Below are 288358 nucleotides of genomic sequence, written 5' to 3'. Positions count from 1 at the left end.
AAAAATCCCAGGCGCGTTCTGAAGGCATTGACAATCAGCCACAACGCCTTCCCGGAGTTTGTCAACACTTTCAACATCGGTGGAATGCATCAAAACTTTTAAATCGCCATACAAAAAAAGTCAACGATTTCAAGTTGTTGGACACGGTTGGCCATGTTATTGGCGAGCCACGACCAATATACACTCCTGGAAATTGAAATAAGAACACCGTGAATTCATTGTCCCAGGAAGGGGAAACTTTATTGACACATTCCTGGCGTCAGATACATCACATGATCACACTGACAGAACCACAGGCACATAGACACAGGCAACAGAGCATGCACAATGTCGGCACTAGTACAGTGTATATCCACCTTTCGCAGGAATGCAGGCTGCTATTCTCCCATGGAGACGATCGTAGAGATGCTGGATGTAGTCCTGTGGAACGGCTTGCCATGCCATTTCCACCTGGCGCCTCAGTTGGACCAGCGTTCGTGCTGGGCGTGCAGACCGCGTGAGACGACGCTTCATCCAGTCCCAAACATACTCAATGGGGGACAGATCCGGAGATCTTGCTGGCCAGGGTAGTTGACTTACACCTTCTAGAGCATGTTGGGTGGCACGGAATACATGCGGACGTGCATTGTCCTGTTGGAACAGCAAGTTCCCTTGCCGGTCTAGGAATGGTAGAAGGATGGGTTCGATGACGGTTTGGATGTACCGTGCACTATTCAGTGTCCCCTCGACGATCACCAGTGGTGTACGGCCAGTGTAGGAAATCGCTCCCCACACCATGATGCCGGGTGTTGGCCCTGTGTGCCTCGGTCGTATGCAGTCCTGATTGTGGCGCTCACCTGCACGGCGCCAAACACGCATACGACCATCACTGGCACCAAGGCAGAAGCGACTCTCATCGCTGAAGACGACACGTCTCCATTCGTCCCTCCATTCACGCCTGTCGCGACACCACTGGAGGCGGGCTGCACGATGTTGGGGCGTGAGCGGAAGACGGCCTAACGGTGTGCGGGACCGTAGCCCAGCTTCATGGAGACGGTTGCGAGTGGTCCTCGCCGATACCCCAGGAGCAACAGTGTCCCTAATTTGCTGGGAAGTGGCGGTGCGGTCCCCTACGGCACTGCGTAGGATCCTACGGTCTTGGCGTGCATCCGTGCGTCACTGCGGTCCGGTCCCAGGTCGACAGGCACGTGCACCTTCCGCCGACCACTGGCGACAACATCGATGTACTGTGGAGACCTCACGCCCCACGTGTTGAGCAATTCGGCGGTACGTCCACCCGGCCTCCCGCATGCCCACTATACGCCCTCGCTCAAAGTCCGTCAACTGCACATACGGTTCACGTCCACGCTGTCGCGGCATGCTACCAGTGTTAAAGACTGCGATGGAGCTCCGTATGCCACGGCAAACTGGCTGACACTGACGGCGGCGGTGCACAAATGCTGCGCAGCTAGCGCCATTCGACGGCCAACACCGCGGTTCCTGGTGTGTCCGCTGTGCCGTGCGTGTGATCATTGCTTGTACAGCCCTCTCGCAGTGTCCGGAGCAAGTATGGTGGGTCTGACACACCGGTGTCAATGTGTTCTTTTTTCCATTTCCAGGAGTGTATTTGTTTTCGAAACGCTTATTACTAGTACTTAGGTGCAATGGATGATGATAAAATTATACGAGGGAAGTTTATCAGTTCGTAATTTACAGCTCACTTGTAGTGGTTCGAAATAAACGTTCCTTTAGACACGGGACATTCTGACGCTCTACCAATTCACCTACCGAGTTCGAAACCCACGTGTAGCGATTTTTTTAACAGTTTACGCGCGAAGTTGTGATATTGCAGAACATTTTTCTGACATGTAAAAGGATATTTCGAAGTTTGTAGCACTGTTCTTTTCGCAGTCTGCTTTCGCTCCGTTGGTTAAAAGTAGCATACCTATAGCGTACATTTGTATAGGTAACACCACACCTGTCTATACAAATGTTCTCTATAGATGACACCACACCTATCTGAATGTCTGACATCTACCTCAGTGTCTGACATCAGGAGGTTTGGGTGTAACAGATTACCGGACGAGTGACTGTAATTAACATTCAGTGGCTTCAGTATTCAACAGTATTGCGAAATCACTGCAGCATGCTTTTGCATCACACATAGCTTGCTCAGAAAAATTACCGTGTGTTTAAGTTATGAATTTTCATCACTTTTATTTATAATTATAATACTATGTTAGATAACACGACACCTGTCTATACGTATGTATTCTATAGATGTCCGCCCCTGGTAGCTGAGTGGTCAGCGCGACGGTATGTCGTACCTAACGGCCCGGGTTCGATTCCCGGCTGGGTCGGAGATTTTCTCCGCTCAGGGACTGGGTGTTGTGTTGTCCTTATCATCATCATTTCATCTCCATCAACACGCAAGTCGCCCAAGTGGCGTCAGCTCGAAAGACTTTCACCAGGCGAAGGGTCTACACGACGGGAGGTCCTAGCCACACGGCATTTCCATTTATTCTATAGATAAAACAATACCTACCTACACAAGTGTACTCTATAGGTTCGCTACTTTCAACTAATGAAGCGAAAGCACGCTGCCAAAAGAACATTGCTACAAACTCCGAAACGTCCTTTTACACGTCATAAAAATGTTCCCTCATACAACAATTTCACTCAGAAACTGTTAAAGATAATTGCTAGCCTTGGGTTTCGAATTGGAGACATTTAGTATGATGATCTGACGCTCTACCAACGTTTTTTTTATCTCATTATGTTCGTTATTGTTCATTACAAGTGTTCGGGGCGGACATCCCATGACACCCGTTGAAGTTCACTGTTGATCCATTGATCCATTCTCCTCAGGTTTTTTTTTTAACAGAGGGTTGCTAACCCTCTGACCAAACCGTGCCGCTAATCAACTCACCTACCAGAGATCTTCACATTCAGCACTCACACATACGCCTTTCCTGTGCTCCATAGTTCTGGTGTTACTTTTAGTTACCGTTCACGCGTCTTCTACTGGACGACAGCACACAGCTCGAACTAAATCGGTGTTCTGCTTGATACTCTATCGACACACAACGTTCGGTAACCGACCTGAGTGTCTGACATATGAAGGTTTGGGTGTAAACTGTCGCCGAGCCCCATGCACGCCCTCATCATCACTCTTCCATTGCTCTACACTCGCCTGGTCGTTACCAACATCGCAGTAATATTCCTACGCCTTTATTTTATTTCCATCGTTGTTTTTTTTTCGATGGAAGATTGTAGAATGATGGAAATAAACTGCATCCCTGCCTTAGGTATTTTTAGTCCGAGCATTTTCTCTTCATTTTGCATTATTTTTCGTTGTTGGTACTTGTCCATACTGCGTGTCACCTATCTTTCGCTATGGATTATTACCGAGAATTTCTAACATCTTGCACAATTTTAGGCTGTCGAACGCTTTTTTAGATCGACCGATCCTATGGTTGGATATGAAAATGAAAGGGCTGGCCAGCCTGAGTCCTGGTACCGGTGCAAAAGTTCAATACATCCATACAACAGCCGAATGTGTCGAAGGTCAATCATAGACCGCGCCTCCCCCCAGCCCCCACAAACTGTCTGATGAAGCCCCTCTTTGGATCACTGACTCCTGCTGCGACCACCTTCTCTTCCTGACCTCGCGGGCAGAGGAGACTCTAAACTGTAGACCGGCTCGTTCTGCTCGCTTCCTCACTTGTGTCACGCTGGTGATTGCGGCACCCGACGTAACTGGCGATCCAAGCATCCGGTTTCTCCGCTTCAGACAATAAGTACACCCTTTTAAATGGGTGTGTGCGATGTTACTCTTCCTTTTTACGACTGTACAACATTCTGATTGTCGTCTTAATGAGCGCAGTGCTGGCTTTATAGCCTGCGGTATAGTCCTCCTTTCACTGAGAACGTAGAGCCAACCACTCCTGCACACGGTGTTTCCGCAGGAATGGTAAATATTTCAGCAAGCTGTTGTATTGACGATCGTGTTGAAAAGTTAATACACACGTACATTTTGTGATCTGATTATACTGAATTTCACCGCTGTTTTTATGAATCTAAAATCCCTTACTGGTATTCGATCTACATCCACTCTATTGCTTCAGACGGAAATCACTTCGTGCATGATAACGCAATGCAACATAACGGATAGCTTTAGGTACCACACAAAACTGCTTAAAATTATGTATCTGGTTTCATACCAGCAATTTTGTTCATATACAGGGTGGTCCATTGATCGAGACCGGGCCAAATACCTCACGAAATAAGCGTCAAACGAAAAAACTACAAAAAACGAAACTTGTCTAGCTTGAAGGGGGAAACAAGATGGCGCTATGGATGGCCCGCTAGATGGCGCTGCCACAGGTCAAACGGATATCAACTGCGTTTTTTAAAAATAGGAACCCCCATTTTTATTACATATTCGTGTAGTACGTAAAGAAATATGAATGTTTTAGTTGGACCACTTTTTTCACTTTGTGATAGATGGCGCTGTAATAGTCACAAACACATGGCTCACAATTTTAGACGAACAGTTGCTAACAGGTAGGTTTTTTAAATTAAAATACAGAACGTAGGTACGTTTGAACATTTTATTTCGGTTATTCCAATGTGATACATGTACCTTTGTGAACTTATCATTTCTGAGAACGCATGCTGTTACAGCGTGATTACCTGTAAATACCACATTAATGCAATGCAATAAATGTTCAAAATGATGTCCGTGAACCTCAATGCATTTGGCAATACGATCAGCGACATTCCTCTCAACAGCGAGTAGTTCGCCTTCCGTAATGTTCACACATGCATTGACAGTGCGCTGACGCATGTTGTCACGATAGCAAATATCCTTCAACTTTCCCCACAGAAAGAAATCCGGGGACGTCAGATTCGATGAATGTGCGGGCCATGGTATGGTGCTTCGATGACCAATCCACCTGTCATGAAATATGCTATTCAATACCACTTCAACCGCACGCGACCTATGTGCCGGACATCCATCATGTTGGAAGTACATCGCCATTCTGTCATGCAGTAAGCATCTTGTAGTAACATCGGTAGAACATTGCGTAGGAAATCAGCATACATTGCACCATTTAGATTGCTATCGATAAAATGGGGGGCCAATTATTCTTCCTCCCATAATACCGCACCATACATTAACCCGCCGAGGTCGCTGATGTTCCACTTGTCGCAGCCATCGTGGATTTTCCGTTGCCCAATAGTGCATATTACGTCGGTTCATGTTACCGCTGTTGGTGAATGACGCTTCGTCGCTAAATATAACGCGTGCAAAAAATCTGCCATCGTCCCGTAATTTCTCTTGTGTCCAGTGACAGAACTGTACACGACGTTCAAAGTCGACGCCATGCAATTCCTGGTGCATAGAAATATAGTACGGGTGCAATCGATGTTGATGTAGTATTCTCAACACCGACGTTTTTGAGATTCCCGATTCTCGCGCAATTTGTCTGGTACTGATATGCGGATTAGCCGCGACAGCAGCTAAAACAGCTACTTGGGCATCATCATTTGTTGCAGGTCGTGGTTGACGTTTCACATGTGGCTGAACACTTCCTGTTTCCTTAAATAACGTAACTATCTGGCGGAGGTCCGGACACTTGGATGATGTCGTCCAGGATACCGAGCAGCATACATAGCACACGCCCGTTGGGCATTTTGATAACAATAGCCATACATCAACACGATATCGACCTTTTCCGCAATTGGTAAACGGTCCATTTTAACACGGGTAATGTATCACGAAGCAAATACCGTTCGCACTGGCGAAATGTTACTTGATACCACGTACTTATACATTTGTGACTATTACAGTGCCATCTATCACAAAGCGAAAAAAGTGGTCCAACTAAAACATTCATATTTCTTTGCGTACTACACGAATATGTAATAAAAATGGGGGTTCCTATTATCATCATCATCATCATCATCATCATTTAAGACTGATTATGCTCTTCAGCGTTCAGTTTGGAGCATAGTCCCCCTTATAAAATTCCTCCATGATCCCCTATTCAGTGCTAACATTGGTGCCTCTTCTGATGTTAAGCCTATTACTTCAAAATCATTCTTAACCGAATCCAGGTACCTTCTTCTTGGTCTGCCCCGACTCCTCCTACCCTCTACTGCTGAACCCATGAGTCTCTTGGGTAACCTTGCTTCTCCCATGCGTGCAACATGACCCCACCATCTAAGCCTGTTCGCCCTGACTGCTACATCTATAGAGTTCATTCCCAGTTTTTCTTTGATTTCCTCATTGAGGACACCCTCCTGCCATTTTTCCCATCTACTAGTGCCTGCAATCATCCTAGCTACTTTCATATCCGTAACCTCAACGTTTTTGATAAGGTAACCTGAATCCACCCAGATTTCGCTCCCATACAACAAAGTTGGTCGAAAGATTGAACAGTGCACAGATAACTTGGTCTTGGTAATGACATCTTTCTTGCAGAAGAGAGTAGATCGTAGCTGGGCACTCACTGCATTAGCTTTGCTACACCTCGCTTCCAGTTCTTTCACTATGTTGCCATCCTGTGAGAATATGCATCCTAAGTACTTGAAACCGCCCACCTGTTCTAACTTTGTTCCTCCTATTTGGCATTCAATCCGTTTATATCTCTTTCCCACTGACATTACTTTCGTTTTGGAGATGCTTATTTTGATACCATAGTCCTTACATCTCTGATCTAGCTCTGAAATATTATTTTGCAAACTTTCAATCGAATCTGCCATCACAACTAAGTCATCCGCATATGCAAGGCTGCTTATTTTGTGTTCACACATCTAAATCTCACCCAGCCAGTCTATTGTTTTCAACATATGATCCATAAATAATATGAACAACAGTGGAGACAGGTTGCAGCCTTGTCTTACCCCTGAAACTACTCTGAACCATGAACTCAATTTACTGTCAACTCTAACTGCTGCCTGACTATCCATGTAAAGACCTTTAATTGCTTGCAAAAGTTTGCCTCCTATTCCATAATCTCGTAGAACAGACAATAACTTCCTCCCAGGAACCCGGTCATATGCCTTTTCTAGCTCTATAAAGCATAGATACAATTCCCTGTTCCACTCATAACACCTCTCCATTATTTGCCATAAGCTAAAGATCTGGTCCTGACAACCTCTAAGATTCCTAAACCCACACTGATTTTCTTCCAATTGGTCCTCAACTAATACTCGCACTTTCCTTTCAACAATACCTGAGAAGATTTTACCCACAACGCTGATTAAAGAGATACCTCTGTAGTTGTTACAATCTTTTCTGTTTCCATGTTTAAAGATTGGTGTGATCACTGCTTTTGTTCAGTCTGATGGAACCTGTCCCGACTCCCAGGCCATTTCAATTATCCTGTGTAGCCATTTAAGACCTGACATACCACTGTATTTGATGAGTTCCGACTTAATTTCATCCACCCCAGCTGCTTTATTGCACTGCAATCTATTGACCATTTTCACCACTTCCTCAAATGTGATCCTATTTCCATCATCATTCCTATCCCATTGTACATCGAAATCTGAAACATTACTGATCGTATTTTCACCTACATTGAGCAACTCTTCAAAATATTCCCTCCATCTGCCCAAGGAATCCACAGGATTCACCAGCAGTTTTCCTGACCTGTCCAAAATACTTGTCATTTCCTTCTTACCTCCCTTTCGAAGACTGCTAATTACACTCCAGAATGGTTTTCCAGCAACTTGACCCAAAGTCTCCAACCTGTTTCCAAAGTCTTCCCAAGATTTCTTCTTGGATGCTGCAATTATCTGTTTGGCTTTGTTTCTTTCTTCAACATAACTTTCTCTGTCTACCTGAGTTCTAGTATGTAGCCATTTTTGATACACCTTTTTTTTTCCTTTTACAGGCTGCCTTGACTGCGTCATTCCACCAAGCTGTTTGCTTCATCCTACCTTTACACACTACTGTTCCGAGACATTCTTTAGCCACTTCTAGTACTGTGTCCCTGTACCTAGTCCATTCCTTTTCCAATGACTGTAATTGACTACATTCAACTAACTGGTACCTTTCTGAGATCATTGTTATGTACTTGTGCCTGATTTCCTTATCCTGAAGTTTCTCCACTCTTATCCTCCTACATATGGACCTGACCTCCTGCACTTTCGGCCTCACAATACCAATTTCGCTGCAGATTAAATAATGATCAGTGTCATCAAAGAATCCCCTGAATACACGTGTGTCCCTCACAGCCTTCCTGAATTCCTGATCTGTTATTATATAGTCAATGACAGATCTGGTTCCCCTGCCTTCCCAAGTATACCGGTCAATGTTCTTATGTTTAAAAAAGGAGTTTGTGATTACTAAGCCCATACTGGTACAGAAATCCAAGAGTTGTTTCCCGTTCCTGTTGGCCTCCATATCCTCTCCAAATTTACCCATAAGCTTTTCATACCCTTCTGTTCGATTTCCAATCCTGGCATTAAAATCACCCATGAGCAGAACACTGTCCTTGTCCTTTACTCTAACAACTACATCACTGAGTGCATCATAAAAACTATCCATCTTATCTTGATCTGTCCCTTCACAGTGCAAATATACTGACACTGTCAAATCCATCCACATCAGTCGTTTGTTTACATACCTTATTGCAACTACGCTGGGTTCCATTTCTTTCCTGACGTAAAGCCCTACACCCCATTGTGCTATTCCTGCTTTGACTCCTGACAGGTAGACCTTGTATTCTCCCACTTCCTCTTCTTTCTCACCCCTTACCCGAATGTCACTAACAGCTAAAACATCCAGCCCCATCTTACTTGCAGCCTCTGCCAGCTCTACCTTCTTCCCAGAGTAGCCCCCATTGATATTAGTAGTTCCCCATCTCATTACCATTTGTTCGCCAAGTCGTATCTTAGGAGTCCCTGGTTTGTCAGTTAGAGGTCACCTCCAAAGGTCCGAGGGTTCCTATTTTTTAAAAAAAAAACGCTGTTGATATCCGTTTGACCTATGGCAGCGCCACCTAGCGGGCCAACCATAGCGCCATCTGGTTTCCCCCTTCAAGCTAGACGAGTTTCGTTCTTTGTAGTTTTTTCGTTTGATGCTTCTTTCGTGAGATATTTGGCCCGGTCACTATCAATGGACCACCCTGTATGCTCTATCAACTCTCATCATTTGATTCAAGTTTTAGCTTTTAGTTTCCTTTTTCGAACGTTTACTGAAAATCGGAACCACCTCTTATTTGCAGTGGCACAACAAATTTTGAGAGGGACAGCTCCCATCAACTATTCCCGTCGCCCCTAATACCAGAGCACTCCACAATCTTTTGGGCCATATTTTAAAAAATTCCATCCTTTTGAGGTAGCTGTGGTATCTCAGTCGAAGCTGGAGGTCAAAATACGACGGTTTATACTCAGCAGTCACTTGTTACTAATATTTTATTAATAGGACGCGTTTCGGCAGCAAGCTGCCATCATCAGCTGCATTTATAGTTACTGTTATTTTTACATTGTAATTAAAATGAAGTAAAGTTAGTTTCTTTTGCTGCATGCGCCAATGAGGTTAGGCACACGCAGCAAAGGAAACTAACTCACTTCATGTAAAAGTAACTGTAATACACCTGATGATGGCAGCAAGATGCCGAAACACGTACTATTAACAAAATGTTGGTAACTAGTGACTGTTGCAGCATTAATTATTTCATTAAAATCTTACAATATGATCGAAACCCTCAAATAACACCAACATAACGTGCATAAATTTAAGTAAAAGACTTTACTTTGATTAATATTAATTATTAAAACATCGATAAAAATCCATCGATAACTTTCAAGATATTTTGGCTTGAAAAACCCCCATCTCAAATTTGTATTCCCCTTACCGAATGCAATGGTTAGATATGCACAACAACAACAACAACACACTTCTCAATTTTTATTTTGGAATTTTTGTATTTTTTAGCAAAACCAAATACATGATTGTTAGCAAAACTCCGAAGATCTCATCAGATATTATCAGTAACATCACACCCATTGAAAGAGCATTACAATAATAAAAATATCTGGGTAATTATGATAAACTCGATCAGTCCCAGGTAATCAACAGGAGAATTGAACAACCTAGAGCTGACTTTTTAAAGATGAGATTGTTTTTTTTCAACCGTAATTTAAACTTGCAACTATACGAATAGTGAAATGTTATGTAATGCTAATACTCTTGCATGGAATGTAGGTACGGACAATTTTGTAAGGCAACAATGATGAAGACTGAGGCATTCGAAATCTGGCTCTACCGACGAAAGTTAAAAACTTCTTCGACACGAAGAACTGTCGATGAAGGCATTCTAAGGCGAATGGGAAGGGATAAGGAGTTGGGGAACGCAACCGAAATTATAAAACTATAGTGTTTTGGCCATATCGTTAGAGGAGGAGTATCAAATAGTCTAAGACTAATAATAGAACGAAAGGTTGTAGGAAAAGATCAGTAGGAAGAAGGCAAACATTGTGGCTGCACAATCGGAAAGATGCTTCGGACGTACCTCCCTAGACGGTTTAAATCCGCAATGTCAAAAACGATGCTAGTCATAACGATAACCAACCGAAGACAGGCAGCACCATAACAAGAAGGATGCACATGCCAATCCAACATGATACAAATATAATTATTTCTTAAAAGACATAATAGTCACCGTTGACTGTATGAAATATTTATTACTATTTATTATTATTTCGGCCCAAATTGCAATCGTAATAATAAATATTTCATATAGTCAACGGCGACTATGATGTCTTTTAAGAAATACTGTATGACTGTGAATCTGTGAATCCCAACCGTAAGTTGATCAAATATGATTAGCATGCCGGCCGCGGTGGCTGAGCGGTTCTAGGCGCTTCAGTCCGGAACCGCGCGACTGCTACGGTCGCAGGTTCGAATCCTGCCTCGGGCATGAATGTGTGTGATGTCCTTAGGTTAGTTAGGTTTAAGTAGTTCTACGTTCTAGGGGCCTGATGACCTGAGATGTTAAGTCCCATAGTGCTCAGAGCCATTTGAACCATTTTTGATTATCATGCAGAAAAAATCGACAATCTGTGAGGGACTCAGATTATTATTACAATGCACTGAATGTTTCAAAAAATGGCTTCCAGCCCAAATCAAAATTATGTAAAGAATAATCTGAACAGAAGAGCATGCAATGACGTATGGTTCGGGTGACGCCATAGCAATGACGTTACAATCCACGATGTCTCAATGGGCTGCCTCAGCTAAAAAGATGACACTGCATGGTCTGCTAGCTACATGAGGAGGGTAACACGTATTGTGCTGAAATTGCATTTTCGTTTTGAACAGCTCTGTGGTGGCAACACTGAAGCAAGCCATATTGATACGCAAACCAGTGAGCGACTCACTCATGCGTTCTTTCTGTGTGCTGAAAACGACCAGAATAAACAAACAACGCGTTAAGTTTTTCTTTCTTATTCAAACTCTGATATCACTTCGTACGTCAAATAAAGCCTTGAACCTTTGACTCTGGAGAAAACAATATTAACAAATACAAGTATACCGACGGTGGCTGCGGATTTGAGTATCTTATTTATATAAGTTCGTGGGGATTCCATTACATGCCGAAAATAAACAGAGTTATGTCTCAGCTTGTAGAATTTTCTCTTGGTAAGGACGTACAGCTGTTTTTATGTTATTGCATTATCTGATCAACATTGCGGACAAATATTAGTGGACATTAATAAGTAGTGAGCCAATCCTTAGTCTTTAGGCAGCTTAAACTTTGCTGGGGACTCTTTCAATCAGGTGTCTAAATGTCTCTCGGGGAACGACAAAGCATTCTTCCTCAGGAGCAGAAACCAGAGATGTAGGTAGTGCTGCTGGACGCTGTTATCTGGAGCGAAGGCTGCGTTCTGACTCATTCCATTGGTTTTAGGTCGGGACTGTGGGCAGACCAAACCATTTCAGAAAAGTTATTGTCCACATACCTTGGCTTAGTTACGGTACTTTATGACAGTCATGCTTATACGAACGATCATCGTCTCTGAACTGTTCGTCTACTATAAGCAGTACACAATGCCGTAAACTGTGTTCGTATCCTTCCGCATTTACGTTTTTTTAACTCAGATAAGGGGACCACGAAAAAAATCCATATACACTATGTTACCGCTCTTTAGAGAGTGGTTATACAGAAATGAGTATTAGATTAAATTCTGTAATACAAAATGACCTAAGAGCCAAAAAACGGTAGTAATATTTCGAAGTAATAGTTTGTTAAAATTTAACAAAGAGTACATATTCGAAATAGAGTAACGCAGAGTAGTAGAAAGGGAATCCAAGGAAGACATAACAGAGCTGCGTTTTGTTTTGAATGTAATATATAAATCAGTGTGCAGCATTGTTAGGTCTTTTGAGATTTTGTTTCCAGTGGTGAAGAGTGTGTTCGCAGTTCTTCTGTGGTAGTCGGAATTTTGGGATTAGAAGCCCAATTAAATTGCATTCACAACTGGATTAGACATTGGAGTGGTGGAGAACAGATTATTTTTGGATAAATTCAGAGACGGAGTCAATTAGAGGTGATTGGGTGTAGGAACATTGATATTCAAGTGAAGGCGATTGTACGTGTTAAAAGAAACGCTACGATCGTATACTTACGATGGTCAAGAGATTTATTGACAATACGGAAACTTTTATGTTGAATTAGGACTTTATTCGCTGTATGCGAATTATTAAAGAGTATTGGGACCGAAAATAGTTTGGACGTTATCACACTAGTATCTCTGCCGCTCGTCGTCAAGTGATTCCGCTAATAAACGATAAGTGAAAAATAGTGCCCGTTAAAAGACTAAATTTGTGCTGAACAGACATTGAAAGGATTTTAACCCATAATTAATATCGTGTCGTGAGATTTGAGAAGCTTAGACATTGTAAGGCCCAGAGACATATTTATAATTTATCGGACATTAATGGCAAAGGACAGTTTCACGGGAAAGCATATCTTTGGTGACAGGTACTTGAAGGAATGTAGTACTGACTGACTTATCATACCGAAACAATACACACTAGGATCAACTCTCCTTTCATTGTTCTCCCAGTGCCATCTCCCATTAAGAACTTAATTGTGTCAATAAAACAGAAATATACGAGACATTCCCAGTGTTTACTAAATTCCATAATCAGCAAGTACATAAACTATAATATCTGTGAACATTCATGGGTTATTGAAGGAAGCTGATAAACCTTTTTACAAACAGATTTGATAGGATTCAACGAATGCATACAGACTGCTAAAGTAATTAAATCAAATTACTCAGGGAAACAAATTAGTAAAAAAAGACAGGAACTCAACTATTATCTTACTCCAGAGTAATAAAAAATAAAAACAAAACTGTCTTTGGATCCGTCGTGGTTGAAAGTGTATGAAATATCTCTGGAAAAACGCGATCAATGTTCATCCGCTAGTTCACACGCCTAGATTCACTACGTGATTCAGAGATGTTTTATGCCCGGCCCACACGGCAGGGAATGGTTCTTAACTAGTCGGGACAATATATGCACAAACTTTTGAGATCAGATCCTCTGCTGGGGGTGGGGAGAGGGGGCGGGGGGGGGGGGGGGGACGTCGATGCGATATAAAATAATGGCAGGTAACGATGTCCAGGCATTCGCCAACTCCAAAGCCTTCTATCGGATTACAACAAGGAGTAGTGTGATTCGTCATTCCAAATCACTCGTTTTCAGTCATCCATTGTGTAGTGACGCCCCTCTTTACACCACCTCAAGCGTAGTTTGTGAGGAGATGCCCGACCTTTGTACCCTTTTTTAACCCCCTGCACACAGTCTCTGTGCTAGCTGGGCTGCTGTTAGCACTTTGGAACTCACGAGTGACTCGTTCTACCGATTTCATACAGTTGTCGATACACCCACTCCAAAAGCTCGGCGGTCCCTGCCCCTCACTACATAACCTCTTCGTGGTCTTGGTTTAGCAGCGATCGTTCCTTCGCGTTTCTTAACAGTCACGTCATCAACAATGGACTTGGGGCAGCTTTAGAAGGGTCGAAATGTTCTTAACGTATTTGTTACTCGAGGTTGGGTTGATTTCGGGGAGGAGACCAAACTGCGAGGTCATCGGTCTCATCGGATTAAAATGGTTCAAATGGCTCTGAGGACTATGGGACTTAACATCTATGGTCATCAGTCCCCCTAGAACTTAGAACTACTTAAACCTAACTAACCTAAGGAGATCACACAACACCGAGTCATCACGAGGCACAGAGAAAATCCCTGACCCCGCCGGGAATCGAACCCGGGAACCCGGGCGTGGGAAGCGAGAACGCTACCGCACGACCACGAGCTGCGGACCTCATCGGATTAGGGAAGGATGGGGAAGGAAGTCGACCGTGCCCTTTCAAAGGACCATTCCGGCATTTGCCTGAAGCGATTTAGGGAAATCACGGAAAACCTAAATCAGGATGGCCGGACGCGGGATTGAACCGTCGTCCTCCCGAATGCGAGTCCAGTGTGTCAACCACTGCGCAACCTCGCTCGGTTTTTGTTACTCGGGTGACATCCAATGGTCAGTCGACGTTCGAAGTCACTCAGCTCTCCCGACCGACCCATTTTGCTGTTATTACTTCTCTACTGACAACACAATACTCCTCGGCTCCTTTTACACTGACGAGTCCGCCTCCCGCGGCGTGTAGTAACTAATTCAAAACTACCTGGAGGAGTTCGGATATTTTTGATCAGATTCTCATCTGAGTTCACGGGGTATTTCCCTGATACTCGCCATCGCTAAAAAGTCGAACAGCACGCTCCTGGATTGCTTCGATAACTCATTTTAATCCGACTTGGATACGTACTCCAAACAGCCGAGCAATACTCAAGAATGGGTTGCACGACTCTTCGACACGCGGTCTCCTTTACAGGTGAGTTACATTTCCCTGCAACTGTCCCAATAAACCGAAGCCTGCTAGCCATCTTCGAACAACCGACCTTACGCGCTCCCTCCATTTCGTAACGCACTGATTTGCCTCGACCGCTTCCGAGCAGCACGGCAGTAAAATGCTAGGTCACTGAACTGGCTTGCCTTCATTATTCACCGATACCAGAATTTAAGCTGCGTGGGTGGGAGGGGGGGGGGGGGGTAGGACGTCAAACGGGCCGACTTGGAGTGGAGAGGCACTGCAGCGCATGTTAATTTCGACGGTCTATGTTTTTACAAATACATTCATAAAACTTTGTCAGCATGACCAGGGAGGATTCAGGATTCAGACTCATACTAGTGGAAGTTCAAAAACATAACCAAATATTTTTTCTTACGTGTGAAATTTCATCATTTTTTCACTTACCATTGACTGCATTTGTTGCTATAGGTACACCTTTCTTCATGAATTTTGCACAGCACACAAACTCTAGAATTTTCAAAATCTGTTTAAAACTGCAGTAAAAATTGAGATAATTAACTATAAATTTTGAGTTTTTGTAAACATTAAGTTTAAAATGTAACAGCTCACTCATTTATTCATAAATTAAACAAATTCTGGAGTTCCATACACCTGTAAATATGGTTTGTATGCTATGCAAAATTCATCGAAGTTTTTCTCTTTCTTATGAAGAAAAGTGTCCCCGTAGCAACAAATGCAGCTAATAGCAAGTGAAAAATGTTGAAATTTCACGCGTAAAAAATTTTTTTTTTTGAACTTCCACTCCTATGAGTGTGAATTTTGAATCCTTCCTGGTCATGCTGACAAAGTTTTATGAAGTTATTTGTAAAAGTATAGACTATGGAAATCAAAATGTCCTGTGGTGCCTCTCCTGCTCCAAGTAGGCCCGTTTCTCGTCCTGCCCCCTTAAATAAAACTGCTAACCCGCTTCCTCATTCCTGTCCTCCAATCAAAAACAGAGTTCACTGACGTTGGGGCCTGATGAAGACCTGGAGCAACCGCGACCGAAACTGTGGTCGGTGGAACAACATCACGATGCAGTGACACGCCTGTAAAGGTTTTATCGAAGACTTCCGAAAATCATTTCACTCAGTACCACGCCAACATTTATTAACTTAAGTAGGGATTATGGGGGAGGGGGAAAATCAAACGATATTTCTGACTGGATTGAGGATTTCGTGGTAGGGAAGACACAGTATATTATCTTGGATGGCGAGGCATCATCGGATGTAAAAGTATCTTTAGTGGAGCGCATTGAAACACTTGGTGTTCATGTTGTATATTGAAGATCCAGCACATGATATTAATAGTAAACTCAGATTTTATACAGATGACGCAGTTATCTGTAGCAAAGTACTGTCTGGGGAAAAAAATGCATAAATTTTCACTCAGATAATGCGAATTACTAGCGTGACAGTGTTCATAAATGTAAAACTGTGGACTTCTGAAAACGAGAAAACATAGTATTCTAGAATTACAGTATCAATAAGTGGCAATTTGAATCATTCAACGGAGACAAACATTTGGATATAACGGTTCATAGGTATAAGAAATTAAGTGATCACGAAGGCTTACTCATAGGGAAACCTTGTGTCACACTTGAGTTTCTTGGTAGATGGTTCAAATGGCTCTAAGCACTATGGGACTTAACATCTGAGGTCATCAGTCCCCTAGACGTAGAACTACTTAAACCTAGCTAACCTAACGACATCACACACGTCCATGCCCGAAGCAGGATTCGAACCTGCAGCCGGAGCAGCCGCATGGTTCCGGACTGAAGCGCCTAGAACCGCTCGACCACCGCGGCCGGCTTTCTTGGTAAAATACCATCAGTCGCCTGTTTACAAAACAGGCGCGCAGCCCTTTCTACAATACTGCTGAAATGTGTGCGACTTGTATCACTTAGGAGTAACAACTGGTATTGAACATGTACAAATGAAGTTAGCATGAATGGTCACAGGTTTGTTTGATTCAAGGTGGAGAGTAAAAGAAATGCTGATAAACCTAAACTGGAAGACGCTTGAAGATGTACAGCACTACATCTACTTATACTGGGTGTAACGATTGTAAGTGCGGATATTTCTAGTGGTGACTGACGACAGTGTGCTCAACAACATTGCATCAATATTTACTTCAGTTGCAGACTAATGATTATAGCCGCTAGTAGGTGTACGTTTTAGGCTACTTAGTACATACAAGTACACGTGTCAAGAGCAAGCCATTAACGCATTTTTCTCACCTGGGTAGCAGTCAGGTGTTGGAAATATGGCGCGTGAACGCAAAACGATCAGTCTGTAGTGACAAGCGTAGTCCACTTAGTGTTACAGTTACGACCGTTCAGATAACATAGGGTCGTAAGGTTCGTGACGTGTTTGTGGGAAGGATGGTCGACGCAGAAAAAAAAAACAACCAGTTCACTGATACGCGTACGTATTAAGCTACCATGTACAAAAATATCTCCACTTACAACTGTTGTACAACCAGTACACAGATACGTGTATGTATTAAGTTACCATGGACAGAAATATCTCCACCTACAACCATTCTACCCTGTACACCCGTTGTATCCAGTATATCAACACTCAGCAATTCACCTTATAGTGCGTGGTGAAGGCTACTTTGTGCGTCACTGTCACCTCCCCCTAAGCTGTTCCAGTAGCGAATAGTTCGCTGGAACAAAGGATGATGGTACGCCTACATCTGAGCTCTAACTTATCTACTTTTACCTTCGTGGTCTTTCGCGCTAGATTTACGTAGGAGCCATCAATGTGTTGGATGCAGAGTGAAAATCTCGTTCTGGAAACATCCTCCAAGATGTAGTTAAGCCACGTTTCCACTACATATCCTTTCTTCCAGGAGTGCTAGTTCTGAAAGTTTCGCAAGGGAACTTCTGTAAAGTTTGGAAGATAGGAAATGAGGTACTGGCGGAAGTAGAGCGTGGGGAGATGTTGTGAGTCGCACTTGGGTAGCTCAGTCTGTAGAGCACTTGTCCGCAAGAGACAAAGGTACCGAGTTCGAGTCTCGGTCCGCCACATAGTTTAATCTGGTAGGAACTTTCAATACGTTGTCTGTCATTTCTTGGAACGTCGCTCTCAGAATTATATACACACATCAAAAAAAGTTTTGCACCACCTAGGTTCCGAGAGGTCCGGAACCAAAACAGAAAACTGGAATAGAGATCAACATAAACATCATTTCCGCCCCTTTTCTTGCCCATGAAATCCACTCATCGCATGTTGTAACACCATACAGCGAGACCTTCAGAGGCGGTGGTCCAGATTGCTGTACATACAGGTACCTCTAATACCCAGTAGCACGTCCTCGACCGAGCGAGGTGGCGCAGTGGTTAGACACTGGACTCGCATTCGGGAGGACGACGGTTCAATCCCGCGTCCGGCCATCCTGATTTAGGTTTTCCGTGATTTCCCTAACTCGCTCCAGGCAAATGCCGGGATGGTTCCTTTCAAAGGGCACGGCCGACTTCCTTCCCCATCCTTCCCTAATCTGATGAGACCGATGACCTCGCTGTCTGGTCTCCTTCCCCCCAACAAACCAACCAACCAGCACGTCCTCTTCCATTGATGCATGTCTGTATTTGTCGTGGCATACTATCCGCAAGTTCACCAAGGCACTGTTGGTCCAGATTGTCCCACTCCTCAACGGCGACGCGGCGTAGATCCCTCAGAGTGGTTGGTGGGTCACGTCATTTATAAACAGCCCTTTTCAGTCTATCCCAAGCATGTTCGAGAGGGCTCATGTCTGGAGAACATGCTGGCCACTCTACTCAAGCGATGTCGTTATCCTGAAGGAAATCATTCACAAGATGCGCACGATGGGGGCGCGAATTGTCGTCCATGAAGACGAATGCCCCGCCAATACGCTGCCGATATGGTTGCACTATCGGTCTGAGGATGGCATTCACGTATTGTACAACCGTTACGGCGCATTCCATGACCACCAGCGGCGTACGACGTCCTCACATAATGCCATCCCAAAACAGCAGGGAACCTCCATCTTGCTGCACTCGCTGGACAGTGTGTCTAAGGCGTTCAGCCTAACCGGGTTGTCTCCAAATACGTCTGCAACGATTGTCTGGTTGAAGGCATATGCGACACTCATCGGTGAAGAGAACGTGATGCCGATCCTGAGCGGGCCATTTGGCATGTTGGTGGGCCCATCTGTACCGCGCTGCATGGTGTCTTGGTTGCAAAAATGGACCTCGCAATGGACATAGCGAGTGAAGTTACGCATCATGCAGCCTATTGTACACAGTTTGAGTCGTAACACGACGTCCTGTGGCTGCACGAAAAGCTTTACTCAACATGCTGGCGTTGCTGTCAGGGTTCCTCCGAGCCATAATCCGTAGGTAGCGGTCATTCACTGCAGTAGTAGCCCCTGGTCGGCCTGAGTGAGGCATGTCATAGACAGTGCCTGTCTCTCTGTATCTCCTCCATGTCCGAACAACATCACTTTGGTTCACTCCGAGACGCCTGGACACTTCCCTTGTTGAGAGCCCTTCCTGGCACAAAGTGACAATGTGGACGCGATCGAACAGCGGTATTGACCGTCTAGGCATGGCTGAACGCTGCTCATGCATCGTTGTTTACATTTTTGGGTGGGTTTAGTGACATCTCTGAACAGTCAAGGCGACTGTGTCTGTGATACAATACCCACAGTCAACGTCTGATCGTCGTTTGCTCAGATTCAAGCAGCCTGCCTGTGCTGTGCGTACTGTAAGACCTTCGGTACACACACCATCAGATTATTTGACTTGTCGCTCTAACGAAGTAGGCGAGTGCCAGCAATATGTCTCGTGGTCTTATTGTGGCGTGTTTATCTTCTGCCGTTAGGTCAGACGATAGAAATGCCACTTGCACGCTTAGAGTAGCAGATTGACGGTGACCAACTTTAAACAAAACTCGATTAATTTTCACACACATTTATTAAAATAATAAAAATCATAAACCTTACTTAACTTGATTCTGGATGCTATTTACAATCGACAATCTGAAGTTCCTTTGGTCTTGGTACGTTAATCTTATTCTCACATATCTCTGATACTTGACAAAGTCTATACATTTCTCTTCATGGCTTTGTACCGGAATATGATAATCTTATTAGGCGCAGACTGAAACTTGACTATAGACTGGTACAGACAAATGCAGACTAATGCAGACTACTGCAGACTGGTACAGACTAATGCAGACTGGTACAGACAGGTGCAGATAAATGCAGACTGACTAATCGGAGGTCTGTACATTCGTTATAATACCTCCAGCGTTCATGTATCACTGCGCGAGTGTGATCCACGAGGAGAAAAGGTTCTACGTTAGCAGCAATCTCATTGGCTGCCTTACATATTAATACGCGGATCGGCGGAAGCAGAATTTGGTCCGTCTTTATGCGAGCGCCATCTCGTAGTGCGGAGACGCATGAGCGCTGCGCCTGCGCTGTTGTGCTTAGCGGGGCGCGCTCTATTGGAAAAATTGTGTACGCGCTGACTACGTGGAACTATCTACACAACACTGCCAGAGACGGTGTTGCTAAAAGTTCTGCCGGCCGGGGTGGCCGAGCGGTTCTAGGCGCTACAGTCTGGAACCGCGTGACTGCTACGGTCGCAGGTTCGAATCCTGCCTCGGGCATGGATGTGTATGATGTCCTTAGGTTAGTTAGGTTTAAGTAGTTCTAAGTTCTAGGGGGCTGATGACCTCAGAAGTTAAGTCCCATAGTGCTCAGAGCCATTTGAACCATTTTTTTGCTAAAAGTTTGTTTTCCTCAAACCGAACAAGAGATTCCCACTCCCGTCTAATGTCCAGTTTTTGTATCACTCTCTCATTCGGTTTGAGGAAACCAAATGAAGAACACTTTTGGCATCATTACCCCCAGCAGGCTGCTTGAATGTCCGTGCGCAATGGCTTAATTGGCCACCTTTTTTGCTAAATAACTCGGAAATGGCGCAACGTATCGAATTTTATTCTTAACGGTTATTTTCAAGCACAACATTGCCTGTGACACCGTTACGTGCTTTTCAAACTGTTTCTGACCACCCTGTACAATGAATAGGACCTATATGCATTTTTCGGAGGTCTTTATAGTGACCACATTTCCCCATCTAACAACTTACAGGGTTTTTCTTGCACTGTTTTAAGGATATCAAAAACTTGTCTACTGTGACCCGTTTAAAACCTTATCCTCTAGTCACTGAGGTAGGCTCCCTAAGACTAATATTATGATCTGCCTTTGCCTGCCATCTCCAACTGTTTGTTAAAACGATGCAATAATTTGTTCAACCCTGCCACCTGGCGTGCTGATGTCGATAGAGCGTTCCCTGTAAATCCATAAAATCGCTTTTCCATTTGAAAAAAATAATAACTGGTTTCATGTTCTTGTTTTTTTATTGTACACACTCTATAAGCTTCGCATAATCTTTTTACCACGTATTCCATCTCTGTTTTTTTCCTAGAACTATTCTTTTCAGCGTATTACGTGTAACATGAAATTACTGTAGAGGAAGGCATCCTTGCATTCCACTCTTTACCGCCTCAATCGTATTGTCCATCAACAATAGGATTCCACGTTTTGCTCTGATTTGTGGCTATACTTTTACGTATTTAGATGTCCTTGTATCTGAAACAATACAATCGGATTTTTGTAGTAGACTAAACATAAAACAACAGAGACAGTTTTAATTAATTAACAGTAGTTAATTAATTCAAAATCGTCACAAAGTCATAGAATGACGAGTGATAGCTTTGACTGTAAAAGCATTTAGAAATCAGTCTGTAGTATTATGTGTAACATTATATGGAAATAAATAATTCTCATTGGGGTAAACAAATTAAAAATGAATTGCAGAGTGACCACTTTTCCCGACCGGGCGCCGTATCGATTTCATGGTTTACAAATGAAACTATCGAACCGAAACACGCAACAAGGAACTACGTTTGTAAGCCAAAAGATGTTGTTTAAACATTACCGCTAATTTCTTACATCAGATGACTAAAGACCTTGAAAATTTGATTAGAAACTAACGGAAAAAGTTACTTCTCTGTCAGACTCACTGATAACAATGATGGTCTATATTAGAACTAGTTTGTTCACTTCTCGGCAGGGAGCAGCGCTTTTCAGGGCAAAGAATGTAAAGTGGATACTTTTCCCGCCCTGGACACTTTGCCCCATCTTCTCATAAGGAGAGGTGACAAAAGTCATGGCATACCTCCTAATATCGTGTCGGACCTCCTTTTGCCCGTCCTAGTGCATGGCATGAACTCGACAAATTGGAAGTCCCCTGTAAAAATATTGATCCATGCTGCCTCTGTAGCCGTCCATAATTGCGTAAGTGTTGCCGATGCAGGATTTTGTGCACGAGCTGACCTCTCAGTTATGTCTCATAAATGTTCTATGTAATTTTTGTCGGGCAATCTGCGTGGCTAAATTGTTCACTCGAACTGTCGAGAATGTTCTGCAAACCAATCGCGAACAATTATGACACGATGATATGGCGCATTGTCATTCATGACAATATCCATCTCTGTCTGGGGACATGAAGTCCATGAATGGCTGCAAATAGTCTCCAAGTAGCCGACATAATCATTTCCAGTCAATGACTGATTCAGTTGGACCAGAGGACCCAGTCAGTTCCACGTAAACACAGCCCACACCATTATGGAGCCACCACCTGCTTTCACAGTGCCTCGTTGACAACTTGGGTCCATGGAAATAGGAGCTCTTGTGACAAGGCCAAGGTTTTCCATTCGCATATGGTACGAGGGCCACTCCAAAAGAAATGCACACTATTTTTGTAAAAAAAAAAAAAAAAACAGTTTTCATTCTGCATGTGTGAAAGTTTTACAATGTGTAGATACATCCTTCCCGCTTGTTTTCAAGCATAGTTCAACCTGTTCCCGTGAGTGGCGCCGTCACAGCATGTCTTCAAGATGGCTGCCACACTTGACGTTCGTCAGAAGCAACGTGCTGTCATAGAATTCCTGTGCTGTGAAAACGGGACAGTGAGAAACATCCACAAGAGGTTGAAAAAGGTTTATGGAGATGCTGCTGTCGATCACAGTACAGTTTGTCGGTGGGCAAGCAGGTTACGTGATGAAAGCGGGCACAGCAATATTAAGGGTTGTCCTCGCAGCGGCAGGCCTCGTACTGCACACACTCCAGACAATGTGCAGAGAGTTAACGAATTGGTGACTGCTGAGAGACGCATCACAGTGAACGAATTGTCACGCTACGATGGGATAGGGGAAGGAAGTGTTTGCAGAATACTGAAAGTGTTGGCGTTAAAAAAGGTTTGTGCCAGGTGGGTTCCCAGGATGTTGACAGTAGCTCACAAAGAAACAAAAAAACGGTATGCAGCGAACTTTTGGAACAGTACGAGAATGTTGGAGATGAATTTCTTGGAAGTATTATGACAGGTGATGAAACATGGCTCCATCATTTTTCACCAGAGACGAAGAGGCAATCAGTGGAGTGGCATCATGCAAATTCACCCAAGGAAAAAAATATTCAAAAACACACCTTATGCTGGAAAAGTTATGGCTACGGTGTTTTTCGATTCCAAAGGACTCTTGCTTGTGGACATCGTACCAAGTGGGACCACCATAAATTCTGATGCATATGTGACGACACTGAAGAAACTTCAAGCTCAGCTGAGTCGTGTTCGAACACATCGGCAAAAGCAGAATGTTTCGCTGTTGCACGACAATGCACGGCCACATGTCAGTCAAAAATCCATGGAGGCGATCACAAAACTCGGATGGACAACGCTGAAACACTCGCGTTACAGTCCTGACCTGGCTCCATGTGATTATCATCATTTTGGGAAACTGAAAGACTCTCTTCGTGGAACAAGGTTTGAAGATGATGACTCCCTTGTGCACGCTGCCAAACAGTGGCTCCAACAGGTTGGTCCAGAATTTTACCAAGCTGGTATACAGGCGCTGGTTCCAAGATGGCGTAAGGCAGATTGAGAGAGATGAAAATTATGTGGAGAAATGAAAATAAAACTTTCAAACATGTAGAACAAAAGATGGATTTTAAATAAATAGTGTGCATTTCTTTTGGAATGACCCTCGTACAACCGATACGGTCACGATCCCAGCAGAGGCGCTTTAGGCAATGTCGTGTCGTTAGCAAAGGCAATCGCATCGGTCGTCTGCTGCCATAGCCCACTGACACCAGATTTCACCGCACTGTCCTAACGGATACGTTCGTCGTACGTCCCACATTGATTTCTGCGGTCATTTCACGCGATGTTGCTTGTCTGTTAGCACTGACAACTCTACACAAACGTCACTGCTCTCGGTCGTTAAGCGAAGGCCGTCGGCCACTGCGTGGTTGGTGAGGAGAAGTAATGCCTGAAATCTTGTATTCTCAGCAGACTCTCGACTTTGTGAATCTCGGAATATTCAATTCCCTAACTATTTCCGAAATGGAATGTCCCATGCGTGTAGCACCAACTACAACTCCGTGTTCAAAGTCTGTTAATTCCCGTCGTACAGCTTTTCACGTGAATCGCCTAAATACAAACGACAGCTCCGCCAGTGCCCTGCCCTTGTGTACGCGATACTACCGCAGTCTGTGTACGCGTAAGCGCTATTCCATGACTTTTGTCACCTCAGTGCATATCGTACGTATTTATTACTAAGTAGCGAATATTTTACGAGACGCGAAGTACCGTTTCGTTACTGGCTGGCAGCGTTTCCTTACCCGCATGTTTGCTTCACCACCCGCAATCCGTGCTCTACTCGGCAGTTTTGGTGTTTCTCCCGTTCGTTATCCTCAACCGACTCGGACTAACGGAAAAGTTACGTTACTCGCCAGTCTTCTTTCCCGCATGTTTTCACACTCCTCCGAATTCTTATATCAGCGAAGCAAGTCAGTGATACGGATGCATTTCGTCACTCGACAGTTCCTTTGCCACGTGCCATTCATGTCCCACTCAGACTGAGTCGGCACTGTCCGTAATCGTCCAATCCATTCGTTTCTCAGGCTATGGTTTCATCGGTATTGCAAATCGCCGATGTTTCGGTGGCTCGCTGCGTTATGCGGCGGTTTTGAGAGCGTCAACGTCGCGCCTTGGCACTCCAAAGGCCGGCAGCCGTGTCTGCCCGTCGTGAACTGCGTGAAGCAGCGACGTGCCTGCCCACCTCGCAGTTACTTTGATACAACCAGTTCAACTCTTCTACATCTACATCAATATTCCGAAAGTGGCCTAGCTGTGTGTGGCGGAGGGTACTTCTGGTACCCCTAACTGACCCCTCCTTCCCAATTCAAATCGCGAAAGACTAGTGGGAAGAATGATTCTCGGTAAAGCACTGTATTAATTCTAATTTCTCGAATCTTCTCCTCGTGATATGTATGTGGGATGAAGTAATATGTTGTCCGACTCTTCCAATTGTCTCTTGAAATTTCAATAGCAAACTTCTTTGTGACGTACAACGACTCTTTTTCAACGTTTGCCACTGGAGTTTGTTGAGTATCTCTGTAAGATTATCGCACCGACCAAACGATCCCGTGATGAAACACGCCCCTCTATTTTATTGGTCTCAACTAGTAAGGCTCCCAGATTGATGAACAGTACTCAAGAATCGGTCAAAAGCTCCTCGAAAGCTACTTCTTTCGTGAATGATTTACAAGATTCTTCCTGCGAATTTCATTCTGCCATCTACTTTTCCTACTGTTTGTTTCATTTGGTGATTCCGCTTATGGTCGCTCTGGATAGTTCCTCCTATATTTTTTTACGGTGTTTACTGTTTCCAGCAATTTTTCAACGGTATTGTAGTTCTACAGTAATGGGTTTATTTTCCTATGCCACAGTGTGTTACATTTATTTACATTCTGTGTCAACTGCAAGAGCCTGCACCATTCATCAATTCTCTGTAGGTCATTCTCCAAATTGATACTGTCGTCTGGCGTTGCTTCTTTCTTTCAGACGAATTCATCATCTGCGAATAGTATGAAAGAGTTTCCGACGCTATCTATTGCATCATTTATATGCACTGTGGACAGTAACGGTTCTATCATATTTCTATGGTGTACTCCGGCGATTACCTTTACATCCGTCGACTTTCTTCCGTTAAGAGCGACGTGTTCAGTTCTACCTTCAAGAAAGTCTTGAATACAGTCGCAAATCTGTTTCGACACTCGGTAAGATCGTATTTTTTCACTAAACGGCAGTGCGGGACGGTGCGAGATGCATTCCTCAACTCAAGGAGCACGGTTTCAACCTCAGCGCCGTTGTCCACAGCGCTACGGATTTCATGGAGGAACAGAGCGAGCTGAGTTTCGCAGTACCTCGGGTTATGGAATCCATGCCAATTTTTGTAAATTCTTCAGCATAAAACATATTGCCATTTCAGCTGTTCCCATGATTACCAGTACAGCTCAAAAATGGTTCAGATGGCTCTAAGTACTATGGGACTTAGCATCTGAGGTCATCAGTCCCCTAAAATTTAGAACTACTTAAACCTTACTAACCTACAGACATTACACACATCCATGCTCGAGGCAGTATTCGAACCTGCGACCGTAGCAGCAGCGCGACCAGTACAGACAAGGGACTATTCGTCAGTATGCAGAAAAGAAATATCTGAGGAGAAAAGGGAACCCACTCAAATGGCGCCTTCAATAGCACTGTCAGACCCATAATTTTCTATGCTAGAAAAAAGTATTTACGTGTAGTGGCAACTTCAGTAATGAGCTTCACTATCGAAACTAACGAGTAGTGAATACTTTATAACGGTTATTTGTCTTGACAAAACACGTGGTACAATATTTAGGCACTACTATTACAGCCCTTATGCACAGTGCTGGAGCCGGCCGGTGTGGTCGAGCGGTTCTAGGCGCTTCAGTCTGGAACCGCGCGACCGCTACGGTCGCAGGTTTGAATCCTGCCTCGGGCATGGATGTGTGTGATGTCCTTAGGTTAGTTAGGTTTAAGTAGTTCTAAGTTCTAGGGGAGTGATGACCTCAGCAGTTAAGTCTCATAGTGCTCAGAGCCATCTGAACCATTTTGAATAGCGCTGGACGTTTGTTTACGCTGCAACTCGCGGCACCAAGCGTCTATCCTTATGCAGGTCTTACTGCGCCTACAGCTCTCTCGCGACGCGGCTTCTCTGTATAAAACAGTTTCAACTGCGAACAGCCCATGGAACTTCCACTAGGCCATTCGTATACACACAGTGTCCAGTCTCATTAACGTGACCACCTATCAAAAGCCTGAATAACCACCTATTTCAGCGCAGATCGATGCGACGTGCAGGAAGAGGGTCAATAACGTTCTGGAAGGTACCGACAGAGGATCTGGTGCCGTGCCGATTCCAATCCCGTGGCCAGCTGCACAAGGTTTCTCGGCTGAGAATCCAGCCCAGTCTAGGTGGTCTCACAGATTCTCGAATGGATTTAAATCCAAGGAGTTTGGTGGCCAGGGGGTTACGGTAAACTCTTGCTGGTGGTCTTCGAACCATTCACGTAACTGCGAGCTGTGTAACATGTTGCATTGTCCTGCTGGTAGATACCATCGAGTCGAGGAAACAAAGGGGTGGACATGGTCCCCAAGGATAGATGCGTACTTGCGATTATCCATTGTGACTTCCACAATGACGAAATTACCCGGGGAATGACACGAAAGCATTCCCAAGACCATGTCGCTCCCTCCTGCGGCCTGGACCCTTTCGACGATCCTTGCAGGATAGTTGCTATCAGACGTTTCATGCCGTACACGCCAAAGGCCTTCTGTCCGATGGAGCATAAAACGTGATTCACCTGAAGAGGCCGCCTGTCACCACTCAGTCGACGTCAATTTGCGGTATTGACGTACCAACTTCCAGCCATCGTCGCCGATGAGCAGCAGTCAACATGGGTACATGAACAGGCGCCTGCTCCGTAGGCCCATACGCTGAAACATTCGACGAATGGCCTTTGGGGAGACAATGTTGGTAGCCCCTTCGTCCACCTGGGCAGTCAGTTGCTCAACAATTGCACGTCTATTCGCCGGTACATATCTCCGCAACCATCTTTCATCCCTGCCATCTATGGCCCGTAGTACTACACACTTGCCTCGGCGCGGATTTTGATAGCACCATTTGCCCAAACACGGTGTACTTTAACCACGGCGGCATGCGAAAGGTTTACAAACTTAGCCGCTTCAGAGATGCTTCCACCGAATGCCCGAGAGCCAACGATCGTGCCCTCTTGGACGTCAGATAAATCGCTCCGCTTCCGCACTACGACGACAGCACTGTCTGCGCGTCCCTCCGACACGCTTTGAATACCCTCCATTGCTAGTGCTGCCACCTGCTGTCTGTGAATGGTTCTTTGACATCGAACATAGGCGTTGGTCACATTAATGTGACTGGATGGTGCACATTAGAAGAGTAATTGCTCTCGGGGCACGCCTGACGCTGCTTTTACATCTTAAGATTTCTGTCTATTATGAGTTTCAAAAACCAGTCTTAAGCCTAGGAATGTAGTAGCGCCCCCAAGTAGGGATCGCAGAATAAGGCCAAAGTGCACCTACGGCGCCCTCGGATCTTCCGTTCCGTGCTGCTGTTGGCAATGCGTTATCGCTAGTCTTCGCCGATCGGGCGGTAGTTAGGGTAGTCAAGCAGAATCGATCAGTCTTTTAGTTTTCATCAATATTTGGCTGTTTTTACCGATATGTTACGATTTCCGGGCTTTTCGTTACCTTGGAACCTAATAACACACCAATTCTTGTCACGCTCTGCTTTGTTCTGTGCTGTTGCCCACGTGTCTGTTAGATGTCACGAACGTAAAAACGAAATTGTTTAATACTTCAGTAAGACTTACGTTTCTTACAATAAATAAACTGCTGTGATTCTTTACCCGGCGTAATGAGTATTCCGTGAAGTTTCTGGATTGCAATCGGATGACTCGATATCTTACTACGATATTTGGGACAGATAACCATTCAGCCATTTTTAAATCGCTGGAAAACACTAAGTTGCTGCGAGTGAAACGATAAATGTTTGGCTGTTTCTTCCAAATATGTAACGATGTACGAGGCTGTGGTTAGATTGCGACCTAATGGCACAGCTTAAATTGCTGCGAGCGAAACAAAATACCAGCTGACGTTCTTTACGAAGTATAGGAAATTACGGGCCAGCAGTGTGACTGGCTACCCACACCTGATTCCTGATTCGCCGTGCACACTACCCATCATACTCCAGATGGTGATACAGTTCGCTCAAGAAGAAGTTGCTGTCGCAATTTCCACGCTCAAAACTGGAAAGGCACCTGGTCCAGATGGTGTTTACCCTGAGGTCGTGCAGATGGAGGTCCATTAATAGTTCCATATTAGACAGCATTACTGAGCTAGGCGTTGCGAATAGGTAGGATCCCGGCGACATGGAAAACGTCTACGCCAGTACTGATTGAAAAGGGAAAGGATAAAAACCCAGCTTTACCAAAAAGCTATTTGCTTATTAAACGTCTTGACGAAAGTTCAGGAAGGTCTGCTCTGTGATCGGTTGCAGGCCCACAGGGAGCTCTTGGGTCTAAACTACTGTCATTATGAATTCAGAGAAGAGAATTCTATAGATGATGCCGTTCATAGAGCTCTTCAGATTGTAGAAAATTTGACAACGAAGATCGAAGTCGCGCTCATGATTCACATCGCAGGCTCATTCGACACTCTTTGGTGATCTGTGCTGTTCACACGCCTTCGAGATCTGAGGGTCCCCAAATATCTGTATAAGAGCTTTGTGGATTACTGTAGTGGACGGAGCGCTCAGTGGCTTGCGGGGCAGAGCAAGGTAATCGAAAAGGTTACCAAGGGCTGTCCTGAAGGCTCCCTAAGTGGTCCACAGCTCTGGGATCCTAGTATTAAACCCCTATTACATCTGTTAGACGGAGCAGATGCTACTGAAGTAATTATTGCATACGCAGACGACATCCTAGTAGTTGTGTCTGCTTACTCCAGGGCGAGACTTGAGGAAAAGGCAAATGACGTGCTTGCTCAGATGCTGCACTGGTGCAAGAGCAACAAACTGACTGTAGCTGTTCATGAAACCACACACATACTTCGCAAGGGAAGACTTTCTTTTGCCAGAAATCATTCCCTGAGGCTTGACGGATTACCAGTAAAACGCAGCACTGTTCGTAGATATTTAGGCATTCTTCTAGACGAGAAAAGAAACTATAGAATACGTAAAACCTGTTACTCAGAAAGCGGCCAAACTTATGAATAACATTGCCAGTGCTGGCACTGCTGACTACGAATTACCGTTGCATCTGGTGCGGTCATATCACGAAGCTATCTTCACCATTGTGCGCTTTACTGCTAGCGTGTCGACGCACCGCCTTAGACTAGGCAGCTACAAAACAATAGGCTGCGACGAATTCAGCAGAGAGTACTTTTGAGGCTCACCGGTGCTTCCGAACTACAACTGCACAGGGTTTACTGGTGATCCTCGGGAAATGTCCGATGGATATCGTAGTACGTTACAGTGCAGCGCTGTATTGGTTGGGGAGTGAGCAATATTATCGTGTGTGCGAGACCACAGGAACGGATATTACCGATAAAATACATTTACGAGGGTGAAAGTTAGATGAATGGCAGTCTGACTGGGACACTAGGTGCACTGTAAGGCGTGTTTACGTCATATTCCCAAACATCAGTAATAGAGTCAAATTGCCCGACATTGCTCCTACTCGAGGTATGGTGCACCTATTAGCAGGTCGCGGTCCATTTTCCAAACATCTGCATCGAATGGGATGTAGTAACACACAAATCCGTGAATGTGCAGAGAAAGGTTTGGCTGAACATGTCGTTCTTAAATGTCTCCTTTTTCAGGTAGGCAGAGACTGCAGACGATTAGACTCCGATCTGCAAACAGTTGTAAGTGATCAAAACTTGTACACTAAAGTCAATATGACAGCACATCGGATATCTAAAAGGCAACTTCTTAACTTTTAGTCTATAAGGTCAAGTGGACGCTCTGAATATCAAAATAGTGTCAACAGTCACAAGAAGCGTTTCCTCAATTATAGATAATGATAGGTACACATAAATTTAATTAAGAGAAACTTCATATATATATATATAAGTGATTCTTATTTTTCAACTGCTCTGTTTTATTTCTACATTAATATTAGCAGTAATTGCTGTTAACATGATTTACTACTACATACATAATACAAAACATTGTATGTCACCATGATCAACGAATATGTACGACCTGTTTAGAGGTTGGTCTAAAATCTGTAGCAATAAATAAATCGAGCAGAACTGAAAACTGACCCAGCATTCCACGCGCGAACCGTTACCAACAGCAGAGTGCAACGGAAACGCAGAGGACACCGTAAGCCCACTTACATAAAAACGGGCTTTAGCGCCGCTACGGCGTTCCTCTCAAACGTGTGTACTACGATCGTTGCGACTGAATGTGACGTAAGTCAGTGAACAGAACGAGTACGTTAGCGACTCCCTTCTCTATGTTACCAAAGATGACACATAACTGTCTCCATTTGTAATGGAGTGGCAGGACATGTAAGGGCCTTGTTTGTGTCCTGCCACGTCAAAGAAAAACACAGAACTTCTAAAAAATGTCCACGAATCTGGCGTATCCATGTGTTGTTGTCGTGCCAGTACAGAGGCACCTGCTGTTGCTATGGGGTTATAACGGAACTACTTCGTAACTGGCGAAGGCGCACTCTTACTGAAATAGTAACTCCTGAACTTTATCTGCTTTTTTTATTATGCACATTACATCAGAATTTGTCACTGGTTTGTGGTAACGTGTACGCCTGCGAGAGTCACAGGTTAAGTTCCTGATCATTTTTACTCTTCGTTATCATAATCCTTACACACTGTTAAACTTAGTGGAAACCACCGTTATTATTTCACAAATCAAATCACACTTCCTAGGCCCAATTATACTCTTCACTGCTTGCGCAGTCGTGATCTCGAACGCCCACAGCATTGAATTCGGCCTTACCGTTCGACCCCTCCAATAACGACTTACTGTTCGTAACTCTGTGTAACGCGGACCTTTTCGTTAGTCGATCATTCGAAGCGAAGAAGATGACACACGAAGTGCTTCTATTCCTTCTAGTAAATAAATATTTTCCAAAAATTGACACTAAAATGACAGTTTACACTTACATAATGATAGCTCAGTATTAAGAGCCTTTCCTCTATTATTATAAACAAAATCTGAATGATACTTTAGTAATAATTATTGAATGAAAATAAGTGATTTGGTGCGCTGTTCCGAGGAATTCTCTCCATCCACCACAGCAGCGAGTCAGCTCAGAGGATTATTCAGCTGGCGCAATTTCTCACGTTAGCTGTACTTGTAGTCCCATTTGTCGTTCGCAGCTCACTCCACTTTGTAACATAATGCGTCTGCTACTGCATGCACGCTCAACTGCGATGTGAAACGGGAGAATAAAGTTTATAGCTCCAAGAGTCAGAAATCATACACAACCTCTCGACAGCCACTGTTCATTAGAGGCAAGTGTATCGTCAGGAGTGCCCCAGGGAAGTGTGACTGGACCGCACTTATTCTCTATACAGGGTGTTAGAGGTACAGGAACAGACATTGTGATAATTAGTACCTTAATATGTACCCACGTCAGCGTGTTACCTGTTTATTTCTCTGCGTATAGCTGTCTTCCCGGGAAAACATCAAATAATTTGCCACCTTATGTTTTCTCCACCGTCGTAACTGCACCGCCAAGTGGACTACACCTGTCAGTATAGACTAACCGTTTTGCGCCCACGCATCCGCACTTCAACACCTGGCCTGCTGCGCAGGAGAAAATAAGCGTTAAGGTCTTGCTCTTGCCACGTTTACTTGGAGGTACTAATCAACATAAAAACTGCTCCTAATAGATATAATTACTAGTCTGAAAATGAAATAAAACATTTGCACTTATACCCCTAAAAACTTGTATACACAGGGCGAGGCAGCTGAAACAGGCCAACCCAAATACATCCAGAATGAATAAATACATCGAGGTGTGGTTTTCACCAAACTATAGCGGATAATATGGCGAATTTCCTGGCGTTCGCAAGTAATTTTTATCGTTTATAGTCCCCGGATTACGAAAAAGGATTTGTTTTTTCCTCATGGAATTATATGCTATTTTCTGTGGCTTCTAAGCTTCTAAGAGATCTTCAACGACATAACACGTATGGGACTTATCAAACAGTATAGAGGTGCCGCAAACCACTGTCCCGTTGCCATGAGAAGAGGTCCCACAAGCGCCTGCCGTATTATACCAAATGAAGGGCTTATTTCAATAGTGGTACAAGTCCATTTTTGTTAATTGTGAGATACAGAGTCCTTAAGTTAAATGAGCGCTGAAAAATCTGCAGTTGAGATACCAGAAATATCCAAGCATATGGCTCCTTGCTAGAGATGAACCTTTCGTTCTGTTTGTTTGGATCATTAATTGCAGAAGCATTATAGGCAGAAAAGTGGAGGTAATGGACTTGTACCACTATTGAAATAAGCCCTTCAAATGTAAGCAAGCGCGTAACTTAGGTACGGTACGTGTGCGTCACGGATGCCATGTCAATTGCCAAGTGCTCAAAATGTTGACCATGAACATTACTACACGCTATAAAGTGATTGTGGAGGAACAGTATTTCCCGTTGAATTTTATCTGGAGTTAACGGCAGCACAGACCCGTATTATAAAGCGTTACATGCCCTCGGGAGTTGTCGATGTTTCCTAATAGACCTCTTGTTTTAATTTTCGCCACAGATAAAAGTATAAAAGTTTAAGTTTAATGAATGTGTAGACCATTTTGCGTTTCCTGAACGACCGTTCCAATAATTTCCGAATTTGCAGAATGGGATAGACATCCGTCATGTTGGTACCACGCTGATTGCTTTGTGTCCAGTGGGATGTCTTCCAATAACTGCGGCAGCAGCATTTTTTAGGAACTGGAGATACTTGAGTGTATTTAGATTTCCATCTATAAAACAGGAAGCAATGATGCGGGTCTAGAAAAACACGCAGAAAACATTGATATAGTAAGACCGTTGTTTTTATCAACTTCCTGTGAGTCAGTGTGGATTTTTCTACCGACGTTGATAGACCAAGACTGTTGTTTTTATCCACTTCTTCTGAGTCAGCGTGGATTTTCAACCGACGATTAGTGTATACTGCGAAGATTGACTTGCCAATGCTTTATAAACGATTCTTCTTCTTTATAAATAAAATTTTGCATAGACACGCCGCATCACTTCGCACTTTTCGTGGATAATATTCGGTCAACTGTAACCAATTTTGGAAGTCATTGCCATGAATCTGTAGCTGCAGGACATTGAAGAGGATGAAATGCGATGGAATGTAGTGTTCGCAGAAGTTACTGTCGGGAGGTGACCAGTGCAGCAATCTGCTCGTCCATAGGTTCACATATCTTTGATGCTGTCTGCATACCGCTTCCGGATACATACGTGGTCTATCTGATTTATGGTTTGCCCGACTGGTGCCAACCATGTCCCTTTCATGGATGTTTTTTTGGTCAAAAGGATGTACTCATGATGAAGATATCATCGTCAACTGCAAAACTGATCAAAAGGGTGTCATTATCAGTGCTCTCTTGATCCAGACTTGCATTACCGATCACTGGTTTATAGTTGTCTTCCTGGCCCAATTTCTATTTTACTGCTGCTAAAATGTGTGTTTCATTTGTTTCATCAGTTGCTCTTCTTTTTTCTTGGCGTATTTTATTCTCCACGTTTCCAGCTTCTAGAACTTTTTTTATAATGTTTTCAAAAACAGATCGTGAGTGCTTGGTGCGACATGGATACTCTTTAGCATTCTGCCGCACCGCTACTATGACAGTTTGGCAACATTCGCCATAAACGATATTCACTTTTTCGACTGGCGGAAGCATTTTGAACGACTCAATAGCTTTACGAGCAAGTTATCCGCTTGCTACAATAGCAGTTCACAGAGTGATGGGCTTCAAGTCACAGGCAAACACAAAGACGATACCTGAGTTACGAGCTTGCTTACATTATAGCAGGGCGGACGTTTGTGGAACCTCTTCTCCTGAGGCCGGGACAGTGATTTTCGGCGCTTTTATGCTGATACTGTCTGATCAAGTCCCATAGAACTGAATCGTTGAAGTTCCCTTAGAAGCTCCTTTCATACGCCCCAGAAACGTATATAGTTCCAACAGAAAAAACTAAGTAGAGTCGTAATGCAGCGACTGTAAACGAAAAGAATTAGTTGAGAACGTCAGGAAAATCGCCATATTGTCCGCTATAACCTGGTGAAATCCGCACCTCGATCTGTTTACTAATTCTAGGAATATTTCAAAATGGTTCAAATGGCTCTGAGCACTATGGGACTCAACTGCTGTGGTCATCAGTCCCCTAGAACTTAGAACTACGTAAACGTAACTAACCTAAGGACATCACACACATCCATGCCCGAGGCAGGATTCGAACCTGCGACCGTAGCGGTCGCACGGTTCCGGACTGCGCGCCTAGAACCTAGGAATATTTGGGTTGACTTGTCTTATCTGCCTATCCCTGTATAAATGATCTGGTGAACAGTGTTATCAGCAATCTGCGACTGCTTGATTGTGATGCCGCAGTGCACGGGGAAGCGTCGTCGTTGAGTGGCTGTAGGAGGATACGGGGAGAGTTTGAAAGAGTTTGGTGTGATGAATGGCAGCTTGCTCTAAATGTGGGGAAAATCTAAGCTGCTGCAGATGAGTAGGAAAAACAATCCTGTAATGTTGCAACACAATATTAGTGGTTTGATGCATGACACAGTCGCGTCATTTAAATATCTAGGCCTAACATTTCAAAGCGACGTGAAACGGAATGGGCTTGTAAGGATGAAAGGCGAATGGCAGACTTCAGTTTGTTGAGAGTTTTAGGAAAGTGTAGCTCATCTATAAAGGAGAACGTGTACAGATCACTTGTGCGTCCCATTCTTGAGTACAGCTCGAGAGTTTGCGACCCGCACAAGGTCAGATTAAAGGATGGCATCGAAGCAATTCAGAGGTGTGCTGCTATATTGTCACCGGTAGTTTCGATCAACAAGCGAGTATTACAGAGATTCTCCGTGAACTAAATGGGAATCCTTGGAGGGAAGACGACGTTCTTTTCGGAAAACACTATTGAGAAAATTTAGAGAACAGGCATTTGCGGATGAGTGTAGAACGATTCTACTGCCGCCAACGTGCATTCCGCATAAGGACCGCGTAGACTGGATACGGAAATTAGAGCCCGTACGGAGTCTTAGAGACAGTCGTTTTTCCATCGCTCCATTTGCAAGCAGAAGAGGAAGGATATCATTAGCAGTGGTGTGAGGTACCCTTCGTCATACACCGTACGGTGACTTGCTGAATTTATACACTGGTGTCCAAAGTTACCAAAAGTAAAGCAACAAACTGTTATTTCCCAGTCCCATTTCACGATAAAATCGTACAAACTGTCAACAGATGTCCGTAAGATCATGTTCTGCACGGCAGACGGCATTCCGGCCAACGGTCAACCACGCCAACGATGACATCAGGGCACCTATCAAACGAGGAAGTGTTTGCTGGGTAGTCCCACATCCACAATCGCTGTGTGCGCGGTCTCATACGTACAGTATGGCACAAGATGACGCCTACCAGACTCTCTGTGGTGAAGGGCCTGGGAAGAATGGACAAACTGATATGTACTGCTGGCCTAATGTGATTCGTTCTGTTGTTTGTCGCTAGTGGCAACAGTTTATAGAGACCGAGGATGTATCCGGAGAACCAGGGCAGGTTCGACTACGCGTGACATCAGAAAGAGAGGACCGTTATTTGGCTGTAAAGGCAGGACGGTACTCCCTTCGTACAGCATGGCAGGCACTGGCATCTGACCTCTCAGCATTTATTGGACGCGTTGTGTCGAGGCAAACGGTGTACTGAAGGCTTCGGCAGAGTGGCCTTTAGTGCTGCAGACCGGGTGTATGTGTACGTCTGACGCGTCTTGACAGAAGGGAACGTCTAGAGTGGAGTCGTCAACCTGCCATCTGGACGAACGAACAGTGGGCCAATGTTCTGTTCGTAGATTAGTCTCGATTTGGTCTGGAGAGTGATTCTCGACGGATTCGCATCTGGAGGAAACTTGGAACACGATTTCTGGATCCACACATTGTGGAAAGAGACCGGTATATAGGAGGATTCCTTACGGTGTGGGCAGGGATTAAGCTGACCACTCGAAAACATCTTCTTGAAACTGTATGGGTGAATTGGCAAGGTTTAACTGCTGTCAGGTATCGTGACGAGATTTTGGGACCTCAAGTGCGTTTGTTGCAAGGTGCTGTGGGCCCAGACTTCGTATTGATGGACGATAATGCTCGACCTCATAGAGCACAGATTTGATGTTTACTTGGAGACGGAAGATATTGCAAAGGTGGTGTGGCGTGCTTGCCCTCCCGATTTGAATCGCATAGAGGATGTCTGGAGTGCATTAGCGAGACGGATTGCAGCGCGTCAGCATCCAATAACCACTCTCCAAGACTTGCGAGTAGCTCTGGAGGAAGAATGGACGTTACTGCCTCAACATGAGATTTATAACATCATTCACAGCATGCCCCGTTGTTAATCCTGTATTGCTGCTATAGATGGTCACACCCATACTGAACACATTAACCAGTTGTCGGAAGGTGTGCGTAAATCCGTTAAGTCGGAAAAAAGAAGAACATTATTGTCTACAGCTATTCACGTTGCAGTTGTTTACATTATGCATTCTTTACATTGTCTCTACTTTACTATCGTCTGTTTACACTGTTTTGTAGCAAAATAAAGGCAAACTTGAAACATTTCGGCTTGTTTTGGACACCAGTGTATCTAGATGTACAGGGAATAGGCAAAATAATGTGAACAGTGGTAGTAATGGGATGGTTGTGTTTGTCGGTTAACAGCGCAGGTAAAGCACATGTCGCGCTGGACTGTGTTTGTTCAGTACGGATTACTCATAGGTGCAGGTTGTTTACGAGTAGTGCACACTTCGTATTTGCATTCAGAGGCCGAAGTTTACGTGCAATGAACGACCTAACAGAGTTTCAAAGAGGTCAGATTGTGGACCCCGATTGGCTAGAGCATCAGTAACCAAGACAGCCAACTTACTGAATGTTTCAAGAGCAACTGTTTCAACAATCGTGACAGCCTACACAAAACATGGAAAGACATCATCGTGTAAACGCAGCAGTGGGTGCAAACTAAATGACAGAAATCGTCGTATGCTAACACGAATTGTGTAAAACAACACAAAACATTGCAGCTAAAGTGACTGCAGAGCTCAATAGCCATCTTCGACACCCCGCATCTATCGACACTGTCTCCGAGAACTCCATAAAGCGAATATTCATGGACGAGCTGCTACACCGAAACGATTAGTGACGACAACCAACGCAAAGAAGCGTAAAACATAGTGTCAGGAGCATAAATCCTGGACGGCTTGTCAGTGGAAACACGTCATCTGCTCGGACGAGTCAACATTTTCGTTATCTCCAACATCGGTCCGGGTTTGCGTCTGGAGAACATCAACAGAAGCCTGCAGTTCTGATTGCTTGATTCCAACGGTTAAGCATGGAGGTGGAAGTGTGATGGTCTGGGCAGCCATATCATGGTATTCTGCTGGTCCCCTCATTACTCTCAAAGAACGTGTTACAGCCAACGATTATGTGAACATTTTAGGTGATCAGGTGCACCACATGATTCAGATGTTGTTCCCCAACAATGATGCCATATTTCAGAAAGATAATGCAACCATTTACACAGCCAGGACGGTACAATCGTGGTATGAGGAGCATGCAACTGAACTCCAGCGTCTTCCCTGGCCAGCACATTCCCGGACTTGAACATTATCGAACTCTTGTGGGCGGTATTGGTGTGCAGACTCCGGAGCAGATTTTCTCCTCCCTCGTCGCTACAGGAGTTAGAAGAAGTTCCGTTCGAAGAGCGGTATAATGTTCCACTGGAGACTATACAGGGTGAAAAGTATTTAAACCGACAAACTCTGGGATGTTGTAGGGGACATCAAAACAAATATTTTTCCCTAATGTTATTTTTTCCCATGAGGAGTATTTAAACCGGCAAATTAATTAAACCAACAAACACATTTCCATTTTTTATGACCAAGAGACAACACATTAACACAACCAAATTTGAATTACAGTAGATTTTCAAAAATGCCTCCATTGACATGTAAACAAAGATTACACCGTCGGATCATGTTCTGTGTGACACGGGCAAAAACCCCAGGAGTATCCTGAATTGTTCCTGCTGCTGCTACTATCCGGGCTACCAAACAACAGGAGTTGTGTAAACAAAGTTGCGCATCTCCCGCCACACAAAAAAGTCCAGAGGGGACATATCTGGGGACCGAGCAGGTAATGGTACAGGACCACCTCTGCCAATCCACGTTTTTGGGAACCGTCGGTCCAGGAATCGACGCACACGACGACTGAAATGTACTGGTGCCCCATGTTGGAACCACATGCGTTGTCTTGTAGGGAGCGGGACGTCTTCCAGCAAGTCTGGAAATGCTCTGGCGAGAAAATTGTAATAGTGCCTGCCATTTAATGGCCTAGGTAGCAGATACGGCCCAATTAAACAGTCCCCAACAACACCGACTCACACATTAACAAAGAACTGCACTTGTTGATCTATCCGCTGTGCGGCTCGTCCGTTGTGGTGCGCTACGTAGTACGCACCAACCGCATCAGTGTACTCACCCCAGGTGTATCGCTCCATTAGTAAACAGAAACAATGTACTACTACACTGGTGGACGGAAGTTGCCTGCAACTGAAGAGCGTAATACGCCCTCTAACAACTAAAGATCGTAATACGGCCTCTAACAACTGAAGAGAGTAATACAGCCTCCACCGGTTTAAATAATCCTCGTAGGAAAAAATTACATTAGGGAAAAATATTTGTTTTGATGTCCCCTACAACCACCCAGAGTTTGTCGGTTTAAATACTTTTCACCCTGTATAATCATTATATGCCAGTATTCCAAGAAGAATTGCAGCTGTATTACGGCGAATAGGGGTCCAACACCTTATTAATAAACCACTCCCAAGTGAGTACAGGTGTTCACATTATTTTGCCTATCCCCTGTAGGTGAACCAATGGAACGAGAGGGGTACGTGTTACAGTGGGAAGCGCCCCCCGCCGTGCGCTCACAGTGGTTTACGGCGTGTGGATGCAGCCGCACCAGTGGAAGCTGACGGCCGCGGGCCGTGTGACGGCATGTGTCGCCGCCCCCACACGCGAGCCGGTGCGTGCGCTGGTGGGGCCGCCGGCCGGCTGTGGCGAAACGCCGCGGCCGTTGGCAGCCCGCGCGTCCCTCTCGCCGTGACCGCGCTGCGCTATTCTTGACGCCCCGCCCCGCTGCCCCGCGCGATTACCGCGCCCGGATGTGTCGCTGCGACTCCGGCGCTGCTTTTCATTTCAGCCCTGAAAACATCTTCAGTGCGATGCTCGCGAGGCGCTCTGCTGTCCAAAAGTGTGGCGCATCGAGAAATGACATCTCGGTATCTGGCTAAACCACGTGGCACTCGGTCTACATCGGCATCAGCCTTACGTGTCTCCTTCCGTGCTGCTGTAAGCTGGCGCCAGCACACCAGGCGGCAAATAGGTTGCGAGAAGATCGATAGAGGCCAAAGACAGACTCACAAGAAACGCGCCGCCAACGCCCTCTCGGCCGACAGTATTTAGATCGCCGCCGCAGACCGGAGGGACACGTCGGTTCCGGACAGTCATCCAGGGAGTCTACGAATCGAGTCATCGGTCGCAGCCCAGTGGGATCACAGTCGCAGTTAACTCAGCCTCTAGGTCAGAGTCAGTACTTAACGACCAGTGTAGTGTACATAGCGGTATTTGTACTTCACCAGCAGTGAGGCTAATGTGTTACAGAGAGCTTGTAGCAGAACACGCAGACTATCTCGACTTAAGCAGTTTTCTGCCCTGATAAATAAAGAACCCAGTTAATACATGCATACAGTTATGTTACAGAAAGAGCATACCAGTCACCAAACAGCATCCTCTCTTTGCCTCCCATGGTACAAGCCTACACTGATAACGAGAGGAAACAAAACCTTCCACGTTTGGCCCTGCTGAACTGGCTGCCTGCTGCTATCTTCATTAAGGCAACATTACAATCACTTTCTTAATGGTATGTTCGGCCCCCTGTGGAATGCAGTACCAGAGCGATTCTCGTGGCATGGACTCAACGAGTTCTCGGTAGGATACCGCAGGCATGTGGTGCCACATGTCTACACACAGGACTCACAGCTCCTGTGGATTAAAAGTTGGTGATTCGTAGGTGCAAAATAGTTCAGATCATGCAAATTATACAGCGTGGTCCATTGATAGTGACTGGGCCAAATATCTCACGAAATAAGCATCAGACGAAAAAACTACAAAGAACGAAACTCGTCTAGCTTGAAGGGCGCTATGGATGGCCCGCTAGATGGCGGTGCCATAGGCCAAACGGATTTCAACTGCGTTTTTTTTAAACAGGAACACCCATTTTTATTACATACTCGTGTAGTACGTAAAGAAATATGAATGTTTTAGATGGACCACTTTTTTCACTTTGCGATAGATGGCGCTGTAATAGTCACAAACATATAAGTACGTGGTATCACGTAACATTCCGCCAGTGTGGATGGTATTTGCTTCGTGATACATTACCCGTGTTAAAATGGACCGTTTACCAATTGCGGAAAAGGTCGATGTTGTGTTGATGTATGGCTATTGTGATCAAAATGACCAACGGGCGTGTGCTATGTATGCTGCTCGGTGTCTGGACGACATCATCCAAGTGTCCGGACCGTTCGCCGGACAGTTACGTTATTTAAGGAAACAGGAAGTGTTCAGCCACATGTGAAACGTCAACCACGACCTGCAACAAATGATGATGCCCAAGTAGGTGTTTTAGCTGCTGTCGCAGCTAATCCGCACATCAGTAGCAGACAAACTGCGCGAGAATCGGGAATCTCAAAAACGTCGGTGTTGAGAATACTACATCAACATCGTTTGCACCCGTACCATATTTCTCTGCACCAGGAATTGCATGGCGACGACTTCGAACGTCGTGTACAGTTCTGCCACTGGGCACAAGAGAAATTACGGGACGATGATAGATTTTTTGCACGAATTCTATTTAGCGACGAAGCGTCATTCACCAACAGCGGTAACGTAAACCGGCATAATATGCACTATTGGGCAACGGAAAGTCCATGATGGCTGCGACAAGTGGAACATCAGCGACCTTGGCGGGTTAATGTATGGTGTGGCATTATGGGACCAAGGATAACTGGCCCCCATTTTATCGATAGCAATCTAAATGGTGCAATGTACGCTGATTTCCTACGCAATGTTCTACCGATGTTACTACAAGATGTTTCACTGCATGACAGAATGGCGATGTACTTCCAACATGATGGATGTCCGGCGCAAAGCTCGCGTGCGGTTGAAGCGGTATTGAATAGCATATTTCATGACAGGTGGATTGGTCATCGAAGCACCATACCATGGCCCGCACATTCACCGGATCTGACGTCCCCGGATTTCTTTCTGTGGGGAAAGTTGAAGGATATTTGCTATCGTGATCCACCGACAACGCCCGACAACATGCGTCAGCGCACTGTCAATGCATGTGTGAACATTACGGAAGGCGAACTACTCGCTGTTGAGGTTGACGGACATCATTTTGAGCATTTATTGCATTGCATTAATGTGGTATTTACAGGTAATCACGCTGTAACAGCATGCGTTCTCAGAAATGATAAGTTCACAAAGGTACATGTATCACATTCGAACAACCGAAATAAAATGTTCAAACGTATCTACGTCCTGTATTTTGATTTAAAAAAACCTACCTGTTATCAACTGTTCGTCTGAAATTGTGAGCCATATGGTTGTCACTATATCAGCGCCATCTATCACAAAGCGAAAAATGTGGTCCACGTAAAACATTCATATTTATTTATGTACTACACGAATATGTAATAAAAAGTGGTGGTTCCTATTAAAAAAAACGCAGTTGAGATCCGTTTGACCTATGGCAGCGCCATCTAGCGGGCTAACCATAGCGCCATCTGGTTTCTCCCATTGAAGCTAGACAAGTTTCGTTCTTTGCAGTTCTTTGATTGACGCTTATTTCGTGAGATATTTGGCCCGGTCACGATCAATAGACCACCCTGTATGCTCGAGACTTCATCTGAGTTTGCTATCGTGCTCCTCAAACCACTATAGCATAATTCTGGCTTTGTAATAAGGTCAGTTATCCTGGCGGAAGATGCCTTGGCCACCTCAGTGAACATCAGTAAGTGGTTCACAATGATGTTCACATAGTCAAAAAAAAATGGTTCAAATGGCTCTGAGCACTATGGGACTCAACTGCTGAGGTCATTAGTCCCCTAGAACTTAGAACTAGTTAAACCTAACTAACCTAAGGACATCACACACATCCATGCCCGAGGCAGGATTCGAACCTGCGACCGTAGCGGTCTCGCGGTTCCAGACTGCAGCGCCAGAACCGCGCGGCCACTTCGGCCGGCTGTTCGCATAGTCCACAGCTGTGATAATGCCTTCAGTTACTACCACTGGTCCCACGGAAACCCAGATGATAGTTCATCATAGCATAACACTGTCTCCACCGGGCTGCATCTGTGTGTGGTGCATCTTCCGAGCAGCCGTTTGCCTGGACGACAGCGTACCCATTTCTGATGACCCCGTGCCCACTGCAGTCACAACTGACACTGTCGTTGGTTCGACATGCGGACATGTAGCCCGTCTTCTATGGGGCCCCAAGTTCGACAATATGCAATGAAAGTGTGTTGAGAAACACGTGCGCCTGCACCAACACTGTTCTATATCGTCAGACCACACGACAGATCGCCAACTATCCTGGTTTAGAAAGAGGCCGAGACTTCGACCACCACGCTCTGTGATGAGTTGTGAATCTCTAATACCTTGTCTCCCAGTCGTGGTTTCACCACTTTCAATATATACTCCTAATAGTAGATGATAGGGTATCTGTTATGACATCAGGGAGTGACTTCCATGGTACTAGAGAGAACTGTAGAGGGCAAAAACTGTAGAGGAAGACAGAGATTGGAATACATCCAGCAAATAATTGAGGACGTAGGTTGCAAGTGCTACTCTGCGTTGAAAAGGTTGACACGGGAGAGAAATTCGTGGCAGACCGCACAAAAAAAAAAAAAAAAAAAAAAAAAAAAAAGAAGTTGCACTCGAACAGCCGAGCAGCTTCGCTATTTCCGAGGTGCTCGTTTAAGGCGACAGACCGGACAGAATGATACCCTGTCCGCCTCTCTTCCATTTACATACATCCCTTCCCGCCTCCTGTGCCCTCAGTGTCACTAACAAGGGAACCTCCCCATCGCACCCCCCTCAGATTTAGTTATAAGTTGGCACAGTGGATAGGCCCTGATAAACTGAACACAGATCAATTGAGAAAACAGGAAGAAGTTGTGTGTAACTGTGAAAAAATAAGCAAAATATACAAACTGAGTAGTCCATGGGCCATATAAGCAACATCATGGAAGAAGTGTGCTTAGAAGCGCCGTGGTCCCGTGGTAACGTGAGCAGCTGCTCCACGAGAGATCCTTAGTTCAAGTCTTCCCTCGACTGAAAATTTTACTTTCTTTATTTTTGCATAGTTATTATCTGTCCGTTCGTTCATTGACATCTCTGTTCACTGTAATAAGTTTAGTGTCTGTGTTTTCCGACCGCACTGCAGAACCGTGCGATTAGTAGACGAAAGGACGTGCCTCTCCAATGGGAGCAGAAAATATTTGATCGTAAGGTCATAGGTCAACCGATTCCTCCACAGGAAAACACATCTGATATATTCTATACGACACTGGTGACGGCATGTGCGTCACATGACAGGAATATGTTGTCGACCCACCTAACTTGTACACTTGGCGAATGGGTATAAAGATTCTTCTACCTTGCCCGATTTAGGTTTTCTTGTGGATGTGATAATCACTCCCAAAAAAGTGATGGAAACATAAGAGTTTGTTACATAAACTGAAAATAAAAAATTAAAATTTACACTCGATGGAAGACTTCACCTAGGACCTTTCGTTCCTCAGCTACTCACGTTACCACGAGACCACGGCGCTCCTGCGTTTCTACTGTCCTTATTGTTGCTTATCTTCCCTTGAACTACTCAGTTTGTATATTTTGCTTATTTTTTCACAGTTCTACACAACTTCTTCCTGTTTTCTCAATTGATCTGTGTTCAGTTTTTCAAGGCCTATCCACTGTGCCAACTTATAACTAAATCTGAGGGGGGTGCGATGGGGAGGTTCCCTTGAAAGTGTCATTCAGTCTCTCGAAGGGCACTGGTCATACTGTCTTCGCCCTTCATGCAGTCAGTACAGGATGATTTCGCTAAATGAGAACAAACTGCATGAATCCCTCCCTGAGAGAATAAGGAGCAAGAAATGTCATACAGACATGTGGCTGGAAACACGTCCGAGGGAGGTACTCCCCCTTGAACGATCTTTGGCAGTGTAGGCTTCAATGATTGAAAGCACACGTGAGAACAGACCATGCAAGTGCCAATATTCCGTCTGTACTAGTGTTTTAGCTTCGCACTTAAGAGGGCAATGTGTTGGAGCATCATCATGTAGTAGCCTCACCACCCTTCATACCATCAGTCACACGTCTTCCAGCCAGGCAGGCAGGGTCACCTGCAGGAAGCGCAGATATGCCTCGCCTTCGAGGCATATCTGAAAGGATGGCTGGTCCCACAACACGAGGTGGTTACCAGTAAGCTAGGCCCACACACTGGGGCTGGCCCAGTGCTGATGATTCGCTGCCACCGTACCGTGGCGATTCTGCATAGCTCACAGGTGGGTGTTGCGAAGGTCGACGATAGCGTCCCTATTAAAGGTAGCCTCATACGTGAATAGGAAGGATGACAAAAATCTGAGCACCGTGATGGACAGTGCGACGAACCAGCTACAAAACCACACCTCGTCGAGTGATGCGGATAGCAGCAGTTGTCATTGCGAATGCTCCACACGGTCGCCTGGCTTACTCTAAGCTGGCAGGTCATCTGGTTGGCGATGATAACAGCGTCACCGTCAGAGATCTTCCATGGCAACCTTGATATGGGTGCACCTCTCTTGCAAAATACACTCCTGGAAATTGAAATAAGAACACCGTGAATTCATTGTCCCAGGAAGGGGAAACTTTATTGACACATTCCTGGGGTCAGATACATCACATGATCACACTGACAGAACCACAGGCACATAGACACAGGCAACAGAGCATGCACAATATCGGCACTAGTACAGTGTATATCCATCTTTCGCAGCAATGCAGGCTGCTATCCTCCCATGGAGACGATCGTAGAGATGCTGGATGTAGTCCTGTGGAACGGCTTGCCATGCCATTTCCACCTGGCGCCTCAGTTGGACCAGCGTTCGTGCTGGGCGTGCAGACCGCGTGAGACGACGCTTCATCCAGTCCCAAACATGCTCAATGGGGGACAGATCCGGAGATCTTGCTGGCCAGGGTAGTTGACTTACACCTTCTAGAGCACGTTGGGTGGCACGGGATACATACGGACGTGCATTGTCCTGTTGGAACAGCAAGTTCCCTTGCCGGTCTAGGAATGGTAGAACGATGGGTTCGATGACGGTTTGGATGTACCGTGCACTATTCAGTGTCCCCTCGACGATCACCAGTGGTGTACGGTCAGTGTGGGAGATCGCTCCCCACACCATGATGCCGGGTGTTGGCCCTGTGTGCCTCAGTCGTATCCAGTCCTGATTGTGGCGCTCACCTGCACGGCGCCAAACACGCATACGACCACCATTGGCACCAAGGCAGAAGCGACTCTCATCGCTGAAGACGACACGTCTCCATTCGTCCCTCCATTCACGCCTGTCGCGACACCACTGGAGGCGGGCTGCACGATGTTGGGGCGTGAGCGGAAGACGGCCTAACGGTGTGCGGGACCGTAGCCCAGCTTCATGGAGACGGTTGCGAATGGTCCTCGCCGATACCCCAGGAGCAACAGTGTCCCTAATTTGCTGGGAAGTGGCGGTACGGTCCCCTACGGCACTGCGTAGGATCCTACGGTCTTGGCGTGCATGCGTGCGTCCCTGCGGTCCGGTCCCAGGTCGACGGGCACGTGCACCTTCCGCCGACCACTGGCGACAACATCGATGTACTGTGGAGACCTCACGCCCCACGTGTTGAGCAATTCAGCGGTACGTCCACCCGGCCTCCCGCATGCCCACTATACGCCCTCGCTCAAAGTCCGTCAACTGCACATACGGTTCACGTCCACGCTGTCGCGGCATGCTACCAGTGTTAAAGACTGCGATGGAGCTCCGTATGCCACGGCAAACTGGCTGACTGACGGCGGCGGTGCACAAATGCTGCGCAGCTAGCGCCATTCGACGGCCAACCCCGCGGTTCCTGGTGTGTCCGCTGTGCCGTGCGTGTGATCATTGCTTGTACAGCCCTCTCGCAGTGTCCGGAGCAAGTATGGTGAGTCTGACACACCGGTGTCAATGTGTTTTTTTTTCCATTTCCAGGAGTGTATTTCCTGCCACATGTCCATATGACCGTTTTTACTCCTTTTCCTCTCACGTATCGTTTCCTACAGTTTGTCGTCATTTGGCGGAATCACCCTGAATATCTCTAAGCACGTTCGTATTTGTAAGTAAATTACAAAAATTGAATCCAATTCAGAAATGAACATGGAGAAATTGCCCATACCAACACCGAAAACCGTGAAATTCTTGCAAAATACTTTTCTAAATTACTGTATTGTGGAAAGCCTGCAGAAAAATTTGAGTTCCGTAATACACAACGAAACCCAGACTCAAAGCCACCAAGTTTCCAGGAGATTAAAGAGATAATTCAGTCACCGAAAAGTAACAAAGCATCAGGAGAAGACCAAAACACCGCAGAATTATGGAAAAATGCAGGTGAAAATCTTATTGCAAAACTCAAAGAAATCGTAGATGAAATCTGGAAAACAGATTGGAAGACAGCAATCATACATCCTCTATACAAAAAATGAAGTAAAAAAGACCCCAACAACTATCGTGGAATCTCTTTATTGTCAATAACATACAAAATTCTGTCTAAAGCCCTACTAAACCGAGCAGAACCTCAGCTGGATTCAAAACTAGGCAAATACCAAAGTGGATTCAGAAAAGATCGATCATGCGTATAACAAATCCTTAACTTGAAAAATTCGATGAAATATTTGCACAGTACTTCAAACAAAAGTTATGCCATTACGTTTGTCGACTTTAAAAAAGCATATGGCAGTATAGACCGAGAATCCCTTTTTGAAGTGTTAGCAGAATTTGGACTAGATCAAAAGACAACAAATATCATAAAAGAAACCCTCACGGACACCAAATCCAAAGTAAAATTTATGGGAGAATTGAGCACAGAATTTGAAATAGACACAGAAGTATGACAAGGAGTGGACTGTTCCCAGTGCTCTTCAATTGTGCTCTTGAAAAAGTTGTTCGAGGATGGAGAAAAGCAGGTGCGCCAGCATACAGACGGGCCAAAACGTAAGGACACAGAATTAGACTGTTCAGCATTTTCTGACGACATGGCACTGATCGCCCAAGACATTACCGATGCACAGAAACAGCTAGAATTATAACAAGAGCAGGCAGCAAAAATAGGATTAGAAATTTCATTTGAAATAACAATATTTAAGACTGACATTAAAGATGCACCTTCTGATCCCAAAACTCATAACAACTACATCTCTCGAGTACAAGAATTTAAATATTTAGGAGAATGGGTTGCAGGAAATTGTAATGAAAAGAAATCTGTCACATCAAGAGTCCAGAAAATGGAGACGGCGTTTCAGTTAACAAAAAACGTTTACAACAAAGAGTCTCTCGTTGAACTGCAAAATACGACACTACACAACAGTAATTAAACCCGAAGCTCTGTATGCATCTGAGACACCAAATCTTCAACAAAGAACACTGAAAGGAGAATTAGAAGTGAAAGAACGTAAAATAATGAGGAAAATCCTAGGACCAAGAATTAAAGATGGTGTGTATTATCCAAAACCTATGGCAGAAATATATAAAAATATTTCCAAAATAACAGACACAATGTGCATGAGAAGAATTGAATTCATGGGGCATTTAGAAAGAATGGAGAAAAACAGGTTAACGCACAAAATCCATACATTTTTAAACAACAAAACTACAAGACCGAACTGGTACAAACAGACGGCAAAAGACCTGAGAGAATTAGGGTTTCCAAATCTACGTGACAGAAATGAAATCAGAAAAATCACAAACACACGGGGTTTTGAGGAAGAAGAGAGAAAAACTAACCGACATACGTGGTCTGCGCAACGAAAACTAGCCCATTCGTAGCGTATGAAGGAATACTGGGCGAAAAAGAAGGCCAAAAAATGTTTCCAGAATGAGATTTTCACTCCGCAGCGGAGTGTGCGCTGATACGAAACTCCCTGGCAGATTAAAACTGTGTGCCAGGCCGAGACTCGAACTCGGGGCCTTTGCCTTTCGCGGGTAAGTGCTCTACAAACTGAGCTACCGAAGCACGACTCACGCCCCGTCCTCACAGCTTTACTTCTGCCAGTACCTCGTCTCCTACCTTCCAAACTTAACAGAAGCTCTTCTGCGAGTTCGAGTCTCGGCCTGGCACACAGCTTTAATCTGCCAGGAAGTTTCATATCAGCGCACACTCCGCTGCAGAGTGAAAATCTCATTCTGGAAACATCCCCCAGGCTGTGGCTAAGCCATGTCTCCGCTATATCCTTTCTTTCAAGAGTGCTAGTTCTGAAAGGTTCGCAGAAGAGCTTCTGTTAAGTTTGGAAGGTAGGAGACGAGGTACTGGCAGAAGTAAAGCTGTGAGGACGAGGCGTGAGTCGTGCTTGGGTAGCTCAGTTGGTAGAGCACTTGCCCGCGAAAGGCAAAGGCCCGAGTTCGAGTCTCGGCCTCGCACACAGTTTTAATCTGCCATGAAGTTTCCAACAAATGTTGATTACGCGTGGTGCTAAGTGATCCATTCACGAAGAAGAAGAAGAAGATTCTGAACGATGTAGGCGGTATTATAGAAACTTTCATATATTTAGTGTTTTGTATAGTTGTAAAGGCGAACATGCTTCGAGACTTTGCGTCCGCTTTATAAGATTGTCGACCCTTCGTGAGTGACGAGCGAAAATGATCCGATGGCAGAGATATATTTTGCTCAAGTGAGCGACTAATCGATACAGAAGACACGAAACGAAAAAAGAACGTATAACGCTATATTAAATGTCGAAACTAAACAAACTGTGTTATGTTGCAGCTGGGGGAGGTGTGTGATATGATACCCGAAATATGTAATTGGAAACGTTCTGAGAAAGTCACGAAACCGTGGAAGTCTCTTTCGTAGACAACGAAATAGTCATTTGCGTTAGGTCGCAGTCGAGCTGCAGTTTGGCTCTCCAGTCCAATCCAAAGACGTCCTTTATATTCGAACGTGGAGGCCTAAACTTCTCTCTCTCTCTCTCTCTCTCTCTCTCTCTCTCTCTCTTTCAGTCTATTTATCTGTCTATCTATTTCTCACTCTCTAGTGTTCATCGCTTTGTTCCGAGTCCGGTGTTTTAATGATGTGGCAAATTACTGCATTTTAACTCTGTGGTGGGCGCCCTTCCTGTCACCGAAGACGTCAGATAACCTAAGGGAGGAAAGTCGTGTATGCCATCTGTCTGCGAATCGTGTAAGCTTTGTTCCGTGTTTAGCTCATTTTCTGGGGTGGAGATTAGAGACGAGCCCCCACCAGCGATGAAGATGTGAAGCTCCGTAAGACCATCCTACACTTCTACATTACGTTTACATCCATAGTGTGTGAGCCACTGTGAAGTACATGACAGGGGGTTCTTCGCATTCATGTTTAATTGGTTGTATTCTATGCATTTCTGATTATTTAGTGCCATTTCTAGCGATAGTAAAGGACATACAGACATGCATTTCCTAAATCAATTTTTAGTTCACAAATTTGACCGCGAACGTCAGCGACTGAGCGAATCCGTACACGCTGCGGGTGTATCGATTTCCGTGAACATCTTGCAACCCACAATTAAGAGTGTTCATTTCAATCCTCTCTAACAGTGACACCTCGTTCTTGCTGATGGGATTCGCCAGTTGGTGCTTACGTGCACTCTTGCGGTTCAAACCGAGCGAGACAGCGCGCTGGACTCGCAGTCGGGTGATCGGCAGTTCAAAACCCAGTCCGGACATCCAGTTTTAGGTTTTCCGTCATTTCGCTAAATTGGTTAAGGTGAATGCCGGGATGGTTCGTTTCAAAAGCATGCGGTATATTTCTTTCCTCGCCCTTCCTTAATCTGAGCTTGTGCTCGATTAATGAACATACCTACCACTTTTCAGCCACCTGCTCCTCGACAACAGGAAGTTAAATACTAATCCCCCTTCCTTCTTGCGGTTGAGTTTTGCTGTAGCTTGCTTGCAAAGAGAACTTTCTTTCTGTATACCCCTTTTTCTACGCACTGGAGTTACCTATCAGAAGGACAAAAAGTTAGAGTTTAACAATTTCGTCGACGTCAACGTCATTATAGAGAAAACATTAGCTCATTTATTCAAGGATCGGGTAAGAAATTTCTCATAGATTTCTTGAAGAAGAAAGTGATTTATGAAAACAGCAGGATGGAAGGGAGGAAAATGGGGGTTAGCTCCCCGTCGACGACGAGGTATTAGAGGACGCTGAATTTCAGTGGAAACTACCCAGCAATTGCCTTCATGGAACACCTACAAATAGGTGGTCGGACGGCAGTTTGAACCGTCAATGGGACGGGCGAACGGTAATTTATAACACGCTCCTCACGCATAGGACAGAGTTTCATCACTGAGCAACTTGCTTGACGTAGCATCTCTACGCATTAGTATCGAGTGTTATTATTAAACTGACGATGTCCCTACTGCTGCAGTGTGGGTTGTATTTATCGGAGGTCGCTGAAAAGTGGTAGGTATGTTCATTAATCGGTGTGCTCGCGGAGTAGATGGAAAAGAATAATAGTGCCACTTTCTGAGACCAGGCGAAAATATGGCGCTGTAAGCACTTAAATGTGAAGCGTTTCCTGTTTTGACGTCAGTATGTTGTTTGTCGCTTGGCGACGCATGTTGGTCTCTTTTGTGATCTAACTTGGTGTAAAGGTTGAAGAAGGTTGAAGTTTTCCATACGAAACGAAATGGCTATTGAGAAGAAAGACCGTGCACTGCTGGTAAAGTTGTTTTATTAGAGCGGCTGCAATAGCAGCGTTACATCGTAGGAATTTCACTGTCAGAAAAAGGTGCAAAGAAGATCATTGTCAGCAAATGGGCAAAAGAATATGATCAAGGAATCTCAAGAAAGAGGTGAATTAGATGGTGCAGCAGGGGGAGGGAGGTGGCCTATTCCAGTGGCAGTTGTTCGATTAACCTGCTGTGGCTGTAGCCGATGGCGCAGTGTGTGTCTCGAATTCTGTTCGAGCAGTCTCTATCCTGGTTAACAGTACAAAAGGTTTTCGTCGCATTTTACAATGGTACCGCTAAAATATTCATAATGTGCACCAAATGGAGGCCCAAGATTGGCTACAAGGCCGTGAGTTTGCCCATCGTTTTTTGTCGCGCATGGAAATGAATGACATGTGGCTGTGGAATATTCTTTGGTATGACGAGACACAGTTTAGTCTGCACGATGCCGCGAATGCACATAACTGTCGCCTATGGGTTTCTTCCCAACATCCACTGCACTCAGCTTATGTGACTGTGTTGTGTGATTTCACAGGCTCCTTCGTTCTCGGTTCATTTTTCTTCGAGGAGATGACACATCGCAGGCCCGACATCTGTATGTTATAAGGACCTTTTTGTGGAACAAATGATTCTAGCTTTGCAAGAAAGTAACTGCGTCCACATCATTGTTTCATTGTTTTCATGCAGGTGGGGCGACACTACATGTCACTTGCCTGGTGAAAGATTTGCTTCGAGAAACCTTCGGTAATGACCACATCATCTCTAGGCAGTTTCAACACGTGCGGCCTTCCAGATACCCCGACCTATAATCGTTTAACTTCTGTTTGTGGGCATCCGAAAGATCGCGTCTATCAGGGATGTATCGGTCTCTTCCTGATCTGAAGAATAACATACGACGACACATCGCTCTCATTACACTGGATGTGATACGAGCAACTGTCGACCGCACCGTATAACGAATGCATGTTGCTACGTCGTGAGACCACATCGAACGTGTGTTGTAACTTGTGACCGTATCCTAATAAACGTGCCACAACCACCACAATCATGAGTTCGATCGTTCCTCCCTAATTTCCACCCACACCACATTCTCGCTGCTTACAGCGCCATATTTTCTCCTAGTGGGAGAACGACAGCTGTAATTTTTTGGCGTACTCCATGAGTGCGTCCATTAATGAACACACCTACGATGTTTCAGCGTCCTGCGATCTATACAGACCGTACCGCAGCACTTGGGACACCGTCAGTTTAATTATAACCACCCCGTGCTAGTTTACTGCCCACACAAGCAATTAAAAGTTTCGTATGCTTCTTAGTGAATTTTTTAAATAATCAATTTGTAATGCATCGTGACGTCGAATTCTTTGTTGAGTCTTCCTCTACAGGGTCGGAGGTTACATTCCCGGATTGCACTGTCAACGGAAGTGGAAATCTTCATTGTTTCCTGCGACGCATGGTCGTTAATTGTATGTAGCACGTAGAATAGGTGACGACATGCTCCTTAATGCAGTTGCTGCCCCTTTTCGGCCCCCTTCGATTGTTCTGTCACAGATGAGGAAACTAAAGTCAGAGTTTATCGTCCTTTGCAATAGGGTTCCGAACAAATAACACGCTAAAATTGAAGCTCCGGCACAAAATATGTATAGTAGGGACACATTTCAGGATTCAGGTGTATACAGGGTGTTACAAAAAGGTACGGCCAAACTTTCAGGAAACATTCCTCATACACAAATAAAGATTCCATGTTAGAGCTCATTTTAGTTTCGTCAGTATGTACTGTACTTCCTCGATTCACCGCCATGATTTCATACGGGATACTCTACCTGTGCTGCTAGAACATGTGCCTTTACAAGTACGACACAACATGTGGTTCATGCACGATGGAGCTCCTGCACATTTCATTCGAAGTGTCCGTACGCTTCTCAACAACAGATTCGGTGACCGATGGATTGGTAGAGGCGGACCAATTCCATGGCCTCCACGCTCTCCTGACCTCAACCCTCTTGACTTTCATTTTTTGGGGCATTTGAAAGCTCTTGTCTACGCAACCCCAGTACCAAATGTAGAGACTCTTCGTGCTCGTATTGTGGACGGCTGTGATACAATACGCCATTCTCCAGGGCTGCATCAGCGCATCAGGGATTCCATGCGACGGAGGGTGGATGAATGTATCCTCGCTAACGGAGGACATTTTGAACATTTCCTGTAACAAAGTGTTTGAAGTCACGCTGGTACGTTCTGTTGCTATGTGTTTCCATTCCATGATTAATGTGATTTGAAGAGAAGTAATAAAATGAGCTCTAACATGGAAAGCAAGCGTTTCCAGACACATGTCCACATAACATATTTTCCTTCTTTGTGTGTGAGGAATGTTTACTGAAAGTTTGGCCGCACCTTTTTGTAACACCCTGTATAAGATCAAATGTGATGACTGCTGTAAACAATACATAGGACAGACTGGTAGGAACTTTGAAACCAGATTCAGGGAGCACACCTATTCTCAAAACAAAACAGCGTTTGGTGCGCATCTGACTACCTTAAAGCACTCATTCACGAACATTGAACAAAATTCAGACATCCTACATAGAGCTCATAAGCTACAGTTTCTTAACACGTTGGAAGAAGTTGAAAGATACCCCCACAAAAAGAAAGATCCGGATTTAATCCTCAATAAGCAAAGCGAGTTCAATCATAACGCCTATTTTAGTATTTATGACGACTTACTGAGATGATCACTGTTGTGTATAGAAGTCCAAGCCGAAGGATGAGAGATGGTGCACGGTGAATAAGCCGGAAGATGCGTGCAGCGCCTAACGTCGTTGACGGGGCCCTCCTGCACGGCCCTCGTACCCATGGCGATGGACATCAGACGACTGAGCGGCTCGCGGCACAACACCGAAACAGCGGGAACCACGGAAGCAGACTGTGGAGGAAAGCAAGTCTACACTAGCACCATGGATATAGAAATCGCCCTTTGTTTTTGATCGTACAAAAATGATAATTTTATTGTGTATTTTAATTTTGACAAGTACAGATTTTAACCGTGACAACTACAGATTTTAACTAAGTATTTTCAGAGATAAAAGTGAATTAGAAAAATCTACTTAATACAGTATGTGCATATGTAAAGTAATAAATGTACCAGACGCCACCTGTCGGTAATAGTTTTATAATTAATATAAATGACGTGCACTCTGTCAACCAACTTAATGTGACGCAGCATGTGAAGGTGGCTGTGTGTGGATGGGTTACTCCTGTAACCGAAATAGCAGGTACGATCTGGTACATTTGATGCTGATCGGACAGGATGAAAAAGGTTTGCATTTGTGAAATAGTAAATTAGTGTCATTGTCGTTTCAGATCTGAAGATGGTCCTAGAGGAACCGAAACCGGTCATGTGAACAAACATTTTTGCAATCAAGACGGATTGTAAGTAACATTGTTTATCGTCCTGTTGACATCTCTGTCATTAGAGACGCGGCACTATTTCATTTGGGCAAGAGCAGGATAGGGAATCCTCAGGGAAGTGAATTGTAGCGTAATCTGTTGTCTGCAGTGATTTAAAGAAAGGCCGAGAAATTTGATGAGGATGTTAAGAAACTGAGCCCTCTTCCAAAGTCTTGATCTTCGTGCTAAGTACTCAATCTCACAGAAATTTTCTTACTTTAACTCAAGTCTCAAGAAAGTTCTGAAATGATGATGGGATTAAATGACGCAAATAGTGCCCTTAAGTGCACAATGCTTACTAGTCATCATTACATCTTTCTGGTGCACGTAATACGCAATGGAGCCACGATATTTCAAGAAAATTATGGAAATGACTGTACAAATACAAGAACTAGGTTAGGCCTACTCCTGTCCTTGACCATGTTCTTGATCAGCACTACGAACGAAGTACAGCTGTATATGAAATTCTTAGGCTTTCCCGGTTATCAGTTGACATCTTGATGTGTCGGGTGTTCTGCCGGATATCAGCGTCGTCCACGCACAATAGTTCAACAACGTGACTCGTTGGTTTCATCAGGAACTACCCGAGCCTGCTCGTGGCACATGTACAGTATTTAATAAATTTTTCTTGGGCTTCCACGAGCTTTCGACCGATCTCTCCTCAGTCATTGTCAAGGGATAAGAATGACTGTTGTGTCGCCGTGGCCGCGTCTTTATATAGCCGCACTGCTGGCTGTGACGTCACTAGTGCGAGGAAGAGAGCACTAGTGACGTCAGAGCCAGCAGTGCGGCTATATAACGACGCGGCCACGGCGTCATTGCAGTCATTCTTATCCTTTGACAATGACTGAGGAGAGCTCGATCGAAAGTCCGTGGGATTTTAACCACTTGACGCGGCTGGAAGCCCGAGAAAATGTTATTAATTCATATCGTCGCGAAACCATGCATTCATACATGTACAGTATTTATAAGACAAGTCATTTGTCAAAATATTGTGCACACTGATATCCGGAGGTCACGCGACACCTCAAGGTGCGCACCTGTACATATTATAAATTAATGTCCCCTATACTGTTTTCGTGTCTATATTTGAAGGTTAACATCAGGAACCACTCTAGGGATTCTGATACGGTTTTCACTAAGAGGTAGACTGATTCGCGAGAAAGGGTTTTCTATATAATTTGTACCGCTACGCCAGACAAGTAGACCGGCCGTAGATAGCCCGGCCGTAGATAGCCCGGCCGTAGATACAACGTAGTTACAATTACAATGCAGCTACTAACGGAGTTCCAGTGTGGATTGTAGTCATCGCAGGGCAGTGAAATCTGTTAGATATTCTCATGTGTTAATGGGGTACCGATCTACGCTGAAAGAATACTACTAGTTCCAATTTTGGCCACCAAGTACAAATCTGGCGCTGTATAGTACCCCGTTGACGTCTCCAGTGCTCAGAGTGAACAAATTGTGTAAGTGGTAATAAAATTAATGTTATAACTTTCTTACTTGTCTGACCTTTTCTGACCACCTCCCGTTACTAATCCATTACTTACGAAACATTTCGGTGCGTCTTCCTTGCACTCAGAGCGCTATATTTGCACCTGGTGGCCAAAATGGGAACTAATTTTTTTCCAGTGTATATCGGTTCTGCATTAACGCATTAGAATACCTACCAAGTTTCGCTGCCGTGCGGTAATTACAGCCTACACTGGACCTCTCTGAGTAGCAGTGCTTTAATTATAACCATAGGGTACTTAGAGCTACCCTTGTGAAAGCCTAGACGCCATTCCCTGGAACACACCGCGACCTGCGTGGTCCGTCCATCATCACTGTCGATGTAAAGTTCAATAAAGAAAGAGGATGAACAGAATTGCTACGCGCAAGAGAAACATGATTAATAACGACATGCGTACACAGAGAGTTAAAGAAACTATGGAATATTTTGAGAGGTGGTTTCTAACTCAAAGAAAGAAGAAAAATAAATCCAGCAAACACGAATCGAGAACATATAGTTCCTGAGATACGAACACTTCTTTTACTTGTTCATTGGAGGGATTAAAAGACATTCGATTGTGGATATGAGGTCTGTCATTGCATCAACGCTCTATCATCTGGGTCAGTTGGAGTTTTTGGTGTCTTTCTATGTCACAACACCATAGACGCACATTAGTCTGAGCATCAGATAGTCAGCATTTAGTTGTGTCATTCGAGTTGTCCTGTATTGTGGTTTCAGATGCGTTAGTGTGTGTTGTTACTGAATGATGCATACTATGTGATAAAATTATCCGAACACCTGGCTGAAAATAACTTACAAGTTCACGGCGCCCTCCGTCGGTAATGCTGGAATTCAGTATGGTGTTGGCCCAGCTTCAGCCTTGATGACAGCTTCCACTCTCGCAGACATGTGTTCAATCAGGTGCTGGAAGGTTTCCAATGAGCGTGAATTCTTAAGGAACCAAACTGCTGAGGTAATCGATCCCTAGACTTACACAAAGCTAAGAACAACACATACACCCATGCCGAGGGAGGACTCGAACCTCCTTGGGGAGGCGCCGCGCAGTCCGTGACAAAGCGCCTCACACCGCGTGGCCAATCCGCCCGGCTTTCTTGGGGAATGGCAGCCCATTCTTCCCAGAGTGCTGCACTGAGGAGAGGTATCGATGTCGGTCGGTGAGACCTGGCACGAAGTCGGCGTTCAAAAACATCCCAGAGGTATTCTACGGGATTCAGGTCAGGACTCTGTGCAGGCCAGTCCGTTACACGGATCTTATTGTCGTGTAACCACTCCACTAGAGGCCGTGGATTATGAACAGGTGCTCGATCGTATAGAAAGATGCAATTGCCAACCCCAAATTGCTCTTCAACAGTGGGAAGCATTAAGGTGCTTAAAACATCAATGTAGGGCAGTGCAACGCAAAACAACAAGGGTTGCAAACCCCTTCCATGAAAAACACAACCACACCATAACACCACCGCCTCCGATTTTTACTGTTGGCGCCATACACGCTAGCAGATGACGTTCCCCGGGCATTCGCCATAACCACACCCTGCCCTCGGATCGCCGCATTGTGTACCGTGATTCGTCACTCCAGACAGCGTTATTCCACTGTTCAATCGTCCAATCTTTACGCTTCTGACACCAAGCGAGGCGTCGTTTGCCATTTACCGGCGTGATGTGTGGCTTATGAGCAGCCACTCGACCATAAAATCCAAGTTTTCGCACCTCCCACCTAACTATCATAGTACTTGCAGTGGATCCTCATGCATTTTGGAATTCATGTGTGATGGTCTGGTTAGATGTCTGCGTGTTACACATTACGACCCTCTTCAACTGTAGGCGGTTTCTGTCAGTCAACAGACGAGGTCAGCCTGTATGCTTTCGTGCTGTATGTGTCCCTTCACGTTTCCACTTCACTATCACATCGGGAACGGTGGACCCAGGGATGTTTAGGAGTGTGGAAATCTCGCCTACAGACGTAGGACACAAGTGATACCCAATCACCTGACCACGTTCGAAGCCCATGAGTTCGCAGAGTGCCCCGTTCTGCTATCTCACGATGTATAATAACTACTGAGGTCGTTGATACGGACTACCTGGCGGTAGGTGGCGGCAAAATGCACCTGATATGAAAAACGTATGTTTTTGGGGGTATCCGGATACTTCTGATGAAACAGTGTATTACTTGCAACTCTGGGAGTGTAATGTCACGTCTTATCTACTTTGACTTCACTTTTGAGTTTACTGTTCTTTTACTGTTTATAGCTACGAACGGATCAATATTTTTTTTTCTCTTTTCACCACTTGTTAACAATGGGCGCCTACGACTCAACAACTCATAATGCGGAAACGATTTACGCTACTGAAAGCTTTGGCTTTTGCACACAAGTTGTCGAACATGCCTCCCTTCTCAATCTCGATTGCCATTCATGCCTCAGCCTACTGGTATTCCAATGCTGTTAGAGATTAGGGGAATACGAAGTGGGCTGAGCTGTGAACGGGAATTTACATTGAGGAGGGAGGCGTGTTAGGGCAGTCCATGCAATTGTGCAAGGCCACTGAGCCGGGAAAGAATAGCGGTTAGCGCATCTGCCTAGTGAATGAGAGACCTGAGTTCGAATACCAGCCTTAGTACAAATTTTGATTCATTGCTTCATAGATATTTGAGACATGAAAAGGTCTCTGGAACCACATAGTACAATTTGATTCACTTTTTGTCTCGACTTCGCATGACACAAAGCAGTTGATGTGGAACAGTTCATATGAGGCAAGGTAAAGATGCCAGCATTGGAAATCATAGGCAAACATTTTTCCATCGTCAGCAGCACAGTGTAGGTGAAGATTATCAGTGGCACCACATGCATCAAGATCATCAGGGAGGCAAGTCAAGGACTCCACTTCTGCCAAGCTTATAGCAATGCAGACACTGTGAGTGTTGATCATGAGGATTTGGGTGTTCAGAGTCTTTTAACTGTCTATTGAACTATCTGCTTAAGCTGTGATAATCACCCTCAACCCGTAAGTTATCGACCATGTAGGCGAGAAATTGGCACAGTTCAAGACATCTTTTCTTGAATGGTGTCCAACAAGTGAATATCAGTCTCCATACACGTGCCCCCTATCTCCACATCAGGGGCTACAGAGGCATTATCATTTTCGATGGCCAACCCCAAATGTGCTTGGGGTGTGGAAAGAAGGACATCTTTGGTCAGAATCTACACTAGGCAGATTGCACAGTTACCACCTACAGACGTGACACCCACACCCAAACCGACCGCTCTTTCATTGACATATGCAGCGGCGCTTACCTCCTCCATGATTTCACGAAACCAGCAACTTAGCTACCCCAGACGGCAACTGCCAACACAAAGAGAAAGTTTGGACAATGTGAAGGGATCAATAGACTGGGAGGCCGCCACATAGCAACCTCCTCCAGCAAACACCACCATCGGCGTCGACATCATGTCACCACTTGGCTCCCTTGTTGTGCTGGTAGAAGCTTATGAACCTGGACATCGGGACATTGCCGTTCTCTGATGCGGAAGGACGTGTTTGCAAAACACTACAGTGGCCCACGTGGAGCAGGAACTGGTGACAAAATCACACAGAAGAATGGTGATGTTACATGTGCAGATGACGCCCACCTCCTGATATCAACTGACTGTGACAGTGAAACACAGTCTTGCCAAATGATAACGCCAGCACTTGTCACCCGTATGGACAGCATACTAGCATGATACAACTTATGGACATCAAACACTCCCCCACCACAACGGCTTGGGGAGAAACTGAAAAAAATGGTTTGGCAATCCCTGTGGGGTCGATGTACAAAGTTAGCCCCACCCACCAAACACTTGACGGTGTGCCCCCTGTGATCGAGTGGGGCAGGGTGCCATCAGCCATTGGCTACATCCACTTCCTGTCCCAGCAATGGTGGATCAACTTTCAGCAACCCTGTGACAAGTGTACAGTGGCCACAGTAAACACCACAATTATTTGCAGTATGGCGAAGCTACAGTTACTTCGAGACATGATTCACATGTCAATTGTCGACGTTTTCCTATTACAAGAGGAGCATATTATGATGATTACAGATATTTATGGATACGACCTGTGCCACTCGTTTGGAGATCAGGCTGGTGGGGTGGCGATCCACATCTGAGAAGGGCTACTGCTCATAGATATGACCACCCTACCATCCATACGGGGCATGGCCCTTGCCATATTTGGGATGTGTATCATCAATCTATACTCCCCATCAGGCAAGTCAAACGGACATCAGGGTTCTGTTTTATACTTCAAAGACATCGCCCCTCTCTTCCATGGTCGTGTCCCCCACATTATAATTGGAGGTGACTTTACACTGAGGTGACAAAAGTCACGGGATAGCGGTATGCACTTATACAAATGCCTGTAATATCGCGTACACTGCGTATAAAAGGGCAGTGCATTGGCGGAGCTGTCGTTTATATTCAGATGATTCATGTGAAAAGGTTTCCGACGTGATTTTGGCCGCAGGACGGCGATTAACAGACTCTGAACGCGGAACGGTAGTTGGAGCTACATGCATGGGACACTCCATTTCGGGAATCTTTAGGGGACTCAACAGTGTACCAAGAATACCAAATTTCAGGCATAATCTCTCACCACAGTGGCCGACGGCCTCCACTTAACGACCTAGAGCAACGGCGTTTGTGTAGTGTTATCAGTGCTAACAGACAAACAACACTACGTAAAAATAACAGCAGAAATCAGTGTGTGACGTAATATGGATTTGCGTCGAAATTTGGCGGTAATGGGCTATGGCAGCGGACGACCTATGCAAGTGCCCTTGCTAGCAGAACGATATCGCCTGGAGTGTCTCTCCTGGGCTCGTAACCCTATCGGTTTTCCCTAGACGACTGGAAAACAGTGGCCTGGTCGGATGAGTCCCGATTTCATTTTTTAAAAGCTGGTGGTAGGGTTCGAGTGTTGTCCAGACCCCACGAAGCGATGGACCCAAGCTGCCAACAAAGCAGTGTGCAAGACGGTGGTGGCTCCATTATGATGGGGGCTGTATTTACATGGAATGGACTGGGTCCTCTGGTCCAATTAAAACCGAGCATCGACGGAAAATAGTTATGTTCAGATAGTATGAGACCATTTGCAGCCAATCACGGAGTTCATTTTCCCAAACAGAGATGGAACTTTTATGAAAGACAATATGCCATTTTACAACATTCTGGAGAATTCGAGCAAATGATTTGGCCACCCAGATCGCCCGACATGAATCCAATAGAACATTTATGGGACATAATCGAGTGTCAATTGGTTCATAAAATTCTGCACCGGCAGTACTTTCGCAGTTATGGACGGCTATAGAGGCAGTAGGACTCAATATTTCTGCAGAGGACTTCCAACCAATTGTTGAGTCCTGGTCACATCTAGTTCCTGCCAGGCGAAAGGAGTTCCAACACAATGTGAGGAGGATCCCTTGATTTTTGTCACCTCAATGGGATTGCGTATTGCATCTGAAAGACCAGCATCTCAGCTACTCATGATGTCTAGCCCTGCATACAATGGTGGAAGGACTCCGTTTTGTTGATGGGAGAAAGTACATAGCGGCGCCACAAGCCACACACATGTTTCAAGCCATTCTGCAAGCAGGATAGATCCGATCTACGTCTCCAATACCCTCCAGTCTTGAGTACTCGCAGCACAAAAATGACCACTCACATTTTCCGGCCAATACGCACTCATCAGCTCCCCTACTTCCACCGCAGTCAGTCTCGCACAGCTGTAGGACATGGAAGTATAATATGACCCTCCTCCGCGACCCAATTTGTCGACAGCACGTTGCAGCGGTGTGGACTTCCATGAACGGCCCCTTCCCAGGAAACATTCTACACCGCTGTGGTGTTCCAACTGCACCAAACCACGAGGGAGTTGGTCCAATGTGGGAATGAATCAGCCACTTGGCATCGAGACACGATGATCTACTACTGCTCTGTGCTACAGGAACTCAATGTACAACCCCTATCACCCAAGACACACAGGGAACGACATTGCATTAAGGCCAAGCTCCTTTCATTGACATGGAATAAGCTACAGGGTATAATGGTGAGATCATGCAGACAATATATCGCGCCTGTGCTTGTGTTGAAGCAAGATGGTGGTCATGGCACTACATGGCACTACACAGGCGACTATTGTCTCCACCTCTGTTGACCACTATGACAGTTTTGCTATGACAGTACTGCAGATGATCGGACATCTGAGGATGTTTTCCAACACATTACATGTACTCCAAACACTGTGGAGGCAATATCCTTGGTGGCAGCAGTAACAGTGGATGAGGTGGCAGATGCTATTGCCAAAGGCGCGATGAACAAATTACTAGGCCCAAACAGTCTTCCAGCTATTACATGACCTGATCAATCAGCGGTGGACCGAAATGTTGCAGGACATACTCAATCCAAACTTCCAGATGCCAACAGCCTTTGTGGCCAGCAATTTAAATCTGGTACATAAACCATGTGGAGGTCCAGAGATCACCAACTTTCGCCCACTTACTCTTCTCAGTGCAGACTATAATATCTATGTGCACCTATTGGCAGTGTACATATTTGTGGAACTGCCCTCAATACTTTCACTGGAGCAGATATCACATGGCCATTATGCCAAACTACACACTTTCACAGACAAATGTTAGGATCTCATTGTGCATACCAGTCCTGCCAGCTCCATGAGGCACTGGTATCAATCGACTTTGATAGTGCCTTTGATAGAGTCCAACATTAGTTTCTTCTATAGGTGGCGAAGCATATGGGTTTCGCTTTGCCATTCATCAACACTTTGTAACGCCTGCTTACCGGTCTCACCTCAATTATACAAGGCAAGGGAAAAATGTTAGACGGATTCCAATATGGCATTGCATCAGACAGGGCTGTCTCCTGCCCACTGTGCTGTCCGTGATCGCCTTCAAACCCCTTGTAGCAGACTTCCTACCCCACATTACAGGACTCACCCTATGCAGTCATACCTTCTGTTGCCGAGCATATGTGGACGACCTCTTACTCCTGACACATACACCTGCAGTAATAAATAATGCCACCACATGTATCCAGCAGTACAGTAGAACCTCTGGAAGCATCCTCAATGTGGCCATATCAGCGATTATAAACACTGGTTGTGGACACTTCTGTTATCCACAGTAGAAAAACTCCATTATGTGGGTATCATATTTACTGGACATTCCCATCGTACTGTGATGTACGCTTATAGCCATTTGCTTCAGACGATGCGAGACTACACTCAACACAACCTCCACCGCAGTCTGAATCCACTCCAGCGAGAGGGCTACACCTATGTCGCATCCAGGCTGGTACAAATTTGGTTCAAATGGCTCTGAGCACTATGGGACTTAACTTCTGAGGTCATCAGTCCACTAGAACTTAGAACTACTTAAACCTAACTAACCTAAGGACATCACACAACACTCGTGATGGTTGTGGCCGTAGCGCAAGCTGGTACATCTTGCCCAAATCCTCCCTCTGCCAATGGTCATACGACGACAATTCCAGGCGGCCTTTGGGTACTTCCTGTCAGTAGAAACCATCTTTAAGATCCGCTATGACACCCTCAACGGTCAAAGGCGCTGCAATAACGGACTGTGCGGCTGGTCCCGGCGGAGGTTCGAGTCCTCCCTCGGGCATGGGTGTGTGTGTTTGTCCTTAGGATAATTCAGGTTGAGTAGTGTGTAAGCTTAGGGACTGATGACCTTAGCAGTTAAGTCTCATAAGATTTCAAACACATTTTTTTTTGACACCTTCAACTCCCCACTTCTGCAGGAGGACTCGACTCGTCCATCTTAGTCAGGACGTCCACTTTATACGTAACTACTGTGACAAGGAGTTGTTGACACAGGCCTTACACGTCCCTTATATGTCAGCCTTCCCTGTCTCGTCGATCAGTTGACCCAGCACTTTCCCACATAGCGACCTACTTGCCGAACTCAGCTACATATGTGATGGCTTTCCGACCACGTACTCCCCACGAATGAAAAACTTTTACAAGCTGTTTTTGCAACGCGCCCATCGCAATGCATTGGAGAACCTTTACCCAGATATCCGCTGGACAATTGTGTGAAAGAACATCCATGGTCCCACCTTACCTCTCTTTGTTTTCTCCTTTATTCCTCCCCACCCTCCTTTTTTTGTTTCTGTTTCTTGTCGTACCAAAAGTGTTTGCGGGCCTTGAACTGCTAGGGAAGTCTACCCCTATTCGGCACTAAACGAAAAAAACAATAGCTGGTTCCCGTTCTACACCGCTTCTACATATTTCCCAACCTGACACAGCGGTCGCCACGGGTGATGGGGACGTCGTGGACAGACCTCGGTTTGTGACCCCTCGCCACTTCACCCCCCCAACCCCGACAATCGTTCTAGGACATCCTTATTTTAAAAATAAATAAATAAAAATAGCTCCGTTATAGCTGGATCGAGTTCCGCTCAACATTTTAATGCATATTTTTTCAACACTGGTCATATTATTTCTCGTATATGACATCTGTAACGTAAAAAGATGAAAAAACAGTTGTATTTGCATGAATTTTGTAGAGTTTGTAGATACCACGTAGCGTGTTCTTTAGTCAGTCTCAGTGCTTTTATTTTTGCCTCCGACGAAATATATCCGGCTTTTGACTTCTTCTCGGCTGGCTCGTTATCTTCATCATCGGAAAAATCTTGAGCTTCACAGAATAGACCTTCTTGATCTATTTCGTCGGAATGAATGAGGCTCTCGTCAGCAACATGTGTGTTTTATCCTGCCTTTCAACGTTAGACCGACAAAGTATTTTTCTCCAATCACCACTGCATCTGCAGAAATCATTGCTGATGATTGTGCATCAAATGCCCGCTCCTTGAAGAACGCAGCTCTTACATGACTTTTGCAACTGCATTACGCGTTGAATCTTCATCACATTAACCACACGCAGTAGTCGAAGAATCTAGATTCACCTCCATTTTTGCAGTAAAAATGTAAATTTCGTGAACTCTAAAAAACTCGCACGTAAAAAATCGGTAGAACACTTGTTCGCGAAAGGAAAAGGTCCTGAGTTCGAGTCTCGATCCAGGACGTTTAAAATGAGCGCACAGTCCGCTGCGGAGTGAAAATTTCATTCTGGATTTATGCTACTGATTAGCAAATGAAAGCAGACTTCGAGCCCATGCCCTCTACACTCAAAACCATCCACATCACAATGTACCGTCTGATAATCTGCCCGGACGAACTTTCCAGTGTCTTACGGACACAAGTTCTCTGCCGCCAGAAAAAGTTAACAGTAGATGTCTTCAGTCCACACGCCTGAGAAGGACGATCGTATGCTGTATTTAGCCGTCGAGAAAAGCTTAGCACAAGATGTACTGTGGCACAGAAATACTTCAAAACGTTGTAGACCCTTTTGACCGAAAGTCGATGTAACTAATGTGCAGATATCAGCCACAAAAACGCCTTTCAGGCGCTCGTATGAACATCTGATCATATCTCACAAGGAACACGTTTTCCGAAGCTTATTTATTTGACTTGCTATTCTTCCCTTGGCGAGTATTAGCACATCTTAAAATAATCGACACTTCTTTCACAGTAAAATAAGAGAAAGTGAATATCTTGTTTATTTTGTACCACGAATCACCTTCAAGGGTTCCACGTCTAATTCCGAGCGATATCATCCAGGAATACTTTGCAGATACCTGCTAAATGCTTCTGACTAGCGATCGAGAAGCTGAAAACAACAGAAAGGTAACAAGCATCAAACAGAGGGTAAAGTATCAGTATCTGGCCGAGCCTCTATGTTCGTCCTTTGGCTGTTGTGTACGACATTTACGGTTTCCGGGGGATAGAAACTTTTATCCAAACTGGAAGGAATGTGTCAGTCTTCCATTAATACTGCTAGGGTATTTGCCCAAAAGCATCCGGACAACCCTCTGTGATGCGGAATTAGCCATTAGATGTCACAAGACGCGGACCCGCCAGTATGAAAGAACATGGGGTTTATTGTGTTGTCAGTAAAGAAGCAGCAGCAGTAGAGTGGGTCAGTTAGGAGAGCTCAGTGACTTCGAACGTAGACAGCTCCTACGACGTCATACGAGTAATACACTACTCGCCATTAAAATTGCTACACCGCGAAGATGACGCGCTACAGACGCGAAATTTAACCGACAGGAAGAAGACGCTGTGATATGCAAATGATTAGCATTTCAGAGTATTCACATAAGGTTGGCGCCGGTGGCGGCACCTACAACGTGCTGACATGAGGAAAGTTTCCAGCACGTTTCTCATACACAAACAGTAGTTGACCGGCGTTGCCTGGTGAAACGTTGTTGTGATGCCTCGTGTAAGGAGGAGAAATGCGTACCATCACGTTTCCGACAATTATAAAGGTCGGATTGTAGCCTATCGCGATTGCGGTTTATCGTATCGCGACGTTGCTGCTCGCGTTGGTCGAGATCCAATAACGGCTAGCAGAATGTGGAATCGGTGGGTTCAGGAGGGTAATACGGAACGCCGTGCTGGATCCCAACGGCCTCGTATCACTAGCAGTCAAGATGACAGGCATCTTATCCGCGTGACTGTAACGGATCGTGTAGCCACGTCTCGGTCCCTGAGTCAACAGATGGGGACGTTTGCAAGACAACAACCATCTGCACGAACAGTTCGACGACATTTTCAGCAGCAGGGACTATCAGCTCGGAAACCATGGCTGCGGTTACCCTTGACGCTGCATCACAGAGAGGAGCGCCTGCGATGTTGTACTCAACGACGAACCTGGGTGCACGAATGGCAAAACGTCATTTTTTTTCGGATGAATCCAGGTTCTGTTCATAGCATCATGACGGTCGCATGCGTGTTTGGCGACATCGCGGTGAACGCACATTGGAAGCGTGTATTCGTCATCGCCATACTGGCGTATCACCCGGCGTGATAGTATTCGGCCACCTCTGGTTCGCATTGATGGCACTTTGAACAGTGGACGTTACATTTCAGATGTGTTACGACCCGTGGCTCTATCCTTCATTCGATCCCTGCGAAACCCTACATTTCAGCAGGATAATGCACGACTGCATGTTGCAGGTTCTGTACGGGCCTTTCTGGATACAGCAAATGTTCGACTGATGCCCTGGCCAGCACATTCTCCAGATCTCTCACCAACTGAAAACGTCTGGCCAATGGGTGGTCGAGCAGCTGGCTCATCACAATACGCCAGTCACTATTCTTGATGAACTGTGGTATCGTGTTGAAGCTGCATGGGCAGCTGTACCTGTACACTCCATTCAAGCTCTGTTTGACTCAATCCCCAGGCGTATCAAGGCCGTTATTACGGCCAGAGGTGGTTGTTCTGGGTACTGATTTCTCGGGATCTATGCACCCAAATTGCGTGAAAATGTAATCACATGTCAGTTCTAGTATAATATATTTGTCCAATGAATACCCGTTTATCATCTGCATTTCTTCTTGGTGTAGCAATTTTAATGGCCAGTAGTGTAAATCCGTCAGCGGCATTTCAGCCTTTCTGTAGCTGCCAAAGTGGACTGCTGGTGATGTGACTGTGAAACTGGAACGCGAAGGAACGGCACAGCTAAACCGAGACCAGACAGACCTCATGTTCAGACGGACAGGAACACTCGAGCATTGCGGAAGATGGTTGTAAAAAATTGCATGAAATTAGCTGAGGGAATTATTCGTCAGCTCCACAGTTCGACCTGCAGTCCACCAGTACGATGATAATGCGTACGGATTTAAGAAGAACGGGAGAGTGGTTCATCAGCTCCTCGTCAGCCAAATATTTCTGTAGGCAATGCTGCGCGAGGCTAGCGACTGTGTAAAGAGCGACAGCATTGGACGGTCGATCATTGGAAACGAGTAGTTTTGAGTTAATGAATCACGCTGTACCCTCTGGCAATCCGAAGGAAGGATTTGCGATCATCGAATGCCCGGAGAATGTTATGTGCCACCATGTGTAGTGGCAAGAGTCAAGTACAAGAGGAGCTGATGTTAGAGTAAGGAGGAATTTTTCTTATTAGGGTGTGGTCGCTTTATTGCGCTAAACAAAATGCTAAATGCGGTAGAATTTGAACACATTTTGCAGCATTGTGTGCTGCGTACAGTGCAAGAACAGTTCGGAGACGATGATTTAGTGTACCAGCATGACAATACAACCTGTTACGAAGAAGCATATGTTTGGCAACGGCCTGTGCCCAGTGCCACTCCTGAAATGGACTGGCCTGCCACAGCCCCGACCGGAACCCACAGGAACACATTTGGGATGCGTTGCAACGTCGGCTTCGTTTCTGATCGCAGCGTCCAACGTGTGGCGCCACCTGGAAGCCTGTCTAACGTATGACGCGGTTTATTCAACCGATATGCAGGTAATGCAAAATAAGAAAGAAACATCTGTAAAATTACACACATCAAAAAAACTTTTGCATCATCCCGGTTCCCAGAACTCCTGAAGATAGACGTTGACTGCCGATATTGTATCACAGACACAGTTCGTTTGAGTCTTCAGAGATGTCACTCAACCCGCCAAAAGATGTAAACAACCATGCATGAGTAGCTCCCATTAGACGGAGGGGGTCCGACAGCCGATCAGTTCCAGTCATTCCACAAGGAACGAGATAAACGGCTCGTGTTGTCTGTAGTTCAACCATGCCTAGACGGTCAATCCCGCAGTTCGATCGCGTCCGCATTGTTACTTTGTGCGAGGAAGGGCTCTCAACGAGGTAAGTGTCCAGGCGTCTCAGAGTGAACCAAAGCGATGTTGTTTGGATTTGGACGAGATAACAGGGACAGGAACTGTCGATGACATACCTTGCTCAGGGCGCCCAAGGGCTGCTACTGCAGTGGATGACAGCTACCAACGGATTATGGCTCGGAGGAACCCTGACAGCAACGCCACCATGTCAAACAATGCTTTTCGTGCAGCCACAGGACATCGTGTTACGACTGAAACTGTGCACATAGGCTGCATGATGCGCAACTTCACTTCCGACGTCCATGGCGAGGTCCATCTTTGCAACCACAATAACATGCAGCGCGGTACAGATGGCCCAACAACATGCCCAATGAACTGCTCAGGATTGGCGTCACGTTCTCTTCACCGATGAGTGTCGCATATGCCTTCAACCAGACTATCATCGGAGACGTGTTTGGTGGCAACCCGGTCAGGCTGAACGCCTTATACACACTGTCCAGCAAGTGCAGCAAGGTGGAAATTCCCTCATGGTCACGGAAGGCGCCGTAACGGCTGTACGATACGTGAATGCCATCCTCTGATCGATGTTGTTGTTGTTGTGGTCTTCAGTCCTGAGACTGGTTTGATGCAGCTCTCCATGCTACTCTATCCTGTGCAAGCTTCTTCATCTCCCAGTACGTACTGCAACCTACATCCTTCTGAATCTGCTTAGTGTATTCATCTCTAGGTCACCCTCTACGATTTTGACCCTCCACGCTGCCCTCCAATACTAAATTTGTGATCCCTTGGTGCCTCAGAACATGTCCTACCAACCGATCTTTTCTTCTAGTCAAGTTGTGCCACATACTCCTCTTCTCCCCAATTCTATTCAATACCTCGTCATTAGTTATGTGTTCTACCCATCTAATCTTCATCATTGTTCTGTAGCACCACATTTCGAAAGCTTTTATTCTCTTCTTGTCCAAACTATTTATCGTCAATGTTTCACTTCCATACATGACTACACTCCATACAAATACTTTCAGAAACGATTTCTCACACTTAAATCTATACTCGATGTTAACAAATTTCTCTTCTTCAGAAACGCTTTCCTTGCCATTGCCACTCTACATTTTATATCCTCTCTACTTCGACCATCATTAGTTATTTTGCTCCCCAAATAGGAAAACTCCTTTACTACTTTAAGTGTCTCATTTCCTAATCTAATTCCCTCAGCACCACCCGACTTAATTCGACTACATTCCATTATCGTCGTTTTGCTTTTGTTGATGTTTACCTTATACCCTCCTTTCAAGACACTGTCTATTCCGTTCAACTGTTCTTCCAAGTCCTTTGCTGTCTCTGACAGACTTACAATGTCATCGGCAAATCTCAAAGTTTTTATTTCTTCTCCGTGGATTTTAATACCTACTCCGAATTTTTCATTTGTTTTCTTTATTGCTTGCTCAATATACAGATTGAATAACATTGGGGGGAGGCCACAACCCTGTCTCACTCCCTTCCCAACTACTGCTTCCCTTTCATGCCCCTCGACTCTTATAACTGCCATCTGGTTTCTGTACAAATTGTAAATAGCCTTTCGCTCCCTGTATTTTACCCCTACCACCTTCAGAATTTGAAAGAGAGTATTCCAATCAACATTGTCAAAAGCTTTCTCTAAGTCTACAAATGCTAGAAACGTAGGTTTGCATTTCCTTAATCTTCCTTCTGAGATAAGTCGTAGGGTCAGTATTGCCTCACGTGTTCCAATACTTCTACGGAATCCAAACTGATCTTCCCCAAGGTCGCCTTCTACCAGTTTATCCATTTGTCTGTAAGGAATTCGCGTTAGTATTTTGCAGCCGTGGCTTATTAAACTGGTAGTTCGGTAATTTTCACATCTATCAACGCCTGCTTTCTTTGGGATTGGAATTATTATATTCTTCTTGAAGTGTGAGGGTATTTCGCCTGTCTCATACATTTTGCTCACCAGATGGTAGAGTTTTGTTAGGCTTGGCTCTCCCAAGGCTGTCAGTAGTTCTAATGGAATGTTGTCTATTCCCGGGCCCTTGTTTCGACGTAGGTCTTTCAGTGCTCTGTCAAACTCTTCACGCAATATCGTATCTCCCATTTCATCTTCATCTACATCCTCTTCCATTTTCATAATATTGCCCTGAAGTACATCGCCCTTCTATATACCCTCTATATACTCCTTCCACTTTTCTGCATTCCCTTCTTTGCTTAGAACTGGGTTTCCATCTGAGCTCTTGATATTCTTACAAGTGGTTCTCTTTTCTCCAAAGGTCTCTTTAATTTTCCTGTAGCCAGTATCTATCTTACCGCTAATGAGATAAGCCTCTATTCCTTACATTTGTCCTCTAGCCATGCCTGCTTAGCCATTTTGCACTTCCTGTCGATCTCATTTTTGAGACCTTTGTGTTCCTTTCTGCCTGTTTCACTTACTGCATTTTTGTATTTTCTCCTTTCATCAATTAAATTCAGTATCTCTTCTGTTACCCAAGGATTTCTACTAGCCCTCGTCTTTTTACCTACTTGATCCTCTGCTGCCTTCACTATTTCATTCCTCAAAGCTACCCATTCTTCTTCTAGTGTATTTCTTTCCCCCATTCCTGTCAATTGTTCCCTTATGCTCTCCCTGAAACTCTGTACAACCTCTGGTTTAGTCAGTTTATCCAGGTCCCCATCTCCTTAAATTCCCACCTTTTTGCAGTTTCTTCAGTTTTAATCTACAGCTCATAACCAATAGATTGTGGTCAGAGTCCATATCTGCCGCTGGAAATGTCTTGCAATTGAAAACCTGGTTCCTAAATCTCTGCCTTACCATTATATAATCTATCTGAAACCTGTCAGTATATCCAGTCTTCTTCCATGTATACAATCTTCTTTTATAATTCTTGAACTATTAATTTATGCTCTGTGCAAAATTCTACCAGGCGGCTTCCTCTTTCATTTCTTCCCCCCAATCCATATTCACCTACTATGTTTCCTTCTCTTCCTTTTCCTACTATCGAATTCCAGTCACCCATGGCTATTAAATTTTCGTCTCCCTTCACTGTCTGAATAATTTCTTTTATCTCATCATACATTTCTTCAATTTCTTCGTCATCTGCAGAGCTAGTTGGCAAATAAACTTGTACTACTGTAGTAGGCGTGGGCTTCATGTCTATCTTGGCCACAATAATACGTTCACTGTGCTGTTTGTAGTAGCTTACCCGCACTCCTATTTTTTTATTCATTATTAAACCTACTCCTGCATTACCCCTATTTGATTTTGTATTTATAGCCCTGTATTCACCTGACCAAAAGTCTTGTCCCTCCTGCCACCGAACTTCGCTAATTCCCACTATATCTAACTTTACCCTATCCATTTCCCTTTTTAAATTTTCTAAAATACCTGTCCAATTAAGGGATCTGACATTCCACGCTGCGATCCGTAGATCGCCAGTTTTCTTTTTCCTGATAATGACGTCCTCCTGAGTAGTCTCCGCCCGGAGATCCGTTTGGGGGACTATTTTACCTCCGGAATATTTTACCCAAGAGGACGCCATCATCATTTAACCATACAGTAAAGCTGCATGCCCTCGGGATCGTGCAACCATATCGGCAGCACATTGGCGAGGCATTCGTCTTCATGGACGACAATTCGCGCCCCCATCGTGCACATCTTATGAATGATTTCCTTTAGGATAAAGACATCGCTTGAGTAGAGTGGCCAGCATGTTCTCCAGACATGAACCCTATCGAACATTACTGGGATAGAGTGAAAAGGGCTGTTTATGGACGACGTGACCCACTAACCACTCTGAGGGAGCTACGCCGAATTGCCGTTGAGGAGTGGTACAATCTGGACCAACAGTGCCTTGATGAACTTGTGGATGGTATGCCAGGACGAATACAGGCATGCATCAATGCAACAGTACTGCGTATTGAGGTATCGGTGTGTACAGCAATTTGGACAACCACCACTGAAGGTCTCACTGTATGGTGGTACAACATGCAATGTGTGGTTTTCATGAGCAATAAAAATGGCGGAAATGATGTTTATGTCGAGCTCTATTCCAATTTTCTGTACAGGTTCCGGAACTCTCGAAACTGAGGTGATGCAAAACTTTTTCTGATGTGTATATGAAAAGCCCTGCTGATTGGCCATAAGGCCTGAAAGTTAAAATTATTTCGTGAATAACATTTTCGCGGGACAGTGAAAGTTCTCCGTCAGCCCTCGCGAATGTAAATAGGCGAATTGTGGGCCCCTTTGGGCATAATTGTGTTTTAAAACAGTGTGTCGAATCGTGAGCGAGTAATCCTTGAGAATAAATAAAGTCGTTCTGCCTGTGAGGAAAGCTCTGCAAAAGCTTACAAGTAAAGTGCCTTTCGCGGGCATGGGAACCGGCTTGGTCATTTCCCGGTTTTCTAGACTAGAATTGCAGTCTAGTGAACGTGCTAGTTAGGATGAGGTCGCATAGCACAGCCTTGAGCTATTAGCTAGCTGCACGTGTTTCACGATAGGACGTCTAACAGAAGAGAATAAAATTCGTCCGATCCAGTGGTAACTTGAAGCGTAGTACGCATATTTCTGCTTTTTGATCTAACACTGTTATCTTGTTTCTGTTTATGGAGGAGATTATCGTTGGGAGTTGCTAGAGAGGAGGTCTAGGCAGTGTAGTGACTACAGTGTACATTTCCCAATCTACTGGCCGGATGTGAGCCAGAGCAGTGATTAGTGGTATGGGAAAAGTGACTGTTTAACACTGTCTCGACGGTCAAAGCTGGGCAAACGACCCTTATGTAGCAGTGCAGCGGATTAATACGGGTACACCTATAAATATTCCTGTGTAAATCTCGCGAAGAAATATACTACGTAATTTTTCTCACGGGCCAAATCGCCAAAGGTGCTTGGATTCTGACCGCGGCTGCGAATGTGATTTCGGGCGAAACCACGGAAGCTCCAAGGATGGATGAAAGGAACGTTTCAGCAGATAATTATGCACACTACATCGGTATTGCACCGGATACTTGCCACCTAGAGAGCACGTCTAAGCAGTGTTGAATATCGCTCGGGGAGGATGACCATCACACACACATAGCATCTTTTGACGCACGCACAGATTGCCGTAACAATACGCATCACAGGGGTTGAAAAGTAGCTGATAAAGGCAAAACCAAATAAGTCGCCAGGTCTAGATGGAATTGGAATTCGGTTTTATGGAAAGCATTCCGTGGCATTGATCTCTTACTTAGCTTGTATTTATCGCGAATCTCTCGCCCACTGCAAAGTTCCAAGCGGCTGGTGAAAAGCGCACGTGACACCCGTATACAAGAAGGGTAAAAGATCGGACCCGTAGAATTGGGAGACCAATATTCTTAATATCTGTTTGTTACAGAATTCTTGAGGGTATTCTAAGTTCGAATATAATTAATTTCCTTCAGAGTACAAAATCTTCTATCCACAATAACACATACTTTCTAAAATACATGAAATTAATACGCATTTGCGAAAATGGACAACCATCAGCTGTATAATGGAATGATGACAGTAAAAATTTGTACCTGCCCGGGACTCGAACCCGGATTTCCCGCTTATTGCGAGCGGTCGCGTTACCATTCTTTTTTTTATCTCATTTTTTTCTGTATTGTTCGTGGAATTTGTTCGGGGCGAACGTCCGATGACACCCGTTTAGGTTGTTCGTTGATCCGTTGACTCAGTTTTTTATTACAGAGAGTAGCTACCCCTCTGACCGAACACGCTGAGCTATCGTGCCGGTGACATCACAAAATTCATCTTGGTCTGCTTACGTCTTGTGCGCATTAGGATAGCCCAGCACGACTCATGACCACACCCAAAACATCCATATGTCGCAGACCATGTGTCTACAACCCACACTCGTACATTCATTATGTATATTCCTGTATAGGGGAGATATTTTAATTGAAAGTCGCTTGCCCAGAATCGACGGAGAAATACGATATTGCCGCATCTGTTATTCACAAATACGATGCAAAGTTCCTTCGGAATGCATACATGTCAAACAGCTGATGGTGGTTCGTATTCAACTGTATTTCATAACGGCTGTAATCGCCGCAGTGCCTGTTCATTTGAACATGCATACATGTCCGAAGGAACTTTGCATCGTACTTCTGAACAACACAGGCGCTGCAATATCGTTTTTTGTAAGAATCGTTCTTGCCAAACTTGTACGGTATCCTGCGAACCATGGATGAAGTAAAACGGGAAGATTCCATACCACAAGATTTCCAGAAAGCCTTTCACACGATGCCTCTCTGCAGACTGTTACTGAAGGTCCGAGCATACGGAATAGGTTGTCAGATATATGAGTCACTCGCAAACTTTTTTAAATAATACATCGCAGTACGTCGTCGTGAACGCCAAATTTGTCAAGAGTGTCCCAGGGAGGTGTGAAAATGGGAGGAACGTCGACGCCGAGGTCATTAGAGACGGCATACAAGTTCGAATAGTTTTAAGGATGAGGAAGGAAAACGGCGGTGCCTTTTCAATGAAACCATCCTTGCATTTGCCTCGAGCGATTTAGGTAAATGGCAGAGAACCTAAATCTTGATGGCCGGACGCGGGTTGTAAGAGTCGTCTTCCCGAATGCGCCAGGGAAGTGTGGCAGGACCGCTCTTGTTCTCTGCATACATAAAGAACTTGACGTACCGGCGTCTGCCCGTCGATAACTGTGTACACTACTGGACATTAAAATTGCTACACCGAGAATCATCGCACAATCAGCTTAACAGCTCATGCATCGAAGCTGCTCACAAGAATAATATACAGAAGAATGGAAAAGAAAATTGAGAATGCGCTAGGTGACGATCAGTTTGGCTTTAGGAAAAGTAAAGGAACGAGATAGGCAATTCTGACGTTACGGCTAATAATGGAAGCAAGGCTAAAGAAAAATCAAGACACTTTCATAGGATTTGTCGACCTGGAAAAAGCGTTCGACAATATAAAATGGTGCAAGCTGTTCGAGATTCTGAAAAAAGTAGGGGTAAGCTATAGGGAGAGACGGGTCATGTGCAATATGTACAACAACCAAGAGGGAATAATAAGAGTGGACGATCAAGAACGAAGTGCTCGTATTAAGAAGGGTATAAGACAAGGCTGTAGCCTTTCGCCCCTATTCTTCAATCTGTACATCGAGGAAGCAATGATGGAAATAAAAGAAAGGTTCAGGAGTGGAATTAAAATACAAGGTGAAAGGATATCAATGATACGATTCGCTGATGACATTCCTATCCTGAGTGAAAGTGAAGAAGAATTAAATGATCTGCTGAACGGAATGAACAGTCTAATGAGTACACAGTACGGTTTGAGAGTAAATCGGAGAAAGACGAAGGTAATGAGAAGTAGTAGAAATGAGAACAGCGAGAAACTTAACATCAGGACTGATGGTCACGAAGTCAATGAAGTTAAGGAATTCTGCTACCTAGGCAGTAAAATAACCAATGACGGACGGAGCAAGGAGGACATCAAAAGCAGACTCGCTATGGCAAAAAGGCATTTCTGGCCAAGAGAAGTCTACTAATATCAAATACCGGCCTTAATTTGAGGAAGAAATTTCTGAGGATGTACGTCTGGAGTACAGCATTGTATGGTAGTGAAGCATAGACTGTGGGAAAACCGGAACAGAAGAGAATCGAAGAATTTGAGATGTGGTGCTATAGACGAGTGTTGAAAATTAGGTGGACTGATAAGGTAAGGAATGAGGAGGTTCTACGCAGAATTGGAGAGGAAAGGAATATGTGGAAAACACTGATAAGGAGAAGGGACAGGATGATAGGATATCTGCTAAGACATGAGGGAATGACTTCCATGGTACTAGAGGGAGCTGTAGAGGGCAAAAACTGTAGAGGAAGACAGAGATTGGAATACGTCAAGCAAATAATTGAGGACGTAGGTTGCAAGTGCTACTCTGAGATGAAGAGGTTAGCACAGGAAAGGAATTCGTGGCGGGCCGCATCAAACCAGTCAGTAGACTGATGACCAAAAAAAAAAACACCAAGAATAAATGTAGATGATAAACGGGTATTCATTGGACAAATATATTATACTAGAACTGACATGTGATTACATTTTCACGCAATTTGGGTGCATAGATCCTGAGAAATCAGTACCCAGAACAACCACCTCTGGCCGTAATAAGGCCTTGATACGCCTGGGCATTGAGTCAAACAGAGCTTGGATAGCGTGTACAGGTACAGCTGCCCATGCAGCTTCAACACGATACCACAGCTCATCAAGAGTAGTGACTGGCGTATTGTGACGAGCCAGTTGCTCGGCCACCCATTGACCAGACGTTTTCAATTGGTGAGCGATCTGGAGAATGTGCTGGCCAGGGCATCAGTCGAACATTTGCTGTATCCAGAAAGGCCCGTACAGGACCTGCAACATGCGGTCGTGCATTATCCTGCTGAAATGTAGGGTTTCGCAGGGATCGAATGAAGGGTAGAGCCACGGGTTGTAACACATCTGAAATGTAACGTCCACTGTTCAAAGTGCCGTCAACGCGAACAAGAGGTGATACGCCAGTATGGCGATGACGAATACACGCTTCCAACGTGCGTTCACCGCGATGTCGCCAAACACAGATGCGACCATCATGATGCTGTAAACAGAACATGGATTCATCCGACAAAAAGACCGTTTTGCCATTCGTGCACCCAGATTCGTCGTTGAGTACACCATCGCAGGCGCTCCTTTCTGTGATGCAGCGTCAAGGGTAATCGCAGCCACGGTCTCCGAGCTGATATTCCATGCTGCTGCAAACGTCGTCGAACTGTTCGTGCAGATGGTTGTTGTCTTGAAAACGTCCCCATCTGTTGACTCAGGGATCGAGACGTGGGTGCACGATCCGTTACAGCCATGCGGATAAGATGCCTGTCATCTCGACTGCTAATGATACGAGTCCGTTGGGATCCAGCACGGCGTTCCGTATTACCCTCCTGATCCCACCGATTCCATATTCTGCTAACAGTCATTGGATCTCGACCAATGCGAGGAGCAGTGTCGCGATAAACCGCAATCGCGATGGCTACAATCCGACCTTTATCAAAGTCGGAAACGTAACGGTGCGCATTTCTCCTCCTTACACGAGGCATCACAACAGCGTTTCACCAGACAACGCCGGTCAACAACTGTTTTTGTATGAGAAATCGGTTGGAAACTTTACTCATGTCAGCACGTTGTAGGTGTCGCCACCGGCGCCAACCTTATGTGAATGCTCCGAAAAGATAATCATTTGCGTATCACAGCATCTTCTTCCTGTCGGTTAAATTTTGCGTCTGTAGCACGTCATCTTCGTGGTGTAGCAATTTAATGGCCAGTAGTGTAGTTTACGGAAAAGAGTCGTCGTTGGCTGACTGTAGGAGGATACATGATGACTTGGATAGAATTTTTATTTGCTATTATGAGCGGCAGATTGCTCTAAGTGAAGGAAAATGCAAGATAATGCGAGAGAGTAGGAAAAGCAATCCTGTAACGTTCAAATAAAATATTTTTGGCGTGCTGCTCCACACAGTCGCCTCGGTTAAATATCGAGGTGTAACGCTGCAAAGCGACATGAAATGGAAAGATTACGTAAGGTAAATCGCAGGGAAGGCGAATGGTACACTTCTGTTTATTGAGATAGTTCTAGGAATGTGCAGCCCATCTATAAAGGAAACAGCGTACACAAATTTAAGCGCCCATTCTTTGGACTGCTGGAATGTTTTAAGATTCGCACCGGGTCAAAATAAAGGAAAACATCGAACCCATTAAGAGGTGTGCTGCTAGATTTGTGACAGGTAGGTTCCATCAACACGCGAGTATTAGTGAAACAGTTCCATCAGCTGAAATGGGAATCGCTGGAGGAAAGAAGACTTTATTTTCGTGCAAAGCTGTTGAGTCGGAGTTAGTGGTTGACTGCACAATGATGCTACTGCCACCAACGTACATCTCCCATAAGCGCCATGAAGACTAAAGAAATCACTATCGTGCGGAAGGATGTAGACAGTCGTATTTGCGTCGCTCGATTTGTGAGTAGAACGAAAGGGAATCAGTGGCACTGGTATAATGCTTTTACCGTACGGTGACTTGCAAACTACGTAGGACTACGTATGCAGATGTGATCAAAAGTATACGGACACGTATCAGTGGACATGAACATGGGCTGTGTCCACCGTTCGCCTTTATGACTGCTTGAAGTCTGCTGGGAACACTTTCACTCATATGTCTGAATGCCTCTGGAGGATTGGCAACTCATTCTTGTTCAAGAACCGAAGGCGTAGAAGTTAGTAATGTTGAACGCTGGAGATGGGGCGAAGTCAACGTGCCGGCCGCTGTGGCCGAGCGGTTCTAGGCACTTCAGTCCGGAACCGGGCTGCTGCTACGGTCGCAAGTTCGAATCCTGCCTCGGACATGGATGTGTGTGATGTCCTTAGGTTAGTTAGGTTTAAGTAGTTCTAAGTCTAGGGGACTGATGACCTCAGATGTTAAGTCCCATATTTCTCAGAGCCTTTTGGACCATTTTGAAGTCGACGTATTAACTCATGCCAAAAGCGTTTCATTGAGTTCAGGTCGGGACTCAGAGCAGGTTAGTCCATTTCGGGAATCATATCGTCCACAAACCATTGCCTCACAGATGGTACATTGTAATAGGGCGTATTGTCATGCTGATACAAACAATCGTATTCTTCAAATCGTTACTTTAATGTACGCAGTACACAAAGCTGTAAAATATGCTCATATCCTTCTTCATTTAGGGTTTTCTTAAGTGCAATAAGAGAACTTCACCCAAACCACGGAAAAATATCCCGATGCCGTAATGCCACTCCTCTGTACTTCAGTATTGCCACTACACATGATGGTAAGTAACATTCTACAAGCATCCGTCAAACTCGAGCTCTTCCATCCGATTGTCATAGTGAACAGCGTCATTCATCGTTCCAAATCGCTCATTTCGAATCATCCACTGTCCAGTGACGTTGCTCTTTAGGCCACCTCAAGTGTTGCTGAGCTCTGACTACAGAACTGCGTTATGAGGAGCTGCTGGTAAACTTTTCAGGATGTGAGGTCGTGGTGCAAGAAACTCTTCTGTTCCTGACGTGTCGTCCACGACTGTGCTGGACATCCTCAGAGGCATTCCTCCGCTGAGTCTTGCCGACTGACCGGTCGGCCGTCCGAGAGCGACATAAATGTTGTAGGATAGGGGGCGTGGTCAAAGTAACACGCGATGAGCAGAGATGATCCTTGCCAGAGATAAAACTTAACTATCAATTGTCGTCTTGTCAAAGATAAAACTGTCTAGCCATCAGCAGAGCTACTGTCAATATGTCGCGAAGTTTCATTGCCTCCTCTTTCCCATTAAAATTATCCTGATGCTTATAAATTTCAATGGCTGTTCTCCATAGTCGCTCTCGGACAGTTGGCAAGACTCAAGCTATGTCATGCGGTCGTGAAAGCCTTCATTTTATGAGGCGCTACTCGACCATTGTACTCCATTTTTTAACTCCCTAATAAATGGTTCAAATGGCTCTGAGCACTATGGGACTTAACTTCTGAGGTCATCAGTCCCCTAGAACTAAGAACTGCTTAAACCTAACTAACCTAAGGACATCACACACATCCATGCCCGAGGCAAAATTCGAACCTGCGACCGTAGCGGTCGCGCGGTTCCAGGCTGTAGCGCCTAGAACCGTTCGGCCACATCCGGCCGGCGAATGTTTCAAGAGCAACTGTTTCAACAGTCATGACAGCCTACACAAAATATGGCAAGACATCATCGTGTAAAAGTAATAGTGGGCGCAAATTGAAACTAAACGACAGAAATCGTCCTATGCTAGCACGAATTGTATGAAAACAACACAAAGGTACGGAGGCTAAAATGACTGCAGAGCTCAATAGCCCTCTTCGACATCCCGTATCTATCGACACTGTCCGCCAGAACTCCATAAAGCGAATATTCATGGACGAACTACTATACCGAAACAATTAGTGACGAGAACCAGCGCAAAGATGCGTAAAACATGGTGTCAGGAGCATAAATCCTGGACGGCAGATCAGTGGAAACAAGTCACAAGGTCCGACGAGTCAACGTTTTCGTTATCTCCAACACTGAGCCGGGTTTACGTCTGGAGAACGCCAAAAGAAGCCTACAATCCTGATTGCTTGATTTCAACTGTTAATCATGGAGGTGGCAGTGTGATGGTGTCGGCATCCATATCATGGTGTTCCGCTGGTTCCATCATTAATCTCAAAGGCCGTGATACAGCCAACGATTAAGTGAAAATATTAGGTGATCAGGTACACCCCATGATTCAAATGTTGCTCCCCAACAATGCTGCCATATTTCAGAACGATAATGCACTCATTCACACAACCAGTCAACGTTTTCGTTACCTCCAATACTGGGCCAGGTTTACGTCTGGAGAACGCCAAAAGAAGCTTACAATCCTGATTGCTTGATTTCAAGGGTTAAGCATGGAGGTGGAAGTGTGATGGTGTCGGCAGCCATATCATGGTAGTCCGCTGGTCCCATCATTAGTCTCAAAAGGCCGTGATACAGCCAATGATTAAGTGAAACTTTTAGGTGATCAGGTACACCCCATGATTCAAATGTTGCTCCCCAACAATGCTGTCATATTTCAGAAGGATAATGCACTCATTCACACAACCAGGACATTACAATCGTGGTATGAGGAGCATGCAACTGAACTGCAGCGTCTTCCCTGGCAAGCACAGTCCCCGAACTTGAACGTTATCGAACCCTTGTCAGCGGCATTGAAGCCCAGACTCCGGAGCAGATTTCCGCCTCCCTCGTCTCTACAGGAGTTAGAAGAGCTTCTGTTCGAAGAGTGGCATAACATTCCCTGGAGACCATACAATCATTAACTGCGAGCTGTATTACGGCCAACGGGGGTCCAGCCCATTATTAATAAACCATTCCCAAGTAAGTGCAGGTTGTAACGAAACCTACTAAAGGCTTTACTTTACCGAAGTATGCGATACCCTCCAAATTCAACCAGTTTAACGAGTATTTATGATTATAGAAAATTTATTGTGTATGTTAACAATGACTGCATAACATGTCTCCATAAACAGTCAACCCATTAAATTATACAGAATAACTGACCCACACAAAAGTTAATATCACTTGATCACTGATACAGTAAAAGTCATCATGTAAAAACACTAAGTTCATCTTAAATAATTAATATGAAGTACGAAAAATAGCGGCCAACTTACGTATTTTGGATCTCCTTAAATAAAAATCACCCAGTGTAACCTATTTGTTCACTAGGACCGTTTTCACTCAGTATTCACGTAAACACTCCTATTTTAGACGAAAACCAATGCAATTCTTAATAATTCATGTCATTTACGTATTTATGCAATTTAGAGAAGTCAATTGGCAAACTTCTAAAAAACGGCCTTTTTGTAACCAAGAATTATTCTGTCAAGTCAACAAATCTGTCTCTCATTTTAATAACCTGTTAAATTATGTCACTCGATATAAATTAATAACTTTTCTGCACAAATTGCGATAACAGATGTACATGTGACGTATAAACTATATCTCTTTTTAGTAGTTCTTTGACAAGGTTATAAATACCAGCAAGAAGGGTCTGGGGCGGAGTCTGAATATCACTTTGGTAAAGTGTATGTGTGTTCAGAATGAGATTTTCACCCTGCAGCGGAGTGTGCGCTGATACAAAACTTCCTGGCAGATGAAAACTGTGTGCCGGACCGAGACTCGAACTCGGGACCTTTGCCTTTCGCGGGCAAGTGCTCTACCAACTGAGCTACCCAAGCACGACTCACGCCCCGTCCTCGCAGCTTTACTTCTGCCAGTACCTCGTCTCCTACCTTCCAAACTTTACAGAAGCTCTCCTGCGTCATGACTGTTGAAACAGTTGCTCTTGAAACATTCAATAAGTTGAAACTTCCTGGCAGATTGAAACTGTGCGCCGGACCGAGACTCGAACTCGGTCCCGAGTTCGAGTCTCGGTCCGGCACATAGTTTTCATCTGCCAGGAAGTTTCATATCAGCGCACACTCCGCTGCAGAGTGAAAATCTCATTCTGGAAACATCCCCCAGGCTGTGGCTAAGCCATGTCTCTGCAATATCCTTTCTTTCAGGAGTGCTAGTTCTGCAAGGTTCGCAGGAGAGCTTCTGTAAAGTTTGGAAGGTAGGAGACGAGGTACTGGCAGAAGCAAAGCTGTGAGGACGGGGCGTGAGTCGTGCTTGGGTAGCTCAGTTGGTAGAGCACTTGCCCGCGAAAGGCAAAGGTCCCGAGTTCGAGTCTCGGTCCGGCACACAGTTTTCATCTGCCAGGAAGTTTTGTATGTGTGTTATTGTTCGAGATGGATAAACATTGCAAAGAACATGGAAAAGAAGTGCTACTCTGTGTTGTGTCATTGTCTTTGGTGGACAGTGGAATTAAGATGGCCACCAGAGTAATACGTATTTGAAGTTTAAATATTTGTTGATTTCGCTCATTATTTATCATCAAAAGCACATCAAAAACACGGGACCTCATCTTTTTACCCCTAGACAACCAGATTTAGAGCCAGCATTAGCATCGAGACACAGCAGCGATCCAGCAAGCAGCAGCGATTACCACAGTGCATTTTAATGGCGCGAACCTAACATCAAGTGCTAACAAGCTCCGTAAATGGGAGTGAAATAGTGCGATTATAGCAATATCTACGACTAGGCGACCATTACAAGGTGTCCACATTATTTTGCCTATCCCTGTAGGTCTGGGGACACCAGCACAGCTCACAGAGCTGCAAACTCCGACCGAAAGCGGAGTGTAATGAAATGAATGAAACAGTCTGACGGCATCGCTGTGGAGTCCTCGGAAACGGTAGCCTAAGAAAATGAAGAAAGTTGGCTGTGCTGGGGAGTGTGGCGGCCCGCTCTTCTTGAGGTGGGCCGCGGCAGGCGAGGTCACCGGAGGAGGCGGCCGCGGCTGTCCGGCGGGGGCCGTATTGATCCACGCCGCCTCCCTAATTCTTGCGGGCGGCGCTCCTTGGCACGCGAGCCGCCCCGAGGCCGCGCCAGACCGTCTGCGACCGCGCCACGCCCTGCCCTGCCCTGCACCCCGCTGATCACGACGACCGCACCGCACCACTACACCACCGGGACGACGCATCCACTGCCTGCCCCAGTATTCACCGCCCAAATTACACTGGAGCTCCTAAACACTGGACCTAATCATAGACTTCTCATTATTGCGGGCGGCGACTTCTAATCAAGCTGCGGCGACTTCTAATCGAGCTGCGGGCCTATGGGGTATCGTCTCAGTTGTGCGACTGGATTCATGATTTCCTGTCAGGAAGGTCGCAGTTCGTAGTAATAGACGGCAAATCATCGAGTGAAACTGAAGTGATATCAGTTGTTCCCCAGGGAACCGTCCTGGGACCTCTGCTGTTCCTGATCTATATAAATGACCTGGGTGACAATCTGAGCAGTTCTCTTGGGTTGTTCGCAGATGATACTGTAATTTACCGTCTAGTAAGGTCATCCGAAGACCAGTATCAGTTGCAAAGCGATTTAGAAAAGATTGCTGTATGGTGTGGCAGGTGGCAATTGACGCTAAATAACGAAAAGTGTGAGGTGATCCACATGAGTTCCAAAAGAAATCCGTTGGAATTCGATTACTCGATAAATAGTACCTGGGTGTTAAAATTACGAACAACTTCAGTTGGAATGACCACATAGATAATATTGTGGGGAAGGCGAGCCAAAGGTTGCGTTTCATTGGCAGGACACTTAGAAGATGCAACAAGTCCACTAAAAAGACAGCTTACACTACACTCGTTCGTCCTCTGTTAGAATATTGCTGCGTGGTGTGGGATCCTTACCAAGTGGGATTGACGGAGGACATCGAAAGGGTGCAAAAAAGGGCAGCTCGTTTTGTATTCACACGTAAGAGGGGAGAGAGTGTGACAGATACGATACGCGAATTGGGATAGAAGTCATTAAAGCAAAGACGTTTTTCGCCGCGGCGAGATCTATTTACGAAATTTCAGTCACCAACTTTCTCTTCCGACCGCGAAAATATTTTGTTGAGCCCAACCTACATAGGTAGAAATGATCATCAAAATAAAACAAGAGAAATCAGAGCTCCAACAGAAAGGTTTAGGTGTTCGTTTTTCCCGCGCGCTGTTCGGGAGTGGAATGGTAGGGAGAGAGTATGATTGTGGTTCGATGAACCCTCTGCCAAGCACTTAAATGTGAATTGCAGAGTAATCATGTAGATGTAGATGTATATTATCACTCCGAAACAACTCGGAACAACTGCACTGCGAGAGAGAGACTTGGTGACGGTTTTGTACCCTTCTCTGGATACTCACCCTCCAATGTGACACATTTTTCTGAACAACGAACGACTTGACAGAGGCCTCGCTGTTAGAATACATTTTGGCTGTTTAGGAAACGTTCTGTCTCGAAAGCCATCTCGTCGCCCTTTCGGAAACACCTACCACGGAATGGTTTCTTTTGCACGAGGAAAATATAAGGCATCGTTGGGTGCCATGTCAAGAGTATGCAGGGGTGAGGCAAAATTTACTGGCTCAAAGAAGCAACATGCGTTACTTTGACCTATGCAGAATGACCTGCGGTGTCGTACTGGAGAAAAAACACTCTCTCGTACCCAGATCTACATCTACATCTACATACATACTCCACAATCCACCATACGGTGCGTGGCGCAGGGTACCTCGTACCACAACTAGCATCTTCTCTCCCTGTTCCACTCCCAAACAGAACGAGGGAAAAATGACTGCCTATATGCCTCTGTACGAGCCCTAATCTCTCTTATCTTATCTTTGTGGTCTTTCCGCGAAATGTAAGTTGGGGGCAGTAAAGTTGTACTGCAGTCAGCTTCAAATGCTGGTTCTCTAAATTTCCTCACTAGCGATTCACGAAAAGAACGCCTCCTTTCCTCTAGAGGCTCCCACCCGAGTTCCTGAAGCATTTCCGTAACACTCGCGTGATGATCAAACCTACCAGTAACAAATCTAGCAGCCCACCTCTGAATTGCTTCTATGCCCTCCCTCAATCCGACCTGATAGAGATCCCAAACGCTCGAGCAGTACTCAAGAATAGGTCGTATTAGTGTTTTATAAGCGGTCTCCTTTACAGACGAATCACATCTTCCCAAAATTCTATCAATGAACCGAAGACGACTATCCGCCTTCCCCACAACTGCCATTACATGCTTGACCCATTTCATATCGCTCTGCAGTGTTACGCCGATGGCTCTTCAACTGTAGCTTCGTCAGGAGATTTCGATAGTATGTTCCTGTGATGGTTTGCTCTTTACAAGCATGACCTGTTAGCCGCTCAGCCACTGCCGCTTTGAGAATATTTTTTCCACACAAGCCATATACTGTATGTTCCCCACAATCCCAGGCCTCTGCCTGCCTTTCCTTGGCCCCTTGTTAAGACCTTTAAAAATAAATCTAAATCTAGTGATAGTGGAAATGTGTGGTTTTGTCTTTTTAAAATCACATAGATATATAAAAATGTATGTATATGTGTCTGTGTGTCTGTCCAGCGTCTCCTTCTAAACCACTGGATCGATTTGAAACAAGTTTTGTATACATAATTCTTATTATCAGGGAACATGTAGGCCTCCTGTGGGGGTAAGGACCACCTAGCTTCCATAGGGCTGGGTGAGGTTGTGGGGAAATTTTGGTAAATCTGACATCTAGGCTGCCCTGCATGACAGTTGTGTTGTGTGGGTACTATCAGAATGTATTCCAGGGGCTGTACATGTAGACAGATATGGCTGACCAGTGAGACGTGGGAGTAAACGGATAATGAAGGGGGAGGATAAGTAAACAGAGAAAGGGAGAAGGAGCTGATGGACTGAGAGAGGGGATAGTAAGGACAGACAGAGACAGGGTGACAGGAGGAGGAGTACAGAGAGAGGGGGGAGGAGAACTTGGTAAAGAGAGAGGGGGAGGAGAAGATGGACAGAGAGTGTGGGAGGAGGGGAAGCTGTAGGAGGCAGACGGAAGATGGAGTGGGCTAGTGGGCAAATACAAAAGTAAGAAGCTGTGAGGGCATGGACGAAGAGAGATTGGAGGAGAAGATGGACAGAGAGAGACGGGGGCATAGGAGAGATGGATAGACAGAGAGGGGAAGGAGGAGATAGATGGAGGGATGATGGAGAAAGCGACGGACAGAGAGAGATGGGGATAGGATATTTATGCACAGAGGGTGGGGGAAGGAGATGTGTAGAATATATGTGCCACATGTGTATGTGGGCGAAGCCGTGGATAAAAGGCCAGTAAGTATTTTATAGATTTTTCTCTATAACGAAAGTAAATTTCTCAATTTTACTCCAATGCTAAATATTTAAAGAAGAAACTATTTATTTCCTTTTACAATTGTACAGTTACAGTATTACTATTGTTCTGTTCGACGCAGTCAATTCGTTTAAATATATGGGTGTAACGTTGCAAAGCGACATGAAATGCAACGAGAATGTGAGAACTGTGGCAGGGAAGGCGAATGGTAGGGAAGTCAAATGGTTAACTTCGGTTTATTGGGAGACTTTTAGGAAAGAGTGGTTCGCCTGTAAAGGAGTCCGCATATAGGTCGCTGTTGGGATCTATCCTTGAGTACTGCTTGAGTATTTGGGATCCGTACCACGTCGGACTGAAGGAAGACATTGAAGCAACTCAGAGGCGAGCTGCCAGATTTGTTACGATGGATTCCAAAAACACGTAAGTGTTCCAGAGATGCTCCAAAAACTCAAATGGGAATCCCTGGGGGGAAGGGGTCGTTCGTTTCGAGAAACACGGTTGAGAAAATTTAGAGAACCGGCATTTGAGATTGACTGCCGTAAGGATCACACAGATAAGATTCGAGAAATTTGGACTCATCTGGAGGCATACAGTCGTTTTTCCCTCGCTCTATTTGCGAGTTGAACAGGAAAGCAAATGACTAGTAGTGGTACAGGGTACCCTCCACCACGCATCGTACGGTAGCTTGGGGAGTGTCTATGTGGATGTAAATGTAGAAAGTGATTTCTGAGATATTAAAAAGCTTTTAGTGAAAGTCGAAACAACTAGCCCTATTGTATTGTTCTAGCTTCGATAAAAATGCCCTTTCTCTAAACTGAGTGAAAAGAATTAAAATATAAAATTTCTATTATTTTTTAGTTTAGTAATGGAGCCTTTGCTCTATAATTTACGTAAGTTTAAATATGAAGTACCCTATATTTTTTTCAGTATACGCTTCCTTTTCTTAAGACCTGATCAAAACGTATCACAGTGTACCATTCACATAAAGATGACGTTAAAAACGTTACACAAAACTGAGTTTCACTCTCCTGTACTAACAAACACTGCATCTATACAGGGTAGCGTAATTCGTCCATTTTCCGGAGTAGACAGTAAACAAATGGAAACACAAGGAAAATGGAGAACCATAGACCAGTCAAACGTCTTCAGTTGAAGAGTAGTGTGAGTACAGTGTACACTGCGCTCACACAAACTTTCAAACTATCCTAATTTCTCCTCGCTTTCCTTTATTGCTTGCTCAATGCACAGACAATAACATCGGAGACAGGCTACACCTCTGTTTCCTTCCCTTCTCAACCATTTCTCCCCTTTCATGTCATTCGACTCTCATAACTGTTGTCTGGTTTCTGTACAAGTTGTAAATAACCTTTCATGCCATGTATTTTATCCCCTGCTACCTTCTGAATTTCAAGGAATGTAGTCCAGTCAAATCACCTTATGTTGTAAGATAAGTCGTAGGATGAGTATTGCATTATGTTTTCGTACATTTCGACAAAGAGATCTTGCGAGAGGTCGACTTCTGCAATCAGCGATGCAAATCTGTAATTATTATATGCAGCTACCTGCCGAAATTGCATGGTCGTGTAACATCAGTGTACTTTACACAATTACGGAGTTTTGAGGAGAAATGCGTTTAGCACAAATCGAAAAGATAGAACAAAGATGGCGACAATGCCATTAGAGACTGAGCACAAGCTCCGATTAGGGAAGTAGGAGGGATAAATCGGCCCTGCACTTAGTAAAGGAACCGCAACTGGAATCCTCCGTAAGCGACTAAGGGAAACCAAGGAAAACTTAAATCTGGATGTCCTGAAGGGGGTTTGAATCGCCGCACCTCAGATACCAATCCAGTGTCTTAACAATTGCGCCCTCTCGCTCGCTGGCAATGATAGATATATAGGAAGAGACACTAATATTGTGAGATCCTTAACATGCAAATTATGAGAAGAGGAAGTCAGAAGAAGGGGATTTCACCAGCGGACGTGTGGAAAAAGCAAATGATAGTACTCCTGTAAGTATTTCATATGGAATAATCTAACAAGGGATCCCTTGAGTGCGAGGTCGCAAGTTCAGTCTTTAGGAAGGCTGATTTGAAAGAGTTGTATTAACAAAAACGAGAGGAAAAATAGCTGCTAATAACTCACCATGTGCACCAGGATAGCGACAGAAAATGAGTGCCCGGGAGGTGCAGAGATCAGCGTTCTATGAGATGTATGTGTTACACTTCACAAAATGCACACTGTCGACATTCAAGAAATGTTCAACACAAATCATGAACTTACACCATGAACACCGAATGAAAAACGGCACGCCACAGTGACCAAAAAAGTTGGCACTATCAATATCGGAGGCGAACTCCTCGGGAGTTACGACGTTCAGCTAGCTATCCACTCCTAAAGAATCCATATAAAATCATACTGGTGTAATTAGGTGATGAGTACTGATGGAATGTGATGGCATGCAACCGAATGGGAAACAGTCTGTCGTAGAGCTTATCCTGAAAGGGGACATCCTTTAAGGCGTACCTGTAGGTAGTGGGATAATACGTTTTATAGGCACGGAAAAAACAAACACCCAGAGTCTGAATTTGTCCAGTGGTTCCACGTGGTAGGAAATGACACACACTTTTCAGGAGGAGCAGCTCGCTCTAAAGGAGTATGAGTTTGATAAGCTGGCCTGAAATCAAACAAAAGCTAGAGATTTTTCCCAACTGTTGGCCAAAAGCAGTGCTCATTTTATAATTATAGTTCTCTTACGCTTACGACATAAAGATCGTTGGGGGCAGAATACCTCCAACTTTTTGCAGCATAATAAATAACTTTCCAACCAATTTAGTTACTAGATTAAGAGTTGATATAATTGTATACGAATGCGTTAAGGCATTGATTTTAGCTGATATTAATACAACTCTCTTGGTGCCTCTAACTTCCAGAGTTCCTTTCATAAGCATTTCCTCTTCAGATCCGAATTCTTCTGAGTTGAAAACATATTCCTAACTGAACGATAGGATAAGTTTGTATGTCTCATCTACAAATTTTCATGCCGATGCCACAGTTTGCTGTGCATAGCCGGCCGGAGTGGCCGAGCGGTTCTAGGCGCTACAGTCTGGATCCGCGCAACCGCCACGGTCGCAGGTTCGAATCCTGCCTCGGGCATGGATGTGTGTGATATCCTTAGGTTAGTTAGGTCTAAGTAGTTCTAAGTCTAGGGGACTGGTGACCTCAGATGTTAAGTCCCATAGTGCTTAGAGCCATTTCGCAGTGGAGGAGAAAGTGGCAAGCAGTTGCCTCTCACGGCGGGGTCATGGAAGCGGTAAGAAAAGTCCACGTACACTTCTGACCATTAAAACTTCATCAGGATGATGATGATGAAGTCCCATACTCCTCGACAGAGCGTAGGGGACGATGCGGAAGATCCGCAACGCTGTACTAGGCAAGGTCTTAGTGGAGGTGGTTTTCCATTGCCTTCCTCCGACCGCAATGAGGATGGATGATGATGATGATCATGACGCAACAACACCCACGCACCTCGAGGCAAGAAAAATCCCTGACCCCACTGGGAGTCGAACCCGGGACCCCGTGCGCGGGAAGCAAGAAGCGAGAAGCAAGACCCCGAGCTGCGGGAGCAAATAATGAAATTTTAAGTATTACGGATATAATAGGAAGAATATACTATCAAATTTGTAGGACATTTGGAGATATACAGAGTTCGAAATTCATGTGGTATTGTGTTATCTTGTAGAAAGAAAGCTGTGCGAACCAAATGTGACGGTGTCGTGTGACAAATGGCAGCGCATATTATCACCCCATGTGCTATACGTCATTCGTGACACCGTACGGGGAACTGGGAACTGACTGAAGGGACGAAGTGGTGCTGCTCCCGCGTCCAGTCTTATTGTTGTTGTGAGTGGACCTGAGTCGCCGCGCCTCTCCCTACTGCCCCTAACAATGCTCGTCATCGAAGAACATTTGTGTCCTCTCGGGCGCTAGTCAGCGGGACCGACGAGATCTTACATGGCGTTCATGGCCCTTATCAGCATACCGATTCCATATTCACACGACAGTCGTGCAGCAGTATCACAGAACAATAAACAGTAGCCTCGACAGGCCAGGGTCCTGCTCCTGTCGAATTCCGACAAGTGCTGATAGACGTTTCGTCTATAACACGGTCTGTTAACAAACAAACAACAGCGAAATACACTGAAGCGCCAAAGAAACTGGCATAGGCATGCGTATTCAAATACAGTGATATGTAAACAGGCAGAATACGGCACTGCGTTCGGCAACGGCCATATAGGATAGCAAGTGTCTGGAGCAGGTGTTAGATCGGTTACTGCTGCTACAATGGCAGGTTATCAAGATTTAAGTGAGTTTGAATGTGGTGTTGCAGTCGGTGCGCGAGCGATAGGAAACAGCATATCCGAGTTAGCGATGAAGTGGGGACTTTCTCGTACGACCATTTCACGAGTGTATCGTGAATATCAGCAATCCGATAAAACATCAATCTCCGACATCGGTGTGGCCGGAAAAGCGTCCTGCAAGATAGGAACCAACGACGACTGAAGAGAATCGTTCAACGTTACAGAACTGCAACCCTTCCGTAAATTGCTGCAGCTTTCAATGCTGGGCCATCTGTAAGTGTCGGAACCGAAAGCCCACTCGTGTATCCTTGTGGCTGCACAACACAAAGTTTAACACCTCGCCTGGGCCCGTCAACACGGACTTTGGACTGTTGATGACTGGAAACATGTCGCCTGGTCGGACGAGTCAAGTTTCAAATTGTATCGCGTGGATGGACATGTAATGGGTATGGAGACAATTTCATGAATCCGTGGACCATGCATGTCAGCAGGGGACTGTTCAAGCTGGTGGAGGCTCTATAACGGTGTGGGGCGTGTGCAGTTGGAGTGATATAGGACGTCTGATACGTCTAGATACGACTCTGACAGGTGACACGTACGTAAGCATCCTGTCAGATCACCTGCATCCAATCGTGCACATTGTGCATACCGACGGACTTGGGCAATTCCAGCAGGACAATGCGACACACCACACGTCCAAAATTGTTACAGAGTCGCTTCAGGGACACTCTTCTGAGTTTAAACACTTCCGCTGGCTACCAAACTCCCCAGATATGAACATTATTGAGCATATTTGCGATGCCTTGCAACGGTGTTGTTCAGAAGAGATCTCCACCGACTCGTGCTCCTACGGATTTGAGGACAGTCCTGCAGGATTCAGGGTGCCAATGCCCTCCAGCACTACTTCAGACATTAGTCGAGTCCGTGCTACGTCGTCTTGCGGTACTTCTGCATGCTCACGGGGGCCGTACACGATATTAGGCAGGTGTACTAGTTTCTTTGGCTCTTCGGTGTAGTTTCTTACTGGGAAACCAGCTGCGTTCTGTTTCCTTATTCAGTGCGTCCCAGGAGGAATGGTCACTGTTCAGGGCTGTGACAGGAACGATCATTCGAATTAAACAAGTCTAGTAAACGTGGGCTTTAAAATTGTACCTACGAGCTACGAGCTCTTCATTTAGGTACTGTTCATCATATCTCCTCTACCGCAAGCTCTTTCCTTTCCATGTTTTGGGAGGAGGTAGTATGGACAAAAGGAAAAAATTCCCAATAAACATTCATTCTAAAATGCAAATTTTGAGGACCAAAATAAGGAAAAATGTCCAGTGAATATGTACTCTGAAGTGCGCACGTTAAGAGCTATCTACATCCACATCTACGTCTACATCTACATGATTACTCTGCAATTCACATTTAAGTGCTTGGCGGAGGGTTAATCGAACCATAATCATACTATCTCTGTACCATTCCACTCCCGAACAGCGCGAGGGAAAAACGAACACCTAAACCTTTCTGTTCGAGCTCTGATTTCTCTTATTTTATTTTGACGATCATTCCTACCTATGTAGGTTGGGCTCAACAAAAGATTTTCGCATTCGGAAGAGAGAGTTGGTGACTGAAATTTCGTAAATAGATCTCGCCGCGACGAAAAACGTCTTTGCTTTAATGACTTCCATCCCAACTCCGTATCATATCTGCCACACTCTCTCCGCTATTACGTGATAATACAAAACGAGCTGCCCTTTTTTGCACCCTCTTGATGTCCTCCGTCAATCCCACCTGCTAAGGATCCCACACCGCGCAGCAATATTCTAACAGAGGACGAACGAGTGTGAGCATTTGTTCAGTAGAAGAGGTCTTTTTGACGGTAGCGAAGATGAAGAAGTGCATATATCTCCAAACGTGTGCATTTTAGAGCCCATGCTCACTGGACCTTTTCTTGTGCATATTACGCCTCTCAAAATATGTTAAGCAAAGACTTGCAGAAGAAGAGATTTGTTTTACGATATCGAAGATAAAGAAGTGCTCATAATTCTAGAGGTACGCATTTCGACTTTTTTATGTTCCGAGTGATCGTTGCTGTCATATCCCTGAATAATGCCGTTTCCTCCTGGGACAGCTGGTATAGAGAATGCACCTGGCGTTCCTCCAATCTACTTTTTTCGGCTGCGCTACAATGCTAATCACTTTCGAATTCGAGAGTGTGCTACACTTCAAGCCACTTTTACGTTTGTTGCATGCCGCTTACATAGAGTTTCATATTTAATAGCCGGCAGTGTAAATCACTGCACTGCACAGTTTGATTTGTCTTTGAGGTCTTAATTTACATTCTTTTATCCAAAAATAAGTGTTTTTGCCAAATTTTGATTTGATCCTCGTTGTTAGTATTGAATAAAGTTAAATAATTTCCTGATTATAAGTGCGTTACGATTAATATCTGTTACTTTCACAGGAGATGGCGCAACTGTAACACGCGAGATTCGCATTTGGAAGGAGAGAAGTTCGCATCCCAGTCTGACCATCCCTATTTAGGTAAAGACTTGTAAAGTTATTCTCTGTGGTTAATAATCTTAACGGTGATCCAAGATTGTGTCTACGTAATACGACGTTCCAAAACTCAGTGTAGGTTTTTTTTAAAAATTAATGGCACCACAAAACATTTTAAAGTAGAGATTGGCATAAAATTTTGTAATTCCCATTTATTCGTTGAGATTAGAGATCTGGCTGTAAAGTACTTCTACGTCTATTATCGTACATATATATGCCTATGCTTGCGTGATCTTCTCGGTAAAGTATCACACTAACCCCCCACCCTCCCACCTCTACCATAAAAACAGCTTTGTACAAACGCATCGGACGGGTTTCTATGGAGCTGCCAGGCACACATGTGCTTCCTGAAGGGGGGTAGCACCCTTTTCAGTACCGGTAGTTGCACAGTCATCGGTCTGAGCGATTGACTGATCTGGTCTTGCAATATTCGTCAATATTAATGACCTCACTATGTCACTGCGAATAGATGGAAGTAAAGGGAAAGTACAGTCATTATATTTTTCAGTTTAATGATGGCGTAAAGAACTGCACAACATGAACATAGCCTCACTTGCCCCTAATTCCGACGAAATGTTCACTCATCGTAGAGCAGCGTGCTTCCAGCAGATGGCGGCGTGGGGGGAAAGGGAGAGGGGGGGGGGGATTCCTGCTTGGAACCGCTCACCAATGTAGTGGATACTCATCTCAAGGCGTTGGTCTCAACGAGAATAACAGTCCTCTAAGCTATTTCAGATGAATGACGGCGCGACTTCTTTGACAACATCACGACTTGTTTACTTCTCCTCAGTTACTGCACCGTCGCTAATGATCCTCTCGGAGAAGCGTCTATAGCCTTCCCTAAAGTTCTGATCGTCCTTCACATACAGGTCACTGACAGGCCTAACGGCGTTTGATAGTCGCCAAGATGATTTCAAAACAGTTAATGTACCAACCGAACTGGACGCACCCTTTACACGGAGTTACCCACGATCCTTGTTTGTAAAAACGAGACTTATTTTCCCTCTGCTGATCGCTGAGTTTGTTATTTCAAACTGATAGGTGTCGGGCAGTGTCACCCATCTTCATATCATTTCTTCTAACTTCACAGTAACCCGTCTTGATGGAACTATCAGCTTGACTGCCATATAACAAGCGACTTCACACAGCAAGATACACATAATTATGCCTACTCTCCATCGTGACACAAATACATGAAACTATTTTTTACGCAGTCATGAAGTCTCTGTAAACAACGGTCGGGGCGTTCTAACAATCACCCAACTCACCGACGACAGACATACGCTCCTTAGTCACGAGCCATTCGAGCACGGCAGTGTCAACATCCTCATCGCTGAAAAATTTCTTTCTATCCAGTTGTCCTTACGGCTTGCCGAAAAGATTGAAATCGCACGGTGCAAGATGTAGATTGTATGGCGAATGCTTCCAAACCGACCACCGACGACATTTGACCAAAGCTATCTAGAACGAAATTAGAATTATATTACTACCTTCAGCTGCTGATGGGCGTTGATATTTATCAACGGGAACAGGTGAAAATGTGTGCCCAGACCGGGACTTTTTTTAAATCTCATTTTGTTCGTTTTCGTTCGTTGCATCTGCTCAGGGCGGACGTCGTAAGACATCCGTTTATGTTCGTCGTTGATCCATTAACTCAGTCTTTTTATTACAGAGGGTAGCTAACCCCCTGACCGAACACGCTGAGCTACCGTGCCGGCTGGACTCGAACCCGGGATCTCCTGCTTACACGGCAGACGCGCTGTCCATCTGAGCCACCGAGGGCACAGAGGATAGTACGTCTGCAGGGACTATCTCGCGCACGCCTCCCGCGAGACACACATTTTCATCTTGTATATCCACACACTGCATTCGTAGTGTCCCACCCCAACACATTCATTACTCGTGGAAGACATTCTTACCAAGTCCCGTAAGAGTTTGGGGAATATGTGTGCATCCGCACAGAAGAAGAACGTAATGGCCGGTATTGACAGAACGTATATGGATACGGTGTCCGTTCTTTCGGACATGTCCAAAAGAACAGACACCATATTCGTATAATTATATAGTTCTGGCAATGCCAGCGATGACCTACTTCTTCTGTGCGGATGCACACATATTCCCCGAACTCTTACGGGACTTGGTAAGAATGTCTTCCACGAGTAATGAATGTATTGGTGTGGGACACTACGAATGTAGTGTGTGGACATACAAGGTGAAAATGTGGGTCTCGCAGGAGGCGTGCGCGAGATAGTCCGTGCAGACGTACTATCCTCTGTGTCCTCGGTGGCTCAGATGGATAGAACGTCTGCCACGTAAGCAGGAGATCCCAGGTTCGAGTCCCGGTAGGGGCACACATTTTCACCTGTCCCCGTTGATATATATCAACGCCCGTCAGCAGCTGAAGGTATTAATATAATTCTAATTTCGTTCTAGACTGCTGCAGGTCATTAATGGTGTCTGTTCTTTCGGATATGTCCGAAAGAACATACACCAAATCCATATAAGTATAAAGCTGTCTAGCGTTGTGCGCGCCGTGTGGGGTGTTGTATTGTCGTTCAGGAGAACATCACCTTTGTTGCCAAACAATGGAAAATCCAGGACGGCTTCGGCTGCCTGAGACTGCAGTCATGTGTGCGTGAGTTGCGTTTGTGTGTGTGTGTGTGTGTGTGTGTGTGTGTGCGTCTGTCGTCTTTTTGTTGTGCCTATCCGCGACTCAGCATCTCCGCTATATGGTGAGTGCTTTCATAATACCTTTGTTGCCAGCCAGTTCCTCGAGTGTCCTCTGTGGTCCTTGTCGAAGGCCTTCTTTCCTGAACAGTATATCACCCACGTCTGCGCAGCCTCAGTCAAATTGTCGGCACCATTTCATTACAGCTGGGCGCAACGCTGCCTTTGGTCTATACGCCGCCAGAATTTCACAGCGAATCTATGCGCAGTTAAAATGTTGCCCGCTAGAATCGTGCCGTCCTGCGTTCTTCAGTTTTGGACAACGGTTCGAATTGCCACGCCACTTCATTCGCACACTGTTGCGCGTTGTTATCCGTGCGGCAGGACAACTGTGTCTGTGGGAAACCGAAACATGTACTCTCTCTCCTGAAAATGCGCCAGTACTCTTAGCGTGGGACCACATGGGTAACTTACGTTCCGAAGTCACTACGCACAGTGAACCTGATAGTATTGTTAAGTCTGGTTGCTCTCTGACTACAAAAATCATTTGAAGATGGACGACACTGCCCAAACAGGTGAGTCTGAAGGATCAAAAACAGCGACCGACAGATGGGAAATATGTCTCTTTTCTAAAGTTTATACACAGTAAAACTTTAGTTTCTCCCGGTGTATAAATCGTCCAAATATCTTACGGGAATGCAACCGGGTGACGTCTTCGTCAGCCGCCCTCGGGTGAGGCACAAGCGCGGCATTTGTGACTTGAATATGAAGGTATGTTCACCCCTCTCTAAATATCAGCGGTTACCAAAGATATTACCCGGAATTACGCACCGTGATGTTTTCAGCCACACGAAAAAATTGACTTGCGCTGTATACAGCTACGTAAAATAGATGAGTGCTCGGGAATACTTTGTTAGAGGAGAGTGTCAAGATTTGTAGGTAGATTTCAAGACTTGTTTGCGCCAGAGCGGCACATAACATTAGTCATATTCCATGGATCTCGCGGAGAAGGCTCTCTGGGATGTGATTTAAGTGCAGTACAATGAAATGACTTAACATTGTGAAATGTAATTGCATAAGTTCTAATATTAATTTATGAAAAGGAAAATGTACGCGAGAGAACTATCAAATTACGGCGCCTTTCTGGCAGGAGGCGAAACTTTTAGACAGACATATGTTAAGTCCACGACACTATCCTAACTCTAGGAACAGTTGGTTCTTTCCTCCGATAGAAGGGAGAGATAGGTTGGAGAAAGTTAAAAATGACGGATAGGTCACTCAGGCCGAAGGACGAAAGGCACCCGCCTGTTCCTGGGGCCTGTGTAACCTAATCTTCGTTCTTAATCTTTCCCAACCCATCCCTCTCTCCTACCGGCGGAAACAACCAGTTGTTTTAAAAGCTAATGTAGTGTCGTGTACTTATATACGTGTCTTCTAAATATTTAGCGCCAGCCGGAGTGGCCGAGCGGTTCTAGGCGCTACAGTCTGGAACCGCGCGACCGCTGCGGTCGCAGGTTCGAATCCTGCCTTGGGCATGGATGTGTGTGATGTCCTTAGGTTAGTTAGGTCTAAGTGGTTCCAAGTTCTAGGGGATTGATGACCTCAGCAGTTAAGTCCCATAGTGCTCAGAGCCATTTGAACCATTTAAATATTTAGCCACTTGACCAGCAATTCTGGTCGCATAACATTTATTATGATCTACTTATATCATGAAACCCCTAATCCAGTTCTTGGCACAGAATCGCAGTTCTAGGTTACCAATATAACGACTTCCAGGGGGAAATCAGAACTTGATTTTCAGTATTTCATATGATTACTGACCGAATATAAGAGTTTAATATGCTGTCTTAATATGTTCATTAAGAAGGATAACCTTATGTTGCATGTTTAACACAGGAAGACTATTATTACAGCTAGAATCTGTGTATACGTCTTCAGGCAGCATAGTAGCTCAGGACACGCAAGTTACCCAGATTATGTTCTTCCAGTTCAGAATGACAATACTTATTAGCTACTTCCAATGAACTTTACATATAATTTCAAACCCTTCTGAAACTTTTTCTCGCTGTCCCCCCCTCCCCCCCCCCCCCCTCCACACAAAATGATGAAACGATTTAAAGTTTATCACTTATTACATTTATTACATTTTCCCTGTTCATCCAGTAAAATTCAGCGTCCGGCATGATTACCTCTTTGCTACTAAATCTATTCGCAACACATCTTGGAGGCAGTATCCACGTATACCACTGAATGTACTTGCTAAATTATATCATTGTACGACACGGAGTTCAGAAGATATGACGTCATACACATTGAGATGCACGAAAAATTAGCTTTGTCTTACAACGGAGAGCGAAGTTACTGGACTACATTCATCCAGTGTTTCATAATGACAGCACTTAGCGACTTCCAAAACACTTTAAACATAAGTTCAGATCTTATCTAATAACTTTTTCTCTATTAACGTCAAACAGTTAACACATTAACTGATTTCCATAGTAATCAGAAGATTGAAGCTGTATTATAAAAGGGAGGTTGATTCTTTACAAAACCGGGGGTTTACTAGTATCATGTAAAACATTAATTCTTAACAGTATTTGTGAAAATATTCTTCAGTGCAACAGAAGCAATTTCCCAACAGAAAACTCTTTTGTTTTAATCCTGAGTTTCACTACATCACCCACAAGACAATTGATATTCTCTGGTACGCTGACTCCTTTTTGCACTTATGTTATGCCCTTAAAGTTTTGTAGAGTTTATTTTTGGTCTAGATATTACACTCATGCTTAGCATTGCTTTTTTAAGAAAAGAGAGCTATGAAAAACGAAAAAAGGCGTTACTGTACATATGTATTGCGAAACTGTTGCAAAAATAACAAGTTTCTTGGAAGAAATCACTGTAGGATGTTTTAGAATTAGCACCACACTTTATAAGACTCTTCTGTGTTATGAAAACATTGTCCCTGTAAGCTGAGTTTACCTCCCCACCACCATCCCAGAAAAAAATATTCTGTAACTCATTAGTGAATGTAAATATGCAGAACAGACTAGTTCTTGCATTTTTAAATCACCGACAGCCATAATCATGCGTACTGGAAATGTAGCTGAATTTAGGCACTTTAATTCTAAGGTGTCGGTTTTCCAAGGAAGGTGTGAGTTATTCGTAAGCTCAAAAACGTACTATCTGATGTATTTCATTGTTTGAATACATTAATTCTAAACTTCCTCTAGCTCAGCCATACCGATTTTACAGTAACGTAGCAGACAGAATTTTTACTCGATCTTTCAGAGATCAATCCCGAAAAGAAACCGATAAAAAAACCATAACAGCACCTGGTTAGCCAGAGAGACTGACTGATAACTGAAGATTTTAGAAACAAGTTCAAAACTAGCACAGAAAGCCAAACATCAATGTATATCAGTATAATATCAAAAACAATTGTTACACAGAGAAAGTGACTGTAAATTTAAGTACTAAATTAAGAGCAAGTTCAACAAAAGCATAAGCAAAGAAAAAAACTATACGCGTAAGTATATCTAAGAAGTATTTTCCACAAAGTACTCAATTCATACAAAAAGGCTTCTGTCAAAATTTACTTTTCACGTGAACTTAGGACAACGAAGGCTCACAACATAAAATTAGAGAACAGAAAAGAATACATTTGTAGGATATGGAATTTAAATTACAAAAGTTATTCTGCATGCTATACTGGCCAAACATCTAGAGCTTTCATGAACGTTCCAAAGAACTCTGTCTCGAAATCTCGCAGAAAACCCAATGAGATGCTGGTCGTATGCAAAGGACACCATTGGCCAGACGCAATTAATACCTTCACTGCGCGATGACATTGGTGATGTTATTGATGACAGTGTCACTAAAGCAGTGCTACTAATGACGGCTCTCCGAAATTCCTTCACAAAAAAGACGAAGTAAATATTTCAGAATTCGAATCAAGAACAACAGTTAACTTGAGTAACAGAAAAGTAGACACCCTCGATGTAGGGAAGCAGCTTAAAACACTGAATTAAGGCAAGTCCTCCGGTCCAGATTGTATACCAGTCAAGTTCCTCTCAGAGAATACTGATACAATAGTTCCATACTTAGCAGTCATATACAAGCTCTCGCTCGTAAAAAGATCCTTACCCAGAGATTGGAAAGTTGCTCAAGTCACATCAACGCCCAAGAAAGGAGGTAGGAGTATCCGCTGATTTACAGACTCATATCACTAATGTCGATTTGCAGTGGGATTTTGGAGCATATACTGCGCTCGAACATTATGAATTACCTCCAAGAAAATGTTTATTGTCAAACAGCCAACACAGATACAAAAAATCTTTCTTGTGAAATACAACTAGCTCTTTATTCTCACGAAGTAACGAGCACAGGGACGTCAAATTGATACCATATTTTTAGATTTCCAGAAGGCTTTTGACACTGTTCCTCAGAAGCGAGTTTAATGAAATTGCGTGTCTATGGAATATCGTCTCAGTTATGCCAGTGGATTCGTGATTTCCCGTCAGAAAGGTCACATTCCGTAATAACTGACGCAAAGCCATCGACTAAACCGGAAGTAATATCTGGCGTTCCCCTCTGCTATTCATGATCTACATAAATCATTTAGGAGACAATCTGAGCGGCCTTCTTAGATTGTTTGCAGATGATGCTGTTATTTACCGTCACGTAAAGTCATCACATATTCAAAAAGAATTGCAACGTGATTTAGACAAGATATCTGTATCGTGCAAAAAGTGGCAATTGACTTTAAATATAGAAAAATGTGAAGTCACCCACATGAGTACTAAGCAGAATCCGCTAAATTTTAGTAATACAATAAATCACACAAATCTAAAGTTTGTACACTCAACTAAATACTTAGAGATTACAATTACGAAAAATACTATAGATAATGCTGTGGGAAAAACAATCCAAAGACTGCGATTTATTGGCAGAACACTTAGAAAATGGAACAGGTCTACCGAAAAGACTGCATACACTACGCTTGTCCGCCTTCTTCTGTAGTACTGCTGTGTGGTCTCGGATCCGCATCAGATAGCATTGACAGATGACATCGACAAAGTTCAAAGAAGGGAAGCTCGTTTTGTATTAACGCGAAGTAAGGGAGAGAGTGCCAGGAATGTGATACACGAACTGGGGTGACAGTCATTAAAACAAAGGCGTTTTTCGTTGCAGCAGGACTTTCTCATGAAATTTCCGTCACCAGCTTTCTCCTCAGAGAATGAAAATATTTTGATGGTGGCCATTTACATAGGGAGAAATGGTCAGCATAATAAAATAACAGAAATCAGAGCTCTCACGCAAAGATTTAAGTGTTCGTATTTCCTACACTCTGCACTAGAGTGGAACGGTAGAGAAGTAGCTAGAAGGCGGTTCGATGAACCCTCTGCCAGGCGCTTATCTGTGAATTGCACAGTAATCATGTATATATAGATGTAGAGATGTATTTCGTCTGGACTGTTTTGATTACTTACCAATAGCTGACAGTACGTCCACTTCAGGACATACAGTAAATGACACAAATGAGAATCAAAACTTTTACACGCACGAAACAACGGAAAGAACCTTGACGTTTTGGAGAAACTTTCATTTGTTAGTGGGATGCTGAGAGAAAACAAAGTTCACTAGTCCAAAGATATTAAGTAATTTCTAAATCGACGGTAACAGAAAATAATTCCAACGGATTAATGTAAATCTGTGATTTTTTTGTGTATGAGTAGTTAACGAAAAAATTATGTATGTATGTTAATTTAAACACTGTATGAGTAAAGAGTACGTTTGGTATTGATGCGGACAAGAGGTATTAATTTCAGAATATTTGTATTATTTTCATTCTGTATTTTCATGTCACATTTTTCTTATTATATTTTATTTAGTGGCCTATTTTCTACTTTTCTTTAGTAAGTTGTTCCATTAGTTGCACTAAACATACAAATTAAACTGCTTTCCTGCCTGTAGGACTATTGAAGCCATTTTAGGTAATGTTGAATTTCATTGCTGGCCACTCTTAGACTTCTCTGTTTCTCATTATCACTAGTCTCATGCCCAAAAGAAAACTTTGCGAATGTCCAAGAGAATCGATAATTAAGGCATCTCGATAATGCTTACATATCGCGAGAGTCTTCCGGCAAGATGAATCGGATGCTCAACTAAGTGACAATATAAATCACCTTTAAACCCACAGAACTGTAAAAGACACCCAACAGAACTGTAAAAGACATCCAAAATAAGAACTGAATAGTCTCAGTACAGACCAAAAACAGTAGTTTTACACCTTAACAAAAATTGCTTTTTTTTACACCATCAATAGTTAATTATAACGTTTCAGAGAGGACGGAGTATAAAAATAATGTGAAATCACAAACTAAGCTTCCAAGGACCTTTGCATTGTTTTTCTGAATATGGGCTTCACGGTGAACTACGAGCCCGAACGTAAATGACACTGCAGTCGCATTAAGAAGAAAGTTGCGTCCCGAGGCGACGTCCTGAGAACTCCGGTTAGATCTCGGGTGGGTGCTAAATCGGAAACAATTAGAGGCCAGCCCTTAGCAGGCTGTTACTCATTCGCAGAATACGCACGCTGCACAAGCGACAGGTCAGACAACTGCCTATGCGGTCCCATCTAGCCAAGGCGTGGAACTCCAATCATACCAGGGCTACTCGTAAATTAACCTCCGATTAGCAGTTAAAATTTAAAGAAAAAACACATAAATTTTCCTTTATATACAATCTGTACTTAGATGTTGAGAATACTTCTCCAGATAGTCATCACAGCCAGAAATACTTTTCGCACCGTAACACCAGCTTATTTATTCCTTCACGAAAGAATGATGCTACCCCGTGCTGCAAGCAGTTGTCAGCAACATCTTTGAGCTCAGACTCGGTTGTGAGTAGTCAGCCAGGCCCTCATCTCAGGGAATCCTTTGGGCCAAGCCGTGACTGCGGGGAGGACGTTGAAAAATCTCCCAGCCAAGAGTCTGACTTTTTTTCTTTCGTTAGGTTCGCATTACGGGATGGCGCATCGTCGTGAAGGAGGATGATTCTCCGGTAATCATCCCGTGTTGTCTGTACCGGACGGACCTTCGGACGTAGAAGTCTCACAATACACATGTGGCCTGCCGGAGTGGCCGAGCGGTTCTAGGCGCTACAGTCTGGAACCGCGCGACCGCTACGGTCGCAGGTTCGAATCCTGCCTCGGGCATGGATGTGTGTGATGTCCTTAGGATAGTTAGGTTTAAGTAGTTCTAAGTTTTATGGGAGACTGATGACCACAGAAGTTAAGTCCCATAGTGCTCAGAGCCATTTGAACCACTTGAATACACCTGTCATGCGACGGTTCTCTCACACGTAACTCTCCTGAAATCTGTTCTCTAAATTTCTTTGAGATCTGAAAAAATTGTAACCGTCATTTTGCGCGATTTAACAGCGTCTGCTCAGATTTTGAGCTCATTGGAAGAATGAGTGCGCACTCTATTGTTTGGACTGTTTCTTAGTTTCAGAGTACGCGTACTGCACGCATCTCTCGTCCCCAGTCAAGAATTCAGTTCAAAAATTCCTTCCCCTCTTCATGCCGGCGCAGAAGGAAAGTCAAAACCGAAAACATTCTTTCACTTTTCCGAGCATCGGTTGGATATTTTTGCACGCACCGAGCGCAGAGCTTACGGTAACCTGAGGCACATCTTCGAAAAGTTCGTAAATTGCGAACCGACGTCTGACACGCACAGTTTCGTCAACGTGTTGCACGAGTTCGTCAGTCACGTCTGAGTGTCTCCCTCGACCACTTTCATCATGCACATCTGTGCGAATAGCCTTGAATTTTCTGATCACAACCCCACCGTACCATCACTCGTAATCCTACCCTTGTGCAGAGGACAAAACTGACCACTAATTTCGGAAGCTTGCAGGAAGCGAATGACAGAACGTATCTACCAGCTGATGGGAGACACAATAACAACGTCTATTTCAATCGCCTGCTGCTTACTCGCTGACGAACAAAACAGACAGCTGACTGATGCAACATGATTCTACAGTCAAAGCCTCCTTTTCGAACCATGCAAACTCCCCGAAGACAAGCATTCGTTTATTTTTAATAGCAAATCGGCGGTTAATTTATGGAAAGACCAGAACCAGCACCTTCAGCTCGTTTGTCCAGGTAGACGTACAGTATGTTTCAGTAACAATAGTAAATATTTAATATTTTAATATTAATAATTAATAATATAATCATTTAATATTTTAAGAAGTGGTATCGTATACAGAGTAATTCGAATAAACCATTCCACATGATGTGTGTCCACCTTTTAGTGGTTACAGAAATACAGCTGTTAGAAAGTAACCCGAGCAAATGCAGTAGGTATGAAACTAAGGCTAATGATTAAGCTCAAGGTTCATCATCATCATTCACTTCAAGCGTTAGACCTTTTTAGTTTTTCTGTTACGGTACCTATCGCTTCCCCGGGTTTCTATCATTTCTTCTCCCAACTAGCTTAAATCCTCTTATCTGGAGGGAGAATCTCCCTCACGTCATTCTTTCGAGATGTTCATTTCAGTTTCTCCTACTTTCTTGCATTTTAATGAAGGTATTAAATCATTCAATTCTTCGCCGATTTCCGAATTTCGAAATCTCTCGGCTCTTGCGCAATCCTTTACTGCTCTCAGAAATTCCATCTCTGTTGCTTGTATGCGACTTTTTTGTCATTTACTTATGACCGACAATTTACGTCCGTAAGCTAGCACTGGAACTGCCATTGACTTCTAAAATTCCAATCTCGTTTCTTTCCTCGATTCATTTTTAGACATCTGCTTATTGTTCCACATAAATCTCGCATGAGGGGCAACCGCACCCACAACTACATATGATGAATAATAACTGTTTAGCTGCTCCTGTAAATAATTTATTTAACGGCCGGTTTCGTAGCTTAGAAGCCACATTATCGTGTTAGATACGTTAAATCATTAAATTAAATATGATTTAACATATTAACATATAACGCATGTAACGGCCGGTTTCCTAGCTTAGAAGTCACATTAATGGGCATAAATATGTTAAATCTACATCTACATCTATACTCTGCAAACCACTGTTAGGTGCATGGCAGAGTGTACGCCCATTGTACCAGTTACTAGGGTTTTCTCTTGTTCTATTCACGGGCAGAAAGGTTGTTTGAATCCCTCTGCGTGCAGCAATTATTCTAATCTTACCCTCACAATCCCTATGAGGGCGATACGTAGGGGATTGTAGTATATCCCTAGAATAATCACATAAAGCCGGTTGTTGAAACTTCGTTAATAGATTTTCTCGGGATAGTTTCAGCCTTTCTTTAAGAGTCTACCAGTTTAGTTCCTTCAGTATCTCTGTGACCCTCTCTCACAGATTAAACAAATCTGACATTAAACTTGATTTACCATACGTAACCTGATAATGCGGCTTCCAAGCCACTAAACCGACAGTTAAGTAAATTATTTATGAACAGCCAAGCTGTTCTTAGTCAATACGCTCCACATATATTCGCGAACTTTGCTAATTTCTTAGTCCTATTCATTAGTGACGTCGCACAATAGACAGTTAAGGTGTTCGCCTCGTTCTATTATTATGTTGTTAATCAAAATTTTTGTCTGTACAGGATGTTTTCCTTTAAAAGCCATTGACTTTGTCTTCTTTTCTGAAATAGTCAAATGGTATTGTTCACAGATCTTGCCCAATAAATGTTTCCTCTTTGTACCTTATCTTCATTCTCCGCCAGCAGTGTCGTCTTCATGTAAAAGACAAGTCAAGCGGGAATTTCTGTTAATCTTAATTCTGGAGTTGAAAACCGCCTTCCATTTCCGCACTGCATCATCAAAATAAAAAAGTGTGGGTGGAATGCTGCAGTCTTATCTGACTCCTTTGCTGGTGGCTATATGTTTTGTTAGACCACCGCTTATGTGTTAAGTTATAGTTCAAGTTCAAAGTTGATTTTCACAAATTCTACCTCCTACTTCAACGCAATTTTTAACGTATCTCGGCAGCACGACGTGCAGCTCTTCTTCAATTATCTTGTCGTTGCTTTATGAGGGCAGTACTACTCATAGCTCCAGCGAACAATTCACTTCTTGTGTTTACTTTTTCTTTGTAGACTTCGTCTTTCAACCATCAACAATATAACGCACAAGGTCTGGAAACGTTGGTAACCGAAACCATTTCACCGATTCATCTCATGGAGAATGTTAGATTTAAATGAGTAATGGCGATGTCGTGGTCAACATGGGAACACGTTCGCTTCATTTGCTGCGGAGACCCATTTCAACAGTGTCCCATCGAACGATGTGCTGCGAAACACTTGAGTCTGCACCAGCGTTGTAGTCCGTCGTCAAACCGACCACAGGTGGCCGCCCATCCTGTCTTACAAAGCCTCCGATCACGTTCCGTGATGACGCTGGACATCCAGCACCTGGTCACCTAATCATGGTTTCGCCGCGCTTCAACCGCTTTCCATACAGTCATAGGATTGCAGCACGCGAATAGTCGACCAACTTCGCCGCTTCCGAGATGCTCTTTCCCAGGTATCGGGCCACAACAATCTGCCTTTTGTCAAAGTCGCTTCTGTCTGTGGATTTCCTCATTTGTGGCCCGTATAGCAACTAGAATGGCTTTCCATTCGTCTCCGTTTGACTTAAAACTTCGCTTACCGCGACACGTGACCGCAACGCCATCAGGCGGTATATTTATTCTTCTTCTTCTTCTGCTGCTGCTTTTCCACTAATGGATGTTGGCAACCACATTTTGCATCTTTCTTATGTGAACCGCAGTATGTAATAGCTGGTCTACACTTCGCAGTCCTGTCCACCGCTTTATATTGTCCAACCAGGAAGCTCTCCTTCGCCCTCGTCCTCTTTTTTCCTTCAGTCTTCCCTTTTATTATTAACAGCAGAAGCATATATTTTGTGTTCCGTACTACGAGGGTGAGTCAAAAGAAAACCTTAAATTTGTAACAACAAATCGAAATTTCGCGCCGTTATCCTGTAAGTTGGTAAGCATGCTACAAACAGCGTGCAGAATGGCCTGTAGGTGGCAGCATAGTGCAGATGCACACATACCGTCGCAGTATCAGTATAAAGGTGGCCGCCCCACTTGCGACTTGCACCAGAGAAGAACAGCGTTCTGTTATTCGGTTTTTGCGTAGTGAAGGTGTGAAACCTATTGAAATTCATCGACGAATGAAGGTTCAGTACGGTGATGCATGTTTGTCACAGCAGCAAGTCTACGAATGGAGTAGGAAGTTCGCAAATGGTGTGACTTCAGTGGAAGATGCTCCTTGTCCAGGTCAGACACAAGGAGTTGTGACTCCACAGAACACTGCAGCAGTTGAAGCCATAGCGAAGGAAAACCGCCGAGTGACACTGAATGACATTGGAGCATGTTTACAGATTAGTCATGGGTCAGCACACCACATTGTACATGACGTGCTCCAGTTTCACAAAGTGTCTGCAAGATGGGTGCCACGGCAGCTGAATCCTGAAATGAGAGAACTACGTGTTGATGCTTGTGAAGAACTTCTTCGGCGCTTTGAACGAGAAGGTGATGGCTTCCTTGCAAGAATCGTTACTGGGGACTAAACCTGTGTTCACTTCCACCAACCGGAAACGAAGAGAGCGAGCAACGAATTGCGCCATTCCTCATCACCAAAACCAGAGAAGTTTCGAACAGAACCATCAGCAGGGAAGGTAATCCTGACTCTCTTTTGGGACGAAAAAGGCGTCATTTTGGAGCATTACATGCCTAGAGGGACCACTGTCACCAGTGCATCATACACAGATCTTCTAAAAAAATCATCTGCAGCCTGCAATCAAATCAAAGCAACGTGGATTGCTGTCAGCAGGTGTCCTTTTGAAACATGGCAATGCAAGGCTCCACACTGCTCGTACAACAGTTGCAACAATCACAGACCTGCATTTTGAGTGTCTTCCTCATCCACTATACTCACCAGACCTTACCCCAAGTGATTTCCATATGTTTGGACCACTCAAAGACACAATGGAAGGAAAGAAGTTCCGTTCTGATGAAGAGGTACGCCACGCGGTGCATGAGTGGTTGGGCGGACTACCAAAAGAATTTTTTTCTAAGGGAATTTATGCACTTTGTAAGCGCTGGCGGACTTGCATTGAGCGTGGGGGAGATTATGTTGAAAAGTGATGCAGTTTTGTACCACTTATGCACAATAAATAATATATAAAAATATTTGAGGTTTTCATTTGACTCACTCTCGTATATGTCATAGGTATGCAGTTTTTTTCTTTTAAGCACTATCAACATTTCTCGCTGCTTGTTCATTCGTTCTAATACTTCAGTGTTTGGTTATTCTTGCAGTCCACGGTATTTTAAGCATTCTGCCGTAAACACACATTTCAAGGCCTCTAACTTCTTCATTGTTGTCATATTTAGTGTCCATCCTTCAGAGCCATACAGAAGCACAGACAAGATGTAGCATTTTACAAAAAGGACTCTTAAGGTGTAGGTCTAGGTCTGTGCTTGTAAGAATATTCTTAAATTTTATTAATGCGTTTCGGGCATTCTCTATTCGACATGTTATTTCCAAGTCTGTTTGCCAGTCTTCACAAAGCCAGGTTCCGAGGTATTTACACCTGTTGACTCTTTGTATTACAGACCATTGAAATCGTAGATTTGCATCTTCGGATGAGTCGGATTCTCGTGTGACAATCATAAAATTAGTCTTTTTGATGTTAATATTCAGGCCTAGAGTACTGCTGTAATCTCCTACGACGCTGATGAGTTGTTTGAGGTCATCTAAATTATCAGCTATCAATACCGTGTCACCAGCATAGCGAATGTTATTGATATACACTCGGTCAACCTTTATGTCTTTTTCTACATTATCAAGTGCCCCCTTGAAAATACTCTCAGAGTATAAGTTAAATAACGGTGGTGACAGTATGCATCCTTGTCGGACTCCTCTACATATATTGACCAAATCTGTGACCTCATTATCAAACTTCACCTACGCTGTCTGATTCCAATATAAATTCCCTATACAGCGGATATCTTTCTCATCTATATCAATTCTATTGAGAATTTCCATGAGTTTATGTTGTACTCATCGAATGCTTTTCCGTAGTCAGTAAAACACAGGTGTACATTTTTACCCTGATCATAGCAGTTTTGTACTAGAACTTGTAGTGCGACTATTGTTTCTCTTGTACCTTAACCTTTCCTAAATCCAAACTGTGTCTCACTAATGAATTTCTCGCGTTTTTCATATAGCCTTTGATGGATGACTCTCAGAAATATTTTCAGAGAATGGCTCCTAACGAGTCTGTGATCTTCACATCTTCTCGCATTCCTCTTCTTTGGTAAGGTAATGTTGAACAGAAATTTAGACAGGACTCTGCCTGGACTCTATGAGGTCGTAATGCTAATTTCAACTGTAAAATGTACAAGAACTTCTATAGAAAGGCCTTAGAAAGCGTAAAAACGCCGGCTCACGAAAGTGCTACAGCTTGGCACTTCTATCCAAGAAAAATGCTATCTATATTCAATTAATGAGTAGCGCATCATTTCTTGTAAATATCGTCACTTAATTCACTCAACAGTAACGCTGCAACAGATTTTACTCATAAGTACGCTGACGGACGTAAATTTAAAGAGTGGTGCAGGTGTTTAGTGTTAAACACAGAAATCTGTGAGACACGCAAGTTGTGACGTGTTACACTTACCATGAAGGACATATTTTTTTTGTTTGAATTTTTCTATCTTAATTGCTTTAGTATAGTTTTTCGCATGTTCAGTGGATCACATCTGCGACAGCTCGAGTGATGTCATTCCTGCCAGTAGGTTTACAAATAAGGCCCAGTTTCTCTGTGGAAACATAGTTATACATGGATTTTTTTAAATCTTAATCTTCAACAAAATTTGATAATGTAACACAACCAAACATATAATGTGTACTCAGAAGAACATATCGGCAGTAGAATGAGTTTCGAAGGAGAAATTATTTTAATTTGTATTTAAAACTTACCTGCCAACACTTTTAATTCACAAGGGACGTCGTCAAATATTTTTGTGGGTGCATACTTTCTTCCTTCTGTACAAGAGTAAGTTAAGTTGTGGGTGGTGGAGGCTACTTTTGTTCCTAGTGTTATGTTTATGTGTGCTACTGTTATTTTCAAATTGCGCCGATTCTTCATAATGAACTCGTAAGAGAGAAGATATACTTTGAGTCTGTTGGTATGTCTAGTTTTTTAAACAATTCCCTGTATCACGCCGAAGGACGGACACCAGCACGTCTCTACGCAACGAATATGACATCGATGAAGGGAAGTATGCAAAGTAAGCTAATTTTCTAATGCTTGCTTCATCAAAATCAGCAGTTTTATGTTGCGGAACTGAGGCATTTGGGGATAACTGTTTTCATATGATATCCAATTCACGTACTAATCAGTTTACACACAAAGGAACTTTGAACATTCAGTTTTATACATTTCCTTTGATGATCATGCGCTGTACACAGCTGAATGAACAGTGCTTTTTGTAGGTGACGTACAATTTAGCAAGAACAGATCAATGAAATTTTTTAATATTTCATTTATTGCTCCTTATGTTGTTACAGCTCCGTTGGACTTGATTATGATGCGGGACTCATAATCGAAGGGCACTATTTCTGTTTTATCAGTTTTCATTTGAAACTTTTAAGTTGTAAATAATGTAATAAATTACTTGTTGTATCACGACGAACAGGATGCGTAACTTCACAGTTTAAGCAAGTCACTGGTATTAGCATTCCGTTTGTTTACTCATTTTGATCTATGGTTATTATGACATTAGTTGTAAATACTTTTTGTTTAAGAATCCTATCATATTCTTACTTTTTTATTGGATTATTAAATTACATAGGTTCAGACTTGCAGATCTGCTGAAGTCGTAATGTTTTTCTAGAACTGTAAACTACAGGGATGTTCCCTAAGATAATACTGATTGGAGACGTTGGAAAACTCTCACAGTTGATGGATACTTCTTTAATCGGATGTGTACTGACAGTTAGCCTCTCGCAATAAGAAGTCAGAGACCAACTATGCACATATCTCCCCTTTGTCCTGAATGACTTCCTAGTTTCTACGTTTTCATTTCATTTCATTTCATTTTATTATCTTCCTGTATATCATTTACATGATGTAGGAATTGTCACAACAAAGTTATCATACTAGTACAAGTACTACAGACATAATAATGGAATATCACTTTCAAGACATTTTTTAAAAGTACAAGTTTAGACATACAAATTAAAATTTTTGGCAATAAATTTACACACAATCAAAGTACTCATCTACGTCATAGAAAGTTTTGCTTAAAAGGTAATTTTTAAGTTCAGTCTTAAATTTTACTTCATCTATTATTGCCTTCATGTACACTGGCAGAGCATTGTAGAGTTTTATTCCAAAATAATTTACATGCTTTTGGGTTTGTGTTGTCCTTACCCTTTCTACATACAAATTCTTACGAGTTCTAGTATTATAATTATGGCAGTCCTCATTTGTACGTAGATTTTTCATATGTGCTCTTGTACACAGAATACTTTTAAAAATATACAGTGATGGTATTGTGAGTATTTGCACTTCTTTGAAAAGGGGCCTACAATGAGTTCTTGGAGAGTTATGTGTTATGATTCGTACAGCTCTTTTCTGAAATTTGAAGATATCTGTTAAGCTTGATTTAGTTTTATCCCAGAACACTATGCCATAAGACACGATGGACTGAAAGTAAGCAAAATACACTAGTCTAGTACAGTCTGTGCTGCATACTCTAGATAATATCCTCAATGCAAAACATGCCGAATTGAGCCTGTGGGATAAGTACTTGAGATGGTCTTTCCAGCTTAAGTTTTGATCAATGTGCATGCCCAAAAACTTTGTGGATTGTACACTCTCTATCTTCTTATCCATTAGTTTTAACTGGAGGTCCATATCTTGAGTTACTTTGCCATACTGTATATAATTTGTTTTACTTAGATTAAGTGTTAACTCATTAGCATTAAACCAATGTTGAATATATTTCAGGACTATATCAGTTGTGGTGGTTAATGATTTTTTATCATCACTTATAATTATGCTAGTGTCATCTGCGAACAACATTATTTTGGTAGAAATATTAGGATTTTTTATGTCATTTATATAAAGCAAGAATAATAAAGGACCGAGAACACTGTCCTGTGGGACACCTATTTCCAATTTCTTTGCATCTGAGACCCACTTGATTTTCTGATTTTTATGCACTGCGATGATTTCTACCACCTGAGTTCTATCTTGAAGGTAAGATTCAAACCACTGCTTCACAACTCCCCTTACACCTATTGCCTCCATCTTGTTTAACAGAATTTTGTGATTTACTGTATCAAAAGCTTTAGATAAATCTAAGTTAATTCCCACTACACATTTTTAGTGTCGAGACTCCTGACAATCTCTTTGGTATAGGCATGGATAGCTGATTCTGTGCTGTGGCCTGAGCGAAAGACATGTTGATTGCAGTTTAGAAGTTTGTGAGCATCTAAGTAATTTATGAGTCTGGTTTTCATTAATTTCTCTAAAATTTTTGAAAATGATTGGAGAAGAGATATTGGTCTATAATTTTCTACCTTGTATGGATCTCCTTTTTTAAACAGAGGTCTATCCTTAGAGATTTTCAACCTCTCAGGAAACACACCTTCACTGAAAGACAAATTGGCAATATGTACCAGGGGCTTTATAATTTGTTGGGCAACTTTTTTTATTATTGACACAGGCACTTCATCCACACCTGCAGACATTTTTGATTTTAGACTCTTTATCACCTTTAATATTTCATTATCATTTGTGGGAATTAACAACATACTGCTGTCTACTTTTGGGGCTGTTAATTTCTCATGTTTAGTAAAGTTTTTACTTAATGACACTGGTACACTTAAAAAGTAATTATTAATGTAATTTGCCAGAGTTTCATCTTTTAATTCAATATTTTCACTATTTTTGAGTACTATTTCCTGATCCTCGAGGCCCTTACCTGTTTCCCTTTTCACAATTTCCCAAATAGTTTTTGATTTATTGCCTGATTTTCTTATTAATTAATCATTACTTAGTAATTTTGCTTTTGTAATTACTTTTCTATATATTTTTTTGTAATTTGTTACATATTCTTTAAACTTGGGGTCAGTCCAACTTTTCAGTCTATAGTTAAGCATTTTCGTGGTCCTGGAGGAATTTCTAATACCTGTTGTGATCCAGGAGTTAGCATGTGTATGCCCATATGTGTTTGTTTTGACAAGTTTCTTAGGAAAACACATTTCAAAATTCAACATAAACAGGGAAGAAAAAACATTATATGCAGTGTTTGTGATAGTTTGTAACAGTAGTTCTGCCCATGATTGGTTAGTCAGTGTATTTATGAAGTGACTGCAACTATTTGTGGAGAAGGTTCTTTTGTACATTTGGAATGAACAATTTTTGGTCACAGTCAAGTCTCGTCAAATGATCGGCATGTTACTCTGAGGAACATTTCTCATGTTTTTCTCATTTGTATAATTGAGGTTGTGGTCTAAACTATCGTCAACATCCGCAGTGACAATAACTTATCTCCTTTACCAATGAATTTCGTGGAGAAGAGAACCTACGTAATAAGTGCAATATCTGACTGCTGCATTCGGTTGGAAAAGTAGTGACTATCCGATGTTCACTCACTGAGAACATCTACAATGGTTCCGACGACTGCCCTAATGCAAACAGCACCAAGTAATTTTCTTCATACTCATCGAGTTGTATTTAATGTGCACTCTTAGTTACAAAGTGTATAAGCGTTCCTGATGTCATTGGGTCGTCTGTGAGCTTCCAATCACTGCGTCCATAATGAATCTGCTGGATACATCTAGGGAACAACTATATGATTTGCAGAATCTCCTAAAAATTATTTGTGATCTGAAATTTTGATTTAAACCTACGTATCACCAGATCCTAATATTATTTTTGCAAACAAGCAGTTCTAATTATTTTCAATGGACATCTGCCAAATTGGCGCTCTAAGATTAGCTGCTCCAATAGTGTCATCTTAGTATTAGCAAAAATGGCTTGCATACTCTCCGTACCACATTAACGGTGCCACATCCTAGAATTAAAAACACCTTGACATGTCTGTCTAATTAACAACTACTTCACATTTATCTATTCTGCTAATACAGATGTTGGTTCAATTTGTTCAGTTAAAGTTAATTACTTAATTAAAGATGCAGTGTACATGTTTTCTAAATAATGTTTATTTTTCCAGTAAATGTTATTTGGCTGTATATAAAATCGACAATGCTGCTTTTAGAGCCTGGATTGTTTAGTGAAAATCGCTTATTCCTAAAATACTTTGTTTGTGATTTGTAAATGTGCTTTATTTTACCTAGTTATTGTGATCAATGAAAATTATTCAACAAAAGATGAACATTACTTATTTTAGCTATTGCTGGAGCTAATTAAGATTAGGTTATGATGATGATGTTTGGTTTGTGGGGCGTTCAACTGCGCAGTCATCAACGCCTGTACAAAGTCCATTTTTACACAGTACAATCTAGCCATTGTCACGAATGATAATGGGGACGAAATGAGGAGGACAACAAAAACACCTAGTCCCCGGGCAGAGAAAATCATCCCCAACCCGGCCGGGAATCGAACCCGAGACCCCCTGATCCAGAGGCAGCAAGGCTAGCTACTAGACCACGAGCTCCAGACAAGATTAGGTTAGTTTATGCTTGGTACAAGAGGATAAAACAGTTGTAAAAATTTTCTCGAATAAATTAAAGGCAATAGCAATTTTGTTGACACTAGACCCACTCAAAAATTGCCAATCAGTCGTGAATTGATAGACAGTTTAGACAAGAAAAGAAGTTTTCGAAATGTGGTGCTACAGAAGAAATTTGAAGATTAGACGGGCAGATCACGTAACTAATGACGAGATACTGAATAGAACTGGGGAGACAAGAAATTTGTGACACAATTTGACTAAAAGATGGGATCGGTTGATGGGACACATTCTGAGACGTCATGGGATCACTAGTTTCGTATTGTAGGGAAGGGTGAGAGGTAAAAATAGTAGAGGGAAAGCAAAAGATTAATACAGTAAGCAGATTCAGAAGGATGTGGGTTGCAATAGTTATTCGGAGGTCAAGAGGCTCGCACAGGATAGAGTAGCGTGGAGAGCTGCATCAAACCAGTCTTCGAACTGAAGGCCACAGCAGCAGCAAGAAATTACCCTTAAAGCAAAATTTAGTCTTTATTGATCTTAGCCGTTGCACCGTATCTTCTCATTAATTAGTGTTTAGTTAGATAGGCACACATCGGTTAATATGACTCCAGCTACAAATACACAAAAATACTCTTTATAACTATTAAGCAATAGTTTCGTAGTTTTCTCCGAAATAATACATTTTTACAACAACAACAAAACAAAATTGTGGCTCGACGGCTGCGAGGTTAGGTCCAGACCACATATCTGCAGCCAGTCACCTGCGATATTTATTTGTCGCTTATCATTTGTTTCACCACTGGCGACCTTTGTTGATGTCAAAATGCCGATTTGCAGGGTGGTTCGAAGTTCACGTTAAATTGTAGACCCCCTACAAATTACACTCCTGGAAATTGAAATAAGAACACCGTGAATTCATTGTCCCAGGAAGGGGAAACTTTATTGACACATTCCTGGGGTCAGATACATCACATGATCACACTGACAGAACCACAGGCACATAGACACAGGCAACAGAGAATGCACAATGTCGGCACTAGTACAGTGTATATCCACCTTTCGCAGCAATGCAGGCTGCTATTCTCCCATGGAGACGGTCGTAGAGATGCTGGATGTAGTCCTGTGGAACGGCTTGCCATGTCATTTCCACCTGGCGCCTCAGTTGGACCAGCGTTCGTGCTGGACGTGCAGACCGCGTGAGACGACGCTTCATCCAGTCCCAAACATGCTCAATGGGGGACAGATCTTGCTGGCCAGGGTAGTTGACTTACACCTTCTAGAGCACGTTGGGTGGCACGGGATACATGCGGACGTGCATTGTCCTGTTGGAACAGCAAGTTCCCTTGCCGGTCTAGGAATGGTAGAACGATGGGTTCGATGACGGTTTGGATGTACCGTGCACTATTCAGTGTCCCCTCGACGATCACCAGTGGTGTACGACCAGTGTAGGAGATCGCTCCCCACACCATGATGCCGGGTGTTGGCCCTGTGTGCCTCGGTCGTATGCAGTCCTGATTGTGGCGCTCACCTGCACGGCGCCAAACACGCATACGACCATCATTGGCATCAAGGCAGAAGCGACTCTCATCGCTGAAGACGACACGTCTCCATTCGTCCCTCCATTCACGCCTGTCGCGACACCACTGGAGGCGGGCTGCACGATGTTGGGGCGTGAGCGGAAGACGGCCTAACGGTGTGCGGGACCGTAGCCCAGCTTCATGGAGACGGTTGCGAATGGTCCTCGCCGATACCCCAGGAGCAACAGTGTCCCTAATTTGCTGGGAAGTGGCGGTACGGTCCCCTACGGCACTGCGTAGGATCCTACGGTCTTGGCGTGCATCCGTGCGTCCCTGCGGTCCGGTCCCAGGTCGACGGGCACGTGCACCTTCCGCCGACCACTGGCGACAACATCGATGTACTGTGGAGACCTCACGCCCCACGTGTTGAGCAATTCGGCGGTACGTCCACCCGGCCTCCCGCGTGCCCACTATACGCCCTCGCTCAAAGTCCGTCAACTGCACATACGGTTCACGTCCACGCTGTCGCGGCATGCTACCAGTGTTAAAGACTGCGATGGAGCTCCGTATGCCACGGCAAACTGGCTGACACTGACGGCGGCGGTGCACAAATGCTGCGCAGCTAGCGCCATTCGACGGCCAACACCGCGGTTCCTGGTGTGTCCGCTGTGCCGTGCGTGTGATCATTGCTTGTACAGCCCTCTCGCAGTGTCCGGAGCAAGTATGGTGGGTCTGACACACCGTTGTCAATGTGTTCTTTTTTCCATTTCCAGGAGTGTAGTTCGAAAGTCGGAGGAAACATAGTAAACCAACCGTCGAGTTTACGAGGTCTGTCCAAAAATTCCGGAACGTTGTCCCCAACATGTTTCTGCGTTACCTTTTACTTATCGTGCATGGTCTCCATCGAAATACTCTCCTCCACAACTGATACACCGCGCCCAAAGTCGTTTCCATTTCTGGAAGCAGTTTCGGTACGCCTCTCTCTGGACCGAGCGAAGCGTCGTCTGCTGATTTTCTTTTATCTCGTCTATCGTTGCAAGTTTCATCTTTTCAACGGGGTTTTCAACTTTGAAAATAAAAAAAGTCCGCAGGGGCCACATCCGGAGAGTACGGAGGATGAGGCAACACAGTGATTTTGTTTTCTGTGCAGTAGTCACACACCAACAGGGATGAATGTGCGGGTGCGTTATCGTGCTGCAGGGGCCACGAATTATCTCGCCATATTTCAGACCGTTTCCTTCTCCTGAAACGTTAATCTGCAATCTCTCGGACAGTCAGTCTTCGATTGGCACGCACAGTTTCGCTGACGTGTGTGACACGAGCGTCGTTGGTAGACGTCGAAGGGTCATCTTTTAAGTTCCGCCAGGCCATTTTTAAACCGTGTGAACCGTTCGAAACCTCGAGCAGAGCTTAAGCACTCATCGCCATAGACTTCCTACATCATTCGATGTGTCTCTGTAAAGATTTTCTCGAGTTACACGCAAATTTTAATGCAGACGCGTTGCTCCTCTAACTCTGCCATCTCGAAATCTGCTAACTGTGCGACACAACGTTCCACTCAATACAGCACTGAACAATAACTAACAGACATATAACAATGAAACCTGCGGCAGTTACACAAAACACATTTCGCTCCAACACACCATTGGCGCGAAATTACGAATGTTCCGGAATTTTTTTAACAGACCTCGTATGTCAGCGTTGACTTTTACATAAGAAAGTAAAAAGTGTAGCAATTGCCTAACTGAATGAAAGTATGCATGCTGAAAGTAACACGAAATTAAATATATGTATAAAAAACACTGGAGACATAATTGTAATTAACTAGTGCATGACATCCTTTGCATAAAGTATTGAGTAGTAAAATTTACTATCGCTTGGTGGGAATGTAACTCCTCCCCCCCCCCCCCCCCCCCCGTTTAGTGCTTTAGGGTTAAAAAAAAAAAAAACGTTCAAGGGACTATTGATATCTCTAGCTATAGCCCCTACTGCAGGCTGTTCCGGCCAACAGCAAAGTATAATGTAAAAATGCAAACTGACATGTTCTTAATAAAATCTCTACGTATGTCCACAGCTACTGTATGTACTTCGAAAGAACAAGCGAGTTCGTTGTGAGTGCGCTGTATTTATTTGCGTAATTTTTTTAAGCTAAGGGCTGTATTCTACCGCAGTGCTCTCAAACGAAACATCATTAATAACATCACTTCCTTTCCATGTTGCTGTCTGCGGCGTGTACAGTTGTTAGACATCATCCACAATAAATTACAGGTATTAAAGAAGGGCCAGATTAAAATAGTCTGTTACTTGGGGCAGTTGTAACTGAAAACAGTCGAATGGTTTCTCTTGCGCGCGACGCTGTTGCCGACCTGCGCCACACATGTGCATGCGAGCGAGCGCTGGAATCAGCTGGCTTTTAAAGCTGCCGTTTAAAGGGGCAAGTCGCCCGTTAAAGCTGATAGCAGGCCACAATAATACACGTGGCGAGCAGACGCCAACCGAAGCTCGCAGTACGCCGTTCAAACGTTTCTTTCCTAGAAACGAGTTATCAACTCGATACGGATTTTCAGTTAGAGTCGGAATTTTAGTTAGAGTCACGAAGCCTATTACCCGTGTCAGTATTTATTACTTTCCGCAATAAGTCTGCTCATTTTGTGACAGAGCTGAAACAATCGCTTCCGTCACTTCTAGTAACTACGTGTTCCATACATCACCCGACGTCAGTGAAACAACATAACCAGCCATGTTGGTTGATTTTTTCTTTTTTTATTTCTAAAGCTGAGGGTGTCGAGACTATGACGTAAGCGTTTCATCGTAATATAAGTGTGTCATCGTAATATAAGTGTCGCGCGATTAATCTAAATGAAACATTAAGCTAAACGAAACTACGAAAGATGTCAGTGTGTATGTGTGAGCTGTTAAGCGCGTTATGTTTCTGTGCAGAGAGAATAAGCTTTTGTCTTATATTACATATACGGGCCTACTAAAGTTTTTGGGCTTTATTTTTCGGTTTATTTCCTGTTAAATTGCATAAAAAAATCTCCCAATTTTCCCCTATGACTTGAAGTATCATTTTATTTTATTAGACAGGAAAAGTTTTTACTACAGGATACTACACATATGCCGGATAATTTCTGCCTCTACAACATCGTTTTTCGCAGCCGAGGTAGCTGTAAACATTCATGAAATTGTGAGACGGAAACTTCTGATTATGAAATCCTTATTGCATATTGGGTAAAGTTACAGATGAAATAACATTCTCTTCAGACCAGGTTTGTATTAGAGAAAACGCAATAAAATTAATAATTAAATAGTGTAGAGGAAACAGCCACTTCGTTCACAGTTAATATTTTATTTGATATTAAGGTCTTTTATATACCCATTTTCGATCTTAGTGGCCCTTTCCATGTCTCTCTTCTTTACTGCGCCTGACAGTTACGTCTTCCATAATCGTTAAATAATAATTTCGTGAGTTAATTTGAACAGGCAGCTGCAGATCACTTACTTTTTCTTTGGAGCTGCAACAGACTGCAAAAGCTGTTATCATTTTCTTTGGTAAACTCCATCCTAATGCAAATTTGAGCAATGACTGACAAAACAAATAACATTCTAATTTCACAAAATACTGTTATGATTGTTGGTAGAGAGGACCTGTTCTTAGTTTCCGAGAAATATCTCTTATTTCCTTTATTTGACAATTCAGGTTCTCGTTGCAAGCTGACACTAAAGAACTTGCTGAATGCGTTGTACCAATTACTTTCCTTATTCGGCGCGCAGTCATATGACTTTACTCCGCATTATTCGGTCTTTTAGATCCTCAGTATAACGTTTTACGTATCCTTGACAATATCACATGAAAAAATTGGTCAGATAGTTACGAATGCAGTAGAGATATAGTCAAACAATCGTGGGTCCCAAATTCTGCGAAGGTTCAATCAATAAGGAATTCTGCTAGACAGATTTCTCCGTCTGCTGTTATGGATGTAAGTAAAATATTGTGTGGGCGTTTGTTGCGAGACTACAACAGTACCGTAAAGCATGAAATTTTGAATTCTCGAAGAATTTTATACGACACCGATAATGTATAATATCATATTTAATTATTATCCTCCCCAAAAGATATTTCTTGGGAAACAATACTCAAAAGAGAAAGTGGTTAGCTAAATCATAAGAACGAACACTGAAGAAGTTTCTTTCTATACTACTTTTGCCGTGGCATAACTGAGTTGTTAATTACACTAGTGTCAGACATTTATCTTTGGTACCACTTGAAATCAAGCTTATCTCGTCTGCGACTGAATATAAATTCTTAGTCCTAAATGAATCAACAGCGAAGAAAACATTTGGAAATCACGACCTGTAAAACGTTTCAGCTATTTGCAATATAAATCATACCAAGTGTTAAAAATACTACTTCTTTTTAGTTACCATATCAAAAAAAAAAAAAAAAAAAAAAAATTACTGGCTTTTACTTTGCTTTCGTTTCGTTTTGGGGCACACTAAAGTTAGCGATATGTATTACGTTCTCAATAATTTTTATCATTAAACAATGTGTTTTGAATAAATAGCACTTCACTTGCAACGTATTACACAAGTTATAACGAGGTGTAGTTATATTGATGTTTAAAATCCAACGTTTCATGACAGCAAGGTGAATTAGTCACAAACGTTTGGTAAAAGGAGTAATTCTATAAATACAAATATCTTATGAAACCTTAATACCTCTTTGTTTCAGGGAGGATTAGTTGTGTTCGTATCATAAAAATCTACAAAATGTGTTGACTTTCCTCTTATTGAGCATCTTTGTCCAGTTTTAACGAGTGGGAAAGTTTCTGTAGTGGTAAGTTTGATACATCCACAGCAAAACATGTAGCAAATGAAAGAAGAAACGTCACTTGACCATTTGATATCAAATAAAAAGTTTTTCCAAAAATTCTGTCTTAAATGATAGAAAAAAGCTCCCAAAACAAGCCTTTAAAAATTAAGAAGAGTGTACGCGAATTTTTTATTTCCCCAAACAATATACCAATCAGTAGGTTACGGTAAATGCTTTCCATGTAATACCGAAAGGGAAGTAGGTAACGGTTTCATCGTCCCAGTAAAGCGGGATTTAATTACATGTAAAGGTAGTATTCCAGCATACTTATGCCTATAATGCACAATAATCCACTTGGAAATCGGACTAGGCCTCATCCGCTAGCAAACACTGAACAATTATGCGTCCATGAATTTCTTCAACGGTTGCTGTTGGTATAAAACGTAGGATGAAAGTCTCCACAAGATATTGCCAACGAATAAACGGCTTAACAAGAAAACAGTTTCTATAACGCATGAACTGATCATTATACTGATGAAGTGTATGTATGTTTGGAGGCATTCCATGATCCTGTCGTCTCGAGGCATGTTGACTTCCATTGTCACCATCACTCAATAATAATAATAATAACTGTTACCGCAGCTAAATTATGTGAATAACCAAACCAGTTTTTGTTGGTTGTGTTCCACAGCTTTTGACAAACGTAACAAATGACATAGTGTAACATGTGAAGCTGCTGTATAATTTATTTTTAATTGTACAAATAATTAACAGCAGTTTCACCTGTGACAGTGCTTCATTTCTATGTTAAATACGATCACAAAGTACGATTGCATGAGCAGTCTTACACTGAGTGAAAAGGTCATCATATTGAAGTCATTAGCATTAAAAGAAAACACGTTAGGCAGAAATGAAAATAGTATTGTTGCACTATCATCTCAGATCCTACGATTACCTCAATGTTTGTGACTCCATACTGATATGTTGCAAGCACTGTTATCCATATTCAGTGAATGGTTTCATAGCTGTTCCCGTATGTGTGTGCTTTCGGCCACATATAAGTACTTTCTGTCAAACTGTAATTAAATAATGCTACGCGCGTGGAAGCTACTTAGCGAACTAACTTACAACATTGGCTTGAATCTCAATAACACAATTTTGCTGAGAGTAGAATTGAAATACAGCATACATGTTTTCAACATACGTTTACTGCAGTTGCAGTCGTCACACGCAGTTACGTCAACTGCGTAGGTACCCGTTTTAAGCCAACAGTGGTATAAAAATTGGCTATTTTCAAGGTTCCAAGCGTTCCGCGAGCCGGAAAGCGTCTTATTCAATACATTACAAAAATACGTACTGCACGTATTTATATTTCTTGTTGTATGCAATCAAAAGACACACTAACGATGGCTAAATGTGCTTCAATTCACGCCGGCAGCTGGGCAGCAGCGCTAGAGTGCGTGATCTGCCGGCTGTTCCCACCCCCACTCCTCGCGCCGAGACTGCGCACTAGTCAAGCGAAAGATTGAAACACGAATACAAATATTTACTCCGCATTTGTTTTAAAAGTTTAATACGCTATAAAATTTAGTTTTGATTTTTAATGTCTCACAACGTATCGTATTTATTAATTTACTGCCGCTTTCATCTTACAAAATTATTGTTGATGTATGCAGGCACTGACTTGACCCTCCAACTGCGCGGTTGACAGTAGGCCGGCGACGTCACTGTAGGCCGGGTGAGCCGCCGTTGCTGAAGTGGCAGGCCTTATTCCGTTTCATGTAGCAAGGTAAATATTTGTGTTTTTCCGAATTGGCAGTGGTTTTACGTTAGTGATTTACAGTTATAGTGAACCAACAAGCAGTTTTATATCAGTGACGTGAGAGGAAGACACTTCTGTTAGCGGTGTTCTTATTCCTAAGGTGAATGGTCAATCTGCCAAACATGATGAAGGGTTCGTAAAAATCATTGCATAAAATTTCCGCCATTTTGAAGAGTTGATCATACAAATAGTGCAAAAGATTATTTTCCTTGGAAAAAATAGTTTTCTTCAGCTTGGTGGCATATGCTGTCTCGAGAGAGGTGCCCGTGACTTACGCGTTAAAGAACTGCCTCGTCGGTCTGTGTACCGTGCGCATCTTTAGGAACGCGGTGGCATTTGTTGCACACAGATGGAAGCAATGTTCCTAAGTAGCTATCCTTTTAATTCAAGAGATGCTGAGATTTGTATGATGTGTAACTTGGTCTCCTCAGTCAGCTGTATTTGCTGTGCGACGGACTCATAACTGCCTACTAGCCTAGAAGTGCAGACTACTTCAAAGGGTATGCCTTGATAGTAGATGATGTTACTTGCTGTTCACTTGATTTTTAGTTTAATTGTTGGATAACATATTATTAAAAAGATTTGTCCTTCGTGTATGTGTAAGGAACGTATGAACTAATGAACGACTGTGTCTATTTACAGGGCGAGATAACAGACATGGGAAGTGAGCATTACTGCCTCAGGTGGAATAATCATCAGAGCAACTTACTCGGTGTATTCAGTCAGCTTCTTCAAGACGAGAGCCTTGTAGACGTTACCCTTGCCTGTGCTGAAGGACATTCAATACGTGCTCACAAAGTGGTCCTCTCAGCTTGTTCATCTTATTTTCAGACACTTTTTGTTGACCATCCAAGCCGGCACCCAATTGTTATCCTTAAGGACGTACGGTTTGCAGAATTAAGAACTCTAGTGGAATTCATGTACAAGGGTGAAGTGAACGTCGAGTACTGTCAGCTGTCAGCTCTACTGAAAACAGCGGAAAGTCTCAAAGTGAAAGGTCTCGCAGAGATGACAAACTTAAATTCGGGAAGAGATGAACATAGTGAAGTGCCTAACGCAAAGCATTCGAGCAACGCCAGTGGAGCTGACGTTCCTCCCTCTTCGGATTCTGCTGCCAAGAGGCTCAGTGATGGAGGTGCAAGAACGCCGCTTCCAGCCGAAAGTGTTTCCCCGCCTGTTCGTGTTGAGAGACAGCAGTTTGGTGATAAAGATAATTCCGGTTGTGATGAAAACGAAAGTTGTGACGAAGGAGCGAGGCGAGCAGATACACCTGAAGTTGATGACCTATCCATTCGTGGCAGTTGTGCTGGGCCGAGTGATATGACAGTGGGTAGCAGTGTAGTGTCATCTCATCCACCTACAGCAGCCGCAGTTACTGCGACGTCTTCGACAGCTGTTTGCAGGCTACCATCTCCCCACAGTAGTGAACCAATCCCTGGGCCTTCATGTATGCTACCAGTTCAACAAGTACCCTTGGTAAGTAAGAGTAAACCAAACGCCTTACTCTTTTGTCAGCAGGACAAAAATACACAGTTCCTAGTTCATTTCAGTCCGTGTCTCATGTACAGGGGTAACTGTGGTGTCACAGTGGTGTTGCACTCTGGCAGTAGTGTGTTTATTGCTGTTACTTTACTTAAGAATGGACTATTTTCCTGGCAAAGGTTTCAGGCCCTAGGTGAAACTCATTGTTGTGAAACTTTAAGCTGGTAGAGAAGGTATTGTATGTGTCACACCCACAGTAGAATTACTTTGTTTCCATTAAAAAATTTTACTCTTCACTGCTCTGTGGCTGCATGGGTAAAGTTTTCACATAGTAATTTGCATGTAATTTCTCTCACTAAGACTATACATAATTAAAACATGCATGTTTATTTATCTGTTCACACAGAAGAAGTGTAATATGGTCAAAGATAATCTGTAAATTCAAATTACCTAGCAAACTGTAAATGCAGTTGGCTTTGAGAAGACGTTTCTCTCGTAGAGCAGCTCACACAAGGGAAGCCCAAAAGCAGTGTGGTCTGTACACTGAGAAAATGTGTATTTGCATTTAAAATTACAAATGACATTTGGTATTTACAAGAGAATTGAAGCTAATTTTGAGGGCTACATATGACTGCATGTTTTTAACACTGCTGATAATGATTTAATTACCTGTGCATAATTATTGATGAACAGACGTATCACAGTACTGAAAGCTGTTTGTAATTTTTGTGTGACTTACCAGCTTATATGCAGTCTGTTTTGTCACAGAGGCTTTTGCCAGAAGGAAAACAAATAGGTTTGTGCATACACGAGTTCATATTCTTCAAGATGAAATGGTGTATATGAAAACTGGCATTCCTGTGTGAATGACATTTTAATAGGAAATGTTTCCAGGGTGCTGTATTGTAGTGTTGCTGACAAATTGTATAGTTAAACACTTGCAGTCTTTTTAAAGGAGTATTTCCTGTTGTAACTAGGACTCAGGCTTTTTATGTTGAGTGGGATAATAATTTCTCAGTGAAAACCATTATATTTATGGGCTGTACTTATAGTAAATACTAAAAATGGATTGATAATCTAACATACTATATAAGAAAATATATAATATAAAATAACTAAGTAAGTGGAAGAAATTATATGAAACATGTTCAGTCATTAGTCACTGTCCAGTTCGCAATTGAAATTTATAGTGGCTTTTGTATGATGATACTGTGTTTTACAATGTTTCAAGAATGGTCACTGCAATAATAGAATAAATAGTTCATTTGCTCCTCTGCATAAAGTAATGTTGACCTAACTTTTAATGATAATGTATCCAGCAAACTTTAAATTCTTCCCTTTTTTCCTCTCATCTCTCTTCTTTAGTTACTTCTCTTCCACCAAATAATTTATTCTACTGTTGCTTCTATTAAATATCAACTGTTACCATATAGTTTTAATCTGCTGTTCACTAACTTTTATGATATGATGTTTTTTTTCTCTCTCTCTCTCTCTATATATATATCACAGTCTTTAAAGAAGGAAGTAGATTGGGATCGAAGTGTTGCTGATGATAAGAGTACCACAGGAGAAAGTTCCTCTGACTATAGACATCCGCAAGATTTGGTGAGTACAAAACTAAAATTTGTTTCCTAATTTTTCAAACTTAAGTATGCTTCTTTATATCTTCCCTTTAGTAATGTAAAATATATACATGGCAGTACTGAAGGATTTGTTACAATGAAACTGAGGTTGGAAAATAAGGCTTAAAATGTACGTGTAATAAATGATGTAAATGTTAAGTCTTACACTGAAATTGTATTTGGGACTTTGTTATTGACAGAATTAATACTGCCAATAAATGATAGTTCCTTTTCCTGTTTTCATTTTAATTCGGTATTTATCTTCCTAATTTTGAATGTATTTTCAAGACAAATTTGTTTGGTCACTACAATATTTTGAAATATCTACATCGTGAAATGTACTCCATAGGAACTTGAAAATCTTGGGATCAATGTACTTGAATTAGTTCTGACTTTTTGTTGCAAAAAATTTCTCCACAAAAACAAAATAACTTCTTAAAATTCACTTCAAAGACCCACATGATTTCATGAATTGGTGTGAGTGGGATGGTGACATCTGTCTTTTCATCCATTGTTTTCCAAATTCTCTTTCATTTGTGGATCTTGTTGTAATTCATCTCTGTTCAGACCATCTTGTTTTAGATCTGCAATTAAGTCTTTTCTTCTTTTTTTCCTCCCAAGACTGGATGATTATTTAATGAGGTAATTAGCTTAGGTTTCTCACAACACTCTGTAAAATTACCATATTAACTTCATCAGGAAGCAAGGCAAAGTGTGTTTCTGTTATAATATGGAATAAAGTTCATGTTATGGACTTAATTTATGCATGTGCAGAAAGACAAGACTACCTGGTCAAACAAAAATGTTGGTAGGTGTTATGAAACATGATCAAAATGAGCTTTCTAATTTCTCAGATGTTGTTTCTGTCCCACCACGTCTTTGGTTTGGACTTCTTTTTGCCTGACTATATTTCACATTTAGCTACATACAGAATTTGTAGACTAACTGGAAGGTTAAATTCACACCATGTAGCCATGTAATACGGTTGTCTTATCACACCATCACTGTCATCTTTAGCTTTTGATTTTGAGTTCCAGAGATGGCATAAACATATTGTTGCCCTGGCATTTGTTCCACATTTTCTTTTAATGAAAGAGGTTTTACATTATTAACTAATTTTCTAATGACGTAACTTTACAATCAGAGCTGGTAATATGATGCTGTGTCCTGTATAAAAACAAAGAATAGATAACTAAGCACGAATATATTTATTTATGTCCAGTGCCATCAGGGAATCAACTCTGCTTTTATGGGTGATGTCTTAAGTTCATGGGTGTAAAAGTGATGTATTAACATCCTTGCTTGTAAAGTTGTTGTAAGAAGGGATACACTAATAATCCAAAACTTATGCTGAAAAAAATGAAATATTTGTGGTATATACACTACAGAAAAGAATGAATTGGTGTACTTACTAATATACGTCACCAAATTCTCACATCTGAGTCGTCTGAAATGAAAGACAGCATTTTAACACTACAGTTCACCAGTAGTTATGAATAATTGATAGTGGTCACATTTCTTTTGATAATAATTTTGTTTGTTGTGTTCCCTACACTTACTTCAGTTTTGCATCATTGAGAAGGAAATTGTTAGTCACTTTTACTTTTTTAAAGTGACTCTTCTCATCCCATCCACAAGGTCAGGATGTTGGAATGTTGACTTATTTCTGTTTTGTGCTGAACAATTCTAAATGTTAACCTGCTGCCATGCTTTTTATATGTGTGGCATCAAGCACTGGACAGTCCAGGATAGAGTAACGACAGTGTGGATGGGATAGACTGCTACTCGTAAGATAAAGGAAGGTTCACACACACACACACACACACACACACACACACACACACACACACACACACACGGCCCCTGACACTGGGTGTTAAGACCTCTACAGTCGGGCCTTACCACCCAGCGACAGTGGCCATCTGCATGTGTGCGTGTGTGTTTTCTACCTCCAAAGAAAAACTTTGTCAGAAATCCGAAATATGAGAAGCAGTTTTCATTGTGCTTGTCTGTGACTCAGTGCTGCCTCTATGTTGTGAATAGTAATCTATATATTTAATATTGTTGTTTTTATGCAACTATTTCAGCCAGCACATTGTTGCTTCATTGGTCACAGGTTCTCAAGATATTTGTAGTACAGTAATGTATACCTCATTATTCATATATTCAAATGTAATTGCATTTTTCATTTATCAGAATGACACTTTTCTTCATTTAAAACGAATTACATGCCTTCATTGTAAATTATGAACTTACTAAAATTTGCTTTGATGCAGGGGCAATTTTAATTACACATCACTTTCCTTTCTGTAACAACATGGCAGATTGGTGTATAAGTAGTAACTGATAATGGACATAGGATGCTGAAGTACCTAGTTATTTTGATAGTATAAGTAATTAAACACCATTGATTCTGAAAGCCAGCATTTTTTACGATCCTTTATTTTTGTTGAATCATGTTATTTTATTATCTATTCAGACATATGTTCCATGAAGGATATCCGGTTAACTGGTGATATGGAACATTTCAGTGTTCAGGAAAGAGTAACACATATTACTCGAATCTAGGGTTTTTGGACCTACTTTTACCATTTAGGAAGAATTTGGGGTCTCCATCTCTGTGTGGTGATCAGATATCCATTTAGTAATGGACTATGATGAAATTTTAATTTTTCCATCAGCCATTTTTGCACACAGATTTCAGATGACACCTTTTTTCTGCAGCGGTTTGTGCCAGTTTTCATAACCTCTGTCACTGCAAATTGACAAAAGCTTATTTTTACAAGGGGATGAGAGTGGTGAGTTGTAGATGCCATTCTGGTGTACATTAAAATTAAATTTTTTACTGTATTAGCAGACAAAGTCAGTGTTAAAAATAGTAATATGGATTTGTGTGATCATTTCAATGAGACTGTTGCTATGGCTGAAAGTGAATGAAATGTGTTGTAGTTACCAGGTTTTATTATCAGAATATTCTCAAGGACAATTTTCCAGTTAATGTTGATGGAAATGAAATGTCCATCAAATGAATTAAGGGAGAAGGGCATACCATGTTATATTTTTCCCTCATTGCTTTGTAATTTGGATAGAGGTTATTTCTCAAATAATTTGTGTAGTCTGAAATATTCCACCAGAGAACAGAATTAGCCAGTTACTTTGTGTCAGAAAACTGCAAGCAACATTTTTATTGAAACCTATCCAAACTTTGAAAAACATTGGGACAGTTATGTAAATTTTCTGTTGTTGAAGATCAGGTGCATTTCCTTCTGCCTTTAAAGAGAGGTTCCATATGATCATAAATAAGTGACAACATATTTCGTAATAACCGGAGAAAAGGAAATGAGCAAATGGTTTCAAATTAACAAAGTTATTCTGGGTGGATCTTGCTTTCTGATTCTATAGCATCATATGAAAGAGTATTGTGTTATAATGCTGCTGTAACTTCTAAAGTAAAAAAAAATAATAATAATACTGGTTCTGTATTTAAAATGTCTTTTGTTTAAAAGGTTGTACTAGATAACCTGAGTCATAAAAGTTGTTATGATTGCTGGCTCAAGAATTTCATAACTACTGGGGTAGGATAACAAGTTAAGTTATATTTGTGGATGTTAAGAGAGAACTGAAGATGTATTCTTAGTACTTCATACTTCATCTTCCTGTAGTTTATGATTTTTCTGTTGCTATTTGCTTCCTAGTATGTGTTTATTTGGCTGTAGTTTTTTTGTATTTGTTTTAATAAAGTTATCTAGTTGTCAAGAAGTTGACCTTCAGTTTTGGCTGTCATTGTTTTTTTCCATAGTGTTTTGTTGATATAAATTTTATATGGACATTTTTAATTAAATGTACTGAATTTCCTACATCATTTGACTACCCCAGAAACTTCGCTGCCAAACAAAATGAGCGTCAACTTCTTGTGCTCTGTTAATTTTGAATATTAATATTTGAGAATTAGCAGTCAATGAAAATTTAGCAGTAAAACAATCCAAGCAAAAAGAAGTTGATGTTCTTTTGTTTTGTTGCAGGAGTCTATGGGGGCGTCTGACCCCCCTGAGAGTCACTCCCCAAGATTGTTCTCATGTATGTACTGTGGGGCATCATTTCCATACCAGAGTAAGCTCACACGTCATATATTGTCACATAGTTTGGAAACACTCAAATATCGTGAACAGATACATTTGCATCAGCAGCATTCACTTGTAACCATGGCAGCAGCAGGTATGGTGGAACCTCTAAACCTTATGGAAAGCCACTTCGGAGGCCGTCCTCCACCTCACGAGAAATTGGAACCAACTTATTCCCAAGAGAATTCAGCCATGGAGCTGGATTTTTCTGCAACTGGTTTAGGTGAAGTTGGAACTTCTTCAAATGTTGTTCTTTGTAAATTTTGTGGCAAGTCATTCCCAGACGTCAGTTCTCTTATAACTCACTTGCCTGTGCATACTGGTGATCGTCCATTTAAGTGTGAGTTTTGTGGCAAAGCTTTCAAGCTACGTCACCACATGAAGGATCACTGCCGTGTCCATACTGGTGAACGTCCATTCCGTTGTTCTCTATGTGGCAAGACGTTTTCAAGATCTACTATTCTGAAAGCTCATGAAAAGACTCACTATCCAAAATATGTGAGGAAGTTCCTTTCGCCCAGCCCAGTTGATACAGAAGAGGAATCTCCGCAGCAATAATGAATAGGCTATTTAATAATTCCAAAGTGCCCCTTGTGCTGTTCCGTGTAGTTTAACCTTGATACAGGGAAATGTGTTATTTACACAACATAGCATTAGATAATTGGTTATTTTGATAGAATTTTAAAAGGCATATAATAAAGATGATATATATATCTATATATATACACACATGTGTAAATACATATGGTTAAATATCCACGGAATTGTACAGGCTCCTCCTGAGGCAAGCTCTTGAAGGATAAAAGCCATAAATAGTGTTTGATGAAAACACTCTAAAACTTGTTCATCAAGAGTGCTTTAAAACAAAATAGCTGTTGTAAGTAAACATGTTTTTGCTGCCCAGTTGGTGCTTGTGGTTAACAGATCATTTTTCTAGAAAAGCAGTCTGTTTCCTCAGCTGAACTATGAGTTATAAAAATGAAATTAAGGCATTTTGTTGTAATTACTGATTAATGTTGTTAGTTACATTGCATAGCAAAATGAAAATTTATTGTAACTAAGAAAATTGTTTATTTTATTGCTTACATGTTACATAAGAACACTTGCCAGAAAATTGTAATAGATGAATGTTTTAGAAATTACATGTGTAACTTGGTCAAAACATGCAGATTATTAAAAATGATGTAGGCAGGTGTAATGATAGGAATTTCAGTATTGTGGCCCAGATAGTTGTCATGCAAAATTTCACTATAGGTTGCTTGATCACCACCACCTTATGTGACAGTAACTGCATATTTAGTATTCACAATGTGAATTAAGAAAATAAAGTGCTTTATGTGATGATATATGTATATACAAATGTTATATATATATATGAAAAAATAATTTCCAAAGCATTGTGCTTTATAATTGTTAAGACCTCATTTGTTATAAACTGTAAAAAATTGATGGTCTTGAGCAACCAAACATTAAATGTTGCATAGTGATCACTTTTAGAAAGTAGGCAGCTGTATTTACTCATTTTCAGAGGAGGGTATTTTTTTTAACTAAATAACTAATGACTATATATATATGTATACTGTTTTTTCAACAGTAGGAAAATGCTAATTTTTATACTCTTAAATAGCAATCTCATGTTTTAATGTAAGAGCAGATATTTAATGCTGACAATTGTCAGGTTTCTTTTTATTGTTTGATAAAATGAGCTAAGAAATACAATACTATTTTTCCTACAAGGGATATTTTCTCTTGATTAAAGGCAACTACAAAGAGCTGTGATAGAATGTTATTGTTAAAGTTAATAGATGTTATAATTTCAATGATGAGTGATAGTCTGCAAAAAGTAGCCTGTCTTTGGTATTAATAATGAGTTCGAAGCTTTAATATGCATTATTAAAGTTTAGTGATCAGAATCTAGATCTCATTCTACCCTTTAGCGCATGCCATTCCTGTATCGGTGGTAGAAGTGCCTTTACGCATTTTGTTATGATATTGGGAGTTTTTTCTTTTTGTTTATTAGTTCCTCTGTCATTGTGTTTCTCCTGGTAGCTGTTTGTAAAGAAATTAGTCTATGGTGTACAGGGGGTGTGCTTGTTTCAACCAAGATTGGCTGTAAAGATATCAGGTTGTAGAAATTGAGTATGTAAAGACTTAGTTCAATTGGTCTTTCTACATTTCTAATAAGCTTTGTTTAACACTCTGAAATCAATGATTTGTGATCCAACAATGGGCTCAGTGGATTCATTTTTGTGTGTGTGTGTGTCGTAGTTTCACTCCCTCCTGTGCATATTGTATAATGCAGTGTAAGTAATGAACCTCTAGTGATAGGGAAGAGCTGTATAGGGAAACCCCCTTCATTTGAATGGTGTTTTTCTGGTAGATTATTGTTAAGCAGATAAATTGTATGGATTTTGTCTGCATTGTTTCTATACTCAACTTAATGGGAAAAATAATTTTCTAAATTCTACATGATATAATAGGCAATTTGTGTTCAAGACAACTTGATTTTTTTTTTTCTTATGTACCTACATATTGTTAGGAAACATGTGCTCAGGATATTATTATTGCATGTGTGTCTCAATTTATATTAATACCTGGGAGGCATGATTTCTATTTGGTTTAAAAATTTATAGCACTACAAAAGTTGAAATGAAAGATGAAATTATACAAAAGCTATATTTTTAAAATCTGACAAATGAAAAAGAGAGATATTTCTGGTACCACTGGATGGTATTAAAATATCTGATAGCTGTTTTTATCTTATGCCTCCAACCTTCTGAGCAACCATGTTGCAATATCAGGCATAATTATATAACAGTCTTGTAAATGAGTAAATACAGTGCACCATATATATATGTGTGTGTGTATACAGACACACATTTACACACACAAACACTCATGTAGATAAAATATAAATATCAAACAGAACTGATCTTCCATATACATATAATAATAAATATTGCATTTTCATAAACCACTGAGGAATATGAGAACTATTCAGACAAACAGAAGCATTCCACTTCTGCTAAAGACATTTTTATAAAGTGAAATGAACAAAAATTTATAGAAGTGAGAAGTAATTCCATTGTGATAGTTATCTAAAGCTGTCATCCTGTTATGTATATTTTGCATTGTAGAGATTATTTCACAGTATTATTAACTATTGTTGTTAGTGGAGTGAAAAAGTGAAACAACTGCAATTGGAAAGTTTACATTACTGTCACTGCAGTTGAATGTGATACTACTATATTAATTAAGGTACTGTTAGTTCACTATTGCAGAATGTAGATTTAGCTAGCCTTGCTTTATTTGATTTTAAAGTGGGGATGTATGTGATGGTTTACTGGTGATGGCCATCAGTGTCACAGACAGCTAGTTTCATAACTGTTTGTGACTAGTCAACTTACAGAAAAAGTTCCTGAGATTTGTTGTAGCAGATATTGTGGTGCTTGTCTAGATTGCACTGTGAAAGTGATGAGTATTGTAGGTTTGATTTACTTATGTAAGATAGGCTTTCATTACCTACTTCATCTCCCTCCTGCTGTCTCTTTTTAGCATGTTCTCATGGTTGGTTGTTGTGACTTAATTCACCAGTTCATATCTAAAACAACACTCAAGATTTGTGTACATCAAGATTACATGTTATGTGTTTGTGCATGTATAAACAAAAAAGATTGTTGTTGGGCAAGCATTTGCAACATGCTTCACTCTGTGTACAGGATTACACACACTTATTATCTATGACATTTTCTATTTGTTTTTGAAATTTTAATTCAAAATTTAATTTTGAGCTACATTCTGAAGAAGACCCTTCTACCATTCATTTACTGTCTACATGTAATAACAGCAATGATCAAAGTGGTACCAACTGTGCTGTTTCCATTCCTCTCACTATCCTACAAGCATTGGAAGCTTGTCCTCAACTTTTGCACATATGGATTTCGATAATTTACATGGGTAACAATTCTATGAAAACTGCTGTAGAGGGTGCATCTCATTCATATTTTTAAGAAATGTGGCTATTGCTTATTGAGATTGTTGGTTAAATTTTCCCTGAACGTATAATGCTGTGCATGACTGGGTGATATTCCCAGTGTGAAACACAATTATCAAAGCTTCACCCAGTTACTATTCAAAGAAAATGTGCACATTGCAGTCAGTAATCTGTATCTCATTTTAGGATGTTGTAGACACCTTTTTTAATTAATAAATAACTGAAAGCCTACTTGAAAGCAAATTGTAAACTAAATTGTGGAATTATTCAAATCATTTGATTTCTGCTAGAAAATAATATTTCTTATGCAGGATCCACTGTATTCTGTACATGCTAAGGTTCCATTGTGAGCACCATGTTTCTCCCATGTATGGGAATAAGGACTGAAAGTATTGGAACACTTTCATGTGATTCTTAGGTGTTTAGTTGCAAGTCCCATTAATTCGTCTTCTCTCTCTCTCTCAGTTATGCACAAGTGAAAGCTCTGTTGCAAATTTACAGTGAAAGTGTATGTTTAGGGGTCGTAATTGTGCCACATGCGAAGATTACACATTACACTATATTAAGAATATAACCCATTAAATAATGTGATCAGTGATGAATTTATTTATATTACAAAAATGGTGATGAAGCTGCTGCTTCTTTTTTAGGTGGAGAGATTGACACTGATTACAGCAAACTGTGATTTGACTGTGAAAGTCTAGGCAGAATAATTTTTAAGATTTGATGCTTTGAAAAGTCACATATCAGATAACATCACATTCAAGTATACCTGGACATGAGCTTATACTCTTTTACTCTTATCATGTGGTCTTTACAGACCTATTGTATTCTTACTTCCAATTTCGTCCCATCCATATTCTTTTTGATTATTGCAAGGCTATATATTTTTAGTTGCTATGTTATATATATACATAACTACACATTTATACAAGGCAGTTGTTAATGTACAGTGTTGAAAGTAAATCCAAGCCAGGAGTGAAATTCTTATATGCCATTGCTTTATTTCAATTTGAGTGGCTTTATGAGCATTTTTAAGAGATGTAAAGAAGTATCAAACTGATTTATGGTTTTCTTATATACATATAATTAATGTTTGTCACACAAAATTGCAATCTCCTGGAGTAGTAGTTGTAAGGACTGGCAGACTAGTATACATTTGTGTGTTGCATTTTGATGATGAAATTTTGTGATATGTTTGTATTGTTGGTATGTTTTAAATGTATAAATAACTAATGACAATTCTGTTCAGTTAAAGACAGTTTTAAACTAAATTATGCTTTTGCTTGAGGGTCCACATTGGGTTCTTGTGCTTCAACATTTTGTGATAGTACTTATACTGTTATGTATAGTGTTCCTATTTTTCCCATAGTGGAAGAGTTCTGTGAAGTACAAATTGATAACTGTTTTCGAGAAGTAAATGTATTAGTTTTATTCTTCATATTTCTTTTGCTTCAGCACTGTGCTTTAGTATTTATGAGGTGATAAGCTTACTTTCTTTTTTAATCTAATGTAAATCTTCTTTACATGGGAAGTTTAAGTTTGCATGCTTTCATGCTTTTCAGTTTTTGTCTAAAATTTGTTTCATATTTGAACACAGTTGCATTCCTATGTTAACTTTCACAATTGCACATTTTGTTGAACTATTGTGTTTGTTAATATGCTCCAATTATTGGTTGCATATCTGCACCTGCTAACAGTTTGACAAAGAAAGAGATGGTTTCAGTTTTATATGTATCATTTCACTGTTTGGTGACCTGGAGTTAAAATATGAATAATAAATGGTTGTGATAACTGAGAATTAGTGCATGGATGTCTCTTTTTCCTTGTTTTTCATTTATTTGAACTATGGTGGTACCTGTTATTAAAAGCAGCACTGTATATTTAATGCGGCTAACATACTTAGTCTCACCTTTATAACAAAAGTGATTGCATATGAAGGCTGTGGGCCCATGCTTTGATGGTCACATTGACCTCTGGTTTCATGTTGACTACAACTGAAAGAATACTAATCCAATTCATATGTCAGGGTAAGAATCAGTTTTGACAGACATAACTTTACCCTCATTTCTAAACGGCTATGATGCTCCTTATATTTTTCTACTGCTAAAGCCATAGTTATTAGTCAGGCTCTGTCCCAAATAACTAAATAATAAGATAGCTTTCAGAGTTGGCATTTGTACTGTCACCACAATGGCCTTACATATATATTGTTTAAACTGGCAGTTATCTGCACAAATCTGTTGGACGTGAGTGAAGCTGTATGTACTATTTTGTTCCGAATGTACTTGCTTGCAATTGTGGATGTAGGCAAGAAAATCATAGCCATTAATATAGTTGGTTCACTTTTGCCACACTGCAAGCATAACATACATATTTAAATGATTAATGGAAAATCTCATATAAAGATGTGAAACAAATACTACAAAGAGATAGAGGGGCTGGCCAGTACTTACCTCAGCTCAGTACAGCTGATAGATACACATAAAACAGAACGGAAAATTTACGTTCCTAGCTTTCGGAACAAATGTTCCTTCATTCTCCTCCCCGATGAAGGAACATTTGTTCCGAAAGCTAGGAACGTAAATTTTCGGTTCTGTTTTATGTGTATCTATCGGCTGTACTGAGCTGAGGTAAGTACTGGCCAGCCCCTCTGTCTCTTTATTAGTATTTGTTTAACATACATATTTCTTAGACAATTAACATTTAGTACACTGTCAAGTTTCCTGATATTTCCCAAAGATACCCAGCAAAATAATTCACTTGAGTTCCCACAAATGTGACTGATGAACAACTGCAGTTACGGTGAAGCTTTGTTACATTTGTGAATCGCATTTTCTGTTGACTCGGTGATAAAATACAATTGCAGTATTTGTCAAAGCATCTGGAAGTTAATAACAGTGATATCAGTGCACCTCTTCCAAACATCCATTAAACAAATTAAGGTAGGAGTCATTCACACAATGGAAGTCCAAAAATAGGATTAATAACTGTTGGCTGTGTGTAAACCAAAAACCCCAGAGAAATATTTTTTTCATTCAGTTTTTTGGTGTTTCACAGAAGATAAACAGTAAAAATGTAGATCTCTTATGATGTTTGGTAGTAAATGGGATTAAGTGATACTCTTCAAAGCAAAAATTAATTTAACCAGGAATTTTTTCGATGTTGTGTGCCCTACCTTCCCCCACAAAAAGGAAATCAATATTCATATCTTGTGCAGTGCATTGTTCATAAGTTTGTTTATATCAATTCCTTATGTCACACCATTTATATTCATCCATTTGTAGCTCTGTACCATGTGAAGAATCAACAGTGTATGGATGACAAATGAGAACAGCAGTAGCAAAGTTAAACTTTCAGTTTTGGTGCCTTGTGATCAGTTTGGAATATTGCATTCTTGTAAAAGTCATGAGCAGTGTTCACTATTAGGTCTTGTACAGGCTCTTCAAATTGAAAAAAAATTATTAAATCCATATTCAGTGGTAGGCCACTGTCACAGTGCTGTGGAAGGTAAAGCAAAATTTTCACACTAGTCTATTAGGCGAGAATCAAAGTGTTAAGTAAATTTCTTTCACGAGGTGTCAATTAATTTTGCAACAATTTGCATAGAACATAAAATATAAAATTGTATACCAGTACATTTTCCATCCCCCCCCCCCACTCTCTCTCTCTCTCTCTCTCTCTCTCTCTCTCTCTCTCTCTCTCTCTCTCTCTCTCTCTCTCTCTCTCTCTCTCTCTCTCTCTCTGTCCCCCCCCTCTCCCTCTTCCCCCCCCTCCCTCCCCCCTCCTCCCCTCCCCCCTCCCCCCTCCCTCCCTCCCACCCTGTACCTCTCTCTTTACTTAACTTCAGGTATGGGAATGCAGAAAGAAAATTCTATTTGCTTGAAACAGACAGATACAAGCTAGTGTACAATAACAAGCCCTATCAGTTATCTTAAGTACTCCAAATAACTGCCGAGCTAATATACCAAAGTGATAAGTCAATAAATTTCTGGCTGTATGTTTCTGCTTAGTTGTATATTCCTATTTATTGCTTATGAAAAGTTGACGAAGCCACTGACTTCTTGAGACGTAACATGCACTTTAAGATTCATGGACAAATGAATAAATTTCCAATAATTTACAATATAAGTAATAAACAGAAAAAGGGAAAAATGTACACTGACAATATGAGTTCTAATTTAAAGCAACAAAAATGTGTTATGAGATCAGATACATAGAGTGCATCATGATTATTATGCTGCTAACCGTTTTATCCAGTTGTCAGCTATACTTGTCATGCTTCTTGTGAACGGGAATACTAAGAAATTTAATAAACTTCTTAATATAATACAACTGTCTTCAGAGCTCTGTTTCTGCAATAACTGCCCAGGGAGGAAACTATTGTTGGAGGAATTAATATTTTAAGCAGTCATTTAAGAACACTGCTAAATTAGCACATTTATCATCAGACTTTCAGGTTTTTCAGCTGTTGTTGACATTCTGATACCACGGAAAACAAGTATCTGTTTTGCAAACATTATAGAACTGTCTCTGGCTCCAAAGTGGAATTGTTTATCCACATGTAACAGCATACAGCTCCCCACTACTATCTCACAATTCACGTCATTTAAACAGTCTTTTTTTTCATTTGGACATTGCTATTTTCAGCCAGCAGTTGTAATCGGCATAAATTTGAATTGTTTTCCTGACATGTAAATACTTTTTTATCTTCATTAACTCCATAATTAATATGAATCTTTTATTCAGTTGTGTAATTGTAGTAGGGTGACGTGTTTACTCACCTGCTTTCCCTTTCCAAAGAAAGGAAATTGATTGCTACTTTAGTCTGAAGACCATATGTAAATTTTTTAGTTTTTCAATATTTGAGTTACAAGAGCACAAACTTGTAATCTCCATCCTCATTACAATGATTATTTAATTCACACAAATTCTTAAGTGATATATGTTTTTAACTTTCACTCTCCAAATAAAGCACAATGGAAAACCAATCATGACTGAGATGTAAATCTAGTTTAAATGCCAGAAATAAAATAACACTTTGTATGCATGACAAGGGAAATGTTTGAATGGGTGTTCTGGCACTCCAAACTGCTTATTAATTCCACAGATTTTGTATACTTCAAATGTATTTGAGCAGTGGAAACTCCAGGTTAGAACATCAAAAATTTGAGGAAAAGAGATTACTTCCTATCATAAATGTTACACATTAAGTGGCAGACAGGTGCAACTAAGATACTCTTACGTATTAGCTTTCAGCTACAATCATAGTAGGAAAGTGTAAGTGTCTTTTAGTTGTGCCTGTCTGCAACTTAATGTATCATCTTTACGATAAATGCAAGCTATCTTTTTGTTACATTGTTCAAATGTATCTGAGCTATCTAAGCATCTATTTATTTTCCATCCACTTATTTGCGTGTCATATTCAGAAACTTTGCACTTGAAAGGTCAAGGAAATGGTGACTCTCACTTTTATATTCCTTTTGTGTGTCAAACTGCAAGCAGGTAGCTTTAATGCTCATTTCTTGATTCTGAATTTCTCTTGCCAAGCTTTATGGATTCTGTAAATCTGGAGAGTTCTGTGAAAGTTGTGTTAAATGAAATAAATATTGAAATTTTTTTAAATAAGTCACACTATTTAATGCACTCTCACTAATTGATTTTCAACAAATATTACGTGGTTTGAAGTGTCACCATGGAACAGGAAAAAGCATGCTGCCTTAATATGCTGTAAATGTGTAAATATGACCTGTTAAATTGTTGAAATGTGCAGTAGATAGTTTTCCTTTGTCCAGTCTTTGTCATCTCGGATGGTAGACATCTCGTAGTTAATGTATTGTCACACAATGCATGGACAATCATGCAATGCAACAGTATCTTTCTCCTGTGACACAGATACAATTGTAGAAATCAAGCATTTTTCAGTTTTATGTAGCTCTAGCTTTGAATGTCTTATGTTACTACAAAATGCATGGACAACTGTGTGATTAGCTTTGAATGTCTTATGTTACTACAAAATGCATGGACAACTGTGTGATTATTTCTATCAGTTCCTTAGTTAAACATGTACCTTACAACTTCCCATAGTCAATATTTTCCCAAATGGTACTTCTAAGTGATTTTTTAAAATTATTTCTTAAATCACATAACCTTATTCTCATATGTGACCATTCACGAAGACTGTAGAAGTTTTTTTTATTGTGAATTTCACGTGAAACGGGTGATGATTGTAATAATGGTGAAAATCGGTTGTTTCGAAGAACTGTGCATTTTTAAGTACGATAATGAAGATCAGCAAACTTGATTGAACTGTTTTTAAGTGACTGTAAATAACCCATGACTCTTTAAGAAGTTATTTTTTGTCATCTTTCTGCATTCTTCAAACAGTATTGTCACATGTTAGCTGCAGATACTTCTTAGTATGTGCTGAAGGCTGTGGTTTGCCTTTAACGAGGAGTTTTCCTTAATTGAAGTGATATTTTTCTATGAATGAGGACAACTGTTTGTTCGAAAGTATTGTTGCCAATGTGTTATATGGAATGTCAGCAAGAAACTGTAACAGTACCTGTGATAGTGTTTTTATCAGATATAGTCAAAGGATAATGGGTGTAGTTTATTTTAAACACTGTTGTAACAAACTAGGTGATAGGTGGCAATTTTATGCAAGTAGATAAAAGGAACACATTAAAAAATTTTCATAGTACGTATTCTTTTTGCTACACCAGACATTCTGAAACTCTGAGAGATAAAAATATTGAACTGTCAGAAATACAGAGACAAAAACAATTGTTGTCTCCTGTTCTTGTAAATGAAAAATTCTTTTGCTTCTATGAGGAACTAATTTGGTCAAATTTATTTTTAAATTGGGTGAACTGGAATGTTTTTCTAAAGCTGTATAAATATTTATAGTTTTGTTTAACTGACTTACAAATCATACTGAAGGTGGCAGCACATTTTAAACAAATATTAAATATGGTTGAAACGCCATAATTTTTGTGCAAATTAAGGATCAGATGCAGCATGGAGAATTCTGGACAGATAAACTTGACCCATCTCCTTTCTGCTCCAACCTTTTTCCTGAAGATGAAAGTGACAGATTTGATATTAACAGCCCCAAGGAGCCACTTAGCTTGAAAACTGACAAATGAGATTAATGTTTGGCCCAGAGTCTGAGATGAAAATTAAATATAAAATTAAAATTGTACAGTTCAAGAAATGTGTGCAGCACAAAGGACAACATCAGAATTACTATGCAGCAATTGTAGTTTGCTATCTGGAGGCTGCTGAGAAGCTATAAAAGCTGATGAAGGATAGGCATAGTAGTCAGAAAACAGCTTAAATATATATTTGATGGCAGTGCCAAATATGACTTTGAATAGAAAAAAATGTTTTCAAAGATATGGTATTCTAACCATCTCTATCCGAAAATTATAGTAATGTATAACAATAATGGATATTCCTGGATGGAGAAATACATAAAATGAGGGAAAGGGAGCCAATCACCTGTAGTGGATTGATGTGTAGAGAACAGAAACACATACCAGAAAACAGCAGCCACACCTTAGCTATTGAAGACTAGCTTTTTTTCTAGTAGTAGCATACAAATTCACACACACAGGCACCAAAGCGCACTCTGTGTGTTTGGGTGTCTGTGTGGTTGTGTGTATTATTTCTAGAAAAAGTGCTAGTGCTTGAAAGTAAATATGAGTGTTGTTTTCTGTTTTTGTGCTCCATGCATCGATCTGATGTAGGTGAGTGCTTGCCTTTTCTTTATTTTTCATGTCGAAAATTAAAGCAGAATTTTTTGGACAAGAAGAATCTTTGTAATTTAGAAGCAGCTACAACAAAAGTACACTAAGTTGGAGGAGGGACATTCCCTTTAAATCCTTTCTTCTCTTGTGAGGTTTTATGTTATGTACTCTAAATAGCCCCCATCTTAATAATCTTATCATTTTCCTCAGATAAGTTATATTTGGCATTAAAAGCTACAGATCCTAGATTTATCTGTAATTCTATCTTTGGTCGCTACTCATTTACAGCTATTTTTTTATTTTTTTTTTGTTATCATGATTCATTCTTTCTATTTTTGTTCCTAACTATACTAACTTATCTTTATCCAGTTATTATCTATATCCGTATTTCTCCTCAGCGTGTCTTAGCAGCATTGCTTTTTTTTATATATATAAAGATCTTTCAGCACATTATTCTTCATTTGGTGCCTTACCATTTCATAGGCATTCATTGCCTTTGTGTACATTTGTATACTATTTCCATGGCACAGTTTTCTCAGTTATCTATGTCATAACTACATTTACATCATATGATTTATCTTGTACATTATTTCCTATATAATCACACTACATCCATTATGAAGCCTTGCATTTCCATGTATGTGCACATAAACACTGATTGCTCACCTGTTTTACATGATCTCTTTGGCTTTTCTGCTATGTTCAGAATTTCTATGCCACCAGTAAATCTGTTGTGCTTTCTTTTAATTTTGAATTTATAAATTCAGAAAACTGCTTCACGGCATTTGTGTATGTACTAGGACAAATATTTTTATTAACTCATTGGATGAGGCAAGAGATCTAAATTGTGAAACTTACACAAAATGATGTAATATCACTAGCAGAGATTTCCATTGCTTTCATCTTAAGAACATGTGCTATAAGCTCTCCCTGAGAGTGCAATAATTAAAAACAATTTTGTCCAGGGCAATTTTTTGCTGAGATGAAACACTTTAATTTGAGGTCTACACATAGCACTGGACTTCCACAAAAAAAAAAAAAAAAAAAAAAAAAATACCATAGTGGAGAATAAACTTGCAAGGAAACATGCCACTTTGACCTTTAATTCATGTATAGTTCCTTTTTCTGTTGTCACAGAAACTCTGTTGGCTATCAGGATTAAGTTGGCCTTATTTTAAATCATGTGACATTTGTCAGTACAGAAATTAGTTTGTAACCACTCTTAGATGTCATTCTGGGACACACAAATATGAGTGTTTTGAACTGTACCTTAGTATTTGAGAGATTGTATTCATTTTGTAAGGGCTGTGGGTATAATGTTCTTAGGGCGGTATGAGGTTGATGGTGTACAATAATAATCCTAAGGTATTGAACAGTACATATTTCCCATTATGAACTGGTTGGTGACTTTATTATTAAGAAAGCTATGTTTGATTATGTTTGAAATTGGCACTTGTCATTCACAAAAATAGTTGTATTTGTGGAGATTGTTCAAAGAACCTGAACGTTTGAAGTGTGTACATGCAGGAGATATTGCTTTATACGGGACTGACTTGTAATTAAAGCAGTGAAAATACCCTACTTCATTACTATAACTACCTGAATCAAAGTTCCTGAACATAAATTTTAATGTCAAGCAGTCATGTGAAATCCACATTGTTTTACAAACCAGATGGTCCTCATAAAAATTTTTATTGTAATTTTTATTGAAGTTTATATCACTGACTTTCCTTTATTTTCTATCTTGTGTGTATTGCAATGATTATGTAGGAAAAGAAATTTTTTTTCCTTAGCCATTATCTCTGTAACATACTTGTGAACAACCTATTACATAATTTTCTGTTTACCTGTCCCAGCAAATGATGATATTGTTTTTATCTTTTGTTTTGACAGTATTTATGTTGAGAGCTTTGGAAAGCTTTGAATGCTTTTGAGTGTTATTAAAAAAAGTTTTCAAGAGAACTGGTAGGCCTCCATTTGTGAACTTTACTTTTTATATTGTCAGAATGTGGTATATTCTCCACCTTTTAATGTGAAATAAACATGTTTATCTGGAAGAACATGTTGATGGAAGTCAACTTTATGAATGTTTTTGGTCATTATTTAGGTAAAATGAGTAAAGTTTTGTTTAAATTTTCTTTAAATGAATAGAATTATACACACAAGTGATGTATGATAAACTAGTTAACAATCATGTTCCTTTTGGCTTACATCTGTTGTAGCACATTATTAAGTTAGTGTGTACACTGATGTTTTTGCTATCTTTTGTAATTCTGTGTAAATAATTGACATGCTTTATTATTTTTGTTTAAAAATTATTTTATTGTGCACCATTACATTTCTGTAATTGTAACAGATATTTATTTGTTTCCCATCCATTTACTTTCATTTTTGTTCTGTTTTGAGACAGAAAATGCATATCATAGATGTAACAGTTTTGGAAAATAAAACAGCATAAACTATTTTTATTGCTAATGATCTAACTGCTGACCTTTGCCATTGTGTCACAGACATGTGTAATAGATTATTGGTTTAACTACCGTAGAGTCATAGTGCAATAAATACACACAACTTTAGATGGTGAACAGTACAGAGAGCAGAAATTGCCCACTGTAATATTTTGTTGTTATCCTCCCAGAATAACTTTCATTAGAACAGTATGGTATATTTTGATTTGCCGGATCCAGTCTAAATATTTTTTACCTTGCTGTTTTTTCATGTTAATTATGCTTTACATTACAAATAATTTTATCAATTTTCTCAATTAACCCAATTCCACATGTCAGCTGGGCAGTTCTTGGAGAACCCTCTGTGTGAATTGTGCTTTATTCATCCCATGATGTACATTTGCAATCAATTTGGTTTTGCGTACATGAGACATGTCAGAAATATGTATTACAGTGTCTGTCATTTTCATACTAATAAATAAAAATAGAATACAAAAATGATATTTTTATAAATAGATATGTCTATTTGGTAGGATAGGTAACAAATTGTATCCAGCTCAAATTACCAGTTTGTCCTTAACAAGTTCATACACTGAGTATAAGCATTTCAGTATCAATGCCTCATAGACCTTTCTTTTCAATTGACCTAACTTTATCTGCACTAACTTATCTCCTTTTAATTTATGGTAAATGTTCATTCTCATGTATTAAGGAGTCTTGACAGACACTTTGAACACAGTGGGTGGGAAGCATAAAGTTTATATTTGTTTCTTGTTCACACGTGTGACAAAAATGGTTTGCTTCAAATTATTTGCGATTGGTACACAAAAAGGTAATAATTTCATGAATATATAGATAAGGGATAGTAAATATTTGTAGGTTTCCAGATAATGGATGACATGGCTCTTAATTTGCACATATTCTTAATGATTTTCTCTGTATCTTTAGTACCACATTATTTTAGCTGAGTTTTCCCAAAAAGCAGCACCGAGTCAACTAAGAGTCAAAATAACTCATATATGCTACTTTTTGTGTGTCCATGTTAGTTACAATTTATAATATTTGCACTGCAAATGCAAAATTGCTTAGTTTGTTTGATAGTTACTCAATGTTTGTCTTCAAGCACAAATTTTTATCCAAATGTAATCCTAAGAATTTGCATATACAGGCTATTCCAAAAAGAATGACCTAATTTCAAAACTCCATATTTATTGATAAAAGCATACTACAGACGTGAGATAAATTGCAAAATACTCACAAAATCTTTGTGGAAAATTTTGAACATTTTGTAAAATGTTAAGACTTTTTATCAAAGTGAGAGATATTTCCTTTGTTGCGATAGTCCGTTATACTGATTCCAGATTTTGTTACATTTATAAAGAATTCATTGAAGCATTATTGAGTTTCCTTGAAGATTAATTTTTGAAATTTCTTGTTTACAGACTTTAAAGTCTAATTCAGATTTAATGACTGGCCACATGATCTTTGGCTTACTTTTGTGGTTTAAAATTATGCTTGTATTTGGCATTTGTCTAGCTGCTTTTATAACCTTATAATATAATTTTATAAAGTCTAACATATTCAGTGGAATCAGTATTTCTGTTGTGTTTTAATCCTCTGTGTAGTTGTTTTTTTCTTGGGGTAGAAATGCTTACACTGTTGGTGATACACTTTAATTTTTTTGTCACTTTATTACCCCAGGACCTAGGTGGAAATGCTTCAATAAAGACATCTAAAAAAAAAAAAAAAACACTATTCAGAAATTTATCAATATTTGCATTATTTGACATACAGTTATCAAAACACCATTTTCTCTCTTTCCGCATATTGCTAAATATGAACACGTTTTCTTTGCCAAGTTCACTTTCATGTGGTTTCACATGCGTGAAATATTCCTATATGTCTGTGGCAGATCGGTGAACAATGCACAATGATCAGAGCTATACAAACATGATGATAGTTTACACACATCTTCATATACAGAATTAGTTAATACATTGTCGATGGGGACTTCTGACTGTGCATTTTCTTTGGTAAATTCAAAGAAATTCACTTTGAAACCTTGTTTATTTACTAAATCAGTGAATTTTAAAACACAGCTCTGTTCAGCTGTGGTATCAGCAACAATTACGTTTCTTTTCTCTCTATGAAGATCTGGCATGCATTGAAGAGTTATGTTGTTGATATCTCTGTGATTTTTTCATGTCAAAATTAACTAATATTTACTGGTGAGTCCGTTATTTTTACACAGAAGCTCTCAAGTACACATTCTCCGATTAAATTATCAAAGGAATTTCATGACTTGTATCACTGTGGAGGAGTATACATGAGCCTCCATATGACTTGTTTCTTTTGAAAAAGTTGCTTGCTAAGTTGAAATTCCCAGTTTTGTTTAAAATTTTAATTGTGTTCTCAATAAAACAGAATGACTTTGGATTTGCCTATTTTAGAGCTTTTGTTATTTGATGCATCAATATTTAAATGATTTATATTCCAATGCAAAATATTTGTACTCTTGACTTCAACTTACAAAATTCATCTTTTTTTTTTAACAGGAAATGGTCTAGCTTTGCCTTTTCCATTACCATACTTTTATCATCTCTACCAATTCTTATCAGTATCCTGTATTTTTGTAACTTGGCATATCTGTGAACATTTTACTCATAGTGTATCTTTTCAAGACACTTTCTCTTAAAAATTTGGTGGGTTAAATGAGTACCACTTCTTGTTTGTTGCACTGTTTTTTAATGTGCTTGGAGAATATCCATACAATTCAGGGTAAAACCTTGAGCTTTCGATGATTTCCACCATTGTCTTCATCAGGGGCAACTGACTGTCAAAATTGCTCCTTTGGTGGCCTTATATAGCCCAAATTTGGGTTCTGATTGGTCGGTAGTCATGTCATACTGTCACAGATGATGTCAGTGTCTGAGCTTGTGGCACCACCACTCCTGCCATACTGTAAACATTGCATCGAATATCTCTGGCCCTTCTCTACATCAAGAGCTCACTTCCATGCACAGCTAAGATTGTATCTGCCATCACAGATGAAGTTTTTCTCACACATTCATATTTCTACAACCTCTTTAATTATAGAGTACCAGTAAGTGGGAGTCTCGGACAAAACATCTGTTTCATCAAACAGTATTTTATGTTTGTCTGTGAGCCTGTGCTCGGCAACTGCAGATTTCTCCAGTTTTTGATTTTTAATATATCTTTGATATTCCGCACAACAGTCAGAAATGGTGCAAATGGACAGGTGTAATTTCTTCTGCACTCTCATGGAATGTTGTAAATCCCAGGAATCCAGAGGCCAAGACACCCTTAATAGAGTGTAGCATCTGTTTTATCTTCTTAGTAGGTTGGAAAATAGATCTGCTACCTCATCTTCCTAGAACTCTGCTTATTTTGCTGGATGTAGCATCTCAGAAGGGAAGGAATGCAATCAGTGGCTCATCACATGAATGTTCAATATTTTCACATTTCCTATTCTTGGAGAATGCTGACTTGATGTCATGTGACTCATAGCCATTCTTTCGGAACACATACTTCAGATCATTAATTTTTGGAATCCAAGGGGCTTGTCAGAAAACAGTTTTTGTTCTCTGTACCAGTGTATTTAAAGCTACTCTCATCTTGACCGGATGGTGAAAATCCTGGGCACTAAGGTATAAATCAGTGTGTGTTGCTTCTGGTACACTGAGTAGCTGAGACGTCCATCTGACTTTCATTGTATCAGAAGACATCAAATTAGCAGCCTTCCCTCTTTTGCTGTATCAACAATGGACTGGATGTTTGTGTGCATGCTGTTCATAAGTTCCCTGGAAGTGCTCAAGAGCCTTTGCATTGTGAGGCCAGACCCTAAATGTGTTGTCAACATAATTATGAAATGAAGATGGACAAAGGAGAACCGAATTTAATGTGCATCTCTCAAAATGATCCATAAAAAGTTGCAAATTGCTGGAGACAACAGAGAACCCATAGCCATTCCGTCAATCATTTTGTAAAGTTTACTGCCATATAAGAAGTACATGGTCATCGTAGCATGTTGGAACAACTTTATCATTTCAGGACAAAAATGGTCTGCCAACAGATTCAATGTGCCCATCAAAGGATTCCCTTTTGCCTGCTTTATTTCATCCTTTCATCAGTTAAATTCGACATCTTCTGTGATATCTCATGATTATGCCTTGTCTTTTTACCTATACGCATGCTTTCTGTCATTCTGCTTAATACTCTATCTACTTAGCACTCTGCCTACTTTGATCATTCTCTTAAATGGATCACTTTACTATGCGTGCAGCCTTAACAACCACTTGGTTCTCTGGCCACCACTCAACCCTACTCTTCAGAATTTACAGTAAGACAAAGATAGAACAGTAAGGCAAGGATACTTACACCTATCAGGCAGTTAATGTCATCTGTGTACCGAGACTCAAACACAGACCATTATCTTTCATGCACAGATATCTTACTGAATGACCTTTGCAGATGCATTTCAAGGTGCAAGTCAAAGCTTTAATCCGTCAGCATCGTCTCTTTTACTGAAGACAAGGATCTAGATTAGAGCCCTGATACACAGTTTTAATTGATCAGGAAGTTTGGTACAGTGTACCTTCTGCTGCAGAATAAAAGTTTCATTCTAAAGGCTTTAAGCTCTAAAATGTCCATAATAATAGCAGTGATGAAGATTTTCTATGGCTAATCCTGATCTAATCCTCCGTGAGACTTCCTTATTTGGGTGTTATTCCTCATGTGAATTTTGGATCAAATCAAATAAAATCATATTTTTATTATCATCTAACATGCCTCATGCACTCAGAGATTGTAACATGTCAATTGTGACACTATATGCGGACAAATAAAATTAATGTAAGGTTGTAAGTAAAATACACATGTTGTTACTTCTTTATGCATGTACTGTTTCACATGGTTATCATTCATAAAATATTCTGCATTGTGATAGCATTTACTTTTCAGATGGTTTTCAGGTCTCCTTCAGTTTTTTTAAATTTCATGCCCATAGAATGTATAGTTTTTTTTTGTGTACGTGACATGTAACTTGCTCTATGTCTAGTCTCCTATTGATGCAAGAAGCAATTGCCTTAAAAAATTGGGAGTTTCTCTCTGTTAAAATGAGTCATATCTAGGTGAGATCACATCCAGGCTGACTAAAATATCATTTGGGCAAACTCTAATCTGTTTAGTTTTCTCCATGAATGTCTGAGAATTTTTGATGTGATGTTCACTGCGAGCAACTCTTGGAGTCATCAACTTAGTTAAATATTATGTAGTTGTAATCTGTGGGTAGGTGACATGTAACTTGCTCTATGCCTAGTCTCCTACTGATGCAAGAAGCAGTTGCCTCAAAAACTTGGGAGTTTCTCTCTGTTAAAATGAGTCATATCTAGGTGTACATGCTTGGAGGAGTAGACATTAGATTTAACTTTTCAAATGAAGATTTGTGATGGTCTGCTTAGTTCCTGCAGTAGCTCTGATAACCTGTAGTCTAGAAGCTTTGAGTAGATTAGTTCATTTAGAACCTCAGAAAATTATACTACACCTATGACTGGAACAAAATATGCATTGTATACAGTCTTTTTAACAGCTACATCAGTGATATTATATAATGAAATTCATGACATAAATGAGACTTTTCAATTGACTCAGTATGCTGTCCACTTGATTACTCCACAGCATATTTTTATTTACTATTACATCAAGACATTTGACACAGTTTGCAATGTTCAGATTTTTGCCGTCATAGTGTATTTCGCTTATACATTGTGCAGATTGTTTTGTTGTGAAATTAACCATTTCTGTTTTTGCAAAATTTAATTTCATATCATTATGTCTGGCACATGTCTCTGCTTCCCCAAGTGTCTGGTCAATATGCAGATTAACTCTTCATCTGTTTTACAGTAGACAGTCACTGTTGAATCATCTACATAGAACATGGTACTGGTCTCAGCCTGGAATGGTGTGTCATTGATCTAATACATAATTGGTAGTAGCTCCAATACGGAACCTTTTGGAATGCCTAATTTTTTGTTTTTCCAGCCAGAGCGAAATTTCCTGCTGCTGTTATGAACAAGTACTCTTTATTTTCTGTTTGCGAAGTACAATGACATCCAACTAAATACTTTTCTCAAAGACCATACCTTGAGAAGCAGATCTTAATTTACGGTATTAAAAGCTTTTGTGAGTTCACAAAAGAGACCAGATACATACATTCTATTATCAAAATGTCTGCTAACTTATGTGACTTACTTATTGTTTGGGTTGTGCTGCAGCCTTTCCTGGAACCAAATAGATTGTGTAAGAACTGTGCTGTGGAATGAATTATAATTTTATATCTGATCAACTGCAGCTCTTTCAAATATTTTTGAGAAAATTGGTAGCAATGAGATGAGTCTATAGTCCCTATTTCATATTGTTCACCCCTTTTATGAATTGGCTGAATTTTAGCATATTTTAGTTGATCTAGGAGACATACCTCATCAAAAGACTGACTGAATATGAGAAAGAATGAATATGCAGTGCTATTGTACACTATTTTTATTATTATGAGGAAGAATGAATATGGAGTGCTATTGTAGGCTATTTTTATTATTCTAATGCTGACCTTATCACATCCCACAGGGATTAAATCTTTTATGGCCATTGTGATTTTCATATCTGTGCTCAAAACATGGGAAAACTTAAAATCTGAGCAATTTCTCTCTGTCGTACTAGGATTTGTACTTGGTGGAGAGCAGTCGGTGATTTTATTACAATTTATGAAGAAGTCATTGAAGTATTCACATATGACCCTGGGATCTGTAACATCTCTACCATTTATCATTAGTGTAGACAGTTTTTTCTCTCCAATTCATTGCCAACTTTCCTTCTTAAACCAAACAGCTTAATAAAAAAAAAAAGGTAGATTTGGGGTATGAGTTAGCTTTTGCCTCCATTTGTAGTTTACTCTTTATAGAAGTAGACACTAATTCCTGATTGTTATTTACTTTTATGGGACTCAGTTTGTTCTGTTACTGGTACAAAATGGAAGCATTCGTTGAATATACTCATGAATTCATTTGAAAAGTGCTTGTAGTTGTCATTTGTTGAGCTGACTGGTCACATGGTGAAGCTTGTGTTTTTATTAATATTTTCACATTTTCTTGACTGAAAAGTTTTGCATCACCGCAGTTCCCAGAACCCCTGAAGATAGACACTGACTGTGGATATTGTATCACAGTCCCTTTGACTGTTCAGAGATGTCACTAAACCCGCTCAAAGATGTAAACAACTGTGCATGAGCAGTGCCTATTAGATGGAAGGGGTCCGACATCCGATCAGTTCCAGACATTCCACCAGGAAGGAGGTACACGGCTCATGTTGTCTGTAGTTCAACCATGCCTAGACGTCCGCATTATTACTTTGTGCCAGGAAGGGCTCTCAACAAGGGAAGTGTCTAGGCGTCTCGGAGTGAGCCAAAGCGATGTTGTTCGGACATGGAGGAGATACAGAGAGATAGGAACTGTCAATGACATGCCTTGCTTAGGCCGCCCAAGGGCTACTACTGCAGTGGATGACCGCTACCTACGGATTGTGGCTCGGAAGAACCCTGGCAGCAACACCACCATGTTTAATAATGCTTTTTATGCAGCCACAGGACATTGTGTTAAGACTCCAACTGTGTGCAGTAGGCTGCATGATGCACAACTTCACTCCTGACATCCATGGCAAGGCCCATATTTGCAACCACGACACCATGTAGCATGATACAGATGGGCTCAACAACATGCCGAATGGACCGCTCAGGATTGGCATCATGTTCTCTTCACCAATGAGTGTCGCATATGCCTTTAACCAATCATCGGAGACGTGTTTGGAGGCAACCTGATCAGGCTGAATGCCTTAGACACACTGTCCAGCGAGTGCATCAAGATGGAGGTTCCCTGCTGTTTTGGGGTGGCATTATGTGGAGCCGATGTACACCACTGGTGGTCATGGAATGGGCCGTAATGGCTGTACAATATGTGAATGCCATCCTCAGACTGATAACCACATCGGAAGCATATTGGCAAGGCATTCGTCTTTGTGGATGACAATTCGTGCCCCCATTGTGCATATCTTGTAAATAACTGCCTTCAGGATAATGACATTGCTCGACTAGAGTGGCCAGCACGTTCTTCAGGCATGAACCCTATTGGACATGCCAGGGATAGATTGAAAAGGCCTGTTTATGGATGACATGACCCACCAACCACTCTGAGGGATCTATGCCGCATCGCCATTGAGTGGAACAATCTGGACCAAAAGTGCCTTGATGAACTTCTGGATAGTATGCCACGATGAATACAGGCGTGCATCGATGCAAGAGGACGTGCTACTGGGTATCAGAGGTACCAGTGTGTACAGCAGTCTGGACCACCACCTCTGAAGGTCTCGCTGAATGGTGGTGCAACATGCCATGTGTGGTTTTCATGAACAATAAAAAGGGTGGAAATGATGTTTATGTTGATCTCTATTCCTATTTTCTGTACCGGTTCCGGAACTTCCAGAACCGAGGTGATGCAAAACCTTTTTTTGATGTGTGTATTTTGCTTGTGCAGGCTGCATTTAATTTTCGCAATGATACGGTGTGTGCAGCTTGGTCTGATACTCCTAAATCTAGAATTATTTTTTACGCTATAATTATAACTACTTACAATACTATAAATACATATTGAAGTAGTTGTTGCTGTAACTCTTGTACATTGATCAAAATTTAGATTTAGCCTATTTAAGGATATTAGATTCTTTAAATGTGAAGCAAATTTCTCATCTGTATTGAAGTCAGCGTATATAATTAGTTTCTTATACAGTTTTTAATTTTTTAACTTTTTGTAGCCGTTTCAAATTTACCTGGGATTAGAGAGATTATATGATACAGTCCCAAAGGGTGCAATATATACTGATACACTTCAAGTTCTATACAATGACTTTTGAATGTAAGTGCGTCATTTAGATGGCTAAAATTCTCTCTGGTTTCATAGATTACCAATTATGGAACTAGTATGGAAGAGCCTCCATACCCATTAGCTGTAACAAAAACTGGCAATCAGTTTGTGACTTGTAAGATTACTGATGAGATTAATGTTTTCAGTTTTAAGACACTGTTCATTTAGACATATAACTTCTACTGATTGTTTCATACTTCTTAACAGAATATGTATATTGTAAAGCTTCCTGATCATTCCTTCAGAGGGACCTCCAATGTTTAAATGAATAACAAAATTACCACTTTGTATATTATCAGGCAAAACATTTTTAAAACTAATTTAATTATAAGGCAAAGGAACTTCCACCTATGTATTGAATACTTGTTCTGGATTGTTAATGTTAGGCTGAATTTGCCTTAGAATTGATGACTTTCTGTAGTTTTCCTGCACTGAGAATTTAGGGTGATGGCTTGTCTGACGTTTCAGCTGCTTTTTGCATTAGCTTGTCCACAGCTTTTTTTATATCTTATGCAAGTCTCTCGTTCAGACATGTTTGAAAGAACAGACACTATATCCATATAAATATATAGTTCTAGCAATGCTGCCCATTACCTCCTCCTTCTCTGCAGGTGCACACATATTCCCCAAACTCTTGCGGGACTTGGTAAGAATGTCTTCCATGAGTAATGAGTGTGTTGTGGTGGGACACTACGAATGTAGTGTGTGGACATACAAGGTGAGAATGTAGGTCTCATGGGAGGCATGCATGAAACAGTCCCTGCAGTCGCACTATCCTCTGTGCCCTCGGCGGCTCAGATTGACAGAGCGTCTGCCATGTAAGCAGGAGATCCTGGGTTCTAATCCCGGTCGGGGCACACATTTTCACCTGTCCCCATTGATATATATCAACGCCTGTCAGCAACTGAAGGTATTAATATAATTCTAATTTCGTTCTAGATGGCTGCAGGTCATCAGTGGTGTCCATTCTTTCGGACATGTCATATCCATAAAAGTATATCTTACCAGAATGGTTAAGTGTTCTTCATATGTTGTTAAAATAGCTTTGTCACAACTGTTGATGGCAAAAAGTCTTACATTTTTTACTTTGAACAGAAGTGTTTTAATTTTTGATTCTTTGCCAAATTTCACTATTCAGGGCAGACCAGTCTGCCGGATCAAATCTCAAAATCTCACCAGTAGATTCATCAGTATCACAGTTGTGGTTGATTGCAAATATAGGCTAACAACCAATTTGTTTATAAATGCACTGACCTCATTGCAGCAAATGTCATGTAATCCTGATACAAGAACACTGGAGTCCCTTTTAGTAGAATTGGCACATTGTTATTCAGTATTGCTGGGCACCTTTCTGAGCTTCACCCCACGCTTAATGACAGCCTTCACAATATTGAGCTCTTTGGCAGAGTTTGACACAAGGTTAGAATATTGTGTCGTAGCTGTCTCCAAATTTTTGGGTTTGACTCCGAGTTGTATTCATTTTTGCATCCCTCGAGAACTGTTCTTTGCAGATTTTGTGTCTGTTTTTGACAGTCCGCTTTTACACATGATTTTTAAGACAGCAGTGCTGTTTTTTACATTTTCAGATGTAGGCTTTTCACTGGCTACCTTTTGTATATGTTTAGGGCGTTGTTCCATATCCACTACTGTTAAACTATTTTGTTCTGAAGTGTCCTTATATGTTTTATCAGATTCAGAGCCTTTCTTGGTTAAATGTGAGCTATATGTTACAAAACTCTTATTTTTGTCCACTTTTAAAGTATTGTTTTATCCCAGACTATTTCATTTGTGTTCTAGAGCAGCTCATTTCATTTGGGTGCTTAGCTAAGACCATAGCCAATTCCCAGACTCCCCCTTCTATAACTCGGCTGAGATTCCGTCTCTAAGGCCTCCTCCTACATTTATATCCATACTCCACAAACCAGCGTGAATTGCATGGTGGAGCATACTTCCCGCAGTAGAATATTCTGTATTAAGGTTTCTTCCAGTTCTGTTCATGTATGAAGTGTGGAAGAATGACTGCCTGAAGGCATCTGTGGGCACTGTAATTAGTCTAATCTGGTCCCATGGAAGTAATACACAGGGGCCATGGACTAGTCCTGGCTTCATCACTCGATACTGATTCCTGGAATTTTGTGACCAGGCATTTGCAGGATGATCAACATCTGCCCTTGCGCACCTGCCAGTTCTGATTTTTCGTCTTTTCCACAATGCTCTCCTGCGACTATTCATGCTATCCTTTGTACACATTCAGTATTCCCCGTTACCCCTGTCTTGCACAGGTCCCACACACATAAGGAATATTCTAGTGTGGGTCGCATGAGTGTTTTGTAAGCAATCTCGTTTGTAGATAATTTCATTTTCCCTGTATTCTACCAATGAAACGAAGTCTGTCACTTCCTTTACCTACCGCTGAGCCTATGTGATCATTTCATTAAATATCCACACATATTATTACACCCAAGTATTTGTATGAGTTGAGTGATTTCAACTGTGTTTCATTTATATTGTAGTCATACCACTATTTTTTTTTTTTTTTTTTTTTTTAATTTGGCGAAATGCACAGTTTTACATCTCTGAACATTTAGCGTCAGTTGGCAGATTTTGAACCACTTAAAAATCTTATCAATATCTGACTGTGTAGCATAACCATTACCTGCACAAGCATGCCCTTGGTAGCTGCACCTCCATTGAATCTGGCAGAAAATTTGGTGGTGGGGACCGTATACCACTAATAATGTGGTCTGCACTGGATTTGCATTTCAGATACTTTAAATGCACTTAGATGTCAATTGAATTACTGTTTATGGCCAGATTGACTCTAACCTATTGTAGTTACCATAAAGATAACCAGACAGCCACACACTGCAATATTGTTAGAGTGCAGTAACATAACATTGGAGTAACTACTCACTAAATTCACATGTGGCAAACATATGTAACTAACATGTTGGTTGTTGGGGTTAACATAGGAACTGAAAAAGATTGCTGGATATTTGTGCAACTTTTTTTCAGTTGGTACTTCATTACAGATAACTACTCTGTCTTTGAAAATTCTGAAGTTATCACTAATACTGTCAGCCTGTGCATTTATGTACAACATGAACAACAAGAATTCTCAAATCTTTGCACACACCTGGAGTTCCTTCTAAGTTTCTTTACTGTGGAGGAACAGGGAGTACTTGCATGATTCAATTCTTACACAACTGCACAGATGTGTGGTATCAGGATGATTCAGGAGGAGTGTCGCATAATTTGTGATGTGATTCTACCAGTGAACATAAATCAAAAATGTCCATGAACATGTGTCCAATTTTTGATCATTACGAAACTGGAGTGGGTTGCATCCGTGAATGAATTTGAAGACAAGTGTGAATATTATTTACCGAAATGCTGTGCAGACACTGTGGTGGACAGAATAATGGTGGAAACAGATGACTGATCTGTCCTACAAGAGCTGAGGGGATTCTCCAACAGATGGCAGCACTGTGACGTTGCATCAAGGCGACAACTGCAAGCCTACCCAGTGTGCAATTGTGTTGGATCAGTGAACATTCGTGAGACCATGTGTGTGTCATACTTGAGTTTTATTTAAGTGAGTGAGTCCATCGGTCTGTGGATACCAACATGTTGCGTATGTTCATCCATGCAGAATACATAGACATGTTGTTTGTGTATGGGTGCTGTAATAGCAATGCACGTGTGGCTGTAACTGAATACCGTAGATGTTTCCGTGATCGATGAACACCCTGTGTCAGGATATTTCCCAGGGTTTTTCAAACAACACGTGAATCCAGAACACTACCCAGTGTACAAGTAACATCAGAACGTGAGGCTGTCTACTCAGTTGGACAAAGGGAAGACATTGTTGCAGTTGCACAACACAGTCCCACCACCAGTACATGGTGCATTACCCATCAGCTCATATTCCAGAAACACGAGTGTGGCTTACATTACATTCCAAGGTCTTATATCCATTCCATGTGCAACCTGTGCATTCAGGTGACTCACTAAGCAGACAACAATTTTGTGAATAGTTGACTGTACACAGAGACAACATGAAACACACTTTATTTTAGATGAAGCTACTTTTACTCACTATGGTATCATGGACACCCACGGCCCCCATACACGGGTGACAAAGAACCCACGTGACACTAGGGAAATAAGATTCCCAGTGAGGTTCTCAGTGAACGTCTAGTGTGGTATGATTGATGACCTGGTGACAGGGTCTGTGTTCCTGCCAAATTGCATGATGGCCACAGCATGCACAAATTTCCTGAAAGAAGTCCTACCTGCACTTTTGGAAGACACGAGATTAGAGCAATGATGGCAAATGTACCTCCAACATGATGGATCATCGATTTACTGTACCAGACAAGTATCTCTGTACCTGAATAACATGTTTCCTCTATGGTGGATTGACTATATTGGACCCATTTACTGGCCTGCCAGATCACCCAACCTAACTCAATTAAAATTCTATTTACAGGGCTGGTTAAAGGAGTATGAGTATGCTACAACGGTGCATACACATGAAGAACTCATTGCTTGCATTACCAATGCTGTTGCCTGCATTAAAACGTACCAAAGTGACACAACACACACTCCACTGCATTGACAAATGCATTGAGAGGGGTGGGGGACTTTTTGAACACTTCTTGTAGGCTGGATCAGTCATTTGTCACTCCATTATTCTGTACACCACAGTGCCTACACAGCATTTCAGTAAGTAATATTCATACTTGCCTTCATATTCATTTGTGGATGTTCAGAATCTTCAATCCGTTCCTGTTTCATAACGATCAAAAATCAGGCACATGTTCGTAGGACTTTTTCAATTTATTTTCACATGTAGAACCACATACAAATGATCTGATATGGCTCCTGATCATCCTGTAAATATTAATGTCTGTGGCTCAGAGAAACAGTTGAAATCATTAAAGCTGAACAAGGTCCTAGTGTCCATTGGAATTTGTCTGAGTTTGTACAGAATTTGTGGCTGAGTAAGCCCCTCCTGTTACTGCAGTATCCCCTAGATCAGCGCTTCACAACATACGTGCTCGCAGAGCAAGCTGTGAGCAGCAAGGCACGAGCACGGAGCAGCGCGAGCACGCTACCCCCACTACCGGACCAGAGCGGAGAGTGGGGAAAGTCACGTGGGGCACACAACAGCTGCCGCCAATCAATGTAAATCCGAGGCCACCTGCAGGGATATCACTCACGAATTATTACTGCGACAAATGAAACAAATAAAGGAGAATGTACACATGCCACATAATTTTATTAGCTTAGTGTATGCCTCTACATTCACATTAATTTGTGAACTGTTACACAATAAAAGGTGTCACTGAAGTGTGGGATTCTTGGTTATCTTGTACTTTTTGCCCTTTACAATTGCGTCTATGTTCGGAGTAATTGTTCTTGTGCATTTTAGGCGCAACGTGAAGTTTAAATTTCGATCAGACAATGCGTTTCTCAGGCGCGTCTTGTTACATTTCATTGCAGAGAACAGTTGTTCACAAACATACGTGGAACCGAACATTGATATTATTGTAGCCACCAGTTTGTACAAACGAGGAAATCTATCCTGAGGGAAGTGTCTGTAGAATTCCAAAATGTTTTTCTTGTTCTGAAATTTGTCTCTGTATTATCTGTCACACTGCAGGTCAATAATTTCTTGCTGCAGCTCAGGACGAATCTCGTAAATATTCGCTGAATATGGAGAGAACAGATCAAAATCACTGTCTAGTGCTGTCAGATCTTGAAAGCGTTGATCAACTAAACTATGTGAATAACGGTCACAGTCTTTGTGAACATCTTGCATGGATGATAATTTAAGAAAATGAGCTAGGTTTCCTGTTTCCAGCTGACTCACTCAAAGTGTCAATTTCATTTTAAAAGCTCGTATTAGATCTATGAAATGAGTAATTAGCAGATCTTTACCTTGTATTAAAATGTTCAAAGCATTCAGATGGCTAGTTAAAGCTGCTAAGAAAGCGAGATCACATTCAAACGTGCGCGCGCATTTCCCCTCCCTTCCCTCCTTCCCTACCCCGCGACCTTGCACCTGCTCGCGAGCACGTGCCTGAGCAGACGCGAGTACTCGCGCTCAAAACCAGCGAGTTGTTAAGCCCTGCCCTAGATCCTTCTGACAATAAACATGGCCTAGTGGTTGGAAGAAAGCACAAGTTACACCCATCTACAAGAAGGGTAGCAGAGGTAATCCACAAAACTACAGACCAATATTTTTGACATTCATTTATTGTATAATCTTAAAGCATATTATGAGCTCAAACATAATGTGATATGAGCTCAAACATAATGTGATATCTCAAATGGAATGACCTCTTCCAACATGGATTCTGAAAACATTGTGCATGTGAAACCAATTTGCACTTTTCTAAATGAATAGATATAGTGAATCTTCCTGTATGCCTTGAGCTCCAAAAGCATGTGATTTAACACCACCCCATTGGTTAATAAAGAAAGTGTAGTGTTGGCATAAGAGCCAACACTGTGTGCTAGAGGAGGCCGAAATGCACGCGTTTAATTACACGCAGACTGGCGTGAGGTCTGGAACAGGTCAGAGAAATAAGACTAGCAAAACAGGAGGTACTGGTAGAATACTTAACTTTAATCCACAATTGGTGTACATCGCTCTTGACGGTACATGTTATAATCTCAATATCGAATGCTATGGCGCCTTGCTAGGTCGTAGCAAATGACGTAGCTGAAGGCTATGCTAACTATCGTCTCGGCAAATGAGAGCGTAGTTGTCAGTGATCCATCTCTGGCTAAGTCGGCTGTACAACTGGGGCAAGTGCTAGTAAGTCTCTCTAGACCTGCCGTGTGGTGGCGCTCGGTCTGCAATCACTGACAGTGGTGACACGCGGGTCCGATGTATACTAGCGGACCGCGGCCAATTTAAAGGCTACCACCTAGCAAGTGTGGTGTCTGGCAGTGACACCACATTCCTCCCCCGCAAATCGGCGAACGGTTGTGTTATAAGGCTTCCGCCCGCCGTGGGGAGGACCCCATGTTGACGTATGCGACGAAGTGGGGAGCCGAACAACAGGCGAGGCTGTGCCACCCGCACCCGGCCATTCGGTCCAAGGGGAGCTAGGAAATGCCTGAAAACCTAGTCCAGGGTGCACGCCAACATGCGGTGTATGCGCCCGTAGAGAGACAGGAGGGGCCGAAGGGTCAACCTCCATCGTGTCGGGGCACCCGACGGGCGAAGACGACATCTGGTCCGGAGCGGGCAAGAGTTCCATGCCGGAGGACAGCTGGTCACGGGAAGCGATCGGCGGCGCGTGACCCAGGGAGGCGCCCGGCGGCTGCAGCGAAGCGTCCACTGCGGGCGTCGCCGGCGGGAGAACAGTCGGCGGCGGCGCGTCACCATGGGGCAAAATGGAAGGCAGCGTCGGTAACACCTGGGGATGAGGCGAGCCAGTAGATGGGTCCCCAGGGCGCTGACCGGACGGCACCGTCGCTGAAAGCAGACGGGGAGCGGCAGAACCTGTGCGACGACAGAGGCGCAGCTGATTGAAATGCCGACGCACCTCACCAGAGGCCCCCAAAACCAGATATATAGCGCGGCCGAGGCAGCGAAGAATGCGCCCTGCAAGCCAACGCCATGAACCTTGATAGCTGCGATAGTATACAACGTCGCCTGGAGCAAAAGCAGGCGTCTGCCGCTGCACAGGAACCTGATGCAGCGGATGCAGCAAAGACATCAAGGTTCGATGAGGAGGACGACCGTGGAGCAACTCAGCCGGCGAGCGACCATCTCGGGGCTGAGAGCGATACGAAGACAAAAAGAGCAATAACGCTTCCTCCCGAGAATGCGACTCTTTCAACTTCAACATCTGTGACTTGAAAGTCCGGACCAATCGTTCAGCTGCACCGTTTGACTGAGGCAAAAACGGCGCGGATGTCAGATGTTGAAGACCATTGGCCTTGCAGAATGACTGAAATTCTGCGGACATGAATTGTGGGCCATTGTCGGAAACAATAGTCTGTGGAAGACCTTCTATGCAAAAGATAGCAGCTAATGCTGGGATGGTGGCAGATGACATCGTGGAAGACATCCGGACAACAAAAGGAAAATTACTGAAAGAATCGACGACAACCAACCATCGAGCATTCCAGAATGGACCGGCAAAATCTATGTGTAAGCGTTGTCAAGGGGAAGTGGCTTGTGGCCATGCAAAGAATTTCCGCGGTGGGGCGGATTGTTGTTCGGCACACGCCATACAAGAAGAGCACATATTCGTAATCGCAGCATCGATTCCGAACCAAGTACAATGCTGACGAGCAAGTTGTTTCGTTCGCAATATACCCCAATGTCCTTTGTGGAGAAGCTGTAAGACAGAGGACTGTAACGAACGTGGGACCACGACCCGGGACTGATCATTATCAGAACGCAACAGCAAAACACCATGTCGAACAAAAAGTCTCTCCTTGTGAGCAAAAAATCGGCGAACCAACGGATCCTCGATCCGCGACTTAGACAAGGGCCATTGCGTAGCAACAAAATGCAAAACTGTAGCAAGGACAGGGTCAGCAGCAGTGGCTGTAGCCACACGACGAAAATCAATCGGAAACGATTCGACCACGTCATCGGTTTCCGAATCAATGAACAGGCAAGCAAGTTCGGAAGAATCGAATGCTCTATCCTCAGCAACAGGCAAACGGGACAACGCATCGGCGTTTCCGTGCTTAGCAGTGGACCAATACAAGATATCGTAGCAGTACTGCGAGAGGAAAATAGACCAACGAATGAATTTCTGTGTTGTACGTGGAGGTACAGGCTTGTTCAGATGAAAAAGCGATGTCAAAGGTTTGTGGTCTGTGATGATGGTAAAGTGACGACCATACAAGAAATCATGAAACTTAGTAACACCAAAGACGAGAGCCAAAGCTTCTTTCTCTATCTGTGAATAAATTCTCTGCGCAGACGAGAGCAATTTGGACGCAAAGGTAATAGGGCGATAATGCAAACCATCTTTGTGCGCAAGCACAGCACCGATCCCGAAATCCAATGCATCTACCATCAACAAAAGGGGTTTCTGGGGATCGAATGGTGTAAGGCAAGTATTTGAAAGCAACGCCGATTTCAACTGGCGAAAGGCGCATTCGCATTCCATCGTCCAGATGAACGGAACACCTTTGCGGCATAAGCGATGAAGCGGAGCTGAAATGGAAGAGGCATGGGGAACATAGCGATGATAATAATTTATTTTTCCCAGCACACTCTGTACCTGCTTCAAATTCTGCGGCGAAGGCAAGTCTTGTATGGCACGGAGGTGTTCTGGACTGGGATGTATTCCCTGGGCATTGATTACATGTCCCAGATATGTTAAGTCACGAGCAAAAAACACACATTTGTCCTTCCACAAGACCATTTTGTTGCAAGACCTGAAATAATGCTCTGAGATTGGCAAAATGTTCTTCTTCCGTCTTTCCGGAAACAATATTGTCCAGATAGTTTGCTGCAGTAGGGACCGAGGCACAAACAGTTTGCAGATTTTGCTGAAACAATGCAGGGGCAGACACACACCCGAATGGTAGTCTTTTGAATCGATACAAACCAAGATGCGTGTTAACCACCAAGACGCGCTGGGATTCGTCGTCCACTGGTATTTGCAAGTACGCATCTGCTAGGTCCAACTTCGAAAAATATTTATCCGGGCACAGTTTGTCAAAAAGATCTTCCAGGCGGGGTAAAGGATAAGTTGCAATCACTAGTTGTGGATTCACCGTTGCCTTGAAGTCCACAGAAAGTCTCAATTTTCCGGAAGGTTTTGGCAAAATTGCTAAGGGGGATGCCCAGAGAGAAGCCTGCACACGTTCAATTACACCTTGTGATTCTAAATCGTTTAATGTTCTTGCGACCTCATCACGCAATGCGTGGGGAACATTGCGCGCTCTGAAAAATTTCGGTTGCGCGTTTACTTTCAGTTCCAAATGTGCTTTATAGTTCTTGGCGCAACCAAGTACATGAATGTCCATGGGCGAAGGTTCATGAGCCTGAGTATTCTTGGTTCGATTCTGGCGTGAAGCAAAGGGCCTGGAATTGTCGTGTGTGTCCGATCTGAGCTTTTTCTGGCAAACGCTCTGAACATGTCCTTTTTCATTACAGAAAAAGCAAATAGCTTGGCGTGACGGGCAATTGTCACGCGAATGTCTAGTAGCACACCGCGGGCATGATTTTAGCACTGCATTTGCGTGCTTGCGCGGCACACGTAGCGGAGGGCTCAGCGGCAGCTGCGCGGACGGGCGCGAGGGCTGTTTACTGTTCCGTGCAGCTCGCCCGGCAGGCCGGTTAATGTGACAGACGGCTGGTGAAGTTTCAAATGATTCCTGAGCAAAGTCAAGTGTGTCTTGCCTATCCAATGTGCTATGCACGCGTGGGTTCGAATCCCATCCTCGTCGCCAATATGTAGTGTTGGCATAAGAGCCAACACTGTGTGCTAGAGGAGGCCGAAATGCACGCGATCAATTACACGCAGACTGGCGTGAGGTCTGGAACAGGTCAGAGAAATAAGACTAGCAAAACAGGAGGTACTGGTAGAATACTTAACTTTAATCCACAATTGGTGTACATCGCTCTTGACGGTACATGTTATAATCTCAATATCGAATGCTATGGCGCCTTGCTAGGTCGTAGCAAATGACGTAGCTGAAGGCTATGCTAACTATCGTCTCGGCAAATGAGAGCGTAGCTGTCAGTGATCCATCTCTGGCTAAGTTGGCTGTACAACTGGGGCGAGTGCTAGTAAGTCTCTCTAGACCTGCCGTGTGGTGGCGCTCGGTCTGCAATCACTGACAGTGGCGACATGCGGGTCCGACGTATACTAGCGGACCGCGGCCGATTTAAGGGCTACCACCTAGCAGGTGTGGTGTCTGGCGGTGACACCACAGAAAGTACAATTGTATGGGGCATCAAAAAAAATTTGACAAGAGATTGAGGGATTCTTGGTAGGTTGGATGCACTGTGTTATCTTGGATGGAGTGTCATGCTGTAGGGAAGCTTTTTGAGATATTTGCTGTCTATTAATAATCTGGCAGACAGTGTTAATAGTTACCTCAGACATTTTGCAGACGATGAAGTTACCTATAGTAAAGTACTCCCTGAAAAGGCTGCACAAATCAGTCAGATCTTGATAAGAATCCAAAATCATGCAAAGACTGACAATCAATTTTAAATGTTCAAAAATGAACAATTATGCACTTCAAAAATGGAAAGAAACTTAGTATCCTGTGACCACTATATAAAAGAGTCACAATTAGAATAGTTAATACCTCAGTGTATCAAACTGAAGGGATATTATGTGGGATGATCATATTGGCTCAGTTGTAGGTAAAACATGTGCCACATTTAAGTTCATTTGTAAGATACTGGGGAGCAAGCATTCAGTCTACACAAAGGACACTGAAACAATCATGCCACCTATCCTTGAATAAATGATTGGGGGTTATTGACTATACAGAAAGAGAGGCTGCGCAAGCGTTCACTGCTTTGTTTGATCATCAAGGGAGCATCGTGAAAATGTTGAAGTACTTGAACGGGCAAACACTTAAGGTAGACACCAGCTGTCCTGAGAAAGCCTAATTATATAGTTTCAAGAACCAGTAATGAGTGAAGAATCTTGGAATAAACTGAAACACCATATACACTGCTCTTGTTAGACAGCAAGGACGTAATGTGCAAACAATCATTTAAGCAGTCATTTTCCAAGCACTTCATATGTGAATAGGTTGGGAAGTGACTTCAGTATGTTATACAATGAGAATTATCCACCTCCATGCATTTTGGAGTGGTTTACAGACTATAGATGTAAATGTAGAATTGTTGATGTCTCTCCATCTATGATATCATGCTGTGTCCTCCCTATTACATTCTACCATCAAGAATCCGTCTCTGTGATTCAAGCTGACCTGTAGTCTCTCCTAAAAGCCTTAGGCCCCTCACAAGGACTTACACCTTAATCCACAGAACCTCTTACCCCACCCAAACCATGCACCCCACATTTACCTTCTTCCTAAGATCCATAAATCCAATCATCCTGGCCATCCTATAATTGCTGGCTTCAAAGCACCCACTGAACGTGTATCTGCCTGAGTTGATCAACACCTATAACCCATAGTACAAAGACTTCCCTCCTACATCAAAGATACCAACCATTTTGTGGATTGTCTGAAATCCATGGTCATCCAACACCCACCACACACCTTGCTTGTCACCATTGATTCCATCTCCATCTATACCAAAATCCCCCACGAACATGGTCTTTCTGCTGCTGAACATTTACTCAGTCAGTGCCCACCTGATTCCAAACCTATGTCATCCTTCTTGTTCATCTTAATTGACTTTATACTTACCAACAACTGCTTCATCTTTGAGGGGCAGACATAGAAACAGATCAGGGGTTTGGCCATGGGAACCAGAATGGCCCCTTTCTATGCCAACCTTTTCATGGGTCACTTGAAAGTACCCATAAGCCTTCAGCCCCTGGTTTTGTTTAGATACGTTGATGACATGGACTCATGGTGAGCCTGACCTCTTAACATTCCTGGAATCTCTAAATATCTTCTCCCAGTTAAATTTCACATGGTCCTATTCCGAATACCGTGCCACTCCCTTTGATGTTGATCTGATCCTCACTGAAGCCCAGCTACACACTTCTGTCCACATTAAACCTACTAACAGAAAACAGTACTTACATTTTTATGAAAAGGAAAGTTGCTACTCACCATATAGTGAACATGCTGAGATGCAGATAGGCACAACAAAATGATTGTCACAAAAAAAGCTTTCGGCTAGTAAGGTCTTCGTCAACAATAGACCCTCCCCCCCCCCCCCCCCCCCACACACACACACACACCAACTTCAGTCGTGTGTGTGTGTGTGTGTGTGTTTTCTATTGTTGACGAAGGCCTTACTGGCTGAAAACTTTATTTGTGACAGGCTTTTTGTTGTGCCTATCTGTGACTCACCATCTCTGCTATAAGGTGAGCAGTAACTTCCCTTTTCATAATATTGGTACATTCCATCCTGGATTTTCCATTGTTTGATTAGTACTTACATTTTGACAGTTGCCATCCTTTCCATGTCAAACATTTCCTCCTACACAGCCTTGGCATTCGAGGTAAATGTATTCCAATGCAGACTCTGTACAGCAATACACCACCATTCTCACCACAGCCATCATGTTACATCAGGTGTTCCACAGGGTTCGACCATGGGTTCCCTTCTGTTTTTGATATATGTGAATGATCTCCCTTCTTATCTGAAAAAAGAAGTTAATCTGACACTGTTTGCTGATTATACAAGTATCGTCATTAATCAAGTAAAAGAAACTCCAATAGAAAACGATACAAATGATGACTTTGGAAAAGTTATTGATTGGTTTTCTGCGAATGGGCTTGTTCTGAACTTTGAGGATACAGAAATTAGCAAGCTAACATACTTTGCAAACTTTCACTCTCTGATGTCATACAGAATAATATTTTGTGGTAACTCAACACTTAGGCAAAAAGTATTCACTGCTCAGAAGAAAGTGGTTAGAATAACGTGTGGGGCTTGTAGTTGCACATCTTGCAGGTGTCTGTTTAAAAGGTTAGGACTTCTTACTACAGCCTCACAGTACTTTTAATCAGTAATGAAATTTGTTGTCAACAACATGGACCAGTTTAGAAACAACAGTGACTTTCTTGAGTATAATACCAGAAGAAAGAAAGACTTACAGTATCATCTACTTAACCTATCTTTGGCACAGATAGGGGTAAAATAGGCTGCTGTAAAACTTTCTGATAAATTATCAGATGAAATAAAATATCTGACAGGCAGCAGTAATAGTTCCAAAAATAAATTGAAATCATATCTTCTTGACAACTCATTCTATACTACAGATGATTTCTTGAATAGGAATAAATAAATCTTTAGGTATAATATATGCATTTTTTGCCATTTAGGGGAGTGGGGTAGATAATAAAAATTTTAAGGTAAAAAAATAAGAGACCTTGATTCATGTGTGTATTTCTTGTGCTCTTGACATGTTCCACCACATAATGGTTACCATGAGATTGATCAATGGAACACGTAACCAACTAAATGGGCATAATTATCCCACCAGCCTATTTCAAAACCAGATTTCCTGGGCCACACACACACACACACACACACACACACACACACACACACACACACACACACACACACATATCATCCACCGTATTACCCTGTCTTCCACCTATAAGCTCTCAGGTTTTCAAATCTCATCCAGTGCAGTCCCCAATAATCAGTCTTTCCTTCTCATCCCTTTCAGTAAGTCTCCCCTCACCTGGGGTTCTGGGTGACATTTCCAAACTCTACCCATTTTCCAAAACCTCTTCATTCCTTTTACTTCACCCCTCTTCCTTCCCCTTTAACTCTTCTGCAAGAAGAAATAGCCACTGCCTCCAAAAGCTTGCATAAGTTAAACCTCTGTATATCTGTGTGTGGGGGGGGGGGGGGGGGGGGGGCAATTGTATCCCTTTCTCCAAAGCATACAAGAATAACTGGCCGAGAGAGAGAGAGAGAGAGAGAGAGAGAGAGAGAGAGAGAGAGAGAGGGGGGGGGGGGGGGGGGTAGGTAGACAGTCAGAAAGAGGAAGTTATAGAATAACTGGACAATAGTATAAATTAAAGCAGGCTACTGTTATTCAGGAATTGTGAACAGACCGTGGCACTTTTGTCTGGTATTATAGGAAAACATTTCTGGATATCTAACATTGTGAAGGCAGTATCAAGTGTTTACAGTTCAGAGTAGGTTCTGCTGCAGATTTATGTTGCTGGTGTAGAGATTCTGTTTATCCATACTTAATGTTTAATCATGAAAGCACTACACTAAATCACTGCGACTTATAAATTTATATAAGATGCCCTCCTTTTTTTGTCACATCAAATGATTACCACTGTCATCTTTGTTAAAACAGATAAATATGAGTGCTGAAAAACTGCTGAATTGGTCACTGAATGAAGTGCGGCTAGTTAAAAAACCAATAACCCTATTTGATGTGTTTTGGGAGATACCCATCATCAGATAGACTGGAAAGCAAAATACAAATGACAGAAAATATATAAAGATGATGTGACTTACCATACGAAAGCGCTGGCAGGTCGATAGAAATACAAACAGACACATACATACACACAAAATTCAAGCTTTCGCAACAAACTGTTGCCTCATCAGGAAAGAGGGAAGAAGAGGGAAAGACAAAAGGATGTGGGTTTTAAGGGAGAGGGTAAGGAGTCATTCCAATCCCGGGAGCGGAAAGACTTACCTTAGGTAAGTCTTACCCCTAAGGTAAGTCTTTCCACTCCCGGGATTGGAATCACTCCTTACCCTCTCCCTTAAAACCCACATCCTTTTGTCTTTCCCTTTCCTTCCCTCTTTCCTGATGAGGCAACAGTTTGTTGCGAAAGCTTGAATTTTGTGTGTATGTATGTGTCTGTTTGTGTTTCTATCGACCTGCCAGCGCTTTCGTATGGTAAGTCACATCATCTTTGTTTTTAAATATATTTTTCCCGTGTGGAATGTTTCCCTCTATTATATTGATATCATTAATTTGAACCCAACAATTACGTTTGTTATTGTCACTGTTGCATTTCGAAATCTTTTCTGTCGTCTTATTTTCTCTTTCTGTTTTTGCCAGTAGTTTCACTGTGTATTCACCTTCTCCTTTTTACCGTAATCGGCTGTACAATTTTATCCCGCGTATATATACTCAATAATACGTAACCCACTTCCAAACCATAACCAAAAAATTTGTTTTGCCGCTTTCAACACTACCGCCGCTATAAAATCCACCATTTCTAGTTCACAAACAGTTCCTTTCACCTTTTAAACAACCATTTCAGCTAGTTCTAATAACTTTCGCTTTATTTCCATTTCCGTTTTTCCCACATCACTGATAATTTTTAGCCGCTTCCCACAGGTTTTAGCGTCATTATTTCTTCGTCACACAATTGTTAGCCTCATTTTCATAATCTGCCACCACAAAACCACTCCTTTTAATATATTACACGCAGTTTTTTCGAAATTTTCCCGAATTTCTCCGTCCTCTAACGTGTTTTGGCAGCAACACAACCACCTAACCTTTGTGCACATCGTTGTCTACCAACCCAAGTCCAACATAGCCCTGCTGCAACCAACACCTTTAAAAAAAAAAACACCCGTCCTTTTTTCCCCCTAAGGTAAGTCTTTCCGCTCCCGGGATTGGAATCACTCCTTACCCTCTCCCTCAAAACCCACATCCTTTTGTCTTTCCCTCTCCTTCCCTCTTTCCTGATGAGGCAACAGTTTGTTGCGAAAGCTTGAATTTTGTGTGTGTGTGTGTGTGTGTGTGTGTGTCTGTTTGTGTTTCTATCGACCTGCCAGCGCTTTCGTATGGTAAGTCACATCATCTTTGTTTTTAAATATATTTTTCCCGCGTGGAATGTTTCCCTCTATTATATAGAAAATATATAAAGGTATACAGAGCAACATGACAAGAGTACAAGCATTCCAAAGTTTCATCACATTTAGAGCTGACACACACACCATGATCATACAGCAATTCAAATGCATTAAGAGATGTTTTAGCTGATACAGCTGTCATGGCTGACTAATTTCAAAACTACATCATGCTTTCTAGGTAGACAATTTACACCACCAGAGAGTAGTGAAGCATACATAGGTGGTGCCACACACTGACGAAAACAGGATGATAAATTTTAATTTATTTACATAAAAATTGTTGAATATAGAATATGACTTTCAAAAAGATGGACAAAGCCAGAAAGTTGAACTACAAATGATAAAACAATTTTTACATTGGTATAGAATGCCATTAGTAGAATAGTCAAATAAAATATGCAGAAAATGTACAAACCAATTATAAAAAGATCAAATTTATGCACAAATGACATATTGCCAAAAAGTGTGACCAACTGCATAGTGATATACAATAAAAATATATGAAATTCCAATGTTAAAAAACAAGAAAAAAATTGTCATGGCATACAACACGAATACAAGCACTCGCAGGATGAGGTAATGGAACTAGTACCATTGAAAGACAGTAAAATAAATCAATAGAAAGGTGAAATACATAAAATAATGTAGCAAAGCCCCAGAAATACAAAGCAGTATGGAGGGTGCAGTAATGCCTTGGAAATGCTAAAGAGTTAACAGAACACAATAGTGTAATAAATAAGCAAAAAAATTTTACTTATAAAGGATGTCAGAAAACACAACAAATGCTGATGGGTATTTCTCGAAATGCATCAAATGAAGTCATTTTTTTAACTAATGGCATTTTAATTAGTGACCAATTAAGCAATTTTGCAGCACTGATATTAATTTGCAGTGTAGCTGCATTCTTCCTGCGTGATTTCCACACGAGCAACTTATCATTTAGCACACTAAGCGCCCCCCCCCCCCCCCCTCTCCCCCCCAATCCTGTCCGCGGGTCCTTTGTCCTTTTCCCTTGTACACTTTTGCTTGTCAGTTGTCACTACTAATTGTGATACTCACAGTATACAAATCTTGCAGATGTATACCCCTGGCATTCTGTCCGGCATTGCATCCCAATTGGCTGCTACTAATTGTGCCTCTGGTGCCCCTCTCAGCTGGGCACCGCAAGTGGCAGCTTGTATTGTTTCAGCCTTAAACTGGCTCTGGCTGTGATGGGCTCTTTATAAAGTATAATCATCTTGTAGTTTGTTGACCTACACCATTAAGACATCATGTTGCCAGATATAATGTCAATATCTGTGATAGGGGAGTGGTGGTGTGACAACTGCCTTTGTCGGGTTTAAACAGCTTGCTGAATTTCTCTGTAGTCTCTTAACATCAAGTCCCTGCTTTCAAATACCACTTATTTTATGATGCAGTTCCAGTTAAGTATATTGTTGCATATTCTGATCTTAATGACATTTTTGACAACTGATCACCAGTTATTGTGTTCCATAAAGGCTTGTTTACTGAGAAAGCAAAATGTGTACACACTAATTCATTTCTGGTAGAACCAAACAAGGTCAATTATCCTCTTGAAATTTCCTGTGATCTTGTCAAAGCCTTCAATTGTATAGGTCAATAAAACGGAAAATATGTGGTTTTAAAGACATCTCTTGCATCAATGGAGCCTTGTTTTGCAACAGAAAACAGAGGGTTGCATTGACAACTTTTGTAACAGGAGTAAGACTGAATTTGGACTGGTGGATCATTACATATTGTGTTCAACAGAGATTTAGTGCTTGACTCACTCATGTTCTTATCATACATAAATGATGTACCTGGTATATTGGCAGGCTCTTAAGAAACTGTGAGTTTGCTGAAGAGTCAAGAATACTGATAAATGACCCAAACATAAGAATGATGGAATAGGCTTACAACAGGTTCACAGCAAACAGTGTAACCTTTAACAAAGTCTCACATTGCACAGTCCTACACAAATAAAAATGGCATACAGGTACCAGCAGTAGAAGTCAGTGGGCATATGGTGGATGAGGTTCCATTTGTGACATTCCTAGGCATCTAAAAGCATAATTAACTTAAGTGGAAACAGCAGATGGATAAGTTAACCAAAACACTCAGTTAAATTTGCTTTAAACTCGGCAATCTCTTTCACTTTGTTGACCTGCAAACAGAGTTGCTGGCATATTTTGGATAGTTTCAATCAGTACTGCCACATGGCATAACACAGTTGAGGTGAGAAAAGTATTTATATAGCAAACATGTGAAGTAAGAATGATGTGTTAAGCTGACAACCAAATTTATTGCCAAACCCTCATCACGGATCTTAGGGATTCTTACATTTACATGCCCAATATGTATACTACCTGATGGTACTTGTGGGCTATAACAAGAGTGAGTCTGTGATGAATCTGCAATTACCGACCACATTACTAGAACTAAAAATAACTTCCATATGGACTATGTATACATATCTGTGGTCAGAAAGAAGTTTCAGATATTCAAAAACAAAATAAAAGAATACATTATTAGCCATTCCTTCTACAATTTATCAAAACATTTGAACACAGGAGAGTAAATTGACCATAAACTGAATGATAATATTAAACAGATCTTGAATTTCCACTAGATATACTGTTGATAGTGTTCAAATGTGTTGAATTCCTAAGGGACCAAACTAGTTTGGTAGTGTTGTGTGTAAAATTACAGAAATGTTTTGTTTGAAGTAATAGGAAAAAAGCAAGTGATAGTATAATATGAGGAGCAGTGCCTTTTTATTCCATAGTGGCTGTTTTTATCCCAATATGCATACCCACATGAGGAACAGCCATAAAATTTTAATCCTCACCTTGAAAAAATAAAGTTACGCAGTTACTTTTTTTACTTGTGTGCAGACACATACTTGCAGTCCCAGTACACACTGAAATCCCCATATCACAGTACGACAGCAGAGACCAAAACAAAATGATGCAGCTTCTAGATAGGGTGTAGTACTGTGTGACAATTTGGTTTTAGCAGGAGCAGAAATGTTGCAGTTTGTGTCAGGCCAATCTAGATGACTTCTTGAGCCATTTGGAATGGCATTTCTGCTGCTACTGAAACAAATTACCTCATGATATTCAAACAATGGAAAATCCAGGATGGAATGTAACAATATTTGAGAAGGAAAGTTGTTAGTCACCACAGTTTCAGTTGTCTGAGACTGCAGTCGTGTGAGCAAGTTGCATTTGCATGTGCGTGTGCGTGTGTGTGTGTGTGTGTGTGTGTGTGTGTGTGTGCGCCTATTGTTGACAAAGAAGCCAAAAGCTATAATCGTGTGAATCTTTTTGTTGTGCCTATCCCGACTCAGCATCTCCACTATATGGTGAGTAGCAACTTTCCTTCTCTAATTGTTACTTCATGATATTCCATTTTATCAATGAACACCACTATTTTGTAAATACATAAAGCTACAACAAGTCACTTTTTTAAAGAAATGGTTATTTATTACTCCATGAACCAGTTATTGAACCTTTTCAGATTCATCTTCTGATGGTTTTCTGGAAGTTATGTAGCTATTTCAAGCATAATGCTGTGTGCTGGCTCTGTGAGATGATGATGGAACATGCATTGCCATGAGTGTTGCTTTTCTGTCTATTTGGATCCAAAGTGGTGATGGTGATGCATTAAAGAATGGAAAACTGTCTGAAGATGAGCCTGAAAAGGTTTGAAAACTGGCTCATGGAGTAATAAATAATATTTTGAAACAAGTGACTGGTTGCAGTTTTATGTATTTACATTAAATAATCACAGGTTCTAAAAAATACATAATGAGTAAGTTTAAGCACTATTTTGGTTTAGTTCCTCTAGTGACACAGTGTGATTCTGTGTTGTGGAGAATTCAATGTGCACAGGTACTGTGGACTTGTATCTGGATTCAAACAAAAGATCAGTTACTTAATTTTTTTTCTTTTTTTTTTTTTTGAGATGGTAATTAAAATTATATGACTACCCATGGTATGTATAATAAACTAAAAGTAAGTCCTGTGCTTATCTGTGTGCATAGACTAGTAATTATAATAATTTTTTTATTAGTATAGTTTACAGAAGTAGCCTGCAGTGGCTGCCTCTACCTGTTAGTCCATAGCTTGACTTGTTCCAGTTCCTTATTGAGCCCTTCCTTGTAAGAGTCACACAACATGATGTGTAAGTCATTGAATGAATACATGTCATATCAGAAGATTTGTTTTGAAAGCCCTACTTAGTCTACCAAACAGACTTCATGTCATTTTTATTCTTTTGTTTATTTCTATTGCTATCATCCAGTCACTGTCTTCAACTGTCTCAAACACAGACTCTTATTAACTAATCTATAACTTCATAGTGATCTTATACTGCTTCCTTTTCACTTCATTTCTTGAACATTATTACAGTCTTATTAATAACTGACTTTGAGGGCTACTTTCACACTTGCTGTGTTGAGTTCTCCAATTTGATGTTGAAACTTATCTGCACTAGAGATAAACAGTACAACCTCATCGACAAAATGAAGCAAGACCAGATATTTTCAATTAGCACACATTATTTTTGCAGTTTGTAGATATGAAAACTTCCTCTAGAACTACTGAAAATAGTTTAAGTGATTCGAAATCTCATTACCTCATTATTCACATTCACATATACAGGTTGTAAATGATGATTATTTACAATGTACCACAGTGGAGTAGAGGAGGACAAGCTGAACATTATGATCAGGGAAACCTGTGGTCTATCAAGTCAAAAAAGTACCAGAAATCGGCCTACAAAAACCACTTAAGTTACAGTGTGTGCACATTGCACGAGATTTTTCATGTTCTGTCATTCTCTACAAGCAAACTTTTAGTACCAGAGAAGAAATGAATAGGCTTTTATGTAGGGAATTTAATGTAGTTTAGTTTATAAAAGTATAAGTGGGATATGCTTCCACTGGGGGCCACCGTTTTCAAGTAATTCAAGAAAAATGTACAGAAATGACCTTCAGGCACACTCCCACCACCCACTGGTCAGAACTGTTAGTATTTTGTTTATGGCACTCCCTTCTACCACAGTACAAAAATTTGTAACTACATGCATTACTTTCCATGTTGAACCTTTTCTCGTCTTCATTGAGTGGTCTCTTATGCCAAGCTTCATCCGGTATTCCATTATTGTTACTAATTTAAACATACCCTTGAGGGTAATGAAACAAAAATGACTTTTGTAAGCATTATGTAAAAACTAAATACATTGGAAATTCAATCCAAATTTAACCCTTACAAACACAGTAGTTTAGTAGTCAGAAGACCAGACAAACAAAATGATTTAACTGTTAATTTTATGCTGCTAAAATTCACAAAGGTAAAATTTAAACAAACATAAACATTACAATTTGTATGTGTGTGTCTAAGCTGATGGCATAATAATTACCAAGAAAATGAAGACCAAAGAAGGTCAAATATGTGAAACAATTTGGGTAATCAGAAATTTTTGTATAGTGGTAGGAGGGAATGCCATGAATATCATATTCAAAATCCTGACCAGTGGGGGAGGGGGTGTGTCTGAAGGTCACTCTGTACATTCTTCATCAATAACTTGAAAACTGTCGCTTCTAGCAAAAATGCATCCCGACACACAATTAAAATTCATTATATTTCATATGGAAAAGGTCATGTTTATTTTTTCTCTATGACTGCCTGGAGGATAAGAGAATATGAAAATCTCACGTGGCATGCATGCAATGTAGGTAAGCTGGTTTTTGTAGGTCAATTCGAGATAGTTTTGCAACTTGAAATACCACTAGTGTACTGTACAAAATTAATTGTCTCTACTTCCTGTACACCACTGTGAAATGTTGTATACTATTATTGTTTACATCCTGTATACTCAGGTATTTACTCAGGAATCCTGCTGCACATTCCATTAATGATGAAACTACATACTGTTGCTAGCCAGTCCCCTTCTTACTCGTTTTATGAAATGCAGTATGACAAAACTGACACTCTGTGCAATTGTAAATGCCCTATTCTTTTTTAATTTTGTTCTTTCAGTACTTATGGATAATATGCAAGGAGTGTCAAAACATTAAACACACTTTCATCTGTCAAAGAACACTTACTTTTACATCTGCAACTGTACTGCATAGTTAAACTATATGTTCCAGATGGTTGCTAAAGGAAATGTTCAATTTGTTGACCTTCAGCACCAGTATATTTTTGAATATGATTCATGACAGATTTCACAGCATGCTCCGAAGGTCCCAAAGTGTATCCTGGTGATGTTATTTAAAATGGTACACTTCCTCTTTTACTATGCCCCATAATTAAAAATTGATGGGTGCTCAGTGTATAGGTGCCAGGTTGGGAGAGGGAGTGGGCATCTGATAGGGGGTATAATGAGAACGGGAGGTTTGAGAAATAAACATGAAAAGTATATTTGTGATACAGGATGCACAGGACATAGCTAGGGACAGCAAACACATCACCATACACAAGACAAAACTAGGGACAGCGAACATGCCACCAACTACCTGGAGAGGCCATTTTGGCTTAAATAAAATGGACCTAAATGCAGAAAGTGGGATAGAGGGATAAAGGAAGTGAGTGCATGTCATTGGGCCAGAGGCTGATAGCAAAGAGTGAGCCAAGTCTGGAATCTGCACTCTGCCTGCAACCTCCGGAACCACATGACATATGAATATACAGTACTTCTGTTCCCAAACATGAAAGAAAAGAAGAAAATTTTAATTTCCAAGACATTAGCAATAAAGTACTCCCATAATTCTCCCAAACAACTGGTGACCTGTACACACTAGTGTTACAACAACTTGTCTGGTATGACTTGTTCCATGCATGTTCACACATCCCTGTGATAGTGCAATCAGGCTCTGTCCTGCTATCAATAATACGTGCCACCATCATACATAGCAAGAATGGGAGGGAAACTGTACCCAGCAAGCGGTGTAATGTACTTTTCTCCAGGTATGACCAATCTATACAACTTATAAGTACTAGTTCACGTGTAAACTTCCCCTGAGGCCATTTACAAAATTATACCCAGATATATGGGCACTCATCCCTTAGTAGTTGCACCAATCTTTGAATGAAATTACACAATCTGCTTCTCTTTTTAATATGCTGCCCACTATTAGCACTTGCACCAGCAGTTTTCTTGAGTTTTTTTGCGGTTAATGCTAAACAGTTTCAGCACCATTCCTTAAGGATTCCTCACTTGCAGCCATGTTAGATCACCCTGGTTGACCTTTCTATGCATCACATACTGATCCATGGATCTCAAATTTGTCCTGTAACCTACAGGAGAGTTTTTATGCTAGAAAGAACAAATAAGGAGTTGTTAGCGTCATACACAGGCAATTTGGTTCCAGTATGATGGAATTTTGGGAAGCTTGCATGCCTCAGCGATACAGACAGCCGTGTACCGTGGGTGCAACCGTAATGGAGGGCTATCTTTTGAGAGGCCAGACAAACATGTGGCTCCTGAAGAGGGGCAGCAGCCTTCTCAATAGCTGTAGGGGCAACAGTCTGGATAATTGACTGATCTGGCCTTATAATGTCAACCAAAACAGCCTTGCTGTGCTGGTACTGCAAACGGCTGAAAGCAAGGGGAAACTACAGCCATAATTTTTCCCAAGGGCATACAGTTTTACTGTATGGTGAAATGATGAGGCCTCCTCTTGGGTAAAATATGCCAGAAGTAAAATAGTCCCCCATTTGGATCTCTGGGTGGGGGCTACTCAGGAGAACATTGTTATCAGGAGAAACAAAACTGGCGTTTTACGGATCGAAGTGTGGAATGTCAGATCCCTTAATTGGACAGGTAGGTTAGAAAATTTAAAAAGGGAAATTGATAGGTTAAAGTTAGATGTAGTGGGAATTAGTGAAGTTTGGTGGCAGAAAGAACAAGCCCTGGTATTCACAGGGCTATAAATACAAAATCAAACAATGGTATGCAGGAGTAGGTTTAATAATGAATGAAAAAATAGGGACGCAGATAAACTATTATGAACAGCATAGTGATCACATTATTGTAGCCAAGATAGACATGAAACCCACACCTACCACAGTAGCACGAGTTTATATGCCAACTAGCTCCGCAGAAATGTATGATGCGATAAAAGGAATTATTCAGATACAGTAGTTAAGTGACGCAAAAATTTAATAGTCATGGGGCTGGAATTTGATAGTAGGAAAAGGAAAAGAAGGAAAAGTAGTGGGTGAATATGGACTGGGGGTAAGGAATGAAAGAGGAAGCCGCCTGATAGAATGGCGCACAGGGCATAACTTAATCATAGCTAACAATTGGTGGGCGCTGATGACCACGCTGTTTAGCGCCCGTAAACCTCAAACACACACACAACAATTGGCTTAAGAATCTTGAAAGAAGGTTGTATATGTGGAAAAGGCCTGGAGACACTGGAAGGTTTCAGATAGATTATATAATGGTTAGACAGAGATTTAGGAACCAGGTTTAAAATTGTAAGACATGTAATGTGGACTCTGGCCACAATTTATTGGTTATGAACTGTAGTTTAAAACTGAAGAAACTGCAAAGAGGTAGGAATTTAAGGTGATGGGACCTGGATAAACTGAAACAACCACAGGCTGTAGTGAGTTTCAGAGAGAGCATTAGGAAATGGTTGACAAGAACAGAGGAAAGAAATACAGTAGAAGAAGAATGGGTAGCTTTAAGAGATGAAATAGTGAAGGCAGCAGAGGATAAAGAAGGTAAACTGATGAGGGCTAGCAGAAATCTTTGGGTAACAAAAAAGATATTGAATTTAATTGATGAAAGAAGAAAACATAAAAATTCAGTAAAAGAAGCAGGCAAAAAGGAATACGAAAGTCTTAAAAATGAGATCGACAGGAACTGCTACATGGCAAATCAGGAATAGGTAGAGGACAAATGTAAGGATATAGAAGCATGTATCACTAGGGGTAAGACAGATACTGCCTACAGGAAAATTAAAGATACCTTTGAAGAAAAGAGAACCACCTGTATGATATCAAGAACTCAGATAGAAAACCAGTCCTAAGCGAAGAAGGGAAAGCTCAATGGTGGAAGCAGTATCGAGAGAGTCTATTACAAGGGTGATGTACTTGAGGGCAATATTATGGAAATGGAAGAGGATGTAGATGAGGGTGAAATGGGAGATATACTGTGTGAAGAATTTGACACAACACTGAAAGACCTAAGTTGAAACAAGGACCCAGGAGTAAACAACATTCCATTAGAACGTCTGATAGCCTTGGGAGAGCCAATCATGACAAAACTCTTCCATCTGGTGAGTAAGATGTATGAGACAGGTGAAATACCTTCAGACTTCAAGAAGAATATAATAATTCCAATCCCAAAGAAAGCAGATGCTGATTGGTGTGAAAATTACCAAACTATCAGTTTAATAAGTCACGGTTGCAAAATACTAACACGAATTCCTTACGAATGAATGGAAAAACTGGTAGAAGCTGACCTCAAGGAAGGTCAGTTTGGATTCCACAGAAATGTTGAATCACACAAGGCAATACTGACCCGATGACTTATCTTAGAAGATAGTTTAAGGAATGGCAAACCTACATTTCTAGCATTTGTAGACTTAGAAAAAGCTTTTGGCAATGTTGGCCAGAGTACTCTCTTTCAAATTCTGAAGGTGGCCGGTGTAAAATACAGGGAGCAAAAGGCAATTTACAATTTGTACTGAAACCAGATGGCAGTTATAAAAGTCGAGGGGCATGAAACAGAAGCAGTGGTTGAGAAGAGAGTGAGACAAGATTGTAGCCTATCTATGATGTTATTCAATCTGTATATTGAGCAAGCAGTAAAAGAAACAAAAGAAAAATGTGGAGTAGGAATTAAAATCCATGGAGAAGAAATAAAAAGTTTTTGGTTTGCCAATGAAATTGTAATTCTGTCAGAGACAGCAAAGGACCTGGGAGAGCAGCTTAATGGAATGGATGGTGTCTTGAAGGAAGGATTTAAGATCAACATCAACAAAAGCAAAATGACAATAATGGAGTGTAGTCGAATGAAATCGGGTGATGCTAAGGGTATAGATTAGGAAATGACACTTAAAATAGTAAATGATTTTGCTATTTGTGGAGCAAAATAACTGGTGAGGTCAAAGTAGAGAGGATATAAAATGTAGACTGGCTATGGCAAGGAAAGTGTTTCTAAAGAAGAGAAATTTGGGAACATCGAGTGTAGATTTAAGTGTCAGGAAGTCTTTTTTGAAAGTATTTGTATGGAATATAGGCACGTATAGAAGTGAAACATGGACGATAAACAGTGTAGACAAGAAGAGAATAGAAGATTTTGAAATTTGGTGCTACTGAAGAATGTTGATGGGTAGGTCACATAACTAATGAGGAGGTATGGAATAGAATTGGGGAGACGAGGAATTTGTGGCGCAACTTGTCTAGAAGAAGGGATCAGTTGGTAGGACATGTTCTGAGACATCAAGGGATCACCAATTTAGTGATGGAGGGAAGCGTGGAGGGTAAAAATCATAGAGGGAGACCAAGAGATGAATACACCAAGCAGATTCAGAAAGATGTTGGTAGACAGAGAGATGAAGATGCTTGCACAGGATAGAGTAGCATCGAAAGCTGCATCAAACCAGTCTCTGGACTGAAGACCACAACAACAGCAACAAGATGGATACAGAAGACTTATCAGTATAGTTTAAACTGATTGTAAATCACACTCTGGAGAACTATCTGTCCTGTGTTTTTAGCCAGCAGCATTGCTGTAATGGTAACACTGGTTCCTATCAGATCACCAAAGTTAAGTGGTGTCGAGCTTGGCTAGGACTAGGATGGGTGGCTGTCTGGCTCTGCCTAGTGCTTTTGGCAAGAGGGGTGCACTCAGCCTTTGTGAGGCCAACTGAGGAGCTACTTGAGTGAAAAGTGGCAGCTCCGGTCATGAAAATTGACAGCGGCTGGGAGAGCAGTGTGCTGACCACATGCCCCTCCTTATCTGCAGCCAGTGATGCCTGTTCGCTGAGTATGACGTGGCAGTCAGTCAGTATCATTGGTCCTTCTGAGGTCTGTTCAGATGGAGTATGGTTTAATAACAAAATTCAGGAAATGAACATATATTGTTGCACTCCTGGTTAAAAAATAATGTAGAAATTATGACAGGGAAAAGTTGATAGAAATTCTTGCATCTATAGGAAGATCAATGTAGAAAGCATACAAATTTTCCCACCATATGTTAATGAAATATCTTGCCAAGAATACTAGAAAATTCTGGCCATGTGTAAAACTGCTAAGCGAATCAAAAAGTTCTGTACAGTCACTCATTGACCAGTCTGGTGTGGCAATAGAAGACAAAAAGGAAAGCTGAAATTTTAAATTTTCCATTACAAATATTGTTAATGATCGTACAGACATATCGTCATTTGACCACCGCACAAACTTCCATAGAGAACATAGAAATAGACATCCCTGGCATTGAAAACCTGCTGAAAGAGTTGAAAACAAACATGTCACCAGATTAAATAGAAACCCAATTCAGTTTAATAGAGGGAACTGTTTGACAGTGGCCCCTTACTTAGCTTTAATTTATTGTGAATCTCTCGCCAAGCAGAAAATCCAAAGTGGCTCGAAAAAACTATAGGGTCTCCCAGATATAAGAAGGGTAAAAGAATGGCCCTGCACTGTGCAGCGTAGCTGTGTTGTTTGAGGCACCATGTCACGGATTGCGCACCCTCTCCCGCCGGAGGTTCTAGTCTTCCCTCAGGCATGGGTGTGTGTGTTGTTCTTAACATAAATTAGTTTAAGTAGGGTGTAAGTCCAAGGACCGATGACCTCAGCAGTGTAGTCCCTTAGGAATTCTCTCTCTCTCTCTCTCTCTCTCTCTCTCTCTCTCTCACACACACACACACACACACACACACACACAAACAATGGCCTTGCAAAATTACAGATCAATATCATTAATGCTGGTGTGCTGCAAACTTCTTGAGTATAATCTAAGTGGTTGAATACAATGAATTCCCTTCAGAGAGAAAAACTTCTATACACAATGTAGATTTCGAAAGAATTGTTTGCGCGAAACACAGCTTACCAATTTTTTACATCAAATCCTGTGAACCATCAATGAATGTTAACAGGCAAATTCCATATTCCTAGATAATGTTTGACACAGAGCCACACTGCAGACTGTCATCAAAGGTCAAAGCATACCGAATAGGTTCTGGGACTTGTGAGCAGCAAGACTTTTTAAGTACACCTGTAGAAGAAATCCAGTATAGTGCTTTTCACTTATTATTATGTTCTTCTTCCAAGAAGTGACAGAAGACTCAGTTAACAAGGACACTGTATGCTGTCCTGGACAGAGAGAAAAAGGTATTGTCAGGAGTGCCCCAGAGAAGTAAGATAAAACTGTTCTTATTCTCTATATACATAAATGATATGATATAGGGTGAGCCACCATCTGCAGCTATTTCCTGATGGTGCTGTAGTGTATCAGAAAGAGTCATTATTGAGCGGCTGTAGGAGGGTAAAGAATCACTTGGAGAGGATTTCTAGTTGGTGTGATGAGTGGCAACTTGCAGTAAGTGAAGAAAAATAAAAGTTAATGCAGGTGAATACAAAAAACAATCCTGTAATGTCGAACTACTGATTAGTGGTGTCTTGCTTGACACAGTCACATAGATTAAATACCTAGGCATGAATTTGCAAACTGACGTGAAATGGACCAAGCACATAAAATCAGTTTTAGGAAATGCAGGTGGCTGATTTTGGTTTACTGGGAGAATTCTAGGGAAGAATGGCTCATCTATAAAGGAGATTGCATACTGAACACTTGTGTGACACATTTTTGAGAAGTGCTTGAGTATTAAGGGACCCACCAGCTCAGATTAAATGAAAATATCAAAGAAATTCACAGATGTATTGTTAGATTTGTTACCATTATCTTTGATCAATGTGTGTCATGGAAATACTCCATGAATTCAAATGGAAATTCCTGGAGTGAAGAATTTTTCATTTATGACATTTTGTGGAACACTCTTAGTGCCACATCATATGTATGGCCCATGAAGAAATGATAACAAAAATCAGGGCTCGTACAGAAGCATATAGACAGTCACTTGACCTCGCTTCATTTGTATGTGTAACAGGAAAGGGAATGACCAGCACTAGTACAAGGTACTCTTTGCCATGCACCATACAGCAGGTGCAATATGTATAAAATTCTAATGTTACTCTCCAGTTATCCAAACTTAAAAAAATTATTGTTTGATTTTTGCATAATGCTTTTTTTTACTTTTCAGATGATTTAGTTGGACTGTTAACCCAGTATGTATCACAAAGAGTCAGTATTTGGTAGGACAGTAGTTTGAGTAAAATAATGTTAATACTTAACTTTGATGCTGAATAAAGAGATTCTGATTTCTTCCATGTAAATAATAGCCGACAACTTTTGTGTAAGGCTTCCCATTTATTTTCGTCAGGTGCAACAGATAAATTCGCAAATTTTAAGAAACTTCAGTTTCATTTTTCTGTGAAACTAATTTCAGATCTGGATATTACAAATCAACAACTCATAACTTGTACCTCATAGAACACTACCATATTATATCTTCAACAACCACTAACAGCCAACAGTGACCAAAGGTGCCACTGTATATATATAAAGATGTAACAGTAAAAGATTACAAGTGTATTACTAAAACATTTATTTTAGTTAACTTTTAATGAAAAATTGTGTGTTCACAAATATTTAAGTGTTACACTGTACTTTACAAAAGGAATAATATGATTGACATAAACTACATTTTAGTAAGAGTTGGTTAACTATGCAAAACCTTTGTAAAATATGACCCATAAACAATTAGTTCTAAAAAAAAACTTCAGATTCCTTCTTACAATGTATTACATAATTATTTCAGTTACTGACATTTACACAGCATCTTGCTCAGGAGTTGTATATTTTATTCATTTGGTTTTTTAGTATGTTATGGTATATACTACTAAACAAATCTAATATGTGCTTTGTTGTTTGGCTACAACTTTCAAAGCAATAAATTTTCATTAAAATAGTTGCACTATAAGATGGAGATAATATTCTTTAAAAACTGACAATTTTTAGTCAATTATTAACTTGTAAATATAATCACAAAGCATTGAAATTAGTGCTTTGGTTAGTGACACTATGTATTTATTGTCAAAATCCATAGTTTACAATACCTCCATACAATATTAAATAACAAATAATAAATGTAAAATGTGGTTACAAGATATTACAATACTGAGAACCACGTGTCACACAATACATTAAAGCTGTATATTGTATTGATTAGTTATGAGATGCATCATATATTTCAATATTTGAGCTTCAGTCTGTTACATTTTGAGATATAGATGCAGATGTAATTGTTAATTTTGATAGTGGATCAGCCCCATACCCAGATCTCACTGTCACTAAACTGCAGTAATGTTCTGAAACTTCCACTAGAACTTGGTGACAGCTTCTGCCCTTCAGCACTCAAATGTGTCTTTGCCACTTTGACTTTATCCTCATATCATTGACTGGGTTTTGCAGCTGGTTTGACAGTTCAGCTACCATCTGTTGAGAAAACACAAAATTACTCTTTTTCAAAAATTTACCCTTGTGAGAAGAAAATAATTTTTACATGACAGTTCAAAATATGTATACATTTTGTTTTTGTCACAGTCTTTACAATGGGACCTTGCAATTGTTTTACAGTCAGTACTAAATACTGAATATCTAAATGTGCCTTTTATTAGAAGTTTATCTTCTTTCTTTGACTTATGCTGATTAAACTGGATGTTCATTACACTGGCAAATTCCTTCAAATACTAAAGCATTATTGCTTAGTAAATTCCATAAAAACCTTGTATGAGTTCTTCTTCACAGATGCCTTATTGCTTATCAGAAGTCACCCAATAAAGCAGAGTCCTCCATCTCCTTTCCCTTTAACTAAATTCCTATATTAGTTCCAGTTAATAACACTTAGTTCAATGGCATAAAACTATTTTTTGCAAATGCTATTAGACTTTTTTCACATGTTCTTTTCTGTTATCTTACATTAATTCACAATTATGGCAAGCTGCAATTAATTAAATCAAGTCAAAATTTTGTCATAGTTGTTCTGAATTGTTGCTACTCATTACTGATATTTCTATGTAAACACTGTTCTCTCAGCAAAAGAACAAGGGCCTTTTATTATGATTTAGGTTTACCACTGTAAGATGCCTACTCACTTATTCGTATCTATCACGGCCAAGTTTCTCCCTGATATAACTACGACAATCCGTCCAATGTGTATACTGCACTGCTTAGAGTGTGCATCTTGCTCCCAAGGAACATGCACCTGAAGACTAAAAATGGGACTTTATGCCTATTGGTAAATGCCCTATCAAAATCACCACACTTGCCATTAAACTTCTTCACATTTAGTTTAATTATAATAGAAATGAAAAGAATTGAAAGGAGACACTGACTTCATAGAACTGAAAGGTTTAGTGTCTATAGTGCAAGCCATGGTACATGTTCCTAATATTTGTAAGCACACGTAATGACGTTCACTCCTATATCAGCTTGTTTTTTACCTTTCTGGGATAACCATTGCTTCCACCTATCTTTGCTAATGACTTGCTTATAATATTAATGAGTTCTCAATCTTGTTCATGAACACTGCAACATTTAATGGATTTACTTAACTTCTCATGGCACATGGGCATGTATCATCCAACATCGTCTGACCTCCAGCCATGACTTAATCTGTACCATTACACCACACTTTTCTTAAATACCCTAGTATGAATTGCAGGCTAGGTCCATCAATAACAAAGGGGCTTAACCCTTCCTCATTATGTACAACTGAGCTAGTACTCAGATGATAATAAAATGAGTGTTGACATAGCTTAAAATGTAAAAAGAGTAAAAGAATGAATACACAGAATTACAGACCAATATAGCTGACACCCATATGCTGGAAGATCCTGTAGCATGCTCCAAACTCAAACATTACCGGTATGACATTTGTAGGGGAAAAGGAGCTTCCTCAAAGACTGTGTGGATTAAAAAAAAAAAAACACTTGCGTCACAAAAAACAGCTTCTTCTTTTTTTTTTGTGCACAGTATCCTGCGAAGAGGATGCGAGGTGAACAGGTAGATTCCATCTTCCTAGATTTTGAAATGTAAAGTAAAAACACCACTCATGGATAGGCCTGTTCCAAGTGGTTGACTGCTACCTACAAGGCAGTACCAGGAGTGACCTATGATTGTGAGACATTTGCTCAGCATGTTGGCAATCCCTCCAGCTATTACTGCTAGTTAGGTGAATCCTGATACTTCTTTATTCAAACAGCTCCTCATTTGGCTTCACAAGGCTGAGTGGACCCTATACTAGACAGAAAATGTGGCTCACCAGCCTGGTGCTGAAGTTGGGTGGGCTGGGCAGCACATTAGCTCACAGTTCATATCACTGCTGTGAAATTTCATGGCAGTTCACATTACTGCTGTGAAATTTCACTGCAGATGCAAATTAACTATGGAACAGATAACATCTGTGCCTCGTGGCAACTTTCCTGTTGTGTGCTGCTTAAATTGTATTCAGTAATCTAGTGCAGCCCTAAATAGAAGTACCATTGCAGCAGACATGTCAGCCAGCTATAGATACTTAGTGCTACACTTGTGAAGCCAGGATGGGTCTCTAGTATTGTTATACTGAAGTGTTCTGCAGCAGACAGTTGTTAGAGGTATGACTTTGTAGGCTTTCCCAGCATAATAATTTCTGGTAAACATCTCGGGTTTGCTACTGGATCCTGGAATCAACATGACTCGTTCTGTCCTCAAATTTCAGGACAACACTGCTACTGCTGTGTCCCGATGAAAACTAATACAGAGGCTGCAAATTGTCATCCTATAAAAGCCACCATACCATGTATGGTGCATTCACTGCCCACCAAAGTTGCTGCCTCCAAGACTGGGCTGGTGGAAGTGCCTTTAGAAGAACACCAGTGCCAACGATACATCATACTCAGGACCGAGCGAGGTGGCGCAGTGGTTCGACACTGGACTCGCATTCGGGAGGACGACGGTTCAATCCCGCGTCCGGCCATCCTGATTTAGGTTTTCCGTGATTTCCCTAAATCGCTCCAGGCAAATGCCGGGATGGTTCCTTTCAAAGGGCACGGCCGACTTCCTTCCCCGTCCTTCCCTAATCCGATGAGACCGATGACCTCGCTGTCAGGTCTCCTTCCCCAAACCAACCAACCAACCATCATACTCAGGATCTATCTCCAAACACTTGGCCTGACTGCACCAAAGAGCGCTGTGTTTTGATGCAAGTTAGTACACACTTCCACATCATGCTTAGTGGAAAATCCGCGTCTTTATCAATTGTATCATCTGCCAACGTAATCTCAGTCACCTCTTTATGACTGCTGTTCCAAAACTGGGAAGTGCAGGCAACTATCAGAGTCTCATCAAATTTCATCTTATGTTCCTTGTATAAATTATGTTCCAGTACCACTGGTTTTCCAGGTTATTGTAGCCTTGTATGATGGCAGAACAGATGGTTAATGTAAGCCTTCCCACACTGACATGGAATTTTGTATATGCCAGGCTTCCAAAGTTCCAAATCATCTTTGACAGAGCTGAGTAGAGGCCAAATCTTGGAAGTTGGACAGAACATATTCTTAATGTTAAATCTTCTTAAATTTCTTCCAGTCTTAAAAGATATGTCCCCAGCATAAGGAAAAAAGGCGTAATATCTATGCTCCTATTCATCCACATCCGTAGATAGTTCAAACTCCATAGCCCGAAAAATGTGCTCAGATTATACATTTTCCTTAAACACAGACATGAAATGTGAAAGTTCCTGGGTTAAACTGACTGCATCAGAAATAGCATAAGCTCTGTGTACCGAGGCCCTAAGGATGCCATTGCATCATTTTTGATGTGGACAATTTAACTCAAATACTTGCACATTTGATGTCTGTGTTTAAAGAAAATGGGTATTCTGAGAAATGTATTCCTCGGGCTATGAGGTTCAGACCATCCTTGGAGTTGTGTGAAATGGAGCTTAAATCTGTGGTCTTTATTCTTTATGCTGGGGGCATATCTTTTAAAACTGGAAGAATTTTAAGGAGTTTTCAGCTAAGTGCATGTTTCGTCCACCTTGTAAGATTAGGGCACTACTCAGCCCTGTCATAGACATTTTGGGATTTAGGAAGCCTGGAATATACAAAAAAATCCATTATAGCCATTTGATCTGCACAGTTCAGGACAGATACATGGAACATCACCACCACACGAGTCCACAACAGCCTAAAAAATTGATGCTAGAGGAACATTGTTTAAACAAGGACTGATGTGGGCTCAGCTGTCTTGAAGATGGTGGACAAATGGATCACCCAGATAACAAGTCATCCTGATTTCATGATCTGGCAGCAGTTCTGTTGAGACTACCAATTGTTAGAGGTGTTTGTCTATAAATCTGTACATTCTTCATTTTGCTGTTCTTCTAAATAGGAGTAACCCACATTTTGCTTCTGACTGCTTGTAACTGCTTCCTGAGTGGGATATTCATGATAAAGAGGTTAATCACACAATATGCATGATTAAAATCACTTACAGGTTCCATTAAAGCCTAATACTTTATCCAACTGTGACAATTTCACTTGCCTCTCAATAGCAGTGGTGCTTATTTCCCTGTCACCCATTACTAAGTTTGTGTGATAGTCAAATAGTAATAGCATGCCAGAATATTTCTGCAATTAATATTGTATGTTTCTTTTCTCCTGTTCTGGCAACCTTCTTACTCGTGGAGGACTGACTGAGCAGAAGTATCTCACCATATAATTACATATACATCTGACCAGAGTTTGTTGGATATGCTGAAAAATCTTCTCGGATTTTGAAGAAGAGTATTCCCAAGTACTATCAGCCAACAGTATTCACATTAAAATCTTTACTCATTATGGATGTGGAATGATGTGTCGACAGAAGTGCCGACACAGGGTGATTGGACGGGGCCGCAATGCACGCTATAAACACACGAAGGATGGCGTGAGGTCTGAAACAGGATACATAATGAATGCTATAAAGAAAAGTACGTAGCTTTTGGAATACTTAACTTTAATCCATCCTTGTTGTATACATCGTTCTTGATGAGACATGCTTTATACGATAAGTATCAATTGCTATGTAAGGCTAATGGCGCCTTGCTAGGTCGTAGCCATGGACTTAGCTGAAGGCTATTCTAACTATCTGCTCGGCAAAGGAGCGAGGCTTCGTCAGTGTAGTCGCTAGCAAAGTCGTCCGTAGAACTGGGGCGAGTGCTATCCCGTATCTCGAGACCTGCCTTGTGGTGGCGCTCGGTCTGCGATCACACAGTGGCGACACGCGGGTCCGACATGTACTAATGGACCGCGGCCGATTTAAAACTACCACCTAGCAGGTGTGGTGTCTGGCGGTGACACCACATGAAACACACTGAATGTGATGAGAAAAGGCTCTATATCTATACCGATACTCCGCAATCCACCTTACAGTATGTGGCGGAGGGTACCACTACTAGTCATTTCCATTCCTGTTCCATTCGCAAATAGAATGAGTGTCTATATGGCTCTGTATGAGACTCATATCTTATCTTTGTGGTTCTTATGTGCAATATATGTTGGAGATAACAGAATCGTTCTGCAGTCAGCTTCAAATGCTGGTTCTCTAAATTTCCTCAGTAATGTTCCTCAAAAGGAACATTGTCTTCCATCCAGGGATTCCCATTTGTGTTCTTCAAGCATTCTCATAATACTTGTGTGTTGCTCAAACCTGCCAGTAACAATCCTAGCAGCCTGCCTCTGAATTGTTTTGATGTCATCCTTTAATTTGATCTGGTATGGATCCCAAACACTTGAGCAGTACTCAAGAATAGGTTGCACTAGTGTCCTATATGCAATCTTCATTACAGATGAACCACACTTTCCTACAATTCTCCCAATAAGCTGAAGTCAGACATTCATCTTCCCTGCCTCAATCCTCACATGCTCATTCTGTTTCATATCGCTTTCCAACGTTATGCCCAGGTATTTAAATAACATGACTGTGTCAAGCAGGACACTGCTAATGCTATATCCGAACATTACAGGTTTGTTTTTCCTACTCATCCACATTAACTTAAATTTTTCTATATTTAGAACTAGCTACCATTCATCACACCAATTAGAAATTTTGTTTGAGTCATCCTCCTACAGTCACTCAACTTCAAAATCATTTATGTATATGGAGAACAATAGCAGTCCTATCACACTTCACTGGAGCACTCCTGAAGTTACTCTTGTCTCGTATGAACACTCACCATTGACGACATATACTAGGTTCTATAACTTGTTTATTAACTTTTGTAACCGTAGTTACTATAATGAGATCATGATTGCTAATCCCGTTTCTATACTGATGTTGTCGATAAGGTCCATCCTATTTCTAGCTACAAGATGTAAGATATTTTCATTGTATGTGGGCTGCCCAACTAGCTGCCCAAGATAGTTTCCAGGAAACATATTCAAAAGTACTTTGCATGACTGTCTGTCTGCACACCCTGCAGTGAATCCATAGACGTACCAGTCCATACTTGATAGGTTAAAGTCAACTCTAACTAGCAATGCATGATCTGACCATTGACTAGAACTGTCACAGCAGAATCGGGTTTTCAGAGATGATTGCAGCCAGTCACCTTTTGTGACGGTATTAGTTTTGTATTTTACAATTACCAATTTCAAGACACGTAGCGAATGATCATCAGAAGTATACATCCTTTAGTGATTGTTTGTAACATATTGAGGGTTGTTGTGTAGAGTTATTTTCATCCATAGGATTAATCCTAGTGCACAAGTCACTTCAGAAAACATAGTCATTGTTTTTCAGTTGTATTATTTACACAGCACTACACAGACTTTGACATGGTGATATCCACCCCCATCCCTGTCCAACCCAAGTTCATGCTCACCCATTAGTGGGAGAATGCTAACGCCAGTCTTCATTCTGTCTTCTTGAAAGATGTTTTGCTAACACCTGTCTGTCAAAACCATGGTATGCATTTCGCATCTTTAAAATGTTTAAACTGCAAAAAAATTTTTATCTGTTGGTCTCCCTGCATCCTTGTTTGTACCAAGAGTACAACATTGTCTGTTTCTTAGTGTATTGTGAGTACCACAATACTTGGATCATAATTGTTCAGAGAGGAATGAATAATGAATTGCTTCAATATCTCATGCTCAGAAGTGATGTCACATGTTAATGAATGAGGCAGTGGCAGTCCTCTCTCCAGCAAGAAACACAAAATAAAGTGGCATGAGCCTTTTCCATCTGGGATATTATCCTCTGTCTTGTGAATTTCTTCTACAGAAAGAGACCATTTGTCTGTGTGATGCCTGTGGCATATGCACATCACCAAATCACATTTTTAACAGTGTGTGTTTTATCTGTGGATGAGAGCAGCTGTAAATTTAAGTGACAGAATTTCAGCTGTTAGAGGTACTAATATGGGATACATTTCATCATTCTGTGCAATTTTTGGGCTCAAGTCTGAACTTTTAGTCTGGAGATTTTAGTCCATTGAAGAGTGACTGGAAAATTTGTATTTAGTTCAGTGATCGGCCTCCCACACATACATGCTGTCATATTTTAGTCACTTGATGCAATACTTTCTTCTTAAGTTTTATGAAGGTAATTGGTCAGAGAGAGAGAGAGAGAGAGAGAGAGAGAGAGTGAGTGAGTGTGTGAAGGGGTTGGACCACCACCAACAACAACAACCACCACCACCACCATCCTTTCATGTACATGATCTGCAACATCTGTATATCAGCTACTGTCAGAATTACTAAGATGGAATCTGCATTGAGTGATGAATGTATAAGCATACAGTGGAATGAATCTTTCACTCTGCAGTGGAGTATACACTGTTACGAAGCTTCCTGAATGAATAAAATTGTACGCTAGACAAAGATGTAAACCTACACTCGTGCTTACCTCCCAGAATTACTAGGGAAGCAAGGTATGCAGGAGAACTTCCGAGAAAGTTGTTAATTTTGGTAGAGATACTGACAGACTGAATTTGCAAGGCAAACCACAAGGTTTGCTTAGTAGATAGTAACATTTTCCACAAAATGCAAAAATGTCTCAAATGATGGAATAGTTTTAGCCATTTTGTTCTATATGTGTAAAGCGAATAGTAACACTTGAAAAAAATTTTTTTAATACTTCAGAATCTCATATTTTTATCCCTTAAGTATGCCCAAAAACATCGTTGGTGGGAAAAAAAATTTGCTATGGTATAATTAACCATAACAGAAGACACAAAAAATTCCACCTAGACTTTTTTGCATGTAGGTTTCAGAATTATCTAGATTTTCTGGTTGAGTCTTGCTTTATCCTAAAAGAAATAAGGGTAAAATCAAACAGAAGCAAAGATAGGGATTGATAACTCCTGATTGTTGGTTGGTTTGGAGTGAAAGGAACTAAACTGCAAGGTCATCAGTCCCATCATCCGTTAAGTGGCAAACCAGAAATAGCCGTCAAAAGGAGGCGGCAAAAGGCAAATCCTGGAAAGCCTATGTGACAATAAAAAAATTAATGATATGAATATAATAGAGGGAAACATTCCACGTGGGAAAAATGTATCTAAAAACAAAGATGATGTAACTTACCAAACAAAAGCGTTGGTATGTTGATAGAGACACTAACAAACACAAACACACACACAAAATTCAAGCTTTCGCAACCCACAGTTGCTTCATCAGGAAAGAGGGAGAGAGGGAAAGACGAAAGGATGTGGGTTTTAAGGGAGATGGTAAGGAGTCATTCCAATCTTGGGAGTGGAAAGACTTACCTTAGTGGGAAAAAGGGACAGGTATACACGCGCGCGCGCGCGCGCGCGCGCGCGCGCGCGCGCGCGCGCGCGCGCGCGCGCACACACACACACACACACACACACACACACACACACACACACACATATATTGGTATTGCTAGCTCTAGAGGTAGCATGTCAGGAAGATTGAGATGTCACCTTAAAGCAGCCAAATAAGGCATCTGTGAGTAAGTGGGCCACCATTAGGTGGGCTCCGCATTGGCATTGAGAGGGTCCTCACATTTGAGAATGTGGCTATGGGTCAGCCAAGTGTTGCCAATGCAGAGTCTACAGAGAACGGTGGATTCCCTGCAAGAAGCATGCAGCGAAGTCTGCCATGTGGTCATGGTCTCCTTAATCATCCTCAGTTTGTTTGGAGAAATCAGGGCAGACCAATCTGAGTTCCAGATTTCCAGCAGTCTGTTGCATATAAGTGACCGAATGTCCGGTTCTGGGACCCTCATTTCCAGAACCGGCACCCTGATTGATGGCCAGCTTGTTCAACTGGTCACCTCATTTTGTTCATTTTCCAAAATACCAACATCACCAGGGGAAAAAAAAAAGGATGGCTGGCTGTCCAGTTTGATAGAGATCAGAGACAAGATCCTGGATAGCCATAACCAGTGGTTGAGGAGGGGTGCACTGATCTATACCCTGAAGGCTGCTAAGGGAGTCACTACAGATTAGGATACTCTTGCCAGTGCAAGAACGAACATGGCTAAGGAATAATTTAAAGGCCATCAATTCAGCAGTGAAGACACTGCACCCATGTGACAGAGTGAAGTTCACTGTACTGTGCTTGTGCATATGCAAAGCCTGTTCGTCCACTGACTGTTGAACCATCAGTGAATACAAGTTCCAAATCCAATTACTACTCAAGAACAGACAGGAACAGGTGGCAAAAAACTTGGGGGTCAACAGAATCATTTGGACCAAAGGAGACTTTGAGGCAAATCCAACGTTTGGGTACACAAGCCATGGAGGCAGATGCAATGTCTACCTGACCAGAGGCAACAGTGGAGGAAGTTGTAGTTCTACACAGAGACACTGGAGGCATGTAGCAATTTTAAACACAGTTCTGGGTCGGTGCTGTGGGAGGCGAAGCTCCCTTCCAGGGAAAAGGACATGGTAGTTGGGATGTTCAGGGAAACTACAAACATGAATAGCATAATCAGCAGCTGTTGGTGGCACCTGACAGATAATGGAGGGACTCCAGCCTCGACTAGTAGGCTGTTCACAGGGGTGGTTCAGAAGGCTTCTGTTGCAAGTCAGATCCCACAGTGATGAACAGATGTGATTGAATCAGTGCTGTATCGAGTAGCAAAAGGGTAAAGCAATATGCACCCCAGCTAGTGTTACTGAGGCAGCAAAGTGTTCTGAGGTGTTGCCAGCGCTTTTGCTTAAGTTGGCAAAGTTGGGTAAGCCACATCAGCTGGGAAATGTCTTAGAAAGTGGTTCGTCTCAACTACAAGAAGTAAAGCTCTAGGTGCAAGTGGGCAGTACAGTGACGAAAGAAGTACATGGCATGAGTCTTGGTGGCTGAAAACCGAAAGCCAGAGGTGAGAGCCCAAGACTGTGCCTTTTGTATGGCAACCTGTAGGTGACACTCAGCAACAACCATATGAGAGGAACAAGAATAAGAGCAAAAATCATTGGCATATAAGGAGGGCAATACCGAAGACCCCTCGGCCTTCAGTAGATCATTTATGGCCACCAGAAAGAGGAGAACACACAGTACAGAGCCCTGTGTGGCCCTGTTCTCTTGGATATCAGAGGTACTATGTGATTCACTCACTTGGACCCAGAATGTACAGTGCGACAGAAAGTTCTTGACAAAAATCAAGAGTGGACCCTGGAGACCTCACTCTTGTAACGTAGTAAGATGTGGTGAGGCCCTGTCATGTCATATGCCTTCTGTAAGCCGAAAAAGGCAGTCATGAGCTGCTGACAATGTGCAGAGGCCATCTGGATGGTGGACTCCAGGTGAACCAAATTATCAGCAGTGGAGCATACATTGTGAAAACACCTTGAGATGCAGCCAAAAGGCCCTGAGACCCAAGGAACCAGCGCAGCCACTGCTCACCATGCATTTGAGCATCTTACAGAGGACATTAGTATGGGCAATAACTGTCCATCTCGAGTGGTTTCATACCCAGTCTCAGTACTGGAATTATCATGCTTTCTCACCAATGGGATGGGAACTCACCTTCATTCCAGATCTGATTAAAGATGACAAGGATGTGATGCTGACAATCCATTGAGAGAGGTTTCAGCATTTGGTTGTTGATGCAGTCTGGCCCTGGGGCCATATCGGGGTAAGGGTCTAGGGTATGGGAGAGTTCCCATTCACTGAATGAAGCATTATATGGCTTCAGGTGGCGGGTAGTAAAAGATAAGCACATTCGCTCCGCCCAATGTCTTATGAGCTGAAAGGCAGTGTGGTAGTTTGCAGACGCAGATGCACAAGCATAATGCTCAGTAAAATGTTTGCCAACAGTGTCTCAATCAGTATAAATGGGACCATCTAAGGAAATACTTGGTACACTTGCAGGGGTTCAAATGGCTCTGAGCACTATGGGACTCAACTGCTGTGGTCATAAGTCCCCTAGAACTTAGAACTACTTAAACCTAACTAACCTAAGGACAGCACACAACACCCAGCCATCACGAGGCAGAGAAAATCTCTGACCCCGCCGGGAATCGAACCCGGGAACCCGGGCGTGGGAAGCGAGAACGCTACCGCACGACCACGAGATGCGGGCACACTTGCAGGGGACTGGAAGCCTTAGAGTCATCTGATCTTTGCCCATGCCTGTGATGGAGAGGTATGTAATCCAATTGTGGAAATGTACCATTCTCATGATTCTTGCTTTTATAGTTTTATGAGGTAATGGACATGGGTAATGGAGCCATTTAATGGCGATGAGGTGCTCCAGTGGAGGGTGCCATACCTTCTTTTGATGGGGGCAACTGCAGGAAGAGGGGACCGCTTGGCTGGCTGCCAAAACTCCTGTTGCATGCTGAACAGCCACAGCAATACTATCTCACAATGGGGAGCTAAGGATGACAGCAGAGGTGAACCCATCCCAGTCAGCATTATGGAGAACCCATCTGGGCAGGTGTCTAAGGGAGCAGTGCTGACGGAGGTACAGGAAGTTTGGATGTGGTCACTATCACACAGATCATTGTGGACACTGCAGTGGATAGATGGCAGAAGACCAGGACTGCAAAAGGAGAGATAAGTGTGTGGGGCACCAGTGTTCCAGAGGAAAGATTGAGCACTGCCTGTGAAGTATTGGTGTCTTTACTATGGCCAGTGACCATTGTTTCATCCCACAAAGGGTTATCAGTGCTGAAGTCACTGAAGACTAGGAAAGGCGGGGGCAGCTGAGAGAGTAATGGAGACAGTACATCGTGGAACATGACATCATTGGGAGGAAGATAAACATTACAGATGGTAAAATCCTGATTTGCTGGTGTCCAAACAGCCACAGCCTCCAACGGTGTATCAAGAGGCACATGAACACTGTACATAGAGTCCAGCACATATGTACAAGCTCCACGCAATAGCCTCTCATAGTCTGTATGATTATTAAAATAATCTCAGTAGCCAAGAAGGGCAGGGATCCAAGTTGCTGTAAATCATGCCTCTTGGATGGCAATATAGAAAGCAGGCTACCTACTTAAAAGCTGCCTTAGCTCAGCTAGGTGGTGGAAAAATCCGTTACACTTCCACTGAAGAATCAGACTATTTGAACACTGGGATGGCATGAAGTGACCGGGGGGGAGGGGGGGGGGGGTCATCACTAGTTGAGACTGAGACACCAGGGGATACACTAACATAGGTTCTGTGGCACACATTGCCTGGGGTGATCTGGTGCCTTATAGCCCACCAGACCTCCACATTGGACACAGAAGGAGTACACGCAGAGTCTCGCAGCGAGGGGACCACCGGAGTTTCCGTCGTCATCTTTTTGTCCTCCTTGTCCATTTCCTCCTTACAAGATGAGGACTGAGGAGGTTTCCCTGAATTGGTTTCAGGGACAGAGGAAGAACGAGATGTGTGACGGCCAGCAGCCTGTGGTTCCTTCAGCCACTGGCTGGCATTTGGCTGTGGACCTGCGGGAACCATGGAAAGAAGAGTCCCAAGGAACCTCTTCCTAACTAGAGAAGCCAGAGGATGATGAAGTGCCTCCGGCTGGGGGATGGGGACTGGTGGTGTCAGCGGCAGGTGGGGAGCCAATGCTCCCGAAGTGGGTGTGCTGAAAGCACCAGAAGGGCCCCCAACTGCCTAGGGGGCAGGTATCGATGGATGGGTCTGAGGGCCCAATGTAAGAGGCACAACAGGGGAATGCAACATTGACAGAGAAGGTGAAGATGTTGCAGCTGTGGCATGACATTCTGTTATTTGTCTGTGATTAAGATGCTCATACTTTTTTCTGGTCCCTTGATATGTGAGCTTGTCCAGGGTATTATACTCCTGGATTTTCTTCTCATGCTTAAAATCAGAGCAATCTGGTGTGCAGGTAGAGTGAAGCTCACCACAGTTTACACAGATGGGGGGGGGGGGCGGGGGGGGGGGGGGAGGGACAAGGATCCTCCCTGTGCAGCAGATGTCCAGAATCCCTGAAGACCAAGAGACCAAGGTAACAGTACAATGGGAAGACATATGAAGGAACTTCATGGATCTGAAGCATTTCATATGAGGAGGAATGTAGGATTTCACATCACACTGGTAGACCATCACCTCAACCTTCTCAGGCAACATATCATCTTCAAAAGCCAAGATGAATGGTCCCTTATGGACAAGATGGATGAAGTGCACAACCCATTGGTCTAAATTGGCCTGCAGCTCACTGTCAGATTGCAGAAGAAGATTAAAGTGAAAGATGATCTCCTGGGCCATATTGAGACACTTGTGGGGACTGACAGTCACGGGAATGTCAACGTACTTCTCACAAGAGAGGAGCACCTGAGACTGGGCGGGAGAGGAGGGAACCACTCTTCATCTTAGAGATGGCTGCAACTTACCTGTATTTGTCCTCAACGTTTTCTACAAAAAAATAAAGGCTTTGCGATCAAAAAGGTGTCTCCATCAGCCTTGGTACAGACCAGGTAATTGTGGGAGGATTTTGCTCCTTGTCATCCAGTTCTGCATTCCCCCCGTGGTGTGGGAAGGGAAGGGAACACATTGGGATCATATTTTGTTGCATTGTATGAGGCCTTTCCATTGGAAGAGATTGCTGGAGCCATGTGTCTACCAGCGGAAGAAAGTTTTACACTTCATATGTGAACTATACTCGTGGTGCCACCCATTCTGAATGGGTTCTTTTCCCATGGGTGCTATCCAGACATAATAATGGCTGCCTGGTGCATAATCCATGGCAGGCAGTCCCCGTGCCCCAGTTGTGATGGGCACATACTCCATGATATACATGGAGAGTGTGCAGTGTAGGCACCAACAGCGCGATCCCTGCATGGACAGGGGGCTACCATCGTGTAGGTACCTGATGACCACCCCCACAATAGGATGGCTTCCTTGTTGAGTTTCAGGTATACTACAACAACAGGAAGGGAGTGTGCCAGGGTAGAAGGGAACCTTCCTTGCACGACATGCACTTATGTAAAATTTGGAAAGTTGGCAGGTCAAACCCAATAATGGGGCCATATAATCGTTGATGGATGGTGAAGACAGCACCAGGAGTGAAACTAGAAATCAAGACCGAAATCATGAACCAGGTCCAAGCAGCATCTGCACCAAAAGGATCATGCAATGGAAGGTCAGAGGAGGTCGAAGTGTAGGTTTGTAGCACAGAAAGAGGAAGCAATGCTGCAAAGGTTGAGGTCCTGTAGTAGCCAAGTGTGTACTCGCCAAAGAGTGGTGATCCTCCAGTCTGTTATTAAAAAGAAAAACATGTGAGCCATGCTTAAAAAAAAGTAAAAAGCACTCCGTCTTCAGGCCACAAGTGGCCCATCGGGACCATCCGACCGCCGTGTCATCCTCAGGTGAGGATGTGCATAAGGGGGGGGGGGGGGGGCATGTGGTCAGCACACCGCTCTCCCCGGTTGTTATGATGATTTTCTTTGACCGGAGCCGCTACTATTCAGTCGAGTAGTGCCTCAATTGGCATCACGTGGCTGAGGGCACCCCGAAAAATGGCAACAGCACATGGCGGATTTATGGTCACCCATCCAAGCGCCGGCCACGCCCGACAGTGCTTAACTTTGGTGATCTCACGGGAACTGGTGTATCCACTGCGGCAAGGCCGTTGCCTAAAAAAAAGTAAAGAGCTCCAAAAATAAGGTAGAAACAACTTGATACATTATTTAAAGAGAAAGAAATAAAATTTGTAATGCAGATAAAATTGCCTCCCCAAAAAATACTTCTGGCAGAACTTTCAGATCATTGGCACCAAATTCAATGATTATTTCTTCACAGTGGCAGCAAAAATTGCAGTCATTAATAAACAACCAAATGCAGATGGACTGATTTACCTGTTCAGTCACTGCATGCACTACCAACAGTTCAATAGTTTCAAAAATACAAGAAAGAAATCATAAAATTCATCAGTTCATAAATTCTTTAAAATATAGTAATTCTGGTGGTTATGAAGGTGCTTTGAGCAGTATATTAAAATCTTGTGCTTTCTTGATAGGATTACCATTAAGTTCTCTTTGTAATCAATGAATCGTGGCATATTTTCTGACTGACTTAAACATGCTGTAGTAACACACCTCTGTATAACTTGAGACAATCAAACCACCTATAATTAGAGACCTGTTTTACTCCTTCCAGTCTGAAAAAGTGGCCTATGACAAAGCTGGCCGAAGTGGCTGTGCGGTTCTAGGCACTACAGTCTGGAACTGAGTGACCGCTACGGTCGCAGGTTCGAATCCTGCCTCGGGCATGGATGTGTGATATGTCCTTAGGTTAGTTAGGTTTAATTAGTTCTAAGTTCTAGGCAACTGATGACCTCAGAAGTTAAGTCACGTAGTGCTCAGAGCCATTTTTTGAACCTATGAAAGAATAGTGACTCATATATCTTAGCATAACTTGGTAACTGCTTCTTATTTTTGCTTTTGTAAAGTTTACCCCATGGAGAAAGCAATAAGAGACATAACAAATGATGATGTGGAAAAGTTAAACAATAAATGTTATCCTGTTGTAAAATTTTGTGTCCTTGCCAAAAACCATTCATTGTGTGGCACACAGAATTCTACTTATGAAACTAAGTGTATTACACCATTAATTGCATTTCTCTTGCACAGATGGAATCTTACTTTCTTAAGAGCAAGTAGACATTATTATTGATAGACTGTATCACAGGCACGAAACTAACTACAGAATGGAGGACATAGCATGTGGAGTCCCAGAAGGATCAGTACTTGGCTCATTCCTTTTGTAAACCTACAGAAATGATCTTCCAGTGACTTTAAAGGGTAGTTAAGAACTGCAATGTTTCCTGATGACATAAGTGTACCAGAATGTGCTGTGCAAGGAAATTTGAATGCTTAGTAGGCAGAGCTACACTGACCAGCAATTAATAATACGGGATATGCAGGAAGACTCTCTCACTCACTCACTCAGTCACACACACACACACACACACACACACACACACACACACACGTGCGCACACAGTGAGCAACTAGTGTCACCACACAATAAAGAACACCAATGTCAGATGCTTTGGATAGTAAATATTAACTATCAGTGGATTAGCAGTTAACATTAGCTCTTCCTCTGTTGTTTGACCAGGAGAAAGAGCTGAACTCCAAGCAGAATATAAGCAAAATGCTCCATCTCTATTTATGAGGTTGCTTACTAATTAAACTCCAACTGCTCCCTCAGAAATACTTTTCCAGTAGCTGGAAATTCATGCCAAAATTCCTGTGTTGTTATATCCCATAGTATGATTGATACCAAGTCAATATTATGCAACAGAGGTTATGCTTGGCTATTGTAAGCATATGTGATACTTACACTCTACACACTGATCCTCCATCGTCTTGATGGTCTGACCAATGTATGACATGCATCAGCTGGATGGGATAAGGTATACAACTGTGTAACACAAACCAAGATCATCCTTTATGTAACCTAAAAGGGCCCTAATCTTAGATGATAGTCAAAAAGCACATTTCACATGATGTTTCTGCAGGATATAACCAGTTCAATTGAAAATGGTACCTGCATGAAAGAAAAAGGCTATAGACTGTGGTGCTGCCTCGTTATTTTCATCACTCCTGTGATTCCCGGTTGGTTGATAGCTCAATGCATGTCTGATCTGTCTTTCACTGTAACCATTCTACTGAAAGATGACTTCAAGTTGGGCTATCTCAGCTAATAAACTTTCAGGGTGTAGGATGACAAAGGCCCTTAGAACCAAGGTACAAAGTACCCCTTCACACTGAGCTGCATGTCGACAATTGTCAGTCTGAAGATACAAATGAATGTGAGTTGGCTGTTTATAAATGGCATGTCTTCACATGCCGTCAAACTTTGTCATGTCGACTTATCAAGAAAGGGAAGGCAATTATGATTTCAATGCCTGAGAGTGAAGAGAGAGACCACAGCAAATCTTATTAAAATATTAGAGATTCAGATGCAATCCTTCTTACTGATGTGAGAAACCCGCCAAGTTCTTAATCTCATGTAAACACTGACCTATTACAAGAGACTAACAACATGTTCTGCTACACAGTATGTTGGAGCACCAATGTTACTGACTCTATGTCTCAGAGGAGCCCCTTCCTTGTGGATCTTGGATGGCCACATAATCAATGAGGGATGAACTCTGCAGTATGCTGGATCAGACAGTAAATACTACATCTTTTGAATGTAATCCATCTTATCTAAAACAGCCATAGCATAGTACTTGTGTCGAATAAGATAGCAATATCAAAATCCACCTTGAATGAAGGCAAAGAAACACTCTGAGGCAAATGTGTCCCATCAGCATGTGACGTGTTTCTCTCCTAAACTCCTCTACAGTGTATGGAGGAAGTTTAAAAAGAGCCTGTTTGACGGAAGTTATAAAATCAAAAACTAGCAAGTACTTGTGCATCAGCACAAAGTTCAGACCTTTCAACAGCAGAGATTAATCTGCTGCTTCCAAAGATTTCTCCATGAGACTGATGAAGAATCACTCCCAGCCAGTCCCAAGAAAGTGCCAAAATTGTGGAAGCAATCACCAAATAAAGCCAAAGTAATTCCTTAGAAATACAGTCCAGTTGGTCGTTAACATAACTGATATTTTCACAAATAAGAGCTAGACAAGCCTGTTGCTGAAGATGGTATATGCATCACATTAGGAACTCAGCAGGTTAGTTACATTGATTACGGGGATTTAACTGACTCTGGTATCTTCATAAGTTTTTATGTGGTCTCTCTGTTTGTTTGTTATCCTCTGATTTGTTATAGTTAATTGAGGTTAGGTTTTGTGTTGAATTAACTAACCTATTTCAATATGTATTTACTTCCATTTACACTTTATTCAATGACCAGGTCTATGCAAAGTTACAATGGGGATCATTTTGTCACCTGTTACTACAAATCTGCTTATGGAAGATTTTGAGGAATATGCCCTGGAGTTGGCAGCATTGAACCTGCAGTCTGTTTTTATATTTGTAAATTATAGCTTTGTTGTTTGGCCTCATGGCAATGAAAAATTGCACAGCTATTGAAACTATCTGAATTCAGCCTACTTGAATATTGACTTCAGTATGGAGATTAAAAAGTTGGCTACCTTCCCTTTCTTGATGTGCTGATTGGGAGAAAAGCTGATGATTGGGACATGCCATTTATAGGAAGTCAGCTCACACTGTTAATGCTGATAGTTGTCAACATTTTGCTAAGGGTAAAGGAGTATTTCATACTTTGGTTCACAAGACGCAAATTGTCTCAGACCCTGAAAGTTTGTCAGCTGAGTTTCACCACCTTGAAGCCACCTTTCATGAGAGAACTTGAAATGAAAGAAAGATCAGATGCTTATTGTGCTATCAACCAACAGTCAATCAGGTGAATCACTATAAATAACAAGTGGCACCTAAGTCCAGCCTACCTTATCCAGATAAATTTGTAGCAGATTGGTTGTATTCTGTGGAAACCTGGTGTGAAGAGTGTTTTTTGATCATTTTCTAAGATTGGAACTCTTTTAGGGTCTGTAAAGAATGATATTGGTTTGTGTAAGATGGATCTTTACCATGCAGTTGTGGCATATCATGCATTGGTCAGGCCACAGGTCAGCAGGTAGCTGGTGTACATAAGCATCACACATGCCTGCAACAGCTGAGTAAATCTACCACTGTAGGACATTGCCTTGATACTGCTAATATGCTGCAGTATAACAGTACAGGGACTATGGCACGCACTTCCATGTAACGAGATAGTGTTATTAAGGAAGCAGCCAAATTAAATCATCAAGTGACGTCATAAATAGAGGGAGTGTTTGACTTAAATTCTGCTGTAAATCCTACTCTCTCCCTGGTGAAACAATAGGAGGAGAGAGCTACAATGTTTTCACCCACTCCCCATGGTGTAGGCAACGTTCGGCCACTAACTCTCAGTGTGGCTTGCTAACATCAGTAGGGGGTGGCCATACACCATCAGTCATTAAGCCAACAGCGCAACATAATAATGTTAACACCAAAGCATTATTTTAGCAGTGAAACATTAGTGCATTAGTGAATAATTTAATAAAAGATATACTGTGGTTGGATCAGTTGGTCGAAATCCTGAAGGATAACAACACTGCACAAAACAGATCGATTTTAAGTTTCATATAAATCCCTTTTAATTATTTTTTCAGAAGCACAACATATCCAAAACATGGCCACAAACAAATTACTCATTCAACAACTGAACAGTGCAAATTTTGGTATTGCTTTGTGTAGACATAGCGTTATATCCAGCAGAATGCACTAAATTGCAACATACATGTCCCAGTGCATAAAAATAGCATTCACAACATACACACTACCAGTAGTATTACTGACTCCATACTAAATACTTCACCAACACTCCAGATACAAGACTGCAGGCAAAAGTCCTCGATTTCTGTCATGCACACATATTTAAAAGTTCAGCCACATGGCCACTCCTTGATTCAGTACAGATACTTTCATCTGACCACCATTTGCAATTTTTGTTTATAGCATCTTTTATATTGTTTAATTAGAAAAATAATCTGTTCAGTATGTTGCAGACAGTGTCCTCTTTCATCTGGAGTTTCAAAAATATGACTTTCATGATGGATTCAGTTGTGACAATTTACTGTAAACAATAATGGTAAAAATGTCAATAACTTTTTAACTATCAAAGTTTCAGGCAAGGATTTATGTTTAGTGAGTTCGCCCCACTGTCGTGGTTCCAAATTTGTCATTGGTTTTTCTCTAGCATGGTTGTAACGAGTTTTAACATATTTACTTTAAAATTACATTAGTGATGACATTTTAAGTCACTGGTCCCTCCATGTTAGCTTGTCCCGTGACCGTGTTGCTGGAACACACCTCACTTCATGCCTGGCAAAACGCCAATAACTGGTGGGCCTCATAGCTTGCTAGCTGCCTTTCCTTCTGCTCAGCTTGCCTGTCACAGCAATCTGACAGCAGGCCCACAGCTGACTTGTCAGATTTGGTCTGTCCTGAGGCAGTCAACTAGCTGCTTGTAATGTCACACACCCCTGCTTCATATATCACTCGCTGGCTGAGTGGTATATGAAATAGCACCATACCTCACCATTCACATAATGTTACGCAATAACAATTTTTTCAGAGGTTTAACGATGTCAAAACTCATGTAATAATTTTGTGAGTGACGAATCAATTAGCATGAGCATTATCTCTAGGATACACGTCTGCAGCTCGTGGTCTAGTGGCTAGCATTGCTGCCTCTGGATCACAGAGTGCTGGGTTCGATTCCCGGTCGGGTTGGGGGATTTCTCTGCCTGGGAACTGGGAATTTGTGTTGTTCTCATCATTTCATCATCCCTCATCCTCATCATCATCATCATCATCATAATCTCTCAAAGCTATCCATTCTTCCTCTTCTACTGTACCCCTTTTCCACCAATCACCAGCCAAGCCATATCCTATCAAAATATTCAGACAAAAGTCCCAATGAGTGAATGCTCAATATTTTGTACCCATGACTATCCAGTGATCAGGCTGTAGAAATGCTTTGCTGGTTCACCATGTGTCCACTGTGTTTAGGTCTCAAGTGAGACTTATCAAGGCAACAATACAAATGCTTAAATATTTATTAAAACAGCCAGATATTCCCATATAATAATTGATAATAAATAAAGCCCCCCCATGAACCATGGACCTTGCCGTTGGTGGGGAGGCTTGCGTGCCTCAGCGATACAGATAGCCGTACCGTAGGTATCTGTTGAGAGGCCAGACAAACGTGTGGTTCCTGAAGAGGGGCAGCAGCCTTTTCAGTAGTTGCAAGGGCAACAGTCTGGATGATTGACTGATCTGGCCTTGTAACAATAACCAAAACAGCCTTGCTGTGCTGGTACTGCGAACGGCTGAAAGCAAGGGGAAACTACAGCTGTAATTTTTCCCGAGGGCATGCAGCTTTACTGTATGATTACATGATGATGGCGTCCTCTTGGGTAAAATATTCCGGAGGTAAAATAGTCCCCCATTCGGATCTCCGGGCGGGGACTACTCAAGAGGATGTCGTTATCAGGAGAAAGAAAACTGGCGTTCTACGGATCGGAGCGTGGAATGTCAGATTCCTTAATCGGGCAGGTAGGTTAGAAAATTTAAAAAGGGAAATGGATAGGTTGAAGTTAGATATAGTGGGAATTAGTGAAGTTCGGTGGCAGGAGGAACAAGACTTCTGGTCAGGTGACTACAGGGTTATAAACACAAAATCAAATAGGGGTAATGCAGGAGTAGGTTTAATAATGAATAGGAAAATAGGAATGCGGGTAAGCTACTACAAACAGCATAGTGAACGCATTATTGTGGCCAAGATAGATACGAAGCCCACGCCTACTACAGTAGTACAAGTTTATATGCCAACTAGCTCTGCAGATGATGAAGAAATTGAAGAAATGTATGACGAAATAAAAGAAATTATTCAGATTGTGAAGGGAGACGAAAATTTAATAGTTATGGGTGACTGGAATTCGAGTGTAGGAAAAGGGACAGAAGGAAACGTAGTAGGTGAATATGGATTGGGGGACAGAAATGAAAGAGGAAGCCGCCTGGTTGTATTTTGCACAGAGCACAACATAATCATAACTAACACTTGGTTTAAGAATCATGAAAGAAGGTTGTATACATGGAAGAACCCTGGAGATACTAAAAGGTATCAGATAGATTATATAATGGTAAGACAGAGATTTAGGAACCAGGTTTTAAATTGTAAGATATTTCCAGGGGCAGATGTGGACTCTGACCACAATCTATTGGTTATGACCTGTAGATTAAAACTGAAGAAACTGCAAAAAGGTGGGAATTTAAGGAGATGGGACCTGGATAAACTAAAAGAACCAGAGGTTGTACAGAGATTCAGGGAGAGCATAAGGGAGCAATTGACAGGAATGGGGGAAATAAATACAGTAGAAGAAGAATGGGTAGCTTTGAGGGATGAAGTAGTGAAGGCAGCAGAGGATCAAGTAGGTAAAAAGACTAGGGCTAGTAGAAATCCTTGGGTAACAGAAGAAATATTGAATTTAATTGATGAAAGGAGAAAATATAAAAATGCAGTAAGTGAAACAGGCAAAAAGGAATACAAACGTCTCAAAAATGAGATCGACAGGAAGTGCAAAATGGCTAAGCAGGGATGGCTAGAGGACAAATGTAAGGATGTAGAGGCCTATCTCACTAGGGGTGAGATAGATACCGCCTACAGGAAAATTAAAGAGACCTTTGGAGATAAGAGAACGACTTGTATGAATATCAAGAGCTCAGATGGAAACCCAGTTCTAAGCAAAGAAGGGAAAGCAGAAAGGTGGAAGGAGTATATAGAGGGTCTATACAAGGGCGATGTACTTGAGGACAATATTATGGAAATGGAAGAGGATGTAGATGAAGATGAAATGGGAGATATGATACTGCGTGAAGAGTTTGACAGAACACTGAAAGACCTGAGTCGAAACAAGGCCCCCGGAGTAGACAATATTCCATTGGAACTACTGACGGCCGTGGGAGAGCCAGTCCTGACAAAACTCTACCATCTGGTGAGCAAGATGTATGAAACAGGCGAAATACCCTCAGACTTCAAGAAGAATGTAATAATTCCAATCCCAAAGAAAGCAGGTGTTGACAGATGTGAAAATTACCGAACTATCAGCTTAATAAGTCACAGCTGCAAAATACTAACACGAATTCTTTATAGACGAATGGAAAAACTAGTAGAAGCCAACCTCGGGGAAGATCAGTTTGGATTCCGTAGAAACACTGGAACACGTGAGGCAATACTGACCTTACGACTTATCTTAGAAGAAAGATTAAGGAAAGGCAAACCTACGTTTCTAGCATTTGTAGACTTAGAGAAAGCTTTTGACAATGTTGACTGGAATACTCTCTTTCAAATTCTAAAGGTGGCAGGGGTAAAATACAGGGAGCGAAAGGCTATTTACAATTTGTACAGAAACCAGATGGCAGTTATAAGAGTCGAGGGACATGAAAGGGAAGCAGTGGTCGGGAAGGGAGTAAGACAGGGTTGTAGCCTCTCCCCGATGTTGTTCAATCTGTATATTGAGCAAGCAGTAAAGGAAACAAAAGAAAAATTCAGAGTAGGTATTAAAATTCATGGAGAAGAAGTAAAAACTTTGAGGTTCGCCGATGACATTGTAATTCTGTCAGAGACAGCAAAGGACTTGGAAGAGCAGTTGAATGGAATGGACAGTGTCTTGAAAGGAGGATATAAGATGAACATCAACAAAAGCAAAACAAGGATAATGGAATGTAGTCTAATTAAGTCGGGTGATGCTGAGGGAATTAGATTAGGAAATGAGGCACTTAAAGTAGTAAAGGAGTTTTGCTATTTGGGGAGCAAAATAACTGATGATGGTCGAAGTAGAGAGGATATAAAATGTAGGCTGGCAATGGCAAGGAAAGCGTTTCTGAAGAAGAGAAATTTGTTAACATCCAGTATTGATTTAAGTGTCAGGAAGTCATTTCTGAAAGTATTCGTATGGAGTGTAGCCATGTATGGAAGTGAAACATGGACGATAAATAGTTTGGACAAGAAGAGAATAGAAGCTTTCGAAATGTGGTGCTACAGAAGAATGCTGAAGATTAGATGGGTAGATCACATAACTAATGAGGAAGTATTGAATAGGATTGGGGAGAAGAGAAGCTTGTGGCACAACTTGACCAGAAGAAGGGATCGGTTGGTAGGACATGTTCTGAGGCATCAAGGGATCACCAATTTAGTATTGGAGGGCAGCGTGGAGGGTAAAAATCGTAGAGGGAGACCAAGAGATGAATACACTAAGCAGATTCAGAAGGATGTAGGTTGCAGTAGGTACTGGGAGATGAAAAAGCTTGCACAGGATAGAGTAGCATGGAGAGCTGCATCAAACCAGTCTCACGACTGAAGACCACAACAAAAACAACAATAAATAAAGCATTTTAAAGTTTTAGAAAATCCCTTTGCATCTCGCAAGTTGCTCATGATGTTAATTCTGGCTTCCCCATCTGTACAAATAATCATGGAACTAGATTAACCGAAACACAAATCCATTGATTTCCATGACTCTAAATCTGAACATTATATTTACGTACTGACACGAGACAGAACAATCCCTTAATCACCTCACCGCAATGCACCAAAGTTAACCCACATGAGTTATTTCCCATGCCATATATATATCCCTCATAACTCTTCCTTTACGTCTCACAACCGTATCATTATGTTTGTCTTTTTTGTGGTCTTCAGTCTGAAGGTTGGTTTGATGCAGCTCTCCATGCTACTCTGTCCTGTGCAAGCCACCTCATCTCTGATTAACTACTGCAATCTACATCCTTTTGAATCTGCTTACTGTATTCATCTCTTGGTCACCATCTATGATTTTTATCTTCTTGTCTACACTGTTTCACATCTGTGTTTCATTTCCATACATGGCTACACTCCATACTCATACTTTCAGAAAAGACTTCCTGACAATTAAACCTATACTCGATGTGAACAAATTTCTCTTCTTCAGAAACACTTTTCTTGCCATTGCCAGTCTACATTTTATATCCTGTCTACTTTGACCATCGTCAGTTATTTTGCTACCCAAATAGCAGATTCATCTACTACTTTAAGTGTCTCATTTTCTAATCTAATTACCTCAGCATCACCTGATGTAATTCAAACTACATTCCATTATCCTTGTTTTGTCTTTGTTTATGTTCATCTCATATTTTCCTTTCAAGACACTGTGCATTCTGTTCAACTGCTCGTCCAATCCTTTTCTGTATCTGACAAAATTACAATGTAATCAGCAAACCATTAAGTATTTATTACTTCTCCATGAGCTTTAATTGCTGCTCCAAATTTTCTTTGGTTTCTCTTTTACTGCTTGTTCAGTGCACAGATTGAATAACATTGGGGATGGACTGCAGCCCTGCCTCACTCCTTTCTCAACCACTGCTTCCTTTTCATGCCTCTTGACTCTTATAACTGCAGTCTGGTTTCTTTACAAGCTGCAAATAGCCTTTTGCTCCCTGTATTTTACTACTCCTACCTTCAGAATTTCAAAGACATTATTCTAGTCAACATTGTCAAAAGCTTTCTCAAAGTCTACGAATGCTATAAACATCGGTTTGTCTTTCTTTTACCTGTCTTGTAAGATAAGTCATAGGGTCAGTATTGCTTTGCCTGTTCCTACATTTGTCCAGAATCCAAACTGATCTTCCCTGAGGTCGGCTTCCACCAGTCTTTCCATTTTTATGAAAAGAATTCATCTTAGCATTTTTCAACCATGGCTTATTAAACTGATAGTTCAGTAATTTTCACATCTTTGAGCAACTGCTTTCTTTGTAATTGGAGTTACTACATTCTTCTTGAAGTCTGCAGGTATTTTGTCCATCTCATACATCTTGCTCACCAGAGTTTTATCTTGGCTGGCTCTCCCTACTCTATCAGTAGTTCTAACAAAATGTTATCTACTCCTGGATCCTTGTTTCAACTTAGGTCTTTCAGTAAGCTGTCAAATTCTTCACATAGTATCATACCTCCCATCTCATCGTCATCCTTTTACATTTCCCTAATATTGCCCTTAAGTACATCTCCCTTATGTAGACCCTCTATACACTCCTTCCACCTTTATGCTTTCACTTCTTTGCTTAGGACCAGTTTTACATCTGTGCTCTTGATATTCAGGCAGGTGGTGGTTCTCTTTCCTCCAACAGCTTCTTTAGGCAGTATATATCTTTTCCCTTGTGATATACACTTATAAATCCTTACATTTGTCCTGTATCCATTCCTGCTTAGCCATTTTGCAATTCCTGTCAATCTTACTTTTTAGACATTTGTATTTCCTTTCACATATTTCATTTCATGCATTTTTATATTTTCTCCTTTCATCAGTTAAATTCAATATCTCTTGTGTTACCCAAGGATTTCTCCTAGCCATCATCTTTTTACCTACTTGACCCTCTGCTGCATTCACTATTTCATCTCTCACAGTGTCCGCAGCCCGTGGTCTAGTGACCAGTGATGCAGTCTCTGGATCACTGGGTCCTTGGTTCGATTGCTGGCCGGGTTGGGGATTTTCTCTGCCTGGGGACTGGATGTTTGTGTTGTCCTCATCATATCATCATCATCATCATCTCCCAAAGCTATCCATTCTTCTTCTTCTTCTTCTTCTTCTTCTTCTTCTACTGTACTCCTTTTCCTTGTTCTTTTCAAACATTCCCAAATGCTCCCTCTGAAACTCTCTGCAACCTCTGATTCTTTCCGTCTATCCAGTTACCATCTCCTTCAGTTCCTACATTTTTGCAGTTTCTTCAGTTTTAATCTACAGTTCATAACCAATAAATTGTGGTCAGAGTCCACATCTGCCCCTGGAAATGTCTTAAAATTTAAAATCTGGTTCCAAAATCTCTGTCTAACAATTATATAATCAACCTGAAACATTCCGGTGTCTCCAGGTCTATTCCACGTATAAAAACTTTCTTTCATGATTCTAAACTGACTGATAGCTGCAATTATATTATGCTTTGTGCAAAATTATACCAGGCAGCTTCCTCTTTCATTCCTTTCCCCCAGTCCACATTCACCTACTATTTTTCCTTCTCTTCCTTTTTCTAGTATCGAACTCAAGTCCTCCATGATTTTTAAACTTTTGTCTCCATTAACTATCTGAATAATTTATTTTATATTGTTGTACATTTCTTCACTCTCTTAATCAGCTGCAGAATTAGTTGGCATATAAATTTGTACTACTGTGGTGCCTGTGGCCTTTTCATGTTTTTAACTTGGCTGCAATAATGTGTTCACTATACTGTTCATAGTAGCTTATCTGTGTTTCTATTTTTTATTTATTATGAAACCTACTCCTGTATTACCCCTGTTTGATTTTGTGCTTGGAACCCTGTATTCACCTGACCAGGAGTCCTGTTCCCCCTGCCACCAAACTTCTGTGATTCCCGCTATATCTAACTTTAACCTATCCATTTTCCTTTTTAAATTTTCTAATCTACCTGCCTGATTAACAGATCTAACATTCCACACTCCTATCCGTAGAATGGTAATTTTGTTTCTCCTGATAATACATCATCCTGAGTTGTCCCCACGTGGGGGGAGGGGGGGGGGCTATTTTACCTCCAAAATGTTTTACCTAAGAGAATGCCATCATCATTTAACCATATAGTAGAGCTGCATGTCCTTGGGAAAAATTATGTCTGTAGTTTACTTTGCTTTCATCCGTTCACATTACCAGCACAGCAAGGCCAATTTGGTTGATGTTACAAGGCCAGATCAGTCAATCAACCAGACTGTTGCCCCTGAAACTACTGAAAAGACTGCTGCGGGAACCATAGGTTTGTTGAATTCTCAACAGGTAGCCCTGCATTGTGTTTGCACCTAAGGTACGACTTTCTGTATCACTGAGGCATGCAAGCCTTCCCACTAACAGCAAGGTCCATGGTTCCCTCTATGTCCAAACATATACCAATAACAAATCAGTTAATTTTTTAATATCTTCTTTGAACAGTTAAATTCCAATAATCCTCATTTAAATGAAACTTTTGACACCAATTAAACCAGTATCAGGTGTGCAAATCATATTACACAACATACACTGAAGCACCAAAGAAACTGGTGTAGGCATGCGTGTTCATATACAGAGCTATGTAAACAGGCAGAATACGGTGCTGCGGTTAGCAATGCCTATATACGACAAAAAGTGTCTGACACTGTTGTTAGATCAGTTACTGCTGCCACAGTGGCATGTTTTCAAGATTTAAGTGAGTTTGAATGTGGTGTTATAGTCAGCGCATAAGTGATGGGACACAGCATCTCCGAGGTAGTGATGAGGTGGGTATTTTTCTTTACTACCATTTCACAAGTGTACTGTGAATATCAGGAATCTGATAAAACATCAAATCTCTGACATTGCTGTGGTCGGAAAAAGATCCTGCAAGAACGGGACCAACAATGACTGAAGAGAATCGTTCAATGTGACGGAAGTGCAACCCTTCCAAAAATTGCTGCAGATTTCAGTGCTGAGCCATCAACAAGTGTCAGCATGGTAACCATTCAACAAAACATCATTAAAATGGGCTTTTGGAGCCAAAGGCCCTCTTGTGTACCTTTGATGACTGCATAACACAAAGCTTTATGCCTCGCCTAGGCCAGTCAACTCTGACACTGGATTGTTGATGACTGGAAACATGTTGCTTGGTTGCCTGGTTGGACAAGTCTCATTTCAAATTGTATTGAGTGGATGGATGTGTGGGGGTATGGAGACAACCTCATTAATCTATGGACCCTACATGTCAGCAGGGGACTGTTCAAGCTGGTGGAAGTTCTGTAATGGTGTGGGGTGTGTGCAGTTGGAGTGATATGGGATCCCTGATACAACTAGATATGACTGTGACAGGTGACACGTATGTAAGCATCCTCTCTGATTACCTGCATCCAGTCATGTACATCGTGCATTCTCTCACACTTGGGCAATTCCAGCAGGATACTTTGACAGCCCACACATCCTGAATTGCTCCAGAGTGGCTCCAGGAACACTCTTCTGCGTTTAAACACTTCTGTTGGCCACCAAACTGCCCAGACATGAACATTATTGAGCATATGTGGGATGCCTTTCAATGTGCTGTTTAGAAGAGATATCCACCCCCTTTGTACTCTTATGGATTTATGGACAGCCCTGCAGGATTCATGATGTCACTTCACTCCAGCACTACTTCAGACATTAGTCAAGTCCATGCCACATTGTGTTGCAGCACTTATGCATGCTCATGGGGGCCCTATATGATCTTAGTCTGGTGTACCAGTTTCTTTGGCTCTTCATTGTATATATACCATCCAGAAACACTTAACAACGAGAAACCCATAAAATTACTTACAACTATACCAGATGGTAATAAATATACACTTTATAAACACTTGAGCACATAATATTCTCTTCACTGACTTGTTGATATACCTCCTCAGCTCAGTTATATTTCACAGATCCAGAAGTTTCTTTGATACTCGACACACAAGTCTGTAGGCATTGAGATGTGGGCACTCTGTTACTTCAAATGGCTCATTATACAATTCAAATATTTTTTTGGTTTCCACACCAATTTCACTGGATTTTTCATTAGTTCTAAGATTTTATCTCCCAGTTTAAATTTAATAAAACTCTGTATTCTCTGTTATCAAATTATCAGGTTTTCTTCCTATCATCACTTCTTATGGAGGGAAACAGTGACACTACTTTTAACTGTATTCATAAGATCTTCAAATACAGTCACATGTCCCACCCAAGTAGTATGTTTTTTGCTGGAGTAGGTCCAGCACAACCTACCTAGTTCCTGCATGTACCTCTCAGCAGCACTGCTTGCAGGGTGGTATACTGATATCCTTATTTGTGTAATGCTTGCCCTTTCTACAAGTCTGTCCTACACTCTGGAAGCAAATTGTGCTCCATTGTCATATAGGATCTTTTCAGGCAATTTGACATTCACTATGTAAGTTTATTCAGTATACACTTAGTTATGACTGTTTTTAGAGGGTACAATTTGAGACATCTTTAGAGAATACATCTACTGCTAATAACAAACAGTGGAAAACCCAGCATGCAATGTAAAAATACCCTCTTCAACTGTCGATGGTCTCTGTCAGTCAACAGATGAGGTTGGCCTGTATGCTTTTGTGCTGTATGTGTCCTGTCACATTCCCGCTTCACTATCACATCGAAAACAATGGGCCTAGGGATGTTTAGGGGTGTGGAAATCTCATGTACAATCGTATGACACAAGTGACACTCAATCACCTGACCATTTTCGAAATCCTTGAGTTCTCCGGAGTGCCCCATTCTGCTCTCTCATGATGTCTAATGACTACTGAGGTCGCTGATATGGAGTACCTGGCAGTAGGTGGCAGCACAATGCACCTAATACGAAAAATGCATGTTTTTTGGGGATGTCCGGATACTTTTGATCACGTAGTGTATGTGCAGTTGGGAGGTGAGATGGAGGACAGTGTGTAATGTGTAATAGACAGACATCTATCCAGACCACCACACAGGAATTCCAAACTGCATCACGGTCCACTGCAAGTACTATGACAGTTAGTTGGGAGGTGGTAAAACTTGGATTTTGTGGTCGAGCAGGTGCTCATAAGCCACAGATTGCACTGGTAAATGCCAAATGACGCCTTGATTGGTGTAAGGAGCATAAACATTGGATGATTGAACAGTGGACAAACATTGTGTGGAGCGACAAATCATGGTAAATAATGTGGTGATCTGACGGCAGGGTGTGGGTATGGCGAATGCCCGGTGAACATCATCTGCCAGCGTGTGTAGTGCCAACAGTAAAATTCAGAGGCGTTGGTGTTATGGTGTGGTCCTGTTTTTCATGGAGGGGGCTTGCACCTCTTGTTGCTTGTGTGGCACACTATCACAACACAGACCTAATTGATGTTTTAAGCACCTTATTGCTTCCCACTGTTGAAGATCAATTCAGGGATGGTGATTGCATCTTTCAACACAATAGAGCACATGTTCATAATGCACGGCCTGTGGCGGAGTGGTTACACAACAATAAAACAATAACATCCCTGTAATGGACTGGCCAGCACAGAGTCCTGACCTGAATTCTTTAGAACACTTTGGGATGTTTTTGAATGCCGACTTCATGCCATGCCTCACTGACCAACATCGATACCTCTCCTCAGTGCAGCACTCCATGAAGAATGGGCTGCCATTCCCCAAGAAACCTTCCAGCACCTGACTGAACGTATGCCTGTGATAGTGGAAGCTTTCATCAAAGCTAAGGTTGAGCTAACACCATATTTGCGGCGCACAATGGAGGTGTGCCCAGCAGTTTGTAAGTGTCTTGATTGATCAGTGAAACTGCAACTCCGGTATGAAGCTGGAATGGTATCACTTGCCATTAATGTCCAAGTCTACAAAAAAGTTTATTGTCCTGCTGACGACAAGAGTGACTGTCTCGTGCAACGTGAACTGACACTGGTACAAAATCACTTGCGACTTGATGGGAGTTACGGCGATGTTGATGCATACTATTTGTGGGATGAACACAGCCACTGTTAGAGAGAATGGCACTGGGCGGAGTGGAATGAATGACATGAATTTCCATGGGAAAAGTTTCGCGAGCCTGAGTATCCTTGGTTCGATTCCGCCGTGAAGCAAAGGGCCTGGAATGGTTTGGAGTTTCCGATCTGAGCTTTTTCTGGCAAACACTCTGAACATGTCCTTTTTTATTACAGTAAAAGCAAATGTCTTGGTGTGACGGGCAATTCTCATGCAAATGTTTAGTAGCGCACCGCGGGCATGATTTAAGCAGTGCATTTGCTTGCCGGCGCGGCACACATTGCTGCGAGCCTGGTGGCAGTGGCGTGGCTGGGCGCGAGGGCTGTTTACTGCTCCGTGCAAATCGCCTGGCGGGCCGGTTAACCTGACACACGACTGGCGAAGTTTCAAATGATTCCTGAGCAAAGTCAAGTGTGTCCTGCTGATCCAATATGTCCATCACTTGTTGAAGGGAGAGATTGACTAGTTTCAAAATCTGTTCCCTTATACGAACATCAGAAACATTCTGTGCAATTGCATCACATACCATAGTATCTGAATATGGGAGTCCACATTGACACTCAAAAGCACAATCCCCAGTAAGGCCTTGCAAGATTGCAATCCACTCCCGATTAGTCTGACCTGCTGTACGTTTTGTACAAAAGAAGGTATACCATTTCGCAACTACTTTGACTGATTGTTTGAAATATGCATCTAATGCAGACAAATTTTCTTCATAGGACAGAGTTGCTACGTCGCGTCGGGGAAATAATTTGACTATCACACAGTAGGTTTGCACACTGACGGACGACAAAAGAAAAGGCTGCCGCTCATTACCTTGAATTCTGTAGGCGGCGAGATGGAATCCAAATTGGCATGACCACTCTGTCCAGCTTTCCAGTGCAGCATCAAAAGGTCTGAAGTTTGGTGCAACTGCGTGTTGTGGCTGCGTTAGCAGTGGAGAGGCAGCTGCCGCATCGTTTTGCATTGCACGTTGACCCTGGACGAGCTGTCCAAGGGCATCCAGTAATGCCTGTTTCTGCTGATTCTGTAAGCGATAAAATTTGGACAGTACATCTGGAGATTGTGGTGAAGCCATTACACAGTTAAATTAGGGCAGTCTCAATGACATATGTCAGTATAGGTAAGAACACCGTTTTTACTCCTCGTCGCCAATTTTGTGTTAGCAGAAGAGCCAACACCATGTTACGAGTGGAGGCTGAAATGCACGTGTTTTAGCTCACGCAGACTGGCATGCGGAGGGAAGGACTATAGTGACGTGAGGTCTGGAACTTGGCAAGGAATGAGAATTCAGAAAGTGGACGTACTTAGTTTGATACTTAACTTTATCCATTAATGATGAATGTCGCTCTTGACGGTACATGATTCACAATATTATCTGTTCAGAATACATTCTTGAAGATAGTACTTATAGTAACTGAATATGGCGCCTTGCTAGGTCGTAGCAAATGACGTAGCTGAAGGCTATGCTAAACTGTCGTCTCTGCAAATGAGAGCATATGTAGACAGTGAACCATCGCTAGCAAAGTCAGCTGTATGACTGTGGTGAGTGCTAGGGAGTCTCTCTAGACTAGACCTGTCGTGTGGCGGCGCTCGGTCTGCAATCACTGATAGTGGCGACACGCGGGTCCGACGTATACTAACGGACCGCGGCTGATTTAAAGGTTACCACCTAGCAAGTGTGGTGTCTGGCGGTGACACCACAGTTGTTGTTGTTGTGGTCTTCAGTCCTGAGACTGGTTTGATGCAGCTCTCCATGCTACTCTATCCTGTGCAAGCTTCTTCATCTCCCAGTACCTACTGCAACCTACATCCTTCTGAATCTGCTTAGTGTATTCATCTCTTGGTCTCCCTCTACGATTTTTACCCTCCACGCTGCCCTCCAATGCTAAATTTGTGATCCCTTGATGCCTCAAAACATGTCCTACCAACCGATCCCTTCTTCTAGTCAAGTTGTGCCACAAACTTCTCTTCTCCCCAATCCTATTCAATACCTCCTCATTAGTTACGTGATCTACCCACCTTATCTTCAGCATTCTTGTGTAGCATCACATTTCAAAAGCTTCTATTCTCTTCTTGTCCAAACTGGTTATCGTCCATGTTTCACTTCCATACATGGCTACACTCCATACAAATACTTTCAGAAACGACTTCCTGACACTTAAATCTATACTCGATGTTAACAAATTTCTCTTCTTCAGAAACAATTTCCTTGCCATTGCCAGTCTACATTTTATATCCTCTCTACTTCGACCATCATCAGTTATTTTTCTCCCTAAATAGCAAAACTCCTTTACTACTTTAAGTGTCTCATTTCCTAATCTAATCCCCTCAGCATCACCCGATTTAATTTGACTACATTCCATTATCCTCATTTTGCTTTTGTTCATGTCCATCTTATATCCTCCTTTCAAGACACTGTCCATTCCGTTCAACTGCTCTTTCAAGTCCTTTGCTGTCTCTGACAGAATTACAATGTCATCGGCGAACCTCAAAGTTTTTACTTCTTCTCCATGAATTTTAATACCTACTCAGAATTTTTCTTTTGTTTCCTTTACTGCTTGCTCAATATACAGATTGAATAACATCGGGGAGAGGCTACAACCCTGTCTCACTCCTTTCCCAACCACTGCTTCCCTTTCATGCCCCTCGACTCTTATAACTGCCATCTGGTTTCTGTACAAATTGTAAATAGCCTTTCGCTCCCTGTATTTTACCCCTGTCACCTTCAGAATTTGAAAGAGAGTATTCCAGTTAACGTTGTCAAAAGCTTTCTCTAAGTCTACAAATGCTAGAAACGTAGGTTTGCCTTTTCTTAAGCTTTCTTCTAAGATAAGTCGTAAGGTTAGTATTGCCTCATGTGTTCCAACATTTCTACGGAATCCAAACTGAACTTCCCCGAGGTCCGCTTCTACCAATTTTTCCATTCGTCTGTAAAGAATTCGCGTTAGTACTTTGCAGCTGTGACTTATTAAACTGATAGTTCAGTAATTTTCACATCTGTCAACACCTGCTTTCTTTGGGATTGGAATTATTATATTCTTCTTGAAGTCTGTGGGTGTTTCACCTGTCTCATACATCTTGCTCACCAGATGGTAGAGTTTTGTCATGACTGGCTCTCCCAAGGCCATCAGTAGTTCTAATGGAATGTTGCCTACTCCTGGGGCCTTGTTTTGACTCAGGTCTTTCATTGCTCTGTCAAACTCTTCACGCAGTATCTTATCTCCCATTTCTTCTTCATCTACATCCTCTTCCATTTCCATAATATTGTCCTCAAGTACATCGCCCTTGTATAAACCCTCTATATACTCCTTCCACCTTTCTGCCTTCCCTTCTTTGCTTAGAACTGGTTTGCCATCTGAGCTCTTGATATTCATACAAGTGGTTCTCTTCTCTCCAAAGGTCTCTTTAATTTTCCTGTAGGCAGTATCTATCTTACCCCTAGTGAGATAAGCCTCTACATCCTTACATTTGTCCTCTAGCCATCCCTGCTTAGCCATTTTGCACTTCCTGTCGATCTCATTTTTGAGACGTTTGTATTCCTTTTTGCCTGCTTCATTTACTGCATTTTTATATTTTCTCCTTTCGTCAATTAAGTTCAATATTTCTTCTGTGACACCACAGTAATGGCACAATTAACATAAATAAATTGTTTATAATATTTTTTGTAGTTGTTTCATCAGAAAAAAAATCTGTCCAGTATAGTTCAGATATTATCCTCTTTCATCTGGAGTTTCAAGAGTGTGACTTTCACAATGCATTCAGTTGTTACAATTTACTATAAACAATAATAGTAATAATATCAATAACTTTTTAACCATTAAAGCTTCAGACTGGATTTGTGTTCAATTAGCTCATCCCACTGCAGTGGTTCCAAAACTGTCGTTGGTTTTTCTCTAGCACACTTGTAATGAGTTTTAATGTATTTACATTAAAATCATAATAGTGATGACATTTTAAGTCACAGATCCCTCATTCCACAACCAGGTTGCCGTAAAACATCTCTCTTCCTGCCTGGAAAAACCCCGATGACCAGTGGGCCTCATGACTTGCTAGCCACCTTTACTTCTGCTCAGCTTGCCTGTCACAGCTGTCTGACAACTGTCTGCCCCAACAAACATTCACAGTGGCTGACCGCTGACCTGTCAGTCCATCCTGTCAGCCAAACCACCTGCCTGTAATGTCATAGTACTAACAGTACTTGCTCACCCATTGGTAATTAATAGTCACTGTCGATAACTCCTGATGTTGGTCTTCTATGGTTGGATGGTGGCTTTCTCTGCATGTGCACGATACACTGTAGCCCTGCCTACTGAGTGTTTACATTTCCTCACATATTGCTTTCTACTTGAATTTGCAACTTGAAAAGGATGGACTGTTCAGCTCTCACAATACCGGCATTGTTCAGAGGCATCATCTGGCTGTATTCCTTTAAGTTATTTATTTATTTATGAATTCTTCTGTCACTTTTTGGTAGAGCAATTCCATATTTAAGATTGAACAGAAGTACACTGTTTTTGGTTCCTAAAAGTGGCCCAATAATCCAAAAACTAGTTGAAATAAACAAAAATCAGCAGAACAAAAACAGTGTGCCTGTTATTCCTGTAAGTTGTCTGAACAGTAAGTATATTGTGTGAAGTAGATAACCATGCCTCCGCCTCTATAACTGCACTAAGCCTCATGTGGAACTTCAGCTCCAGGTCACAAAAACTGACAACAGTCGGGTGAGTAGTGCTCTGATACCCTGCCCCTCCATAACGCATCTGATGCCGCCATTGGAAGACGATGACACGACGGTCGGTTGGTGCTAATGGGCTTGCCAGAGTCTGTGGACAGAGTTTAGTTTAGATAATGATACAACTTAAAGAGGCCCCATTAAAGATCCTGAATTTCTTACATTCACTCCCAATACATATACTCCTTAAATGTTTTTGTTGTTGACCATAAAAATTAGTTTCAGCTGAACTGTAATCTACATCAGGATAGGTTTGAGCTAAGATAGAACCTGCAGTAAACTTTGGCACTTGAACTTTGCATTAGACACTAATATTTTAAAAAATTAATTCTATAGGAAATGTGGAAGCAACACTTCATAAAACAGTATTTCAATAATATACAGTAAGCACTTGTGGACCTTTCATGAATAATAAGTCTTTGTTGCTGATGAGTCTTCCGGGCTGTATGGCTGTGGTTAAAGGAACTTTTCAGTTCCTGATGTTTCATCTGGAGCTGCACTGGATATCTCCTTAGGTGTTCCTGGCAATGCTGAGTCTATCGGTCGGCCAGACTCAGCTAAGCCAGGAACACCTCCAGAGATGTCCAGTGCAGCTCTGGATGAAACATCAGGAACTGAAAAATTTCTTTGGCCACAGCCATACAGTCCAGAATCTTCATCAGCACCTATCACATCCAGTTTTGAAAACCTTCAGTCTATAATGGTAACTATCGCTAGCATAAAATTTTTGGACCTCTATGTACTTGGACCATTTATATGCTGAAACTGTTAAGTGTCCACAGTGTCGTTTTGTTTTTGTTTACTGGGAAAAGTAGGGTATCATCTAGTACAGGCTTTTGCCATCACTTGAATTACCAGCAAGAAGAACAAACAGTTTCTCACTGTTGCATTTCTGGTTGTTGAAATCAAGTAATACAGCTGATGTTAAAAAGTATATGTATTCTATTATGAACTTAAAAAATTGGACATTGAAATAAACAAAATTTTGCTACTCTCTGTCAACAATATTGCACTGTTAGTAAGGGTTACATGCCATATAATGTAGCATACATAGAACTGAAGGATACAGAATTGTTGTTTATTTATAGCTACACAAATATGCATTCATAAACAAACAAAGATAAAGAGAGTAGCTTCAAAGATAATTCTTGTACCGGAGGTGACACACAGTACATTTAATTATTCCCACATAGTTCCACCCACTCCTTAGTGTGTGGAGGGCCTGGAACATAAGGGAATTTAAACTTTATTGGCTGGTTGGCGCTTATGTGAACTGCTGGCCAAGATGCCAGTGCAGCTGCTGGATATGGCGATGGTATGGCTATTGGCTGATGAAGGGGTTTGGTTATCACAAATGATGTCTGCATGGGTTTCTCTGGGCACAGTGAGCCTTACACTGTTGGCATGGCATCTTGTAGGGGTGAAGGCTTGACTCACTTGTTACAAACCTTTAAAGTCTTGATGTTGTGCAAAATCTGAATGGTGCAGTCTCCTTGTGGCAATGTGGGGATGGGACTGGTTTATGGTGGCTGGAGCATCAGTTTGATGATATCTATGTGGAACATGATGTGAGCACAGTTGTTCACAACTTTATACACAAATGTGGTGTGTTTGCTATGGTGCAAAGCAAATGGGTAGTGGATCGTGGCTTTGTGGTCTCAGATCCATTGTACCAATTGTGGCAGTTTTGCTGCAGATAGCAGCAGTGCAGGTGTGAGAGAGCCAGCCAGAATGTGTAATGGCTGTGTGTACAACATTACTGTTAATGATGCTCCAACGTCTGGCTCACATTCTGTGCAAAGGCCGAGAAGGACCAAGGGAAGCACCTCCCTACATATGAGAGCTGACTTTAGGGTCTCATATCATCTTATCCCATTTCTGGTGGGATGGAAACTTGTTGTATGATGACACTGGATGCTGGTTAGACAATTCTTGCGACAAAATATATATTCAAATAGCTGGCAGTGGTATGTAGTGATAGGGAGGGTGCCACAAAATATTGCTCTCCATTTGGCTACAAAGGTCTTTGCTGTTGTCCCAGCAGAACAGAAGTAGCTTCTGTGGTGAGGAGTCCAGTGCAATGGGAGTAGCTTCTGGGCACTGAGTACATGAGTCAACCAGTGCAAAAAGATGTCTGTAGACATTTGCAGACGGAAGGGGCCCTATGAGATTGATGTGGATGTGAGGGAATCTTGCTGGAGAGCCTTGAAACAGCCTTATGTCAACATGTACATTTTGTCCCACTTCGTGTTGCTGGCATTGAAAACACAAACATTTCCATGCATGGGCATTCTTTTAATTGATAGCCACACAAAACAATTGATCAGTAACTTGTTGGCTGTGTTTATTCCTGGGTGTGAAAAATCATGAATACTGTCAAAAGCAGCTTTGCCGAGTTTTGGAGAAATATAGCATTTTGGCTTCTGCCGAGAGATGTCGCACCATAGTGTTAACTTGTTGCTTGGCACTGGGATTTGAGCAGGCTACAGTTCGGTAGATTAGTGTTCCAGTGAGTACTGTAGTTGTGTATTTGCTTTCTGACCTGTAGCAAGTTCTTTGTAGTCCATGGTACTTGCCAAACAACAAATGTGCAAAAAGTAATCAGTCATGATGATTTCTGCTCCTTATATGTGGCACACATCTGTCATAAACTGGCTGACAAACTCTATATTGCTGAACTGCCAGGGGAAACACTTGTCACCAGTGTTCTGGAAAATGGAAACTTTCAGTTTGTCATTGGTGTAAATTGTCACAGTACAGCACAATAGGAATGACTGACCTAAATTTAAATAGTGTATATAACTGTGTAATCAGATGGTGATCTAATCTCATTATGTTACACTGAATGTTAGTTAACAGTGATTAATTCTATGTGCAGGGTTCTGAGCCTAAATAATGAAATTAAATTTACTGTCCAATTTACAATAAACAAAACTGCACTCATATGCTTGCCTGTTCCTTTACTTGCATGCAGAAACCAAGATCAAGAAAATTAGAGAAACATCATTCTCTGACATTAAATAAGATTCCCACAAGTATATAATTTACACAGTGTTGGTTAATAAGTGCGTACCAGAAATGCACTGAGTTGCTTGAAATACACTGATGTGCCCAACCAGTGCAGCTTGCCTAATACTGTAAACAGATCAACACCAAACACTTATAACCCAGCTGTCAAATTTAAATACAATGGGGACTGCAGTTCTTGGCCAGTCAGAAAAAAGCACAGATGACACGTTAACGTGTACACCGTATAATGACAGTTTCCATATTTACTCACATCATAATATTTTATTTATTATGTGAGAAAGCAGAATCTGCAAAGAAGGTCAAATGCACTGACTGAATGGGGGTAAGTGTGACTACTATTTTAATGAATAGTAGAAATATTGCAATGAGGGATGTGGACCAAACACTACATTTGTATGTTTGTACAGTTGCAGTGACAATGTAAATCAATAGATTGTATTATTATGACTGGAGCAACATTTTATTTTAAAGAGAAAGCAGCAGTGGCAGCTCAGGCTACTTTCATTGGTGGGCCCAGATAAAAGTTAGTAGACTTTATAACAGAACTGTTCTGAAGTGATCATTGCATAGCCTTCACTTATGTTATACTGCTTAAACATATTGTAAAGACAGTAAATATATTAAGTATGCAGTTATAAATGTAGTGCATAAAATAATGTACATAATAACAGCCACTCTCTCTCTCTCTCTCTCTCTCTCTCTCCCTCTCTCTCTCTCTCCCCCTGTGTGTGTGTGTGTGTGTGTGTGTGTGTGTGTGTGTGTGTGTGTGTGTGTAATATTGTAGTCAGTCTGATCCACCAGCTTCACTGGTTTTCCGTGTGATTTTGTAGGTGTATGAGGTAATTCTGCGGTGAAACATTTTATTGACTAACTTTTGGAGTTTTGGGGATGTATGGGTTGAAACTGAAGTTTGCCAGCACTCTTTCTGCTGATGTTCATACTTATTCTACTTGTGTTCCTGTAGTCTGATTGTGATATAAAAAGAAAAAAATGGTGTAACTGTGGGATGAAGCATGTAACTTCTTCCTCATTGGGAATGCATGAGAGAGCAAATATGGGGACCTTCTGGCTTTTGTCTTACAGCCAAGGACAAAAACTTAGGAAAAAACCTTGGTTAGCAGTGGTTTCGCATGTGTTTTACCCAACTAGCATGTTAACTCATGAGGTCTGCATCCTGGCAGGTTCCTTATACAGTAGTTATGCATGTCTTCTTCAGACTAGCAAATATATCAATTGCTCTGTTGTTGAAGTCTGGAATTTTACTGATTTCCCCTTTATGAATGGATCAAACATCCAGTGAGTTCAGCCTTTCTTGACTCATACTGTCCCTGAGGAAGGCTTTAATTCTTTTCAAAGTGCTGAAACTGTTCTCTGTCTCTGCTGCTGAAACAGGTGTAATTAGTGCAATTTGCAATGTTTTGTGCACTTCAGTGAATGATTCTTCAAAGGAATACTCCACAAGAAAGGGGAACATCTCACAAACTGATGTAATACCTTTAAACATATCATTGCCATAAATCACTGATCATTTTTCAATTTATCATGGAAAATAAAGGGACTGTAACTTAATGAAAGAGTATTGACTAAAGTAGGCAGGAAATGTTCTTTGAAAGAAGCAAACTGTTTTGGATCAATAATTTCGAAGTTACTGAATATGTGACAGTTTTGAAATCTTCCTTTCAGTTGGTTGGCCACAATGTCACACACTTCTTTGGCATCTGATGTCAGATTAGGTTCAGTGCTATATATGGAACATTTTCTTGAAGGAGCAAAACTTTCATCTTCAGAAACTTGATACCTTTCAATGTTCTCTTATATTTCAGAAACAGCTGACCCAAAACGACCAATGCATTATTGGATATAGTAATGCTATCTGCACTCTGCATCTGAACTGTGTTATAGGAAATATCAACATGTTTCATAATCTCATAGAAAAAATTTAAATGGAACAAAAAGTCTGGAGTGTGAAGTAAATCTGTTAATGTAAATTCTTATCCTATTGTAATATCATCCCAAGAATTTTCTCCCTCAGTCTTATCAAAACATTCCAATAAGTGTAACTGTCTTCTTGACATTATGCAAGACTGGAAGTGCCATCTAGTTGAAGAGACTGAAGGAACTCTCTTGTTGCAGAGTGCCTGTAACAAATCACTTCACTTAGGCGTTGAAGAGAAAAACATTGTAAATCCAGAAATATTTGTGAATAACAACCTAACAGACTTTATGTTTCTACTACAAGCATTCTGAATAACAAAATTCATGTGGTGTGCGTGACGGTGGACATACTTGGCATTTGGGAAAGTACTTTGCATCAGAGTCTGTACACCACTGCTGGCTCATTACTGGGGCGCTATTGTATGCCTGAGCAGTGAGTTTCTCTTGAATGTTGAAAGGTTCCATACTTCATTTTAGAACCTCACTTAGCCCACATGCTTTCCAATCATTAACACTTTCAAAGGAAGTGACTCTTTCAACAGGTTTCTTCACCTTAATATACCTCAGTATAATGACACATTGACTTCTGCACATGATGTCAGTTGTTTCATCTGCCAACACAGAAACAAAAGTGGCAGTATTAATCATTTAATCATTTCTTCAATGTGATATTGATACATATGGTCTAAAAGTTCATTTTTTATTTTGTGTGGTGTATATTTACGTATGGAAGTACTAGGACTGCGTAAGTGGTCACCTAACAACCTGTCAAGATTTTCTAGTATAGATAACAAATCTAGGAATTTGCCACAGTTTGCCGACTGCCGTTTTTCATTTTGAGCCCTTACTGCTAACCCTTGAGTTCCACAAAATGTTAAGCATTCTACTATTCTGTTCAATATATGTCTGTTCTTTGTAACTAATTAATTATGTTTCTGAATTGACATTTTATAAACTGAATAACTGTGAGCAGCAATGTTAATTGTGACAAAAATTTTGTAGTTACAAGCATTTTCTAAATGTAGTTCATTTTCTTCATGTTTCTTAGTTCATTCACTTAAATGCCTTAGATTCTTACAGCTGACTGTTGTCCAAACTCCTTCACCACCAAATGACACATAGCAGAATCAAATTAATTTTTGTTTCTCTTCACTCATTGTTAACCGAGACTTTTTGCAGAACCATGTGTTGCAGAAAGTTCTCTTCTTCTTTCTGTCAAGTTGAGACATCAAGAAATCTTTTTGTGGATGTGCACCTAACTGCTTGATTTCCAGCTTCTGTTCCATATGTAGTAAATGAAAGGGCTTTTAGTCAAACAGTCTACTTTATTCTTTATAAAGTCACTGTACAAATATTTGGGTTTCAACCACACAGCTCCAGAATAAGGGACACTATTGAGAGGTGGGCTCGTTCACTGTTTTTCACATTTCCCGTTGATGACTAGCAGTAGGGAAAGGAATGCAGTAAAGCATGTGACAGCAACTACAGTTATGTGCTCCAGGCCCAAGGTGGCTGGCCTCAAACACTGTGAAGACTTGTGGGCAAGTGGCCAAGGGGAGGAGAGTGGGAACACGGCAGTTACATTGGAGTTCACTGGGGTGTGGGGAATGGGGTGTATGCATGAGATGGTCCATCCACTGGGACCACTCAAGCTGGCCCTAAGCTGCAGCAAGGGCTGAGGTGGAGAAAGGGCAACAGCTTGAGCACATCACTCCGACTGCATTTTTAGGAGTCAAGGTGTGGGAGGAGTAAGGGCTATCTGCCGCTGGCCCCACGGTATGGTTGGGGTGCAGAGAAAGAGAGGTATACGTGCATGCAGTGGCCCATCCACCGGGCCATGCTTGCTGGCCTGCAGCTACATGCAGTGAGTGGTGACTATTAAAATTCTCTGTCCTTGCACAAATTTTGAAAGCTGCGAGAGGCATAAGAGATACAAAAGAAAAACTTTTTACTTATCTTCATTATCTTGTTGTTGTTGATGGTTGCTCTAATTCTTGTTGTGTCTAGTGATACATTCTTGAGGCTGTAACTTTTATAACGTTCTGGGTTCCTGAAGATGAAATAACTGATGAAGATTTGCCTGTTGCTATGAATATCTTTTTATTTTATCCCATTCTTCTAAATCACACTGACTTTACAATTTTCACTTCTATCACGCCACAAATTACATTATTGGTGACACAATCAAAAACACGCCTGATTCCATCAGAGGCATGCTCACTACAACTACATTCTGCCATAGTCACAATTTCCAAAGAGTTTACAAAGAAAAAGTGTATACAAACTTTCTCGATGGGAAAAGAATTGTCACCAAGTTATATCATTATTTTATAAATGAGCCCAAATTAAATTTAATAATTAGCATTTGATTGTGCAATTAATAATATGAATTTTAAATATGCCAGATATTTTTGTAATTTCAAATGTTTTTAAAAGAAGAGTAATTTAACCATTAGTACATATTGATTGTAACAAATTAATTTCTCTTTACACATTTTAGGCTAAAACATAACATGTTGTATACAAAATAACATGAAGTTCATTCAGTTAGACAGCTGATATAATGTTCATCTATACAAGAATCAATAGTATACATGGTATCGGTTATTTCTATATGAAAAAGGTATTGTTAGAGGAGGATGACCCCATTATAGACTGTAGGTCAGGAGCGTGGAGAGAATGAGGAGTTGCAGTCCATTTGCTGCTGGCCCTCGACTTTGGATGGATGGCGTGGGGAAAGAAAAACTGATTTGGCACTGCAGAGTGATACACTTTGTGTATGTATGCAACAGCTAGAACTGGGTCTGATTACATCGAGTTTCTGCCAGTCATACTATGCCATAATCGTGTCATACTCAAACTGTTTGATATAAAGCTGAGGAAATAAAGTATCACAAAAATTTTTGGTGGGGCCAGGCCCCTCTGGCTCTAGAGTGAGCTGCCCCTAGAAAACGGGTACTACATTACTTTTGCAGAATCATAATTTTATTGTCTCATAACATATATGTCAAATCATTGATTTATTGTGCAGGGACTCTTAAAGCTTATAACTATAATACATTGTACATGGAATACAACATTTACTAGAACTATAAAATATCTGAATACAGATACTATTAACTTTTATCCTCCTCAAATGGTCAGATCATCATTTAAAAATTCATCAGTAGAGTAATAGCATTTTTGTACCAGATTGCTATATAATTTTCTTTTTACTGAATGAGTTTCAATCTTTTGAATTTTTTTTTAATTTATTGTATATTTTCAGTCCCATATATTGTCGGGTCTGTGCAAAAAGGTTGAGTCTATGTGTAGGAAGCATGAAACTTTCTTTGTTCCTAGTTTCATATCTGTGCCGGAAGTCATTCTGAGCAAACAATTCTGGATTATTATTTGTGAAAAGAATTATTTCGTATGTGTAGGTCTCTTAACAGTGGGTGACAAGATTCTCTTGACTTTGCACAACACATGTTCCTTATAATTTTTTTCTGTAAAGTCGATATTTTTGTCCAATTGCTAGCATTTCCCCAAAAGACAATGCCATATGTCACTATTGCCTCAAATTAGCTATGGTATGCTACATTTTTCATACCTATGGCAGTGATATTGGTTAAGATTGACATAGCAAATACCAGGCTATTCAGTTTATGTTTTAAATAGTCAATATGTGAGGACCATGACAGATTTCTGTCCAACTGCATTCCTAAGAATTTAACACATTCTGTTTCATTTAGTTCCAGACTTCCTTGCATAATTTGAATATCATTTTTTTGACTGTTTTGTCTTGAACTGCATAAGCTGTGGTTTTGAAATATTTAGTTTTAGGCCATTTAAATAGAACCACACATCTAGATTTTCTAGAGTTTTTATGACATTTTTGGGAATTTCTTCTGCATTTTCATTTTCTATCAGTACTGATGTGTCATCAGCGAATAAAACTGAACGATGATTTATATTTATGAGTAAGTCATTTATGTGAAAAAGAAAAATGCATAGGGGCTAGAATTGATCCTGTGAGATAGTTGCCCATTTTGAGGAGTATTTTCCTTTGTCTCATGTTACGACTACCGTTTACTGTCTCTTTGTGAGATGTGACTTACACCACTGTAAGGCACTGCCCGTAACTCCATATTTTTGCATTTTATATAATAACAGTGAGTGGTTCACACAGTCGAATGCTTTGGATAAGTCACAGAAGATTCTTGCAGCTTTTTGTGATTTATCTAAGGTGGAACTAACTTTATTTATGAATTTGTTAATTGCATAAATTGTACCCTTACCTTTTTGGAAGCCAAATTGATTTTTTGAGATTATATTAAACTCGTGACAAAAATTTTGAATTTGGCTCAGAATAATCATTTCAAATATTTTGGAAAACACTGGAAGAAGGAGAAACTGGATGGTAATTTTCTGTATCTTCTTTAGAGCCTATTTTAAATAATGGTTTCACTTCTGCATATTTTAGAAAGTAGAAAATAACCTTCTTCAAGTGATTTATTAATTATTTCAGACAGCAAGGCTGCTTTGATGACTTTGGCAGGTATTTCATCCCATCCCACAGAATTTTTTCAGGTTTAATATAGTTTTTTTCTGCATCTTTTACTGTTACTTTCTCAAATTTAATTAGACTCTGATTCTTTCTCTGAATTTAACCAAATAAATGTAAATTATCTTGATAGGGGTCTACACCTACATCAACATCAGATTTTGCTACCTTTATAAAAAATTTGTTAAAATTTTCTGATATTTGAGCAGGATTTACAATTATTTTATGTTGTATCTTTATTTTAGAAATTTCCTGGTGACTATGATTGATTCCAAGTTCAGATCTGACAACTGTCCATACTGCTTGAATTTATTTCTGTGGTTGTTGATAAATTTAGTATTTGCCATTTTCTTTGCTGCTATCAGTTGTCTTGCAAAGTACTGATATAGATGTGGTGATCTTCAAGTTGTTTCTCACTTTTTGGTGCAAATGTTTATCTGGCTTTTTGTCGTTTGTGCGGGCTGGAAGCAAGCTAACATCTGAGCCAATGTCAGCCAGAAAGGTCATGCCCCTATGTCTGTCTGATGCATACAACCACTGCAGCTTGTCACGCCTAAACCAGATTGTGACCATTGTTTGGGTTAGTGCATTTTGATGCTTGTCAACCAAAATGCTTGTGGTACGAGCAAACACTAACAAAGTTGTCCTCAGGTTTGTACTAACTTTGGCTGTGTGGCGCTGTAGTGTATGACGATCATAGTTTTTCGCTAGGTCCTCCCCATTGCTCCTGTGTTCAAACCTGTCTGGCCAGTGTCCAGCTGTGGCTTGTGAACTCCAGAACTCTTCAGAAATGTTTGATGGCTGTGGGACGTGATAGTGGCGCAGTCCACTGTTGTCTCTTTGGTCAAGTTCTGCATCCACTGTGTGAAGTAGGCTGGCAAGCTGATCAAAAAATAATGGTGAATTAATTTTTTATAGCAGCAACTGTTGATGCTACAACCATTTGATGTAATTTGTCCAGTAGCCTGGTCCGTTGAGATGGGCAGCATCAAGTTGGTACACATTCTGACTCATCAGTCAGCTTTGAGAGAATGTCGAATAAGACTCTGTTTACCATGGAAGTCGCGCATGATGTATTTCAGACAATGTATGGGCGTTACGTTCTGTTTTAAGCTGCAAAAAAGTGGCAAAGAAACTCATGAAATGTTGAAATTGGTTTATGACAATAATGCTGTAACTCTGAAGACTGTTTACAAATGGTATGAGCGATTTAAAAGTGGAAATGAGTCGATTGAAGATGAGCAACAATTGAGTTCTGCATTACTTTGCATGGAGTTGAATCATCATCTTTATTAATACCTGGACTTCATGTCCAAAACTGTAACTGCAGATGAAACTTGGGACAATGGGTATGAACCTGAGATGAAAACTGAGAGTTCCAAATGGAAAACCAGTGAATCTCCTCACCTCAAAAAGGCATGTCAGTCATATATGAAGCTTAGTGCAATCAGAGTTCATTCCAAGGGGAACAACTGCATTCGCAAGAGCACATTGCAAAGTTTGCAAAATGCTATAAAAAAAGAGACCAGAAAAATGATCCATTGTGCCACACCTCTCTTTTGATTCATGAGGTTTTGGCCAAAAAACTTTTCCTGTCTGTCCACATCCATATTATTCACCATATCTAGCACCATGCAATTTCTGGCTCTTGCAAAAAATTAAATCTGTGCTTAAAGGAAAACATTTTGACACCATTCTTTACATTGGGAGCGCCACGACAGATCTGTCAAATGCCCTTCCAAAAGAAGTCTTCCAGAAAGGTTTCCAGTCGTTGATTCAAAGTTGCGATAAGTGCATTTATAGCCAAGGACAGTACTTTGGAGGAGATTAAATCATATTCCTTGTAAGCTTATTGATTTGTTTCTAATAAAATAATTCACCATATTTTATGGTCACTCCTTGTATGTAATGGCAACTGGTACTGGTGACTCCAGTGCTGTGTTTGTTCTATTGGCCACATTTAGTAACTTGTCTGATTAATTACTGTGCACTACCAATGCTTTTTGTACTTGTGATGGTAGCTGCTGTTGCCAAATTTTCCAAAACTGTAATTGGGTCTGTCATACCTCGCAGGTTCTGCCAAAGTTATGAGAGGTTTCGTCATGCCTTCTTTCTTTATAACACACTTGTCTGAGCCTTTGTTATGGAGATTTGGTGCAGCAAGCAAGTACTTCAGCTTTTAAAGCAAGATAATCTTGATCGTGTGGCAGGTGCGCAACAATGTCTGATACCAGTGCTGTCGCCCGTTGGTCTAAATTGCTGATCACCACATAAATTGTTCGTGGTCATTGGTAGCTTCTAGGAGCACAAAAATATTTTCTACGACTATGAATCAAATTTCTGGTTGGCTGGGAATAAATGATGAAATCCATAGCTGCAAACACTGTGCAGAAGAACTGCTTGAACCGACAGACAGACAATTCACTGCACCTGAGTGTGGTCACAACATGGAAGAAATCACAGGAGCTGTCATGATCTCCAAATCTGCCTTAACATCATCTCCTGGCGCAGCTGAAAGATCAAGTGCTCAATGGTGTGTAGTTGACATTCTTGTTTGCATTTGTTGAACTGATGCGAGGTTGTGCACTGTTTTTGAGTTTGGTTCCTCACACTGCACTGTGTCCACCTTTTTGCGTTGCAGGAAGAGAGGGCTCCAAATCCTGTATTATTTCACTGCAGATTACTCAAATCTCATTGTTGATGGCACACAATTGCTGGCGAGTGTGTATCTTTCATTGTCATGATGGTGTATTTAACTGTTCACAAAATAAATTGTCTGAATTATACTTGTTTCTTCATTGTCAGGGTCACTAATTATTTGGGTAAGGCTTACACACTACATAAAATAACATACACAGAATAGAAGTGTACAAATTTTTGTTTTTAGCAACGTCAATATACATTAATTAACAGCCACAGATAAGGTGAAACTGAGAGTAACTGCAAAAAAAAACCTGGTACACAAGTTAAAAATCACTACATTTGGTTGCTCAATCAACTATTCCAACAGCACTGTAAGGTCATAATAATGCAAAATGGACCAGCATGGAATATAACAAGTATGAAAAACTTTTTGTTAATTTATAATCCATTAAATGTGCTTTAATAAATTAGTGTCACAACTAATATACTGTTAAAACATTTGAAAATATAAATTTGGAGTGCAGCACAATCAGCACATCATGGGAAGAAGACTACACATAGTGCAAGACACAGGACTGTTGTTGGCTAATGAGCTGCAGCTGTCATATTATAATTTGAATAGAAAGAACAAAGAACTTTTCCCCAAATCTGGATCCAAAGTGGAGGCTCTAAGTTGCTGGACCACTTCCAAACAATTCTCGTGGACCATAAGCTATGTATTCTTCTCAATAAGGGTAAAAATACTACTACTACTACAGAAAAGAGCAATAAGACATATGCATGGGATGGGACATAGAGGTTCATGTCATGAAGTGTTTGTGCAGCACAAATATCTGACAATATATTCTCTGTACATCTTCAAAATAGTTGTATTTATTATATGTCAACCAACAGAAGCTATCAAGGGCAGTGATGTACATGATCACAACACTAAAACAAAGTGTAACTATTTCTGTATTAGAAGAACTTTAAAAATGACTTATAGAAGTCCATATATCAGTGGTGTGATTTGGTATAACAAGCTACCAAATACTCTAAGAATGTACACGGGAAATGTTTTTAAAACAAAATTAAAATCTTTTCTAATTGAAAAATGTTTATATTCTTTCAACGAATTTTAAGATAGTGATTGTAATGTGATAAATGTAAAAAATAGACATAAGAAGTAACAGCTACAGAATATAGTGTATTTTATAAGTGTAAATATAACCATAGTATTAAGTCTGATGTTTCTCCACACAAAGAAAATGTAAATAAATAAATAAAAATATTTGGTTCACATCATCTCAGCTGTTTGTGTTACATAAAAAATGTTTTCAGTGTTTTTGTATTTTTAAAGGCTTTCATTCAATAATTAAGAACTTCTCATAAGACAACCTGGATTAAATCATTGTTGAACAAAAACTGTTTATGTGAACTGTGTAGTTCATAAAATGTTTTCTTCATATAGAGCCACATTTAAAATTGAACTTCGATGCTTGTTCATGGAATTTCTCTTAAAGCTCATTACATAATGACTGCTGCTCATGAGTTACATTTGTAGCTTCCAGAATGAGATTTTCATCCTGCAGCGGATTGTGTGCTGACATGAAACTTCCTGGCAGATTAAAACTGTGTGCCGCACCGAGACTTGAACTCGGGATCTTTGCCTTTCACGGGCAAGTGCTCTACCGACTGAGCAACCCATGCATGACTTACGACCCATTCCCACAGCTTCAGTTCTGCCAGTACCTCATCTCCTACCTTCCAAACCTCACAGAAGCTCTTCTGCGAAACTTGCAGAACTAGTACTTCTGCAAGAAAGGATATTGTGGAGACATGGCTTGGCCACAGCCTGGGGGATCTTTCCAGAATGAGATTTTCACTCTGCAGTGGAGTGTGTGCTGATATGAAACTTGCTGGCAGATTAAAACTGTGTGCCGGACCGAGACTCGATCTCGGGACCTTTGCCTTTTGCAGGCAAGTGCTCTACTGACTGAGCTACCCAAGCATGACTCATGACCTGAGTTTGAGTCTCGGTCCAGTACACAGTTTTAATCTGCCAGGAAGTTGTTAGCATGGCACCTTCCAGTGATGGTAGCTGACATTGGCTCGCTATCTTGACTCTCCCAACATTGACTATCATATGTAACTATTACTTTCTTTGTCTCTATAGCTACTAGTGGTACAATTGGTCATACATAACTCAAGCTTCCCCATTTGGGCTAATCTCAGCAAGTTCATTTTGTATGTATAACTGTCTGGAGATGTTATGCAAAAAATTTCATTTGTCATATTACGAATGGCTGTTTATATTAATGTTATCTATATTACACAAATATTTCATTCAGTTTATATTGGATGGAGGAATAGATACCAACACCACGATATTGGAAGATAATTAAATAGTTTGTTTAAACAATAATTGTTTAAAACAGTGTTCAAAATGTCGCTGAGGCATCAGTAGAAGATGGAGGGTAGCGCTGAGAGATAAAGTAGTGAAGGTGGCAGAGGATTGAATAGGTAAAAAGACAAAATTTAGTAGAAGTCCTTGGATAACACAGGAGATATTGAATTTAATTTATGGAAGGAGAAAATACAGAAATGTAGCAAATGAAGCTGGCAAAAGGGAATACGAATGTTTAAAAACATGAGACCGACAGGAAATGCAAAATGCCCAAGCAATGGTTAATGTAAGGATTTAGAAGCATACATCACTAAGGGAAAGATACATACTGCATACAGGAAAATTAATAGGGCCTTTGGAGAAAAGAGAAGCAACTGTATGCCTATCAAGAGCACACATGGAAAACCAGTACTAAGCAAAGAAGGAAAAGATCAAAGTGGGAGGAGTATATAGAGAGCCTATACAAGATAGATGAACTTGAAGGCAATATTATAGAAGTGGAAGAAGATGTAGATGAAGATGAGTTTGGAGATATGATACTGCAAGAAGAATTTGGTAGAGCAATGAAAGACTTCAGTTGAAAAAAGGCCCCAGGGGTAGATGACATTCTGATAGCCATTGGAGAGCCAACCATGAAAAAACTATTCCATCTGGTGTGAGAGATGTACAAGACAGGCAAAATACTCTCAGATTTCAAGAAGAGTGTAATAATTCCAATTCCAAAGAAATTAGGTGCTGACAAGGGGGAATATTACTGAAATATCAGTTTAATAAGCCTTGTTTGCAAAATACTAACAAGAATTCTGTACAGAAGAATGGAAAGACTGGTGAAAGCTGACCTCAGGGAAGATTGGTTTGGATTCCAGAGGAATGTTGCAACACTTGAGGTAATATTGACTCTACAACTTATCTTGGAAGATAGGTTAAGGAAAGACATACCTACGTTTATTTGTAATCTTGGAGAAAGCTTTTGACAGTATTGACTGAAATACTCTCTCTGAAATTATGAAGATAGCAGGGGTAACATACGGGGAGTGAAATGCTATCTACAGCTGATACAGAAGTCATAAAAGTTGAGGAGCATAAAAGGGAAGCAGTAGTTGAGAAGGGAATGAGATAGGGTTGTAGCCTATCCTCTGTCTTATTGCATGTGTACACTGAGAAAGCAGTAAAGGAAGCCAAAGAAAAATTTGGAGTGGGAATTAAAGTTCAGGGAAAAGGAATAAAAACTTTGAAGTTTGCTGATGACTGTAGTTCTGTCAGAGACAGCAAAGGACTTGAAAGGGCAGTTGAACAGAATGGACAGTGTCTTGAAAGAGGAATATAAGATGAACAACAACAAAAGCGAAACAAGGATAACGGAATGTACTCAGACTAAATCAGGTGATGCTGAGGGAATTAGATTAGGAAACGAGACACTTAAAGTAGTAGATGAATTTTGCTGTGTGGGCAGCAAAGTAACTGATGATGACCAAAGTAGAGGGGTCATAAAATGTAGACTGCCAATGGCAAAAAAAGCGGTTCTGAAGAATTTAAATTTGTTATCATCAAATATAGATTTAAATATTAGGAAGTCTTTTCTGAAGGTATTTGTATGGAGTGTAGCCATGTGTGGAAGTGAAACATGGATGACAAGACAAGAAAAGAATAAAAGCTTTTGAAATATGGTTGTACAGGAGAAGTCTGGACATTAGATGAATAGAACACATATCTAATGAGGAGATACTGAATAGAACTTGTGAGAAAATAAATTCAAGGCACAACAAGACTAGAAGAAGGGATTGGTTGATAGGACACATTCTGAGATATTAAGGGACCACCAGTTTAGTGTTGGAGGGGAGTGTGGGTGTAAAAATCATTGAGGGAGACCAAGAGATGAATACAGTAAGCAGATTCTGAGGGATGTAAGTTGCAGTAGTTATTCAGATATGAAGACTTACACAGGATATAGTAGCATGGAGAGCTGCATCAAACCAGTCTTCAGACTGAAGACCACAACTACAACTACTGCACAGGACACAACCTAAACCATTATGACACATAATTAATCACAGTAAAACATAGAAGAAATACATAACAATTACATATGTAGTTTAATATATAAACACAACAGATAATGCTGCATAATCAAGGAAAAAACTTTTTACATATTCCAACAAAATAAATATTTACTGCAAGAATTAAGATCAAGTGTCCTTACCTCTCAAGGTTGGCTCAACTAATTTTGCTCAGAGAAGTACTTTCTCAGATCCTGATGCAGATACAGACCTTTAATTGTATTATTTGCAGGATACCTTAACAAATATGCATCTGGATTTGGCATACTTAAAATTACAAAAGGACCCGTGTGCAAAAGTTTCCATTTTCTGTTTCTGTTGTTTAGGAGTTACTAGCTAGGATGATTTCCAGTAGCACTTTCTTGTTAACTTCTCATAATTTAGTTTCCATTTACAGGCTTTGTCACTCTTACATTGACCAAAGCCTTTCTTACCTTCTACTCTCATTGTTGTACTTCTGTTGGAATGTACGGTATCTCATTGACCCACTCATTTTTCTCTCTTTCTTATGGAACATCAACATAGTCGATGAATGAATGACTGAAACACACACATACACAACACACACACACACACCAATACTCTTGAGTCGGGGTTTATATGATGAAGCACTACACCTTTAACTACTTGATAATATTCATTCTGTTGCAGTTCTTTTACTGTTCTCCATTTAGCATCTGCATCGTGCAATGTTGACATATTTCTACATAGGTCCAGATAGTATCTTTTATGCAAATCATCCTGCATCAAAAATACCAAAAACTATGACATTTTTGTACTGGTTCCATGTCTGGTTCTAATCATTTCTGAGGGTAGGATAGTGTATCTGCAAAAATGTTGTCTTTTTCATCTATATGCACTATCTGGAAATCATATTCTTGAAGATCTATTGAGCAATAAGCCAGTCTCACATGTAATAACTTACATGTTTTTAAGAAGCTCATAGGTCTATGCTTGTGAGAGATTTTACACCATGGAATCTCTGTATTAGCTCATCAACATTCTTGGGATAAGTTTGTGTGGGTACAATTATTTGATTGATGACCCATATGTCCAGAACCAACGTTACATTTCCTTCTGATTCTGGAACTGCCAAGAGTGGACTACAATATAGACCATTGGAAGGCTCTATCAGGTTCCACTCAAGCATTTTTCTTATTTTTTGCCCACTGCTTGTCTCTGTGACCATAGGTTTAGGTAAAAACTAGAGCAAAATGTCTTATGCAGAACTACCTCAATATGAGAGTTAACCACAGATTACTCTGGGTTCTCTTCAAACACATGACATATTCATGCAGTAGGTCAAACAATTATTTTTTCTGAGCTCCTGACAGATTTTCTGTCTCTTCTACCTTTAATTATACTTCTGTTTTAACATCAAGAACTTGTGTAGATATCCTCAGCTACACTGTTGTCTTACTACTATCCTTAGCAATTCTTACCATTATCCTTGGCAGTACATCCCAATGTTACCATCTTTCCATAACAGCTTAAGTTGAACCTTCACATCATTGACCAAAAATGAGACCCTATCCAGAGAAAAGTCAATATGCAGGTCTTTATTTCATACAAAATCAAGAACCAAGATGCAGTCAGTGATTAATTTTACAACTCACTCCTGCTATACAGGTTTAAAAGAATAAAACTTGCAAACTGGGGAAATACACTGAACTCTGCCTGACCAGACCAACCTGTCAACAGCGAGTGTTGCAATGTCAAGAGCTAAACCCGATGAAACAGTATACATGCCAGAAAGGTCAACAGCACCTGTAATTGTCAAGAGAGCAAACTGAAACAGAAAGAGAGAACTGTAAACAAGCAACTGTCCGAGTATGGCAGATTTTAGTTGGTCTGGCTATTAAATTAGTGAACACACAAGTGAATTGAGTCTGTGACGACCTTACCTTAATGCCTCCATTGGCAGAGGTTCTTTCCAACACAAACGGCATGGGTGCACACTGTAGGCAGCAGCTGTGACCAGTTCACTGGCTGCCAGCATTGCTGATTCCATGTCCTTCATCTCCTTGTCTTTATCACCAGGTGTGGATACCAAAATTAATCCCTTGATAACTAGAAAGATGCATAATATTGGTACATTTTCTGGTTTTATCTCCAGATGTGCCCATAATCTAACATTCTTTGATTGAGTGACAGTGGCTCCAGAACTTAGAAATTGTGAACCAGAAATGTAAGTGTGTTGTATCTCTGACACCTTCTGGAAAAAAAAAAAAAAAAAAAAAAAAAAAACTTCTTGAGATCACATTCATAGTGGTTATAGGAACATCCTAAATGCTAGCCCTTATTGCTGATTGCGGCATCGGAGGGACTCTGTTGCACATAATCACATCTGAGCAAAGTTCATCTGTTATATCAGTTCCATCGTTATATGGTAGCATCATAATACCTTTGTCACAACCACTATCCCATCTTGTTACCAACAATCTGGGAGTACACATGCCAGGTTGTTTTCCAACCCTTGTTCTGTTGGGCAGTTACTGTGTGTAATTACCAGTAGTGGTATTTCCAATGTGTATTTTTCTATGGCTACTGGTGGTTATTTTGCCAATAACTATTATTAGTTTGTGTCACCAGAATTAAACCTTTCTCATCTTTCTTGCTTGTTCCTATTATGGCAGAAGTTGTTTCCATTATAATTTCCCTTATTCTGATTTTGATATCCATTCTAATGGTTGTTATGATTAGGAAACACAGCATTTTGATCATGGGTTTGTTCTGAGCCCCAGCCATTGCTTGTACAAGGCCCAACTAAGTCTTGTCTTGACTTTATGTATTCTTGGATCAAATTGATGGCATTTAACACTCCCATGGAGTTCTCCAGGTTATCTTCAGAAACATGTATTAATTTCTCTGTAATTTCTATCAGCAGTTTTGCATTCTGAATCATAAGAATGTCCTTATGAGACATTGGATCATCCCAGTAACATGTTTTATTAAGATACTTTCCAAAATATCTCATACCCATAAGGCTACATTACATCAATGTGGGTATTCACCTACATAGCTGATGTTCTGGAACCATGTCCATGGGTGTGTCAATACTAGTCTGCATCTGCGAATAAACATGACTAGGTGGATGGTGTTCTCGTCAGGGGAGTGTGCTTGGAATTTCCTATGTTTGAGCTGTTTTTCTTCCATAAGCATTACTGCATACATTGGTGTCACTGGTACTACACCATAGGGCAAAATGTTCCTAAGTGGTACAGATGAATTGTGATGATTGTATTCTGAGATGAAACTCGATGTCTGAACTCTCTCTGAAACACGTATTTTTTGTTGGCAATCTTGCACTGTCTCCCCCACCCTCACCCTCCACCCACCTGGACGTCAGTTAACTCTTCATTAACCAATTCACCCTTTTCTGTTCAATATTTTTTAACTGTGAAAAGTCAATCCTCATTTGTTATTTTAGTTCTAACAAGTCTTATTTAAGTATATCCTCATTAGGATCTTTGTCAGTTGACAAGTTGCAAACTGCAGCTCGCACTTGCTTGCTAATGCATTGGCCAATCTGTTCACAGTAAACTGTTGCTGGTTCTTTTGGTCTTGTTCTAGTGACAAATTAATCACTTGTTTGGATAGATTACTCATTGTTTTGGTCAAAGATTGCTGACTCTCTTTAATGTCATTTACTTCTTTGGCTAGATTTTGAATAGTCTCAGAAATTAGCTTTTGTGCTTGTACCTTTCACAATTCTGAGATTTCATTTGCTAATGATGTACCTAGGTGGCTAAGAAGCTAAGTAAGCATCAAAGACATGTCCTGCCTGGTTGGCATCTCATCTTGATTTTTGGCTACAATTTTCAACTGATGCAAAATCTCGACCAAAGGATCCTAAATCTGTTGCAATGACACACTTGATTGAATTATCTCCTCAGCTGGCTGAACATGATCTAGATTTTACTTTCCCATTTTCTACTGATGGCAAGTTCAAACCACAAGAAAAATATTAACTCTGATAAGAACCCTTTATTCCCAACTAACGTGCAAGCAAACACACACACACACACACACACACACACACACACACACACACACAATATTTACTAATAGACGCTGGAAACAGAAAAGCAGTTTTCACTTGCAAAGAGTAGACAACTAACATTGTCTTCCATTACAACAATGCATCCCACTATCTTTTCAAGAGACAGAAATCCTACTTTTGGCTCCAGATATTGCTAGAAGATCTGCATCAACAATTCAGTACAATGGACTTCAAGCAACAGTTGAATGTTTGACTTGGCTTGGCTTAGTTCCTTTCGTTCCCTCTGGAACACAGGGCTGTGATGAAATTCCTCCACCTGGTATGATTTCTAGCAAGTCCCTTCACTTCGCTCTAGGTTTTCCCATCCTCTGCAGCTTCTCTCTCGATCGTCCTTTTCCAGGTTTGTTTGGGATGACCATGTTTTCTATCTCCATGAGGGTTCCTGTCCAGCACCACCCTTTCAACAGCTCCATCTGGTTTCCTCAATGTAAGCCCAATCCAGTTCCATTTTCTTTCCTTGATTTGTATATTGATTGGTTGCTGAATTGTCTGCCTCCAAAGATCTTAATTTTTTTATTGTATCTGGCCATCTCACATTTAAAATATGCCGGAGACAGTTGTTGATTAAAAACTTGGAGCTGGTTTTTGATGTTGTTAGTCACCTTCCAAGTTTTGCAACCATACAACAGGACAGCCTTCACATTGCTATTGAAAAGCCGGAGTTTGGTATTCTTTGAGATGTTCCTATTTCTCCAAACAGGGCACAGTTGTACAAACGCAGCATTTGCTTTGCGGATGCGACTATGGACGTCCTCCACAACAGCTCCTGTAGTCGTGACTATGCTTCCAAGATAGAGGAAGGATTAGACCTGTTCTAAGTCCTCTCCATTAATGGCAGCCTAGTCATGATGGTCGAATTTATCCATATTTCTCTTTGTTTTGCAAACATTTATCTTGAGGCCTGCAACTTCTGCCACTCTCTGTAACCTGGCCAGTTTCTCTTTGATATCGTTGTGCCATTAAGCAGATGTTGACTGCGAAATCTAGATCTTCGAGCCTATCCTGCGTCCCCCATTGCACACCTCTCTTCCATCTCCTCATCACTCTCTTCATCACATGGTCCAACACCAAAAGAAATAGTGTTGGTGAAAGAATACACCCTTGTCACACTCCTGAATTAACTTGGAAAGGCTGTGTTAGTCTCCATTATGTAGTACTTGGCATTCATAGTCTTCATACATTTCCTTGATGATGTCAGTAATCTTCGTTGGGATGCCATGTTTTGCAAATGTATCCCACATGACTCTTTGATTGACAGAGGCAAAAACCTTTTCAAAATCAATGAAGGTAAGGTATGTTGCCACTCCACACTTTGTTCCAGAATAATTCTGAGAGTATTGATAAGGTCCACATAGCTTCAATGTTTTCTAAAACTTGCCTGCTCTCTCCTCGGTTGTGCTTCCACAGAACCCTTAATGCAGTTTAAAATTATCCTCAAAAGTACCTTACTTGGTACTGACAATAGGGTAAGGCTCCATCAGTTGTTGCAGTTAGTAACATCTCCTTTTTTGGATATTTTCATGATAATACTTCGTTTCCAATCTGTTGGAGTTGAATGTTTGGTACAAGAGAAGTGGCTAGGTATCTGAATAAGCACAAAAGTAATTTGACTTGTTTTCGTGTTACAATATGAAATTCATATGTGATGGACCAGGACTTAGCTTCAGTGGCACATGCTTGTCCACCCAAAACTCACCAAAGCACGTAACAGAAACACAATAAAATGATAAGAAATACAACAATGTAATACAATACAATCAGTCTTGTCACAGGCAGCAGTGTATTGTAAAGAGGTTGAAAAGTAATATTTTTGGTATTATACATTATATGTATCTGACTCTTATTACTGAACCTCTTTATTGTTAGTCTTTGCTGTTAAAACGATTATTGAGGTTAATATGGATTTATGTTGAATTACTTTCTTTTGCAGTACTGAATTCAGTTTGATATATACGATATCCAAAAAGCTATTCCTCAAAACTGCATCTTTCTGAATTGGAAATCAGGCAAATAAATCTATCAAATATATATAGATACTATTATGTCAGTTTTATTTCAGGGTATGACTCATGTAAAATTTTTGCATTTAGTTCCCCTGAAAAATTAAACTCAAGAGTCTCTCTGAATATTAAGCTCACTCTTCAATAGACAGACATTATGTAGTCAGAGCTGGAAAAAAGACCACACAAAGTGCAATGCACAGTGCTGTTGTTGGCTAATGATTTGCAGCTGTCATACTGTATTTGAATTGAAGGAAATTTTCCTAAACTGTGATCTAAAGTGCGAGCTCTAGGTTTCCAGGCTATTTTCCAGCAATTCCTTTGAACCAAAAGTCAGTTATTCTATTCAGGAAGAATGAAAAAAATCTCATAAAGATTTAATGTACACCTCGAATGTTTATTTCCATAGAAATGCAGTTATTAGTTCCTTGCATGAAATTTCATTTTACTATTTAAATCAAATACTAGTCCACTATCTGTGCAGCCTTTCATTTACATACAACTGTTTTACATCAATTCTTATTCCCCCCCCCCTTCTTATTCCCCCCCCCCCCCCAACCTCCCTAACCCATGCAAGTCGTCATTTGGCACATCAGATATATGAAAATTACTCAACGATACACTTTGCAGCACAGAGGCTGTAGCATCTGCTATAAGAACAAGCCATCTCTGGTCTACACAATCTCAATACAGTAAAGAAAAATGATCAAACAATAGAAAATCCAGGATGGAATGTAACAGTATTATGAGGGGAGATGCTGAGTTGCATATAGGCACAATAGGCACACATAAGCGCGCGCGCGCACACACACACACACACACACACACACACACACACACACACACGCAAACGCAAACGCAACTCTCACACACAACTGAAGTCTCAGGCAACTGTAACCACATACCTTCAGTAACCCCCCCCCCCCCCCCCCAAATCCAGTTCAAAAGAGAATTACAAACATATCTCATTAACTTCACGGTGAGTAGCAGTGTTTGTTGTGAAGCTGCATTACAATTAGATATGTACTGTAAATGAGACTGTACAGAAAAACAGCAATAGTATAACTGAGGAGGCAGCAGCTGTTTTTTTCTAATTTACTTGATTAAATTTATCTGGTGTTAAACATGAATATCATTAAGTAATATTATGATAGTGAATTGTTAATGTAATATGCAGATTAGGTTTCTGATTTCCTTGTCTTTGTTAATGTATACCTTGGGTTGTTCCACATCTGTTTCTTGATGGGGTCAACAGAACATGATGAATGAATCAGTCAGTCAGAAGTCAACCATAACCACACACAATAAAATATAGTTAGTAATGCCAGGAAATTATCAAGCACATGAAACATGTCTCTAATAAGTCACTGATTGTATAAATTATCTGATTATCTACAGTTTGTCAATTGTAAATTCCTGTTGTTAGCAAAATCTGCAAAAATGATCATTCTATCTTGATCATTGTTCTTACACTGTGTAGTTTATAAACCAAAATTTGGAAATTAACATTGTATCAGTAACTTCTTCATTTATAATCCTTTAAACACTGATAGAGTACCATGTAGACGAGAATCACTGATAATATTTAATTTTAACACATCTATTGGAAAGAAACAATTTATTGTGTCTAATTCTGTACTTTAAAATACCGTGTAATATCTTTATTTAATTCACATATCTGAAGATTTTCATTTCTGATAAAATTTAAACCTGTGTCTGCTTTTTAAGACCTGAAGAAACTGTTGTGTGAGATATTTTGTGTAGCTGCTTCCATTGACGATAAACTTACAATCAATCATTGCTTCCGTGACAATGATGTACCCTAGAAATATGTATAGAGAAAGCTTATCTTTTCTGTTGCAGGATCTTTCTCCCTTAGATGCGAGATATGGATCTCCTTGTGTGATAACAGGGTCACGGCAACTGGGATCTGATATTCAGATAAGTAACCACGCAAGATCCTCTACACCCTTCCAGTTCCCATTTTCTCCATTTGCTGCTGGCTTTCCAAGTAGTTTTGGTGCTGGCTTCCCTGATATGGGCATAGATGCTTTAAGTCGGCAAAACTGCTCAATATTGAATCTCCTCCACCAACAGAGCTTGCTGGCTTCACCAGTATCGGAAGATGGTGGACGATCCCCATTTGGAACAGTTGGCTCTGGTATTTTCAGATGCTCAGTCTGTTTGGCTTCCTTCCCTTCATCTTGGCTCCTGGAACAACACTCTGACTTGCAGCACTCTGTACCATCTCAAGCTGAAGATACAGAAAGTGAAGAGAAACCTTTCAAATGTGATCAGTGTGGACAGAGCTACAGATATCGATCCGCCTATTTGAAGCATAGAGAACAAAACCACAGAGCTCGCTTACCGGCAGACAAGCTCTTCACTTGTGATGTCTGTGGAATGCAGTTTCGATACTTGAAGTCTTTCAAGAAGCATCGTCTTAACCATGCTCTGGAAAAGTTACACTCTAAGTCTCCATCAGAATTTGACATATTTACGCGTACTATCAGAAATAATGGAATGCTTGGGGATCTTCTCGGAGAGAGAGCACTTCGAAATAGCAGTGTACCTGAATCTGCGACAGATTACAGTGGAAAGATATTTCCATTCATGCATAAAGGAAGTGAATCAAACAGTGACAGTACTTTGAATACAACTGTGACATCGTCGGATAAAGATATGGAAAAATCTGCTGCAACACCTACTGCAAGTGCTCCAACCCCAGAAAGCAGCAGTGAACAAGTTTCAAGCTCAAATGAGGCTGTTGTTCGAAACATGTCTGAAGAAAAACCGGTCTTGAATCCCAGTTATGAGCGCATACCTAGTGGATCATTATCTAAACTGGGGGGTCAAAACTTGTACAGATTTCCCCTCAGTGATTATTATTATGGTAGTAGTGCCAGCACAACAGAAGGAAGCTCAGTAGAAGAAAAGAAAGTGTTTAAAACAGAAAAGACATCTGAGGCAGAACAAGATGAAACGATAGATTCTATGACATTTGCACTGTCTATGACATCCAGTGGAAGTAATACTTTCCGTTCAGCACACGAAGCTTCACTTATCAATTTACTTCGCATGGATGCTGCTGAAAGACAACGAGAACGTAGGTTTGCTTGCCCATTTTGTGGCAAGTGTGTACGATCAAAGGAAAACCTGAAGTTGCATGTCCGGAAACATACTGGAGAGCGGCCATTTGTGTGTCTATTTTGTGGACGGGCATTTGGGGGAAAGAGTGATTTAACTCGTCATCTTCGCATACACACAGGTGAACGCCCCTACCATTGTGAAATGTGCGGCAAATGCTTTGCGAGAGCTGACTATTTATCTAAGCATCTGACCACACATATACATAACTCCCAGCGATGAATATATGTATTTCAAAGTGTTTTGTGCAGATTTTACAATATTTATTTATTTTACATATGTACTGGTTCTGTATGAAATGCATGCATTTCTTCATATAGTTTTTTCACTGTATTGTACTGTATTAATTTTCTCAGCATATTTCTGTTATTTTGATCTCTCTTGAATTTATTTTTATACTTCTTAATTCACAGTTAAATGTGGGGCAAGTGTTAGAGATAAATAGCATATTCGTAGAAGTGTGTTAAATAACATAAGCATAAAAAACTTCAACTGCCAAAATTAATAATAATACATTTTAATTGTACAACTATCATAAATTGTGGGAATAATAAGTAACAAAATACTTTTCCAGAATGTGCCCAAATACTTTTCTGGGCTGATTATTTTGTTACTGCAGTAAGTATATCATTTCATGTTGGAAAATTTTGCCATTTTGTTGCAGTATACTGCAACAGCTGCCATTCTAGAAGCAATACTCAAGTGTTTTGATGCCATACATGGTACTGTGATGTAATTTTACCAATAATGTCAATGTAATTTTCTCTACAGAATGATTTTAACTCTAGCGTGTTTAATACAATGTAAAAAGATGTGTAGATTTATTGTTATATATACTCTTTTTGTCAGGAGGCTGTTAACCAAATCTATAAGATTAAATTCACTGAATGCTGCAATGAATTCTACTTAGTGGGTGTCATAGTGTTTATCGTGCAAACATTTAAATGGGTCCTTGTGGTGCAATACAGATGTTAACAATAACAATAGATGATGTACATGAAACAGTATTGCAGTTATCCATTCTTTAAATTAAAAAGAAAAAAGGTCTCTGCTTTATATTCTAGTGAAAATCCTCTTTATTTCCAAGTGTGCCAGGTTAAATTGCTCCATATATCACAATTGTGACTTCAGGGTCAGATAGAGTATGCAAATCCATGTGATTAACTAAATGATGTGCAACTTATGAAAATAATGATTATTTCTATCCCACATTCTTTTCCTGAATCTTGCTACATGCTGTATGTTATTCATGTAATAAGGTTGCCTAGATTGAAATGTGATATTTAGTGAACATGAACATTTAAAAAAGGAGCAAAATTTATAACTTTTCAATTAATAATATAGTTTCTTTAGGGAATAGAAGAAGAAATGAAGAATTGAATCCATTGTTAGTTCTGAATAATCTAGTGTACCTTGTGTCTCTTTTTTAATCCAGTATCTGGAAATACTTTGCTTGCTCCTGATCAGGATCATGATAGAGAGAGAGAGAGAGAGGAAAAAATGGCAAGTGTACCTTTTTCACAAAGGTCAGTCTTTATAGTCTCACCACTGAATACTTGATAAATGATAGGATGTGTTCATACAAATGGTGCATTGGAGAATAGGAAAAATGTAGTAATAAAAGTAATTTTTTCTGTTGTAGCTGACGTTTTTATGACATATATCTCATGTTCAAGTTATTTATTTAGCATATGCTGGAAATCATATTATATGTATGCATATTTTCCATGTGTGCTATGTCAAGGAGATCAACAAATTTTTATTACTGGCTGACAGCTATTTTGTGCAACCCAGATTACACATTTAGGGCAATTTGAAGATTAATTAAACAGACATGAGAAATGATCATTTGCACATATGATTATTAGACTGATATCATTTTGTATTATTAATTCTGAATGACACCTTTCATCTCACAAGAATAATTGTATTCTATCTTAAAGGCAGAACAGGAAGCAAATATTTTGTTTATTTTCTCAGAGCAAGAGATACATTTTTACATCTGTTAAAGTGTATTGTTCAGATAGCCAAATTTTTGTGTGGCCTAGTACTACAGTTAGGGCTGCAGTGGTTTAGTGGGTTGAGTGACTCTGGCCCTGGAGGTACTGAGATCAGTCCCAGATAGGGGTGGAGATTTTTAGTTATTCCAGCCCCAGGTCCACTTAGCCTGGGTTTTTTCCTAGGCTTAGAGGGTGGCCAGGGCAGGGACTCGCCACCCGTCCCCAACTTAGTGCCTCAGTGGATAGAAAGGCTGTACTGCACCTGTAGTCAGGCCGAAAGTCCAGTCATGGGTCTGTGCCACAAACATTACTGTTACTTTACCTGATAGTACTTACATTTGGTTTGATATTGTTACAAGACTTGCCTTCTTGGTGACATATGACTTATCTGTATTGTTCAAAGGACCACTGTTATTGGAAACAGCTGTAATGCAGCAATTTTACCTTTTTCAATTGTATATTTTGCAGCTGTCATTTACTGCTCAACATATGAACCTCACAATAGAATTCATTGTGAAATCTATGTACTTTAAAACTTTTTTCACTGATTCTGATATCTGTTATTAAGTAAGTGCAATGTATGTTACACATTCAATCTCTCAGTGGAAATAGATTTTAGTCATAAAAACTGCAGGTTGTGAATTGAAAGTTGCAGACTGGTGCAAGGATAAAAAGTAAGTTACACATATAATGTTTTAACTGATTCACACATATATCATATAATCTGTGTTTTATTCTTAAAAGCAATAAGATCAAGTTTAAACTTATTTGAAAAACAGAATGACCAACTTAAAGGCTGTGTTACTGTATTTGATGGGGAACATACATTTTATAAAACTAAAGCTGCCAAAATTTGTGCAGGTTAATTTGGTGCAAGTAGCAATATAAATTATGTATTCTATATTTTGTGAGCTTAGTCACTGCAGAATGATGACTGGAAAACATGTTTGTGACATCTCTTGAATGTATTTCATGCTCATTTAGTCTTAAAATATAACCTTGTTACTATTTTAACATTCTATCGTGAAGTTGTAGTCTTGACAAGTTCCTTTCAGAGTATTTTAGTAAAGTTCTGATATTGTGTGTATGAAGCTCTTCAGAAAAATATGTATATGTATAATTGACATATTTAGGATGGAAATGGAAAAAAATAACCATTTGTAAAGCTTTAAGCTTTTTTTACTGTGCATCTTACATTGGGTTAAAACACTTTTCAGTATTATATTATTATTTCATGATCACCAGGTACTTAATATAACAGCAACACATAAAATGTAAAACTATTACAATAAGAGGTTCAGAGGAGACGAGTCATCTCAATATCTAACTAAATCATAGAATTCACAGTATTGTGTACATTTTATTTTATAAATCAAGTGAAATAAAATGTGACCAGCAATGTGAATTCTTTAATTTAAAATTATTTGGTTGGGTGAAAGAACTGTTACTTCTATATTTGTGATGTGAAAATCTGAACTCAGCTGTTTTTGTAGAATTCACTGTAAGTGTAAATACTGTTCCTACTATAATGCATGATGGCAGATGAAAAGCAGGTTACTACCTTAAAAAAAAAAATTAAAGTATCTCAAGCAGTTATGCTCAAAAACAAATCTTTTTTACTAAATGAGTAGAAAATAAAAGAAGTTCAGATATAATCTCACATAAAAAGTTCCTGCCAATTGCTGATGAAAACTGGAGTACATTTTGCTTTAATTCTTATTTCTGATTATGATTGAAGCCATACAACAGTCATTGTTCTAGAAGTAGAAAGCAGTTTATCCATCCGTACTATTCACACAAAATGTAAGTCATCAGATATTATAGGAATAACTCAGTCACTTGTTTTTGAAGCCAATCAAATCTTGCAAAATTAAGCCTAGAATAAATCAATTCAAAATAATACCTATGGTATTATACAGTAATTTCTAATACATTTCCAAATCATTGACAGAAATGGAAAATAATGTTGTCGTCATTTATATGCAACATCAACTGAAACAATTATCTGGAAAATTACTAACAAGGATGTTAGTGAAAATTGTCCTGATTTGTCATTGGTTTTGAGGTGATAATTTGGAAGAAGCATGAGACACTACTTGCAGAAACACATGCGTGCCAAACTTAAATTCCCCTGTAACTCCAAGATCAGAACCTTTTACTTGACAATTGTTTAACAAATATAAAAAATATAGAATAACAGTTCTTACACAAGTTGTTTTGGTTGAGGCAGTGCTTGCTGATGTAGCAATAACCTATTTTGATTAGTTGAAAATTCCAGATACATTACTCCTAATATTTATTGTAAATTATACTTTGAGTAATACATGTAATCAATTAAGATATTAGATATTTGAGTCCAACAGAGTAAAAGTCACTCATTGGACACAAAAAGTGCATTAAATATTAGATACAATATTGTTATGTTTCTAATTTTTCAAGTTTAGGAAAAAATCATGAAGAGGACAACCCACGTATTTCTGATAAGGTACTAAGAATCTTTCAATAAGGTGAAAATTTCAAGACTGTTTTCACAGCACAATCTCAGAATATTCCTACAAGCCAATACGTATTTATTATTCATTCACAGTATATTACTTGTGATCGTCTCTCAAATATTTTTAGAACACATTGACCTCTTACATTATAAAGCACTTATATTTCAATTAATTTTATTCAGTATCCCGTCCAAATATTTTAAGTGTTGGGTTCATTTATTTTGGTTGAAGGAGAGTAGACAAGAACTTTATAATTTAAACATTACATCTTGTACTCATAATTTACTCTGGTTTTAGTGTCTGCATCTGATGACAGATGTACTCTTTTAGAGGAATTTTCTGATAAACTGCTATGAGTTTTTCATTGGTTGCAGATTTTGCTTGCAAAATTGCAAGAGAAAATTGACTCCTATGACTCATAAGACCAAACAAGAAGTATTATGCATCGATATTAAATAGACTGTTGTTGAATTCCTGCAAGGTTAATGAATTTAAAGATTATAGTATGTTTATCTATTTGATAATGAAAGAAGGTTTTATATAAAGAATTGTATTTTGGAGAGATATTGAGAATGAAAAGTGGTAATTTATAAAGTATTGTTTGTAGCGATTTACAAGGTACCGAGATATATTTTGTAAGAGAAAAGAAGGGTATAGAATATGGATTCAGACTACAGTGCCACACGTGTGAAGTATTATGGATGCTGGTCATGGAGCTGTGTAAACAATGTTCCTGTTGACAGAATGTGGTTGTTCATTCATTGAAAGCTGCTGTGACATATTCTGTTGCAATGAAAAATAAGCACAATTTGGTATTGACTAAATACCATACAGTATTCTTAAAATATAGTGTTACCATTGTAAACCGTTAAGTGTTATCAGAAGGTGAACTTCAAGAACTGTGTGGATGGGTTGAGGCATATCTGTTGTATTCTTTACTATATTCTTTTTGTATTGGTTAGCAGCCACGATGCATGATCAAAATAGATAGACTACACTGAAAGTCCAACTCATTGTACTTTCTTCTCACCTTTTTACCTCCGCAATTCCTGAAGGAAAAGACTTAAAAGATATATCTTTTGTGAAATTCTTCCACTTTTAATTCAGCTAAGTGAAGCGGCACAGTGGTGAAGACACTGGACCCACATTCAGGGGAATGATAGAGAGGGAAACATAGATAATAGAGGGAAACATTCCACATGGGAAAAATATATATAAAAATCAAAGATGCTGTACCTTACCAAATGAGAAAGTGCTGGTATGTTGATAGACACAATAAAAAACACACACAAATATTCAAGCTTTCGCAACCCAAGGTTGCTTCATCAGGAAAGAGGGAAGGAGAGGGAAAGACGAAAGGATGTGGGTTTTAAGGGAGAGGGTAAGGAGTCATTCCAATCCCGGGAGTGGAAAGACTTACCTTAGGGGGAAGAAAGGACAGGTATACACTCGTGCGCACACGCACACATCTATCCGCACATATACAGACACAGGCAGACATATGTAAATGCATATGTCAGGCAGACATATGTAAGTGCATTTACATATGTCTGCCTGTGTCTGTATATGTGCAGATGGATATATGTGTGTGTGTGTGTGTGTGCGCGCGCGCGCGCGCGAGTGTATACCTGTCCTTTGATGAAGCAACCTTGGGCTGCGAAAGCTTGAATATTTGTGTGGATCTTCTCCTCCCCATGCTGTCTGTTTCCTCATCCCCTTTTCTATGTCCATCTCTTCCACATCCTCTTTCCAACCATAAGTTCCTTCCCCCCCCCCCCCCCCCCTGCCCATAACCTCACCTACACTCTCTCTTCATCTTCTCCTTCTCCACGCTTCCTTACTTCCTTTTACACTCACCCACTACACCCTCCACCTGCCTCCTACCTCCTGCAGTTGCCCCTCCTTCACCCTTTCTGTCCAGTCTGTCCTCCCCCCTCTCTGTCTAGCCCCCTCCTCACCTTTCTCTCTGCCCAGTCTGTCCTCCCCCCCTCTCTGTCTAGCCCCTCCTCACCTTACTCTCTGCCAATTTTCTCCTCACCTCTCTCCATATGTATCTCCTCTTGCACCTATCTCTGTCCTTCCCCTCTCACCCCATGTCTCTGTACATCCCTTATTGCTTGCCTCTACTCTTATCCATCCCCTGCCACTCTCTCTGTCCCGCTCATCTAGCCCCAGTTGTGACCATTCACATGAGCAGCTCCTACAAAACAGGTTGATAAACCGGGCCGATACTGCTCCCACAACATGCCTGTTGACAGGGCAGCCTACATGTCAAGGACTCAAAAACCATTTTTGCCCCTGACAGGCAGGCCAATAATACTTCCACACAACATGTCTGGCATGCAAGGCAGCCTACATGTCAGGTACTGAAAACACGCATTTTTGTCTGTATCTCCACTCCTATTGTAGCTAGGAAGTTATAAACTCCAGAGTGCTGATATTTGTGAAATGTGCTGTTGGTATGCCAAATTTGATAGAAATTGATGGACACACACACACACACACACACACACACACACACACACACACACACAATGATTTGTATATAATTGTTCCACTGATGCAAAAAATAAAATTTATATAACATTTAGATTGTAACAAGAAGGGAAAAGTTTATTTCCATTGATAATGGATGCTGTACAAGAAAACCCTTTGCATTATTTTTTGTGCTGACACAACTTGAACATGAATTGAATGACTGTATTTGTTTTAGAAACATTAGCAGCATGATATCTAATAATTCTTAGGAGGGACAGACTTCACATATAAACAGATTAGAGTATAGACAGTCTTGATATATATTGGACACACAATGGAAAAAAGAAGGGAGAGGGATAAGTGAAAGGAAGTGAAACAGAAAAATGTACAAATAAGACATGATGCAAGGGTAAACTTTGATGCACTATAGAACAAAAGCCATCCATGCTGCTTCAAAGCACTAGTAGTCTCCAAGGATTTGAAATAAATTTATTTATGGAAGTCTAATTTTGCTTTTTTTCCCCCAGATATGAACTGCACAGTCATTTGAATCTTGTTTGTAATTCAGATGTTTATGCTTACTTTCAAACAGTATGAATATGTTGACCATTAGAATACGATGCATGTCCTTCTCATTGGACCTTCTCTTGCCTTCTCCTATCTCCTTATTTTATCTGCTACTTAAGAAGGAACTACTAAAACTTGTAAGAAGAATTTTATATAAAATCTTTCATATAAAAGTTTCAGAAATACACCAGATTGATTATTTCTGTCACCTAATGATGCCTTACTAAGAAGGAATTGTTAATTCTGAAAAGTTGGTTGATATGTGTAGGTGTTACTTACCATGTTTTAAGAGCTTCTTGATGCATATGATATTTTAGACCTTTGTCATGTTCCCTCAAACACAGGTAAAGAAACAAGTGAAACACAAGCAATAGAGAATAAAAAATTTGCTCACTTGGTGAACATTACTTTTGAATGCTGCAGAAGATTGTTTATGCTTTTACATTATAGAAAGTGCAATAAGTTATCAGCAAATACCTCTGAGTACATCAGAGATCTGTAGACTTCATAGAAAATGATGGACATATCAATCTGCCATATACTCAAAGCAGACTCAATATGAATGTACTACCACTTCTGTTAACTACATATATTTGATTGGTATGAACAATAAATGCTTCAATCATTTTAATTGTAAAATTTAAGTGTCATCATTCATATTTGAGATATTGTATGCCAGTAGTTATGTTACATTAAACATGATACTGGTATCAAATTAATACCTGTCATTGTTGATAAATGTTTGGAAATATGTGCAATATAGAAGCAACAATGTAATATAATGTCATATAAACACTGTGAACAAAACTATCTGAAACAGAGTGATGGTTATGTGACAACATTGTTATAGTATTTATGCAATCTTAGTGTGATGAGAGTCTTCCGATAATCTGATTTTTGTGAAATGTGATAACTCAAATTTTTCATTTGTGTGAAGGGCACAGGACTTGACCATATGTCAACAGGATTCATGTTACTCAGTTTGTAATCCAGCTACTAAATTGTGAATAATCTCAGTGGATATAAGTAATTGAAATTTGCCAACCAAGAGTTTAATTAAACTTTCATACTCTTGGGAGCACTGTGAATGAGCATCATTTTCTTCAGTTGTCATCAAAGTTTAACTTCAGTCTCTTCTACAGTAAAAATATTTGGTTGTTTAGAGATTTATAGATACTGGTTTGCTGTTCTTTCAATTTCCAGATAAAAATGCCTATCTTCATAAAAAGCTTACCTGTTCCTGACACTTTAGCTTGATGCTGCATGCCAACCCAGCTCTTCTCCCTGTACACACATTGTGCTTCTTTGTTTTGTGTTCTCACGAGCAACAACTATGTTATGGCAGAAATAGATAATATTTCATTTTCAGTTTTAAAATTTTAATGGATGTAACAAGCATTACAGTCATAAAATTCTGTATCCAAACCTCTTAGTTTCAAAAGGTACTCCAAGACCAAAAACAGTTCTTTAAATGACTTTTTGACATTTAATTAAGAACAGTTTTCTCATGTTTGCACATATTCATAGAAGAACTGGAGAGTAGTTTTTCTAACATTGCACATTGTGATAAATTTTACAACCATTTGTGCTGTGTGCTCATTATCTATAAGTGTTATATTGATTTTCCTATTTAGGGTACAAGTTAAATGTGGTGTCATTCATTACGTGTGTATCTTAATGGGCAATGCTAAATGTGGCCTAATGTTTCAGAATAAGACAAAAAATTTCTGCAAATCTTAATTAGAAAATAAAGAATTTTATTCTTATTGTGGATTTAACCAAACAAACTAAGATAATGTAATATTTTAGTGTCAAACTGTTGAGCATGGAGCGTAATTTTCAGCATGCGTAAACATTACCAGAAACAGAAGGTGAACTATTTCTTCTTTCAAATAAATAAATGTGTAGGTGTATATGTTTAATTGTGAGCCTCTCTCTTTGTTTTGCTGCCACTGTCTGAATAAATAGGAAAAATCATTGTTCAAATGAGGCCCATTTCACCTTATTCCAATTAAATTATACAATACTGATATAGCTTCCATTCTGATATACAAACTGTATCACTTTGTAATCTTGATAAGACTAGATTATATTACTGTGTTGGCCATTAAGAGAGCACCATGTTGTAATGCTTAGCAGATCCAAGCATGAAACCTAACTAGCATTCTGTTAATTGTGTGTTTAAGAAACTACAATTTAGTATCGCAAGAGCACAGTTCCCCCATTTCTAAACACTTATTATTCCAGCATCTATTAAAATCCATTATTAATGTGTTGTACATTATCTGGACCTCACTGACTACTAGGAAGAAACATTTATTAATATTTCACATTTCATTGTATATTTATATTGATGAATCCCCAATTCATTTGTAGTGAGACATGTTCTAATGCCTGGTATGGGAAGCTTCTGATATATTTGTACTTAATGTCACAATATTTCGTGTTTCAGAAGTATTGAAGGCATCAAAAAGGATAAAGGGATTTTTCAAGTGTTATAATAGAATTTACAGATAAGTTCTTTTAAAACTGCTAATGTGAAATTCTCATGTGACATTATGTTTGTAAGTGTTCAAACATTAAAGTTACATATTCGTGAAAGACAACTGATTTGAATAAAACTGATCTCTGTCAACAGCATTCACATGTAGTGAATGTTATTCTCAGACAGATCCCCGTGTGTATGGATTTCTTTCAACAGATTTTGTCAATACCATCAGAAATTCTCACAACTTCTTTTAATCATCTATTTTTACATGCACTCCTGCATAGTCATCTATGTGCTTTATGGTGTTGTAGTTGTAATTGATGCATTTAAAATTTTTTTAACGGATATTTCTAACCATTTCAATGTATCTTTTAATGTTTTAATATTGATACAGAAGTTTCAACATCTCTGTGATTTTCCATAAATGTTACATATTGATAAGCTAACTTGTTCGTATTTGCTATCCCACAGTAGAATTATACATAAAGGTGTCTATGATATCATTGTTTCCTTTTAATAACTTGTATTTATGACAGAACCTTGCAGTACTGTAAAAAAGAAAAAACAGAACAATGTTTGCTTTGATGGCTAAAAAATTAATAGAAATCAACGTGAAAAATTCATCACTTAAAGCTTATGACATAGATTTACTATAGTGTATGTATGTGATACAATGTAGCAACAATTTACAAAAATGAATGGATATTTCATTTATATTTCCAGTATGACAATGGCTGTGCTATAGGTCCTACTAAACTATTATTGTATATGCATTATTCTTTTCAATAAGAAGAGTGAACAAGAAGGATGTGGAAACAAGAACATGTGAATCAACAGTTATTTTGAATATAAGTTAATATCTGTATTAAAGCACAAAAGGATTCTATAAAGCAGTAATCTTGAAGCAGATACTTCTTCCATTGTATAATATACAGCACATAATTAATGCATTATTGATTTCTAAGTTTACTGGACAAAGATTTTAATTGTTCTTTATGACAAAAGATATCAGACATTTTTTCTGTACTTGAAACATAATGGAGAGGGGTAGATGCAGCGTTTGATTCAAAATCAACTTATATAAATTAACTGCTATTACTATTAGACTCTGCGTGTATTAACAAAAAAATGTTTCTGCATTGTCTTCCTTCCTTCCACTACGAGTACAATTGTTCTAGGTACAAAGTAAATTTAACTCCATGTTTGTAATTGTAAAATATAAACTTTCAGGGCTGGAAATGTCACACTTGTTAAAATATTCTGGGCTATTGTGTCGTTATTGGAAGAATTTCTTGTTGAAACCCAAAGTTTTATGCCTGCCTGTAGAGGACATCTTCAAGAGGAGTTGTAGATTTTTCAGAAGTCTGGGGCACACCCTGTCTCGATACTGACTGAAGCAAAATTTCGTTTCTGTGTGGTCCTGTGCAGAGGTATTCTGTCACATGATTTGAAAACTTGAGTGCAATTGGCCATTGTCAGTTGCTGTCTTCTGCTATTGCTATCATCACACCATAGTGGAAGACTGTTACATATCTTCTTCTGCTCCAAAATCCACATACAATTTAATTTCATACCTTCCTTCTTCAAATTAAAATTATTGGGGTGTTTGGTACCCTCTATTGTCTCCTTGCATAACCTTTCATAGTATCTGCTTGTAGCTGCCAGTACTGAATCCACTGGTCTCATGGCTATGAAGCATGTTCCACAACAGCTAATCTTTCTCCTTTCTGTTTCTCTGCTCTTATTTGAAGCTAAATCATTTGGCCAAAAATCATTTTATGTTCATACCACACTGCTGACAATGCAATTCATAAAATATAATCCTCATCAATTTATTATTTTTGGAGTTTTTTTCATTCTGTTGGATTTTGATCATATGTTCTACAGGTCTGTTGTATACCATGTTTTGTTGTCATATTAAAAACTTGGCAATGGAAAGGTTTGTTATAGAGTACAACAAACATGTTCGAAATAAGTGAAGAATGGTGTGTTCCCATAATAGTTTCAGGGTCTCAGAGATATATTCTCTTCTGATAGATATATTCAGAAATAAAAAGGCCAGGCTTTTCTCTTGAGTGGTTGGCTCCTGAATATGTATGATAAATTGCATGTGTCTGGCAGTTTATTCATTTAGTGGAGTGAGATTGTTTGGATGTAAAAAATAAGACTCCCAAGACAGTTATCATCACAACCACACTGTAGATTAGAAATAATGAAATTACTAGCTATATTATCATCAGTATCGGAAAAAAACTTTTAGGGTTCTGCGAGATGCTGCAACTGTTTGGGAATCTGGTTACAGAAATCCACAATGTCACACTAAAATTAACAAATAAAAGGTGCTCTGATTGCTTGCTGTGTCAAATCATTAAATATTAATGAGCTTCCAACAAAGTACTCCTCAGTCATTGTCAAGCCATAACTTTACATTGGTGGGGCAGAAGCTTATGTGCAAACACATGGGTATTTAACTACCTAATGAAGAAGAAAACCAAATGTCAGTTATCAATAATGGTTCTTGTTCCCTGTACCACAGAAGCACCTTACCCTGCCCATTTCTGTTTACAAAACTAACTTTCTTACTGTGGTAAAAATCCTGAATAATTTTCATCTGTTTTCTATGTTGCTGTTGATGTAATTAGAAGCTCTTCATTTGATGAATACAGCATTTTAATGTGCATTTCTTCAGTAATATTCGATTTTGACAATACTGTAATGACATTTTCAATGTTCGGGATTCTGCCATTATAAAGTCCAAACTTAATGAGAAACCACAATTTCCCCTAACTACTATTATCTCCCTGTTATTACCATTTTGTTATTCCACATGATCTTTGTACCTGACATGACATTGCTTCAAATTATAGGTAACATCTTTATACAAAGACAGGCCTGAATCTGATGACACACACATGCTGTCAAAGTTATTTGGATGTGTGTTGCTAAACCCTCTTCACACCTCTGCATACATTTGTTTCCTTGTACTTTATCATGTATGCACATAATCTTTTTGAAAGAATTTTGTCAAATTCTTGTGAAATGTTCATTTTTAAAATCATTATTTCATGTATGTGGAATTCCACTTACACTATACTGCATATCGTTATTTCTAGAGCCTATAATAGGCTTTAAATTCTTTTTCAATATTGTCTTAGGGTAGAATGTTACTGTGATTCTGTTTGTGTGATAAAATAATACTTTGCAAACAGTTAGGAACAATGTAGTCAAATTCACTATTTTATATAACATACCTGTGACACTACAACACACATACGTTAATTACCATAGCACAGCCGAAATTAAGAGCATTGGTGACAGTGATCAGCCAACATATCCCTGTCTCCTAATGACTTCAATGCCCTGCACAAAGACCATATATATCAATGTGGACTTAGAAGCTTTTAGACTACAATGATGATACTAATGAGTGGTGTTTGAAAGAAAAGGTAGAAACCAACACTGGGGACATAACTGAAGTCTTTATTCAGAATAGGTCATCACAGCCCTGAGCATAACTATCCCACTGTTTCACAAGCCCAAAGTTTCCCTGCTCCCAGGATTCCTGTGGTGATGGCAGGGGCCAGTCCCTTACTGTGTCATTCAGCTTGTCGTCCGAGTTGAAGTGCTTCCCTTTGAGATGCTTTTTTAGCACACCAAACACAGGAAATTCGCTGGATGACATGTTTGGGCTGCTTCCCCTTGGACTTCGCCCATTACACTTTGTGTGACCTCGGTGATGGGTGGACATGTGTTATCGTGAAGCAGAATCACTCACTCTACAAGCAGCACTGGCTGTTTGCTCTTGATGGACTTGTGTAGGCTACAAAGTGTCTCTTGATACATTTCACTGTTAATGGGTTTTTCTGTGCTCGAGAAATTCGATGAATATCAGACATAAGACATTTGAAAAGATGGTCAGCATCACCTTGCCTGCTGAGGGAAGAGCCTTGAATTCTTTAGGTAACAACATTACACACACAGTCCTAGATGTCTCACTACATTTCCCCAAAGCAGCATGTGCAAATTTCTACTTTTGTCATATTAATAGCTCACAGCAAAAATTAGAACATCATAATGTTATACATGCTGTGACAATTTATCTTTTCAGCAGGCAAGTACAATCTTTCTTTATGTATGACTAGGATGCAGCCACACACTAATTTCTATAGTGTAAGTGGCATGACGAGTGTAGCTGAATTTACACAGGTATTTACAGAGAGACTTGTTAGCATTTGTGCAATGATACACATTTCTCTGTTCCAGCACAAATAATTCATTAATAACATTAATAATGCAATTTACACAACAGTAAACCTTATTTGTCTTTGGAGATTTTGCATTTTTAAAATGAAAAGCAAAAATCATTTATTTCAATTTGCTAATCTTTTTCTGCACTACAATAAAAAGAGGAACTACGTTGACAGCATCTTACAGGAAGTGCTTCAAGAGTAGTTTAGAACTTATTAGAACAAAAATCGGTTTATATTATATCCCTGCTTAATAAATGCTACTGAATATACTGCATTGACAATGTTATATGTGAATATATAAATTTGAAGTGCAAAAAATTACAAAGCAACTTTTCCGGAATGTATTTTGTGATTATACGACAAAAGGGTGTAATGTACCTTACTTCTACTTCTCCCTCATTTTCAAGTAATGCTGAGATTCAGAAAGGAGTCTGTATTGTATCTTGTCCACCTTACTGGTGGTGTATAAGAGGTAGACAATTCTGTGCCATTGGATTACTTATTCAGGTAATTTGCTACCAAGAAACTTTTAGCCATTCATAATTTTTTCCCAAGGAAACAACAAAATAACCAAAATGTGCCACTTAAGATTATGGTAAAGTGGTTTGTGATATACCTCTTCTTTTCTTCTTCCTTATTTAGTTCAGTGTGGCTAGGTTATTGATTTGCCATTTTTGCCACTATTGCTTCCATCAATGCTTTGTGAATGTGGAAAACACTATGGTTAAGACTGTTTATTAATCTACAGATCCCACCGTACCTGTTCGTGTAAGTAACTCCCCAGGGCAAAGGAGGGCAAGGCATCCATCCCGCGTGACGAAGCAGTGTCATGTTTAAACCAGCCTTTCTGTTGTTGATTGCTATATTTTTACATATTGCATGAGTATGTAAATCAGATTTGATAAAAATAATAACTAGAATTGTTTTTGTTATCTAAAATGGTTGAGTGATCATTATCATCATCGTACTGAAGCAACTGTTTTTGCCTTCCATCCCTATGATGATATTGTGCCAGTATCATCCCAGCTGCTTGTCACAACCAAAAACTTCCATTCCAGAATGACATTTTTACTCTGCAGTGGAGTGTGGGCTGGTATGAAACTTCTGGCAGATTAAAACTGTGTGCTGGATGCGAGATCCATTGTTTTCATTTTTCATCAGCCCACCTATTTCATTGAAAATTTGATTTGAGTGCACCTTCTGACATTGTCTTCTCATTCAGTATTGTCATTGTAAGAAGATTATATGACAGTAAATTTTTACTATGATATTGTTTTAATAGGTTTTTTTCAGCTGTGTGATCACTTTGTCATGGCGCCATAAGGGCCAGCAAGTTTGCTGCTGTTGCAAATGGCCTTAATTAGGCTTTCTATTTGCAGTCACAACATTGGATGACAAAAGAGTGGAGGAAAGAAACACTTGGGGCTGTTCACTGGGTTTTTTGCTAATGGTAATTTTTATTTGCATTTATTGCCTGATAGGACCCTGACCACACTTCAAACTACAGTCACCCAATCACAAGATGAGTTCTAAAATATTATTGATAAGTGATAAGAGTAATATGAAACATTAGTATTTATGGCTATTCTTTCTCTCTTATCCCATTGCACCTTTCTATTTACCTTTCAACCTCTCATACATATTTCTTTCTTTCAAACAATGGAAAATCCAGGATGTAATGTAACACTACCAAAGAACGAAAGTTGCTACTCACCATATAGCGGAGATGCTGAGTCACGATAGGCACAACAAAAAGATTCACACAATTATAGCTTTCAGCCATTAAAGCCTTTGTCAGCAGCACACACTCACAGACACACACACACACACACACACACACACACACACACACACACACACACACACACAACTTGCTCACATGTCTGTAGTCTCAGAGAACTGAAACCACACTGCAAGCAGCAGCACCTGTGCATAATGGGAGTGGTGACTGGGTGGGGATAAGGAGGAGGCTGGGGTGGGGAGGGGGAGGGATAGTACCGTGGGAGTGGCGGACAGTGAAGTATTGCAGTTCAGATGGAAGGCAGGAGAGAAGGTGCAGAGGGGGGAGGGGGGTAAGTAGCAGAAAGGAGAGAAATAAAAAGAAAAGAAATTAAAAGGCTGGGTGTGGCAGTGAAATGATGGCTGTGTAGTGCTGGAATGGGAACAGGAAGGGGCTGGAAGGGTGACAGCGACTAACAAAGGTTGAGGCCAGAAGGGTTACGGGAACTGCTTCGTTAGTCACTGTCCTCACCCATCCAGCCCCCTCCCTGTTCCCATTCCAGCACTACACAGCTGTCATTTCACCACCACACCCAGTCTTTTAATTTCTTTTCTTTTTATTTCTCACCTTTCCGCTACTTACCCCCCTCCCCCCTCTGCACCTTCTCTCCTCCCCTCCATCTGAACTGCAACACTTCACTGTCTGCCACTCCCACCGTACTATCCCTCCCCCTCCACACCCCAGCCTCCTCCTTAACCCCCACAGTCGCCGCTCCCATCATGCACTGGTGCTGCTGCTCACAGTGTGGTTTCAGTTCTCTGAGACTGCAGACGTGTGTGTGTGTGTGTGTGTGTACTGCTGACAAAGGCCTTAATGGCCGAAAGCTATAATTGTGTGAATCTTCTTGCTGTGCCTATCGCGACTCAGCATCTCCGCTATATGGTGAGTAGCAACTTTCCTTCTCTGGTATTGTTATATTTCTTTCTTTAGAGTAGTTTTATTTCTGTGAATGCATAGACCCTCCTTTTTTATCCATGGCTTCAAAACAGTTATTGTGAATTGAAATTCATTTCTTTCTGAAGATAGACTTCATTCAATAAAATGTAATTCCTTTTTCTTCCATTTGGAAACACGCCCTTTTCAAGATTTTTTGGCAGATATTTACTACATCCATACCATCCAGCTTTGCCTCCACTTTTAAATCCCTGTCCGCTGCTGACATCTGAATTACAGTATTGTCTTAGTGTAACTTCGTAGCATTCTTTGAAGGAAAAATATTTTCATATTCTGTTCTCTCTTAATGTTTTGCATTTATTAATGACATATGATAAAAATTTCTCGTAGAGAGATGAGACCATCTTCTGTCACTATTGAGCTCTGCATTTGTTTTTGCAAGTTGTGTTTTTCATCTACAGTCATTGACAGAGTGTGGTATTAGTGGAATCATGAAGTTATTTGCTTGTGTCATATTTATTTTGATCCAGTACCTGGGAAGACTTTTAACACAAAAATAAGCACAAAAGAGACAAGTGTTACAAACCACAGTATCTAATATAAAATTATCTTTTAATGCTGTCTGTGATGAGCAAATTATCTATAACAATAACTCTTAACGAAAAAATATAAGCTAGGAACTTTTAGTCTTGATATGGTATTTTGGTGACAGCAAATAATGGTGCTTTCCATATTTGTGGGGCAACTCTTGTGTCTCAATGTGTCATGAATATCTTTGAAGCATACTAATATCACAACTATGATGAAGGGAATGCTAAAGTGGCGGACTCTGTCATTCTACATAAGTATCTGCATGTTTCTCAAAGGAAGATCATTGAAATAAAAAATATGTTTTGCATCCCACCACGACATAATGTACGTATTTTTCCAAGTCCAATGTGTTCATTCACTGCTTTGTAATTCTCTTCAAACTTCTGCCACTTTCAGCACAAATGAAACAAGTAATCTCATTCGACTTTAAGTTACTTAGTTTTGTACACTATAGAGGAATGAATCTGAAGACAAATGCATGTATTGGTTCACAATGTACATAAATGTCTGTTTCCATATCCGTTCTTAATGTAAAGCTGACTTTTTGTTTTAATAAGGAAATAAATGTGATAAGAATCAGCCAGTAAAATTTTTATAAACTGTTGATCCACTTTTCGACATCTACGTCCAAAATTGACATTGTGATATACTGTTGTTGGGAGAGAAGTTTAGATTCATCAAGAGATTTGTAATTGAGTATTTGTGAATATTTTAAATCTGTGAAACTGAGTAAAATATTTTCATCAGCAGTAAAATATTTATTTCCTTAGTTTTTACCTGAACATACTTTGCCAATGAATGAAAAAAACCTTGTATTAGAAACAATTTAAGTGCAAATGCTACACAATTGCTCATGTACTATAATTTACAGCAGTGATTTAAATGCACTACAATTTGAATTTGATGTGCTGATTACCTGTATTTCTACCTCAATCCAGTTTTAGCTTGAGTTTACAGTAAATGATGTTTAGGTTACAATCCCCAACACTTGTCAAAATGTTTGTGCCAATAAATGTTAATTTACTTCCGCATGCCATTATCCAGATAACTGTTACTCATGTGGAACTACATTCATAATATTAATTTGCTGCTGGTTAAAGTTGGAAACCCTGAAAAAGACACACTGAACATTTTTAGTTTGTGTGGTTACAAATAACATGAATACTCCAATAAAGAAAAACATCATCCATATTTGTGTGTAATGTGATCATTAATTTACCATTTATTCTTTTGTAGCAGTATATCAGTGTGAAGCAGGGAATTGTGTTCTGTCATTTGAAATCATCTATAAATGTATGTTTTCTGTTGTATTATGTTATAAGTTATTGGTCAGTAGTTCTTTCAATGTGTTTATAACTGTGCAAGAACAACGAAATAAAAACAGGGAGATCCTATTTAAAGGCTATATGTGTAACAGTAACTGGAATAATGAAACACAGAAATCATATTAGTTATTTTTAATTGTGCACATTTACATACTGTTGTACTCTCATTTACATTAATTTTATAGTGCTGTGACAGAGAAATTGAGCAGTGATGCATGTGACTGAATGTCTTAAAGAATATCTTAATATTCTTCCTTCTGTTGTCACATAATGTTATGTTCTTCCATCATTTTTGATTGTGTGATCCACTGTCATTATGTAAATGTAGTTTTATTCAAGTGATGGCATTATTTTCTCAGGTATAATATCTATGTTCAGTTTTTACAAATGTGCCAAATATTCAGTTAACAAACTGATGAAATCTGCTATTCAATAACTGAATCAAATGTTTATTTCTTGCCTTTGGAATAACCCTAATCTTTATTAACAATGTTACTCACATAGATCACCCAACAGAGTTTATGAAGCACTTTGCAAGAGTTTCTTTTTATTGTTGTTGCCATATGAATAAAAAAGATAAGAAGAAAACTCTGCAGCTTCTTCATGTTTTTATGTAATTTATCTGTATTTTCAATCTTCATATGTATCATTTACAGAAGTTATAGTCTTTAAGTTAATTCTGGTGCTTGGTGAAACATTTTCTTTCACTAAACAAGAAACATGTGATTTACTTTTACCATTTTAAGATTTTTTATGTATGTCAAAACACACACACACACACACACACACACACACACACACACACACACACACACTGACTTGTTTATATTATTAGCATTTGGTGGTCTCTTGTGTCAAAACAATGAAACTGGTAAATTAAAGCATATGTTTCTTGTATAATGTATATATTTTCTGGAAATAAGTATTTCCTCAAGTCAATTATTCAGGGTAACTTCATCTGTCACATTGTCTTCATTACAGGTGCATGAGCCCCTGGCAATTTTAGCCCAGGGACATAGCCTGATTAATTTGTTTTGAATTTTATTTGTATTGTCCGTATATTTATTCAAAATCTGTTAAATGGATGAAAACATATATATATGTACACATATTGTTTGTTATTTCAATGTGAAACTGTTTCAGTATGTAAAAAAAAAAAAAAAAGAAAAAACCAGAGGAGCAGTGTTGATAATAAATTTATTATATTCAAGTGAAGTAATTATCTCATGTCTCTTTCCTAAGTGATTCATGCTGTCATATCTAGTACACTATCCATTCTGCTAGTCTTCTTTGTTATATCAACAGAAACAGAGGTGTTTCTTGATTGAGACAGAAGCTTGTGTAGTGGAGATAAACGTATTCCACAGAGTCATATTTCTTTCAATGTATCACACTATTCAGATTGACTAATTCAAGAAATATTTGATTGTGGACTTGTTGCTGCATATTATACTAATGTGGTAGAACTTTATGGTCACCCACGTCAAAGCTCATTTTTCTACCTTCAGTAAATCCCTGCATCTTTTCAATGCACAGTTCTCACCTTCATGCGTGAATGGAACAGGAAGAAATCCTAATGGACGTACACTCTGCCATGCACCTCACAGTGGTTTGTGAGGTATAGATGTAGATGTAGGATTTGAGAGCACTCAGCACTGTGGAAGTTATTAGTCAAGAGTACTTCAGGATAACGTTACTGGGTAGAGTTTATTAAAAATAGGTAACCATCTTGTAATGGCCAACAACATATTTAATTTTTTTAAGACAATTTCTCTCTTCACACATCCAGGTGAGCCCTCTTGGCAAAGGTGGTTTACAGGCCAGTATCCTGTTTGGAGATTTATTAACATTGCAAGACCATGTGAGAGGCTGGAAGGAGGACTGGAATGACATGACGGTGTATTTCACTGAAGTCAGATTATTGTCTTCACCTGCGACCACTTTTTCCCCTTTTGGAATGTGGTTCAGTGTTTCAACAGAAGGATTACAGCATAGAAATGTTGGATAAATTGTGTCCCATAACATCCTTACAATGTCTGTGAACTCATTTCCTTCAATGCACATGCTTCTTGCTACCCAGCAGAACTAAATATCAGTTGCCTGGATTTACAGCTGGAGAAAGATCCTTAGATAGAAAAGAATTTCTGAGTAAATAATATGGTGAATCACAATGGTGAGAGTTAAAGCATATAAAGACACTGGAACAGATGAAATGTAGTCATGCCATGAAATTCCCTAAAACTGCATGCAGCTGTGCACTAAAGATGTCTGTTCATTAAGGAAATTTTGATGGCACACAGAGCAGCCAAAGAAATGACTGTATTTAATCCACCTGGGTACTATGTCATGCAATCCTCAGTTAAAATGTAGTCAAACAAAAATTTAAACCTCACTATAGAAAATTAACTTCTATATTGCATCAAATTTAAAAACAGTTTCTGGATTTCTTATTATCAGCCTAGGGAAGAAATCCCATGATTAAGGATAGTAGTACATTCTGTACAGAGTGTAATAAGGTCCTGCATTGTATGGATTCTGTTTGTGAAAAATTAGTTCCATTGCTGAGCAAAAAATTGTATTGAGCACCGGTTAAACAGATAAGAAACTGTATGCAAGACACACCAGGTGAAACTACAAGTGAATGATAAGTCACAGTTCACTGGTCTTGTCAAATATCTGAGTATAGGACTGATTTTAAAAACATTTATATCCATTAAAATACACATGAAGCACATGATTTCAAAGATTTAAAGTAAGTTAGTCCTGTAAAATTGTACATTGAGTATCCATAATTATGTTGGGGTGTCATGTGCAATATAGCCAATCAACATACAATAATTGAAGCTAAATTTGTATCAATTATTCACACATAATTTTATGTAACTTTTGTATAAACACTCTGAACAATGAGAGAGGTTGAAGAGCCTGTTTCCACTATACACATTGAGTTTGCCAAAGACATATTGATGGTTTTAGAGTGGTATTTGTGTGGTTTACGTTGTACAGTCTTAGACATAAAAACTGACAGCCAGCCAGCCACCACAGAGATTAAGTCTGAGACGTTCACTTAAGGTGGTCAATACAACCGATCACCCCTGACAATGCTAAGTCCGGCTATCTGCACAATCGGGCAACACTGTACGACGCACAAGTGTCAGGAGGAAGTGTTATCTACTTTTGAGATGTTGTCGTGTTGTGTGAGCCCATGGTCTAGTGGTAATTGTGGTGCATTCTAGAATTATAGTCACATGTTCACGTCCAACCAATTTTTTTTTTGTTACCATCTTTCAGCCCTTGTCTAAAGTTATGAGTCTGATTGAACATCGAAGACAATTCACTTCACATTCTACCCATCAGTAGTAACAAATACTTCCAGAAACAATTCCACAGGACAGCTCATGGCTGCCTCGTAATCAGAACAGCTTACGCTCGAGCGTTTCCTCGGGCTGCAGCGGCTACCAGCCAACTGCCAGACACCACCCACTGCCTGAAATTGGGCACCGCCCAGGTGGAAGTGGCGTGATGCTCTCAGTGTATATATTGACTGTCATTTTCGAATTTGAAGGTCTAGTTATCATCTTACAGATAAGCATTGGATTTTGCATACTTGAAAATCATGAACTACGGCTGAGCGTTGTAAAATTGGGTTACAAGTAGAAAAAAAGGTGTAACATCTGCAACACAATATTTACTTTTGGTATAATAAAGTGGTGAATGCAGAGAAGGCAGCTTGAAAGATTTGAACAGTACGTGGAGAGAGTGCTTTTGGAAAAAATAGGCCAGAAAAAGATAGTCTTGATTCAACAAAGATCATTCTGGCTTGAATTATTTTCCATATTAAGGAAGTCTCAACTACTGATATAAGTGACGGATTACCATTTAACCATCATGCAACATTTGCTTTCAACAGGCAAAGTTCAGAAGTCTAGTGTAGGAGTACTGTATGCTCTAATTCGAAACAACAAAAATCAATGGAGTGACTATTATCGCAGTTTTGCTTGAATGCCATCAAGTCGCTCATTGAGCATTCCTGTTCAGTACTGTTATTGGTGATGTGTTATGATGCCTTAATCGTTAACTTCCTAAAGAAATTAAAGGCTACCAAAAGATGTAAACTCGAGCAAAGAGTAGTGTGAACATAATATTTTTCATCTGATAGCTCCAAAAGTGTGTTCTGTGCTATGAAATGTTCCCCAAGGATGTGTCTGTCACAGTTGGAATTTGTCACCAACAATTGAGACTCCTTTCGGTCGCAGTGTAAGAAAATCGACTGACAAAACTACATCACATGTGCTACTGCATGATAACGCACTCTGATGATTTGAGAAACAAAACTATCCAGGAGATTGATAGGGAAGTCACCTCTCAGGCACTTGTATTGATAGGGAAGTCATCTCTCAGGCACTTGTCCCTCTGATCGTATAATTTAAAATTTTACCTTTCCCAGGCTCTTGATCGATCAAGCATATAGGCAATTCATTTCTAGACAAAAATGAACTACACTGGTTTAATGACATTATTAGAACCAGTAGGTTTCTACACGTGTAGTATTGTCAGATTGTTTTAGATATTGTAAAGGAATATACTGTTGCTGATTAATTTCTCTTTGATGATTACTCTTGTGTTCAATAGACTAATGGGAAATGCAAGTAAAATATTCAATTTACTAATACAAATTAAACTGAACTTAACTACAGAAACATCACGATGGCAGTCTATCTTAATAAAGCATTAAGTGTCTGTAAGACGATTGTCCCTACTGTAAAACGAGTTAGTAGGATATTACCAACATTTGACTTCGATAAGGTCTGTATTGAGTTCATGTCCTGTATCATACTCAAGTATTATGAAAATGTGGCAGTTCATAGATAAAATTATTTATTCACAACAACAAAAAATATGTCAACAGAAAACAAAAATGGCGTTATGATTTTTGCACTACCATAAGGTTTTTGCTCTGACAATAAGGGGTCTGAAAGTTTTAAGACGAATTTTGCTCGAGCTTTGTCTTATGATTCCCTTATTTAGTTTCTATCTGCCTGCTTGTAGCTCTGCTACAAAAGAATTAAAAATCTGGCTTTCAGCAAGTCTCAAAAGGTGAACAAAAGTAGCTTGCACCTGGGAGGCAAGCACGTGTCCTCGGAGTTAGCGAAGAGCTACAGCATGTGTGTCTTACTTATTGGCACAGTAGCTGCTATGACAGATAAATTGCGACATAGGAGATGAGAGTAATTCTATTTCTCATGTGGAATGACTCTCATGGACTCAAAAGCATTAACTGATATCATTATATCACATCTCCAGAGAAAATCACTCACATTATTCAATTGAAATCTCATGATAGTATCACATGAATTTAGAAAGGCAGTTCTGTGCCATCAACGAAGTAACTCGTCAGTCACAGAGTTGCCAAATATCTTCTGCATTGTTCCCAAGTTTCAGTTATGCTACCAGGAAGGATACCAGCTGATGTGTTCTGTGAGTGACCTTGGAAGTGACTATAGCTTTGCCTCAAAGTTGTGGGTGGCAGGGGCCAGAATATCCTCATTATATGTCAATGAGTCTTATTTGCATTTCTGTAGCTAGGTTTAGGAGCTTGAGTGTAATTACTTATAATACATCTAGAGTGTAATTACTTGTAATACATCGATGCACTGAGTGCAAACAAAATGTCATAATTTAATAACTGCTACAATTATTCTTGTGTACTGTCTTACTCTGATTGAAACCTTGAAAGCGTATTTACCAGACACGATTCACAATTTTAAAGCTTCTCCAGTGGATGAGTTGGCAATGTATCTTTGCTGTACTGTATTATTATTGAGATCACTGTCATTGGCACACCTGCTAGAAGACAGGCATGACCTGACTTCTTGTGTCAGCTTTTCCGATGGATATTCTGCTGTTGCTCGAAATGTGAAGGCTTTGGATATTCCATATGGCGAAAATCTGATGTTTCTGTTCTTCCAGCTCTAACATTCAAAAAATAGTTACAATAAGTAGCAGAAAAGTGCCTGTGAACCAACAATTAATAATGCAGTCATAATTAATGTAATCTGAAAAACTCAGCCTGTCATCTGATAACTGCAAAAAACTACTTTTTTCATCTGCACAGCACCGCAGTATGAACAAAAGCGTTTCTTAGGGTTCCTATACTTAATTTCGTTTTGATCATTTTCAATGACAGTAGAGGAGGAGCAAGACCATATGACTTGAAATATACTTTACCAGCAGAATTTGAATTTTTGGCTACAGTTGCAGTAGCACATCCAGTGAGGTATCAAGATGTGAGCATTCGCTCACTGCTGTAGTATAGGCTGGGACAGAAAGCAGCAGGTTTCCCACACAGTAAATGATGAAAGACACTGTAATTAATGCATAAAGTAAAACATAAATTTTTCAGATTGCTGTCATTTACTAAACATGAATTGTTCAGACAATTACAACCATATCTAGTGGAATGAGTAGTTTAATGCAGCTCCAGTCCATCACATGTCCGAAAGAGCAGACACTACGAATTGAAACAGACAGCCTTGTTAATCAATTAAATATCGAAGGACAGATATCCAGGCTGCCACAGGGCGTTAAAATACTGCTACGGTGGCAGATGAAAATTTGTGCCTGACCAGGTTCGAACCTGGATTCATGTTGTCTTTTCTTTCGGACATGTCTGAAAGAACAGACACCACACATATATGAATACACAGAGTGTTACAGAAGGAATAGTAGATATGTTAGCAGTTGGTAGTATTGATGAATTGCATAAAAATTCCATATAAATGTGTTCACTTTTTATTGAGTACAGGTATACAGCTGAAAGAACGTAACCCTAACAAACTCAAAGCAAAGGCAAATGAGGATGTTCAAAGTCGATTTTCAAAAATTCCCCCACTAACTTCAATGTGCTTTTGACTTCTCTTGATGATACCATGTGTAGCTCTTCTGAGGTCGTCTTTGCGTTCTTTTATGATGGCTGCACTATTCATAATCCAAACGATCAAATCGGCTCTTTGGTTTATTTTTTCTTTAAGACTTCGCCTTTCAACCATCCCCACAGGCAAAAAAACACAGGGATAAGGTCCGGGGACCTTGGTGGCCAAGAAAAGTGCCCGTATCTACTGATCCATTTTCCAGGAAATGTTAGGTTTGGATGTTGTGTCACCTGACGACTAGAATGTGCAGAAGCCCTGCCATACTGGAGTCAAAGGAACCTCTTCCAATAACGCTGGAAGCTCATTTTCAAGGAAGTGTAGACAAGGGAGTTCTGTAAGGATCAAAAAATGAAACGAAAATGCATTGAACCCAGCTGTATTACTCAAAAAAAAATTGTACACATGTTATATGGCATTTTTCTGCAATTTGTCTATACTACCACCTCCTACAATATTTACTATTCCACCAGAAACATCCTGTATAATTATTCACGTCTTGATGGATCATCGAAAGTTTTCAGTGCTAGATGTATATTATTGTCCGAACCGTTGCGGGAATACAGTGCAGCTGTGAGCGAGTGGAAAAATGGATGGGGTGGTTACCACTTATGTGGTATGCAGGAAACTTGCGTCTGATGAGGAGCATGTGCAGATAGGTCCTGCAGGCAGGTTGGCCATTGTGTTCCGATCGTGCAATGGTCAGCACGCCTGCCTAGTAGCAGGAGGTCCAGATTTGAACCCCGGTTGGGCACAAATTTTCATCTGTTGTTGTTGCTGTATTTCAATACCCTGTGACAGTGTGGACGTCTGTCCTTCGATATTTGAGATGAAATTGTTTTTTGAGGTAATACAGGTGAACTTGCGAACATTTCTCTTGCCATCAATGTAATGGGACTTCAATGGGTTTCATTCCTTAGTCATCATTTTGTGATGGTGCTAACCCATGTCATATACATGCGAATCAGATCGTAGCACATATTTAGTCAAACAATGAATGGTCAGTATACAAGTATTTACGAACAGTAGAAGCAGGATTGTAGCGAGTTGATCTGTCAACCACGTGCAACATAGAGTACCTGTGTAGTGAGTCATTTCAGCTGCATGGCTGACGGTAATATTTGTCAAGCAATTCACTGCAGAATTAATATAATACCCACACTATGATCTCTTTAGTCATACTGTATCATTAGCAGCTCGTGAATGGAGTACTAGGTTCGTTAAATCAGATTACTCAAGCCGATGCCAAATAAAGAGAAGTGACGACACCACCACACTATCTTTACTTAGGTAGTCAGCACTAGATTATGTGCATCACCATTAACGTTATTGTAAGCAGTTTGACAACATAACACCACCATATCCACTGACAACTTGTACCATTATCATCACACAGTTGTTACTCACAGTGAGTAAAAGTTGCTGATGTTTGTCAAGAATAACGGAAAGTGCCTCATGAATGTGAAGTTTCATTCGCATTACGCCTAGGACAGGGAAAATCCCAAATAACAGTAAGAGGTTACCCAGTGAAGGGAAGAGTCCATGTATTGTCTTGAGTTCTTGCAGTTTGATATTAATGTAGTTCCCGATGGTTTCACACTAATGGATTCTTTAGACTATCGGAATACTCATATGGGAATTATCAAAGTGTAATTGCTGGAACACTCAACTACCTTAATAACACCTCATTTTGGATTGAATATGACTTGGAACACAATGTTAATTTGATGCTTCCGTCCATCTCCTGACGACGACTGAATGAAGTCTGATGTGCACTCACAGTTGGGTGCCTGCCACATGAATTCAGTAAAGTATTGTGGCAGCTGGCAGTCATTGCTGAATACAGACACGTACAAATATCTTCACTGCTCTAGGGGAAATCGTCTTTGTTGCATTTTTTCCATACCGTAATTAGCACAATAACATAAGGCTCATTCTGCTGAAGAAATTGATGCCCGCAAGTCAATAAGAATCTGGAAGCGGTAGTAATGCATCACAGGAAACAGATGGTTGGACAAAAGAATGGAGAGATCCCTGCACTTTGTGTTTCCGATAGGGCCTAAGATAAGAATCTGGAGTCATATTATGCTTCAGAACTCTAAACTGTTTATTTTTTCACTTCATACTAAAACAAAAGCTATGATATGAGAAGAGGAAATGACTTATAAGCTTCTCAGAAACTTTAGTTTTTGTGTTTATTTTCTCACTCCATACTAAAACAAGGTCATTGACATGAGAGGACGAAATGAAGTATGCGCTTCCAAGACATAATATTTCCTTGTGTGCTACTACTGCGAGCATGAAAGCTCTGCAGTTAATTTTTGTGTGTTGGATAAAATTTGATATCATCTCACATTACTTTGTGAGAAGGTCCCTATTTTCTTGGGATTCAAATAGAGTGAACATTCCACCACTGGTTAATATTCTGATGACTAATGAGGTGATACCCAATCCAACTGCTCCATGGCACCTATGAGTAGAGTCTCATGTTGGTTACTGTAAGAACATGCAGGGAGGATGTTCGCTCGCTACAGTCAGAGCCAAGGTGTTTCCTTTCTGTTCATGGTGAAGCGTCTGCTGCAGCGTCCATGCTTAGCCAACATAAACAAATCGCGGAGGCATTGGGCACTGCTAATCACTGCATTTGTCGTGAGCCACAGCAACAAGAGCGCACTGTCTCTGCTAATGATATTATGGAGTTAATACACCTTACTTACGTAACATAATATGCAGGACATGGGTTGGGTAAAAGTTCAGTTTGCAACTTTCCATCACATTAAAATACTTTACAGTAATATTTCATGCAATATTTATTGTTGTTTCTCTCTTTAACATTAATAGTATAGTCTCAGATTGTGCATGAACATGAAAACACACACACACACACACACACACACACACACACACACACACACACACACACACACACACACACACACAGTCATTGATTGCAGTGCGAGTGATGACTGCTGTCTGTTGAACAACACATGCACCAATCAATTTTTCAGTTGGTGTCGAGTGGTTGAGATTTTTCAGTTACCTTGCATTGCAAGAATTGTGAGGAGGAGACTGAAAGTAAATGGACTTGTATACTAAAGAGATATGACAAAGAAAAGCTTAAGTGATTATCAGATGATTGTCCACATGGGTTTTGTTGATGAGTATACTTTTAGGAACCAACCTGCCCACCATCATCATGTAAGATTTCTCAAAGGTGTCGGGGCATTGATTCCACTAAGGTCCTCAATAGTGTAGTGTGATGGTTTACTTCCCACCATGCTTTTTCTACATTCATCCAAAGGTCGCTTGCATTTGTATGTCCACATGGCAATGACCTTGTTACCTCTCCCCACATATTCTCTATCGGGTTGAGGTCCGGTGATCGTGGAACAAATGGCAGCAGCTTTATCCTTTCTTGGCCCTGAAACCAATCTTGCACTGCTCTATTTTCACAGATGGGGCTGTGGTCCTGTAAATCTCATTACTTCGTATACTTATATTTAAATAACGTATTTGTAATAAGCATTATTATTTTCCATAGTATTTAAGAATTCAGGCCCTGTAATAGTGATCTAGAGTCAACAGTCCAATTAGGAATGTGGTTTACCAAGTCTATCATATGATGAGAGTCGTAGTCGAAAATCCACATTTAGTCTGACTAGCTGAATCCAATATGAACGACCTGTTATTGAAGTGAAATTACAGAAATCAGATAATTTGAACGTCTGTATTGCAATAATGCTGCACACATAAACTCCTTTGATGGAGTCACAGGTAGCAACTGTCTTAGAAAAAGCAGAAATTAATCAGCAACAGTATATTCCTTCACAATATCTAAAACAATCTGATAATACTAAAGTAGTTTACAAATTCTACACCTGTAGAAACCTACTGGTTCTAACAATGTCATTAAACCAGTGTAGTTCATTTTTGTCTAGAAATGAATTGCCTATGTGGTTGATCGATCAAGAGCCCGGGAAAGGTAAAATTTTACGAGTATACGATCAGAGGGACAAATGCCTGTGAGATGACTTCCCTATCAATACAAGTGGCTGAGAGATGACTTCCTTATCAATCTCCTGGACAGTTTTGTTTCTCAAATCAACAGAGTGCATTATCATGCATTAGCACATGTGATGTAGTTTTGTCAGTCAATTTTCTTACACTGCGACCGAAAGGAGTCTCAATTGTTGGCAACAAATTCCAACTGTGATAGACACATCCTTGGGGAAAAATTTGTAGGGCAGAACACACTATTGGAGCAATCAGATGGAAAATATTATGTTCACACTACTCTTTGCTCGAGTTTACATCTTTTGGTAGGGATCAGCCTTTCATTTCTTTTTAGGAAGTTAACGATTAAGGCATCATAACTCGTCACCAGTAACAGTACTGAATAGGAATGCTCAATGAGCGACCTGATGGCATTCAAGCAAAACTGCAATAATAGTCACTCTATTGATTCTTTTGTTTTGAGTTAGAGCATACAGTACTCCAACACCAGACTTCTGAACCTTGCCTGTTGAAAGCAAATGTCACATAATGGTTAAATGGTAATCCATCACTTATATCAGTAGTCGAGACTTCCTTAATGTGGAAAATCATTCAAGCCAGGATGATCTTTGTTGAAACAAGAATGTCTTTTTCTGGCCTATATTTTTTTCCAAAAGCACTCGCGGCACACACAGCCCAAATCTTTCGAGCTGCCTCCTCTGCATTCACCACTCTATTATACCAAAAATAAATATTGTGTTGCAGATGTTACACCTTTTTTCCACTTGTGACCCAATTTTACAATGCTCAGCCATAGTTCATGATTTTCAAGTATGCAAAATCCAATGCTTACCGGCAAGATGGTAACTAGAGCTTCAAATTCGAAAATTACAGTCAACATATACACTGAGGGCATCACGCTGCTTTCACCTGGGCGGCACCGAATTTCAGGCAGTGAGTGGAGTCTGGCCATTGGCTGGTAGCCGCTGCAGCCCGAGGAAACGCTCGAGCGTAAGCTGTTCTGATTACGAGGCAGCCATGAGCTGTCCTGCGGAATTGTTTCTGGAAGTATTTGTTATTACTGGTGGATAGAAAGTGAAGCAAATTGTGTTCGATTTTCAATCAGACTCATAACTTTAGACGAGGGCCAAAATATGGTACCAAAAAAAAAAAAAAAAATTCGTTTGGATACGAACATGCGACTATAAGTTTAGAATACACCATGATTACCATTAGACCATGGGCTCATGCTACACGACATCTCAGAAGTAGACAGCACTTCCTCCTGACACTTGCGCATCTTACAGTGTTGCCAGATTGTGCAGATAGCTGGACTTAGCGTTGTCAGGGGCGGTCGGTTTTACTGAACACTTTAAGTGAACAACTTGGACTTAGTGTCTGTGGCAGTCAGCCAGCAGTCAGTTTTTGTGTCTAAGACTGTACATTATGAATCTGTGCTCAGTAAGTCTTATAATTGCAGTGTCTTACTCTTCTTCTTCCCAAGCTGACTGTTAGTGAACTCTCTTATATATCTTGTCTTCTTTTTCCTAGCATCTTTAATATTCTCCCAGCTTTAGTTTCATTCATAGATTTAGTTCATGGCTGACCCCTCCATTATTTCCTCCACCTTTCATGGATGGTGGAGTAAGTGACTAATCATGTCATTTCTATTATCAGTGATTGTTTTGAGTAGGCTGTTTGTCCCTGCTATTTTCAATATTTGTTCATTTGAGGCATTGTCTGTCTGCAGTATGTTCAACAATCTCCTCCAAAGTGACATTTTAAGAGCTTTCAGTCTTTTCTTTTCTGCTTTCCTTTGTTCGCTCATTCATTTGTGTTCTGGAGACTCAACCAAGATGTAGAACTTGTGGAATGAGTCATGTTATTTTTTTTTATTTGGTTACAATAGTACTTTTCAAAAAAAGTGTTGCTTTTTTACATTTATAGATTCTGCGCAACAATATTATGAAAAGGACAGATTACTACTCACGATATAGCGGAGATGTTGAGTAACAGACAGGCACAACAAAAAGTTTGCTAAACAAGTAATCTTTCAGGCCCTGAAATGAGGGATGTACCCACTATCTTTCCTATCCCTCCCACAGTGGTGTTCTGTCACCTGCTGAACCTACACAACATCCTCATCCATTCCTGCACAAACCCTGCTCAAAACCCCTTGCCTCATGGTTCATATCCCTATAACAGACCTAGATGCAAGACATCCTCCCACTGTCACTTACTCCAGTCCAGTCACAAGCATTGCCTATCCCATCAAAGACACAGTTACCTGTGAGACCAGCCATGAAACCTGCAACCACTGTGCTGCATTCTACATGAGCATGACAACCAACAAGCTGTCTGTCTGTATGAATGACCATTAGCAAACTGTGACCAAGAAACAGCTGGACCACCTCATTGTTGAGCATGCTGCCCAACACAATGTCCTTCATTCTAACGAGTGCTTCACAGCCTTTGCCATCTGGATCCTTCCTACCACCAGTAGCTTTCCTGACTTACACAGGTGGGAACTCTCCCTTTAATTTATCCTCCATTCCTATAACCCTCCGGCCTCAACCTTTGTTAATTATTGTCCTTCACCCATGTATGGTCTTTCCTGTTCCCACTCCAGGACTACACAGCCTTCTATTCCACCAAGACACCCACAGTCTCTCTATTTATCTCCTTTTCTGACCCCCCACCCCATCTAACCTCTTGACTGCACCTAGCTATCCTATCTTCTTCCGACCTCATCCCTGAATGCTCCCAAAAGCAGCACTTTACCGTCCCCCACCCCTACTCTGCTATCCCCCTCCCCCCCTTCCTACCCCAGCCTCATCCTTGCCCCCAACATCCAGACTGTTTCTTCCATCATCTGCAGTTGCTTCACAGTCTGGTAGGTGGCAGTTGTTAGGGCCTCATGGTCGAATATCTCCATAAACAGATTGGCCACTACTGGAGACAAGGGGCTACTCATCACCAATTCTCCAGTTTGTTCGTAGAATAGCCAGAGACAGTGCCCACGTGTGTGGACTGCATTTTCATTAATGTGTGTGTGTATGTTGTTTAATTCAGAACAGAGCCTTTTGGCTAAAAGCTTACTTGTTTAGCAGTCTTTTTGTTGTGCCTGTCTGCAACTTAACCATCTCTGCTATGTGGTGAGTAGCAATCTATCCTTTTAACAATATTGCCATTCATTCCTGGTTTTACATTATAAATACTGAGTCCTATTTACAGCACATTATTACTCATCAGATGACTGTATAATAAACAACTGCTACTTGCTGTGTAGCTAACAGAATGTTTTAAGTTCTTTTGAATTAGTAGGGATTCCCAGTTTTTTGCTTTATGTGGATGAGTACTTGCTGAGTATCTTATTACCAGAGACTATAACTATAATCTAAACCTTGGACAAGGAGGCAAAAGTCTACATGAAAATTATTTTTGTGTCTTGTATTGTGACTGTGTATGTCACAGTTTGGATGAAACTGACTCTTATTATCAGTAACAAACACTATTAAGAGTAATTTCTTAGGGCAGTTGGCACTGAGTCTATGGGCATTTGGTCTGTAGCTGTCTTTTTTACATGTGCTGGTTTCAAGTATTCAGTTGACACCATCTCTTCTCAGGCATTTTGCTCTGTTTTGAAGGTGTGGAAGCTACTCTGGAGACCCTTGTAAGGCCCCATGTATGTTGGCTGTGAGGGAGGTCATACACTATTGTCTCTCTGCCAGATTTTTGATGTCAACTGCAGCTCTTTTGTACAAAGACTTTTTTATCTCTGTGGTTCTGCAGCTCACTGGGACATACTTATGCCAGCCTTTTCTGTAGCTGTTGACTGAACTGTGTCATGGCCTTCCAGGTAAGAACCTGCTGTGGCTTGGTGGAGACAAACTCAGTGAGAAGCTGTAATTGTTCTGTATACACTAGCTGCAACATGGAGAGTGCATAGACTAGCTGTAACTTGGAGCAGGCAGGTCTTTCGCTGCTCGTAGAGTTGTTGCAGCATGCTGCTGTCTGCTGCTGTTCTGCAGTTTGTTTCCATGGTGCCACTCGCATAACTGGGCAACAGCATGGGAAAAAGTGTCACTATGTTGCACCTACCTTGGTGTCCGTGGCAATCACTTGCATCAATTACTGGCTGTTTGTGGCACTTGGGTGCTGATGAGGTACCACATTTTTTTTGCCTTCCACTTGAATTACTGATGATACTTGCAGCCTTCCAATACCTTGTCATACATGTGGCATGCTCTTGGTATTGCTTCCTGCAAGTGTTTTATAACCACTAACTGTACACTCAGCTCATGCACGCTGGTTGTCAGCTGACCCTATGTTGCCATGTGTGCTTCTGAAGCTGTGCTCAGTCTGGGTCTTCTCCCTGTATCACCACTTTCTTCTGTGCTGGAAACACAGTTTTGCTTGCTGTCTGTGACAGCATTATGTTTATCTGCTAAAATGCTTAATGGTATCTCTGTGTTTGCCACCAAAACTGTCAGAATGCTAGTTCGTAGCCATTTAAGCCACACCATACAAATAGAATTTTGAGGCAGCAACTCTGTTCTGGCCCGCGTTCTAAGGTCAGTCAAAGACTCTTTGGAAGACCTGACCCCTAATGGGTCTTCACATAGTAACTTTTGAAGTTGTGCTTCAGATGACTGTGTGAAACTCTGGATTAGACAACCTTTTAATGTTATGTTGCACTGAGTTTGTAGCAACACTACAGCTTGCACAATCTGAGTTTCATTTAAGTGTAATAAGCCTTTCCACGTTACTTCTGCTGAAAAATGTTTTTGGCTTGCATAAACCATAACTGCTGCATTGTTAGGCAGAATGAAAGCAATTTTATGTGGCCGCGAGTCCTACCATACATTGCTTCTTGAGGTTGCTGGAGGTGCTCTGATTGTTCTCCTGACAATTTTTCTTCATTTTGTGGATTCTTGGTATGCTTGGTAATGTTTACTCCAGCTTGCAGTGGGGGTTGTTGGAGTAAATATTGAGAGAATGCTGAACATTCCAAACTTATGTCATATTTTCTTCACTGGATCATCACTATTGGAATACTTCCACACAAATTTGATTGAAGAATAAGCAGGACACCAGACTGATATTAGACACTTGTTAGATACACTTTATAGAGCAAGTAAGATAACCTCCTCCATTCCTGTGAAATACGCATCATTTTGAAGCACTCCCTGTGAACTGTTATCCCACTGCTGCTAATTTCTGAGAATTCTTTAATTGCATTTTCTGTGAACAAATGAACCAACACATCCCTAACTGACTCTTTTTGACATATTCCATCATCTTTTGGGTGTATCTGGGAAGTATTATTTCACCTTCTGGTATTTAACTTTTATTTATTTATTTAATCCATGTGGTCTCACAGTACACAGTATGTTACAGATGCCAGACAGAATTTGTTAATATTGTTAACCTATCTTATGGGTAGATTATGGTATTATAATACATTGCAACCCTTTGACTAAAATACACTATGTGATCAGAAGTATCCAGACACCCCCAAAAACTTATGTTTTTCATATTAGGTGCATTGTGCTGCCAGGTACTCCATATGAGCAACCTCAGTAGTCATTAGACATCATGAGAGAGCAGAATGGAACACTCTGCGGAATTCACGGACTTCATTCAAACATGGTCAGGTGATTCGGTGTCTGTCATACATCTGTACATGAGATTTTCACACCCCTAAACATCCCTAGGTCCACTGCTTCCAGTGTGATAGTGAAGTGGAATCATGAAGAGGCCGACCTCATCTGTTGACTGACAAAGACTGCCGACAGTTGAAGAGGGTCATAATGTGTAATAGGCAGACTTCTATCCAGACCATCACACAGGAATTCTAAACTGCATCAGGATACACTGCAAGTACTATGGCAGTTAGGAGGGAGGTGAGAAGACTTGGATTTCATGGTCGAGCAGCTGATCATAAGCCACAGATTGTACTAGTAAATGCCAAACAATGCCTCACTTGGTGTAAGGAGCATAAACATTGGACAATTGAACAGTAGAAAAACATTGTGTGGAGTGATGAATCACAGTACACAATGTGGCGGGCGATTCGATGGCTGAGTCTGGGAATGGCGAATGCCCGGTGAACGTCATCTGCCAGCGTGTGTAGTGCCAACAGTAACATTTGGAGGTGGTGGTGTTATGATGTGGTCACGTTTTTCATAGAGGGGTTTGCACCCCTTGTTGTTTTGCATGGCACATTACAGCACAGGCCTACATTAATGTTTTAAGCACGTTCATCCTTCCCACTGTTGAAGAGCAATTCGGGGATGGCGATTGCATCTTTCAACATGATCAAGCACCTTTTCATAATGCATGGTCTGTTGTGGAGTGGTGACACAACAAGAACATCCCTGTAGTGGACTGACCTGCATAGAGTCCTGACCTGAATCCTATTGAACACCTTTGGGATGTTTTTGAACGCCAACTTCGTGCCAGGCCTCACTGGCCGACATCGATACCTCTGCTCAGTGCAGCACTCCATGAAGAATGGGGTGCCATTCCCCAAGAAACCTTTCAGCACCTGATTGAAGGTATCCCAGCCAGAGTGGAAGCTGTCATCAAGGCTAACGGTCAGCCAACACCATATTGAATTCCAGCATTACCGATGGAGGGGCCATGAACTTGTAAGTCATTTTCAGCCACATGTCCAGATACTTTTGATCAAATAGTGTAGGTTCAATGAGTTGTTTATTTTTTGCTCTTAATCATAACCAGCAAGACTACTTTTCTAGGTGTTCTTTTACATAGTAAATAGAGTGACATAGCAAATAGGACTTGGTGACTTTACTTAATTTTATGTTATCTTCAACAGACTTAATACAAGTGGAAAGCTTGCTGAACAGCTGGAGGTCCATTGTAATGTTCCCTTTTCACAAAATTGAGTGACTGAGGAAATAAACCAAACCACTGATCATGGGTACTGGAGCATGGGAAGGAACCACAATGAGGCTTCTCAGTTTGTCTTTCAGTGAAATCCTTGCAAAACTAAAAGCAAAAGAAAATTTAAAATTGGAACTTGGAATACAACAACCCTATTTAAATCTGAAAAACTAGAATAATTAAAAGAAATCATGGAACATGCTGAATTATGCTATGTGTATCAGAAACTAGATGGGAAGGCAGGCAGACTTTGTATCACACGATTACAGAGGCCAGGCTCAAGTAGTGCCTCTAATGTACAGCCAGCTGAATAACTATTTCTAAAATCACAATCTCCTCTCCAACAGCCAGTTTGGATTCCAACATAGTAAAAATATCACTATTGCTGTCAATGAAGTTGTTAACCAGCTGTTAACTGCATTAGGAAATAAGGATCTAACATCAGTTGTACTTTGTGACCTCAGCAATGCCTTTGACTGTAACACCCCAACTGCAACACTGGAAATTTCTGACATGGTCTACACAACCTGTCTTTAGTTGTAATCAAGTCATGTTTAAGCAACAGGAGAGTTTAACTCATTGAAGGAACTGTGTACTGGAATTCCACAAGCCTATGTCCTAGGTCCTTTTCTGTTCATCACTGCCAATAACGATTTACCTTACCATGTAGAAGCAAATTCAATAGTAGGCTATGCAAATGACAAAACACCACTCAGTACACATCATGACACCATGGAATTGCATCAGGCAACACAGCGAAAAGTAGAACTCGTGCTGAATTAGTTTTCTTCCAATGAACTCCTTGGTAATCCTGACAAAACACAGGAACTGATTCTGGTGTCAACTACAGCTGTGAAATGTAAGTCATTAAAACTGTTAGTCTTTCACACTGATTACAAATTGGACTGGGAGGAACACATTAGCCATGTCTGTAAGAGAACAGCAAAAGTGTGCCATCTCATGTGGAAATTGACAGATACGGTCACTAATGAGTATCTGAAGGTGGCATATTTTGGCTTATTTGAGTCATACATTTCCTACGGCTTACTGATATGGGGATATTCCTGCTATGTCAGTGAAATTTTGAAAATTCAAAAACAAGTAATCAGAATAAAGAGTAAAGTTAAACCTAAGGAATGCTTCTGACCCCTCTTTATCGAACACAAAATATTATCAGTTGTTAACCTATAAACCTACACAGCACTGCTTTATGCAAAACCAAATTAAATGACTTTGACATCAGAGAGAATATACATCCTCATAATAATAGAGGCAAAATGGACTTTGATATACTGAGACACAGACTCAAAAAACACTGCGAACTCAAATAAAAGCACGTGCTTAAAACTTTTTAATAAACTCCCAAGATCTAGTTGATTGTTACCCTATAATATTTTCAAGGCAAGATTTATAAATACCCATTCCCAACACCTATTTTACAAGACAGCACAACTATTTTGAATAAACATTACTGACAATATTTTTTAAGAATATTTATAAAAGAAGTGGAATTATACCCAGGTTGCTGAGCCATTTCACTTCCAGATCACCCCACAATTGTCTTGAAGTTGTCAGTATGACTGACTAACAAACAAGGAACTGCAACTTGTGAACCAGTTACAGCAAATCAACGTAAGCCATTTCCAACTTCAGTGCCATCATGTTGTCGGCTTCTATACAAACATTGTGTGTTAGTGTGCGAACACATATTTCTACATACTTGTCTTGTGTTACTGCTTTGACTAAAGTTTTTGTTTATTACAAAAAATTAATCCAAAAGGCATCATTAACCACATGCATTGTGGAGTGCCATTAAATGTCCAGGCTTTAGAATTTCTATGAAGTACATGTGAGTTTTATGAGCAAGAAAAAGAATTTGTTTCTGTTCGTGGGCATCCATCATTTCCTGCTGATAAAGTTTTAGAGTGTACCTTGAAAACTTTAGGACTGAGTGAAATAACTGTAATAAGAAAAGGGATGCTAAAAAAAAATGTGGTTCAAATGGCTCTGAGCACTACGGGACTTAACATCTGAGGTCATCAGTCCCTTAGAACTACTTAAACCTAACTAACCTAAGGACATCACAAACATCCATGCCTGAGGCAGGATTCGAACTTGCGATTGCAGCGGTCATGCGGCTCCAGACGGAAGCACCTAGAACTGTCCGGCCACACCAGCTGGCTAAAGGGATGTTACTTCAAGACTTGTAAGGTACTGAAGTAACTGTGTCAGACAAAGCCCCCGTGGAGAAAACTGTACTTTTAAGTACCCCTGAAAAGCAATAAAACAACCTTACCCAGTTACAGATCTAGATTCATTCCAAACTGATGCAGTTTGTTGAAACATTTATGGATATTATAGTAGAAAAGAGTATTCCACAATAGCAAAGTTACCAATGTCTTTAAAAGGCTGTGAACTTTTCTCAGGGGGGAAAACAACACTTAAAATATTGTTAAGATGTATGGGCTTTTGCTTTAAAACGATAGATGGAGGAAAACTATCACTCAAAAAAGCTCATGGTGTTGTAGCTTGTAGTATCTTCTTACACATAATTATAGGAAATGATACCCATTTAATTATAAGGTTAGATGAAATCTGGTTCAATGCTGAAGAAGTAATTGACAAATGGTGGACAGGTGATACTCTGAATAGCAGCAGTCATAAGCAGATGGGAAATTGAGCCAGATTAATTGTGACCAGTATATTTTTAGAGCAGAATCGTACATGTGGAAGTGACATCAAAATGACATGGCACTTGATGCGGTAGACACCATATTGATTTTGGCATATTTAGATGTTTTGTACTGTAATCTGCAGCTTGCCTTTTCAAGGTAATGGTAGATTGAAGATTTATTACAAACATGTCACCTTTATAATTGATGTCAGTTAATGACTCATTAACAATTTAAGCCTTCAAGAAATACAATGTAATTGACACAAAAATCATATGTCTCTAGTATAGTGTTGAGGATAAGGATGTGAATTACAGAATAGAAGGAAGTGGGTTTGCATCCTGCTATATGCTAAATCTTTTTCTATATATTTTTTTCCATCTTAGTGTTTGCCACTTTCTGGGATTTATTTATGGATGTAATACAAGTATTTTCTATAATATTCAATGTTATATACATTTCTGTCTGATTAGGAAACAAAGTATGAAATAAATATTTAGCTGTTTATTTCCACATATTCAGCAATTTCTGAGTTTGTTGTTAGGTTGTTAGCCTTGTCAAAAATATTTGGCTGTTTATTTTTGAATATGTGGTGATTTCTGAATATGTCGTTAGGCAGGAACCGAAGAGGACAGCTTAAATTGCTGCAAGTGCAATGAGCAGCAATAAAATCCATGCTCTTCCTTGTTGCAAATACCTGGCTGTTTATTTCCTGGCATACATGAAGATCCCTCCCCCCATGAACCACAGACCTTGCCGTTGTTGGGGAGGCTTGCGTGCCTCAACGATACAGATAGCCGTACTGTAGGTGCAACCACAATGGAGGTGTATCTGTTGGGAGGCCAGACAAACGTGTGGTTCCTGAAGAGGGGCAGCAGCCTTTTCAGTAGTTGCAGGGGCAACAGTCTGGATGATTGACTGATCTGGCCTTGTAACATTAACCAAAACGGCATTGCTGTGCTGGTACTGCGAACGGCTGAAAGCAAGGGGAAACTACAGCCGTAATTTTTCCCGAGGGCATGCAGCTTTACTGTACGGTTAAATGATGATGGCGTCCTCTTGGGTAAAATATTCCGGAGGTAAAATAGTCCCCCATTCGGATCTCCGGGCGGGGACTACTCAAGAGGATGTCATTATCAGGAGAAAGAAAACTGGCATTCTACGGATCGGAGCGTGGAATGTCAGATCCCTTAATCGGGCAGGTAGGTTAGCAAAATTTATAAAGGGAAA

The 288358-nt window shown here is 40.8% G+C and overlaps 1 protein-coding gene across 1 annotated transcript; it reads left to right on the top strand.

Annotated features, from left to right (window-relative positions):
- The first annotated feature begins 124577 nt into the window (after window positions 1–124577).
- On the top strand, window positions 124578–247979 carry LOC126416427 (longitudinals lacking protein-like). Its single transcript, XM_050084148.1, has 4 exons — window positions 124578–124647; window positions 125323–126156; window positions 127672–127767; window positions 246474–247979. Exons 2-4 carry the CDS (start codon window positions 125338–125340, stop codon window positions 247977–247979), a joined length of 2421 nt encoding a protein of 806 aa, XP_049940105.1. The 5' UTR covers window positions 124578–124647; window positions 125323–125337.
- Window positions 247980–288358: the final 40379 nt, after the last annotated feature.

The sequence above is a fragment of the Schistocerca serialis genome, chromosome 8 (assembly GCF_023864345.2).
Source record: "Schistocerca serialis cubense isolate TAMUIC-IGC-003099 chromosome 8, iqSchSeri2.2, whole genome shotgun sequence".
In the NCBI taxonomy this organism is placed as follows: Eukaryota; Metazoa; Arthropoda; class Insecta; order Orthoptera; family Acrididae; genus Schistocerca; species Schistocerca serialis.
The sequence above is the reverse complement of the archived record's forward strand: the minus strand, read 5'-3'. Positions and strand labels throughout refer to the sequence as shown.

Coding starts and splice junctions, on each gene's coding strand:
- LOC126416427 (XM_050084148.1), top strand. CDS start 125,338: ATGGGAAGTGAGCATTACTGCCTCAGGTGGAATAATCATCAGAGCAAC. Junction 126,157..127,671: donor CAGTTCAACAAGTACCCTTG/GTAAGTAAGAGT, acceptor TATATATCACAG/TCTTTAAAGAAGGAAGTAGA. Junction 127,768..246,473: donor ATAGACATCCGCAAGATTTG/GTGAGTACAAAA, acceptor TTTCTGTTGCAG/GATCTTTCTCCCTTAGATGC.